Source organism: Theropithecus gelada, chromosome 5 (assembly GCF_003255815.1).
Source record: "Theropithecus gelada isolate Dixy chromosome 5, Tgel_1.0, whole genome shotgun sequence".
In the NCBI taxonomy this organism is placed as follows: Eukaryota; Metazoa; Chordata; class Mammalia; order Primates; family Cercopithecidae; genus Theropithecus; species Theropithecus gelada.
The window spans coordinates 60,751,629-61,039,986 of record NC_037672.1 but is presented as its reverse complement, the minus strand read 5'-3'; the positions used below and the strand labels follow the sequence as shown (position 1 = coordinate 61,039,986).

Here is a 288,358-nt window from a genome sequence, read left to right as displayed (position 1 = left end):
ATGGACAAAAAGAGAGGAACAATAGATACTGAGGCCTACCTGATGGTGGAGGGTGGAAAGAGGGAGAGGATCAGAAAAAATAACTATTGGGTGCTGGGCTTAGTACATGCCTGACTAAATCATTTGTACAACAAACACTCATAACACGAGTTTGCCTACATAACAAATCTGCACATGTGCTCCTGTACCTAAAATAAAAATTAAAACAATAAAAATAAAAAATAAAACATAAGATGAAAAAAATAAAACTTGTTATATGACCTAAGATACCATCTATTCTGGAGAATGTTCTATGTGTCCTTGAGATGAATGTATATTCTGCTGCTGTTGGATGAAATGTTCTACATCTATAATGTCCTATATCTGTTATTTCCCTTTGTTCTTCAAATCCTCTGTTTTTTATTGATTTTCTGTCTGGGTGATCTATCCAATGCTATAAGTGGGGGTAGATGTTTTCTACTGTTATTGTATTGCTGTTGGTTTCTTCCTTCAGTTCTATTAATATTTGCTTTATACATTTAGGTGCTCCAGCATTGAGTGATACATCTCTATTAATTCATCTTGATGAATTAATCTCGTTGTCATTATACAATAACTTCCTATTTCATTTGACAGTTTTTTTAAGTCTATTTTGTCTAAGAATAACTATTTTTTCTTTTTCAGTTATCATTGCATAGAATATCTCTTTTTTTTTTCTTTTCTTTCTTTCTTTCTTTCCTTTTTTTTTTTTTTTTTTTGACAGAGTCTTACTCTGTTGCCCAAGCTGGAGTGCAGTTGTGTGATCACAGCTCACTGTAGCATTAATATCCCAGGCTCAATTGATCCTCCCACCTTAACCTCCTGAGTTGCTGGGGATACAGTTGTGCACCGCCATGCCTGGCTAATGTTCTTGCATTTTTTGTAGAGACATGGTTTCACCATGTTGCCCAGGGTGGTCTCTCAAATACCTGGGCTCAAGTGACCTGCCCACCTTGGCCTCAGGAATATTTTCTATTCCTTAATTTTGTCTTATATGTGTCTTCAAAAGTGAATGTCTTGCAGGTGGCATATAGTTGGATCTTTTTTAGAAAAAAATTGATTTAGTCACTCTCTATTTTGACTGGAAAATTTAATTCATCTAAATTTGCAGTATGTATTGATAGGTGAGGACTTTTATTGCCATTTCATTGTTTTCAAAATGTTTTGTAGTTCTTGTTCTCCTTTTTATCTTTTGCTATTTTCCTTTGAGATTTGTTAATTTTTTGCAGTATTATATTTTGATAGTGCATTTTTTAATATTTGTTTATCTGCTACTGGTGTTTTGTTTTTTGTATGACTACAATGAAGCTTACATAAAACATCTTATAGTTATGACAGGCTATTTTGAACTTATAAAACTTAACTTTGATCACAAACAAAAATTCTACACTTTTACTTCTCCCTCCATTTTATGTCATTGATATCATGTCCCTATTTACACCTGTTTATAATGTATGTTCATTAACAAGTTATTCTATAGTTATTTTTAATACTTTTTTATGTAGATTACATTAGCATTAAAAATTATCCTTACATAATCATTATAGTATTAGAGGATTCTGTGTTGGAAACAGGCCCCCCAAAATCTGGCCATAAACTGGCCCCAAAACTGACCATAAACAAAATCTCTGCAGCACTGTGACATGTTCATGATGGCCATGACCCCCAAGCTGGAAGGTTGTGGTTTTACCGGAATGAGGGCAAAGAACATCTGAGCTACCCAGGGTGGAAAACCGCTTAAAGGTGTTCTTAAACCACAAACAATAGCATGAGTGATCTGTGCCTTGATGACATTCTCCTGCTGCAGATAACTAGCCAGACCCATCCCTTTATTTCAGCCCATCCCTTTGTTTCCCATAAGGAATACTTTTAGTTAATCTGTAATCTGTAGAAACAATGCTTATCACTGACTTGCTGTCAATAAATATGTTGGTGAATCTTTGTTGGAGGCTCTCAGCTCTGGAGGCTGTGAGACCCCTGATTTCCCACTCCACACCTCTATATTTCTGTGTGTGTGTCTTTAATTCCTCTAGTGCCACTAGGTTAGGGTTTCCCCGACTGAGCTGGTCTCGGCAATTCTGAATTCGAGTATGTACTTGTCTTTACCACTAAGTTTTATACTTCTATGTTTTCATGTTTTTACTGAGTGTCCTTTTGTTTTATCTTGAAGAACATCCTGTAGCATTTCTTGTAAGGCAGGTATAGTGGTAATAAACTTATTTGATTTTTGTTCATCAGAGAAAGTCTTTATCTCCTACATTTTTTATGGATAGCTTTGCCAAGTAAATTATTCTTTGTTGTCAGGTTTTTGTTGTTGTTGTTGTTTCTTTCAGCACTTTAAATACATTGTTTTACTCTCTCTTGACCTATAAAAATTCTACTCAGATTTCTGCTAATGGTTTTATTATTTGGGGAGAGGGGAATGTTCCCTTTGTAGATGATGAGTCATTTCTCTTGCTGCTTACAAAATTCCCTCTGTCTTTGACTTTTGACAATTTGATTAGAATGTGTCTCAGTGAAGATCAATTGATGTTTAGCCTATTTGGGAATCTTTGTGCATCATGGATTTGGATGTTCAATTTTTCCCAAGATTTACAAAGTTTTATCTCATTATTTCTTTAAGTAAACTTTATTTTCCTTTCTTTTTCTCTCTTCCTTCTGGAACTCTCATATTACACATACCGTCTCATTTGATGGCATCCTATAAGTAATGCAGGCTTTCCTCACTCTTTTTCATTCTTTGTCTTTTTAGTCCTCTGACTGGATAATTTCAAATGATCTGCCTTTGAGTTTGCTGATTCTTCTGTTTGACCAAATGAGCTGTTGTAGCTCTCTGTTGATTTTTTTTTCAATCATTATAGTCTTCAGCTTTATGATTTCCATTTCTTTGTTGAATTTCTCACTTTGTTTATGTACTGCTTTTCTGATTTAATTTAGTTGTAAATCTGTGTTCTTTTATAGCTCATTGAGCTCATATAAGATGACTATTTTAAATAATTTGTCACACAACTTGTAAATCTTCAATTCTTTTAGGTCAGCCACATTAACTTTATTTTGTTCCTTTGGTCGTCTCATGTTTCCTTGATTCTTCATCTTTTTAAAGTTTTGTGTTGAAAGAAGCAGTCACATTTTCAAGTTGTTACTATCTGTCTGCAAAGAAGACCTTCACAAGTCAGCTTAACTAGAGATTTTGAGGGTCTCTCAGGCCTTTTTTATGGGTATGCCCACCCCACTGCTCCTTTTTCCTCCTATGAGGAAGTCCTGGGATTGTATGTCTTCTCTTGATCCTGTTAAGTCAGGCCAGGTGTTGAGAGCCTCCTCTTTATCTTTCACATGGCAATGCCCTGAAGTATTTAATCTTGTGTACCTTTTCCCAGTCCTGCAGAGTTGAACTGGCTGCTGATATACACGCACTCTCTGTGAGTATTTGCTTGCACCATCTCAGCAGTGCACATAGAATGAAGAGGGTGCAAATTAGCCTGTAGGGGACAGTGCAGATGAGGTTTTCCATAGAGCTCACAGGTGGGCCTCTTGGTGGAGTCCATAAGCCACTTAGTAGGATATATGGCCATATTTTGAGATCTTCACAGTGGTTGTTTCGAAGCCTCATCCCTTCTTACCTGCTCCTAGTTCCCCTCAAGACTATTTAGTCATGCCAGTCACCTCAGTAATCTGGGAGTGGGAAGACCAATGTAAGCCTCTTGGGTACCATTCCATAAGACTGGGGAAGCTAGACCCTCACTCAGCTCTCACTTCTCCCTGTGGGAGAAATCATGGGTCTGTGAGAGCTCCCTCGGCCCTAGGCTATGCTGCCTTAGAAGAGAGTGATGTGGGTAAAGTGTAACTGTTGCTACCCACCTCAATGTGTTTATCTTCAAACTTTTTTTCCATGAACAGGGTTCTAGAATCTCTCCACTAGACTTCCGGTTTCCCACAGATGCATACAATTCCTAGATCATTGTTAAAATTGCTGTTGCTGTGGGGGTGTGAGGGCTGGAGTCTCTTATTCCATTATCTTGCTGATGTCCCTCTGGCCTTTTTACTTTTCAATAAAATATTTTCATGTCACAAAAAGTTACCTTTGTGAGTGTTTTATTTTTGTTTGTACAAATTCCCTTAAGTACTAATGTTTCTCTGTCCTAAAAAATTATACCTTGTAAATATATATACAAATTACTCAGCTTCATACTACTGTGCCATAATCCATTGAAGGCCTAATTCAATTATTTTAATTTGGCATGAAGACAATGGTAAATATAAGCACACAGATAGGTACTGAGATGATATAGTTCTGTAATGAGTAATAAAATGATAATCAAAATAATTCAGAATATACAGTTTTCCCTTTGTATCTGTGGGGAATTGGCTCCAGGGCCTCCCATAGGTAGCAAAATCCATGAATACCCAAGTCCCTGATATGAAATTGTGTAATATTTACATATAATCTATGAACATCCTCCTCTATGCTTTTAGTCATCTCTGGATCACTTATAATACCTAATACAATGTAAATGTTGTATAAATAGTTGTTACACTGTATTGTTTAGGTAATAATGACAAAAAAACCTGTACATGTTCAGTAAAGACACATTTTTTCCCAAATATTTTTAATCTAAGGTTTTTATTCCATAGCTGTGGAATACAAAGGGCTGACTATATTTATATTTTACATATATTAAACTGCTCAGAGAGAATTCACACTGCCAGAAATTTGCCATGGATCTCAGTTTAAGAAACATTGTGCTAGACCACTGTTTCCCAGGAACATGTTTTATTTCGTAGAAACCATAATTACAGGACCTAACGGGAATATACTTGGTACTAGTTAAGTGCTTGTTTAATTGAAATTTTCATGGATTTAAAGCAACCTAGATGTCATAGGAAATCATTAAATAGAGATTTTTCTCAACTAGCTCAACTCTTTTGTCCTTACGTTTCTCCAAAGTCCAAATACCTTTCACATACAGCTGTATTCGTCTGTTCTCGCACTGCTATAAAGAAACATCTGAGACTGGGTCGTTTATCAAAAAAAAAAAAAAAGGTTTAATTGGCTCATGGTTCTGCAAGCTGTACAGGAAGCATGGCAGCACATGCTTTTGGGGAGGTCTCAGGGAGCTTTCAATCATAGCGGAAGGCAAAGTGGGAACAGGCACTCTACATGGCTGGAGCAGGAAGAAGAAAGAGACGAGGGAGGTGTACACACTTTTAAACAACCAGATCTCACAAGAACTCACTCACTATCTTAAGGACAGTACCAAGACGGAAATGTGCCTCCATGATCTAATCACCTCCTGCCAGGCCCCACCTCCGACACTGGGGATTACAATTCAACATGAGATTTGGGGAGGGACAGAGATCCAAACCATGTTGATGGCTTTCAAATTTATCATCTTCATTTCAGCTAGCTGGATGGGAAAAAGAACATGGAAGGTTTTGATGGGCCCAGGCTAGTAGTGGCAAATAGCACTTTTGCCCTTTTTTCCATTGACTAAATTTCTATTACATGGCTACACTGCAAGAGAGACTATAGTTGTAGTCTGGAGGTCTACCAAGAAAAATTTGAAAATTTGTATTTTGATCAGCAGTCATATATGCTACAGAGCTTTAGGTAGTGTAGTCACAACCAGTAGTGTGTGGGACAAAGAGTACATGTATTAGTCAGTGCAGGCTCTGCAATCAGTCGTTAATATTGGAATCCAAGTGATGTCATTTTCCTGTCAGTTCTATGTGAATAAAATGGATATTTTATACCTACTCCATGGATTTGGTGAAAAGATTAAATGGGATAATAGATTCATTAGACTTATAATAGTACCTAGCACATGACCATTATTAGGTAATTATTAATTTTTCTTAAATACTAATAATTATCAGCTACTATAATTGGCATGTGAAATAAAGCCTGGTTTCTATCTCTGCTTAGGAGAACAAAAGTATTAATGAAACAACCAAAATATCTTCATCAAAAGAACCATGTGCTATACAAATTTACTTTTGTTGTGTAAAAAACATTTATATAAAATCTTCCTGGACTTCAATAAGACTTTTAGTTTGGGGTCTGAGCAACAAGATAGGAATGTGTGATATAAACCATGCCACTCTAAGCACATCTCTGACTCAAGTATTTTGGTAGAATTATCTATATCTATATATCTCATAAATAATTATTGAGGTAGAAATATATGTAAAGTTAAAAATCACACCCATGTCCCCCACTCCAATTTGGCAATATCCTAACTGAATAGTCAGTAGGATGGATATAAAATTATCTTTTTCATTATGAATTAAACTGAATTGGAAAATCCAGCTTGGGTGCATAGTCAAATTGGCTCCTGATGCTACAGACTCATCCACTGAATTGACTGCCAATGCTACAGACTCATCCCCTGCCATCACTCCACTGGGGGCTGAGCCTGCCATCTTAAACTTCGCTTGTGAAGGCTTATTAAGTTGAGGGCCTAAAAGGCCATGAATGGACACTTCTTCTCAATTCACTAATCTCAATTCACTAATCTCAATTCACTAATCACATAGTCATTCCTGTTTTCTTAGGGAGAATTGACTAAACAGACAAAGATGTTTGGAAAATTACTTTTTCTTACTCTGTGCCTCAGTAGGGCAGACATTCAATGTCCTGGCCATAGAAAAGGTAGTAGGGGAAGAAAATTGTTCTCACTGATATGCCCCCCTCCCAGTGATATAAATATATGATCTATATAATCAATTTTTTCTAAGTATTGAAAATTTTGAGGGTAAACATTGCACTTTTAGGTAATGATATGAAAGTGGTAATAATGGTGCCTCAGAAAACAATATAATTCAGTGAGGTTAAATAATGAAATTTACTCTTTTCAAAAAAGAAAGGGAGTAATAGAGGGCAAAACAACCTAGAAACAGGATCAGAAGAATATCATTAAAAATAAACATTATGAACATTTGAGAGGCACCCTGGTTTATGTTATTTCTGTGACCATCATTTTAAAAGCAAATATATATTAGAAATGTGTTAGTAGGAATAAGGTAAATAAAAATAAGTAGATTTTTATTTTATATTTTACAAGATATGTAAGAAAGTATAAATATATTGAGGATTCTTTCAACTCATATGACAGTGTTACATTCAATTCTGACAAGTAAGTACAAAACAGAATGTAGAACAAATAGGAAGTTTCCATACAAAATATAAAAATGAAATGAGCAGGGCATGGTGGCTCACACTTGTAATCCCAACACTTTGGGAGGTCGAGGTGGGCAGATCATGAGGTCAAGAGATCAAGACCATCCTGACCAACATGGTGAAACCCATCTCTACTAAAAATGCAAAAATTAGCTGAGTGTGGTGGCACACACCTGTAGTCCCAGCTACTCAGGAGGCTGAGGCAGGAGAATTGCATGAACCCAGGAGGTGGAGGTTGCAGTGAGCCAAGATCACGCCACTGCACTCCAGCCTGGATACAGAGCAAGACTCCATCTCAATAAATAAATAAATATCAAATGTTTGAAGGCAATATTGAAAAATAGAAAGTGCATATGTGTGCTTTGAAACAGACAAATTTGGGTTGAAATATTAGCCCTGTGGCATATTAGTTTCAAGACTTTAATGATGCTATCTGACCTCCCCTAGTCTTTTTGCTTTGTCCATAAAATGAGAGCAACTTCATATGGGGGTTGTGATAGCACAGATTACCTCATGTGTGGCCCACGGTAACCACTCAAATATAAATAGTTTCCTCACTCCGTGAGAAACATATTATTGAGGAAAAAAATGGAGCCTGAAAGAAATGAATTTATTTGGAATTGTTTTGAATGAAAGAGGTGATTTAGTGTGCCCTCCCTTCCAGTAAACAGTCTCTTAATACCCCGAAGAACCTGCACTAGAACAAATAGCCTTAAATTGCATCAATTTTCATCTTGACTTCCTGGGAATGTAATAGTACTGTAATAGGCCCTAGGTCTTCTGTGTCCAGAAAATCATGCAAAACCATCATATATGTGTGTCTAACTGATTTGAGAATAACCCAATGTAATCTCTTGTGCAAGAATTTTCATCTCAAATGTGTTTTACATGGTTGTATGGCAGGTTTGTTCCCCACTTATCTTATGACTGAACTTCCCCAAATAGTTCTTAAACTATATTTATCAATTTCATGCATTATACATCTTAATTCCTAATACATGTTTATTTTTATAGCTTTTACAACTGGGACGCTGATATTGCTGTTTGTAATTCAAGTCCCAACTATCAAGTGATTGCCGATAATCCAGAAGGCTTACTTTTCAGATACAAAAGAGACAGAAAAATTCTCAATGTGGACCCAAAGGTAATTCTTCTTTTACACTTATGTATCTCTTCACCTGTTAATGTATTTCTGCCACTATTCAAAAAATCTGTTAAGTATCTGACACTCTTAAGTTGTTAAATTTAGAAAGGAAATAGCACTTTGAAACTTAGAGCATGTACTACCTTTTAAAAGCCACTCCATAGCTTCATAAATTATTAGAAATTAATAAGAAAGAGTTTAGGGGGAATTTAAATAGAACTCACAAGTGGAAACACTTCTCCATGCCTAGCATAGAGTTGCACCAGGGAGCCAGTAGGCCGCGCAGGTGCTTCCCCTGATCCTGGAGATGTCCAGCCACTTGTTACTGTTAGTGGGGAGGAGGGTCATTTAGAGAAGGGAGATTCTCACCTTACATTTGTACTCAGAATTCTAATAGTGTATAATGGTATACACTAATACCATTTAGTGTATGTGACCAACACTAAAAATGGTTTGGTTCTTAATGTACTTCTAAGTGTTAATTTGGAAAACACTTTTATTTAAATATTTTAAAGACACGTCTCATGATATTTTGAATTTGTTCAAAGACAAATACTTACATCTTGCATATTTTCAAAGACTGCATTTGAATCATGACTTTTTATTATGATTTGTCATATGTCTAGGGATGGAAGTTGCAACTTTGCTTGAAGTCATTATGTGTTTGACTTGTATCAGTGGGTTTCATTTTGTTGTTGTTTTTAAATTTTGAAAACTATGATTCACATGAAAGCATCAGTATAAACTCCAAAAGCAAGAAAGATTCTTTCATAGTAAAATAAATAAAAATTTTGTGATACACATGGAATATGGACAAGGATGGGCCAAAGGAAAGGGGAGTCAGGTTATAAAAACTTTTCCAAAAATTTTTAGAAAACCAAAGTCAAAAATCTAATCTGTATTTCATATCCACTTAGTACTGTTCCTTGTACATAAAAAATGCTAAATAGGCCAGGCACAGTGGCTCACGCCTGTAATGCCAACACTTTGGGAGGCTGAGGCAGGCAGAGCACCTGAGGTTGGGAGTTCGAGACCAGCCTGGCAAACATGGAGAAACCCCATCTCTACCAAAAATACAAAATTATCCAGGCGTGCTGGTGCATGCCTGTAATCCCAGGTATTCAGGAGGCTGAGGCAGGAGAATGGCTTGAACCTTGAACCTGGGAGGTGGAACTCTGTCTCGAAAAAAAAAAAAAAAGCTAAATAACTATGTGTTTACAGAATTCATGACCAAAATTCTGTAGCAAGAAATAGATGATTACCTGAAATGAGATTCAGCTACAAATATCAGAAATGTCTAGGTAGTAATTTAAACAGCATAGAAGCTGCTTTCTCTTCCACATGTAAGTGTAGATAGTGACAGTCCAAGGTTTAAGTGACAGCTCCACAGTCATCTGGGCCAGAGTAATCCTCATGTTCTTGGGCCAAAATAGGTCTCCAGCCAAAACAACCACATTCAAAACATAATGCATGGATGGGGTTGAGAGGGTACAAAGAACATTCCCCTGATGCTTTTAAAGGGAATTTCCAAAAAGCTACCGCACAAACGTTCACTTATGTTCCATTGTAAGAAGTTAGTCTTACGGAGATGATTAGCTACATGCAAAGCTGGGAAATACAATCTTAATTCAAATGACCATGCACCCAGCTAAAAACAGGTATTCTGAGAAAGGGAGAAGAGAGGTTTAAGTAGACAACTAGCAGGTTCTAACACAATGCTATCTCCTTCAAAATAACAATACTCTTATTTGGTCTCAGATTTCTCATTAGTGAAATGAAGTACTGGATCAGAGAGTTTTTAGGGCTGTATTTATTATGAATCTATACCAGAGTAGTTTATCAACATACCTTCTCTCTAGTGGTTCTTCTTTACTTATGGGTGTCAAAATGAGATCAGTTGGGACAAAGTACAGAAAACTTAATAAATAGCATTTCCAGAGTCATTTCCTTAGAAGTCTAAACTATATAAATAAAAAAAGATTTTAAATTATGAACACTCTTGTTAAGATATGCGAAACAAATATTTGAATCAATTTTGAATGACATCATATTTAAACTATTTTAGGGCTGTATTTTAACTAATGGCATATTTCAAGAATGCATGTCATGATTTGTAGTTTTTACAGTCTTTGGGGAATCATTATTGAATGCGAACTGTTGCTTAAACATGGTTGAAATAATTTTAACTAAAACTCAAACTTCCAAAGTAGTCAACCATGAGATTTCAACATGACATATAACATTTGTCTCTTTTTTTCTGAAAGATTTTGATTAGATTTTATGATACATTTGAAGAAATTTTTTTCCACCTCTTGAATAAAGAGCAAGCATTTGGTTAATGAGTGGTAAGAGTAAGAATTATTAGGCAAGACATACAACAACATTTGGATACGTATATTTCTTTAAATTTTAATTTTATCTTATGGAAAGTAAAAATTAATAGTAGACTTATGAAAAGAAATGTTGGTCTCAGCATTAGTAAACAGAGTCCTAGGCTTTACTATTAATTGGCTGCATGACCTTGATAAATTCAGTTAACTTCCCTGGGTTTTAGTGGTCACAACTAGAAGATAGAGGGTTTTTGTAGTAGTCGCTGTTGTTTGTTTTGTTTCTTTCTGATCTCTAGAGTTCCTTTAAAGTACCAGGCCCAATTTGTAGAGATTCTGCCTCAACTGGGACCAGAAGTACATATTTTAATAAGCAGCCAGTGTGATTCTGCTACAGGTTGTTCATGAACTGCAATTTGAGGGAAATCTCCATAAAAAGTCAATAGTCTAAAAACATCTGGCATTCTATTTCTCAAAAAAAAGTAGAAAAACACTTATATATTTTAATTATTGTGGACAAGATGTATTGTACATGGCTACAAAATTTCTTAACTTATTCTCTCTTCAAAGATCCAAGATCTTTTGTGTTTCATGCATCCAACATAAAATTTCTTATAGACCTGAGGAAGAACCAAGAAATAACCAAAATAAGTATCTCTAGTTACTTTAATAACTACTAATACATATTGATAGACATTACATTTTTATACTCAATATTTTTCTTAGCAATTTTTATTGAAATCCTTCCTAAGGTGAACATCTCATAAATCCAGTAATTAAAGAGCTGTAAAATACTGTAAAAGCAACTCAGCTCTCCTTTTCTTCTCCTTCATGTACCCTCTTTGACATACTTTACACTTAAAATTAAAGAGGTCAAGATCAATTAAAGGTGGAAACAGTGATAAACAGGATGTGTTTACTTTGTCCAACACAGATGTGGACTCGTTAATTCTGAAGTATGTTTCCCACGAAAAGCGGTTGTTTGGGAATGGTAACAGTGGAAAAAGAAACTTGTACAGGTCTTACAACAAGTAATATGAGTTCATTGGTTAAGAAATTCCAAATGCAATAAGAGTTTGGTTGCATTGAAAACAGGACCACTGGCTTTAACTTCCCTGCAGCTGTATAACATCTGGAACAAATAAGCCAAGTTTCTATTTTTGAGTGAAGAATGCTTGTTTGAGTGATTCACACCCACCAAAATGTTTCCAGTGTATTATCTTTAGAAGAATTAAATGGAAGCACTTTGCACTCTGTCCAATATATTATCTGGACAAATTTTTTAAATAGGCTTTTTTTTTTTTTTTTTGGCTTTTAAAAAACACCAACCATGGGATAGTTTGCTTCGACTCTTACCGTAGCATAAGTGGTCTAAAACTGGCATGAACCACTAATAAGGCAAGAAAGAGAAAGAGAGCGATTGTATATAATAGTTACAACAAAAAGTATATATATTTCTTGGTTACACCAGCTTTTCTCATTTCCCATTTCTGAGAGGCCATCACCTGGAAAAATGCCTTGCTAATGAATATTTGATAAATGTTCATTAAATTGATGATTGAATAGATCCTTCCCTCCAAAAGCAATAATAACAACCATAATAATAGTAATAGTGCTACACTAATTAAAAGTTAATGAGTAAATTATGTTAGTTATTTGATACAGCAGTGATAGCAGATATGGGTACAGTCATTTCCCTCTATACTAACACAAATAAGTCACAAAAATGCAAGAATTTATTGCTGAAATCAGATTTTGTAGCAACTATGCAGAAATATCTATTTTGGTCTATGCTTTTATACCTTCTTGTGCAGTCCCAGGAGTATGTAATTTAAACTATCTCAAATTAAGACTATTGAATTAGAACATGATTTTGATTTATGAACAGACTTCAACAGATTAAATGACTCACTCACGGTCAACAGTTAATTATTAGTAGAAACCATCAATGAAGCTTAAAATTATGAAACACATGGGGAGGTGAAGATAAACAAAACTTCAGTATTTGCCCTTTAAGTGCTCTTAGTGTTTTCAGGAAAATAAGTCAAAACATCACTGCAGTATAAGGCAAAAAGTGGTACATTGCACAGGAGAGAAATACTTTTGGAATTCAGTGGAAGAAGAGATGATTTTTGATCTGGTGACAGGAGCTAGTGGAAAGGAATGGTGAAGGGAGAGCATTGGAGATAATGTTAAGTGATAATAGAGGAAGTAAACTTTTAGTGGGGACTTAAAGAATGATTAGAAATTGAACTAGACAGGGGAGAATTGAACACATAAGGAGGGAAAGGCAGTCAATATCAGGAATTAAACCTATTACCCAAGATAAGATTCACAAGTGTAAAACAGACAAGGGAAAACCCAAATAGTTCAGTCTGGCTTCTGCATTGGCTTGAAGGAGTGAAGTGGGAATTAAGCCTGGAGAAGTCATCAGAAACTGACTGCAGGACTGAGGCAGATCTTGGACTGGACTTAATAGGAAATGGGGAAATATGCCAAACATCTTGTGCAGATAAATAACAGGATGAAAGTTAGGCTTTAATGTTAGAAGGTGTACAGTAGTACCGATGAGGGAGGAAAAACTGGAGAAGACAAGCAGAGTAACAGTAATCCAGGTGAAAAGTAAAAAGGACTGGAAGTAGAGGTTCTGCTGTAGTTGGCAAATTTCGAGTTAATGCTTTCAATATTGCAACTACCAGATCATTCAGGTACAGATAGAACTTAGATTATGTATATCTATCTAGAAAACTTTTTGAGAGACCTCACTCTCCCCCAGTACTCAGAAAAGAGAGGGAGAGAGAACGTGTGTGTGAGACAGAGAGAGACAGTATTGCTGGATGGGTATAGAGCACACAGGTGAGCTGGATGGATGTCTGCCACCTCTGTGTTCTTCCCTTCACCCCCCTCTTCCTCATTTGATGTTTCCTTGACAACTGTTGAGAACTATGAAGTATAAAGGTGAATCTGAAAGGTAGATTTCTTTTCCTAAAAAGCTTACAGGTTAACTGGTGAGTGGGTGGGAAAATATGCACATAGAAATGGCAAGCTAGAAAGCAACCTGAGAGGATAGAAAAAGTTCTGTAAGAATTCAGGGAAGGCAGAATGTACTTTGGACCATGGATGTTCAAAACCAAGTTAATGAAAGAGATAGCATCTGAACTGGGTCTGGAAGGGTGGGTATGGTGAGGACGTGAGGACTGGAGAGGAAAGGTGTTCTGATAGGAAGGAAAATCATGCACAAAGGCATGGGAGCACAAAACATGAGCCTGTGAGGGCAGGCAGAGGACCTCCTTGTGGCTACAGACAGGCTGTCAGCACAAATCACATATCAGAATCACCCAGGAAGCTTTAGAATATATGATGCCTGGCCTCATCCCAAGAAGGCTGGATAACTGATCTGGGTGGAAGGCTTAGGCACTGGTACTTTTCAAAAATACCCTGGGTGATTCTAGTGGTTCACAAGGGTTGAGACAAAGGTGTAGGAAGGAGAGTCATGTCAGAAAAGTCTTGAGAGAATAACTAAACTACACAAGTGGAGCAAAATCTAATTAGTTTTTGCCATTCTATAGACCTCAAGGAGATTCACTACTACTTGTGTCACAATGACTTAGAATCAAAATTTCTAAGTATGAAAATGCATAATCCATTTTGAAAGGATGTGATGTGACTGTTCTGTTGGATAAACTTCATCGGCATGCTTTTAGAATTCAAAAGAAAATCAATTATATTAAAAATATGAAAATTTATAGGGCAAGATCTCTTTTTGTTATCTTATTTACTGTCCAGTAGAGTACATCTTGAATATAGTTGCTTGGTAAATCACTGATAACTAAACTAGCAAACTAAAAGACATATGAAAAGATCTCAGAGAGGCATAGTTTCTATTGAATATAGGACATCAGTGAAACAAAAAACAATGTTATAGAATAAAACTTTCTGGATCCATGCTGAGTGTCACAAAGTTTGGAAGGCATGTGCAATGTGGACTGTGCATGGACTTAGCAGGATTTATTTCTTTGTTCTTTTTGTATCAATACTCCTGACTATTAAGCCCAGACTCCTCTATGTGAAAATTGTTCACAATTGTTCAAACATAATAACGAGCTACTTTGGCATGTAGTCTATTATCACAAGAACTCTTTATTAGTACCCAGCTTGCCCTGGCTTGACTAGGAGCAATTCCTATTAATTCAGAAAAGCATTTCCTCTTCCTCTCTCTTTCTCAAATTCACTGATCAGAGAACTCCAGGCTCTTCCCTTAGGTATCAAACTGAATCCATCTACGGTGAGGGCCAGCAAATTCTATTTTTAAAAGCCTCTTCAGGTAGCCCTAAAGATTAGCTAGATTTTATATCCACTGCTTTACACAGTACTATTGTCTTAGCTGTTGCTTCACCTTAATGTATGTGCATAAAGCAATCACTTCATTCATTTAAAATATGTTGTAATGCAATAGTGTTAACTTTAAGTCATTGAAATTATACATTCCCAGGACTGCACACAGACTAGAAAGCACAGACCATATACCAAAGAGTGCTGTGTAATGAGATACAATGCTTCTGCTAATAAATGCTTCTGCTAATAAATCACCATCAGTGCTATTTTTGCTTCTTATTTGGATCATTATGAGGACCAGAGAGTGGGCAAGGGGTTGGGGGCTTTTATGCATTCTTGCTATTACTGCCTCATGGAACTTCATTTTGTGAAGTGAGTTTGCCTAGAGGCTCAAATGAAACAATATACATGACAGAAACTTGTAAAGCATAAACTGTCAAATGTAGGGCAGGAACCCTTTCTGGACATTTTGCCATTGTATCACCAGGGCTAGCACCATGCCCGCACATGGTAGGTGTTCAGTAAACATCTGTGGGATGAATAAATTGAAATATTAAATATTTGCTAAAGAAAATGAATGGTAGGGCCAAAAATAATTCTTAAAAAAAAAGTGAGGTTGCCGGGCGCGGTGGCTCACGCCTGTAATCCCAGCACTTTGGGAGGCCGAGGCGGGCGGATCACAAGGTCAGGAGTTCGAGACCACGGTGAAACCCCGTCTCTACTAAAAATACAAAAAAATTAGCCGGGCGCAGTGGCGGGTGCCTGTAGTCCCAGCTACTTGGGAGGCTGAGGCAGGAGAATGGCAGGAACCCGGGAGGCGGAGCTTGCAGTGAGCCGAGATCGCGCCACTGCACTCCAGCCATGGAAACAGAGTGAGACTCCGTCTCAAAAAAAAAAAAAAAAGTGAGGTTAACTTAAAATATTTTAGGGTCTTAGGCACTGAAAACATATGTAGAGCTAAACCTATTTTTAGCTAAAAACTACCAGAGTAATTGACTGTGGTACTTTTCTGCCTAGGTAGGTGGATAAATGAATTATCACTCAGGGTTCTTTGAGGAACTTTCGAGGGTAAATGGTGATTTGTACAGGGTAATGGCAATGTGCTAGGTGCATGGGTAAATGAGAGTAGCAATTACTTTATTATTTTTTTAAAAAAATGTGTAGTCACTGTTATCTATTATTGTGCAGATGCTAAAAACAAATATGTCAAATTCTTTCTTTTTCTCTGAGCAAAAGGCTAGACACATAAAGTTTAAAATTAAAAATAAATTCAACTAATAAAATCACCCATTTTTGTTTCTGCATTTTTTTTTAATTTAGAGGAAGATTCTAGCAACAGCTTCTCAGAGCTCCTCTCTCCTCTGTTCTGCCCTCTCAGGCAACCCCCACCCAATCACTTGCTACTATTAGTAGGAAAGGTGTTCATTACCTGCTTAATGCTACCTCTGCTTCCGAGGTTGTTGACTGCTCTTGGTTTCCCTTGCCTCCCAGATTCTAAAATCCTAACCTGTCACAGCCTTGAAATTGATCTTCTCAAAATGGAGGCCCATAACATTTCTACATCCTATCTGCAGATGGTTCCAATTTAATCTCTTGGAACCTCGCCCTTCGGTGAAGGTCCTCAGTTTTAAAATCTACCTTTTAACAGGAGGAGCTACATATAATCCCTTTTGAAAAACAAACAAACAAAAAGCTGAATAGAATAAGTTTTAAAAAAGGTTATGGCTTCTTCAATGTCTCAAATGTTTCTGCAAACTGTACTACAAAACTAAATTAATATTGGGCCAGTGGGGCAGGGGATATCTACTGAATCACCAACACCACTTTTTTGGCCCCTGGATTTTCCTTGGGGGCCTCCTATAAATGCTGCTTTTTAACTGTGGCACAGTCACAGTTATTAAGTAAAGCTGAGGCCTTGCCAACTTTCTGGTTTTGCTACCCAAATTTCTGAATGTTTGGTTGATTATAGCCCTAAAACACCCACATACTAAGTAGCTTTTAAACATTTTCTCCTCTGGGTAATCACCTGGTATATCTGAACTGAAAGCCCACCACATATAAATTAAGTATTTACTCAACTAACTACTGCTAAAATCAATGGCCTTGAGGAATACATTAAAATTATATAACAGAGCTTGGCTTTTATGAATTAAAACTCCTAAAACTTAAATGTCATGTCCTCCACTTGACCTGAAAAACTGACTTTAATTTTATATGCAGTATTTAAGGAACAACCCCCAGAGATAAGTACATTGTTCATAAGTGTCCAGTGCATGAACTCATATATGAACTGTAACACAAGAAACGTAAACTATGCGAAAGAAAAAAAATACATATATATATTTTTAATTTTGAATTTTATACATATACATAAATAGAAACATGTCAATATTTAGTAATAAGAGAGTATAAATGATAAGCCTCCATCATCTGAGCTGAATATATGCAATGAAAAGAAAGGTACATATCCCAATAAAGCATACATGACAAAGAAAAAATATTGTTTTAAACTTTTAATTCCAAGAGCAGCCTAATCAAACATGATGCCAAAAGTAAAAGGGACCCATATGGCCTAGGAATACAAGGATGGAGAGATTTGAGGAAGAGATCTTTATACACAGTTCATGCTCACTTTCTCACAAGATGTATTACCGCAAATCAAGAAGTACGGAAGAGAATAGAAGTTAATTTCCTGGCAAGATGAAATGATTGAATAAGAACAAAATAATTGTTTCCTCTATGATCTTAAAATCCTGATAACTAATAACACAGAAGCAGGCATCAGAAAACACATGAGTCAGGCATGGTGTCATTGCAGGTGCAAGACCACAGTTGAGGGATTATTTCTAGTTCAAAGAAAAAGCATGTTTTTTTTTTCTTGGGCCTCAACAGTTGAACAAGTAGTTAACTCCCATGACTCTTTCTCAGCCATTCACCACTCCCAGCAAATACTCATAATTTCTCAAAAATTGAAATCCCAAAGCAGAGTGAGAGTTGAAGTTTATTAGAATATGGAATACAATAGCAGGAATAGTGACCAAGACCATTAGTAAGAAAGAAAAATCTCATGTTGATAACTTTTAAGTGGTTATTGCTGGCTGGGATATCTTTGGCATGTACATTAGTGGCCCTGAGTGAAAAAGAAAAACACAGTTAAATGAACAAAAATGTCAGCCCCAACTTGGTAGGTCAGAAAACTACCTCGTAAGTATATGAGGTTGCTCCAGGGGAATAGGTTCTTAATTTGCGGAGAAAAACAACTTATTTTAAAAATCTGTTAAGTTTCAGCCGGGCACGGTGGCTCACATCTGTAATCCCAGCACTTCGGGAGGCAGAGGCGGGCGGATCACGAGGTCAGGAGATCGAGACCATCCTGGCTAACACGGTGAAACCCCATCTCTACTAAAAAATACAAAAAATTAGCTAGGTGTGGTGGCGGGCGCCTGTAGTCCCAGCGAGTCGGGAGACTGAGGCAGGAGAATGGCGTGAACCCGGGAGGCGGAGGTTGCAGTGAGCCGAGATAGCGCCACTGCACTCCAGCCTGGGCGACAGAGCAAGACTCCATCTCAAAAAAAAAAACAAAAAAACAAAAAACACACACACAAACACACACACACACACACACACGGCCATATACAGAGTAATATAATTGTATTCGTATTTTAGGTTATTCAAAGACCTGTCTGAGTACCTTAATAAATCCCACTTGACAATTCTTCAAGACCTGAGGATTCTCTAAAATACTTTGGAGCAGTTGAAAGCAGAAACAAGCAGAACAAGTTGGAAGGGACTGAGAAATGGCCATCAGGGCTCAGGCAGGGCAAAGCTCTTAAGAGGAGCAATACTTAGAATGAGTCGAAGGTACAGAGATCTTATCAGCTTTGTGATTAGGGAAAATTAATTCACCCCTTTGAGCACTTCACCTCTGTCTTCTCATCTGTAAAACTTTAAAATTTTACAGTCATTTACAAACAGTTGTGAAGATTAAATGAGAGAATGTGTTTAAAATGCCTGCCAAGGAGTAGGTGCACAATGACTGAAAATTGCTTCCTAGTAGTGTATTACCTTAGATACCATGAAAACTCTAAAAGAATAATCATTTTGCTTTGCAAGAGTTAAAAATTGGAAATAATCTGCATGTTCATGATCAGGCAATGGTTAAATAAATTATGATACATGCGTACAAAGAAAGAGTATGTAGCAGTTTAAAAAGTTAAAGCCATTTTTAGTGATGTTGATGGATTCGTGTAGATGTTCAAGATACACTATTAACTGAAAAAAGCAAATTGAAAATAATGTAGATTGGCCAGGTGCGGTGGCTCACACTTGTAATCTCAGCACTTTGGGAGGCTGAGGCAGAGTTAGATGTCAAGAGTTAGAGACCAGCCTGGCCAACATGATGAAACCCCATCTCTACTAAAAAAAATACAAAAATTATCTGGGCATGGTGGTGTGCACCTGTAATCCCAGCCACTTGGGAGGCTGAGGCAGAAGAATCACTTGAACCTGGGAGGCAGAGATTGCAGTGAGCTGAGATAGATCATGGCACTACACTCCAGCCTGGGTGAAAGAATGAGACTTTATCTCAAAAAAAAAAAAAAAAAAAGTAGATAATATTCTATCCTTTGAATTTTTCACAATTGATAAGAATTTCCCACTTGTGGAAATTTAGTTTGGTTTCTGCTTTCCCTCCAGTTTAATTAACAACTCTCTACAACTAAGTTTCTGATTTTACCCCTGCTTAGGACAGATTTCTAAAATGGAAATTGCTTAATCAAAATATACGTATTTTGTAAAGCTTTAGATACATATTGTCAAATTGCTTTGCAGTTAGACCATGTCAATTTACAGTTATATCTGAGCTGTTTAAGTGTCCCATTTTCCATGCCCTATTTATTTTGCATACTTTTTTAACTTTGTTAATTTCACAGTCCAGATTTGTTTGGAGTCATTTAGATTTGCATTTTTACTACTATTGGAAATGAACATTTCTTTTACATGCATGCTAGTATATAATATTTCTTATTTACATATTTATTTTAGAGACAGCATCTTGCTCTGTCACAGGTTGCAGTCCAGTGGCACAATCATAACTCACTGTAGCTTAGAACTCCTGGGCTCAAATGATCCCGCTTCCACCAGGCACATCCCCCCTCCCTAGGCTCTGGCATAGCTGGGACCACAAGCACTAATCATCATGCCTAAGTTGTTTTTTGTTGTTTGTTGTTGTTGTTGTTGTTTGTAGAGACAGTATGTTGCCCGGGCTGGTCTCTAACTCCTGACCTCAAGTGATCCTCCTGCCTTGGCCACCAAAATTAATGGGATTATGGGCTTGAACCACCATGCCCAGTCTCCTTTTTTTCTACAATTGTTATTGCCGTCTACCTACTTTCCTGTAGGGTTTTAGTGGGAATTTTAAAATAAAATTTTAAAGTATTCTATACATAGAGGGTAGAAAACTTTTGGCTCTCATATTTTTAGTGACATGCCACAGCTTATATATCTTTTAAAGTTCACAATTGTTTTGGCATGCAAAATTTTTAAATTTTTCTATGGTCCTAACTACTGATTTCTCCTTCTGATTGCTTTCATTGCTTCTATATTTAAAAAGATTTCCTATACTACAATCAGGAAAATAGTTACATATATTTTCTTCTAAATTTGTTTATGGTTCTTTTGATACATTTAAATCTGTAATTCTTCTGGGATTTGGGTAGAATAAGGTTAGAATCTTCTTCTTTTGTTCCATCAATTATTATTTTTTAGTAACTTTTTACTGTTGCTCTAATTCCAATGTCTTGTTTTACCCATATTTTATTCTTGGCTTGGAGTCCCATCTCTCCTGGGACCCACTAATGGTTTCAGACAGTAATCTTTTCACAGCTCCTTACAGTGCCATGAATTTGAAGGAAGAGCTTTCTAAGTGCTGAATTTTCTCAGCCAGTTACATCGTTTGCTGTTGCTGTTGTGTATGTGTGACTGTTTTTAGCACTCTTTTTATACATTATTAAGAAACAATTTTTAAAAGAAGATAGAATCATCATTCTCATACAGCTATACAGTGAGCATGTGGCAAATATTTTTAACTCATTAATTAATGAGGGACCAGTAAGGTATTACAACTGATTCCAGAGAATTCAAAGAGCAGAGACATAAAAAGGGAATAAACAGATTTTTAAATAAATTTCAAATAAATAAAAAAGGGTCAATGCAAAAATCCATTGTATTCCACTGAGCACAACTACTTTGCATTACTACAGACAATAATTATTTGAATTATTATCGAATTTCTAAAATTTGCAGAATTGTAATAAAGATCATAAATGAGAAAACCTAAATGAGTGAGTAGTCAAGATACCCATTGTTTGACTTTTTGCCCATTTCAAAGTTTCTCACAAGTTTCCCTGGCAGTCTGTCTCCTTCCTTCTTGTTATCATAATAATTTTGGAAGGATTATTCTTGATCATAAAATGCAGCTAGTCTTATTAGGTTTGCCTTACCGTTTATATAGGTGTCGCAAAAGTGTTATTTTACCATATAGATCACCTTAAGTTTGTGTTGTAAATTCTAAGGCTATACAATTTTGAACAAATACTAAATTAAATTCTGTCTGGAAGTATTCGTAAGGAATCTCAAATTGGACTTTTAAGTCCCTCTATTATTTGTCATCCTGCTGCTAGAAAACTAAATCCAAGAAACTCTGTCCACAGTATTTCACCTATAAAACCTGTAACTTTGGGTAAGTTATTCTCTTCTAAAAGTCCCAAAATATCTCAAGATAACTTATACATAGTATACAATATTCTTGACCATTAAAGCCAATAAATAGACCAGTTTGTCTGGAAGATCTTTGTAAATACTACCTCCATAAGTCAAGTCGAGCTTAATTCCTTAAAAGTAGCTGTTTCTATGTGATTCAATGAACATTGTTTTCAAACATGACATTACAGGGAAGGCTTTGGTTTTATAATTTGTACAATTACATCCTGGTAAAAAGGATGACAACTTCTTACTGAACTGATGTGGATTACTAAATGGCCATGGAAAGTAAAAAGACTCAATAAGAATTTCTGAGTCCTAGAGGAATAAATGAAAATTACATGTCATTTTCAAATGTTTCATTTCATTTTATAAAGTAGATTCTACTAAATTTCTATGGGTTACAGATTTCTTAAGAAGAAGAAGAAAGGGTGTTCTTATATATCTGAAAAATGAAACATTAAGAGAACATCAACAATATCCCAAATGAATAACCATAAGAAAATTCTCTCATTACTGCATTTAGTCTTATTACAATTTTAATTCCTAGTCCGCTGAATCTTGTGCATCATATGCAGCCCTCTGCTTTGGCCTAAAATGGGTCCTGGAAATCCTGACTCAGTCCACTTGTGGTGCAATCTGAAAGTTGTCTAACCAATGTCAGCTCAGCTTTGAAGTGTCAATAATTAAAGTACCTGCTAGTTATCTTCCATGAGGTTCCAAGACAGTTCTTTGTTAAAGACGTAAATTCTGGACTATAACCTGGAAGAGAAACTTCAAGGAAGCAGCAGAGTAAAACAGTACTATCAATAAACTGTAGGGACCTAAAATGACTGTTGTGGACTTATTACTAATAATTTTCAAATGTGAGCAGTCTGATGAGAGCTTATAGTAAGAATAATGCAACAGACAAGGAAATTTAGTTCTTTTTGTAATATGCAAAACAATGATAATAAAGCCACTGCAAAAGACAATTAGACAAATATCTCTAAGGATGGTGATTAAATCTATTTTCAAAGAAGTCTGTGAAAGATATATCAGATTCAAAAAATGAATGAAAATAATTTTACAGAGGAAGAAGTCTTGAGATAGAGATAAGACATAGATAATACTAAAACATAATTGTTAATACAAGAAACCAAGTAAAGAAATTTAGGTAAGTGTACGTAACGCCTAAACATTTGTATTTTTTAAACAGTAACTGAAATGATGACTGATAACATTATACTAGTGTTGTCTAATGTCATTAGGCAAAACACTGCTATAACTCTGATAAATATAGAAAAACCTGATGGAAATATTTCCAACAGTTATCATCATTATTTTCCCGTAGGTTAAAAACAAGTAAAGTGGAAAGGGCAATGAAAAAAAAATTCAGGAACTTCGCATAAAGCATATAAAATTTCTGAAATATTGTTAATAATATTATGCCTATTCAACTTACATAAGTAAGGCTGAGCAGTCTTCTGATTTGAAAATTCTTCCCAAGGAATTCCACAAACAAAACTAATTATTTTTAGCACCTCTTTGCAAAGATGAAGGAATAACTCTTTGTGATATTTTTGAAGGGCCATCTGGGAAATCTCAGAGATAGTTTTAAGTGCAAAAGATATCCTGACTGTTTTATTAATTTTTTCTATACTTAAGATCCGATTATGAATGGCAAAAATCAGAAAAAATGATAGAGGACATTTGGACATTTGATTAAAATAAGATCAGGGTACCAGAGAAGTAACAATGAGTTAACAGTTTAAGTACATACTTAAAACAATAAAATATTTAAAAATAAACATATACATTAACATGGTTGTAAAGAACCTTAGCTCTTTATATGTGAGGAAACTGTACTTTGCATTCTTTTCCTTAAATAATCAGGTATGTAACAAATTCAAAATAAAGCACAGAAAATTATTTTTATTAGACATAATTTTTGCTATCTATCTAGGCAGATTACATAGGAAGCTAAAAAAAAAAAAATCTTTCACGTAGTAGGCAAATAGTAAGCTAAGAAAGCAAGCCCATCAAGATTGGGCAAATTTTACGAAAATTGTAGCACATCTTAAAGCTTCTTTTCACACTCAGGTATTATGAATTAAGGCAAGTAAAATATATTTCCAAAATTTGCTCTTCATTTTGCTTTTTCATATAACTGCAGTTTTCAGGGGATCCATTTTTATATTAATCCTCAAATGTTATTTCTGTTAAAACTTCAATATGTTTGTCATTACTATGATCAAATGAACCAGTAACTATTTTTAAAGTTCTCAATTTCAACTTTTAATAAGGAAAATATTAACAGTTATCAACTACATAAATGAAAGATTTTAGGGTCCTTAGTAAGTCCCAAGATTGTACAGAGGTTCTGAGATGGGGAAAATCATGGGAGGGAAGCCTGAAAACCACTACTCTATATATTCCCACTATTATATACTACTACAAAACAACTACAATAGGACAAAACTATTTTCTCTTTGAAACACAAAAGGACATAGACAGTGGTGTCAGTCTGTCCCTATTCTCACAGTGTAGTCTTAACTATTCATATTAAAAGGACTTTTACCAAAGTAACTTCTATTTCAAGAAGAAAACTAGAGGCTGATAATTAAGAATTGTCTGTCTTCCACAAGCATTTTAAAAGATGAGCAAAATTTATATGGCAACTTTCAATAGCCACACACATACCTTTTTACAGAGACAAAATGAATCGTTCATTAACAGGACCCAAAGGCAAACACATTCTATAGGATATAAGCAAAAGTATATAAACTTAAAATTATGCTTAATAATTAGGCATCAAATTTGCGGTTTCCTATCTTAGTTAGAAGTCAACTACATATCAAGTGAGTATTCATTGTATAATTCAACTTAATATCAGTCTAAGGTTATGTGTCTTAGACCGATATCTACGTCTGAGGGTCTTGGGACCTATATTTAAGCTGATTTGTTAAAAGAACAACAACAACTACAAAAAAAAACCATAATTACTGTTGAAATAAAGTTGTCTGAATAATGATTCAATGTAGTTGAATATAAATTTATACTTTTCATTATCTAAAATATTGTGTAGGCATATTGTTAGTTAGTAGACCTAAGTAAGTTTAAGACAAACAAACCCAAGTAGAACAAAATGTTGTTTATATTAAACCCAACACTGATAAATCAGAGAACATAGCTGCTTATTTTGAACCAAAATTATTACACTAGTCTTGTTTTCCAAAGATTTACTGTGATTATGTGAACTTAAATTTTAAAAACATTTCTGAGTTTCTGTAAAAATAAGTTATTAAGTATAGTGCAATTTAAAATACTATAACTTTTAATTTCCTAATTTTTGGAATTTTATGAATATTTGATTTATATAAGAATGTATTTGTATAAGAACTCTATAGGCCAATCAGAACAGAGATTCTTTAATTTAGAAGACATTTTAACCTAATTCATTACCCTCCAGAGACAGGAAAATATTATGCACTCATCCAAAAAGAGATAAAGGTCTTTCTAAATTATAAGCATCTAGACACACAGACACAAGACTGCTTATAACTTCAGATCTAAGTATTAGCCACATATCAAAAGTAAACACAGAAAAATCACCAGTTCATATATCAAAGCATTGTAGTCTTTCGTGATGGGTGCAAGAGTCTTAATTTGAGTTCAAAATAGACAAATAACAACCAATAAAAATAAAATACTTTAAAAAAGGTTATTGTCTGTCACACAAGGAGAATAAATCTCTCTAATCCATTAATCCATTTACAGAAATCACAACGGCTAGCCCACAATGTTCTGAATCACTGCTGTCACCAGCAGGAAATAATATATCAATTGTAAAAGCTGCAAAGACAAAAACAAAACACAAAAATAGCCAAAAAGGAAAATATAGAAAGAAACAGAAGATCCACAAAGTTAAATTTCTCACTGGGGATTTGCCTTTGGGAGTCTGGGTTTAAGCCCCCAGGGGTACAACCTCCTCCAGCATATAGGTTATTCATGTATCAGAGGAATCCACTGACTATTGGCAGAAGAACCTCCAAAATATTTACAAGACAATTTTTAAAGGGGTATAAATAACTATCATGCAGCTATAGCATAAATGTTCAAAAGATTTCATTTAATTCATTAATTATAGAAGGAACCAGTAAGATATTATAACCAATTCAAAGGAGAACATATCTGTATAGGGAATAAGGAAAATTGAAATAAAATAGCTGCAAAATAGGTCTCTATACAGGGCAATGGTTAATTGAATTCCACTGGGCAGAATTATTTTGCATCTTTGTGGGCAAGATATTTTCTATTATTATCAGTTTTATACAACTTAAAGAGTTATAAAATAGCACAAAAACAATAAAAAGCAAAACTAACGTAGATGGGGGCACAGTCAGGACACCCACTTTTTTGTTGAACACAAGAAATTAAGTACCATATGGAAAAGGCAATACCAAAGCTTCTCTTTATCTTCAATTCTAAATTTCTAATTATTTATTCATAGAAGAAAGAGAAATAATATAATTCTTTCCTACATCAAATATGCGAAAGGTCTAGTAACTAAAATTTTCTAATTGTACATATTGTGCAACTCTTTTAGAATCATTTTTTCTCCTCTGAGTATCAGCTTTACCCAAACTTCTTTCTTCTCCCTTATCAATACCACATTAGCAAATACTTATTTCCATAGAGGCTTTCTAGAAGCCTATCAGTATGATAAGCTATCCAATATTTTTTTTAAAAGGATGAAGTCCTTTTAAAAGGTTATAATTTGAAGGAAGAAAAAAAAGCAGCTCAAATAGTTTTTAAAGTGATAAGAAAGATGCTTTATGTAAAACCCACCACGGACAGGCACTTCCACTGGTCTAAACCAATCCCAAACTTGAGACGTTTTATTTGACAAACTTGAAATCAAGATAGGATTCTTTTTGAATTATTACCCTGAAGTCACACATGTTTGTAAAGACCTTCGCTAGGAATTCTGAAGTTAGTGACTCATGCGGTTCAGTAGAGTCTAGACAAGCATGAGCCTGTGACACTGCTTTGATCCTGGGCATTTTCAATATCACAACCCAGGGCCTCAAAGCTCCTAATTGGAATTATCATCACTCCTGAGAAAAAGACTAGGGGGGAAACATGTATATATCTCCATGGAAACAAACTTGTTAGTTTTGTTTTCTACAATATAAAGCAAAAAAATAAAAATAATAAAAATAAGGCCAAGTATTTCCATAGACTTGACTAACAATGTAATTTATGTATTTTAGGCACAGCCAGGTGACAACTCTACTAGAATCCCAATCCCGACAGAACTCTACATACAAGCTGTCATTTTTGACCACATTTCCAGAAGGAAGACTTAAGTACCAACATGTTAATTTCCTAATAATTTGCTAAATTTAAATAAATTCCATAGACAGAGCAAATTAGAATAATAAATGAGCCCTGTAGCTGGAAGGCAAATTAGAACAATAAAGTTAATAAAGAAATTAGAAAGAAAACTGTAATATTGACTGTCTTTTTATTATACTGATAGGCTCTAAGCTGATTGCAACATTTCATGGAAGAGAATTTTGGTGCTACTTCAAAGATACGGAAATTGGTGACATATTATGTAGCTCAGAATTTAAAAAAAAAAAAAAAAAAAAAATTCACCTGTTGCTAAATCGAATGGACCAAGCTTTTGCCATATGGCAGTGCTAGCTGCTAAAATCATTGAATATTGACCATTAAGGGATCTCAAATTGGCATACAAGGTTTTAAACAGTACTAAACAAGTAAGTAAAATCTGTGATATCCCATGAAATGATGTATAAAATGAATGAAAGTGTTTAATATGCATATATGCTTGGATAACATGAATCCTAAAACAGCGAAGCTGAGGAAATGAAATCTAAAGGACTAGAAGATTTTAGAAAACTCAAGACTCGATGATAGAAAAAAACACTTTTTCCTAATGTGCCCTGCAAGTGGCTTTTGTGTAGAAAAGATATTAATATTTGAAGGCCACTTTCTATTAAAAATTAATATTTGGTTCCTCTTCTTTATTTCCCATTCAATTTAATTCCCTTTTTTAGTGTTTCAAAATACCTTTTTATTTTTTATTTTATATTTTAATTATTTTTAATGTATTTTCTTTTTTAAATTATTATACTTTAAGTTCTAGGGTACATGTGCAAAACGTACAGTTTTGTTTCATAGGTATAGGTGCCGTGGTGGTTTGCTGCACCCAACAACCCATCATCTACATTAGGTATTTCTCCTAATGCTATTCCTCCCCTAGACCCCCACCTCCCAACAGGCCCCGGTGTGTGATGCTCCCCTCCCTGTGTCGATGTGTTCTCATTGTTCAACTCCCACTTATGAGTGGGAACATGAGGTATAGTTTGAATTCAGGTATCGTGATGCCTCTAGCTTTGTTCTTTTTGCTTAGGATTGTCTTGGCTATGCAGGCCTTTTTTTGGTTCCATATGAAATTTAAAGTAGTTTTTTCCAATTCTGTGAAGAAAGTCAATAGGAGCTTGATGGGGATAGCATTGACTCTATAAATTACTTTGGGCAGTATGGCCATTTTCACAATATTGATTCTTCCTATCCATGAACATGGAATGTTCTTTCATTTATTTGTGTCCTCTCTTATTTCCTTGAGCAGTGATTTGTTGTTGCCTTTGAAGAGGTCCTTCACATCCCTTGTAAGTTGTATTCCTAGGTATTTTATTCTCTTTGTAGCAATTGTGAATGGGAGTTCACTCATGATTTGGCTGTCTGTTTGTCTGTTATTGGTGTATAGCAATGCTTGTGATTTTTTCACATTGATTTTGTATCCTGAGACTTTGCTGAAGTTGCTTATCAGCTTAAGAGATTTGAGGCTGAGACAATGGGATTTTCTAAATATACAATCATGTCATCTGCAAACAGAGACAATTTCCTCTCTTTCTGTTTGAATACCCTTTATTTCTTTCTCTTGCCTGATTGCCCTGGCCAGAACTTCCAATACTTTGTTGAATGGGAGTGGTGAGAGAGGGCATCCTTGTCTTGTGCCTGTTTTCAAAAGGAATGCTTCCAGCTTTTGCCCATTCAGTATGATATTGGTGGTGGATTTGTCTTAAGTAGCTGTTATTATTTTGAGATACGTTTAAACAACCTTGAACTGAGGCAATTAGGTGGGGACAAGTGGTGGAAATCTGCTCAGGTGTGGGGTTAGTAGAGCCCAAGGCAGGAAGTCACAGTTCAAATGCAAGGGTGTACTCATGGGGAAGGCAATGGCCTGGCGCGGTATGTCAGATGCCGAGCAGGGTGAGTGGAGTGGTGTTACATTGGAATTGGGTATATCAGGGTGATCTCATAATTTTCAGTATATACAATATATAGAACAGATATGGAATATATATATGTGCATGTATAGTCTCACGCTGTTAACTGAAAGAGCCCAGGAGCAGCCACCCACCAATATCAGTGAGCATACCTAGTGCCAGGACCTTAGATTCCTAACACCATTTTCCACCAAAACAAGCAGGAATGGGGATCTTTGGGAAAACAACTAATCTGGGGGCTGAAGCAGGGAACATACAAGAGTCTGGAATACCTTTTAGTGCCAGAAGTAAAAAAGTTCTCCAAAAACAAATGGGATTTATCAAAAGGATCACAGAACTCAATGTGAAGGGTACCCACTGGCCAAATATAGGACCACTGGGGCATCAAAATGATGATAATTAAGAGATAAAGTAGGAAACAGTGAGTCCATACTGATCTACAGACATGAATAAATTGAAAGTTAAATAAGAAAAAGGGTATTTACATAGTATCCATAAAATATTTATTAATTATAGAGAAAACAATGGAGAAAGGTGGAAGACACCAGTTTCAGCAAATGATCAAAGAGAATATCATCAGTAATGAAGTAAAATGAATTCGTGCCCTAGCAAATAAGATTCATGTCTGAATCAATTTGTCAAATATGACATTTTAAATTGGAAGAGCAAGACTTATCTGATGCAACAGGTGACCATAGCATCCCCTTTGTAATAGTACTTCCAAAGTTGCATAACCTGAATCTAATCAAAAGAAAACTCAGGCAACCCCAAATCCAGGGATGTTATTCAAAATAACTGGCCTGTAATCTTTAAAAGTGTCAAGATCATGATAGTGAAGGTTAAAAGGAGGAACTGTCCCAGACTGAAGAAGGATAGAAAGACATGATAACCAAATACAACACATGATTCTGAAGTAGATCCTTATTCTATAAAGGGAATTTGGGGGCAACTGGTGAAAATTTAATTTTTCCAAATGGTGAAAATTTAAAGTTCTGAAGATTAAATGATAATAATATAAGAATATTTATTTTCCAATTTTGATGATTGTATTGAGGTTAGATTTATTTCCTGATTTTGATTATTATATTGTGGTTATGTAGCAGAATGTTCTTAAATGTAGGAAATTACACTGAAGGATTTGAGAATCCAAAGGGGATCATGTCAGTAGATTATTTGTAAATAATTCATGGGAAAAGGTCTTGGTGGTATACTTACAACTTTTCTGTTAGTCCAAGATGTTTGGTGATAAAATATATGTTTGACTTATTAAATTTATAAATAAAAAACCCTAGTTTCATATACTTTATAATGTATAAATTTTATTATTCTATCTATAGGTTTGACCAAATTTTAACAATCACTTCTACGGGTCCTTCTATGGTTCAACTAAATTCCTTTGAACATTTTATTTATTTTTTATTTATTTTTTTATTTTTTTTTGATTTACAATCTTTTTTTTTTTTTAATTTATTTATTATTATTATACTTTAAGTTGTAGGGTACATGTGCATAACGTGCAGGTTTGTTACATATGTATACTTGTGCCATGTTGGTCTGCTGCACCCATCAACTCGTCATTTACATCAGGTATAACTCCCAATGCAATCCCTCCCCCCTCCCCCCTCCCCATGATAGGCCCCAGTGTGTGATGTTCCCCTTCCTGAGTCCAAGTGATCTCATTGTTCAGTTCCCACCTATGAGTGAGAACATGCGGTGTTTGGTTTTCTGTTCTTGTGATAGTTTGCTAAGAATGATGGTTTCCAGCTGCATCCATGTCCCTACAAAGGACACAAACTCATCCTTTTTTATGGCTGCATAGTATTCCATGGTGTATATGTGCCACATTTTCTTAATCCAGTCTGTCACTGATGGACATTTGGGTTGATTCCAAGTCTTTGCTATTGTGAATAGTGCTGCAATAAACATACGTGTGCATGTGTCTTTATAGCAGCATAATTTATAATCCTTTGGGTATATCCCCAGTAATGGGATGGCTGGGTCATATGGTACATCTAGTTCTAGATCCTTGAGGAATCGCCATACTGTTTTCCATAATGGTTGAACTAGTTTACAATCCCACCAACAGTGTAAAAGTGTTCCTATTTCTCCACATCCTCTCCAGCACCTGTTGTTTCCTGACTTTTTAATGATCGCCATTCTAACTGGTGTGAGATGGTATCTCATTGTGGTTTTGATTTGCATTTCTCTGATGGCCAGTGATGATGAGCATTTTTTCATATGTCTGTTGGCTGTATGAATGTCTTCTTTTGAGAAATGTCTGTTCATATCCTTTGCCCACTTTTTGATGGGGTTGTTTGTTTTTTTCTTGTAAATTTGTTTGAGTTCTTTGTAGTTTCTGGATATTAGCCCTTTGTCAGATGAGTAGATTGCAAAAATTTTCTCCCATTCTGTAGGTTGCCTGTTCACTCTGATGGTAGTTTCTTTTGCTGTGCAGAAGCTCTTTAGTTTAATTAGATCCCATTGGTCAATTTTAGCTTTTGCTGCTGTTGCTTTTGGTGTTTTAGACATGAAGTCTTTGCCCATGCCTATGTCCTGAATGGTACTACCTAGGTTTTCCTCTAGGATTTTTATGGTATTAGGTCTAACATTTAAGTCTCTAATCCATCTTGAATTAATTTTCGTATAAGGAGTAAGGAAAGGATCCAGTTTCAGCTTTCTACTTATGGCTAGCCAATTTTCCCAGCAACATTTATTAAATAGGGAATCCTTTCCCCATTTCTTGTTTTTCTCAGGTTTGTCAAAGATCAGATGGCTGTAGATGTGTGGTATTATTTCTGAGGACTCTGTTCTGTTCCATTGGTCTATATCTCTGTTTTGGTACCAGTACCATGCTGTTTTGGTTACTGTAGCCTTGTAGTATAGTTTGAAGTCAGGTAGCGTGATGCCTCCAGCTTTGTTCTTTTGACTTAGGATTGTCTTGGAGATGCGGGCTCTTTTTTGGTTCCATATGAACTTTAAAGCAGTTTTTTCCAATTCTGTGAAGAAACTCATTGGTAGCTTGATGGGGATGGCATTGAATCTATAAATTACCTTGGGCAGTATGGCCATTTTCACGATATTGATTCTTCCTATCCATGAGCATGGTATGTTCTTCCATTTGTTTGTGTCCTCTTTTATTTCACTGAGCAGTGGTTTGTAGTTCTCCTTGAAGAGGTCCTTTACATCCCTTGTAAGTTGGATTCCTAGGTATTTTATTCTCTTTGAAGCAATTGTGAATGGAAGTTCATTCATGATTTGGCTCTGTGTTTGTCTGTTATTGGTGTATAAGAATGCTTGTGATTTTTGCACATTAATTTTGTATCCTGAGACTTTGCTGAAGTTGCTTATCAGCTTAAGGAGATTTTGGGCTGAGACAATGGGGTTTTCTAAATATACAATCATGTCATCTGCAAAGAGGGACAATTTGACTTCTTCTTTTCCTAACTGAATACCCCTGATTTCTTTCTCTTGCCTAATTGCCCTAGCCAGAACTTCCAACACTATGTTGAATAGGAGTGGTGAGAGAGGGCATCCCTGTCTTGTGCCAGTTTTCAAAGGGAATTTTTCCAGTTTTTGCCCATTCAGTATGATATTGGCTGTGGGTTTGTCATAAATAGCTCTTATTATTTTGAGGTACGTTCCATCAATACCGAATTTATTGAGCGTTTTTAGCATGAAGGGCTGTTGAATTTTGTCAAAAGCCTTTTCTGCATCTATTGAAATAATCATGTGGTTCTTGTCTTTGGTTCTGTTTATATGCTGGATTATGTTTATTGATTTGCGAATGTTGAACCAGCCTTGCATCCCAGGGATGAAGCCCACTTGATCATGGTGGATAAGCTTTTTGATGTGTTGTTGAATCCGGTTTGCCAGTATTTTATTGAGGATTTTTGCATCGATGTTCATCAGGGATATTGGTCTAAAATTCTCTTTTTTGGTTGTGTCTCTGCCAGGCTTTGGTATCAGGATGATGTTGGCCTCATAAAATGAGTTAGGGAGGATTCCCTCTTTTTCTATTGATTGGAATAGTTTCAGAAGGAATGGTACCAACTCCTCCTTATACCTCTGGTAGAATTCAGCTGTGAATCCATCTGGTCCTGGACTTTTTTTGGTTGGTAGGCTATTAATTATTGCCTCAATTTCAGAGCCTACTATTGGTCTATTCAGGGATTCAACTTCTTCCTGGTTTAGTCTTGGAAGAGTGTAAGTGTCCAGGAAATTATCCATTTCTTCTAGGTTTTCCAGTTTATTTGCGTAGAGGTGTTTATAGTATTCTCTGATGGTAGTTTGTATTTCTGTGGGGTCGGTGGTGACATCCCCTTTATCATTTTTAATTGCGTCGATTTGATTCTTCTCTCTTTTCTTCTTTATTAGTCTTGCTAGTGGTCTGTCAATTTTGTTGATCTTTTCAAAAAACCAACTCCTGGATTCATTGATTTTTTGGAGGGTTTTTTGTGTCTCTATCTCCTTCAGTTCTGCTCTGATCTTAGTTATTTCTTGCCTTCTGCTAGCTTTGGAATGTGTTTGCTCTTGCTTCTCTAGTTCTTTTAATTGCGATGTTAGAGTGTCAATTTTTGATCTTTCCTGCTTTCTCTTGTGGGCATTTAGTGCTATAAATTTCCCTCTACACACTGCTTTAAATGTGTCCCAGAGATTCTGGTATGTTGTATCTTTGTTCTCATTGGTTTCAAAGAACATCTTTATTTCTGCCTTCATTTCGTTATGTACCCAGTAGTCATTCAGGAGCAGGTTGTTCAGTTTCCATGTAGTGGAGCGGTTTTGATTGAGTTTCTTAGTCCTGAGTTCTAGTTTGATTGCACTGTGGTCTGAGAGACAGTTTGTTATAATTTCTGTTCTTGTACATTTGCTGAGGAGTGCTTTACTTCCAATTATATGGTCAATTTTGGAGTAAGTACGATGTGGTGCTGAGAAGAATGTATATTCTGTTGATTTGGGGTGGAGAGTTCTATAGATGTCTATTAGGTCTGCTTGCTGCAGAGATGAGTTCAATTCCTGGATATCCTTGTTAACTTTCTGTCTTGTTGATCTGTCTAATGTTGACAGTGGAGTGTTGAAGTCTCCCATTATTATTGTATGGGAGTCTAAGTCTCTTTGTAAGTCTCTAAGGACTTGCTTTATGAATCTGGGTGCTCCTGTATTGGGTGCATATATATTTAGGATAGTTAGCTCTTCCTGTTGAATTGATCCCTTTACCATTATGTAATGGCCTTCTTTGTCTCTTTTGATCTTTGATGGTTTAAAGTCTGTTTTATCAGAGACTAGTATTGCAACCCCTGCTTTTTTTTGTTCTCCATTTGCTTGGTAAATCTTCCTCCATCCCTTTATTTTGAGCCTATGTATGTCTCTGCGTGTGAGATGGGTCTCCTGAATACAGCAGACTGATGGGTCTTGACTCTTTATCCAGTTTGCCAGTCTGTGTCTTTTCATTGGAGCATTTAGTCCATTTACATTTAAGGTTAAGATTGTTATGTGTGAACTTGATCCTGCCATTATGATATTAACTGGTTATTTTGCTCGTTAGTTGATGCAGTTTCTTCCTAGCCTCGATGGTCTTTACATTTTGGCATGTTTTTGCAATGGCTGGTACCGGTTGTTCCTTTCCATGTTGAGTGCTTCCTTCAGGGTCTCTTGTAAGGCAGGCCTAGTGGTGACAAAATCTCTAAGCATTTGCTTATCTGTAAAGGATTTTATTTCTCCTTCACTTATGAAACTTAGTTTGGCTGGATATGAAATTCTGGGTTTAAAATTCTTTTCTTTAAGAATGTTGAATATTGGCCCCCACTCTCTTCTGGCTTGTAGAGTTTCTGCCGAGAGATCTGCTGTGAGTCTGATGGGCTTCCCTTTGTGGGTAACCCGACCTTTCTCTCTGGCTGCCCTTAAGATTTTTTCCTTCATTTCAACTTTGGTGAATCTGGCAATTATGTGTCTTGGAGTTGCTCTTCTCGAGGAGTATCTTTGTGGCGTTCTCTGTATTTCCTGGATTTGAATGTTGGCCTGCCCTACTAGGTTGGGGAAGTTCTCCTGGATGATATCCTGAAGAGTGTTTTCCAACTTGATTCCATTTTCCCCCTCACTTTCAGGCACCCCAATCAGACGGAGATTTGGTCTTTTTATATAATCCCATACTTCTTGCAGGCTTTGTTCATTTCTTTTTCTTCTTTTTTCTTTTGGTTTCTCTTCTCGCTTCATTTCATTCATTTGATCCTCAATCGCTGATACTCTTTCTTCCAGTTGATCGAGTCGGTTACTGAAGCTTGTGCATTTGTCACATATTTCTCGTGTCATGGTTTTCATCTCTTTCATTTCGTTTATGACCTTCTCTGCATTAATTACTCTAGCCGTCAATTCTTCCACTTTTTTTTCAAGATTTTTAGTTTCTTTGCGCTGGGTACGTAATTCCTCCTTTAGCTCTGAGAAATTTGATGGACTGAAGCCTTCTTCTCTCATCTCGTCAAAGTCATTCTCCGTCCAGCTTTGATCCGTTGCTGGCGATGAGCTGCGCTCCTTTGCCGGGGGAGATGTGCTCTTATTTTTTGAATTTCCAGCTTTTCTGCCCTGCTTTTTCCCCATCTTTGTGGTTTTATCTGCCTCTGGTCTTTGATGATGGTGATGTACTGATGGGGTTTTGGTGTAGGTGTCCTTCCTGTTTGATAGTTTTCCTTCTAACAGTCAGGACCCTCAGCTGTAGGTCTGTTGGAGATTGCTTGAGGTCCACTCCAGATCCTGTTTGCCTGGGTATCAGCAGCAGAGGCTGCAGAAGATAGAATATTTCTGAACAGCGAGTGTACCTGTCTGATTCTTGCTTTGGAAGCTTCCTCTCAGGGGTGTACTCCACCCTGTGAGGTGTGGGGTGTCAGACTGCCCCTAGTGGGGGATGTCTCCCAGTTAGGCTACTCAGGGGTCAGGGACCCACTTGAGCAGGCAGTCTGTCCCTTCTCAGATCTCAACCTCCGTGTTGGGAGATCCACTGCTCTCTTCAAAGCTGTCAGACAGAGTCGTTTGCGTCTGCAGAGGCTTCTGCTGCTTTTTTGTTGTTGTTGTTGTTGTTGTGTAGCTGTGCCCTGTCCCCAGAGGTGGAGTCTACAGAGACAGGCAGGTTTCCTTGAGCTGCTGTGAGCTCCACGCAGTTCGAGCTTCCCAGCAGCTTTGTTTACCTACTTAAGCCTCAGCAATGGTGGGCGCCCCTCCCCCAGCCTGGCTGCTGCCTTGCTGGTAGATCACAGACTGCTGTGCTAGCAATGAGGGAGGCTCCGTGGGCGTGGGACCCTCCCGGCCAGGTGTGGGATATGATCTCCTGGTGTGCCTGTTTGCTTAAAGTGCAATATTGGGGTGGGAGTTACCCGATTTTCCAGGTGTTGTGTGTCTCAGTTCCCCTGGCTAGGAAAAGGGATTCCCTTCCCCCTTGCGCTTCCCAGGTGAGGTGATGCCTCGCCCTGCTTCAGCTCTCGCTGGTCGGGCTGCAGCAGCTGACCAGTACCGATCGTCCGGCACTCCCCAGTGAGATGAACCCAGTATCTCAGTTGAAAATGCAGAAATCACCGGTCTTCTGTGTCGCTGGCTCTGGGAGTTGGAGACTGGAGCTGTTCCTATTCGGCCATCTTGCTCTGAACATTTTAAATTTGAATTATAAACTTTATTATATTTAATTTTCTAAGAATTTTAAATTTTTACCTAAAAATAAGCCTTCCCATCATTTAAATGACTATTTTAAATCTAATAAAATAAATATAATGACTCTTATGTTTCCCTAATGTATTCCTTAATTAAATTAAAGTATGGCTTATAAATACATAAAATGTAAACTTAAAATCATGTCTTAATCAATTATTCAATTATAACACTTTAAATGGGAATAGCAAGGCTTATCTGTTAGATATTCTATATTCTAATATGCCAGCTCTAAATTTTAACTACTTATTTTTAAATGAAGGCATTTAAAATTTTTCAAATATCAAACATATTTACAATTTATTCCTATATTTAAAGCTAAGTTTTAACGCACTAAAAAGTCAATTATATTATCACAAGTAATTTTTATGTTAGCCTCTGAATTGAATTTACTGATAGTAAATACTAATTGGAGATTTAAGTTGGATTATGAAATGTATTAGTTTGCAAGGTCTGCTCTAACAAACTTCCACAGACTGGGTGGCTTAAACACAGAAATGTCTTTTCTCACAGTTCTGGAGTTTGGGGGTCTAAAATCAAGTGTCAGTAGGTCTGGTTTCTTCTAAGGCCTGTCTTCTTCGCTCACTGATGGCAGCCTTCTCTGGCTGATGCAACAGGGGAATGTAGCATCCAGATGTCCTCACATGCTCTTTTCTCTCTGAGCACATCCCCATTATCTTTCTGTGTACCCAAATTTGCTCTTCTTTTAAGGACACCAGCCAGGTTGGATTAAGGTCCACCGTTATAACTTCATTTTAACTTAATTACCTTTTTAGAAGCCGTATCTCTAACAGATGAATATATAGTTTTCAACATATGAACTTTGGACAGACAATTCAGACCTTAGCATGACAGGTGGACTACAAACATCCAGGACACTTCCCCCGGATTAGACTCTCATGGCCAATGCTAAGCCAAGTCTAAACCTCTGAGGATTCCAACATCATGCTTTTCAAATTAAGGCTGTCTTGTTGTCTAAGTGCCCTGGATTCAAATTTCTTATTATCTAATACTCTTGTCTGATTTGAGTTTTTATCACCCACTGAGGTTGACTGATAGTCAATGAGTCTATGCATGATGTCATTCTATTTCTAAATTGTTTTCATATTCTCTCTATTGGCCACGCCAACACTCCTATAAAAGACTGCAATGACACCTGATTGTACAGAGCATATCTTTCAAGTCTTACCTTGTCCTGTTCTTACACTTCTAACATCACACTAATGCAACTATTGGTACTTAGAAAGTCCTTTTGTGGAAACGTATTGAGGAGATTTCCACCCAGTAAAGAAGGGAGAGCAATTAGGCAACCATTATGAATGAGTTCAGGTACACTAAGAAAGTAATGTTAACCTGAAGCTAATGGTTGAATGCTGAACCAAGGAAAGGGGATATGTGAAATGTACGTGATAATCTGCAAAAAGAACAGTGGGCCAAAGAGACAGGAACTAAGAATCAGCTAACCAACTGAAGGGAAATGAAACAAGAATAGAACAATGCAATAAAGAATAAAGCACATTAAGAACCAGACTATTTGTTAAGCTGAGTTGGAAATTGACCACAATACCTTGTCTCTCCATACTTTGGCTCCTAAAGGTCCCTTCATATTCAAAACATCTACGATTCCTCCTTGCTGTTTCTTTAATGTATCTATAGACTCCCCCAGCTGAAGAGACTAGCCTAGTAAGTTAGGTGTGAAAGGGCTATGTTTGTATTTCAGGAATAATCACAATCAAAGACTTGAACACTCAGAACTCCATATCTATCTCAGCACTGAGTTCTTTTCTATGCATAATTTCCTCTTTCTGGAAAACAGCCTCTGTGTTTCTCTAGACATTCTGTTGTCATAGAAAATATTTTCTGAACAATTCTAGAGTCTCATACTCTTTCCCTCTCCCTCTCCCTCTGCCTATTTCCCTGCCACTGTCCCTCCCTCTTCTCTCCTTCCCCCAACCCCAACCACTTTTTCCAAAGTCCAGAATCCCAGAGAAGGGACATTTGACTCAGCTTTGCATTATTTGAGATTTTGTTTGTTTGCTTGCAAGCCACAAAAATAAAAACAAATCTCCACACATTGAAACAGAGATAAGGTACAGGAATCCAGAATTAAAAACCAAGACTTGGCTGGGCGCGGTGGCTCAAGCCTGTAATCCCAGCACTTTGGGAGGCCGAGATGGGCGGATCACAAGGTCAGGAGATCGAGACCATCCTGTCTAACCTGGTGAAACCCCGTCTCTACTAAAAAAAAAATACAAAAAACTAGCCAGGCGAGGTGGCGGGCGCCTGTAGTCCCAGCTACTCGGGAGGCTGAGGCAGGAGAATGGCGTGAACCTGGGAGGCGGAGCTTGCAGTGAGCTGAGATCCGGCCACTGCACTCCAGCCTGGGCGACAGAGCGAGACTCCGTCTCAAAAAACAAACAAACAAACAAACAAACAAACAAACAAAAAAAAACCAAGACTTGAGAAAGAAAGAATACAGAGGAATTGAGTGAGGAAGCCTCTCTGTCAAGCACTGCCAGTAATAAAGCTGAGCTCCAACTACTCCCCAGTCCCTGTATGTAAATCCCACATTTCAAATTTCCAAGAGAGGAAACCTGATTGGCCACACTAGTGTCAGGTTTTCCTTCTTGGATAAATCAGCAATGGTCAGGGTCAGATGATTAGACATGATACCTAGACGTTCATCCCTGTGTGTCAAGGGCTGTTTCCAGAGAGGGAAATTTTCATGAGTTGAAAAGACATAGCAAGAAATATCTACTATGAAATCGCTTGAAACTTGTACTTTGAAACAAACTTTGCTAAAATTTAGTAAGTGTAATGTTGACTCAATTTAATGTTAAAATTTTTACTGGGAAGGATACTTCTTTCCTAAGTTGTTTTGGATTATTTTAGATATTTCACCAGGAATGAGTGTCAATGTTTTCTTTCAAATGTAATTTTGTTAATCAGTTAAAACTATTTTTTATAAATAAAATTAAGTTATATGATATGCTTCATATATAAATTTTAAGATGTATTTCAGTTAAAGTGCATCTTGAATGATGTATTCAATAAATTTCTCAAATTGTTATGCTTGTATATTATTTGGAAGTTTTGCAACTCTACTTATGGGAACACTTTCTACATGTATAGTTTTTTTCTTTCCCTCCTGGCCAGTAACACTTGATTTATGGACACTGAATACTGAATTTCATGTAATTTAAAAAATTTACAGACTTTTTTTTTTATCAGTTTTAGGTTTCCAAATTAATTGAGCACAAAGTACAGATAGTTTCCATATGCCTTTTCTCCATTACATATTCACACAAATTCCCCTAATGTTAGCAACTTGCATGAGTGTGGTATACTTGTTACAACTGTTGAACCAGTATTGAAAAATGTTAACTAAAGTCTATAGTTTACATTAGGGATCACTCTTTGGGTTGTTCAGTTCTATAGGTTTTATCATTTTATTCTTTTGTATCTTTTTTTTCAGAGACAGGGTTTACTCTGTTGCCCAGGTTGGAGTCCAGTGGCACAATCAGAGCTCACTGTAACCTTGAACTCCTGGGCTCAAGCAATCCTCCTGCCTCATTCTCCCAAGTAGCTACTACTACAGACATGTGCCAGCACACCTGGCCCAGTTCTGTCGATTTTAACAAATACACGCTGTTTTGTATCCACTATTACAGTATCGTATAAAACAGTTTCACTGCCCTAAAAATCACTTTTGCTCCACCTACTCATTCTTCCCTCCTTACCCTCTTAAACCTCTAGGAACCTCTAATGTTTTTACTGCCTTTATAGTTTTTCCTTTTCTAGAGTGTCGTACAGATGGAATCATATATGGCATCTTTCACTTAGCAATATGCATTTAAGTTTCCTCTGTAATTTTTCATGGCTTGATAGCTCATTTCTTTTTTTAATCACTGAATCATAGTCCCATGTATGGATGTATGACAGTCTGTTTATTCATTCACCAGTGGAAGGAAATCTTGGTTGTTTCCAGGTTTTGACAATTATCAATAAAATTGCTATAAACATTTGTGTCCAGAGTTTTTATGGACATAAATTTTCAATTCATTTGGGTAAATATCTAGGAGCATAATTGCTGGATCATATGGGTTAGCTTTGTAAGAAACTGACAAATTGTCTCACAAAGTAACTATACTATTTTTCACTCCCACCATTAATGAATGAGAGTTCCTGTTGCCCCACATTCTAATCAGCACTTAGTATTGTCAATGTTTTTCAATTTTAGCCATTCTTATAGTTGTGTAGTCGTATCTTATTGTTGTTTTAATTTGCAATTTCCTGAAAACATATGGGTTGAGCATGTTTTCGTATACTTATTTGCCATCTCTATGTCTCCCTTGGTGAGGTATCTGTTCATGTCTTTTCCCACTTTTTAATTGGGTTGTTTGTTATTGTTAAGTTTTAAGAGTCTGTGCATACTTTGGATATGAGTCCTTCATCAAATGTGTTTTACAAATGTTTTTTCCCAGTCTGTAGCTTGTCACTTCATATATAGTTTTTTAATGCTATAGTTAACAGATTTATTTAAAGATCAATATTAAATTGGCTTTTTCCATGTTATAGAAAAGTATTTATGCAGAATTTGCATTATCTGTTTTTTTAAATTTGACATAACCTTCAAACATAAAGCCATATGGATTCAAAACTTTTCAGAAAAAAAATATTTTTATTGGTAGAAATTTATATTTTCTATTTCTTGAGCCAATTTTGAATATTAATTTTTCTCAAAAATAACCTACTTATTTGAAATTTTCTAATATAATTTTATGGAATTGTAAAAAATATATTTTATAATATATTCCCTCTGTACTTTTTGTGATATCAAATTTCTAATCCCTGTTTTGAAAATATGTATTTTATAAAAAAGGATGAGTTTGTGTCCTTTGTAGGGACATGGATGCAGCTGGAATCCATCATTCTTAGCAAACTATCACAAGAACAGAAAACCAAACACCGCATGTTCTCACTCATAGGTGGGAACTGAACAATGAGATCACTTGGACTCGGGAAGGGGAACATCACACACCGGGGCCTATCATGGGGAGGGGGGCGGGGGGAGGGATTGCATTGGGAGTTATACCTGATGTAAATGACGAGTTGATGGGTGCAGCACACCAACAAGGCACAAGTATACATATGTAACAAACCTGCACGTTATGCACATGTACCCTACAACTTACAGTATAATAATAATAAATAAATTTAAAAGAAAAAAAAAAAAAAAAAGAAAATATGTATTTTATCTCTAAGAAATACCATTCTGGATATAGGCCTTGGGAAAGATTTCATGATGAAGGTGCCAAAAGCAATTGCAATAAAAACAAAAATTGCAAATAAGATTATCAACAGAGAAAAACAGATAACCTACAGAATGGAAGAAAATATTTGCAACCTGTGCATCCAACAAAGGTCTAATATCCACACTCTATAAGGAATTTAAATTAATAAGAAAAAAAAACATTAAAAAGTAGGCAAAGAACACGAACAGAAACTTTTAAAAAGAAAACATACATGTAGCCAACAATCATATGGAAAAAAAAAATGCTCAGCATCCCTAGCCATTAGAGAAATGCAAATCAAACTATAATGAGATACCATCCCACACCAGTCAGAGTGGCTATCATTACAAAGTCAAAAAATAACAGATGCTGGTGAGGTTGCAGAGAAAAGAGGACATTTATACACGGCTGGTGGGAATGTAAATTAGTTCAGCCATTGTCGAAATCAGTGTAGTAATTTCTCAAAGAACTTAAAACAGAAGTACCATTCAACCAAGCAATCTCATTATTGGGTATGAATACAAATCTTTCAACTTTAAAGACACATGCATGTGTATGTTTATTTCAGCACTATTCACAATAGCAGACATAGAATCAACCTTAATTCCCCCTCAACCACAGATAAGATAAAGAAAATGTGGTACATATACACCATGGAATGCTATGCAGCCATAAAAAAAAAAATGAGATCATGTCCCTTGCAGGAACATGGATGGAATTGCAGGCCATTACTCTAAGCAAATAAATGCAGGAACAGAAAACCAAATACTTTATGTTCTCACTTATAAGTAGGAACTAAACAATGAGTACACATGAACACATGGGTACTTGAGGATGGAAGGTAGAAAGAGGGAGAGAATAAAAAAACTACTTATTGGGTACTATGCTTATAACCTAAGCGGCGAAATAATCTGTACACAAAACCCCTATGACACACAATTTACCTATATAAAAAACCTGCACATGTACCCCAAACCTAAAACAAAATCTTAATAAGTAAATAAAATAAAATTTATATTGTATCCTTTGTTATAATTTGTTTATGTAAGATTTGATTTTAAAGAACTTGATAAGTTTAAATCAATTTAAACTTTATTTTAATTGATTCTGATTCTCTTTTTTATTCTTTTCATTACTTCCTTTATATTTTTCTTAGGTATATTTTTATTGTTTTTCCCAACTTCTTAAATTATTATTAGCGATTTATTTTTATCTCTCTTTTGAAAAATAATAAGACCATTTAACACAAAATATTTCTTTTTGAGTAAAGCTTTGGCCAAAATCCACAAATTTTGATAATTAATGTTCTCATTTTTCTCATTTTATAAATACTCCATACCTGTAGATTTGTATCTCAGATTTTTGTTGGATTTTTTTTTAATTTCAAAGTAATTCCCAATACTTTTATCTAAGCTTGTGAACATGATTTCTAGTTTTATTGTATGTGTGGTAAAAGAATCTAGCCTTTACATTTTGTACTTTTAAGATTTTATTGATATTTACTTTGTACCTTAATTTTAGTTTTGGTTTTGAAATTAATCTTCCAGAGATGGTTGAAAAATGTGCATATTTTCTGTTTTAATATGTACCTAAACTTCATTAACATATCATCTCAATAACTAGATCTCTTATGTATATATGTGTATATATGTGCATACGTACGTATGTATTTACTTTGGCTCATCAAAATTTATTAGAGACATGGCCAAGTTTTCTATCAAAAAAAAGTATTTATTACTCTTTTCAAATCCAACAATCTTTGCTTGATTTTGAGGCCCTTTCTTTTTCTAATCTTCATGGGCATTGTCAGCATGAGTTGTAACATTACTTTAAAAAAAAAAAAAAAACCTTAAATTTTCCATTTGTCACTTCAATCCTGTTTTTTTCTGAACCTTTAAATACCACAACTGCCTTATCTCTGTGTTTATTCATCTGATAAATGAGGCCTGTCTTATTCATATAATTTGGAGGGGTTGTTTTTATTTTTACTACATCTCTTCTTTCAATAATATTTATTGAATTTAAAATCAGTTTTGTAGTGATATTTACAGTAGTTTTGCTTGATTCCCTGTTCTTAAATTCTAATTTTATCAAGTGATTTCTTCTCTTCTTAATTCCAAAATAACATTTACATTTTCATGGCAAATGATTCAAATAGAATTGCAGAATATAAAAATGAAAGTAAAGTCTTCTCCCTCACAGTCCAGGAGTAGAGTGAAACACATGAGGTGCTTAGGGCACAAAATTTAAAGAGACAATCTCAGAGCGCTTCCTCAAATTTGTACCTTGGTGCCCTGCTCACCTCATCCTAGGTCTGCCCCTGATTCCTCATGCACGTTCCACTCCAGGTAAGACACCACTCCTAACAGTTTCTTGTCTCTCTTTCCAAAAAACTGTAAATGCATGTGTATGTGTGTGAGTAGTTATTTTATGTTCTTGTTTTAAATACCTGAGATCATTGCTAACTGCTGTTTCTCATTGCTGCACACTCAGAATGAGGATTATGCACTCACCTTAGCAAATATTTATTTAGTCTTGACTCAGTGAACATGGACATATTTCACTCTTCCTGAGAACTGCATGCCATTTCAATGTATGAAACTACCATCACGTTTTAAAGCAGTCAGGTATTGATGATGTTTAAGCATTTGTGTCACAAGCTATACTTTTGTTAACATTCTTTTCTCAAGTAGTTTTCCACAATGAACTAAGTATATGTGTGAGAGAAATTAGTAAAGAGGAAACTACTGGGTCAAAAGGCAAGTGTATTTAAATGTTGACAAATATCAAACTGCTGTCCCAAAAGTTTCATCAATTCATAATTCTACAGTGTATATATATATTTTTTCGGCTCACTGCAACCTCCGCCTCCTGGGTTCAAGTAATTCTTCTGCCTCAGCCTCCCTAGTAGCTGGAATTACAGGAACCTGCCACCATGCCTGGCTAATTTTTGTATTTTATAGAGACAGTACATTTAGGTCTACCTTTCCCCTCACTGATAATGGGTCCCCGTGATCTTTTCATTGTTTGCTTCTCTAGTAGATAAGTATTTGTATTCCATTGTAGTTTTCGGTTGTATTTCTTTAATTATAAGTGAGTTTGAGCATATTTTCACGTTTATTGATCATCTTTATACTTTTTTGCATTTTATCTTTGTCTTATTTTGTGTTCTTCATTTTTTAATTCATCTGGAAAAGTTTGAGATATATGAAAATGTTTTTTTCTGAAACATAAAATCCAAACATTTTTCTTGGTTGATTTATTGGTTTCTAATATTCTATGGTAACTTCTATTGTGCAAAATAATTTATTTGTAAGTAGTTAAGTTCAATTATAGTTTTATTTATAGCTTTTGTATTTCATGGCAGAAAGACTTCCCCACTCAAAAATGATAACTTCTAAAGTTTTTTCTAATAATTTTGTTGTCATATTTAGATGTATATTTTTGTTCACCTGTGATTTACTTTTGATGAAAGATGTGGAAATTTAATATTTTTTCTCAAATAACTATTAATTCATTCCAACATTATTTTCCAAAAGAATCCATTTTTACTCCATTATTCGAAATCCCATATTTGTCTTAGTAAATCCTCTCCCTCTTTTTTTCAGTTTATTTCTAATGTCCCTAGATTGTGTCTTGCTGGGTCATCACCAAATGTTTTAATTTCTTTTTTCTTTCAATAGATTTTAATATCTTTTAGAGCAAGTTCATGTCTATTAATTTTTTCATAGTTCACAAAATAATTTTTTTGTATTATCTTTAACATCATTTTTAAATTCCAAAAGAGTATATAAGGATAACATAGACAACCAAGGTAAGCATTTAGAATAATACCTTCTACACAGTAAATATTCAATAAATTTTAGCTTCTGAAATAAAGCAGTTTTCAAATGAAGTAAAATGTATCTAGACATCATGTATTGCACCTGCTACCAGAGAAGATGGTGAAATTTCTATTGTCCCAACTCATCTGCTCCCAGATGTTGCTTAAATTCTCTACTCATATCTATTTCACAACTACAGAAAAATGCATGCAACTGTCCTTAGAAATCATTTATATAGTGTAGCTCTCTTGGGCTGAGGTAGGAACTCTCTTCTATGCTCATCATACCAAATACCAATGGATATAATGAAAAGTTTTATTTCTACCATGCACTTTTGTCAAGATCTCTCTGACCAAGGGTTTAGTACCTCCCAGCACATGCATAGCACTTCAAGGACCCCTTCCTCTTCCTGTCTAGTTAATTTAAGAGGAATGGTAGAATAATGGTACCCATGTTAGAGAGCAGTACATTTTAAATTGTATTCTTCAGAGCTCCAAGGTCATGTTTAAGAGCCTCAAGGGACTCCTCAAAGGGTGATGGGATGCAGAGCTTTGAACTTCAAAAATCCTGAGCGATTTCAGCCAGAACAGCTCTCCTTTATGTTTCAAGAAATGCTTCATTTGGACAAATAATAACATTATTCTAAAAATAAAAGTGAGGGGAAGAGAGGACAAGGAAGTAGAGAAATTCCTGTCCAGCTCTCTTGTTAGTATAAATCAGGGTTTCCCAAATGAGCACTATTGACATTTGGGGCTGGTAATTCTTTGTTGTAAGCTCGGGCAGGGAGGACGTCTTGTATATTGCAGGATGCTCAGCAACATCCCTGGCCTCTAGCTAGTAGCAACCACATCACAACTGTGACAGTGTGACAGCCAAAAATGTCTGCAAACTATTTTGGGGTATCCACTGTTATACTCACTGCCAAAAAGGTATATTAGTGGATGTATGAAGCACCTCATTTCTTTCTTCAGTTCGGCAAGTTTGCTCTTGATAACAAAACAAATCACAATTCTCAATCCACTTAATTAGTCCTTTATTAGTAGAGGTTTCCTCCCCAGTCTGACCTAGTTCTTTAGTGTTTGTAGGGTTAAGAAAAGCTGTATCAAGGCACCCTATTGTGATAGCATTTATTAACAGCCTCCTTAAAGATTTTAAGTCATAAGTTATATAAATAGTAATAAGGAATTTAGTTATTAATTAATGATAACCAGCAAATGAACATAAAATTATTGAGCAATTTCTCATTGGTGGATTTCAGCCTCCAGCAGCCTATCAAAACTTGCATAAATGGACACCTGGTAACTGATGTTAGTCTTGAATTAGCCTTTGCTTTACTTTCACTTATTCCTACATGGTCAAATTTCTGTTCACTGACAATATGATCTTCGACTTACAAAACTCGCAAGATTCCTGCAAAAACCTCTTAGATTTGATTGTGAAGTTTCAGAGTACAAAATCAACATACAAAAATCAGTAGCATTTCTATACACCAATAGCGATCAAGTGGGGAAGCAAATCAAGAAGGCAATCACAATCCCATTTGCAATAGCTGCCAGAGAAAAATACCTAGGAATATATTTAGCTGAGGAGGTGATTTCTCTAGCATTTCATTTGCTCTATTCATTCTTCTTTTTTTTTTTTTTCTTTTTTTTTTTTTGAGATGGAGTCTCACTCTGTCACCCAGGCTGGAGTACAGTGGCACAATCTCGACTCACTGCAACCTCCGCCTCTCCGGTTTAAGCGATTCTTCTGCCTCAGCCTCCCAAGTAGCTGGGACTACTGGCATGCACCAGCACACCCAGCTAATTTCTGTATTTTCGGTGGAAACAGGGTTCCACCATATTGGTCTCGAACTCCTGACCTCATGATCCATCCACCTCAGCCTCCCAAAGTGCTGGGATTACAGGTGTGAGCCACTGCCCCCTGCTTGCTCTATTCTTACACTTTGGAAAATAGATCAAGGCATACTACCAGCTTTTACATTTTTCTTTGGCTCTTCCAGTTTTTATCACTGTTGATTCTTATTTTAATAGTGTTTGTTTTTAAGGAACACAAGAGTCCATTTTTGAGGAAGAAAATTTTGTTTAATTTAAAATGGCTCATAACCAAAAAGAGATCAATATAAGGAATACAGGCAAGCTCTCAACTCCGGCAAGGAAAAGACAAGAAAACAGATTTTCTTCTACAGCCTGCAGAAAGGAATACAGTCCTGCTGACACCTTGATTTTAGTCAAGTGAGACCTGCATCAGACTTCTGACCTACTGACCTATAAGCTAATTAACTTGTGTTATTTTAAGTTTGTGGTAATTTGTTACAGTAGCAATAGAAAATTAAGACTCATGTGCTGCTAGGTCAATCAATTTAAGAACATATCTGATCAACCCTACTCCAACTCAAAATTCTTCACAGCAATGCTTTGCCTACCAAATATAGTTCAAATGACTCAAGTTTACATACAAAGGATTTTACAATTTTATTGCAGACATCTTCCACTATTTTCCTTCACTACTACACACCTAAGAAATGTCTTTAAGTCATTCCCCAAATTGCTCCTTAACATTTTTGCCACTGTGTGTTTTCATGCCTTTTGTCTGAAATGTGCTTCTCTTCATCTTCATTTGCTGAAATTCTAGTTGTCCTTCAAGTTCAAAATTCATTATCACCTCCTCCACGTGGTCCTCTCTAATTTCTCTAGTTGGTTATCAGTCACTTTTCTCTTACGTGCTTTCTTGGCCATTGTTTATATCTCTTAATTTGGTTTTATCTCATTCTACCTTCTTTGCAGAAATATTGCTTTGTCCTTATTAAATAAATAAGTTTTACAAGAACAAGAATCTTGACTTTCATCTTTGAATTCCTAAAGCACCAACTTCAGGTCGTGGCACTGAGTAAATACTCAAGAAAATTCTAAATTTTATTTATGATATTTCCTGTTGACCAGTTTAAAGAAGACCTGGTATTTCTGATCTGCTTTAAATAAAACACTTTTGATTTTTAGTTATTAGTTTTATTGAATTACCTTAATGGTACTGAATATTATATTATGGTCCTAGAAGGTTGTCATAATAAACTCATCTGATACAACAATACCATCTGGGTCACTCTGTAGCATACAATGCAATAAACACTATAGGTAGTCAATTAGACCATGAATATTCTTGTAGTCTGAACATTTCCCTAAGTTGATATGGCGGTTTAATGGTATGCCAGTGTTTCTTTCTTTATCCTCTGACTTAGTTATTTTTTCATATTTTGAAAATAACAATTCTGTTTTCTCTCAACAATGTCATCTCAGAGCTCTAGGCAGAGGACAGAGTGAAACAAATGTGCCAAACATATGGATGACAAGAGAATGATTTTTCCAGAAATGATAACCACATGAAAGTTCTCAGAATGTCCTCTTGGGTTTGGGACATTTTAGGCAAATAAAATGTGAACTAAATGAGCTAAAGTGGGGGTTATTTACAAAGAAAAGAGATAAGGAAACTGGCTGAATAGTTTTAGAAAAGACAATCTCCTTCATGACTTGCAAAATACCTTCATTATTACAACAGAATACTGACACCACTTCTAAAATGGCACTGTTGAAAAATAGCACTTTTTTGAAAAAGAAAATCACTGGTGCTGGGACTAACAAAATCTGGGGACATAAAAGGAGCAATAATTAAGTTTTATTTAGGAGATCATTTATTGAATGTCTAGTTGGTTGGGCACTAGACTAAAAATTGGGGATGTCAAAATAAAATAAGAAACTTAAGCACTAAGACAATTCATAGTTGGTTAATTCACAAAGGGTTTACATGGATTTCAATGATTCCTTTTCAGTTATTTAACTTTTGGTAAATTCACCTGTCCCTGGGAGCATCTAAGAATTTCTGAGAAGTGAGAATACGGTGGCAGGAATAGATAATTGTTATTTTAATTAAGTAGGGAAAATAATAAGGCAGAATTTTCACAAGATTATTTGAGAACCTAAAGAAGCAGCATTCAGAAAAATTTTTGGATGTGGTATTCCCTGAGGTGGGTCCTGAAGAAGGAGAATGAAATAGCTACGCAAAGATGGGACAGGTATAATAAAAGAAGAATCATGGAGAGAACAGGACATGGCTAAGGAACTCTAAGTAGATTAGACCTGCTGGAGCAAGATGTCTTTGGTAGGATGTGAATGGTGAGACATCAAGAAGGAGAGGGGCACAAAGACTAGATCATTAAAGGCCTTGTGCACCCTCCCCATGCATTTGTATTTTGTTTTGACAAACCTAGAAAAACAAAAATTGTTGAAGTATCAATAGGATTTAGATCAGACAAAATGGAAGAAAGAGCATTTTTGTTTTAGATTAGATTAAATGAGGGCATAGAGAACAAGAGAGGCTTGGTGAGTTTTTGAGCAGTTCAGTGATATGATTAGATTGCTCAGTGTAATGAATAAATTGGACTGAAGAGATGAGAGACTGGGAGGGTCACTTAGGAGGCAATGCAATAATTCATGCAAAAAATTGCAAGGCAGTGAGAGAGGTCTAAGAAAAGGGAAACAAATGTGAGGAATATTTTGGAAGTACAATTAATGTGATTTAGAGACCTATTCGTTATGCGGAAAGAAGAAATAGAAAATGACATGGTGATCTTTAGCCTGGGAAACTAGGGAAGTGATGATGGCATTAAACAATATTGAACCTATTGACAGTGGAGCAACAGTTAATTGTGGAGGAAGCAGGGGGAAAGCGTGGTTTTTATTATGTTGACTTGTACCTATTAGCCCAGCATCTAGCAGCTTCATGAAATCCATTGAATTTATTCAAGAGCTAAACACTTATAACTTAGTATGATTTTGCACTAGAAATGTTTTCTCCGTTTGTCCAAACATGCAATTAACACATAACAAGGTTCATGAAAGCAGTTTTTGTATCCCCTTTGAGAGTAGCTTCTATATATTTTTAGTGAACAAAAGGAAAAGACAGTAATATTTGCTAAATACCTACTATATTCAGTTATTCTTTTGAGTATGTTTGCATACTCCATCCTCTAATACTCATAAAATTAGAAAAAAAAAATGATGCCCGGGAAAGTTCAGGTAACTTAGAGGCTGAGTCAATTCTGACTGCATCCATAACCTAAATCTTAATTTTGTAAATTACTGCTTCTGAGTGGTCAAGGCCACAGACTGGCAAATGTTCTTTGTTTTTCAGCACAAAGGTAGACCATATACAGAATAATATTTTGTGTTTTGAGGGCACCCAGTTTTGTACATCTTTGGTAAAGTGGTAATCCATTTGGTCTTTTGGTGTGTGATAGGGGGACCTGAAATACATCATTTGGACACTGGATGGCAATATTCTAAATGGGCTATGGTCTACTTCCCTATGTCAGGGGGAATCTTACATAGGGTTTACAAAACAAAGCTTCATTTCTGAAATTCCATTTGGTAGCTGGCTTTCTAAGCCTTTTTGGTGTTTGTGCCAATAGAAAAGACAATTTGGCTGAACCTGCCAGTCAACCTAGCCTAACACTTGCAACAGGTCAATCATACTATCTTTAATGATAGAGACAATACACATAGTAAATTAACTCCAGAAGATCAAGGGCTAGGTTAAGTTTTCTTATAGTGAGATTGAAAATCTGAACACGTTCAAATAATTTCTGTTCCCTTAGAAAGTGTGAATAGCAATACTTCTGCCACATCTATATCTGATTAACATATTCTGAACTGAATTTGGTCCGGGTGTGAATATGTTTTACTGTCCCCCAAATTGGGAACTTGTGGAATCTTTATAGCAGAGATCTGTTTGGGGTAACCTAACACCAGGTTAAGCATTTGAGAGGAAATAGATGAGCTTAACAGAGTCAGCTGGCTGGAATTTGGTATTAAGACAGAAAGGGAAGATGAAGAAGGGCATTATTATATGATTTATCTCTACATATGAAAAAAATTTGACTTTTTTATCCAAAAGAATGAATATATAGTTGTATTGGGCTGGTTTTTATTTCATTGTTCCTTTATTTTGTTTTTTGATATTCAAGGATGTGACTTGAAGCCAGACTTATACAATTCCAGAAAGCAATATGGCAGGTCCCTCAGAGGTTACATGGGCTAAACTCTAGGAAAAGCTCCCCACTTTCTCAAACTTTTTGGAGATAGATGGCACTTTATAAAACATTGGAAATCAAAGTTACTGAATAAATTACCTCAAGCTAGCCATGTGCCATCAAAGCACAGATCTTGGCCATCTCCCTGGGCAGTGTCTCAGAATGGCAATAAGGAAAAGTAATCTCAAGAACTGCATTCAACAAAAAGAGCCTAGTGAAGTTCAGCTCTTGGGATAGCTGTCAAAGCTGAACTGGCTTCATGTGCAGTTGTGTGCTCAAACCAGAAGGGATTTATGCTCATCTACAACAGCTTGTTCTGCTGCACCATGTAATCATTCTCTTTATATTAGAAGTGATATTTTGAAATGCAAAGGAAAAATTATGCTCCAAAACAAATATAAGGCACTAGCAACAAAAACGTGTTCCCCATGAGAAAAGTATATAATATGTGTACACCATTCAGGTGTTATCTTCTGTTTTACAATGTGATTTCTATGTGAGTTTAACTGAGATTGCTGAAGATTCTGAAATAACTAGATCAAAATAATCTTACATATTAAAAAGAAAATATCAGAAATCAAATATATTTTATTGAATTTCAATTCCTCTAATTTCTAAAATGCAGTGGAATTGAGGACTCATATGTTTTATGAGTAGCTGATTGTCAGTTTCTGGGTATATGTCAGTGTAATAGCATAATGCTAAAAATTGTATATTTGAAAGAAATAAAATATGCACATTATGAGCAGCAAGGGAAATAAATCTTTTCTACAATTGAAAGTATATTCTATTTGCATTTTCTATATTCAGTTTCCAAAAAGCTTATATAGTTTACTATTTCCAAGTTGTTTGTTATATTTGTAGAGAGGCAGTGATGGGAATACTGAGGTAGGTGATTGTGGAAAGATGTTTATATTATCATCTAAGATTTAAGTGTGTCCTAAACTTTTGTTGTAATATTACACATAATTGGGAAATTCATTTAAAACTACACATACTCAACTTCACCTAGCTCTACTGAGAATCTCTAGACAGTGGCACATTCATACATTTCTGTTAGAAATGATGAGATAGCCAACAAAGGACTAATATTCAGAGTCTACAAGAAACTCAAACAAAGCAAGAAAAAAACAAACCAACAATCCCATCAAAAAGTGGGCTTAGGATGTGAATAGACAATTCTCAAGAGAAGATATACAAATGACCAACAAATATGAAAAAAATGCTCATCATCACTAAGATCAGGGAAATCCAAATAAAAACCACAATGCAATACCACCTTACTCCAGCAAGAATGACCATAATCAAAAAATCAAAAAATAATACATGTTAGCATGGTTATAGTGAAAAGGGAACACTTCTACACTGCTGGTGGGAATGTAAACTAGTACAACCACTATGGAAAACAATGTGAAGATCCCTTAAAGAACTAAAAATAGAACTACCATTTGATCCAGCAATCCCACTACTGAGTAGCTATCCAGAGGAAAAGAAGTAATATACGGAAAAGATATATGCACCACCATGTTTATAGCGGCACAATTTGCAATGGCAAAAGTATGGAACCAGCCCGAATGTCCATCAATGAACGAGTGGATAAAGAAACGGTGATATATATATATATCATGGAATACTACACAGTCATAAAAAAGAATGAAATAATGGCAGTCGTAGCAACCTGGATGGAATTGGAGACCATTCTTCCAAGTGAAGTAACTCAGGAATGGAAAACCAAACATTATATGTTCTCACTCATAAGTGGGAATTAAGCTATGAATATGCAAAGGAATAAGAATGATACAGTGCACTCTGGGGCTCAGGAAAGGGTGGGAGTGGGGTGAGGGATAAAAAACCACACATTGGGTGCAGTGTACACTGCTCAAGTGATGGATGTACCAAAATCTCAGAAATCACCATTATAGAACTTATTCATGTAACAAAACAACACCTGTTCTCCAAAAACCTATTGAAATAAAATAAATACAATATCAAACCAGAAAAAAAAAGAAAAGAAATAAGGAGATAGCCCTTTTCATTTGAGGTGTCATGGCCTATCAGGCAGCCCTCTGTGATGGGTTCCCTTCAAGATGTCTCAGGCCAATCCCCTGTTCTAAATACCGTTTACTCTTCAGGAAACGACATATTTTATTTTCCTGCCAATGAAGGGAAGGACACTTTACCCAACTGCAACCTTCTTTCTTAAATCTGCTAACTTCCCTCTTGCAGAATTCTCCAGGTGGGAAGAAATCACTGATTTTCAGGACCGTATTTCCATTACCGCTTGGTTGACCATGTTTGGTCGCCATGTAGAATGAGGAGATTAGAATACACGAGTATTTATCTCTTATTGTTTTTAACTTTCAGCTTTCACCAACATTTAGGAAAAATCCCTTTTAACATCACGTTCCGTAAATATCTGAACTCAGTGAGCTGAGTGCGATAATACAAATACATAATTCTTTCTCACCACTCACTGCTAAATTGATTCAGTGGGCCTGTTCTCTCCCCAGCACCAACTCCTACCTAAGAATTCAGGAGGAGAAAATCATCCCATAGCTTTTCTGTTCTTTGCTTAGTCAAAAACAAACTCAATTAGCTTATACCATCTCAGTCAAATTTTAAACTTGTTTACTATTCAGGGATTCTTCAAGGTAGTTGTTAAAACTTTGGTAGCTTGATATGGACTATGGTGGGAGTATTTACACCACGAAAATTGGCAAACACTAAATACCTAAGTTTGGAGGGAAAAATTCAGTTTATCAATACTAGTCAAGGGTAATAATAAAAAAATTTAATTTAAAACTACCCATCCCTAATATTTGTGCACCATACTATGACTATTACATAAATAAGATGTTGGTGAAAAATTTTTAATAACTACCACTTCCCCTAACCCCAAGACCATGGCTAGTTTCAAGCTTGGAAGCCTAGAATAAGGAAGAATATAGTTTCTTGTATATTCTTTCTTGCTCTTATAGTACTCCTCTCCTGCTTGATAGTTTCTGTTTCTTATCTTTCTAGGGTTTAGCTGCAAGGAGAGGAGATTAGGGAGAAAGGACATAACCTCAGGTGACTGATGAAGTTGTAACCTAGCGTCGGTTTCCCAACTGTGATGAATGCACACTCACTGTGTTCTTTCTCCTACTCCTCTGGCTGACTGCTTAGGTAATTCCTCCAGTCATGGGACTCAGAGGGTGCAAGCTTCAGTTGGGGTTATATGTGCCTCCTGACTGTCCTGTTAGGTGAGATTCCTTTTAACATGATCCCCTACAGCCTGCCTCCTCTCTCACCTGCATTTACCCTCTCCTGCAGTCTTTGTTCTCAGAAAATAGGCACTTGCAACCCTCTATGTACTCTGTCCCTCAAGACTCTCTTGCCCTTGATTTTGCAGACAGGAGTCAGCTACTGATCCTTGTGTCCTCCAAACTCCAGACAACATAATTGTAATTCTGTTGAAAAGCAGTTCTCTTGAAGCATCTTTTCTCACTTGGGCTAATACGAAGAAGAACAATCCCCCAAGTTTCCCTCAATGGGGAAAGAAATCCATAAAGCAGAAAAATATCTCTCCAAAAATGTTATTCTCCCTAAATTTCTTTTTTGTAGCCCATGATGGGTAAAGGGCCGATGGAGCCAAAAAGCTTTATGGCTTTTGTACACACTGCATAGAAAATCAAATACCTTGCTTTATGATGTGGGGCATAGTTTGCACCTATTGTATTGTTCTAGGCTTTTGGCACCTTGGCAGAAATTCTGAGCTAACAAGAAAAAATCATATTTTTTATATATATGTGTGTGTGTGTGTGTGTGTGTATACACAAACACAAACATACATTTGAATTTATTTATAAAATATCTTGAGCAATACATATTCATACAACCTCAGGAGAAAAGCATTTGGGCGATATATGTTCTTTTTACTTCACAATTTTCCATAGTATGTAGTTTATAATTGTAGTGTGACTGTATGATCATATATATACTTTTTAAGTGATGGCGCTGGTGCTGATTCAGATTTGGGAGCTACTGACCTCTCAGAATCCATTATTCTGTTCAAGGAAGTTATTGCAATTTATAATAATTTCATTATTTGTCTCATTATCTGTCTCACACTGTAATGCCCAAGATCTGTTTGTATCTGTAATCAGTGTAGCCCTGCCATTAAGATGTTAGTAGATGTTTTTTGCTGGAACAAGAAACCAAGAAAACAGGAGCCAATAGAAGTGGCTACCTATAGCATGTGAGTATGATATAGATGGAAGTTAGAACAACGCTTTTGAGTGTGCATTTGTTTATATTATTTAGGTTTTTGAACAATGTAAATGTATTTTTTCAAAAACAAGAGTTTTTGGAAAAAGAAGGCTGAAACAAATATAGGGGGAAAATTAACATTTTTTTTTTTTTACTTTGTAGTAGCATGTGTATATAAAAATATATAATTTTCTGAATTTTGTGTATATTTAAATATTTCATAAATTGGAAATTTTAAGGAAAAGATAAAAAGAAAAACATGGCTGGGCGCGGTGGCTCAAGCCTGTAATCCCAGCACTTTGGGAGGCCGAGGCGTGTGGATCACAAAGTCAGGAGATCGAGACCATCCTGGCTAACACCGTGAAACCCCGTCTCTACTAAAAAAATACAAAAAACTAGCCGGGCGTGGTGGCGGGCGCCTGTAGTCCCAGCTATTTGGGAGGCTGAGGCAGGAAAATGGCGTGAACCCGGGGGGCGGAGCTTGCAGTGAGCCGAGATTGCGCCACTGCACTCCAGCCTGGGGCACAGAGCAAGACTCCGTCTCAAAAAAAAAAAAAGAAAGAAAGAAAAACATGACATGATACAATAGTTTAAAGAACATTTTCTGTGATGTGAGAACAAAACAACAACAAACTTCTTCTACCTCTATTACCCAGGTTGTTACCAGGACAAAAGATGTCTTCATTTGTAAAATTCTGATAGTAATCATGTAATCCATACAAAATTATGTGATAAAGGGCCTTGTAAATTATAACATAATGCAAATATTCATATTTTTTCTTATTTCAAATTCCTTAAATTTGAGTACCATACTTTGTTCTTCTTTATATATGCTCCAACTGTTAGCTCGGTACCTGGCTATGGGACTACGGTTTCTATTTCCTAAATATAAACTAAAATTTTTCAAGGTTGAAGATACAGAAAGACTCATCCCAGGGAAAGCAGTGACTAGGAATTGTAGCCTTGATTTTTATTCCCCTGAGATTAACCCTTCATACGGGAAAATGGTTGTCAATTATGGCTGCTTGAGTTCAGCAGTCTCAAGGGATACTGCTCTCTCCTTATCCATGTCAACTCAGTGTGCATTCATGACTTCCCTTGGTTGCTCTTAGCCTGGTTGGGAATAAGCCAACTCATTAAACAGACTTGACTAAATACGTGTAGACAGCAGAAAAATTGCAGTATTAAAATACTTTACTAAATACTTGGAGATAGCAAAAAGAAGAAGGAAGGGTGGGAAGTGGAGGAGGAGAAGAGAAAAGAAAAGAAATAACATAAGACCAAATTTGAAACACCATATAAAAGAAAATACACCAAAACAAATCATCTTATTTATAAAATGTTGCTTTCTCTTTAGAAGTCCCAGACTCTATCCCAGACTGGCAATCGCCCTGCCTCCATGTAGAGAGAGCCATGTTAATACACGCAATCAGAAGATGACCATTGAAGAGCATTCTAGTCATTCAAAATGCATTGTCAAAGAATAAGACACATAAACACACATGGACAAATACATCCAGCTTTTATCAATTCAAACTTCATCTAATTTAAAAACTTATTCATTAGCTAGAAACATTTCAGGACTAGTCAGCAGATAAAGTAGAATTAGTGTCTCAGAAACTTAGGAATGTTAAAGATATCCTAAGCTTTAGAAAAACAAAACAGCTACATGTTTGAGTTTGATGTTCAAAACATGATCCATATTATATGTTTAATCAAAAATATTGGCACATAGCATTAGTTGAATAGTTGCATTTTACAATTTTTCTTTGGTCTAAAAACATGCACCTGTTTTACAGCTTAAGTAAGATTTAATTAGTAGGAAGAAGAAGAAGCCCTTAAAGAATTGTTCTAGGGTTCTATAAAGTTCAAGTATTTATTTTTGAAAACCCAATTAAGGAAATTATTTTTCTTCCCAGGGAGATACCTTTTTCCTTGCTTTTTTAATTTAATTACATAATATCTCAATAAATATGGTCCTAAAACTCTGGAAGTGAAAAATTAGAAAATATGCATAAAGGCTCTTGCAGTATCAATGACCTCAGGCACAGATCAAAAACATTAGAGCCATTATTATTATAGGAGAATAATCAGGGACTTCCTAATCGAATTAATAAAGAAGAAATAAGCTTTCCACTGCCAAACAGATTCAGTATTATGAAATAAACTCACTTTCTAATATGCGTACATCATGAGTCATGTTCAATTATGTAATATTAAAACTCTACCATAAAGAAACAGAGTACAATCAGTGAACATTCACAAAATTCCAAAATTCAATAATGAGGAACTTATCCTCTCTGTTCATTAAAGGAGTCTAATGTACACCACATTTTTAATGATGCAATGTCCCAATGGCAACTCTTTAACATTTTAAATTCACTTTCAAGCCATCCTTCCAGCTTCAAGATTTCATTTTTGTTGTGTTGTCCCTATTATTTATTTATTTTTATTTCACTAGCTTTAGCAATACAAGTGGCTTTTGGTTACATAGATGAATTGTATAGTGGTGAAGTCCAAGGTTTTAGTGTACCTGTCACCCATAATAGTGTATATTGTACCTAGTAGATAGTCTTATATTTCATCCACTTCCCCTCTTCCACTCTCTCCTCTCTGAGTCGCCAATGTCTTACCAGTCTGTATGCCCCTGCTTCCTCATAACTTAGCTCCCACTTATAAGTGAGAACATGAAATATTTGGTTTTCCATTCCTGAGTTACTTCAGGAATAATGCCTTCTAGTTACATCCAAGTTGCTGCAAAAGACATTATTTCATTCTTGCTCACGGTCGAGTAGTACTCCATGGTATATTTATACCACGTTTTCTTTATCCATTCATTGATTGACAGGCACTTAGATTGATTCCATGTATATGAAATTGTGAATTGTCCAGCTTCAAGATTTCTTGCCCATAAAATAGGTGTGGGCAAAACTTAGTAATATCTAAGCAGTCTGAGGTATCATACTGTTCCCTATTTATTAATTATTGTGGTCAAGACACATCTAGTGAGCACATATTATATAACAGGCTCAAAGGTATGAAAAGATAACACAACTTCCATGAGGCTTACTAAATAACAGGGAAATGACTAAATAAGTAATTATAACATGATAAGTGCAGTAATTGGAGAGATGCAGTATTCTCTGGAAGCTCAGGGCAGAAACAATAATGTATTATGTGATTAAGGGTGTGAAAGAGGGTGAGGTGGATACCAGGGTAGTGATCTGAAAATTCATATATGGCTCTTTCATCTCCCTATAGCCTTCCATTTTTTCTTCTATTTTCTCTGTTTCATATCTTATTCCAAATATCTATCTTTTTTTTTTTTTTCTTGTCCCAACCTGCGAAGTATCCTGCCAAGTATCTGTTGTTAATTTTTTTGGTTTGTTAGTTTGTTTTGTTTTTTTATTATCTGCATTTAGATTAAGCATAGGACTTGCAACAGTTCTCTTTATAGCTAAAACTCATTTAGTTCATAACCCTATTCAGTTTCCTAGACCCACACAGATGTTGTGGTGTGAGTACTAAACTTGTCGTCAGCAAACTCAGATCAAAATCCTGATATCGCTGAGTAATAATAGCTATGTGGCTGAAGACAAAATGGCCTCTCAGAGCCTCAACATCTTCATCTTCACGACAAATCAACTTTACAAGGATGGTGCATAGAGAATTGTAGATAAGGTGGTATATAAATGCAGTTAGTTAAACAAAGGAAAATATCATCAAAGAAACAAACCAAAATATGTCTACCTGGACTCACTTGAGAGGTATTTTATGAGATTGCTTTGAAATACATGAAAAGTGATACTGCAATGGCACCATCTCCATAATGAATGCAATTGCAGAGTGAAGATATATGGCGCAATGTTGTACAGAATTTTATTTTGTTTTTAATGAATTTTCTTAGTGAAATGTAAGTATTTGAACACAACTGAGTTTGGAAAATGTGTTTTTAAAGAATGTATGTGCAGCATGTGTCCTACTGTTTCCATTTATGTAGCTTTTCTTATGATAGAATGAAAGCCTCTTACCATGTGACTCCTGGAAGCTGGTTGGCTGGCATTTGCATGTGGCCTGGGGAAGCTATCTTAAGCATGGAAAATACTTAGTAGCTCGAAATACTCAGACATGGATTTACTCTACTTCCAATTATCCATAGTTTTATTTTTATTTAACAGCTAAACACTACTGAGCATTCTACGCTTCATTTTTCACAATCTGCAACCACAGTGTTCTGGAAAAAAAAAAAAAAATGTAAGAGCAGATTACCACAGCACCTTGCATTTACAATAGACCTTTGTCAAAGACCTGGAGAGATAACCTACCCTTTTCTAGTAGTATTCCCAGACAGTGAGTTACCTTTTAGCAGAAACTTTTTGGAGAGTGTATTTTAAACTATGAATATTTTTGTATTTTATAAAAGGATCTTGTATACTTTATTTTCTTGTCAGCACATTTAAAATTTCCCTTTCTTTAGGCAAGGTAATCTTCAATTAAAGGCATTTTAGGGAAGCCTAAATCTGCTTCTATTTTGTTTGTTGACTGATCCAGTCAGTCTTTGAACAAATATTTAACAAATATTTATTGAGGAACTGCTATGAACCTTCAAGGGCTATTTTATTTTACCCTCATGGAAACACGATGAAATGCATATTATTCCCCATTTTTACAGTAAAAATACTTGGAGAGAAGACAAGCTAAGTAAAATTATAAGTAAAGCACGTATAGGTCTGTCATTTATGTCTTCATGGAATTAGTTTGTTCATCTAAGCACACTAGGCAATATATGTCAAACCTGATTAGAACAGTGTTTCAATGGCACCCCCTTCACTGTGGATAGGTACTTTGAGTAACTGTGTCATGGCTGAGGATGCTCAATCACATTTCCACATTGTAGGACCGCCAATGCTGTTAGAATCAGGAAGAAAGAACAGTAATCAGCTTTTTTACATCCAGACAGTTTGCCACCTAGTGGTCAGGTTTAGCAAAAATTTCTGGAGTCTATTGTTTGTTAAGATAACTTAACTCTCCTTAGATTGTATTTTTCTTAGCTCTAAATAGGGGACCCAGCTTTGCTCAGCTACTTCCAATGATTAGGGCAGGGCGGATTTTCATGATAAGTTACTAGACAGAGTTTCTAGGGATGGCAAGTAACGTCTTTGGCTTTCTCTTGAGGAAAGGACAAAAGTGCATGCCTCAATCAAATGTTGCTGCCTTTGGGGCAAGGCATAATGCTCTGTATGCAACAAAACCATGCAGGTACAAACTACAGAGAGACAATATAAATAGAAGTAGACAGAATTAGAATTTGAAAGCTTGTGGAGCCATGAATTATCTCCCTTATGTTTCTCTGTCTTTTAAAAGGGATATTGGATAATATTTTACTTCTTGGCACCCTATTTTTTCAAGTTTTAAAAATGCAAATTTCAGCATTTCTCACCAAGTGACAAATGGAAAGCGTTTTAGAATTTTCAGAGAAATATTGTTTTCCTAGACACTGAGTGCAGTTTATCAAAAATTCTGAAATTGAAATCTGAAGAAGTAGGAGACTTCAATTAAATGACGAAGCAAGAAGGATACCATTTCTAAGTCTTGTGTAGGTACATGATGTTTTCATTTTCTGCTACAACCAGATTCCGCCACTGAAATATTTATAATATTAAAATTTTGGACCCGGGTGAGATTTTGTCTTAGAGTAGGAATGAACTGAGCCACTCATTCTCAGACAAAATGCATGCAGTCAAGAACTCCATGACTATCTGTGAGACAGATGGGAACTCCTGATGCATACCAGGCGACTGTTCTTCAGCAAAGAAAACAAAAACCCAGGTGCAGAATGTATTGCAACAGTGCAGATGGGTCTTCAAGGGTGTTCACTGTTTACAAGAAAAAGGAACAGAGCTCTCATCATCATCGAGTGACCACTCTTCCTGGGGATCCATTTCCCCCAGCTGGCCTCAAGCAGAATATTCCCCCAAAGGCCCAAGCACCAGCTGTCAATGACCTCTGCCCCTTCAAAGAGAAAGACTGGGTGGCCGCTTTCACCCTGTCAAGATGTGCTAATTACTGGAATGCTGAGAATCAGAGCCTACATCCTACAATGGTATTTCTATAGCTTGTCCACCTCCTACACATCTTTCTCCTCTTGTTCTTAAATCTTTTAAATATACAACAGCTTACATCAATTTCTGTATAGATTGTTGGCATTTTTTCTATGCAGTTATATGTTCTCAGCTCCCATATTTTGTATTTTATAAAAGGATCTTGTATACTTTATTTTTTGTCAAATCATTTAAAATTTCCCTTTCTTTAGGCAAGGCAATCTTCAATGAAAAATCCCTTCATATAAAAGCAATTTGGAAAGAGAGAAAAGCCCTCTTGATATCTACTCTATGCCAGAGGCATGTCCATCTGTAGACATGGTTTCATCTAATTATCATCATAAACCTAGAAGAGAACATTATTATTCACACTTGCCAATCATGGAAACTGAGGCTAAGGGAGGCTGATCCTCTTCATATATGCCTCTCCAATCCTTCCTCTCCCAATTCTTAGTTTACACTGCCTAATTATTCTTCCTAAAATGTACCTCTGATTATTTCATACTCTAGCATTCTTTTCTTGTCTGGTAAAGGAAGTACCAACTCCTCTGTTGGCCTTTCAAGGTGTAGTCTTAGTCTGATCTTCCAACTGTGCCTCAAACTTCTCACTGACACAAAGCTCTTCAGCTGTATCCCAGGTTTCTGCCCTTTCTCTAGCAATTCGGTTCTCTCTGACCCATCTGTCTTACCTGTTATTCTTTCCCTTCTCACAGGGATATCTTAGCATATTCCACAGATCAGTGCATAGATCATCTTCCTCACGAAGCCTTTCTTCCACCTTTAATATGTATGAAAGCCATTATAATTCTTACATTAAACTTTTAACTCAACACTGTTCATTAAAGATAATATCGAACAATCTAGGCTCACACTGAAAATCATCATCAAAATGCAATATAATAATTATTTCCATGGGACACTATACTAGACATCATGTAAGAAAAATTCAAGAAAAGTGACAGAACTTCTGATTTCTTCAGAGTAGTGTCAAAAGATAGAGAGTAAAAAAGAGAACTGAGCCAGATAAAATATCATAAAGTACAGAGATTGTAATATGAAATTGAGTTTCTAAGTACAATTTTGTTGTCATTTGTTTTATTATTTAAAAACATAAAAATCAAAGATTTTCAGAAGCAGATATTCTATAGGAATGGCTGAAGTAAGGAAAATATATATTGCACTCCTACAATTGACAAAATCCTATTTATTATCTCATTTCATACGTAAGCAAAGAGGTAATAATAAATGTTTAATAACAATCTCTGAAAAGAAAAAAACTCTGATTTAAAGTATTTGCCAATTTCTGTAGTGTAAATATTTTCACTACTAATATTTCTATTTAAAGCTACGAATGTGGCATCTCTGATCATGGAGTTCGAGGACATGTTCACACCCGCCTCTCACACTCTGGTACAATGTCCCTCAAGCACATTTCTATAAAAACCAATTATTTTCCCTATTAAGCAGCTGAAGAAAGTGAGAATCAGAGACGTTTTATGACTTGCACAAAATCACACAGTCAATATACAGAAAAGAGGTTGTTTTAGGCTGCTGTGTAAGATTACAAATTCCACTCTTTGGCTAGAGCACACACCTGACCTCTATCAGCAAGTTACTGAATTAAGCAAATTGAACATAGACATACCTCAATACCATCTTGTTTCTACCAGGAGTAGAAAAACAGAACAACAAGGAAAAATCACATAGTGGACAGGGCCTCAATAAAAGACTTCAATAGGGAAGAAATCTCTAGTAGCATAGAGTGATGATTCTCAAGAACATAAAACGAAACATGACCATAAATTGAGCTTTTGCCTTTTCTCATGAGCTTCCTCTATTTACCTAAACCTCTTACTTTCATAGAAACCCACTACTTTCTGTTGGCTCTTAGCCACAGAATGAATTTCCCCTTATAGTCAGTATTTTTCCTCCCTCTCTCCCTATTTCCTTTCCTTCCTTTTTTCTACATTCGTTTTTTCATTCTTCCCTTTCCTTTTTTCTTGTTTCTTTCTGCTGATACCATTTTATTGTTGTTCTTTAATTATCAAGGGTCAGAAATACATATACTATTTCCCAATGTTACACACCCAACATAACTCATCCAGAATTGTCAGGAAGGTAGTTAGCTGAAATAGAATATTAAAAAGTGGTCACAGGTCAGGCATGGTGGCTCATGCCTGTAATCCCAGTGCTTTAGGAGCCCAACACAGGAAGACTGCTTGAGACCAAGAGTTTGAGACCAGCCTGGGCAACATAACAAGACACTATCTTGACAAAAAAAAAAAAGTGATCACAGAGTCAGGGTCTATTAATTAAGTACATAGATATGTATTGTGCAGGTCAAATAGATTTACCCAGAGGAATATGAAACACTCCATTACCTTCTGGGATAAAAAGCTGAATGTTGGTTTTCTCAGTGTGTACAAACCAAGGTTAAAGTGTAAAGGTTTCTGCACATAACTCAGATTCCAATATCATATAGAGGAAGAAGAATAAGTATTATAAAGAGTGGGCAAAGTACACTTCCTCTTATTCCCATAATAAGCTTGCTCAATACATTGTTAAAAATGAAATTAATTTCTAACTTAGCCTTTATAATAAGAAGGACCAAGACCAATTCTATAGTAGTTGACATTGCATATTAAGTAAAACATAAAACAACTCGTGATGAAAAGAGCCCTTCCAGTTAAAATAAATGAGGGTTTTAAAAAGTCACATACTCCTTTTTTATGGCTGCATATGGATGCAGCTGGAAACCATCATTCCTAGCAAACTATCACAAGAACAGAAAACCAAACACCGCATGTTCTCACTCATAGGTGGAAACTGAACAATGAGATCACTTGGACTCTGGAAGGGGAACATCACACACTGGGGCCTATCATGGGGAGGGGGGAGGGGGGAGGGATGGCATTGGGAGTTATACCTGATGTAAATGACGAGTTGATGGGTGCTGATGAGTTGATGGGTGCAGCACAGCAACATGGCACAAGTATATATATGTAACAAACCTGCACATTATGCACATGTACCCTAGAACTTAAAGTATAATAATAATAATAAAAAAAGAAAAAGAAAAAAAAAAGTCACATACTCAAGAGTCACTTTGTAGCCCTTAGCTTTTTTGTCTAAAGTAGTCCCAAGAGCAGGTCTGCCCTTCTCCCACCCACCAGCACCCTCTCTCATCCTCCATTTTTCAAATCATTTGCCAGCACACAGCGGTATCCAAGGTGCCTGGACTCTGTCAGGTTTTCATCTGGAAAGCAAAGCAAAGCTATCTGAAGCCACTCACACATTGATCTCCTAGCAATGAACAGAATCCAACTTACATGAAACCTGCCACTCCTGAACCATGCTTACAATAGAGCACTCTGAGCAGCTGTGACCCCTCTATCTAGAGCACCATGTCAAAAATGCGTAAAAGGAGTAACAGAAGAGACAAGAAACAGAAATGGAGACCAGTCCATGAGCACCTCCAGGACTCAGTTTCCTCATCTTTTCATTAGACAAGATCTGGGTCAGATGATTTTTAGGATCATTTTCAGCTCAAAATCTCTGTAACATAAATAAGCATCACAAGGCTGTGGTTTTCATTTTTAAAAACTGCGTAAGATTCAGGGATTCGATAAGGAAATGTATTTTAACTTTTCAGTCATTTGCCCCAGCCAGAAAAGAAATGTGATGTACTAGTGTGTGCTTTGGAACTTTGCTTGGGCACCTTAGAAATTTTCTGAAACAAATAATACATGAAAAAGATCTCAAAAAGAAATGCTACCAGTTTATGCGGCAGAAAAGGGACTTGCTATCTATTTAGCACCCACTGTGGGTTACAGGCTTTGAAGAAATTCCCAGAAAAGCTTCTGAAGCCTGCAGTCTCTTGGTGGAGTCGTTTCTTCTATGGTCCAGTCCTGAGTATTCATAGTTGTGAGCATTTTAATAAGTGTTTCATTTCTCTTTTAAATGAATAGGCTCAGAGAGCCTACCACACCTTGATTAAATAATAACAATAACTGTCACACAAAAACTGTGTTCGGCACTTTCCTTACAATATGTCTTTCGATACTCACCACAGCATCATATTCCCAAGGTGAGAAAAGTAAAGTTCAGAAACATTGAGTAATTCACCCAAAATCATCCAGACTTTAGAAAGAGGCAGAGTTTGGTTTCAAAGGTAACTGATAATAATCCCAAAAGATACAATCCCAAATGCTATAAACCTGAATGCTGAAATCCCGAATATGAAAATTTTGGTCTAAAGTCTAAAATCCCTAAAATATAATTCTAGAAAAAATAATTTAAAAATTATTTTAAAGACATTCATTTACATTTTTAATGAGGATATATTTGAGAAACGTATAAAAACACAACAGGGCATTTCATAGTCCAATTTACACAATAAAATATGCAATACATATTTTGCAAACATAAACACTCATGTACACTAATGACACTCACACAAGCAGAACAGTTATGAGCAGATGAGCCATACTCATAATGAAATAATTAGTCAAAAAGCTAACTATATAAACACATACCACTATGGTTGATAATTGTGACCCCAGCTTCATAACTGCAGTCACCTGAAATACCTCCATGGACAACTTGTCTTTCGGCATGATTGGTCAAAAACTACAATGGATCACCACTGCATATGCAGTTCCCCAAAGAGCTGAGAGTTCAATAAATTTTATCTTTCATAAATGCATATGTACAAAAAGAAGATTTCTTTATTTATTGAGAAAGTTGCAACATTTTAATTCTGAGAACCAGAGAAACTGATGGTTTAGCTCTTAGTCCAAAGCTGAAAGTCCAAGGACTGCCCCCAGGGTCAGGTGGTCAGAAGTCCAAAGGCCAGTGAGCCTGGGGTTCTGGTGTTCAAGACAGCAGAAGAAAATATGGTCCAGCTCTCAGAGAAAGATGAATTTGCCTTCTTTATTCCTTCTCTCTGGGACCCTGGCTGATTGGATGGTGCCAGTATTGAGGGCAGATCTTTCCCACCTAGTCCACTCAGACTTATGTACTAACCTCCTCTGGACACATTGATATAATCTGGCTCTGTGTCCCTACCCAAATCTCATCTTGAATTTTAATCCCCATAATCTCCACATGTCTAGGGAGAGAAATGGTTGGAGATGATTGAATCATGGGGGCAGTTTCCCCCATGCTGTTCTCGTGATAGTGAGTGAGTTCTCCTGAGATCCAATGATTTTATAAGGGGCTCTTCGCCCTTTGCTCCTCACACTCTCTCTCCTGCCACCATGTGAAAGGGTCCAAGTTTGCTTCCCCTTCACCTTCTGCCGTGAATGTAAGTTTCCTGAGGCCTCCCCAGCCATGCAAAACTGTGAGTCAATTAAACCTCTTTTTTTTAAAATAAATTACCCAGTCCTCAGTACGTCTTTATTAGCAGCGTGAGAACAGACTAATACACATACCCTCACAGACACATCTAAAATAATGCTTTATTGGGCCTCTAGTTAATCCTTTATCCAGTCAAGTTGACAGCTACAATTAAGTTCACAGTCCACCCTTTTTAAGTTTGCACCCATGTGTATCTCCTTAAACCATACTTAATTTCCAGATGAAGACAATAAGGAAGTAACATGATGTAACTATCCTGTGATTGTGATGTTCAGGATTTTAGATGTTAGAGATTTTATATTTTAGAGACTTAGACCTTTAGGAATTTTGATATTTTGGGATTTCAACATTTGGGGTTATGGTGCCCAGGATCGTCTACCGAGATTATGATCCAAACCTGTTGCAAATCCTGTTCTCTCTAATTATAAAGCTAATTGTCCTCAATATCTCAGTGCAAAGTGTGATCTGAACACCACCTACATCAGACTCACTTAAGGTACCTGTGGATAATGTTGACTTCTGGACCCTAGGTCAGACCTAAATCAGCACCTTTGTGTGCATGTGTGGTAGGGAGAACTGGGAGTAGGAATTTAGATTAAAAAAAAAATTCTGCTGGGCACGGTGGCTCACGCCTGTAATCCCAGCACTTTGGGAGACTGAGGCAGGTGGATCACGAGCTCAGGAGTTCAAGACCAGCCTGGCCAATATGGTGAAACCCCATCTCTGCTAAAAATACAAAACTTAGCTGGACGTGGTGATACACACCTGTAGTCCCAGCTACTCGGGAGGCTGAGGCAGAAGAATTGCTTGAACCTGGGAGGCTGAGGTTGCAGTGAGCCGAGATCATGCCACTGCACTCCAGCCTGGGTGACAGAGTGAGACTCCGACTCAAAAAAAAAAAAAATTCTCACGTGATTGTTTTACGCATTCAAATTTGAGAACTTCTGCACAATACATTATATTGCCTTTCTAAATAAAACTTTTAAGAACCTGATATAAACCCAAAATGCAGATAGAAAGAATTACAACAAGAAATATAGAAACTAAGGACATTGTAATACTCAGGTTGGATGGCCAGTCTATTCTCTCCCTAGCACATGAGAAACTAAACTGGGCCTGGAGAACAAGTGTGGAGGAGGTGCAAAAAAGGTTTGGACTAGTTCAAGAGTCATATCATCCTGTTTGTCTCCACTCCACAATGGGCTTGAATCTGACAAGGGAACCAGTTTGCCCAGCACCCTCAATGTAGGCCACCTCTAAGTCGGCCCTGATAAAGTCTCACTCTTTGTCTCCCCTGGCCTACCTCAGTCTCCCATTGACACATTTTTTTTTTTCATGAATCAACTTAGAGATGTTTTAATTCGTACTGAGTTTCTCCATTGACACATTTTTAATCAGTCAGGGTCCAATAACATCAAGTAGATTATGGTTCTTTTTTCAGTTTCTGAAGAAACAGCTTAGATACCTCAATTAGAGTGGGACCCTTTCCGGATTGCCTCCATTCATTGCATACCTGCAAACTATTTGCTCAACAGGGAACAGTTTTGTAGAAAATATAAATTGCTGGCACTTACATATACCATGTTCTAGATAGTGTTCTAAGAACTTGATTTGTGTTATCTTAATTAACCTTCGCCACAGACCTATGAAGAAAATACTGTACATTGTCTTCATTTTACAAACAGAAACTGAGGCACAAAATGGTTAAGTAAGTTTCTGAGGTCCAAACAGATATAAGCAGCAGAGCCTGAATCTGAACACATGCAACGGAACCCCAGTCTATGCTCTTATCTCCCCAGCTACTTTGCTTCTCAGAATATCTTATATGCTTATTTTTGCTAGTTTTATTCTTTGATGGTGATAAACTTATCTCCACATTCAGGTGGCATTTAAAAGAAAGACTGTAAATCTAACAATTAAATATACAACTGACTCAACATTACATTTGTCACACACATAGGAGAGTGATCTGAAAAAAGAAAATTATCTTTACAATGCCAGCTTGTTGTGTATCCATAATCCTAGTACTCACCTTCATTCAGAACTTATTTTAAAATTACATAATACAAATTCTAAACATAAATGTCACTTGGAATATTGAATAAACTGGGTAAAACAGTGGGATATACATATATCACTCCTCTCCTCTGGGTTACCTCACCCATCCTAATGTTTATATGGATATTTTTACTCATAAATTATTTGAGACTTCCTATTTTATAATACTACTCTTACTGTATTCCTGCTGTTGCTGAAGATGACTTCTCAGTAAGTTAAACTATGTGATACATTTTTTATTGTTTCACTGTCTTTATTCATTTTGAAATTGACAAATAAAAACTTTATGTATTTATGGTGTACAACATGATGCTAAGCTAATTTATACTTTATAATTTGTTTTTAAAATACTCCCTTAAGATTCATGACATCAGGAGGTGAGAGTCCACAGGAATAACAGGCCAGACACAAGTTTTGTTTCTACTGTCTTTCTCCTCTTCTGTGTGAAGCCCTGACTTCTACAAAAGCCTAAAATTTCCACACTGCAAACTCACCAATGTTGATGCTGGGCCTCTCTCAAATAGAGACAAGACTATTTTAATTTTCCAAAGAAGTGATTTAGGAAGATGTAACTTCTGTGGGAGTTTGGAACTGGACAATGTTTCTTCTTGAAATGTTTGGCTTATTTTTATAAACAAATTAAAAGTGAAAGAATTTCTCTACCCCCAACCTTCCCATTGCTTTGATTATGTGTTTGGTTGCTAAATAGCAACCCCAGTCTACAGTATTTCACTTAAAGAAAAACTTCAGCGACTTATCCCAGCTGAACAATCAAAATATACCACACTGTTCCATCAAGCCTAGATTAAAGATAATTATGAATAATACAAAGACTATTTTACACTTCCTCCTCTACCACAAAGTTAAGCATTCAATCAGTTCATAAATTACCAGATCAAATATTACAACCAAGTCAAAGAAAGATTAAATCATTAAGTTGTAGATGAATGACTAGCTAAATGCCAATACCCTTTGAAAAAGAATTTTAAAACGTCTTTCATTCTAGAGGAGCGTCTTAGTTTGTTCAGGTCTCTATAGCAAAATATTTTATATTGGGTAATTTATAAATAATAGAAATTTAGTTCTTATGGTTCCGGAGGCTGGGAAGTCCAAGATCAATGCACCAGTAGATTTTGCATCTGGTAAAGACTCTCTCTCTGCTCCACAGATCATGCCCTATTACCATGTCCTTACATGGCAGAAGAGGCCAAGGATCTCCCTTTAACTTCTTTCCCAGCAATACTAATCCCATTTATGAGGGTGGAGGTCGTATGACTTAGTCCCTTCCCCAAAAGCCTCACCTCTTAATACTATCACCTTGAGGATTAAGTTTCAATAAATGAATTTTGGAGGGCCACAAATATTCAGGCCATAGCAAGGAGGATTATCAAATATGCATCTTATGCATAAGTTCTATGGTTAACACCTTGAAGGACATGTATACAATACCTTTCAAGATTTGCCAGGAAAACTCTGATTTCAAACATCCTTCCCTGATGCCAGTGAAATTACTGAGTGGCTGCTATATGTTCTACAGAGCACGTTGCTGTTGGTCAAACTATGTGTCCTAAGTTTTCCTTTGAAAAATATGGTCAGAATAGACTTTTAATTCTTCCACCACCAATGAACTTTCTGAGAATGGCCTTTCAAAATGTATCTGATAGAACATGGGCTTGAAGGAGTTAATTTCAAGAGTTCATGTTTCTGAAACCAGGTTGTTTCAATTTTATTAGCTGTGTGATCTAGGAAACATTATTTAACCCCACTGAGTCTTAGTTTCCCCATCTGCAAAATGAATAATAATAGTGCCTACTACACTGGGTTGTAAAGATAAATTAATATGATAATAAATCTAAAGTTCTTGGAATAGTCCTTAACACATACTAACTTTTCAATAAAAGTTAACTCATTATTTTATCTAAACTATTAATCAATTTAACCAATGACTAGATGAGGCCTATACAGAAATATTGCCACATTACCACAAAAAAAATGGCTCTGTAAAATAAAAAGAATATTGACTTTTTATGAAAATTATGGATTTGTTGATATAATGTAACCCATTCCTGGGAAACTGTTTTCCTTTTTACCTTGTTTTTAATTTATGATGTAACTATTGTTTTGTATAATAAGTACCTTTACAATGTGAGAAAATATTTTTGTCTGTGTCTTAGTTAGCCAATATTGTATTGCCTTAATAATTCACTTGAGAAAAACCTTGAGGATGGCAACATCACATCTCCCTTGTTATCTGTCTCATACATATTCAAATGAGTGGAACTGCCTATTACACCAGGACCAAATTATTTCAAATATCATATCAAAGACATATTTGTTGTTATGCTCTTTTCTGATTTGTCTATTGTGAAAAATTGATATATTATATCAAAAATAAGATATATTATTGTTGATATCTAATAAAAGTTGAAGAATGAATATTTATGTGGCTTTTCTCAAATTGAGATGGAAAATACTTACATATGACTTCTTTTTTCATCATTGTACAACCTAAATAGAAAAAATAATATGAAAAAGCATATAAGCAGGAAAATATGAGACCAATAAATAAGAATTCATTAATTTTTGAAAAAGTAAATGTGACTATAAGTAGTTATGAAGGCCCTGGCTGATTCTTGCAGAAAATCTGTTCTCATCGGTCCACTATAGGAAGGATAGATGAGATCACATGTGAGAATCAGCTGTGTAGTGTTAAAGTAGAGTTAATGCATTAAGGGGTTTGGGAAAAGAAAGGTTAATTAAGACATCTGTAGAACAACTTTAAACCACACCTCTAACATAAGCACAACCCAGACATGCAGTTAACACTAAGCCTCACTCATGGTAGGAGTTCAAGAAATATTAGAGGATGAATGAATAAATGAATGAGCTTAATCCTAGACTACAAGAAGATAGAAAATACGAAATAATTTATGATGTGTGTAGTGTGTGTTTTTCAGTTCATTGGTGGAAAAACAATCAGTTAACCTCCTTGAACCCTAATTTCTTCCTTCAGTTCATTGGTTGAGAAACAATCAGTTAACCTCCTTGAACCTTGATTTCTTCCTTCGGAAACTGGATTTAATAACATTATAATATAACAGTCCTTTCTACTTCCAAAGTATTATTGTGGCTTGCAAATTGGAACGCTCTGAAATTTACAAATGATATACAAAATTAAATTGTTTTTATTTTACTTCCTTAAAAAAAAAGTGAAAAGTCTTTGGTATGTCTTCACTGATTTTCTTACTCTCAATCTACTTGTACAAACCTAGAGGTGTGGGGATGAGGTTGAGGATAGAGTGCAAAAGAGAAACATGAGCATTTGGTATACAAATTACAGTCTTCATCTTTTTCTGTGACAGTTCAGAGGGATTGCCTGGAGGTGTGAAGTGAGAGAAAGGAGTCATCATTATTTCTTTCTGTAAGTCAAGTAGTGGATAGTTTATATGAAACAAGGTGTGGTGAGTCCCTGAGGAAAAAGGTGAGAGATAGCAGCCACAATCATAAGTTGAACAACAGTCATCACAGGTTCAAAGTGTGAAAAGCACAAGCAGTCCGGCCTGGCTATTTTAAGCTTCACTTGCACTCACAGCTGGCAATGTGTGAGAAATGCAGCCCCCTTCTGAAAGCAGTGGGTGATGGAGGAGGGAGGGAGGAGAGAGAACAGAAAGGGGAACCAGAATTTCCTATGTTAAATATTAATTATATGTGGGTGGTATTTTTTAAAACATACCCAGGAGTTGCTATTGAAATGCAAATGTGTGTTTATTGCCATGAGGGAGATGTTGTAAAAGAGAAAAAAATAAAATAGACAATACCCAGAGCTGGAAATTGCCCCCTGGGCCAAGGGCAGATGTTGGGTAAGAACACAAACATGCAGGGAGGACAGGAAGAAGGGAGGACAGGAAGAACACAAACATGCAGGGAGGACAGGAACAAGGGGGAAAAAAAGGACCAGGAAGAAGTAGAAAAGACCACCATGGACATCCCAGGAGAACTGATTAAAAAGTCACAGCTGAGCCAAGCCTTTGTTACAAACCAAGAAAGAATTCTCAGGATTTAATGGGTAGAGTGGTCAACTAGTGAGAATTGAAAGACTTCTCAACTGAAGTAAAAATGGCAAAAATTGATCTATGCCTCCTTAACAATTGGCAGCGTAATGGTAAATGGTAGCAAATGGTAATAATCAATCTATGTTTCCTTAAGTCTTCTCAAGAAAAGTAAAAATAGTAAAAATTGGTGTATGCTGCTTTAGCAATATAACATAACACTGCACCTGGTGAGATAAGAACCAGATATTCCCAGATATTCCCTCTCCTTGTAGTGAAAAGTTGGATTAGAAATAAAGCAGGCTTAGAAAACTCAAGTATAGAGCAGAAAAGTGGTATCACTGGAAATGCAATAGAAAAGAGAAATCGCTGAATTGAGGTAATATTTACTGAAGAGATTTCCCATTAACCTTTCCTGCTCACTGAATAATGGCAGAGAAGAAAACTGAAGATGTGCTAGCAATGGGTCTGGAGGAAATGGGGAAAGCCAAATAATCACATGTGCCATTGTTTCATCACTTCCCCACTTTAAGATATCCTGAAATATGAATAAAAACAACATCTAGATATGCTTATAGACTAAGACAAAATCAATCATCAACAAACCATTGCTATTTCTGGGCAGCTTAACATATAAAGGCAAAGTGCTAAGGAAACTTAAATATGTATAGATTGGATGGAAAGCAGAGCTAGAACTAAATTCATAACTTCGTGTCTCCTACAGACACATAGTGCCTTTGTATGTGACTCCATGTATGTTTGTATGAGGTATTGTCGAACTATGTATTTCATTTAGAGATAAAATCCAAGTCAAAGGGAATTTAAAATCAGTTTTCTTAATTGATGTGTTCAACCAAAACTTACGTGTAAGTGCTTACTAATGTGCCACATGCAATTTTGGGTCCTGAAGATAAAGCAGTGAGCAAAGATGGACATAGAGCATGAACTTTTTGGCCAGATCACAGAAATGCAAGAGTATTTGGGAATCTCCCTGGAAGATCACTCCCTGAGTTGCCCAGGCCTTTTATTCTTAATGAGATGGACAATAAGGAATCATTAAGCATGTTTTTCTCAGAGGAAAGGCAGAAGCAATTTATACTGCACACAGACAAATGCATTAGCTATGTGCAAAATAGATGGGAGGAAGAATCGAGAATTTGAAATATTGGAAACCTATTTCTTGAGGTTGATGCATTAACATAGTTATGAGGACAAAGAAAAATTAATTACAGTGGTGTCAATGAGAGTATAAAACAAGCGATCAGATCTTTGTCAGAACTGGCAAAAGTTGGGAACAATTGCAGATGATAAGAGAGGAAGAAGGGAGCACAAAAAATTAAAAGTGTTTAATTAAGAAAGACCACATGATAGAGGTCAATTTACTAATAAAAGTGACCTAAATTATTCTAAGAATCACATAACACCAAGAAATCAGTAAGTTCATTAAGTTTTCCTTAAATTGGTGGTAACTGATAAGACATGTCAGAATGCTGACAGCTCTCCAGGCACTGGGGTCAAGAATGGGGCTTAGACTTCAATGTTACTTATCTTAAATTCATCAGTAAAATCCATAATGTTAACACACACTGCATTAGAGCTAACAGTTTGTTTTACAATTGGTTGAGATGCCCTTCATCACTCCTAAAAAAAAGATAAGTGTTGGAGGAAAAATACACATTTGAGAATGAGCTCTTTTTAAATCAATAAGGACATGAACTCACCTCCTTTCACAGAAGAGAAAATCTTCATTTTTTATCCTCTAATGCTGACATGCCACATACTAGTTATGTGGCTTGGATAAGAAAGGCAACATGCAATGGTTAAACACACACTAAAACTGAAAACTCAGGTAACATTCATTCATTCATTCAACAAGACTTCCTTGAACATCCTCTTCATACTAGGAACCATTCATGAACCCGTAGAGAGGACAGAGAAAATAACATCAGGTGATAATAGTGAAACATAAGACAACACAGTATATTAAGAATAGTGAAACATAAGATAACACAGTATATTAAGAATGCTACTGGGGAACACAGGAAAGCTACTCTTGGCTGTGGAAATTTCATGAAGGGAGTAAAATCTGAACCTCTTCTCAAGGGCTGAGCAGGAGTTCGCCATATGTATCCACCAAGGATGACGTTCCCAGTAGAAAAAACTGAGCCGTCATCAGTTCACTAAATCCCATTGGGTTGTCATTTAAATGTTGTCTTTTGAAACCAATCTTGTAAATCTTAAATGCAAAAGTATTTCTTTCCAAAGAATAAAATACATCATTTTGAGAAGAGATTAAGAGAGTTGAGAATGGTAGAAATTACTGTCTTCGGGATAAATTAATAAGAAATTTTATGAAAGCATAAAAGAGTTGAGCAAGAATCACATTTTCCACACTGATATCTGAGTAATGTGGACAGATAAAGTATGTGTTTAGATAGTAGCCTATAAATTCAATATTTTTACAATGTACATGAGTCTTTACAGGTTTCTTCAATGTTTAATTCTTGTTTATTTTACTGAAAAGCCCTTAATAGTCTTAATTTTTTAAGTGCACAATTGAAGAATTCTGTTCAACTGTATTGTCATTTAGAAACTTACTGATCTATCAATGTGTCAATCAATTATTAGAAGTGGAGCAGTAAGAGTTTGTCTTTTGAAATGGTAATTACTTGACCCTATACCATAATTCACAGTAAATGTAATAAGAAATAGTTTTTATTACATGTCCTTCAACAATAAAATTCTTAAAATACTATAATTTCTTTGAGATAGAGGTTATACCATGTATTTTAAGGATACCTTCTAGAAATGATGTATTGAAACAACATGGTTAGATTTGCACTAACTAATCTCTAAATTAGAATGATACAGCAGTCTTGAAAGAGAAAAAACAATCAAACTGCAATTTTCTGATCTTCTTTAATCCATTTAATACTCTTATAAAATAGAGGCAATTCTTATTATTCAAAATAGTTACATTCTATAAAGTCACCATGAACACTGAATTAGCAAATACTAAATCATTGCTCCTGAGGGAGATATAGAAATAGGTTCCTGGAAGCCTCTGGACACAATAATTTTATCGACCAATCAATGTAAAACCTTGCTTTATGTGTGTTTTTTTTAAAGACACCTTACCTAATCTATATTGTTGATTCATTTACACTGAACTAATGGCCACCATTACTGTAATGGCTGAATGAAGTTTATATGACATACTTACTTTCTCCATATGGCACATCACATCTTTCTTGTGCTTAAGAACACTAGACAGTACTTCAGCATCACGCTTGGGGACCATTGTAAACAGTGAAATTACCAACAAAAGTACACAAAATGTGAAAAACATGTCACTCAGTAGACTGGGAAAAGGACAGGTCTTTATAGTATGACAGCTGAAATAAGAAGGCAGTGTTGCCTTGTTTATCCTCAGCTGGGAATGTGCAGAGTAGGTGACTCACATTTTTTCACTCCATGCATGTTCAAGAATAACTGCAACGTGCCCCAGTATTGATTTGGAGGACACAAATAAATTTTAGCAAGTAGGTGAATCTGCAAACATGGAGTCTTCAAAGAATGGAAATTTTGACGACAGTTATTATTAATAATATTTAGTAAGGAAACAGAGACTCAGAAAGCATACATAATTCACACAAAGATATCCAGCTAGGAAATAACTACTTGAATAATTATTCAAACCTAGCCTCACGTAAGGACACTAGCTTTAACTCGTTTTTCCAAATAGTGTGATAGAAGGATTAGGAACACAGGTTCTGGAACCTGAGTGTCTGGGTTCCAGTGTTAATGGTACCATTTATTAGCTGTTTGACCTTGAAATATAAGATAACTCTTCTGATATGATTTGGCTGTGTACCCACCCAAATTTCATCTTGAATTGTAGTTCCCATAATCCCCACACATCATGGGATGGACCAGATGGAGATAATTGAATCATAGAGGTGGTTTCCCTCATCCTGTTCTCCTGATAGAAGAACATACCTGGGCACCCATTTCTCTCTCCTGCTGCCGTGTGAAGAAGGACATGTTTGCTTCCCTTTCTGCCATGATTGTAAGTTTCCTGAGGCCTCCCCAGCCATGTGGAACTGTGAGTCAATTAAACTTCTTTTCTTTATAAATTATCCAGTCTCAGGCAGTTCTTTATAGTAGAGCGAGACCAGACTAATAAAGTAAATTTGTACCAGGTATTCGGGCACTGCTGTAAAGACACACGAAAATGTGGACGTGACTTTGGAACTGGGTAACAGGAAGAGATTGGAATAGGTTGGAGGGCTCAGAAGAAGACAGGAAAATTTGAAATTTCCTAGACTTGGAGGGCTCAGAAGACAGGAAGATATGGGAAAGTTTGGAACTTCCTAGAAACCTGTTGAAAGACTTTGACCAAAATGCTGATACTGATATGAACAATAAAGTGTGGGTTGAGGTGATTTCAGATGGAGATGAGAAACTTATTGGGAACTGGAGTAAAGGTCATTCTTGCTATGCAAAGAGACTGGTGGCATTTTGTCCCTGTCTTAGAGATCTATGGAACTTTGAACTTGAGAGAGACAATTTAGAGTATCTGGTGGAAGAAATGTCTAAGCAGCAAAGCGTTCAAGAAGAAGCAGAGCAAAAATGTTTGGAAAATTTGCAGCTTGGTGATGTGATAGAAAAGAAAAACCATTTTTCTGGGGAGAAATTCAACCCCCTGCAGAAATTTGCATAAGTAACAAGGACAAGACAATGGGAAAATGTCTCCAGGGCATGTCAGAGACCTTGATGGCAGCCCCTCTCATCACAGGCCCAGAGGCCTAAGAGAGAAAAAAAATGGTATCCTGGGCCAGGGCCATCCTCCCCCCCCTGCCCCCGCCGCCATGTGGACCTTGGGGACTTAGTACCCTGCATCCCAGTTGCCCCATCCATGGCTAAAAGTGGCCAAGGTACAGCTCAGGTCATTGTTTCAGAGAGTGCAAGCCACAAGCCTTGGCAGCTTCCACATGCTATTGGATCAGCAGGTGTGCAGAAGGCAAGAATTGAGGTTTGGGAATTTCTGCTTAGGTTTCAGAGGATGTATGGAAATGCCTGGATGTCCAGGCAGAATTCTGCTGCAGGGGCAGAGTCCTCAAGGAGAACCTTTACTAGGGCGGTGCAGAAGGTAATATGGGGAGGGAGCCCCCACACAGAGTTCCCACTGGGGCACTGCCTAGTGTAACTGTGAGATCAGGACCACCATCCTCCAGACCCCAGAATGGTAGATCCACCTACAATTTGCACTGTGTGTGTATCTGGAAAAACCACAGACACTCAATGCCAGCCATGAAAGCAGCCAGGAGTGGGGCTGTACCCTGCAAAGCTACAGGGTGGAACTGCCCAAGGTCATGGAATCCCACCTCTTGTATCAGTGTGACCTGGATGTGAGACATGGAGTCAAAAGAGATAATTTGGGAACTTTAACAGTTAATGACTGTGCTTTTGGATTTCAGCCTTGTATGGGGCCTGTAGCCCCTTTGTTTTGGCCAATTTCTCTCATTTGGAATGGGTATATGTACCTAATACCTGTACCCCCATTGTATCTAGGAAGTAACTAGCTTGCTTTTGATTTTACAGGCTAATAGGCAGATGAACTTGCCTTGTCTCACATGAGACTTTGGACTTGGACTTTTGGGTTAATGCTAGAATGAGTTAAGACTTTGGGGAACTGTTGGAAGGGCATAATTGTGTTTTGAATTCTGAGGACATGAGATTTAGAGAGGGGTCGGGGCAGAATGATATGATTTGACTGTTTCCCCACCTAAATCTCATCCTAAATTGTAATTCCCATAATCCCCATGTGTTAGGGGAGGGACTAAATGAAGACAACGCAATCATGAAGCAATTTCCCTTGTCCTGTTCTCATGATAGTGAGTTAGTTCTCACGAGATCTGATGGTTTTATAAGGGGTTTCCTCTTCGCTGGGCACTCATTTCTCTCTTCTGCTGCCATGTGAAAAAGAACATGTTTGCTTCCTTTTCTGCCATGATTGTAAGTTTCCTAAGGCTTCCCTGATTCCGCCTCTTCTCTATAAAATGTTTTTACCCTTGTGAAACTGTGGAACTGTGAGTCCTGTGGATCTGTGAGTCAATTAAACCTATTTCCTTTATAAATTACCCAGTCTTGGGAAGTTCTTTTTAGCAGTGTGAGAATGAACTAATATACCCTAAAAGACTAATTATGTACACAGGTTAAATGGAGACAAGAACAATCACTACATAATTGGAAGATTATGAGGATTAAATAAATAATGCCTGTAAAGTGACTAGCACAGTGCTTAGCACACAAAAGTGCCCAGTGAATGTTAACTACCTAAACTGTCTATTATTCTGTCTGTAGCCACTATATGTTGAATACCAACTGAATCAAACACTGAACCAGGAAAGTGATATTTTACATACTCTTTCTCAACAATCTATGAAAAGGGTAAAAACATTTTATAGATAAGAGGGGGAATCAGGGAGTTGTTAATCAAAGATTACATAGTTTCACGTATGCAAGATGAATAAATCCAAGCAATCTACTGTATAGCACAGTGCATACAATTAACAATATGGTATTGTTTACTTAAATATTGTTAAGAAGGCTTTAGGACATTCGTCTAAGCAAAGATTTTATGTCTAAGACTTCAAAACTGCAGGCAACCAAAACAAAAATAGACAAATTGAACTATACTAAACTTACAAGCATCTGCACAGCAAAGGAAACAATCGACAGAGTGAAGAGACAATCTGTAAAATGGGAGAAAATATTTACAAACTATTCATCCAACCAGGGATTAATGTCCAAAATAAACAAAGAACTTAACAGCAAAAAAAAAAAAAAAAAAAAAACAGAAACAAAAACAAATAGTCAGATTACAAAGTGGGCCAAGACTCTGAATAGACGTTTATCTAAAGAAGACATATAAATGGCTAAGAAGTATATGAAAAAAAGCCCGACATTGCTAATCATCAGGGTAATACAAATCAAAACCACAACAAGAGATAACCTCATTCCAGTTAGAATGGCTGTGATATGGTTTGGCTATGTGTCCCCACCCAAATCTCATCTTGAATTGTACTCCCATAATTCCCACATGTTGTGAGAGGGAGCTGGTGGGAGATAATTCAATGCTGGGGGTGGTTTCCCCAATGTTGTTCTTATGATAGTGAGTAAGTCTCATGAGATGTGATAGTTCTATCATGGGTTTCTGCTTTTGCATCTTCCTCATTCTCTCCTTGCCTGATGCCATCCGTGTAAGACATGATTTGCTCCTCCTTGCCTTCCACCATGATTGTGAGGGCTCCCCAGCCATGTGGAACTGTAAGTCTAATGAAGCTCTTTCTTGTATAAATTGCCCAGTCTTGGGTATGTCTTTATCAGCAGCATGGAAACAGAATAGTAAATTGGTACCAGCAGAGTGGAGCATTGCTGAAAAGACACCCAAAAATGTGGAAGCCACTTTGGAACTCTGTAACAGGCAGAGGTTAAAACAGTTTGGAAGACTCAGTAGAAGACAGGAAAATATGGGAAAGTTTGGAACTTCCTAGTGACTTGTTGAATGGCTTTGCCCAACGTATTGATAGCGATATGAGCTAGTAAGGCCCAGGTGGAGGTGTTCTCAGATGGACATGAGGAACTTGCTAGGACCTGGAACAAAGATGACTCTTACTATGTTTTAGCAAAGAGACTGGCAGCATTTTGCCTTACCCTAGAGATTTGCGGAACTTTGAACTTGAGAGAGATATTTAGGGTATCTGGTGGAAGAAATTTCTAAGCAGCAAAGCATTCAAAAGGTGACTTGGGGACTGTTAAAAGCATTCAGTTTTATAAGGGAAACTAAGCATAAAAGCTTGAAAAACTTGCAGCCTGATGATGTGATATAAAATAAAATCCCATTTTCTAAGGAGAAATTCCAGCTGGCTGCAGAAATTTGCTTAAGTAACAAGGAGCCAAATGTCAATCCCTAAGACAATGGGGACAATGTCTCCAGTGGATGTCAGAGGTCTTCATGGCAGCCCCTCCTATCACAGACCTGGAGACCAAGGAGGAAAAAGTGGTTTTGTGAATCGGGCCCAGGGACCCAAACTATGTGCAGCCTAGGGACTTGGTGCCCTGTGTCCTAGCTGCTCCAACTGTGGCTGAAAGAGGCCAACATAGAGGTCAGGCCATGGCTTCAGAGGGTACAAGCCCCATGCCTTGGCAGCTTCCATGTGGTGTTGAGCCTATGGGGACACAAAAGTCAAGAATTGAGGTTTGGGACCCTCTGCCTAGATTTCAGAAGATGAATGAAAATGCCTGGATGTCCAGGCAGAAGTTTGCTGCAGGGCCAGGGCTTTCATGGAGAACCTCTGCTAGGGCATTGCAGAAGAGAAATGTGGGGTCAGAGGCCCCACACAAAGTCTCTACTGGATACTGCCTAGTGGAACTGTGAGAAGAGGGCCACCATCTTCTAGACCCCAGAATGGTAGATCCATAGTTTGCTCCATGCACCTGGAACAGCCACAGACACTCAATGTCAGACTGTGAAAGCAGCCAGGAGGGAGGCTGTACCCTGCAAAGCCACAGAGGCAGAGCTGCCCAAGATCATGGGAACATACCTCCTGCATCAGCATGAACTGGATGTGAGACATGGAATAAAAGGAGATAATTTTGGAGCTTTAAGATTTGACTGCTCCACTGGATTTTGAACTTGAATGGGGCCTGTAGCCCCTTTGTTTTGGCCAATTTCTCGCATTTGAAATGGCTGTATTTACCCAATGCCTGTACCCCATTGTATCTAGGACTAGCTTCTTCTGATTTTACAGGCTCATAAGCAGAAGTGACTTGCCTTGTCTCAGATGAGACTTTGGACTGTGGACTTTTGAGTTAATGCTGAAATGAGCTAAGACTTTAGGTGACTGTTGGGAAGGCATGGTTAGTTTTTGAAATGTGAGGACATGAGATTTGGCAGGGGCCGGGGCTGAATCATATGGTTTGGCAATGTGACCCCACCCAAATCATATCTTGAATTATACTCTCATAATTACCAAGTGTTGTGAGAGGGACCTGGTGGGAGATAATTGAATCTTGGGGGTGGTTCCCCCAAACTGTGTTTGAGGTAGTAAATAAGTCTCATGATATCTGATGATTTTATCAGGGTTTCTGCTTTGCGTCTTCCTCATTCTTTCTTTGCCTGCTGCCATCCATGTAAAATGAGACTTGCTCCTCCTTGCCTTCTGCCATGATTGTGGGGCTTCCTTTGCCATATGGAACTCTAAGTCCAATTAAACCTCTTTCTTTCGTAAATCGCCCAATCTTGAGTATCCCTTTATCAGCAGCATGAAAATTAACTAATACAGGCTGCTGTCAGAAAGACAAAAAATAAATTCAAGCGAGGACACAGAGAAAAGAGAACTTTTATACACTGTTGGTGAGAATTTAAATTAATTAGTATAAACATGGAAAAGTGTGGAGGTTTCTCAAAAATCTAAAAAGTGGAACTACCATGAAATCCAGCAATCCTACTCCTGGATGCTTATCCAAAGGGAAAAAAAAAAAAAAAAGCCAGTATATTGAAGAGACACATATACTCCCACATTTATAGCAGCACTATTCATACACAACAGCTAAAATATGGAATCTACCTAAATGTTCACCAATGAACTAATGGATAAAGAAAATGCAGTGTATATACACAACAAAATTCTACTCTACCAGGAATCCTCTATAATGTGAATAGACATTGTCTAATCAGCTAAAGGTCTTAAAAACAAAGACTGAGGCCTCCTGAGGAAGAAGAAATTCTGTCTGAAGACTGCAACATACAAATGTTTACTGTTTCCATCCTGCAAACCTGCCCTACGGATCCCAGATGTGCCTGTTCCCATAGCCGCATGATCCACGTTATTAAAATAAATCTCTTTAGATAGGTAGGTAGATTAGATAGATAGATGACAGACAGATGATAGATAGATGATAGAAGATAGATAGATAGATAGATAGATAGATAGATAGATAGATAGATAGATAGATAGATGAAATAGATATCTGTGTGTTTGTGTATGTGGCCTATTGGTTCTGTTTCTCTGGAAAATCTTGACAAATACAGTGACCAACCATCCTGGTTTGCCCATGAAAGAGGGGCTATGTGGGACAGGAACATTTCAGTGATAAGACCAGGATAGTCATGAACAAACCAAGACAAGTTGCTCACACTAAAGTGGTTCTTTTCTGCAGCAAATTGCCTGGTGTAAAGGAACATTATGCACATAGGTTTTCAGGATTATTTCAATTATTTCTGGAACAAGTGATCCAACCAATCACAAGTCAAATGATAGTAACTTAGCGCTACACTAGGTTGTGTGTGTGTGTGTGTGTGTGTGTGTGTGTGTGTGTGTGTACCAATGATGTGAAAACAAGGTAGTTCCAGAAGCTTCACAACACCGCAAATGGAAAAACTGTCCCCATTAAACAATTACTCTCTCCAACCCCAGGATTTGCCTCTTCTGAATATTTTATGTAAGTTAAATTTTTAAATATATGGCCTTTGTGATCAAGGAAAAACTGACACAGATGTTCATAGCAGCTCTATTTGTAATAGCCAAAACAAGGAAACATGCCAAATGTCCATCAATGTTTGAGTATTGATGAAGAGATAAACAAAATGTGGTATATCCATACAAGGAATCATATTTGACAATGAAAGGAATAAGTGCTGATACATGCTACAGCATGCATGAACCTTGAAAACATCATAGTAAACATACAAGGTTTTACAAAGGAGTACACAGACATTTTTTTAAAAAAAAAAAACTTAAAAAAAATGTTCATTCTGGACCACATGGTAAATTTTGCCAGAGTTCTTTCCTAACTATGTAGTTTCCCTATATTAGCAGTACTCTCCATGTACTAGTCTTTTCAGAAACCACTTAAGAACCCTAATCCACTTCCAAAGGAAGCTTAGAAATTTAGGAGAATGGCTTTATTAATCTTCTCTTCCAAATATCCAAATAATATTATATACAAATATGCAAACTTGTGGAGTCTTAATTAGGACAAAGAAGTCAGGTTGGCGGGACCAAGGTAAAGCAAAAGAGAAAGCAGATAAGCTACAATTCTACCTTCCTTTCTGGTTCAGGACACATAGCCCTGCTGTGCAAATAACTCACAATCTTCCTGCACCCAAAGATCAACAGACCCCAGGCTGACAGAAAAATGCAAGTTAACTCACTGCACCCTTGGCATTATCAGTGCTTCACAAAGCCCTCTTCAGCACACAGCACAAGCACCATTCTATAAAATCCCCAGAAAGACTTTGTTTCCTGGCAGTTAGCCCCTTTCTTGCTGATGTGCCCATTGCACTCTTGCAACGTATTTTCACACTTTCTCTAATAAATCTGCCTGTCTCTACCTACAGCTGAGACTTGGCAATTTACAAAAGGAAGAGAGGTTTAATGGACACAGTTCCATGTGGCTGCTGAGGCCTCACAATTAAGGTGGAAGGCAAGGAGTAGTAAGTCACATCTTACATGGATGGAAGCAGGCAAAGGGAGAGCTTGTGCAGGGAAACTCCCTCTTATAAAATCATCAGATCTTGTGAGACTTATTCACTATCATGAGAACAGCAGGGGAAAGACCTGCCCCCATGATTCAATTAACTCCCACCAGGTCCATCCCACAACACATGGGAATTCAAGATGAGTTTTGGGTGGGGACATAGCCAAACTATATCATTCAACCTCTGCCCCCCCCCAAGTCTCATGTACTCACATTTCAAACCCAATCATGCCTTCCCAACAGTCCCCCAAAGTCTCACCTTATTTCAGCACTAACTCAAAAGTCCAAGTCCAAAGTCTCATCTCAGACAAGGGGTCTTTTTTGCCTATAAGCCTGTAAAATCAAAAGTTAGTTACTTCCTAGATACAACGGCAGTACAGACACTGGGTAAATATACCTATTCCAAATGGGAGAAATTGGCCAAAATAAAGGGGCTACAGGCCCCATTCTAGTTCAAAATCCAGTGGAGCAGTCAAATCTTAAAGCTCCAAAATTATCTCCTTTTATTCCATGTCTCACATCCAGTTCATGCTGATGCAAGAGGTATGTTCCCATGATCTTGGGCAGCTCTGCCTCTGTGGCCTTTGTAGGGTACAGCCTCCTTCCTGGCTGCTTTCACAGTCTGACATTGAGTGTCTGTGGCTGTTCCAGGTGCATGGAGCAAGTTATGGATCTCTTCTCACAGTTCCACTAGGCGGTGTCCAGTATGGACTTTGTGTGGGGCCTCTGACCCCACATTTCTCTTCTGCAATGCCCTAGCAGAGGTTCTCCATGAAAGCCCTGGCCCTGCAGCAAACTTCTGCCTGGACATCCAGGCATTTCCATACATCTTCTGAAATCTAGGCAGAGGGTCCCAAACCTCAATTCTTGACTTCTGTGCCCCCACAGGCTCAACACCACATGAAAGCTGCCAAGGCATGGGGCTTGTACCCTCTGAAGCCACAGCCTGAGGTGTACCTTGGCCCATTGTAGTCACAATCAGAGTGGCTGAGACACAGACCACCAAGTCCTTAGACTGCACTCATCATGGGGACCCTAGGTCCGGCCCACAAAACCACTTTTCCTTCTTGACCTCTCAGCCTGTAATGGGAGGAACTGCCATAAAGACCTACGACATGTCCTGGAGACATTTTCCCCATTGTTTTGGAGATTAACTTTCAGCTCCTTATTACTTATGCAAATTTCTGCAGCCACTTGAATTTCTCCTTAGAAAATGGGATTTTCTTTTCTATCCCATTGTCAGGCTGCAAATTTTTCAAACTTTTATGCTCTGCTTCCCTTATAAAACTGAATGCCTTTAATAGCCCCCAAGTCACCTCTTGAATGTTTTGCTGTTTAGAATTTTTCCACCAGATACCCTAAATCATCTCTCTCAAGTTCGAAGTTTCACAAATCTCTAGGGCAGGGGCAAAATGCCACCACTCTCTTTGCTAAAATATAACAGGAGTCACCTCTACTCCACTTCCCAACAAGTTCCTCATCTCCATCTGAGACCACCTCAGCCTGGACTTTGTTGTCCATATCACTTTCAGTATTTTGGTCAAAGCCATTCTCAAGTCTCTAGGAAGTTCCAAACTTTCCCACAGTTTTCTGTATTCTTCTGAGCCCTCCAAACTGTTTCAACCTCTTCCTGTTACCCAGTTCCAAAGTTGCTTCCACATTTTTGGGTATATTTTCAGCAGCACCCCACTCTATTGGTTACCAATTTACTGTATTAGGCTGTTTCCATGCTGCTAATAAAGACACACCTGAGACTGGGAAGAAAAAGATGTTTATGGACTTATAGTACCACATGGCTAGGGAGGCCTCACAGTCATGGCAGAAGGCAAACAGGAGAAAGTCATGTCTTACATGGATGATGGCAGGCAAAGAGAGAGTTTTTGCAGGGGAACTCTTCTTTTTCAGATCATCATATCTCATGAGACTTCTTCACTATTGTGAAAACAGCACGTGAAAGACCCGCCCCCACGATTCAAATACCCCTCACTGGGTCCCTCCCACAACATGTAGGAACTGTGGGAGTTACAATTCTTGATGAGATTTGGGTGGGGGCACAGTAAAACCACATTACCACCCATGCCAGTGGCCCATATAGTCTCTGATCACCTACGACACTTATGCGTGGGTGGCTGTGTGTGTGTGTGTGTGAGAGAGAGAGAGAGAGAGAGGGAGAGAGAAAGTGAGACGGAGGGAGAGAGAGACAGATACATAGAGAAACTAAGCCTTAGGGAAAATCAGTAAATTACCCAAGATCATAATTTAGATACAGGCAAAGCCAGGGCTCTGCTCTGATATCTAAGCCCATTCTGTTATGTGTATGACATGTACAAAACCATTAACACTCATTTTATTACGCAGCAGATCAGCGGAGTGAAATTCAAATTTAAGTATGAAGTCTAATAGAAGGATGAGTACAATCAAGTGGGCTCAATCAAGGAGATCATAATGTCATGTTAAGCATGTACTGTATTTCCAGTGATGTGGCACATTGAATTAAAAGCTTGCCTGAAGGAATTGAGTTTTGGGCAAAACTTTATAGAACCAAGGAACACATTAGGAGAGAGAATGAGGGAAAGGGTTTCAGGGTTTAAATCATTTATTCATGCATTCAACAACTATTTATTGAACAGTTACCATGTACCAGATGCTTTTCATAGTATTGAGGCAAAAACTGTCCTCAGAGTCATGGAGTTTGCAGTACAGAGTAGGTAGGTTACTAGCAGCAAATAAAATAGATGTATTAAATTTCTGGAAAAAAATGATAATGGAAATAAATTTGATGGAGGGGATTCACGGAAACCCTTGAATTCTGGACTGGGAAGTTTAAATGTTAAATGCATTAGGCCCTGGAGAGTCAACATAGATTTCTGAACAAGTATGAAGTGAAAGGTCATCCTTGGCTCTTCCAGTCCTGTCTCTATTTGGAAAGAGACAAGGGATACAAACAAATACCATCCCGAAACCAGCATGAATATGAGTACGTCCTGCCAGTGAAGAGCAGGGTAACAGTGGTATCTATGGAAGTGTAAAAGAAAGGCTTCCCACCTTTTCACAAGATTTTTTAAAAATCCCTACCCAGACTGACTTTAAGCCAGCCTTAGCTATAGCATTCGGATATTACTCTCAGATAAAACACCTGTGTTAGGTAATAAACGTCAACAACATTTCCTTTGTATCAAGAATTAATCTATATTTATCAATATTTTGTAGGACTTCCATCATGGCTGGGTAAATAGATGCAGATAGGTCCACCTCTCTGCACACAACTGGAGATAACTACTTCCACAAAATAACTCCAGTATGATGCTACTTAGATTCCATTTACAACCCTGCAATAAAACCAATAATAACACTTTGTACTTATGAACTGCCTCACACTGAAAATATCAGATGTTTTATAGACCATAAATTCTCCCAACACCCTTCACGAGAAAAAGAATTACTCTCTCCAATTAACAGGTAAACTAGAAACTAGCATAGCACAAGAACTCGCCCAAGGCCACTGAGGTAAGAGAGAGAGTCCACTTGTTCTGGAAGCTCAAGCAGGGCTGCTCCTCAGCAAAGTGGTGTGGTAGGCAATACTTTATATTGCACGCTATTTCTGCTTCCCTTTTTCTGCTTTCCCTTTTTTGTTCTCTACCAACTTTTGGCAATTGTCCTAAGTTCCTCTTAAGGTGTTAACTGATACCAGTTGATAATGCTCAAGGTGTTAGCCTTCCCAGGGATATCTACATTTTATTAGGGGACTCTTGAAGTCTGGCTGAATGTCAAGAACTAAAGAAAGGACCTGTTGAATCACTGATGGAAAGACTGTTCCCGTCTCATAACTCACAAAGTGTCCTGCCCCAGGGGACATTAACTCCTGTACCCTGCCACCATAGAGACCATCCCCAGAAAGAAACCTCCTCTCCTCCTACATCAGTCAGTACCCTGAGGTTTTGCTTTGTTTCAAGGGCTAAAGTGGAAACAAAAGGAATTTCCTCTATGCCCAGAACTACCTGACATTAAGATAGGTCTGGTTCTGTCTGAACCATCTCTGTATTAGGAAGAGGCAGGATCCATGAAAACATTTTGTAGCTCCATTCTTTGTGCCTAAATGTTGTTAGTGAGTGAATTGTTTCCTGGCATTTCCTGGGACTACAAACACTGGCACCAGGTGGGATTTCTTTCACCTAACAGGAGAGACATTTACCATGGCATTTCCAAGGAGATCAACGTTTGAAATCTCTTCCTACCTGAGGGCTGGAGGGAAATGGAACAATCTGAAACCACCAGGAAAGGCTTGGTTGCCCCACTGCTTTTTGTTGGGACTTGTATCTGATTTCCTGAATTAATTTAAATAGCTAGTCTACTACTTATGATTCAAGAGAAAAGTGGGAACTAGGAACTCAGGAACGGAGGTTTGCTGTAGGATTACCTGCATGTCTATTATGGCATCCATCATTTAAACGATTTGGAGAAAGTGGTCACACATTATGAGCAAGTGCTGAATGTAGAGAGAAAAAAATTATAGATGTTGCTCTTTTTTCTTTTTTAACCAATCATCACTGAAAGAAAAATGTGCTGCCTTTCTTCTAAGAAGAAAGCAAATTTCTGCTATCAACATGTAGTTCCTCTGTATAGCTCCTGTTGAGGCTATTGAGGTCTAGAGTAAGGCCAACTTAAAATTTTTTTTTAAAATGAAGCCTCTTCTTTTCATTTCTCTGCCATCTTAGATGACAGAATGAGGATATCACGAATTGTTCTTCAATATTCTTCTTTCAACTGCTTTCCTAAAGGGTATTTACTGAATACCTAGTGTAGGCAAAAAGCTCTCCACGTGCTATGCATGATTCTTGTCCTTAGAAAGCTGCATTCTAGCTGGATATGGTGGTGTACACTGATAGTCTCAGCTACTTGGGAGGCTGAAATGGAAGGAACCCCAGGAGTCAGAGGCTGCAGAAAGCTATGATGGAGCCACTGCACTTCAGCCTGAGTGACAGACAGCCTATCTCTAAAAATAAAAGTTTTAAAAAGCTTCAATCTAAATAGAGATACAAACATACTCAAACGCCCATTTAATATTGTTATTTAACTTCTCATATGTTTATGTATCAAATCATAATAAGGAATGAAATCTGAAAGTCACTGATCTGGAGTGGATTAACATTTTGGTTTTGGTTGTGTGTCACACTACCAGGAAATTTGCTCTAGAATGTTTTAAAGCAAGAACAACTGTCACAAGACAGCAAAAGATTCCTTGGGGGTATTCCTTGTCAGTGCCTGGGAATCCAAAAATGCATCATGAACTAGCTACAAAGATAATCACGAATCTCTATTTGATTATTTGCATTTCCTTGAAAACATGTAATTCAATAAAATGTATTGCATACTTAGTATCGATGTGGGATTACAAAAATAGAAAAGCAGCAGCCCTTGCTCTTGCTTAGGATCTGTCAGCTCCCATTCTATTTTCATTCCTGTCCAGTCAAATCCTTCTCGGTTCACCCAGCACTACCCAGACACTCCTGCTCTGTTTACAGCTCAGCAATAGTTACCAGGATTGACAACATAGATACTTGAAATATTTATATAGCATTTATGCAATCACTTTTCATTGCCCAGTAAAAGAACTGGTTTGCAGAACTTGGCTCATAGCCAGAGTCATCTTGATCTTAATTTTATAAGGCAAGAATTTACTCCAGAGTTCAAAAATTGAAACACAGGGTGGAGGAGTTGTTGGTAGGTGATCATTTGTGGTCAAAGAAAGCTGTTTGCTTTTTCGTGGGCAGATATCCAGGGGCAGTTTTAAACTACTTCCTTCAAGGAAGAAACGCCAGAAAAACACCTGGAAACCCCGAAGCACATGTAAAGAGTAAAATTAGTCTCCAGTGGTGATATTTATCATTTCTACACCCCCATCTGTCCACATTTTTAAAGCATTCATCACCATACCTAAGCAACTTTAATTGATCCTGTTAAGGTTTTACATGGGTCATCTGAGCAGCTACACCTGGAAATTTTCAGGGTGAAAAGGCAGATGCCAGCAACCATGCTAATGAATGAATCTCTGAGTTGCTCAGGTGACAAATGAGATCACCTCCTTTAAGCGCCTTTCAGCTCCAGATACTGGAGGGTCAGTAACCTCTTCAACCCACAATCCCATTGCCAAGATCTCCTGGACTGCATTTAAGGGTAGGATTGGTGGGAAAGAAGAGGGACGAGAGGAGGAAGAATTAAGAAAGTGGAAGACAGTAAAGAGAGGATAGTGAACCCAAGAGCCAGACAGGGGAGAAGGAAAGAGGTTGCTGCACATATTTCAGCATTGGCAGCTAATCCTTACCTATGGGGGCTTGGAGACATGACCACCTGGGAGAAAATGACTATAGAAAAATGAATGGAAATATTCAATGCATTGTGTAGGACACAAATGCCAGGGCAAGCAATAAATTTGTTATATTCTTAGAAACTCAATTCACAAAACAATCACAAAAGGAATTAAGTGATAAAAGAGAGATAAGTTTTAAGAAGAAAACCATTTTTAAAGTAACAACTTCTCCCAAAAGACAAAAATCAGACTGGTAAACCGCTATATACAGAGATGGCTGATAAGACCAAGAGAGAGAAAACTGCTGGTATAAATAAGACCTTTCTGAAGCCATAAGAATTTAAACACAAATTACAGAGGAAGGATGCCAGCTGAACTGCCTGCAGAAAGAAACAGATTAGGACAGTGGGTCGCGTTCCACAGAGCAGAGCCTGTAGGCTGCACGTGGGAAACAGTACGAAGGGCACCTGAGCAGACTCTCCAAATATCAGATCACAAGGACTAAATCAACAGCCTGTGCAAGGAAAACCTTTAAGGTGGGCTCGCAAAATTTGTCATGCTGTGACTCAAAATAGTCTACCTCTGTGTTTTTTTTGTTTTTGTTTTTTGTTTTTTGGTGTGGAGAGGCATAGTGATAAATTCTCATAGCATCATTATCAGCAGAAATTTTGAGTAAAAGTGGAATTGAATAATACAAAGGAAAATATGACTATGTTAATTACTTATAAAACCTTAGTGTGGGCCAGGCATGGTGACTCATGCCTGTAATCCCAGCACTTTGGGAGGCTGAGACGGGTGGATCACATGAGGTCAGGAGTTCGAGACCAGCCTGACCAATGTGGTGAAACACTGTCTCTACTAAAAATACAAAAAAAAATTAGCTGGGTGTGGTGATGAGTGCCTTTAATTTCAACTACTCGGGAGGCTGAGGCAGGAGAATTGCTTGAACCCAGGAGGCAGATTGCAGTGAGCTGAGATCACGCCATTGCACTCTTGCCTGGGTAACAAGAGCAAAACTCTATCTCAAAAAAACAAACAAACAAACAAAAACCTTAGTGTGCCTGTTGTTCTGATATGTTAATATGAACGAGGATGTAAGGCAGGCAGCATAAAAAGGGATTCCTGCTCTCATAATACAATTTCTTTATTTTTAATTAAATAGAAAAAATCAAAATGCTTTATATGATTATACAGATATAATCACACAGAAATATTCTATGCTCTTGGCATAGAAAACAGGACACTGGGAAGATATATCTCAAAATGTTAATTTTGGCTTTGTTTGGGTTCTGTAACTATGAGTGATGCAAAAATACATAAAACACAGTTTCTGCCCTTAAGAAGCTGACTAGTTCTTATTCTTTATTATATTTGTTTAGTCATCTTCACTTTTCATATCATTACAATTTTATGGAATGTCTTAGTTTAGGGCAGTTGAAATGAAGTTCAAAAAGGAGGAAATAAGTAAAGGCTAAAATCAAATTATTTTGGGCTTTAGGAATATGATTATATATTTTTTATTCTGTATATTATATAAGAAAACAAATGTGTTTGGCAGGAGATATTTGATATGACACCCCTTTAGCTTGTCACTATTCAATTTGATTCAGTTCAGCAAATATCTATTAAGCAGGTAATGGTATATAAGGAAATCAGGCGAAAGCTAGAGGAGTAAAAGTTGAATAACAATTCTGCCTTCGAGGTTCCTGCATCTAAAAAGAAGTAAATTCATGTAATTCTTCTTCCACTTCCTCCCAACCCCAATTGTATCCCTTGGATTCTTGTCTGATGTCCCTATTTAGGACAGAGGACAAGACCAAACCTTTGGGTAAAGTCCCCTGAATGACTGATTATTCTCAGTGTAAATCATTAAGAAAATGGGAGATCGTTAGTCACTGAACAGTCCCCCGCAGGCAACCCTCCTTTCCAAGTGCTTTTCCTGTTGTCTGTGACATGTTTCCTCCAGACTTTATTATGGTTGTCTTTCAAATCATATAGGTCTCAGTTCAAATGCCGTGTCCTCAGAGAGTCCCTTCCTGACCACCTCACCACCCTAGAATACCACCACTCCGCCCATTCTCAGCCAGAGAATCAGCCCACTTACCACACCCACATACACACCATTCTTGATTTACTACTTTGTTTTACTGTTTTCATGGTACTTCTAGAAAAATCTTTTTTTTTTTTTTTGGTTTGAGTTTATGTCTATTTTTTTTTTAATATAAACCCCATGAGGGTAGGGATTTCACAAGTCTTTTGTATGGCTATATCCTCAGCTTCCAGAATAGTGTGTGATTCATAATGTACATTTGATGAATGTGTATGAACAAATGAGAGAGGGAACATCTGTTTCTGCCTCACTTGATCTTATTGTCTTGACCCTAGACAAGTTTGTCTCTTTAAAAAAAGAGACAAACTTTCACTTCGTTCCCAATTGCATCTCCAGCACCTAGAAGAATGTCTGGTTCATAGTGGATATTCAGTAAAATATTGTTAGCAAAAGTGATAGTAGGACAGGAGCCAGGAAGAAAAAGATCCAAATAGCAGAAAATCAAGAGCAAAAATTTTTTGCAAGACATATTAGTTTGGTGCAAAAGTACTTGCGGTTTTTGGCATCAAAAGCAATGGCAAAAATTGGAATTATTTTTGCACCAACCTAACACGTTGGTGTGCATTGATCTCTGTGTTTATTCCCATGAGCCTGTAGTCAATTACTGTCAGCAAGTTCCAGGCTTGTCTCAAATCTGAGACAAAAATTAAGGATGATCTGTGTATTCAAGCTTAGGGCAGAATAAGTGAGAAAAGAGTAGCAGAATCCCTCAGTGCAGTGCAGTAGAAATAGGAATCAGTCAGAGAAGGATCGGTAGATGGAAAATTTCTGGAGAAGAAGTCAGACAAGAGCTCCAGCCACTCCCTCTCCAGGTGGATGTTCTCCCAGTACTGCCAAGTCTGGAGGAGCTGGGTTTTCTTTTATTAGAGAAACAGTCATTTCTTTATAAAAGTAAACAAAGGAAGCATATAACAGAATCTCTTAATGCTATAAGTACTAAATGCCATGAAAAGATAAAGGATTAAGAGCTCACAACACATCAGACTAATTAGGAATCACATCATGAGAAAGGTAGCATTTTCAGATGCATCTTAAGGAGGACAAATCAGGCAAAGGAATATGCCAAGTGAAGGAAAGTGGAGAAGAAGCACATAGCATGGTTGGTGCATAGGAGATAACGTGAGAAAGGAGAGAGATACAGAAAACTAGGTTGAGGACAAATTGGGCAAGGCTATGAGTACCAAACTGAGGTGTCTGGTGTTTTTTGTTTTTTGTTTTTTGTTTTTAATTTAGTTGGCAATGAGCAGGTACTTATTGTTTTCTGAGAAAGTTTATAACATTCGTGAACTAAGTTTTAGGAACATAAATCTAGTGGCAGTATTTACATGGTTACTATGGTAGGCAGGATTCTAAAATGACTCCCAGTGACCCATGATCTTGTATGATCCTCTCCATTTTGAATGTAGAAGGAAACTATGAATATGATGGTATATTACATGGTTCACTTGTGTTCAATGGCAAAGTCAACTTTAAGAATGGGATGTTATGCTTGGCAGGCCTCACTTCAGGCATGCTCTTTACAAAGATGGGGTTTCTTTCTGGAGAAAGAAATTAGAAGTACTGTATTCAACATGTAAAAAATTATTTATTATTGGTTTTAATATGGAGGGGGAACACACAGTAAAAATGGCAAGTGGCTTCTAGTAGCTGATAACAAGTCCTGGCTAAAAGTCGATAAGAATATGGAACCATGGTCCTACAATTACATATAAGGAATTGGATTCTGCAAAAATCTGAATGAGCTTGGAGGAGGATTTATACCCACAGCCTTCAGATAAGAATACCACCTGGCCAACACATTGAATGTGAGACCCTAAGCAGAGAACCTGGCTGAGCCCCACTGAACTTCTAACTTACAGAATGATGAGATAATAAATGGGTGTTGTTTTAAGCCTCTAAGTTTGTAGTAATTTGTTATGCAGCAATAGAAATCAGATTTATCTGGAGTGGGGAAGAATCGGAAGCTATTTAAGAGACTAAAAACGTAGCCTAGATTAAAATAAATTAATAACTAAATGAAAGGGGTTGCAATAGAAATAAGGAGAATAAATGAAAGAAATAGCAGAGATAGCCTCTATGTGACTTAGTAATTAATTTATGATGCTCAGAGAGAGGGAGAAGGCGAATAGAAGTCTATGACTTGGAACCTGGATGGCTAAAATGGTAAGAGTGCCAACAGAAAGGTTCGGAAACCAAGAAATTAAGATGGATGACCAATTTCATTTTAGATGCACTGAATTTATGATACCAATAGGATAAACATAGTTTATAAAAACTGGGTGGGGGAGCTGAAATACTGTAGAGACTTAAGGTTGGAAATACTTGTGGAGTTATTGGTAACCAAATACAAGCATATAACTCAAGTGAGTTAACTGGAGAAATAATGGAGAGAAACATTGGTATGAAGTTGGAAGAAGACCCCAGAAGAAAGACTTCGCCCACCTAAGTGAAGATGATATTCTTCCTCTGTCTGAAATAACCCATCTAAAATGCCCCTGGAAAATCACCTACTTTGCTTTTAAATCTCAGTTCAACTACTGTCTCTTCCATATAGCACTCTCTGCCTTACTCAGCCAGAAAAAAAAAAAACAAAAAAACACACCTTAAGATTTTTCAAGTGGTTATTCCTATCTCTCAAGTAGACTAAGTTTTCAGAGGACAGGAACCATTTCATTTTACCTTTGTATTTTCAACCCTAAATTTTCAAGAACACAATAGGTACTAAACATGTATTGAGCGAATGAATCAAAGATGGTAGTAATAAAAACAGGAAGGAACCAAAACTTCACAACTGCTAATATAGTCTTACATAAGTATTCAATAATAACGGTTGATGGGAAGTTTTTAGAAAATAATTTTATATTACTCAAGAATATCGATAAAGACAAGCATAATACACATGTATTCATACATATACACATGGGGTTTTTATAGTCAAAAGTAGAGTTTAATGCAACAGAATCCGCTAATTCACTAATTTGCTGTTGTTTTCTATTTTAGAAATGCCTTCCTTTAACTCTCCTTGTGTTTAGGAAAAAAGACTGATAAGAATCCTCTGATTCATTAGTTGGCTACAACAGTCACAACCTCTAACACAAAATAGGAAAGACCTATTATTTATAAATGAAAACAACTCTTAATTAATGCAACACAACAGAGAAATCAAATACAAGGCACATGTGCTACCAATACATTTAATTCAGTTCCTCCTGAAAAGCTGCAAAGCCTCATACATCAAGGAAATCAGATGCTAAGCCAGAAATATGAATCCTATGATTTCAACCATTTGAGCAGAGGCATCTCAAGATACCAGCATTCTGAAACAATTTAATCCATCCAAGGCTGGGATTCTGTAGCCTTTGATAAAAGAAACACTGTGCTACTGTCTTGAATATCACAAGGTGGCATCTCCAGGTGTGCTGATGAGGGAATTGTTTCTTTCCTATTTAATTTGCTTTCAATTCAATTTCCCAAGAAGTCATTCCAAGAGTCTGGCAGGGGTGCCATTTATTTGTCATTGCTGGATATGCTGCTGCTGGCTTCATCCATTTCATCCATTGCTCCCTCTTCTTGGGTGTATGTTAGTTGCAAATGAGTTACTATAAGTCCAAAATTTGGTTGCTGCTAGTATTCTCTGGTTTGCTGGCTCCCATATCCAGATTCTATTCTAGTCTGGAATTACAGCTGGAAATCTCTGTTAGGGATTATTCTACTTGCTCATCACCCCCTGTTACTTTGATTATTCTGAATGTAATGGCTGGTCACTAAAATATAAAGATGGGTATGCCTTGATCTGTGCCTTAGACAAAAACAGACAAGCGATTCTCTTAGGTCTCAGTCGACTCTTTTTAAGCATTTGCTATGTGCCAGGCACTATGCTAATCTCTTGACATGGACTATCCAATTATTCTTTACAACAACCCTGTGAGATGGCACTATTATTTTACGGTTATGGCTTAAATAACCAATTGGAGGCATAGCAAAGGGAAGGCAGCCATTGCAGACGTGCTGTCAGTCTTCAGTATCTATGAATGAAGAATCATGTGGAGTACAGAGTGGCAAATGTTGTGACAGAAATATGCACTGTAGCTAAAGGGAGGGAAGTCACAAAGATGGTTTCAAAGGGGAAGAGGATGAACTTTTAGCAATGAGGTCTGGAGCTTGGGGGGACCCAGAGCTATATATTTAAAGGCCAGAGGTGACCACCAAGGCAGAATAACTGAAAAAGAATTTTCTTCTGGATTTGGCATTCTCCCAGGGCAGAGTAAAGATGTCAGGAACGTTTGAGGCAGGCCTAGAAAGAGGAGGCAGATCACGGAACTGAGAGAGAGCAGAAAGGAATGGAAAAACCACCAATAGTTCACAGGGAAAAAATCAAAGACAGAGAGTTTCCAGGGCCTATTGAATTTTGCAATTAGATCTTCATTATTAATCACAAAAGCTATTATGTTCTTTATGCCAAGCAAAGATCAAACACATGATCTCATTTAATCCTCACAGCTACTCTTGAAGTGCATGTTATCATCTGCAGAACAGTTCCCGGGGTGGCTAAGGGCAAAATCCAAACCGCAGTGGGTTAAGAAGTGACTGAGTCGGGGAGAATGTAGTCTGGATTTGGGATAAATTGAGGATAGAAAGGGATTGAGCCCCTACTAAAGGCTAGTGAGTGCGCCAGTCACTTTAGCACTGCTTTCTAATGTCATCCAAACAAAACTCTAAATGGAATGTGTTGTTATTCACCATCAAAGAAGAAACTCAGATTTGGAGACATGGTGTGACTCCAGGAGTCTATCTTCGTTTCAATCAACTCCATTGCCCCACAGAGGGAAAGAGGGATAAATGCAATAGACATTGACTGAGGATTTTACTGCATCTGGCCAAGAACTGCACTAAGAACATTTACATGGATTGCACACTGAAACTTCAGTTTAAATGCTAATTTCATTATTAATAGTGTGGTGATCTGGCCTGAGGCCAGAAATCAGACTCCCTGAGTTTGGATCTCAGTTCATTCACTTACTGTGTATCCTTTTGCCTCAGTTTCCTCATCTGTAAAATGGGTTTTGTTGTGAAAATTGTTTGGTAATATACGTGAAATATAAATAACAAGGTATGTTTAGAATATAAGTGTGGAGAAAAATGTTAGCTCGTAGTTGTTTTCTTGTTTGTTTGCTTTTTGTTTTGAGACGGAGTTTGCTGTGTCACCCCGTCTGGAGTGCAGTGGCACACTCTTGGCTCACTGCAACCTCCATCTCCTGGATTCAAGCCATTCTCCTGCCACAGCCTCCCCAGTAGCTGGGATTACATGTGCGCACCACAACGCCCAGTTAATTTTTGTGTTTTTAGTAGAGATGAGGTTTCACCATGTTGCCCAGGCTGGTCTCGAACTCCTGACCTCGTGATCCACCCGCCTCAGCCTTCCAAAATGCTGGGATTACAGGCCTGAGCCACAGCGCCAGGCTGCTCCTGGTTTAATCTCCATTGTACAGTCATGACAAGAAAGGATTAGGAAGACAAAGCTAGCAACTCTCATATTCTGTTCCGGACTCAGGGATCTTCTAGACACCCTTGTTTTTAACCACCACTGCACCATCCTGCTGGGAAACCTTTTGGGGACCTGTAGGAAGGAAACCTTTGGGGAAAGCTGTAGGTGAGGTTCTGGTGTGTTTGCTTGTTTTCTTATTTGTTTTTAATATGATGCTGACTCGCACATATTTCTCACCTCGAGAGAAGATGATGCGGGAGAGAGGGGCGTTATGATGGGTATGCGCTCAGAAAGACAGGAAGCTACGATGACGGGGTACAGGTGCAGGGGCCCGCAGTGTCCGTCAGAAGAGGCTCAGGAAAGTAAGCGAGAACGGTGTTCACGTTGTGACTTTGTTTGGAATCAGAAGAGCGAAAACCCAGAAAGAAGTTCTGTTTTCCTCTGCCCTCCTGCTAGCCATCATACAGCCACTGTTCTTGGAGAATTACCAAAAAAAAAAAAAGAAAGAAAGAAAGCCGTCCCTCCGACCATTTCTTTAGTCCTAAGTCTCCCTTTCCCTTCCTCTCCCCAGCCATTCCCACCCCTACTTCCTCTTCTCTCCCTCCCGCTGCCAGTTCTCTGGTTACTCCCCGCCTTGCTTCTATCCCAGCCTGGTGCAAGCTAAGAGGGCGAGGACGAGGGAGTGGGAGAGATTGGCTGAGGACTCTACAGATCAGCTAGAGAGCGAAAGAACTAAGTTTCTCTCTCTCTCTCTCTCTCTCTCTCTCTCTCTCTCACACACACACACACACACACACACACACACACACACACACACGCGTACACTAAAAAACTCGGACCAGCGGCGCCGCAGCTGCTCCAATCCCTGGAAAAGGCAATCGAGCGCCCTCCCGACCGCTGCGCACAGCCCCGGCTCCGACCTGGCGCCCAAAGCAGAGCTGGTCCTAGTCCCTAGCGCGGCCAGTTTGGCCGGGTGTTCTCAAAAATAAAGCGAGGAGGGAAGGTACAGACAGATCTTGAAAACACCCGGGCCACACACGCCGCGACCTACAGCTCTTTCTCAGCGTTGGAGTGGAGACGGCGCCCGCAGCGCCCTGCGCCGGTGAGGTCCGCGCGGCTGCTGGGGAAGAGCCCACCTGTCAGGCTGCGCTGGGTCCGCGCAGCAAGTGGGACTGGCCGCTGTCTCGCTGCACCCGGCCGTGTCCCGGGCTCCGTGCGCCCTCGCCCTAGCTGGTTTGGAGTTCAACCCTCGGCTCCGCCGCCGGCTCCTTGCGCCTTCGGAGTGTCCCGCAGCGACGCCGGGAGCCGACGCGCCGCGCGGGTATCTCGCCATGGCCATGGCTGGGGCGAGCAGGCTGCTCTTTCTGTGGCTGGGCTGCTTCTGCGTGAGCCTAGCGCAGGGAGAGAGACCGAAGCTACCTTTGCCGGAGCTCCGCAAAGCTGTGCCAGGTGACCGCACGGCAGGTGGTGGCCCGGACGCCGAGCTGCAGCCGCAAGACAAGGTCTCTGAACACATGCTGCGGCTCTATGACAGGTACAGCACGGTCCAGGCGGCGCGGACACCTGGCTCCCTGGAGGGAGGCTCGAAGCCCTGGCGCCCTCAGTCCCTGCGTGAAGGCAACACGGTTCGCAGCTTTCGGGCGGCGGCAGCAGGTGAGTGCGCGAGGTGAGACCCCTTCCCGCGGTCCCGCCCCAGCTTTCTCCCAGGACCCCCCACAGCTTCCTTGTCTGCCTCTTGCTTGGTGGCGCTGCCCAGGGACCTTTCTCCACCCTCCGCAGCTGCCCTCTGGATTCCTCCCTCCAGTCACACCCCGCGTGTCACCAGCTACATCTCCTGTAAGCCCAGTTTTCAAATCCAAAGTGAGAGGGGGAAATACAGAGAATGAAGGGCGCGGAGCAGTGGAGGGGGTAGGCTGGAGGAACTTCGTGGAAAAAGGGAAGGGGTGACACCCCATGCCTGTGAGGCCTCCTGCCCTGAGTAACTGGAGCACCTCTAGGGTAACTTATTCTGTTGATTCCTAAATCGGCCAGCGGAAATTCCTTTGGACTGGGCTTTAGCCATGTTTACTAAGAGGCAGATGCCATTTTATGCCAATGCCAGGGCCCAAGAGAGAAATTACACTTGAATAAGACGCCTTCCCCTCTCCTTTTAAATAGTCCCTTCTCCAGATCTTGCACCCGCTGTAAATTCGCGCCCTTTGTGTTACTGTACTATATTTGACACTGTACTTGATAGTTCCTTAGTGGCAAAGAAAGAAAGGAAAGAAAGAAAAGAAAGAAGGGAAAGAAAGAAAGAGAGGAAGGAAGGAAGGAAGGAGGGGGGGAAGGAAGGAAGGAGGGGGGGAGGGAAGGAAGGAAAGAAGGAAGGAAGGAAGGAAGGAAGGAAGGAAGGAAGGAAGGAAGGAAGGAAGGAAGGAAGGAAGGAAACAGGTGCTTGGGTGTTTCGATTATTTAAAACGCATCTGGGTAAATAGGGATTGTACCATCCATCCTGGGAGGAGCTGGGAGACAAGGGGAGGGAGCAACCCTGGATGTAAACACCTCTTGGAATCTGCCCAAGAAAATCTGCTCATCCCATTTTTCAGCACAGATCACTTTGGACTGAAATTCATGGTTTAACAAGGTTTCTCCTAGCCCCTGTGGTGAAGGGAATAACTTATGCTAACAGCTTCCCTCCCTTGTGCTAACAGCTTGAGGGAAAGCTTCCTGGACACTAACTCTGTTTTTATGCTTTGAGGATTCACCAGGCTTTTTTGTTCACTACATTCATGATAAGGGGAAATGTAACTGCAAAGCCTATTTTCAGTGAACTGTTGAACAATAGCCAAGAATCTTCAAGAAAATGAGGCCATGCCTCAATCAATACTGTCAGAATCACTAGAAAGAAATCTCCCAAAAGTCTGATATGTAGGACTCCTGGAAAAAGGGAAAACTTAAGCATTCATCAAGGAAAGCTCTGCATTGTCTGTGTAAATATATTCTAGAGCTTATAGGCATGATGACATTTACAATAGATGTGAAGTATGCTTCCTAATGCAGAAGTATTTAGCTAGAGACTGAACTGAACCAGATTTTACTTTCTTAAAATCATGAGCATGATCTGTGAGGAGATGGCCACCAGTAAGGAAAAAGAAACTTGCTCTGTGTTATCTACAGTATCCCAGCCATTGGAGGAGGCTGTCCTGACAGCTGACTACACCAGTGAACACTCTGTTTACTTTAGTGCAACTCTAGGGGCATAACTCAGTGAAGAACTCATGTGAGAGTTGCAAAGATTGAAAGGAAGTTGGGTGAGCTAGGCAGGTGGCAAAAATGAAGGTACTCAAATCACTCTCATCTTGATATTTGTTTTCTTGGTTATATTGCTAGGGAATAACTGAGGCCACTAAGATAAAAAAACAACTTTTTTTTTGTATTAACAAGTTTCATTTATAGTATGAACTACATGGTTTGGAGGTAGAATTCAAGTTTGTTTCATTCACATATTGTACAGCTTTTATTTGTTTTAGGCTAAGTTAACCATGGATAAAGATTTTAATAACTCAGGCACCATATTCTTTTTGGCTCCAACTCATTCCTTGCAATATAATTCCAGAGTGTCCCTTATCAGCCTCACTGTAGTCTCATAGCATCAAATAATAAACTCTGATATGGAGGCCAGACATTCCCTTGAAATGATGAGTTGCAACTTGATGCATATATACAAGACTGTGTGCCATGATAAGAAAAGTAATCCCTTTAGCATCCTAGAGACTGTCTTAATGACATATTCATCAAATGTAGACACTGGTTTTTGTGGAAGCTTAAGTGTCATGTTACCTCATTGAGACTCCTGGAGAGGTGGTTCGTGTTGGACCCCTTCCAAGAGTGTTTAGTTACTAACACACTAAAAAGACTATTATAAGGCAGTTCTGGCTCTAATAAGGCAGGACTGCAGGAAGGTGCTAAGGTTTTCATGTGTGTCCCTCTCTCTTCATCCATATCAGCATTTCCATAACACCCTTTCACCTCGTGACATATGTTCCCTTGTAGGTGAAAGACGCTGTCTAAATTAATATAGTAGATATGTTTTCCAGTCCAGAGAGTTTAAGTTTTATAACATATGGGTTTCTCTGTACTGAAGAAGTTAGAAATTTTAATGGAAGATCAGGTGGTGTGTTGTGTATGGGGTAGCTGCTGATCCGGCAGCCTCTGAGTGCTTATTCAGGCTGAGTTACAGCTTTAGAGTCCTATTTGTTCCTTGGAACATACCTGATTAAAATTGTTTATTGTTCTAAACCTAGAATATCTTTGGTTGAAATTTAGCTGCTGTGGTCTCCCTCTGATTACTTTCTACTTAAACCATTACTTGATGGTGGGTGGCATCCATCCTAAATACACTTTCTGCTAACCCCTTTTCTCCTTCATGAATGCTATGTAGTTGGTGTGCCAAAACCGTAAGTTTGGAGTGCTTGTAAGTTTTTTTGTGATGTGGAAGGGTTTACATAAAGACAGGTTTTATCTTTCCCTTTGCAAAAGGTAATTTACAAAACGTATTAATGACGGAGAAGTTCAGCTTCATAAAAACACGCCATGTGAAGGAAGACAGAAGGATATGAAATTAGCATTTATTTTGATTTTGGTTTAAGTTGTCTATGGCTGCTATATGATAAAGAAGAGTATTTTACATGAAGTTTTCTTCTGTCTTGAACTTTTAAGATACTTTAGGATCATCACTTTCTCGTGATTCCCATAGTCACTTAATCTTACTTTTCTTAATGGCAAATGTAATCTCTTTAGGAAAAACAATTAAGGCACACGTGTTATTTGGAAACTATCACTATTTATGACATGCATGTACAAAAATAGCACATTTTAGTGAGTATTTGTCACCTTTAAAAAAATCTCACATACTTCATAGATTTAAAAAAACAACTGAGGCAATCCAGCCCCACAAGTGAATATTTTCCTGCAATGAGGAAGAGGAGATTCTGTCCTCCTATGACCAAAGTACTTTTAACATAAGTAATTATAATATTGAAATGTTTCTGAAGTATAAGGTTAAAATATAAGGCTTTGGCAAATATAGTATATAATTAAGTGTTGAACGATTATTCCAATGGGAGCCATTCCTTCAAAATATATGGAACCAGCGGGAAAACATCATTTGTGATGGGTTTGATGCTAAGGGACTATAAAACTATTAAAACATAATTACCTTGAAGTGCCTGGCACCTAGAAACTAGACTTGAAATTTAAAAGTACTTAGATAATCTGATGTTTTCATTTAAAGGACAATAGTACATCTAGGGAAGAGGAGCTGGGTGTGCAGCTGCTTTGAATTATACACTACTCTGAATACATGATAGCCTTTAATGAAGTTTTTGCTGTAACAAACAAGACAGCTTTATAATCTCTGACATTTAAAAAAATCATAATGCCATGAATTCTTGATTATTCATGCTAGTGGAAAGGAGAAAGGGAATGAATTACATTAAAAAATTTAAATTTAACTTTGTTGTTTAGCTAGAAACACTTGAAGAGACCAAGAGACCATGAGGGTCAATGAAGAAAACATCTCCTAAGCAAATAATTCACTCAAGGAATATTTGCACACTAGAAATATATACATAATTCAGAACGAATTAGAAGGGGTACGTACATTTTACCTAAGTAGTGGAAGTTCGTAAGCACATGATTGAATGAGTTCGGATTTTTCTAAAAATTTAATAGGGATATGAATATCAAATCTTCTTTTAAGCATTTTTGTATCATATACTTTTATATTTGGAAGAAACATTCGAGATAACAATTCCTTCCTTTAATGGAAGCAGAAACAAGTACCATGATGTATTTGCCAGACAATTTTTCAAACATACTGAGCTCATCTCAAAACCTATTATTTTTAATGGTCAAATCTAATTTTCTAGGAGAAAATTTCACAAAAACAGGTCTTTGCAAGATGTTAAGAGGTATTATATAAAATTGGGCTCCATAGTCAAACTTGGAAAATGTGATCAATTTTCTTTGCTGTGGGGCCTTTCAAGGCCTTTAAATGCTAATGAGTCCCCATAAAAGGGGAATACTTTCTCCTGGAGAAAGCATTTTACAGAAATGTCTTTCTAAGATGTCTAGTTGGGAAAACAGTGGTTCAACTGAACACTGTCTCATTTCTCATTTCCCATGCAGTACCTATCGCAGTATGTTTACTTATATTATTGCTTTTTGGACTTGGGTTCAATTGGCATTGTACCATCTTCCTGCTTTTATGTTATAAACGCCTCTGAATGTAATTTTAGAATTCTTCTCTCATTAAATTTTATTTTTTCCTGTATCTTTGTGAATTTTCCTTCATTGTTCTCATCTATAAGAGTAATATTCATTGTTTCACACAGGTATTATGCTTTAAAAAGAAACGCTAGCTTATTTGTGGGAAAATTCACTAACGATCATATGTATCACTTTATTAATGTTTTATCACCACTACTACCTTGATGAAAGACACGTTTACTCAAGATGTCAATCAAATTCCTTATATTATAAATCCCCAGTGTTTGTTTAATAGGCATAATAAAAGAAATCACACCTATCAAAAAATCTTATAAAAATGCTTGAGCAACTTGTTATATATTTTCTATTGGCTAGTCAGGACTTTTGTGCTTCAATAACAGAACATGTCTCCCCAGATTTTCATGATTCTCCCTTATGCTAAATTTGTTTATACTAATAATCAGTTAGTGTCTTAATGCCTTTATTTTGGGGGTAGTAGTGGAAAAACATTTGGTATCACAAATAATCTTAACTCAAACTTCTCTATGGCATGATTCAGTTGAGTAAATTTTTATGATTATGTTATGAATCCATGAAAATAGAATTTCTAATAGAAATATTGACTTTATATTAATCAAGTAACACAGGTATACCAGGATCATATCTACTTTTGGCAGTAGTAAAAGATGAAATGTAACCAAAAAGCATTCATATATGGAATATATGTAACAGTCAATAAAATTACTAGTCTATCTACATGTTAGCAGTGGTTGTGTCTTAGCATAATGGCATATACAGTAGTACTCCTGGATAACACATATTTTAAGGGATAATACATATTTTAAGGGATAATACTTTAAAGGCATGAATTTCTCTTTGTTCATCTAAAACATCAGCATGTAGATCATAGAATCAAATGACCACAGTGGTTTTATTGACTCTTTCAATGATCTGTATTTATTTAAAAGCCATCTTTTCATGGCGGTAGAACCATGGTAAATGCAGTACCTTGATTGTATTTGGGAATACCATGAATGTAAGTGTGTGTGCAAAATAATCTCACTTTATTACTGGCTTCAGATAGTTTTACTTTACTAAGGTACTGTTAAATATCTCTTTTATAAAATAATTACATTCAATAAATTTAGAAGTTTAAGGTTCTTTGTTTAGCCCCCTCATTTTACAGTTAAAGCAACTGTCCAACATACTTTTATTTTCTTTTCCTTTAAAAACTTTTTTCTTTAATTGCATGAAATTAATCTAAAGACTGAATTAAGGGTAACTGCTGTACTTGGTGTTAAGTGAAATGGTTTTCAAGTAAAGAAAAGATTATTAGTGTTTTGTTTTTTCTATTACCTAAAGCTAAGAGTTAGGAGATCCAATTTCCATTGTTGGCTAAACTGATAATAAGTAAAGTCACCTAATATTGTTATTCTCGGTTTCTTCATCTATCAAATGGGTTAAATTATACCTCCTGCGCCTGTCTCACAGAAAGATGGTGAAACTCAATTGACAAAGTGAATGTAAAGATGCTTTAAAAGTTTAGAAGTTCTATATAAATTAGGTATTCTAATATTCTTAATATTTTGAGATTGTTTCCCTCTGGCTTTCCACAAAGGGTTAAACATATCTCAAATGTTGATAATATGCACTTGTCTGTAGCACAGAAAACACTTGGGTGATGATGTAAAAATGGTTGGTAATCATCTGTGCAATCTATGATATCCCAAACCTATATTCAACAAATGTACTTTTTTCTGTCCTGACCGTGGTGGCTGAGGGGTGTAGGGTTATGCTTTTTTAGAGAGATTTCTTGAAGTTAGTTGTTCTCAAAGTATAGTTCATGGACTAGCCGCATCAGTATTACTTAGAATCTTGATAGAAAGTTCTCCAGCCCGTACTAGACCCACTGAATCAAACTCTGGTGGGGGAGCTCAGAAATATGTGTTTTAAAAAGCCATCCACAAGATTCTGATCCATACTTGAGAAACACTGCTCTAAGCTTCTGTCCCTAGAGTCTTGAGTATTTTATATCAAAACCAGCCTTTTGAAATCTAGAATTGATTATCATGTTATTCCTGATCTCATCTGGCCCTTTTAGTGGGCCTATCCATAGACAAATGATTTATTGACTTATATAATGGTAAACTTTTTAAAATATATACCTTAGAAATATATACCTTAGAAGGTATATATTTAAAAATAAATATAAACATTTAAAAACATATTACAATGGTTTTGCCATAAAGAAGTCTTCGAAATAAGTTAATCAAGACTGCTTACCCTTCACTCATGACTGCAGAGAGTTTATGATCTAATAAATTTGCTAGAAGAAAAATATGGTATGAGCAGGGGCCTACAAAGCAAGTCCCTGGAGGACATAGAGTCTCTCATTTCATCTGTGTGTTCTGAGGACCTAGCACAGTTTGCCATGTAGTTGACACTCACTAAATACTTCAGTTGAGTTGAATTAGATATTCAGGAGAAAAGATGAGACAGTTCAAAAGCTATCAGCTAGGCAAATATCCTTTAAAAATAAACTTACCTTGAAGGAATTTCTTATGGGGCATTTTATCATTTATATATTAAATGGCAATACTATTCTACTTCATATACAATGATTATAATAATTCTTATTTTCTAATGAACTGAAAGGAAATATCATATGGTATTTATACCCAAGAAGGGCTCTTGCTGACTTTGGGAACTTGAAATTACTTGAAAGTTTTTACTCTTTGGTGTTAAGTAGGAAACACTTTTAAATCTGTTAAGTTTACAGAGTTGTTCATTTAACACACTGAACAAATACCTTTTGGGATTTAAGCGCTCTAGGCTGTGTGAAATACTAGGAATTCAAATATCTGTAGAACATAGGTCTGCCCTCTGAGGGATCACAGTCTAGCAATGCCTTTGGGCATAGGCTAGGAGTAGATAAACTGATTAGTGAACATTTTACTATTCTAGAAAAACATACATCATATCATCTTTAATGCTTTTACTTTGGACATAGAGAATGGTTGTTTTGAGATCCCATAAAGCACAGTCGTTTGACTGAGACTGTGCAGAAGAAACACAATTCTGTGACTTTGTGTTCTCTGTAAAAATTCTTCCTTTCACCCGTGCCTGAAAGTTAAAGGCAGCACAGGGACGCTTCAATCTTGACTAAGTAATCCGCAGCAAATATTCAGCCAGCGACTGAGGGTGGATGTGTCCCTGTCCTAGGCACCCCTGGCATTTCTAGCAGCTGTACTTTGTTTGAAGAAAGAAGTTGGGGCAGGGGGAGGTTGGGGAGGTGGTTGTTCTTAGTTACATATTTTCTGTATGACTAAAATGTTTTCCCTGCTTCCTGGGGATTTAGCTAATCATCAAGATTTCATTTAGTCTATTTGTTTTAAAATCAGACTTTACATAGAAAGCTTTCCATTGTGTGTTCTAATTCCCTTTGAAAACGTTCTGTGTGGGCCAGCACAAAGGTGAACTTCCCCTTACCACTCCCTGGACACAGGCTCAGCTACTCCTGGAGAGGCACTGAATTGTTGCAATAGCATGGCTGGCCTTAAGTCCCAAAGTCAGAACCCAACTTCCCAAAATGAGTCCTTGGTTTCCTCAGGTGCAAGTGCTTTGTTTTTAGATAAAAACAGAAATAAATCTTCTACCTTTATTTAATAATCAAACTCCTTTTAAAAAGCCTATCTGGCTTCCTCTCCAAAGTCAATTGCTAGCTAGCTGGCTAACTCCTAGGGTCTTTCATGTTTGCATTTCTCTAATGAGTAGGTTGAACTAAATTTGCTCATTCATATAAAAAAAGCTTTAGAGTTAAGCCCTGTGTTGGAGGCTGAAGAGTCTGATGTAATTTAGAGCCTTGTCTTTAAGAAACTTATGGCCTTAAGAAGGAGCAAAGGTGTAATGAAAATGGTAATAGAGGCAGGGTCCTAGCCAAGGAAATGGGTTGTCGTGACAAGTTTGCATCCAGGAATAGTATCTCTGCCTTGCCTTAAAAAACAAATCTGGATTATCAAGGAGAAAAACGGTGGGTAGAGACATTGCAGAGAGAAGGAGCAACAGCTGAAAAGTCCCAACAAGTGTGTAAAAGAGAATATGGCTTGTTCAGAAACTCGTCTGACTTCCAACCTCCTTTTCAATACTTAGGTATTAAAACTCTAGAAAATCCAAAATATAAGATTATAATGCTAATGGTAAACCCTAACTAGACTGCAGTAAGTATATTCCCATGTGCCAGTGCCAGCAAACAGTAAGAAAATAGCACCACCTATTGGTAGTCACATTTTGGCATCAAAATATTTATTTGGGGAAAGTAGAAAACAAAGCCAGTTATAGTTACTTGCAAAGGATGAGAGGTTCTCTCGTTCACCTTTCACACTCTACCCTACCATAAAAACATCCTCCTGTAATAGTCTTGACTTATCTCCAGTTGTCCCAGTCCCACAGATGAGTCTCACTAAGTAAAACAGTTTGAAAGTCATAACTTACATTGGCTTGGATTTGGCCTCCATTTGACTATCACTGTTAGACTTCATTCTCATCTTTGACACTGGAAAGAAAAACCCTGATCTCTCCACACTCCCTCAAATATTGGAAAATAATTCTCATGTCATTGCTAAACATTTTGTTCTCCCTCCAGGTCATGGTTTCTTATTGATTCAACTAAAATTTATGAGATAGTTTCCAGACCCCTCATCATCTGGGTTTCTTTCCAAGTTGTTTTCTCCTGAATTAATAAACTGGTTAGAATGAGAGCACCCAAAATTAGGCATGCAATTCCAGATACATTTAGATGATCAGTGTAGCATACAATTAATATTTTCTAGTACCGAATACTATTCACAGCCTAAAAACGCGTAAGTATTTTTTGTAGCCTGAAAAAAATCCACCCTTATTTTTGTATCCTTATTATATCAGTTTGCTCTTATTAATCAGGAAGAACACTTCAGGTTTTTGATTCAATCATTCCCAATAGATAAGTATCTGAATACTTCAGAAGAATAGAAAAGGTGAATATTAAGATATTTTTATTTACTGATATTCAAACATAGATATATGTGTGCATAGATAAAGCTGTGCTACAACTCATGAGGAAGAGAGAGAAAATGCAAATCTTCTGTTCATAAGTATGGAAAGTTACTCACCTTAAAATGTAATATAAAATCTAAAAAGTAAAAGAGCATGAAAGTAATTGAGTAGATATTATCATGCACTGCTATTTGCAGGAAGGCATTTACCTCATTCTTATTTACTTCTCTATATTCATTCACTTGACCCCATGCTGCTCACTTATTACTATTTTTTTTTTGTCCATTGTAAATGTTCAGTAACTATTTGTTGAGTTGGTTTGGAGAGAAGATCATTAACTTACACAAAAATAAAATGTTTTAGAATCAGAGAAGGCAAAAATAAAGTATGTGTTAGAAAAGTCAAAGTCTTTTCTATGAATGCTTTGTGAAATGGCTGACAATTCTAGCTTATTGTTTTGCTTCTTGGTTTTCTTTTTTAGCCCAGAAGGGAAAGAATCTAGAACAGGCAGAGATTCCCTAGCCTAGGTGGAAATGACAAGAGCAAACACATCAGGTGTTGGGCATAACATAACACCTTTGGTTAGGCCTCAAATTGGCCATTCCTTGCTCAACTTGGATGGCTTAGACATTTGCTAGAACTTCAGTTCTATAGAACTACTAGAACTTCAATAACTAGGTTAGTTGTAAGTATTTCTATATTTTCTACTTAAAACATTGGCAACATTTCTTTTGCAAAAACTTCCAGATATACAGCATTGTATACTGCTAGAATGTGTTCCTTCCATCCCCTCGCCAAAATTTCCTTCTTCCTTCATGTTTAAAAGTCTGATCCAAAGCTTACTTCTTACCTGTGTGTTTCTTTGCCTCTACCTGGGTAAAGTTAATGGCTCCCAATTCTGCTCCAAGCATAGTTAACACCTTCAGCAGCTTGTATTATCATTATGGCATAGCTACTTATATTATCATCATGGCACAGTCTTTTTTTTTTTTCCTTTTCATTTTGACTACAAAACTAGTGATTATCCTAGACCACGACCATCCAATAGAGATTTAATGGGAGCCACAAATGTTAGTCACATATATAATTTAAAAATTTTAGTAGCCACAATTCAAAGTGTGAAAAGCAACAGGTGAGATTAATTTTAGTAATATATTTAATGCAATATGGTTAAATAAAGTCACTTTAACACAGGCTGACTTAATATAAAATGTATTGCTATGATATCTTATGTTCATTTTCTTACTAAGTCTTCAAAATTCAGTGTGTATTTTACACTTACAGCACATCTCAATTTGAATGTAAGTGGCTACATACTGTCATACTGGACACCACAGTTCTAGTTAGCTAATATTTTTTGAATATTTTCTATGTGTTTTATGTGCCTTCTCTCAATTAATCCTCACAACAACTCTATAGTTGTTACTACTAGACCCACTTTATAGATAGCACACCAAAACTTAAAGAGCTTAGGTTATTTGCCTGAGGGCCGCTATTGGGTGTAGTGAAATTGCAACTGGGCCAATGGGCTTTGATTTCATAATAAAGCACTGGTTTAAAATGAGAGCCATTGGAAGAGGCAGTATGACAGATTCTGAGACTTTTACAAGATGATGTTGTACATTAGACACAGAGGTAGAAGCTGATTAACAGCAGGTCACAAGGCGACTAGAAGGAAACACGTTTGAAAGAAGAAAATATTTTTAAGCAAAATGTGGGACAAGGGGCAGGATTGGTTTACCCATTAAGGTACTGCCGCCCATATGCCTTGGAGATCATTTATTCCCTGGCAGCATGTTTGTTTGGCAACCATTGGATTGCCACATACCTGGAACAGAGTGGCTTCTCTTCCTTCCACTTTAAACTTCTATCTGCTACACGAAATGGTAAAAGTATATGCTCCGGTGACTGGTATGAATTAACGCTCAAGTCTCTGAAAAGTCGTGATGCCATGGCTTTTTTATAAAGGTCTGTAAAATATTATCCTGGTGTCATGGATTATACAAATGTGCACCAATGGCAGTTCCCTCCTTTTCCTTCACACAATGTTAAAAATGAATAAAATATGTTTCCCATTGCACCTCCCTTGTGCTTGGGGACTCAATGAACTCATTTTAAGTTTCCACATCTTTATAAAAACGTTTTGTTTTTACTGAAACATGTTTTTGATCAAGAACATAATTTCACGATTGCGTGTGTGTTTCTGAAACAAATATGTATATGGAACAAGTGCATGGAGAAGGGCTTAGGCTCTGGTGACTGATCCCAGGATGGGAGATTCCTGAGTTCTAACCTCAGTCTTGTGGATCTAGTTTTATGAGCTAAAGGGAAGGAATCAAATTATGCCCTTATTAATAAAGCTCTCATTCTCTTCTTCTCTCTCATTTCTGGATTTGAAGATTGGAAGTATGGGTGAACAATTTTAATCATTTTTGTTGCACTATATAGAAAATTAACTCTGAAATTTATGGAATGTCATAAACTTCAAACAAGCTCCACAACAGCATTCTTTTTTTTTTTCTTTTTAGACATTTTTGCAGTATCCCTTTTTTTCTGAGACAGCATCTCACTCTGTTGCCTAGGCTGGTGTGCAGTGGCATGATCTCAGCTCACCGCCACCTCCACCTCCCAGACTCAAGCAATTCTCCTGCTTCAGCCTCAGAGTAGCTGGGGTTACAGGTGTGTGCCACTACCACCCTGCTAATTTTTGTATTTCTAGTAGAGACAGGGTTTTACCATGTTGACCAGGCTGGTCTCGAACTCCTGACCTCAAATGATCCACCTGAATCAGCCTCCGAAAGTGCTGGCATAACAGGTGTGAGCCACCGCACCTGACCTCATCCTACATTTTTTGAAGTAGGTAGAAGATTTAATCCCTGTAAGACTGTTAATACCAGAACTAATAACAATAATAATTGATATTTAGGAAACACTTCCACAGACACTTTATGGACTGCTTTATACATGTCTCATTTAATTCTCATGACATAGGAGGTAGATATTGTCTCATTTTGCGAATGAGAACATTAACTTGTGTAATGTTGTGAAGTTAATAAGTGGCTGAGTGAGTACTCGAATCAAGGTGAGTGTAATTCCAAACCCTGTGTTTGTAGCCCGTAGGCTATACATGCCTCAGATAAAAAGCTATTACAATACTTTGCCAAATTTGTAGGAATAAGTCTTGGTAGTCTTCCATACCTCTGAGCTTTCACCCCTTTAAGTTTACTTCTGTGTTAAAATTTTCACACATTTATGGTGCTTCAGTAAAGGAAAGAGCAAATTAATTAAAATGGCAGATTCTTGCTAATGTTTTTCTGTCTTTTAAAATTATTCCTGTTTATTACTCTCTTTTTATTCCACTTCCAGGAACTCTCAAAAACAAGAGACTACATAATTGTTTTGTTTTGTTTTAATTGAGGTGAAATTCACATAGTATAAATTTAACTAATTTTAAGTAAACAATATAATGAGAGTTAATACCCTCATGTTGTGCTATCACCAAGTCTATATAATTCCAAAATATTTCCACAATTTTAAAGTAAAACCCTGTAACCATTAAGGAGTTTCTTCTCATTAGCCCCTCCCTTTAGCTTCTGGCAAACACCAATCTGATTCTGTCTCTATGGATTTTACTATTCTGGATATTCCATATAAATAGAATCAAACAATATGTGATCTTCCATATCTTGCTTCCATTTAGCATAATTTTTTCAAGGTTCATCCACATTGTAGCATGTGTCAGTACTTCATTCTTTTTCATGGCAGAATAATATTTGATTGTATGGATATACCACAATTTCTTTATCCATTCATCCATTGGTAGTCATTTGAGTCGTTCTAACTTTTGGCTATTGTGACTAGTGCTGCTATAACCGTGTAGCTATTTGAGTGCTTGTTTCAATTCTTTGGGGTGTATACATAGGACAGCAATTGTGCAATCATAATAATTCTGTGTTTAACTTTTTGAGGAACTGCCAAAGAATATTCCACAGCCAGTGAACCGTTTTGCATTCCCACCAGCAATTTGAGAGTGTTCCAATTTCTCCACCTTTTCGGTAACCTTTTGGGGTTTTTTGTTTATTTGTTATAGTCATCCTAGTGTGTGTCAAGTAGTACTTCACTGTGATTTTGATTGTGTTTCCCTGATGACTAATGCTGTTGAGTATCTTTTCTTGTGATTCTTGGCCATTTATATATCTTCTTTGAAGAAATGTCTATTCAAGACATTTTCCCATTTTTATTTGGTTTCTAGGTCTGTTTGTCGTTGAGTTGTAACTGTTATTTATATGTTCTGGATACCAGATTTATCAAATGTGTGATTTGCAATTATTTTCTCTTATTATAGAGGTTGTCTTTTCACTTTCCTGATAATGTCTTTTGATACACAAAAGTTTTTAATTTTAGTGAAGTCCAGTTTATTTTATAAATGTACCTATTTTATTGATGTATCTACTTTTTCTTTTATTGCTTACACTTTTGATGTCATATCTAAGAAACCATTGCCAAATTCAGAGTCATGAAGATTTACCCCTAGGTTTCTTTCCAACAATTTCATGGGTTTAGTTCTTATATTTAGGTTTCTGATTCATTTTGAGTTAATTGTCATATAGTAAAGTAATGGTCTTGTTTACTGTCCTGTTTACTCTCTTTCTTTTTCCTTCCTAGAAACTCTTGAAAGAAAAGGACTGTATATCTTCAATCTGACATCGCTAACCAAGTCTGAAAACATTTTGTCTGCCACACTCTATTTCTATATTGGAGAGCTAGGAAACAGCAGCCTGAGTTGTCCAGTGTCTGGAGGATGCTCCCATCATGCTCCGAGGAAACACATTCAGATCGATCTTTCTGCATGGATCCTCAAATTCAACAGAAACCAAAGTCAACTCCTTGGCCATCTGTCAGTGGATATGGCCAAATCTCATCGAGATATCATGTCCTGGCTGTCTAAAGATATCACTCAATTCTTGAGGAAGGCCAAAGAAAATGAAGAGTTCCTCATAGGATTTAACATTACCTCCAAGGGACACCAGCTGCCAAAGAGGATGTTACCTTTTCCGGAGCCTTATATCTTGATATATGCCAATGATGCTGCCATTTCTGAGCCAGAAAGTGTGGTATCAAGCTTACAGGGACACCAGAATTTTCCCACTGGAACTGTTCCCAAATGGGATAGCCACATCAGAGCTGCCCTTTCCATTGAACGGAGGAAGAAGCGCTCTACTGGGGTCTTGCTGCCTCTGCAGAACAACGAGCTTCCTGGGGCAGAATACCAGTATAAAAAGGATGAGGTGTGGGAAGAGAGAAAGCCTTACAAGACCCTTCAGACTCAGCCCCCTGAAAAGAGTAAGAATAAAAAGAAACAGAGAAAGGGACCTCTCCAGAAGAGCCAGACACTCCAGTTTGATGAGCAGACCCTGAAAAAGGCAAGGAGAAAGCAATGGATTGAACCTCGGAATTGCGCCAGGAGATACCTTAAAGTAGACTTTGCAGATATTGGCTGGAGTGAATGGATTATCTCCCCCAAGTCCTTCGATGCCTATTATTGCTCTGGAGCATGCCAGTTCCCCATGCCAAAGGTAGCCATTGTTCTCTGTCCTGTACTTACTTCCTATTTCCATTGGTAGAAAGGCACATTGACTAAGTTGAGTGTGCATATAGGGGGCTTGTGTAAGTGTTTGTGTTTCCATTTGCAAAATCCATTGGGACCCTTATTTACTACATTCTAAAGTATAATAGGTAATATGGTTATTCTTGGTTTTTCTTTAATAGTTGTTAAAGTAATATGAAGTCAATATTGGTATAAAGAAGGATATAAGAAAAAAACGTATGTGTAAAACATACTTTCTGTGTTGCTTTTCAACACGGTGCATATTCAGCCACATGGTTACATGTGAACCTGCACCTGTTCATGTAAGCAAGCCCCAAATCGTAGAAGGCTGATCTTGGAAGAATATTCAAGGAATAAGTGAATATCATGGGAGCACAGAGAAGAGCTGATGGAATTGATGCACTAAGGCAGAACATGTTTTAATAAACACCTTCTTGTGAGCTAAGTTGTCCCCACAGAGGTCAGGATCAGGACTGACTCAGGTAAACTGGCCTCATGAAATCCACCACATGCTTATTTCATTTGCTTTACTGCTAAATATCAGAAAAGGAAAGCAAAATAGGATATGATGACTCTGTAAACTTTTGCCAAGACTAATTTCAACCTGTCAGAGCTTACCTGTGTCTCTTCGAAAATCCATAAGGTCTGTACTTTATCATATCAGTTCTCAGTCTCCTGACAAATATATTTGCAGAACTCTCTCCAACCCCCACCTCCAACTTGCACAGCAAGTTCAAGCGACTGTTCTCTTTGAATTTAAAGTTTAAGTAGTACCCTCTATAGTAAAATATAGTGGCACTCTTTAGCCTTCAGTTAAGCTTATTGGTGCACTTCCATTCTCAGCATGTAGCAGTTTATATTCTGTTATACTAAAAAAAAGGTAGCTGAAGGAACAGAATTTAGAGGAAGAATACAGTTTTTTTTTTCAAAATTTGAAATGAGTCAATTTTTACTATTGTATGATAATGAAGAAAAAAATCCTTTGTCTCAACAAATGACCAACTTCTGCTTATGCATCTCTAAAATAGCATTTTCATGTTCTATTGGGATCCCATGTTCATCACTGGGATGCCAAGCATAACAAACACATAAATCCAAAGGGCTTTAGTCCAGCACAGGGGCATGCCCCTGTAGTTCCAGATACTCTGGAGGCTGAGGCAGGAGGATCACTTGAGTCTAAGAGTTGGAGTAAGCTCTGATTGCACTACTGCACTCCAGCCTGGGTGACAGAGTGAGACGAGACCCTGACTCTGAAGAGGGAAAAAAAAAAAAAAAAAAAAGCAAAGAGCTGACAGCACACGGCTGGGTTAGCCTTTTCAGGGCCATAAACTTGATTGAAATTTTGTTTTCTTGTTATAATACTTCTCTAAGACCCTTTCTTTCCCAAGGATTTTTTATCACTTTATGTCTCATAAACCCAAACACAAAGTATGAATTCTATATACTTGCAATTATATGAAGAGCCTTATCTTGTCTAAATATTCATAGAGGATATTTTGCTGATCAAACAAAACTTGTTCAACTGAGATAACATTTAAAAACACACACACAACAAAGATGACAAATGTAACAGGCAGTGATGAGCCTTTATGTTACAGTGTGGCTTGCCTTGTGGCATTGAGAGGCAAGAATGGTTTTAAAATCTGTCTTTAAACGCAGGATGACTGACTTTAGTTGGGTATTGAAGTTTTCCAAATAATCCCTCTCACTTATAAAGAGTAGTATCTTCTGGGTAGCCTGGGGAAGGAGTTTTTCCCTTTTCTCCTGACTACAATCTTCAGGACTCAGGAAGCCATGATAATGCAGAGATACTCTGTTGGTTTGCTTTTGAACCCCTAGCTCTGGAGAATTGATTTGATATCCACCCCATCACAATTACCTCCAATTTGTCCCTCTCATCTGTTGGTTCTACCTGCTTTTACTGTTCAGAAACCTGCTGTTACTTCAGAAGTGCTCCATCGTGGTTCTCAGTGATCTAAAGAATAATAATTTAAGAACTGATGAGGAATAAGACAAAAATAGCAGAAATAAATTTAAGGAGAGAAGTATGTTAGTGCAGGAGAATAATTAAATGTACATGCTTGGTCATAGCAGGGCGTCTTAAAGCTTAATGTCCTGGCAAATTGCCCTGGATTTAGTTAATACGTAGGTTCTGCTCTAGTGGGTATGGGAGTAGAGCCTAAGATTCTGCATATCTAACAAGTTCCTAGGTGATGCAGATGCTGCTGATCCACAAATTACACTTTGAGTAGCAAAAATGAGAGTCAAATCCTTTTAGCTTGAATCTTGATTCTACCACGTACCTGCTATAACTCTTTGGAGAAGTTACTCAGACTCTCTACAAGTTATTTTTACAGTCTGAAATGGGTCAAATAGTAAATAATAAAAATAATAGTTTCTATATAGCAAAAACAGTGGAAAAATGAGACAGTGGAGCACCTTGCACATAGTAGGTTCTCAATAAATACCTGTTATTGACATTATTGTTCACGGCCATTTCTGAGACTGAGGAGAAAGAAAGGCAAATGTAGGACTCTAAAGAAAGACTACATAGGAAACGAGATCAAGAGAATAAAAGTTGTAAGGCAGGAAAATGTTTTCTAAATGTTTCTAGTCCCGTTTCAAACATCACAAAGCTGAAAATAGTTTCTCCCTGTGGGTTCAACCGCCCGTGAGCTCTTCCAGGGAGGTTTCTTTGGAGAGTAAGAGAATCAGGAGAGCATCAGTCGCAGCAACTGAACTCATCATAATATTTGTCAAAACTTGGAATGGCATCAGAACTCCAGGGAGACATAACAGGGATAAGTGTGGAGCTTTCTCTCTGAGCTTCAGATTTCCTTTTGCCAAGTTGAGAGTGGAAGTTTGGCTGTTACATAGAGTTCTCAATCTCTCATCACCTTGTGTGGATCTGTTTAACTTTTAAAGCTTTCTAGTGGTTCCCTTTAAGCCTTCCATATTTGTGTCTTTCAAGTGGTACAGTGACCAAAAAGATGGGAAACATGAAGCCAAATGAAGCTGCTGCATTAGGGGTAATTAATAAGCACCTCATGTTATCAGCACAGTGTCCAATACTGCAACCAGAGTGAACTTTGTAAATAAAAATATAGTCTAAGGAACAGAGGAGGATCAAGGCCACTGGTCAGATCAGTACAAAATATGTAGAATAACTGAGGTGCCAAAGACATTTCAGACTTTAGATATAGTTTTTGCCCCAGAGAAAGTTCCCCCAGGCTAGACTGTTTTGTTGGCCCTCCTTTCTTTTAGCCTCCTGAGCCAAAGACTGTTCTATATGGTGGGGCTTTTTGTCTGCAAAAATTGACAACCTGTTCTCTAATTCAGAACAGCTGTGTTCTTTCTGCCTTTCCCAAATTCCAGGCTTTGCCCTTTCACTGATTCCAATTAGATAGTTTCTGGGCTATCACACCCATGTGGGCTGGACTGGAAGAATTGTGGAGTAAAACTCCATGGCCCAGGTCAGGAATGAAGGCTCTTAGCTGATGACATGCTCTCCCCTGCTAATGCATTTGTAATCAAATTCAACTCGAGGACATCATACACAGCTTGGCAGGTGCAGGCCTGACCATTGTAGATTTCATTCACAGACACGGCAGTTTGGATTTTTCTGATTTCTAGCCCTTACAGCCAATCTGTTCCCCCAGAGAGAGATTCTTGGAATTCTGCCAAGAGATGAAAAATACCCATACAGTCAGCGCCAAGTTCTGTACCCTTGCCTCTCCTCATCGCCTTACAAGAGATGGAAAACAGAAATTTCAGATGAAAGTGATTGAGCTGTTGTCAATGACAAAGATCCAAGAGAAATTGGTTTTGCTTTTTTTGTTTTCAAGGAATTGTGCAAAAGCTAGAAATAGCAAACACATAGAATTAGGCAGCAAAGAATCTAAACACTTTGAACCAAGTATTCCATACAAAGAAGAAATTCACATTTAATGAGTTCAAAATGATACAACCTCAATTAATTTCCTGAATCTTCCAATTATAATCTCTGGTCATAAAAATGAACTCCAAAAACATTAAATCTTGATGTGCTGAGTTACTTAAGCAAAAAATTACCTAACTGCTGTTGAAGTCATGCTTCACCCTCATTAGAAAGAGATGGTAAGGGAAATAGCACAGATATGCATTAGTAATTGATATATTTCTTAATTTTTAAACTTGTTTAGTAAAGAGTCATGAGAAACATGACCTGAACTCAGAAACAAACAGAAATTCCAGACTGGCAATATGCTTTACACCAGCAAATTACCACATGGATCTTTTGTGCACGACATAATTATTTCTGGTAATGGCAGGTTGATCAGAGGGTTTCATAGTGAGAAAAAAAAGCAGGGGAAACTCCCTAGTAATCTGAGAAGTTCCTGATAAGATACACCAATGCAGAATCAGGGGCGTCTGTCCAAATTCCAGTGAGCCCACTAGAGACTACTCATATACTCATAGTTTCTGAATCTATCGTTTGTTAGTTGAAGCTTTAAAAAAAAAAAAGACAGGAATTTTCCTAGGAAACACCCATGAATATTTTCCATATCTACAGCAGGTCATTTGCACAGAAACTTGTATTTTTGTTGATAGGAATTATTTCCACAGAAATGGATAAAATGGAGGGTATGCTGTTTCTTTTAAGTATTTCATCCATTTAGTAAGCATTTATTCCATACCTAGATTATACTAGGCTCTCAGGAACAGCAATGCACAGCAGAATTTAGCACCCAAGGTCTCATCTAATTAAGTTGATCCACTTTGTATAAAATTCAAATATTATATGAGTCATTAAACATTAAAATAGCAGAATAATTTTGGAAAATCTGGTTTAAAAATTATTTTTGCTTTATGACAAGCTGTTTAGATGATTGAGTCATAAAAATAACTTTAAATCAGTAGAGAAAAGTGAATGACTACAAAAGCTTTCTTTAGAAATTACCCATAGCAATAACAAGCAATGGCTACTGACATTTGTTGTACAATATTGATTGCAGTTTATGTAAGTTACACAGATATTATTGGTGATGCAGGGCATACAATGTGCAAAATAAAACAGCGTGGACTTCCTCTCCTTAAGGGAGGAATAACTTCCTTTGCAATGAATTAAAGCTAATTAATTCAAAGTTAACCAGTCTTTTTAACATATACTGAAAATCTCTAGTTAAAAAAAAGTAAGAACGGTTGCCCATCATTAAGTCTAATTATTTAGTTACTTATGCCTAATCACAATAAAGTTGAAGTCTGATGTATGGATTTTATTTCATTGATATTAAAAGATCGGATGAGATTTAACCTTTCTCTGCCAAAAAGAATCCTTTTTTTCTTTTCTTTCTTTTTTTTTTTTTTTTTTAAGAGTATGCCTGCTTTCTATATTATTTGCTTCTCCCTTGGTTTGTATATACCCTTGAAGTTTTAACTTGTTCCAGTTTCCCATGCTGGGAGTTTTAGGAGTTTGAAATTAAAATACCAATTCACTGGGGCAGGGGTTCCTCTGAGCCATGAGAAACATGGCTCAAAGTCCTGAAATTAAAAAGCGAAAGTTTTGGTCGAAATCCTACTCCTGAATTAGTCTCTGGCAAGTTACCAAATTTCTTTTTCTCAATGTGTTTAAAACAAAACTACTTTCACCTGCCTAAAAGAGGCATCGCGAAAAACAGGTGTCGCACAGTGGGGCATCTCTTAGGAAGTTCTTCTTACCACTCCGGCAATACCTAACATTCTGGACTTGCAAAAATGACTGTTCTTTAGTACTTTTAGCTAGAGCAGAGCTGTATGGGGTTCTCTAAATGAAACCACATGCTTCACATGGATTTAGTGGTACCATTTGACATTTTCTCAAGGAAAAGATTCTTACTCAGGCTTCTTTGGTGAAAATTCTGGTATCCATGGGATAACTGTAGGCCCTGATAATTACAAGAGGGAATTCCCAGAGGACGTGGCCCACTCCTGGAACACAACTCCACCATGCTTAATTCTAAACCAGTGGAGCAACAGTGACCCCCAGTGGCCAATGGTGTGGTCTTCTTACCCCCAGTTTGTGCTTCTAAGGAGAGCTGAATAATTACATAGTGGAATAGTCACCATCCAATCCATCTTGGCAACTCTTAAATAAAGTAGATAAATCAATACACCTCTCACTTGCTTGGTTTTATTTTAACAACAGTGCCTAAATATCACTATAGCAGTGGCAATAATGTATCTCTGTTAAATAGAGTGCTTGTTAGGATTTTAATTAATATAAGGTCAATAACAAATCATTTTTGTTGCAATCTTGTTATTGAAAACATCGTAGAATGTATTAATTCCCTGTTTGGCGATTAAGTTGTTTGTAATTAAATGATTCTTGCTGAGATAACTGGGTTTAAATCCTCTACCATTTACAAGTTATTTGACCTTAGATAAGTCGTTTAAGCTTTTTGAGCCTTTGTAAGATGTAAGAAATGTTAGCTTTGTTGTAAGAATTAGAGATACTACATATAACATGCCTGGAATGCAGCAGGCACTTAATAAATAATAACCATTTTGGTAGTGGTGGGATAAGAGATTGGGCTTAATGTGTAATTATGCCAGAGGTTTTATTAAATTGTTGAAACAAATTCTTTAGATATGCATTTTGTGTAATGAGGACTGAGGAGTGGAAAGGCAGTTCCACCTAACACATGTGTTATTCTTTCATTTCTTTTTCTAGTCTTTGAAGCCATCAAATCATGCTACCATCCAGAGTATAGTGAGAGCTGTGGGGGTCGTTCCTGGGATTCCTGAGCCTTGCTGTGTACCAGAAAAGATGTCCTCGCTCAGTATTTTATTCTTTGATGAAAATAAGAATGTAGTGCTTAAAGTATATCCTAACATGACAGTAGAGTCTTGCGCTTGCAGATAACCTGGCAAAGAACTCATTTGAATGCTTAATTCAATCATTAGTTTATTTTTATGGACTTCTTTTTTTTTTTTTTTTTTTTGCACTGCCAATGCATTTTGTTTCAAAAGATTATTTCTATAGTCAGAAGAGAATGAGCAAATAGATTGAAGATTTCCACCAAGGAAAAGGACTGTATTTGTTTCTGAATGTAACTTAAAGTGAGATTTTAGTAAATATGGACATCTATTTCTCTTTTTGTAATCAAACGCAACAACTTATCCAACTGTTTTTAGAACTGTTAGAGAACACACTGGTTTATTTTTGTAATGTTCTTTGAAAACAGAATGGAGAAGCAGCAATAGCTTGTCATTTATCTCATTTAATGACTAATGGGAAATAGAGAACAATTTCATGTTTCGAATTAGGCTTATTGCCTTAGATTCCTGAGAAAGTGCTGAATAATTAACTCTGATGTTTTTCTTACGTTGTTGAGACTCTTGTTTACCCTTGTTTTTCCTCCACAAGTCATTGTGGAAGTGTAATGGAAAGTTGTGCTGAGCGTTAGTATCTATGTATGTGTGTACATGTACCAGGTGCCTGTGCCCTCTGTAGGATGGTTTGCTTAATATGGTTTTACAATTTAGTTTACACAGGATTCTTTATTTTTTTAATTTTATATTTTGGCAAACACCATTCAGTTATGAGAACTTTGCCAAATATGATAGAATAATTCCAGAGCATATACAGAGAGTTACCACTTGACCCAGCTATTTAATTGCAAATACAGTTGTTTTCATTTCATTTCCTACCAGAAAAGGGTATCAGCAACCCAGTTTTTGAAAACACAAGTATAATTCCTCTATTGTACTTCTTTTTCACAAATGCTTTTATTTATTCTAAATTGAATTTAAAAATCCTTCCTAAAGCCATTAACTTTTTAATTCTCCTGATATGCCTTTACTTACTATGAAGTTATTGATAGATGTTGAGGCCCAAAAACTGATGGAATATTGAAGATTTTCTTAAATGATCAATTTAACCATAACCAAATATTGAATATCATCCTTCAGTCACTTCTAAGTCAGGCACTTTTTCACATAGATCAGGGCATTTGGCTCAGTCATGAAATCTACAATTTAGCAAAGCTTACTAAACATTATTCACCAGGTATGGGAATCAAATATAGAAACTTGTTTGACTTTGTTTTCCATTTCTATGTGTCACATACATATATGTGTCCTCTTATACCTTTACTCTTGAAAATTATTTCAAAATCCTTCTTCTCACTGTATTTATTTGTGTGATGGAAATATATTCAGGCCATAGATCATTGTTGGTGTTAATCTGTGGTTAATCCCCATTTTAGTTCAGTCTTCCCTGATAGAAATATCTCAGCCATTTTGGAGGCTGTGCAGTATATCAGAAGACATGGAGTTTGTTTTGTCTCTGCCTGTAGCTAATTATGATGGTTCAGTCATTTAATAAATAATGTTTTGAGCATCTATTTTGTGAAAGGCACTGTGTTACCTGTGTGTCTTTAGTGTCCTCACTGGTAAAATGAAGAGGCTGGTCATGAGTTGGAAGGGTTAAGTTTATAATTCCAGCTATTTCATACCCATCTTCCTTGAAGGAAATGATAGTGATAGATATAAAAACACTGTAAGTCCCTCTTTTAATAAACTAAATGCAAGAACATCCTATACTTCGCTGTTAGTAAATTACTACAGCATTTGCTTTGGTTTAAGTGGTATTTTGTTGAAAACCCATTAAAAGAAGAACCCATGAAAAGAAGCTCTTTGACACCTTGGGGTACACAAATGTTGGTGTGGGTGTGTGTTAATTCTGTGAGTGAGACACACCAGTTCTAAAAAAAAAAAAAAATGAGTGAAGTTTTGGTGCCTAAGTTACCATGCTTGCTTCTAGTTCATTTTTTTTCTTACAATAGCATAACATTGAAGACTCAAAGTGAGATGGAGGATAAAATTACTTTTTAATACATGTTCTCAAACATTTGAAAATAAAAGTATATGATAGAAGTGGGCCAGAGTGTGGCCACCATCCTGATCACACTGTTTTTCAATAAAGAAAACGTTTTCATTGGTAGATTTGGTGAAATTCTAAATTTAGTTTTTTTCCTACAGATGTAACAACCAAAACTCCTGGCAATTCCCAGTATCACTTCTTAGCCTTTTTATAACCAGATGCCTGTTTGTTACCTTTCTTAATTTGAATCAATGCCTACTTATTACACATCGCACCCCACAATGGCCAAAAACCCACTACATAATAAAATTTACAGGTACCAACTAGTTAAGATTATATTTTAAGTAGCAATTGATATAAAATTACAACACAATGAAAGAACTTGGGTAATCTCTTAGCAATGAAAATAGGTTTTAACCAGTAGTTTTTCTGGGTGCTTTATAACTATCATTTTATCACTGAATTGAGGATGTATTATGGCATAAATTGGAATAGTTTTATTCCCAAAGAATAAAGCAAGATTATCTTTCAGTAGTAGAGATTGAAGTAAATGTATTACTATTTTAATTAATACAGATTTACTAATAATAGTTAGAAAATTGAATGCGTGCCTGTTTTACAATGTGTTAGGTACTAGTTTCTGTATAATTCCTACATAGAAGTTTAGAAATCTCCTGATATTAAATTATTAAACTGGCACTCATGAGAAGAGAAGCTACAATTATAAACGCCATTTGCTAAATCATGCATAATACTCTCTCTCTCTTCTCCCACAAGTAATCTCTCTACCCCTATTTCCAGATGCAGCATGCACACACACACACACACACAGAGTCAGTTACTGAAAAAAAGAATTCTTTTTTTTGTTTTAATGGAGTTTCGCTCTTGTCACCCAGGCTGGAGCGCAGTGGCACGATCTCAGCCCATTGCAACCTCCGCCTCCCAGGTTCAAGCGGTTCTCCTGCCTCAGCCTCCTGAGTAGCTGGGATTACAGGTGCCTGCCACCATGCCCGGCTATTTTTTTTATTTGATAAAAAGAATTCTTTTTTTCAATAACTGTTCTCTTGAATTCAAATTAAGGGACTGCCAATGTCAATAGAATATTTTTTAAATACTTTGTTGTAACCTGTGTAAATAATACACAATTTACAGGATTTGGGGTTGTAGAACTTAAACTGGAAGATTGGATTCCTCAGATCTCAGGACTACAATATTCCAGATAAATTTTTACATTCCCTTTGCTATATACTAACTGATGAACATTTATATGTTAAGATTTTTTACCTTAATATTTCTGAATAAAATACTTGTTGCCCATTTAATATATTCATAGGCAATCAAATGTGAGTAATACTGCTAAGAGTCTGATTTATTAAAAATGTTTGTATAATTCATTCAGTTTAGTCTTTCAGTTTAGCCTTTCTGCTTTCATTTTTCTCTATGCTAACAAGTAACTAATGTCTGGGCATTGACTTCTTATTGAATCAAAGTTGGGTTAGGAAATAGCTATGCACACCTGGTATGTAAGACTAAAGAACAGATTAAATAAGAAATCTTGGGTAAGCTGGACTTTTCTGTATAGCTCTTTTTCCCCTGAGTTGTATTTAAATGTAGTTTATAAGTGATAAAATGATCCTTGCTTTCTAAAAACCAGTCCTTCCCTTCAGCTTTCCACAGTTGCTGTAAATGTTTAATACTTGTACAGTCAATGGCAATTTTAAATATATATTATATATGTATATGGAAAAAGTTCAAATATGATTTTAATTTATTTAATGACTATTGCCTTCCTATAATGATAATAATTTTCATCCTTAATTATGGTAATAATTTTAGCAAGAAAAATTCCTTTTGACTACAGTTTTTAGATGAAAAATGCAGTTTGACTCTTTAGTCAAATCCACTTAGAGGGTATATTGCAGTGAAACTGTGAAGGATACTTCACTACCAATGTATAAGCTTTGTTGAATTTGTATCATTTTCTTTCAGTAATGAAAGCTATTCATTATACAGTATGGAAATAAAAATTGCTTCATTGACCATTCATTTTTACTTACTGGGAAAGACTATATTTCCAGACATTTTCAAGTGTGCTGCATTTGAAAAGAGGTAATAAAGCTTAATTTAAGCATAGAGTTGAATATTTTCAAATGGTATTCTAAATGGAGCATTGTAACTTCCTCTTAACAGAACATGATTAACATTGTAAAACAATATTGAAAAATACCCATCAGGAAAAATATATCTTTCAAGCTTGAGAAACTCAACTTAAATTGTTTCATATTCTCTTTTCCTTTTTAACCAAAAACTCCACATTTAATAGTTGGAGATTTTTTTTTCTTTCTGGATATCTGACTCACAATTTGACAATAACTTTATTTCATCTATCATTCTTATCATGTCCTATTCTTTTAGAATGATAACTATCTAAATTTAATTAATCTTATCATTGAGATATATTCTAGCCATTTTTGTTTAGACCATAGTTTTTTCTTTAAGGAAAAAAAAAAGACCTGAAATTAAGAAATAAAACATGCTTTTATATTATTTTTATTATTTTTATCCATCTTTGTAACCCTGTGTGTGATGTTTGCATTTTGGAACTACAAGGAAATTTTAAAGATCATCTTGAGCAAGTTCCTTAACTTCTCAGTGCTTCATTTATCTCACTTATAAAATGGGACAATAAACTTTCTGCTTCATAGGGTTGTTACAAGGTTTAATGAGATAATACATAATAATGACTTAGCCAAGTGTCTAACGGAATAAAGATTTAGTAAATATCAATTGTTATTATTTTTACTATTATCTAATCTAGTCTTCCCATTTTCCAGTGAGGAATTGTAGACATGCTATACTGTAAGTTTGGATGTCTACCCATCATGCCTCCCTTTGGAACTGGCTCCCACCAACAAGAATGGGTTCCTTGACATGTGACAAAAGTGGACATCAGTCAGAAATTGGACCAATGCTGGTAAAGCTGAGAGGTTAGTTAGCAGCATGACTGGCAACGGAGGCTGCCACTGGTTTTTAGCAGGCATGTGGAAAAGTTGTAAAAACTAGTCGTGGAGAGAGAAGAATAAATTGACCATGGATAGAGAGAGCATTGGGCCTTGCAGAGTAAAAAGAGTGGCTGCTCTGTTTCCTGATGATATTTTAGTTCCTGTACCTTTTTCTCATAAATTGAACTTTCTGTCCTTGGATTACATAGGCCCTCCCTGAAAACTCAACAAATTACCCACTTGTACTTATGCTGGTTTAAGCCAATATCTGTAACTTACAACCAAAACAGTATTGACTATGATATACTGGACTAAGTATCCCAGTTCCATAAGACTAGCTACTGGAAAAACTGGTATTAGAATCCTTTGTAACATTATGGAGACAGCATCTTCCTTGAGATTATACCATCTTGAGTTTGAATTCTGGTCCTATCAGTTACTAGCAGAGTGATATATGCCTCTGAGGAATATTGATGGAATCATCATACTTTCAGGGTAGCCAGTTTTGTGACTAATGAATACTTACAAAAGAGTTGCCCCAGTTCTCATGCCAGAGGACTGTCTTGAAAAACCACTTAGAATTGGTCTTTGTAGCTATTAGAAGATATGGTGGGCATTAAGGTTGAGAATAAGAACTTCGAGCACACATCCACTTAGTATTACCAAGGATTATTCACATTGTACAAAACTCTATTTTAATGGGTAGAGATGTGCTTGATGATATAAAGCATTAATGCCTACATTGTCTGCAGTCTCAGAACTGGAAGTTAGCTATATGTAACTATTAACAAGTGAATATCAACCAGTAAAATGAAAATATATTCACATAGGAAAAGCACAATGTTACAGAGTTATATATTTACACCCACAACACACAAAACGTAAGAACTCTTGAGCCTCCCCTTCATACTCTTTTGTTCACAAAAAGTGGATGTTCTCATAATATGATATTTAAATTTTAATTTGGGTAATATTTGTTTTTCAATTGCATTTGAAGCAACATCAGAATCCATGGCAATGCTGAGCTCTGGGCTTGAGCACTTTCCTAAGTTCCTTCACTTCCTGGACATCCTAATTTTCTCCAGGTGGTCCTTAAAATTCCTTTTTGCTCTAGAATACCAGAATCCATGAGTCAAACATCCATATTAAATCACAACTTATCAACATTTTTCTCCTGATCACGTCTTGGAAAAAAACAACAACAAAAGTCATGATGGAAGGGAAAGAAAAGAATGCAAGAAAGGACCAGGGGAATAGATCATCCGTCCCTCAACTTAGGAGATTGCTGATTCTGTCTTACCTCTATCATATGATGGGGTTTGTGAGACTCTTCTACTTTTCACACCTACAGTTTACTTAGAGTATTCTTCCTCTCACTTTAATAGTAAAAAGTAGATGTTATTATTGTCTTACTATATTTTAACAAATAATTAAGGCATCTAATACCTTAACAAAAAACAAAGCTGAAGGAATTGTAAAATATGGACTAAAATATATGTGTTTTTCTGGTATATGAAAGTTCGTTTTTAAGCATATTGTGTTTTATAGATATAGGCTTAGAGTCAGACAATTTACATTAGAATCTCAACTCTGTCACTTACTGTGGGACCTTAGACAAGTTATTAAGCCTTTCTGTTTCCATGTCCTCATATGTAAAATAAGAACAAAACACAGAGCCTACCTTACAGTGCTGTGAAAATTACTTGAGCCATTATACATGAAACACTTATAAATGTTCATAGCACAAAGTTAATATTCTTCAAAATTAGCTTTTTGATTTTTCAAAATGCAGTTTATACACTTCCATGATTGAGTCCTCATTTGACCCTGAGAAGTAGTGGTGAGTATTATCCTCATTTTACTGACCCAGGAGAATAACTGACAAACCTTAGGTCAGAACCATGCTACTAGTGTCAGGGCTGGGGTTCCAGCAATGATAATCTCACCCCAATTGTCCTATTCTTTTGCACTTCACCTCAGATGCCTCTATTTAAAGAAAGCTGCCAGAGTAATTTTACCCATATTTCCTTGGAGTTCTGAGAAATTTGAGGAAAATAGACTATGGCATCATAAAGAAAGCAAAAAAAAAAAAAGTTTTAATAATGGTAATATTTGATTAGTGTTTGGATCTGAGAACTTTCCTCTGAGTTGAACTTCCCTGCCCAATTTCAGGTCAACCTGGGTGGTACAGACATGGTCTCAGTGAGCTAAATTCTTGGAAGATGGAAAATGTGTGTTTTGAGTAAAAAAATTCTGAAAAAGGGAAAGTCAAAGTGGGGCTGAACTGTGTGCTCTCAGTTCCCATTTCTTATCATCATCAATCAGATATGTTTCTCCCCTTAAAGAGAAAGGATGGGGACAAGAGCAGAAAATATTACTTCCACACTGTTTCCACCCAGAGAGTACAAAGGAATTCCTGTTCCTGTCTAAGGAGAATAGAGGTAGTATATTAGTAAGAGCCTCCCCCTCATCTCCACAATGCCACTAAATAGGAAATTCTGGCCTTCCCTACATCCCACTAAGTTTGAAAAGCCCAAAAGAACAACAGCACAGGTGACTGAAACTTTTCATCTTAACATGGCCCCACTAAAACTATGAACCAATGGTCAAATTGCCAGCTTTTACCCTGTTATCTGTAGGATCATTGCTCCTCCTCCCATGGGGAAAAGCCATGAGAAGAGGAAGAAAAAAATGAGAAGTGTCTCCCAGCACTGTTTTCTCTTAGCCATTGGGGTGGAAGTTGAGCTCCCTTTAGAGAAAAATGAGAAATGGGGTAAAAGTGACTTTCCTAACGTATCTTATATGAACTGTCTCTTATCTCTTTTTAAATTAAAATAAATATAAATTATGAAATTTAAGCAAACATTATATACAGTAATCATTTTATGTAGTTGGGATTTATTTTATTTTCATTTTTTTGGTATGAATTTCCCTGCCTTGTGTACTATGCCTATTTTCTCTAGGTCCATCAGAGGATGTGGAAAGAAAATCCATCTTTGGTTTGCTTCAAGTCCAAGGCCATAGTTGTCTGAGTATTTGAGATACCTCCTATAGAGAAAGAGAACTCTGATTTGCAAGACAATTGGAGGCTACTCTGTTGATAATTAACCAGGTCAGAATACCCGAGAAGCATTATTTTTACCCTACCAGCTCAATGTTGTCATTTTAGTTGGTGGCAACTTGGTTTCAGTTTGTTCCTCATTTCTTTTTGGTTCATCAAAACACTGCCTTAAGGGCAGTAAAAAATCCAGTCCCAGAAAAAGTTAAATCAGAGAGTAGCAGGTGTTTTCTTCCCCTTATTCCCTTGATCCCAGCCCCATACTCAGACACATACACCACACACGCGCACACACACACACAGACATACACACACACATACACACACACGTCCTAGAAAAAGTTAAATCAGCAGGTAGCAGGTGTTTCTTCATCATATTCCCTTCATTCCAACCTACTCACAACTGGGAACTGGGGATGGGGGAAGGAGGAAGGGAGAGAGGGAAAGAAGCAGAGAGAGATGCATAGCTCTACCAGAACATCACAGAAGCAGAGAGAGAGACATGGTCATGATCCAACCCTTTGTTCAAAATATTAGCCAACTACATTTTCAGATTCACCACATAGGCAAACTGCCATCAAGCTGCAATGAAAACCAACCCCCACTTCATGGGGGCTCAGACCAGATGTGAATGCAGCAGTCCAGAGGTGAGGCAATTATGTGCAAGAATCATGTGAAAGAGCATTCACCAAAATGAACTCACTTAAGGAGAACATTTGGTGTTTATGGGACTTCAGCCCTGTTTTCTGGAGATTTTCCATCACTATAAACACTGACATATACACACATGAACATGCATGGATTTTTAAAAATGGGCCCAGCATATGTGATTTCACTAAATTATCTCATTTATTAGAAATGAAAAAAAATTAATGGTACAATATCAAAAATTTGGCAGGTGAAACAGTCACATAGACAAATGTTGAATGGAAGCCAGTGCCCATAGGCTGGTGATAATACATGGAAGCTTGGAACTGTTAGCAATCTTCAGATGATTTTGTAATGCAGAGGTAGATGACCTGCCTAGCTAGGGAGTATGTGTCAAAACCGGCCCCTTGGAGCTCTGCTTTCTACTTCATTTGATTTGAAAGCCACCTTCTAACACATCCAAGGGATAGCAACATATGATAAAGAGATGCTTCAGGTGTGATAGGATAGGCTGAGAGCATTTCAAAGTTCATTTGCTTCTATTGCCATCAGCAGTCCCATTTCTTCTTTCACAGTGTAATGGGGTTGACTTTAAATTCTATCTCACTCTAACTAGTTACAGAACTGAGATCTGTAATTTATCATTATGTGAATGGGATCTCTGTCTTGTAGCAGGCAAATTCCTCTACAACATTTTTTTTAACTGCCTGTGAGAAAATAACCTCAAGCTTTGAGAACAAGGGAGAAATCGTCTAAACATGAGTATATTGATTTAGATTAAAATGTCATATTTTACTTACATAAGAATCTTAAAGAATCTTGGACTTTGTTAGTATTATTTATTTTGCAGCTTTCTGGAATAAAATTTGAATTTGAGAGAAGGCTCAGTAGCCTCTAGAATGGCTGTCAGGCACATATAGATGCTGGCCTACAAATCTGAATTAGTATAAAAAGTAAAACTAAAGTAAGTTTTAAAAATGGAATGATCAAAGCTACCTATCGATCAAGTATTTTTTGAATTTTTTTGTTTACTGAATTTATGGAAAAATGACAAAGCCAAATCCTAGACTTTCGTAATTGATGAAAAGTAATTATTTGGACTGTAAAACCTTTTACTCAAAAAACAGTATTTGTTTTGAACCACTGGGAATTTGAAGAGTATTACCATGACCATCCTCAGAGACAAGAGGTCCTGAATAGTAATTTACCTATTAATTGACATAAATAGCAGTGGCTGACAGTGGAAAGACTCTAAATAAAAGTAATTGTTCAGTAGTTTGAATGACAGGCAGACTGGAATTTCATTTTGGCCTAAGTGTTTAAAGGTCTAGCAAAAATAATGTTAAACCACTCAGAAAAATTCCCTTAGTAGACAAAAGAGTTGGGAGAGCGTGAATCCAAGGCTGTACTAAACCACAGCCACTAGCCATATGTGGCTATTTAACTTTAAATTAATTAAAATTGAATAAAATTTTAAAATTCGGTTTCTCAGTCCAACTAACCACATTTTAAGTGCTCAATAGCTGTGTGCGACTAATGGTTACCTTTATTGGATCAGCTAGATATCAAACATTTGCATTACCACAGACAGTTCTCTTGGATGGCATGAATCTAAGGGATAAAGAGGAAACAGATAGATTTTGACCCTTCAGAAAAAAATGTTGCCTGTTGTGTGTTCCTTAACTGAATAAGAGACACTGTCAAATAGGGAGATACTTGGCCAGAAAAGCAGTAAAGGACTCAGTGTCCTCATGGATGACTAAAAATTAAAAAATAATTACAAATTTATAACCCATATTTCTTTGAGACTATATACTAATCACTCCCTGACATATAAGTTCCCTCAGGTAATTTATTCTGGTATTAGGTCCAGTATTTACTCAACTAAGATTTACATTATAGATGTTAATTACCATTCGAACACAGCTGTGCTACTTATGCCAGCATTACACTATGAAGAAAGCTTTCTTAACACACCTTTCCTTTCATTCTAAACAACTTATTTTGATGGCATTAAATCTGCCCACAGTTATTTCTAATTCAGTCATTCACGTCCACTTTTGCAAGAAACTGATCTTTTGCTCTTTCTGAACATTTAGAATCTAGATAGATAGGTAGGTAGATAGATAGACAGATAGATACACAGATGATAGATAGATAGATAGATAGATAGATAGATAGATAGATAGACAGACGAGGTCAAACAATGTTAAACTATTTTAACCTTTCTATTCAATTGAACCAACTATTCAATTGAAATAGTTGATGAAACAATTGAAATATTTCAATTGATTGACAATAATTCAGTTTAGTAATTCTTCTATACAGGCAAATCACTTCACAAATCAAAATCATTTACAACCATGTACAATGTTGGAGAAGAACATCACAATTACTTTATAGAGATTTGATTTAAATTGCATCATGTATTTATGTATTCTAAAATATAAAATTTTCCCCCAAATTTCTTATCAGTCTACCTTCCTTTGAGATAAGTAGATTGTTATTAAAATAAATAATAAACATTTAAAAATGATTAAGTCAGAAAGGTCACCATTTTCAAGGCTAACATAGGAAGTTGTGGGTATAAACGGAACAAAAGCTGTCAGTTTTAGCCTCTCCAGCTACTTCTCTGTTTGATGAATGTTTGTCTGGAAAAGCTTCAGTTTTAGAGGGGAAATATTTAGTCTCTATAGCTCACAGAATATACTTGCTTTCTGTATTCTGAAGAACTTGTGTTCCTCTAAAAACATTAAAAACAAATTTTTTTTTAGCTTTTCAAGGTACAAAAGTTTCTGCCAACTGACCAGAAGTGTTAATGTATCTGGCACTTAGAATGGAACTCACAGATCATGTGCATGAAATATATCTTAGTTATGTTTTTCAAAATGTGTAGGATGCTTTAGAATTTTCTTCTCAATATCTTATCTACAAAAAGAAATGGATAAAGAAAATGAGTACTGAATTATTCATTCTTGCTTCCAACCTAGTTTTAAGTAGAAACTTAATAACTGAAATAAGATGTTTGAAATGGAAACTGTGAGCAATAAGTAATCAAGAAGATGATACACAAAGTGTTAGAGTTGACAAGTGTTCAGAAATTCTGTTTGAGAAACCAGTAAATAAATAAATGAGAGACTTCTAAAGATGGGAGAGTAAAGAGTTCTAGCACTTGCTTTGAAATTCTTCCATGGCTCAGACTGAGTCATTATAATTTTTTTTCTCCACTGTCTCTCTCATTGAATGCAGAAAGAGCATTTGTCATTGAATGCAGAAAGAGCATTTGTCATTGAATGCAGAAAGAGCATGCGCGCGCGCACACACACACACACACACACACACACACAGTTACAGAAATTTTCTCTCCAAATATTCCCCCCCCCTACACCTGACAAATCTACATTAAACTTTCTTCAGTCTCTCTGATGCACCTGCATTCTGATTTCCTGGCTAGGGAGGAGAGTGGAAACCTTTGGAAGCTATCAAATTCCTCTTAAGTCAGCCAAGTAAATGAGTTACACATGGCTTCTAGTGTTCATGGGAGCTCCCTAATAATGCGATGAGGAACAAATGCAATCCATGGTCATGCACACAAACATACTAACACAAGATAGTTTATTCCTGTGTTGTGAACCTTGTGGTTGTGAAACTATTTTGTGCACCATAAAATACAATACAACTTTCAGTTACTGTTCGTTTCTATGCATCATATCTATCAATTCACTCTCAATTCTCAATAATCCAAACTTAATAAATCTTCCCGGCTTTCTCATTGTGAATAAGAATGTTAATGGTACTCTTTTATTTTACAGATGTTATCTAAATAATAGAAACAAAAATATGAAATTCTAAGACCTTAAAACAAATTTAGACATGAATAACAATATTGATGTCTTCCACTTATTGAGCAATAGATAATACTAATTTTTTCACGACATCTAGTTTAATCTTTACAGCAGCAGAAACTGAGACTTAGAAAAGCTAAGTAACTTTCAAGATCTAACAGTTAATAAAAGTTATAGTCAAACTCCAGTCTTCTGAATCCAAAACTAATAGCATAGCCACTATTAATAGTGCTAACGACTCATGGTGATGAGCATGCATTATGTTTTTCTGTGAGCTTATTTTTCCCATTTTATAGATAAGAAAATGAGGCCTAAAGATAAGTGAATTTATAGGAAAAATTACAATACTCTGCCCATTTTTTGATTTTTTATTTCATAATTATTTCATGATTACCATTTTTATTTATTTTTTTCCACAAATATTTATTAAGTTCTGTGTTCAGTATGCTATCTGGGCCGGGAACACAAGCATAAACAAAACAATTTTGGTGCTTGCTCTCAAAGAATTCACAGCCCAGTACCCACAACGTGATTCAACAAGCAGAGCAGAGTGACACCACAGGATGTCAAGGAAGCCAGGTGATGTTCCAGTCCCTTCGGAAATCCCCAGAACATCTTATGAAAAGCAGCAATCAGCAACCTCTATTCTCCACGCAAGAGACAGCCATGATGATTGTTGCTGCCTTAGGCTGATCATAAGAGTACAATTATCCAGCCACCAGAAAGCTGGGCTCACTGCTACGAACCACCCAGAAAGTGCTGGGGCCATTTCCTGGCATCTGAGCCTAATATTTCCAGGGCATCTGGTCATGAACTCACTAAACATTTATTTAGCATGTACAGTATGCTAGGCACTAGAGACACAAAGTCAAATAACATACCATGAAAACACTGCTGTGTTTGCAAATAATAGTAAAGCAATAAAGTGCACTGTGGATATGTACTCAGGGAATTCTCACGTTCTCACAACCTCTGTCCTCTAGAGAAGTCACGTAGATTCAGTGCTGATAATAAAGCTCCGACTGCTGTAAACATTGTACAATTTCAGAAAATCAAATGAAGAACCTTATAACTAGAATGACCATCCATCTCAATTTGCCCACGCCAGCTTCAGATTACACTTTGCCTTAGCATAACCAAAGCACACCTTTTCACTGTCCCAGGTGATCTCATTTGTTTAATAAATTATTTGGTCACTCAACTTATGACTAATGGAAGTTAATAACAACTTTGCTTTAATATACAGGAAATGGTTTAATTTTCATTTCTGGAACACTGTGTGCTAGGCATTATACTTTGTGTCCCCTCATCTTCACAAGAAGTAAATGCAATGGGATTATCTCTGCTCTATAGGTGAGGAAACTGAGGTTTTAGAGAGTTCAGTTTCTTGCCCAAGGATCACATAATGGTAATGCTAGGATTTAAGCACAAGGCTGTCTGGCTCCTCCACTGTGGCAGCAGATAGAGTAAGTTTGACAACAACATTCAAGAGTAGAGAAGGGCATCCTTAAAGGGGCTGTGGATAATGTGCTACCTGCCTAGTGGGGAGACATCAGGATGTGAGCTCTAAGATAAGCGGTCATGACCGTCATTGAGCCCATGAAACGCCTGCCATTTCTTTAGCTCTCACACCTTGATGCTGACGACAGCACACACACTAGGCTCATAGGGGGCTGACTATTGGCAGAGGGCGATGTGTCCTGACCAGGTAAGCGCTCTGTCATTATACTTCCTTCAGGGAGGGTCTTTGTGTGTTTGCAAGTGTCCTTTTTACCTTCATCCATATGGAGGCTTAATATAGTGCCTAAGGGATGTGAAAAGAGAATTTTTCTCCAATGAAATGGAACTTTTATGGTCTGTGAAAAGATGCATCTCTTTTGTTAGTCCCTTTATTTACCTCTGCAGTGCTATAAACTGAAGCAGGAAATTGTACTTTCAGATTAGGAAACGCTGCACTGTGGAAGATGTAGTTAGGGATTTTCATGGGAATTTGCCCCAGTTGCTCAGGCTTTCTCATCCTCAATAAAACTTGCTTAATTGGTTTGCCTAGTAATAAAAGTAATTTTTCATAACTGTAGATAATACAGACAAGAGAGAAAGGTGTAAAAAGAAAGTAAAAATTGCCCCCGTAATCTCAGCACTGAGTGAGCACCGTAATAATGTTTTTTAAAGTGTATTTTTCTGGATGTTTTTCCATGCTAATTCACATGCACACACAGTTTACTATGTTAATAAAATAGTGGCATATTATACATACCTTTTATAAGCTATTTTCTCCATAACATATTATAAGTATTTTTATGTTATAAATGTAGATCTACAGAAATTTTCTTTATAGTGAAATGCTCTATCATGTGGCTCTTCCCCAATTACTTAACCACTCCCAAAGAGCAAGTTATTTAGGGTTGGTTGGTTGTTTTCTTTTTCTGTTGCTGTTACACAAACTGCTAAAATGAAGATGATTACACAGAAAGTTCTGTGTAGTTGTTCATTCAGGTTTGTTTGTTTGGTTTTTTTTAGATATACCCCTAAAAATCAAATCTTTTACATTTTGACCCATCACCAGCCTTTTCTCCAGATGGAGTACCAATATATACTCCCTTCATCAGTGTCTAAAACCCTGTTTACTCCATGGCCTTGCCAATACTAGTGATCATCAAACTTTTCAAATATTACTGCTTTAATCAGAATTTTTAATTTTATTGTTAGTTACAATTAAATCTATTCACTTGAATAATAAATAATATTTTAAAATAATTTAACTAAAATTTAATTTAAATCATCTATTTCCTAGTATGCTTAGATGTATTTGCTACATATTTTGGGGAATCTGTAGTTCTTTTTTTGAGAAGGGCATGTTTATATCCGTTTCCCATTTTGTCACCAAAACATTTAACTTTTTTATTCATTTGTAAGAGTTCCTTATAGATTAACAATATAGAAGTTTTATCTGCTGTTCATGTTGCTAAACCTCTTCCCCCAACTGGTCATCTATCTTTTTATCAATTATGAGTTTCATTTTATTGACTATACATGCATATATTATATATGCATACATTAATATAATTATATATTGTGTTTAAACGTGTACACACAAACAGAGAATAGACAGACAATATTCACATAGATACAGATCAATATTCATGACACCTCCTCAGGCCTACCACCTTCAGGTACTTATCATATCCTGAGTATTCTCTTGTGGCCTTCTGGTATGAAGTTTTGTACTTCCTATGATGTATTTCAGATATTTACATTAAAATTTTATCTTTTCCCTTGAGCTTGAAACCCTTTGAGCCCCACAAAGCGCTCAGCCTAGCGCCTGGTTAGTATGAAATAAACGAATGAAGAAAACCTTTGCATTTCACCCTGGGGTCTGAGACATGAAAAAAACTGTCACACAGAGGTTGAGTCTCATGGACCTGCCCGAAGTCACAAAGCAGAGGCAATATTCCTGACACGCCATTCAGTACACTTTCCACTATCTTCTCTTGTTTTAAATAATATTAATAACAAAATGCACCATATGGCAGACGTCAGTGTGAGACTGGCTTCAACTGAGCAAAAGCACTCCTGGCCTACAAAGACCTCAGCCACAACAGACTCCTGCTTGACAAAACGGGAGGTATCAAAGTATCTGATATAGACAGGCCCAGAGGCTCTGTGTTTAGTCACTCTCAGATGCTCTGCCAGAAGCAGCAGCCACATCTAGAGAACAGTGCCAGTCTATCTACCTTGGTTTAAAGTCTTCAAGCCTCTAGAGCTCAGTTCATTATTGTGACCACTAGAGGGAGTGCAGCTATTAGCCTGAAGAGACAAGACTCCTTGCTTATTGCATCCTAGCTTCTGCGTGGAGCCAGTGACCCCTCCCAGGTTAACCAGAATGTGACCTTGCCACTGTGCAGAAATAGTTTTTAGGCAGCCCTCTCTCCCAATAATTCCAGACAAGGTTGAAGATCATAGAGTTTTGTCTTTCTCTTTACTGTGAACTATCCATTAGTGAGGCTCTTCAGTGGAAATTTGAAGTTACATTTAGATGTTCATATAATCTCTCTCTCTCTCCCTCCCTCCCTCCCTCCCTCCCTCCTTCCTTCTTTTTTATTGTTTTCTGAGAGAAAATAATCTGCACATCCCTGTTCTCAGCGTCATTTATTTCTTCCCAAAAAGAATTCTGAAAGATTGCATTTGTCTGGTGACGGCTGTTGCTACACTGAAATAGGAAACATCAAGAAATAGCTTTACTCTTTAATCTAATCTAAAGTATTAAATGCCAAGTGGATCTAGAATGGAGTTCCTTTTGATCTTATGTTCGATTAAAACTTTTTCAGGAAATAGATTCAGGGGTCCCTTTTGTCACATTATTTGTTGTTCAGTCACAGAGGACATAGGAAATTTAGCATTTGTCATCTTTTTCTATGCTTTGAATACTTCTTGAATTTACACAGCTTGTAACAGACGCATCAAACTCATCAAACCCAGAAATATTTGACTGAGGACAGGAATGTTTAGAACACTCTTTCTCTTTAAAAGCAATAAAGATAAAGGAGAAAGAGACAGAGAGAGAGAGTCTATCATTATCTAAGTGCAGCTTCAAAATTCCACTGAAGAGCCTCACAAACAGATAATTCAGTCACAGCAAAGAGAAAGACAGGCCGGGCGCGGTGGCTCAAGCCTGTAATCCCAGCACTTTGGGAGGCCGAGACGGGCGGATCACGAGGTCAGGAGATCGAGACCATGCTGGCTAACACGGTGAAACCCCCGTCTCTACTAAAACATACAAAAAATTAGCCGGGCGAGGTGGTGGGCGCCTGTAGTCCCAGCTACTTGGGGGGCTGAGGCAGGAGAATGGCGTGAACCCAGGAGGCGGAGCTTGCAGTGAGCTGAGATCCGGCCACTGCACTCCAGTCTGGGCGACAGAGCGAGACTCTGTCTCAAAAAAAAAAAAAAAAAAGAGAGAAAGACAAACCCATGCAAATCCATCAAATATAAACGTGAGTGAGACATGGTTGAAAGTAAGAGAGAACAAGGAACAGCATTTTATAATTTAAAAATTGCTGAGCACTCACTTTTTAAAATTAAATTCATTCCTTACCACTTGCACAAAAAATGAATTGCCAAGCTTCACCAGGATGCTCGCCGTCAATCAAGTAAACCTAATTCTCATTTCGACACAGAGAAAATACCTTATAGATATATACTAATATGTCTAAATATTGTCTCCTTTAAACAGCTCAAGTTTGTAACAAATGTTACAGGGCTCCCCTGAATCAATATTCACATTGGTTCATCAGTTCACTTGAGAATGACTGAGATATTTGAAACACAGATTTGGGGAAATAGCCCATCATTTAACCAATTAGTCATAGGGTCCCATAAATTTGACCTGCAAAACAGTAAGCTCTCAGGTTAAGTCACCTTGTATATTTTTGATACTTGTAAAATTATATAATGTTGCCTACCCCTATAGGTTTCACCTTGACATACACAGTTCAGGTAGGAAAATAGTCTAACACTTTATTTTCTCTCTCCCTAGTACCTTGATAAACACTAAAATTCTCAGGCAAAATTGTATGGGGACAGGTTGGACCTTGCAGCTTGAAGTGAAAGTCAGAATGTTAGATAATGTTAATGGTCTCATTGAAAATTTTTATCAAACATTCCCTAAATTTGCTGTAAATTGGACATTTACATTAAATACATGAAAGTGAAGTTCTGTATATCTGTGCACAATTTGGTCTGATGTGCTCTTCTGCTTAACATGCTAATTTGAAATTTTTAGGGCCTATGTTAGGTTCTAGCATTGATTTATTTAAAAAACGAAAACAGCCCGGTGCAGTGGCTTACGCCTGTAATCCCAGCACTTTGGGAGGCTGAGGTGGGTGGATCATTTGAGGTCAGGAGTTCAAGACCAGCCTGGCCAACATGGTGAAACCCTGTCTCTATTAAAAATACAAAAATTACCCGGGTGTGGTGGCGTACACCTGTAGTCCCAGCTACTCAGGAGGCCGAGGCAGGAGAATTGCTTGAACCCGGGAGGTGGAGGTTGCAGTGAACTGAAATCGTGCCATTGCATTCCATTCCAGCCTGGGCGACAGAGTGAGATTCCATCTCAAAAACAAACAAACAAACAAACAAACAGAAAAAAAGAAAACAGTCAAATCCTACAAAGGGATTATTTGAGAAATCAACAAGTCAAAGCCATACTCTAAATTCTGTGGTCTTTGTATAAGAAAACAAATCTATTCATTTGCAAGCATTTATAAGTAGCAGACAACCACAAAAAATTCATATTTAATTTAGTATGTAGATATTGTAAGAGTAAAACCGTATGCTGAAAGATATATTGGACAATAGAATCAGAAGATGGAGGCTGTAATGAAGTTTGCCAACACTGGGTGAAGTTGTTTAACTCTTCTAGGTTCAGTTACCTCACCTAAAATTCATTCATTCATCCAAGAACGTTTGCTAATTGCCCATAATATGTGAAGCATTTTTCTACACACCAGGGATACAGCACCCTGTCCTTATCAAAGTTACACTCTACTGGAGGGAGACAGAAAATAAGAAAAATATGTAGATAAATATATAAAATGTATATTATGTTACATTAGAGAGTCATACATGCTATGGAAAAAGTAACAAGGAGAAGAAGGATAAAGAGTACTAGAGGGGTTGCAATTTTAAATAGGTCATCAAGAAAAAACACACTAAGACAGTTAGATTTGAGTCAAAACTTAAAGAGAGGTAAATACCTGGAGGTAAATACTTAAATTCCTGGAAGAGAAAGAAGGGCATGCAAAATGAGAGTATACCTGCCATGTTTGAGGAAGAGCAAGGGGACCAATGTGATTGGAATGGAGTGAGTGAGAGAGAAAAGTAGGACATCAAGTCAGACAGGTAACAGAGATGGAAGTGGAATGGGCTAGGCTATTGGATACGAATTATTTTGGCTTTTCCTCTTGAGTGAGAAGGGAAGTCATCACAGGATTTTGTAGAGAGAAGTGATATGATTGTCTGGCTTATATTTAACAGGACTTTCCTGGTAGTCTGATTTCTCAGAATGGCTTATATGGATTTCTAATTTGTTTCCATATATCCAGTTTTATTATTTTCAATGTGGATATCTAGTTTTCTCAACATCATTTGTTGAAGAGACTATTCTTCCCCATTGTTCATGCTTGGTACCCTTGTCAAGCATGTCAGAAATCAATTAATCTTTTAAGTATGGTTTTATTTCTGGGCTCTTTGTTCTGTTCCATTGGTCAATATGTCTGTTTTATGTTACTATTGTACTGTTTTAATCATTGTAGCATTGTAATAGATCTTGAAATCAGAAAATGTGATGCCTCTGGGTTTGCTTTTTCTTAAGATTACTTTGGCTATTCAAGATCTTTTGTACTTCCATATACATTTTATAAGAGTTTTTTTCTATTTCTGCAAATAATGCCATTGGATTTTGATAGGCACTGCATTGAATCTGTAGATTGTTTTGGCTAGTATGGGCATTTTAAATCTTTTAACCCATTTATGTGGAATTTCTTTCTATTTATTTATGTCTTCTTCCATTTCTTTCATCAATGTTTTATATTTTTTTCAGTGTACAAATCTTTCATCTCCTTGGTGAAATGTATTCCTATTTTTGTCTTTTTTATGCTTTTATAAATAAGATTGTTTTCTTAATTGCCTTTTCAGAGAGTTTGTTATTAGTGTATAAACACACAACTGATTTTTATATCTTGATTTTGTATATTACAACTATACTTACTTTTTAAATTACTTCTAACAGGTTTTTTGTTTTTCTGTTTTGTTTTGTTTGTTTTGTAGAGTCTTTAAGCTTTTCTATATGAGATCAAGTAATGTACAGAGACAATTTTACTTCTTCCATTTCAATTTAGGTGCCTTTCATTTATTTTTCTTGCCTAAATGATCTGGCTAGTACTATATGGAATAGAAGAATACTGTATGGAATAGAAGTGGTGAGAGTGAGAATCTTCATCTTTTTCCTAATCTTAGAGGAAAACTTTCAGTTTTTTGTCATCTACTATAATGTGAGCTGTGAGTTTGTTATATGTGACCTTTATTATGTAGAGGTAAATTCCTTCTACATCTAGTTTTTTCAGTTTTTATAGTGAAAGACTATTAAGTTTTGTCAAACCCTTTTTCTGCATCATGAAAATGATCATGTGATTTTTATTCTTCATTATGTTAATGTAGGGTTTCACATTAATTGATTTGCATATCATACCATCCTTCACCCCAAAGATGAACCCCATGATGTGTGGTACATGATGTATGGTCCTAGTCATGGTGTACCGTCCTTTTAAAGTACTGTCAAATTTGATTTGCCAGTAGTCTGTTGAGGATTTTTGTTAATCAAGGACATTTGGGCCTGTGATGATCTTTTCTTGTGAGGTTTTTGTCTGGATTTGGTATCAGAGTAATGACGGACTCAAAATACGTTTGTAAATGTTCCCTTTTCTTCAATTATTTTGGAGTCGTTGGAAAAGATTGGTGTTTGCTCTTCTTTAAATGTTTGGTAGAATCACCAGTGAAGACATGTGGTTCTGTGGTTTTCTTTGCTTGGAAGTTTTGATTGCTGATTCAGTCTCCTTGCTTATTAGTCTGTTCATATTTTCTGTTTCTTCATGGTTCAGTTCCAGTAAGCTGTATGAGTCTAGGAATTTATCTGTTTCTTCTAGATTACCAGTTTGTTGGTGCATAATTGTTTATAGTAGTTTTTGTGGTCCTTTTTATTTCTGTGTCATGAATCGTAATGTCCACTTTTTTATTTCCGATTTTATTTATTTGAGTCCTACAACTCAATAAGGAAAAAACAAATAACCCAATGAAAAGTGGGCAAGACTGGAATCGATATTTCTCTAAGGAAGACATTCAAATGGCTAACAGGTATATGAAAAGATACTCAACATCACTAATCATCAGATAAATGCAAGTCAAATCTACAGTGAGAAATCACCTTTTAGGATGGCTATTATCAAAAAATAATAATAACCATTGTTGGTGAGGATATGGAGAAATGTGAACCTTTGTATACCATTGTTGGGAATGTAAAATGGTGCCATTGCTATGAAAAACAACATAGAGATTTCTCAAAAAAAAAAAAAAAATAGAATTACTACATGATCCAGCAATCCCCTTCCAGATATGCATCCAAAAGAATTAAAATCAGGATCTGAAAGAGATATCTTCATTTCCATGCTCCTTTCAGCATTATTCACAATAGCCCGGATAGGGAAACAACCTAAATGTCCATTGAGGAATGGATGGATAAAGAAAATGTGGTATGTATATATAATGGAAAATCATTCAGCCTTATGAAAGAAGAAAAGTTTGCTACACGTGACAACACTGATGAATCTGGAAGACACTATGGTAAGTTAAATAAGACAGTCACAGATGGACAAAAACTGCATGGTTCCACTCATAGGAAGTATCTAAAATAGTTGAACTCAAAGAAACAGTAGAATGGTGGTTACGTGGGCTGGGGCAAGGATGAAATGAGTAGTTGCTATTCAACAAATGTAAAGTCTCAGTTTTGCAAGATGAATACCTTCTAGAGATCTGCTGTACAACAAGGTGCCTATAGTTAATATTGCTGTATTATGCACTTAACAACTTGAGAGGGTAGATCTCAGGTTAAGTGTTCTTACCACACAAAAAAAGAAATCTTTTTCATGACCAAAATTTTTTTGTTTTTTTTTTGTTTTGTTTTGTTTTTTTTTGAGACGGAGTCTCGCTCTGTCGCCCAGGCTGGAGTGCAGTGGCTAGATCTCAGCTCACTGCAAGCTCCGCCTCCCGGGTTCACGCCATTCTCCTGCCTCAGCCTCCCAAGTAGCTGGGACTACAGGCGCCCGCCACCTCGCCCGGCTAGTTTTTTGTACTTTTTAGTAGAGACGGGGTTTCACCGTATTAACCAGGATGGTCTCGATCTCCTGACCTCGTGATCCGCCCGTCTCGGCCTCCCAAAGTGCTGGGATTACAGGCTTGAGCCACCGCGCCCGGCCCAAAATTTTTATTGCATATGTTTTCAATAATTTAGAGAAATATTGAGAAGGTAGGAAGCATGGAAAATAATCTATTTTTCTGCAACTCAGAGGTCAACTTTTTTTCTGTTATTTTTTTTTGGTCTTTTCTCTCTTTTTGTATGCAAATATATTTAACATTTGTAGGAACCATAAAGTTTAAATTTTATTCTATTCCCCTTAATATTAAACAATGATTCTTTTTATATGATATCCAATATCCCCCTGTAATATAAAAAGTGTACTGAATCAAGGCCAAGTCATTAATATGTAATATGAAATCACAACCATAACCAAGAAATTCTTTGTGGTATTTGATTTCAGTTGCTCTATGGATTATTGTACGTACGATAGGTGCTCAAACATGTTTATTGAGTGAATGTTGAATTTCAATGTAAGAAAAAATTAAAAATAGGCTAAAGGATAAAAAGAAAGAGCTAGTATTCCCAACTCTGTTAAACTTGAAACGTAGCAGAAGTTGAACTTTGAATGAAGAGAGATAAAAAGCTAAGTTCAAAACTCTCCCACTCTGATCACATTCCATCATCTAAAACCTTAACAGCACTGCTTGTACATAATATAGATATTTTGACTGACACCCCAGTATGATGCATACTTGAGACTATTTTTGACCATAGCTATTACATATTATAGTTAGTGCATGAAATGCAAAGTCTTTTGTTTTAAGCAGTTTTGACTCCAAAAATATACCACACAACAATGAGAATTTAAAACTCTTTTATTCCCCATAAATGGTCATAGTGATAGAAATGATGTTACCCATTCTGAGTAACAACAATAAATATCATGCACACAGTAGGTCCTTTAAAAATGTTAGTTGAATAAGTCCTTGAAGTGTGCTATTTTTTTTCCAACTTGGGTCAAGTTTCCACATCTATTATTAAGTTGGTGCAAAAGTAACTGCAGATTTTGCCATTGAAATTAATGACAAAAACCGCAATTAGTTTTGCACCAACTTAACATATGGTAATAATAACAACTACATAAAATGGAGGCAAAAATGTCAAGTGAGATAACGTATATAAAGTACTCAGTGCACTGCTGTCACAGAAGTACTTAAAATGTGATTCTTCTTTTGGTTTTACCTCATAAAATTGTAATCACCGATATCTGCAACTCTACTTGAAAAATAACTGAGACCACAGTCCGCAAACGTTACTAGAAGAAAGGATATTTTACACACACATACACAGACACACACACACATACCTATGTACATACATACATACATATTTGTGTACATTCGAATACCAACTTAAGACCTTGAAAACCCCAAGGATCGTCCTTGCTTATTTCCTCTCTCTCCATCACTCTCACATCCAATCTCGTCACCTCTCTCTCCAAACACAGTTCCAGTCTACCCAGTATTCTTTGTCCATGACCCACCTGACACTCTAGTCTGAGCCAGCCCTCATCAGTTTTCCCCTGAATTAAGTAATTCAACTGCCTGCTTCCTTCATTCTTCAATCTATGTTTCATCCTAGCATGGCTACCAGAGTGATCATTCCAAACCATAAATCAGATCCCTCCTCTGCTCCAAAAGAAAAAAAAAAAAGATCAAATGGCTTCATATCTCATTTGGGATAAAACGAAACTCTTTACTGTGGCCTATGAGACTCACAATCTGGGCCTGTCGACTTCTCTGAGCTCTCACAATTCTGGAAACTTACAGGACTGCTTTCTGTTTCTGAAACATGCCAAATTCATTAATACCCCACAGCTTTTGCATTTGATTTCTCTGCCTGAAACACTTTATCCTAGACTGTCTCAAGCCTGTTTCTTTTTCATCATTCAGGTTTCGGCTCAAATGTCACTGACTCAGGAAGGCATTTCTTTTCTTTACTACTTATTCAAAGCCGTTCTCACCTCTTCTCAGCAGCATTCTATCCCACGATCCTGTTTAATTGTATTAATAGCATTTATCACAGTGATGAAAGTTTCTGCTTTATTTATTTTTGCAAAGGGGAAATAATTCTCGTTTCAAATTATTAATGTGATCTTGCCTTTGCTTACCAAGAATAAATCTTGGCTCTTTTCTGGAATCATCCACCTGCCGACAGGATTAGTTCCAGTAGGATTGCTCTGAGAAAGTCCTAGGAAACATTTAGCTTTTAAAATTCAAAGGACAAGCTTTGGTCCTCAGAAAGGGTTATCTAAATTCCTGTATCTCCTCCTTCAGCTTATAAAGGATCAGGCTTTGTGGAAGAGACAAGAGAGTTTTATGTATGTAAGGGAAGTCCAGACATAGCAGAAAGAGGAGAACACCTGCACTTTTCTACCCTCGGGAAACTATGGAAAGGGAAAGGAAAAAAAAATATCCCCACTTTCCTGTGTTTGTGGCTCCTCACAGGCTTCCCTGGGGCGACTGTAGCACAGTAATATTGAGGGTGCAGCATAGGTGAGCAGCAGGAGGCCCCAAGCTATAATTATCATGAATCCTTTTGGCTTTCACATTGTGAAAACAGAATCTGTAACTCTGAATGTCCAGCTAGGGAGCTGATCAGAGGGGATTCCCTTAGTAGTGAGGAGGTAGGTTTGTAGTGAATTATCCAGAGCAAATCTTGGCTAGAATTGCAAGACACCATAGTCAAACCCTGAAGGTCTCTAGTGCTAGCATAACCAATCAGAATCTGAGTCAATGAAGGAAGGAGGCTTTGGGCCCTGTCCCAGCCCAGAGAGACAAATGATGAGCTTCCCTAGCCATAGACTTTGACCATGAGTATCAGCCAAACAGCAACCAAGTAGATATCCTGCCTTAGAGCACTGACATTGGCTTCATCTTGGTAAGGAACATATTTAGAAGAGATGCTAAATGATAATCTGAGCATTTTTGTTTAAGAGGGACTCAAATTTTCATAAAGCAAAGATTCTCATACTTTGCTGCTTGTCAGATCCACCTGGGTTGTTAAGAAAGCTCAGAGAGACCCAGGCTCCTTAAAGGGTGTGGCCTGAGTCTTAATGCATGTATCAAGTTCCACATCAAAATCTGAAAACCACTGCCCTAGAGGGACTGCTTAAAGTATTCGATTAGATCAACTTGCAACTGAATGAGACTTTTCATTTCCCCTCCCTACCGGCTAACTAGTAGGTGAAAGCTCAAAAGAGATGAGATAAGCTACAGACACTACTTTTAAAGTTTTTATGCACAAGTTGTACGTTAAGATAAATTTTGTAATACCTTCTGTTTTTCATTATTTACTATCATTGTCATGCAATTAGATTATGTGTTTTATGATAAACATATATATTGTTTATTGCTGAACACCAGTGCTGGAATTGTGCCTGGCACACAGTAGTCGCAAAAATGTTAGTTGAGGGACTCTATCAGTCAAGTAATTAATTAATTAATGTGTATCCATTTGGCACAGAGAATTTATTGTCAGGAGATACTCTGCCTGGTGGCGAGGGAAAAGGTGAGGGAACAAGGCATACGAAGTCTGGTAGAAGTAGGACTAAACATTTTTTTGAAACAGTCAAAAATTTAACTAAAGAGCTTCTGCACAGCAAAATAGCAAAAAAGTAAACAGCCTACACAATAGGAGAAGATATCTGTAAACTATGCAACCGACAAAAGTCTAATATCCAGAATCTATAAGAAACTTAAACAAATTAACAAGTGAAAAACAAACAACCCCATTAAAAAATGGGCAGGCTGGGCACAGTGGTTCACACCTGTAATCCCAACACTTTGGGAGGCCAAGGAGGGTGGATCACTTGAGGTTAGGAGTTTGAGACCAGCCTGGCCAACATAGTGAAACCCCTTCTCTACTAAAAATACAAAAATTAGCCAGGTGTGGTGGCATATGCCTGTAGTCTCAGCTATTCAGGAGGCTAAGGTGGGAGAATCATTTGATCCCAGCAGGCCAAGTTTGCAATGAGTTGAGATTGCATCATTGCCCTCCAGCCTGGGTGACAGAGTGAGACCCCATGTCCAGAAGAAAAAAGATTTTTTTTTTAAATGGGCAAAGACCATAAACACACACTTCTCAAAAGAAGACATACAAACAGCCAAAAAGCATATGAAAAAATGCTCAACATCACTAATCACTAGACAAACACAAATCAAAACCACAGTGAGATACCATCTCACACCAGCCAGAATAGCTATTATTAAAAAGGCAAAAAATAACAGATACTGGTGAGGTTGAGGAGAAACGGGAACACTCATACACTGTTGGTGGGAACATAAATTAGTTCAGCCACTATGGAAAGCAATTTAGAGATTTCTCAAAAAACTTAAAACAGAGTTACTATTTGATCCAGCAATCTCATTATATGGTATATACCCAAAGGAATACAAATCATTCTACCATAAAGATACATGCAGGCATACATTCATCACTGCATTATTTACAACAGCAAAGACATGGAATCACCCTAAATTCCCAGCAATGGTGGACTAGATAAAGGAAATGTGATACCTATATGTAATGGAATACTATGCAGCCATAAGAAAGAGCAGGATCATGTCCATTCGTGTTTGCAGTAACATGGATGGAAACGGAGGCCATTATCCTAAGTAAATTAAAGTGGGAACAGAAAAACAAATACTGGAGAATTCTCACCTGTTGTCAGAGGGACTCGGTGGGAGGCAATTGAATCATGGGGGCAGGTCTTTCTTATGCTGTTCTCATGATAGTGAATAAGGCTCAGCAGATCTGATGTCTTTATAAGGCAGAGTTTCCCTGCACAAGCTTTCTCTTTCCTTGCTGCCATCCATATAAGATGTGACTTGCTCCTCCTTGTCTTCTGCCATGATTGTGAGACCTCCCCAGCCACATGGAACTGTAAGTCCATTAAATGCTTTTTCCTGTATCCATTACCCAGTCTTGGCTATGTCTTTATCAGCAGCATGAAAACAGACTAAATACACTAAATTGGTAATAGTAGAGTGTGGCACTGCTGAAAAGATACCCAAAAAGTGACTTTGGAATTGTTGAATGGCTTTGCCCAAAATGCTAACAGCAATATGGACAATAAAGTCCTGGCTGAGGTGGTTTCAGATGGAAATGAGGAACTTGCTGGGAACTGGAGCAAAGGTGACTCTTGGTATGTTTTAGCAGAGACTGGCAGCATTTTGACCCTGCTCTAGAGATTTGTGGAAGTTTGAACTCGAGAGAGATAATTTAGAGTATCTTGTGAAAAAAATTTCAAAGCAGCAAACCATTCAAGAGGATACTTGGGTGCTGTTAAAGGCATTCAGTTTTAAAAGGGAAACTGAGCACAAAAGTTTGGAAAATTTGCAGCCTGACAAAGTGATAGAAAAGAAAATTATATTTTCTGAGAAAAAATTCAAGTGGCTGTAGAAATTTACATAAGTAATGAGGAACTGAACGTTAATCCCCAAGACAATGGGGAAAATGTCTCCAGGGCACATCAGAGGTCTTCACAGCAGGCCCTCCCATCACAGGCTAGAGACCTAGGAATAAAAGATGGTTTCATGGGCTTGGTGCAGGCTTCCCATGCTGTGTGCAGTCTAGGAACTTGGCACCTTGCATCCCAGCCACTCCAGCAGTGACTAATAGAGGCCAAGGTACAGCTCAGGCCGTGGCTTAAGAGAGTGCAAGACAGCTTCCACATGGTGTTGAGCCTTGGCAGCTTCCACATGGTGTTGAGCCTGCAAGTGCACAGAAGTCAAGGATTGAGGTTTGGGAACCTCCACATAGATTTCCGAGGATATATAGGAACGCCTGGATGTCCAGGCAGAAGTTTGCTGCAGGGGCGGGGCTCTCATGGAGAACCTCTGCTAGGGCAGTCCAGAAGAAAATGTGGGGTCGGAGCCCCCACACAGAGTCCCTACTGGGGCACCACCTAGTGCAGCTATGAGAAGAGGGCCACCATCCTCCAGATCTCAGAATGGTAGATCCACTGACAGCTTGCACCATGTGCCTGGAAAAGCTGCAGACACTCAACACCAGTCCATGAAGACAGCTGGGAGGGTTGCTGTACCTTGCAAAGTCACAGGGGTAGAGCTACTGAAGACCATGGGAACCCACCTCTTGCATTGGCATGACTTGGATGTGAGACATGGAATCAAAGGAGATCATTTTGGAGCTTTAAGATTTGACTGCCCTGCTGGATTTCAGACTTGCATGGGGCCTATAGCCCCTTCATTTTGGTTAATTTCTCCCATTTGAAATGGCTGTATTTACCCAATGCTTGTACCCACATTGTATCTGGGAAGTAACTAATTTGCTTTTGATTTTACAAGCTCACAGGCAGAAGGGACTTGCCTTGTCTCAGATGAGACATTGGACTGTGGATTATTGAGTTAATGCTGAAATGAGTTCAGACTTTGGGAGACTGTTGGGAAGGCATTATTGGTTTTGAAATATGAGGACATGAGACTTTGGAGGGGCCAGGGGTGGAATCATATGGTTTGGCTCTGTCCCCACCCAAATCTCATCTTACATGTGGGAGGGACCTGGTGGGAGGCAGTTGAATTAAGGGGGCAGGTCTTTTCCATGATGATCTCATGATAGTGAGTAAGTCTCATGAGATCTGATGGCTTTAAAAGGTGGAGTTTCCCTGCACAAGCTCTCTCTTTGCCTGCTGCCATCCATGTAAGAGATGACTTGCTCCTCCTTGCCTTCTGCCATGATTGTGAGGCCTCCTCAGCCACGTGGAACTATAGGTTCATTAAATGCTTTTCCTGTATAAATTACCCAGTCTTGTGTATGTCGTTGTCAGCAGCATGAAAACGGACTAATACAGAGCATAACCAGGAAGTCTGTAAAAGTTTAACTCAAAGATTCAAGTGAATAAAGGTGCTGAATGCTCTTGAGGCCTGAGAAAGACTATGCCAGTCTGCTGCCAATAAACTGATGTGATGTAGTAAAATTTATAGATGTTCAACAGTCCCCCCTTTTTAAAAATAATATATTTGATATCTAGCCTACATTTCTGATTCAAATTTCTTTTTTTAATGAAGTTTTTATGTATTATAAAATTTCAATGTATGGAACAAAGAAAATATAGATAATAGAAAAAGTATGCATGATTATACCACCTGGAGATCTTACTGTTAACATAGTTATATAATAAATATAAACATTTACTAGAACTACAATTTTATCCTGCTGTGTTCTCAATACCTAGAACAATGCCTGGAACATAAGTGCTCAAATTCATAATTGTTGAGTGAATCAGTTAAGACATGTATGTAATAATTTTCTTTGCATTCAGCACTCATTTGAATAAGAGGTCTCCCTTACTCTCAATCCTTATGAGCCCTCAAAGAGAAAAGGCACACTTTAATATTTTGACTATCATTCCCAAAAGCAAAACTGAGCACAAGACCTTCCGAGAGCCTAAGGCCAGGTGCAGTGGCTCATGCCTGTAGTCCCAACACTTTGGGAGGCTGAGGTGGGTGCATTGCTTGAGTCTAGGATTTCAAGACCAGCCTGAACAATGTGGTGAAACTCAATCTCTACAAAAAGTACAAAATAAAGTTGTGTTTTGGGGGTTTTGTTTTGTTGTTGTTGTTTTGGTTTGGTGTTTTTTTTTTTGGGGGGGGGGGGGTCCTGGTGCACACACTTGTAGTCCCAGCTACAAGTAGGGAGACTGAGGTGGGAGGATTGCTGGAACCAGGAAGGTCAAGGCTGCAGTGAGCTGTGATTGTGCCACTGCACCCCAGCCTGGAACACAGAGCAAGGCCCTGTATCAAAGGAAAAGAGGCTGAACAGGCAGAATTCAGAAGAGTGCAATGTTAGAGCTTTTGCATGTTATGATCCACTTAGCAATCTGAGGATCCTCCTGAATTTTAAGCAGCAGAATTGGATGGTTGGCTCATATCAGCTTGTGTTCCTGTGTGACTCCTAGCTTGCTTTCATCTGCCTGAAGAGTAAGTCCCATTTGTTCTATTATCACATCATCTTCTGCTTCTTCCCCCAAAATGCATGTCTATTTGTGTTTCCCTTACTGAGGAAGTTTATACTTATCAAAACAAATTTCATGTTACTTTTCATTGTACCACTTTTAATTTAGCAACCAACAATTAAATAAACAAAAATATCTTGGTTTTATGTCTTTCAGAATTGAAAATGCTCCAGCTCTAATTCAGTTTATAGCTTGCTTGTAAATCACTTGAGACAAATTGTTATCACTGATTTTGATTGAGTCATGTGTCCCATGCCCTAAATATATTTCAAAGATTATTGGGTAGAAAGAGGGAGAGCAAATCTCATTACCAAATCAAACTGAATAAATTACATAATAATAATAATATATAATATGTTTTACTAGTTTTAAAACTGAGTGACTTTGTACTATGTCAATTTAGCTAAGCCAGAAATATATTTCCCAGAATTCCCTTCTCAGTATGATTCTGAGTTAGGCCTTTTCACAAGAGAAATTTACATAAGATCTGAAAGGCAGACATGAGAAGCAGCTATATTTTCACTCCAGGGGACAATATAAGACCAAGTACTGCTGCAGCTCATACACATTGTCTCATCTGTTGACTCACCTTGTTGATATAGAGCACTGCCAGCTCCAGCTAGATTGTTCCTTCAGCATCTTCAAATCCTAAAGCAGGAATATTTTACAGGTGCCAGCTTATCCTGTAGGTCACCTATATGACCAAGGCTGGCAACCAGGAAAAACAGATGCAGGTTCAGTTGTGTCCTCATGTGTTCCAGTTTGTCACTACAAATTTGTTTTTCCCTCAAGGATTCAACTTTTTTCTCTTCTGTCCATTTTATCCTTCTTCCTCCATTTTATGTCAATCTTCCCTTCCCAAATTAGTAGTTTAAAACAATGAACAATTATTATTTCACACATTCCATGGACCAGGAACTCCAGGATCATTTGTCTGAGTCCTCTGGTACATGGGCTCTCACTAGGCTGCAATCGAAGTATTGGCTGGGGCAGCAGTTGCATCTAAAGGCTTAACTCAGTGGAGGATCTGCTCTAAATTCAGGCATGTGATTGTTGACAGGAGTTGGCTCACCACAGGTTGCTTGACTGAGGGCCTCGTTTTCTGGCTCTTAGCCAGAGGCTCCCTCAGTTATTTGCCACATTTACTCAAATTGCAGCAGCTGGCTTCCATCGGAGCAAGCAAATGAGAGGGAGAGAGGTTCAGGCGAATATACGCACGGAGTCACCTTGTAATCCGATCTCAGAAGTGACATCCCTTCACTTTGTTTATATTCTGTTTGCTAGAAGGAAGTCACTAGTTTCAGCCAATACTCCAGAGGAGGGGATTATAAAAGGCCGTGACTACCATAAGCAGGGATTGCTGGAAGCTATCTTTGAAGGTGCCCACCCCACCCCGTCAAACAATCTTTTGAGGCATCTTGCATGTGCTGTACAGAACTTCTCTCATAAAAAGTAAAACTTCTAAGAATCTTAAGTGCATTTTATCAGAGCATCTTTAGAGAAAAGATTTGTGACTGGCTATTGTCTAGTGGACTGGATTATGAATTTGTATATGAAAAACTCATGAAGTTTTTAAAAGAAATGTATCAGTTGAAATAAAGAGGAAGAAACAAGCTGAAAAGAGGCATGTCTACCATCAAATTTTCACATGCATCAAAGTGGCTGTCTACTCCGTTGAAAAATCAGCTATATCTTATGGAAGAGGAAGGATGGCTCAGAAGACAGAACCAAGATTCTAAATGGTGGCACCATGAGCTATAAACAATGACTCACAGGGAGTAGGAGTGAGTCCTTAGCCGAGAAATGCTCACATGTGTCTGGCCAAATTTCAGGATTACCATAAGCTAGTTATTGCTTTGGGCCTTCCATTCTCTCCTCCTAATCCAAGTATCTGGTGTGGTCATTCTTTGCTTTTTACTGCTAGATGTGTGAGTGTCCAGGCAGATTACTTATTTACTTATTTCACAGGATTTTACACCTAAAATAATGTATGGAAGGAATTACACCTGAAGAGTGTCATCGCCACTTGTATTGGATTTAGATGACATGACCCAGGGCCATGAGCCAGAGCCTGATGACATTTTTAGGGAGGCTCTTGGGAGGGAATAAATTTGTTTTTCATATGGGAGTAATATAAGTACTGTGTGGCCAGAAAGTGAATTGTGGCAGTTTTAAAACTTGTTCACAAATTATTTAAAATTCTCTTCATTAGGAAGTTAAGTCTACGTTCTCTCCCCTCAAATCTGGGTGGGTTTTTGTTTCTACCAGCAGAGTGTGGGAGAAGTGATGTCATTTGACTTCCAAAGCTAATTCATAAAGGATAGTATAGTTTCTGCTTTGTTAGCTAGAATACTCACTCTAGGAGCCCTGTGCTGCCACAGAAGAAATCTGACTAGTTTAAGGATGCCATTATGTGAGGAATCCAAGCTATGGAAAAGGGAAGTGTAGGCAACCTGGTCCTAAGTCCTGTCTTTAAAAAGTCCCAGCCAGGTAGCAGATATGTGAGTGAACAAGGCTTCAGGTAATTCTAGCTCCTAGCCACTGAGTCACCTTTAGTCTTTGAGTCTTTCCACCTGGTTCCCCAGATACTGTGGTGCAGAGACAAGCCATCCTTGTCATGTGTTGTCTGAATTCCTGGCCCATGAAATCTAGGAGAGTAACAAAATGGTTGTTCTAAGCAACTAAGTTTTGGGGTAATTTGTTACACAGTTATAACAACTGGGACTAAGCCATGCAAAACCATCAGAGCTAAATCATGAATAAAATATATATTTAAATTTGGGTGATGGGTACATCGAAAGCCAAATCACCACCATTATGCAATATACCCAAGTAACAAACATGCATGTGCACCCTGAATGTAGAATTTTTTAAATGAGAGAAAGATATAAATAACAATAATCATCATCATCATCATACCGGAGCCCTCAGGTAATTTAAAAATAAAATAAAATGAGCATCTGGTTTTTTTTTAAATAAAATGAATGTTTAAGGCCAATAAATAAAAAATTTTGAATAAAGTCAACTATCTGTGTATTTATAATTATTTTAGAATCTTGTGTGAACGATTATTTATATCTATTAAGATATAAATACTCCTAGTACAATGTTTAGCAATAAAGAACAAGGATTTGTTATTGTGCCCCCAAAAAATACATATATATTTATTTTCAAATGTTTATTATGAATGACCTACTAGTAACAATATTCTGGCGCAAGGTTTCAAAGCTTTAAATGTATATCTCCAAGTTCCAGAAGAATAAAGCTGTGGTTTAATGTTCAAGGTTACATAAATCTGGGCAGAGCTGGAATTCAAGCCCAAGTCTTTTTTTCTTCTCTAAATCTCTTACTTTTCACTACTACACTCTCTTTTCTTCAGATGTGTTTATATTTTAAGAAAACATTAAGAACCTATAATTATGAAAAGTTGGTCCCACTTGGAAGAAGCTTAAGGATGAAAAATTAAGTTTATATCCTAACAAGAGAGATTGGGAATGATTTAATGATTAGGAAAATGATGGGTTTGCATATATGAGGGTAATTTTCTGTATTTCCTTATATGTGTGTATCTTTAATTCATAAAAAATAAAATTTAGGTTAACTTAATGAAGCACTTCATTTTAGTGAGGGTTAACCCTTCATCTCATACACCGAAGTTTTTCATCAATCATTTTTACTTCATGATTTAAAAGAAAAAAAAAAGACAGACACTGGATTTGATCAGTACAATTCTGCATACAGATACCAATGATACATAAGATTCAGGACTAAATTGTTATTAAGGCCCCTTTAATTTTAATAGAGACAGTAACAGTAGCTCCCGTCTATGCAGCAATGGTTATTTCACAGATACCGGGCAAAAGACTCTCTACATAACTTAATCCCTGAAACAAGCCTCTAAAGTAAATATTACTTTATTCTGCCTTTTTCTATGAATGAGAAAGCTAGTACTCAAAAAAGCTAAATCACTTTCCCAAAGTCACTCAGTTAGTAAATAGTGGAGTTGGGATTATTTAATGGTTCAATCTCTCATTTCTTCATCTTTTAAGTACTCTAAGGAAACAATAAAAATCACATGGGAGGATAACACATTGGCATGGTCAATCACAGGAAAAATAAACCTGTAGTACTCTAACTTGGTTTTTATTTCTATATAAAACCCTACATGGGTTTTAAAAATTACAACTATTGATCTGCTTTGAGAATATCATTCCTATTATAACTGTACAGTCCTAATATCCACCCAATACGTAAATTTTCTATCTTTATATGTTGGTAATTTTAAAATATATACATGGAAAAACATACAGTACAAACAAACCAAATTCAAATAAAAATCTTTAAAAACTCTTAGAAATTCTTTAAGCAGGTTATGTCAATCCTCTTAAAAATGATTATTCTATGTACAATACATAATCTTTAAAAATACAGCTCCAGGAACAAAAACTCTTTGGTTCAGCAAAAGGATTATAAATGTGGAAATCTAATTTGTTAAGGATGCACCTCTCTGGATTGGGCTTCACTTATCTAGCTTAACTCATTAAGGAAGCATATAGCTGGCTTTTTTCTGAATGATGAAATTATGAGTGGGGACTGAGTAGAGGTTGCTTTTGACATAGAACATTATCATGTGAAAATATAACCAGAAGCAGGAATAATCCCGGAACTTATACAGCATTTTTACTCTGCTAGATTTAAAAACTACAGAAAAGTCTCTGCTTCTCATTCATTTTGGAAGAAGGGTAAGGGAATGATCATGGTCAATACATACAACCATTCATCAGTAAAGTTCTTAGGTACTAGGATCCCATGCTATTGAAACTATCCTATTTATTATTTGGATGATTGCAAGGAAGGGATAGGAGGAATGCTGTTGTCCCTTTTACTTCTGAAATCCCATCACTTTTCCGGTGGCTTGCCTGTCTTAACAATCTAAATTTATAAACCCATCCATGACTCAGATGTCTTTAAAAAGAACTATTAACTCAGCAGTGATTACAGTGCATCAACATTTGTCAATGGGATTTAGATTAAAAATTAACGATGATTCTATACAATTTTGGTTTATTAATAACAACAATCACAGAATTTTTCAAAATACCTCAGATTTTCAGAGTTAGCAGTCTTACCTATTAGAATATATTCTCCTTTCTATCTACTGGAAGGCAAAAGCCTTCACAATTTTGTTCCAGCATATTTTCTACTTTGGTGGTGAAAATATTTTAGCATCATTTAACCACACATTTGTAACTATCTTGAACAAGGGCTTTTGAAAAGTCTCTAAGGTATCACAGCTGATCGTAAAGGAAAGAAAATAGTCCTTGCTTTACTTTTTTTTCTATTGCCCAATAGAAAATAATTATCTGACTGGATTGATTGATTCAATTACTTTGGGGAAAGGTACCACTGACTATTGCTCAATCTTGCCTCTCCCTGGACTCATGTCAGAGGCATATTAATATATTCTCAGGTTAAAAGCAGGTGAAAGTCAGGAGGTTCTGTTGGCTACCATGCTTTCTGCAAACCACCATTTTAAGATGCCATCATGCTTATATGAAGTTGCTGAGAGCTAGGGAGCTCTCCAAAATTCACCATTGTTTTTCCTTCTATTTGTATGACTTAGTTATTCAAGGACAAGACCCTTTTTAAACGTTAGTAGTACTCAAACTAGAAGGATATGATTAGAATGGAACAATACATCGCAGAAAAACCTGCCACTTAAACAAAAATGGCTCTGATTGTGGAAAGGAAAATGGGGTAGCCTCTAGCAGTTGAGAAAAGCAAAGAATGTAATACATCAACAATTCACAGCATCTAAATGAGACATTATAACTCAGAATCACATCCATACCATTCTCCTCTTCCCCTTGTGCAGGGATTTCTTTTCCCTAATGGTCTTCCAAAGATATTATAATACTCTGAAAAGAAAATAATGTGTTGGATTATTGATCGTTGAGGTCCTCTTCTGTAGTGTACAGGCAGTAACCAACTTTTCTTCTGTCAGAAGTCTTTATCCCAGCCTGATAGCTCATCTGGAGGCATTCCCTTTTCAGGAGGGTATTTGTCAAAGTAGCTGTGATCTATGGGTCCATTGAGCTAATACAGAGATAATTAAAACAAAAGGAAGAATAATGTTGACCAAGCATGCTATCACATATGGGTAATGCTTTTTATATCAGAACACTGATTTCATACTGCAACCACTTGGAAGTTGCATACTAGAAAAAAATGACCAATTATCATTCTTGAGTCCTAGTCTCAGCCTCATGAGATCTTCTCTTTACAACCAAATACATTTGGTCACCAGATAACATTCAATAGTAACTACATGGCATGAGGAGTTTTCCTAAAGAAAACATTCAGAAATAGGCCAGGCGCTGTGGCTCATGCCTGTAATCCCAGCACTTTGGGAGGCTGAGACAGGTGGATCACCTGAAGTCAGGAGTTCGAGACCAACCTGGCCAATGTGGTGAAACTCCGTCTCTACTAAAAATACAAAAATTAGTTAGGCATGGTGGTACACACCTGTGATCCCAGCTACTTTGGAGGCTGAGGCAGGGGAATCACTTGAACCTGAGAGTTCGTGAAGGCTGCAGTGAGCTGAGATCACACCACTGCACTCCAGCCTGGGTAATAGAATAAGACTTCGTCTCAAAAAACAAAAAAAAAGTGACAGAAATTATGTCTATTTATTTTTTTAATTGAAAACTCTTTTAAAATCAAAATCTGCCAGCATTCTTCTTCCATTGTATAAGTTTTTCACCAGTCCTGAAATTTTTTACAGTTAATTGATCCATATAAAGTATTCTGAATGCCAAAAAAGGAACAATTCAAAATATTAGTGACCCTGTTGAAAGACTAAAATTATGCTGGTATTAAATTATTTCACAAATAAAATGATTTCTAACTCTGCTTTCAAACAAATGTAAGTAGAGCCTGATTGAATGATCAGCTGAAAAATAATTAAAAATATTATTTATGATAGATGATAATGTGGTGGAGGAACAGAGCTAGAGATCATTCAGGAGCTCAAAGTGACATCGCTGTAATAAAACCCTCCATTCCCACTTATATATGTGAGAACACAACTCTTAGAACTTGTATCTATATAACAATAATTTTAAAAAGGAATAGAATTGATACTGAATCTGATCCCATTCTTTTAATAAACAATATCTATCCATAGGTACTATGAAATAATTTCTTCTCAAAAAATGTTTATTTAAGAATGACCTTTAGAAATTCATAATATATTTATGCCATTTGACACTGCATGCCATAAAAATGTAATTATAACAGAATTGAGAAGAAATATTGATGTTATTACAAATTTTAAATCTAAAATTTAAAGGCATTTAAAGAATGATCATGAAAGACTGTCAAGCATAGAAACATTTTACATTAGGATGAAATCTTATAGGGAACATAGAATGAAAATATGACGATATGATGAAAAGGAGTGATACAATATTTCTGCCCACACTTTATAAGTGGCTGATATGTATTAAATCTCAATGGTATTTAGATTATAGTAGACACATTTAAAGGAATGAAGTAACAGTAGTGTTTTATTTTAAAATGTCAATATTTATAACATACTAGAAATCATATTCTCCATAACTACACTTCGAGGAAAAAAATTCAGATATCAATCTACAAATGTATAAGAGGAAACACAGATCTTTGCATTCTTTTGGAAAAAACACTAACATAAACTTAGTAGTATGTTGACCTAGATCATTCCTGAGATATTCTTACTCCCATGTTAGCTGAAGTTCTGCTTCCTCTAGAGCTGCACTATCCAATAATATAACCATCAGCAACACAAAGTGACTGAGCACTTGAAATGTCCCTCATCTGAACTGAGATGTGCTGTAACAGTAAAATTCACTTGGGATTTAGAAAATTCAGTGTGAAAAATAAACATAACCTATCTTACTATTATTTTGTATTAATTACATGTTGAAATAATATTTTGGAGGTATTACGATAAAAAATTAAAATTATTTTCACCTGGTTTTTTTTTTCACCTTTTTAACATGACTGTTAGAAAATTTTAAGTTACATACATTGTTCACATCAAATTTCTACAGTCATTTGTCAGCCTGAACAACACTGACTACTTTGGGACTTAAGTGGCACTGACATGTATTAGGTTCCTGATAGGTAAGTTAATGTCCATCAACTAGGCAGTACTATTTAGTCCCTATAATCACAATTACTAAGATAAATTCACCGTATAATCACAATTACTAAGATAAATTCACTTAATTTTTAAAAAACCTGTTTTTCAAAAAAAAACCACCTAAAATCTGTTATGGGCATATACATTCACATACATCTAAAATCTGTGTACAAAAACAAGTCCCTGGGAAAAAAAGTAATATAATAAATACAATACCTCTCTTTGTAAAGGCGATGGAAGGCTCCGTGCTTTCAGTCCCTCCCAATTAAAACCATTTAACCACCTGAAAAATGAGAAAGAAAGACAGAAAGAAGGAAGGAGGGAAGGAAGGAAGGAAGGAAGGAAGGAAGGAAGGAAGGAAGGAAGGAGAGAAAGAAAGAGAAACAGAGGACAAAAAGGAATATTACTTGGATGATAAAGTATTCGCATGTCAAGTTATCTGCTACAGCTTTAAATAGCACTTACATACTAATTATTCCCAGATTTCTATTTCCAACCAAGACCCCTCCATCAGCTTACAGGCTAAGGTCTACAATTGTTATTCATCTTCTCACAATTAGATGTCTAATAGGCATCTGGCATGTATCAGTTCCGAACAGAAGCTTAAAATTTTCTCCACCAACCTTATCTTAATTCTTCCAGTTGCTCAAACCAAAACTCTTGTAGTTGTTCTTTGTCTTATATCCTACCTGAGTCTATGAGCAAATCTTGTCAGTGCTAGATTCTAATTCTATCTATATTCAGTATCTGGCCAGTCTTCAACACCTTTACTCTACTAGCAAGGAACCAGCCCTACTTTTGTGCTGGAGATAACTCAGCAGCAAGATTGGTCATTTATAGCAAAGTCAGGTCACAACATGCTTTGGTTCAATATTCCCCCACCTTTTCCATCTTACTCAGTGTAAAAGGCAAAGTCTATTCCATATATTTGCTGTAACCTACAAGGCCTAAAATCATTGTTTCTACCACCATCCTTCCATTACCTTACCACTGTTTTACTTTTCTCTTTCTTTCTCTCTTAACTCATTTGTCTTCTCACTATTCTCCTAACCAGCCAGGGATGTTCCATTTTAAGGCCTTTGTACTCAAGGCTGGATTGTTCTTTCTCTAGATTTCCATGTCTTATTCTCTCACCACCTTCATGTCTTTTCTCAAAGGTCATCTTCTCAGTGAGATCTTCTTTGGTCATCCAATCTAAAATTGCAACTCTCCCCCACAAATACACACACACACACACACACACACACACACACACACACACACACGCTTCTTATCCTCCTTCCCTACTTTATTTTACCCCCTTAGCATCTATAGCTATCTAATATACTACTTGGCTTAGTTATCGTGTTTACTTTCTATCTTCCCAATAGAAAGCAAGCTCCATGAGGGCAGGGATTTTTATCTAGTTCCTTTTCTCTGTGCCCCAACACTTGGAGTAGTGCTTGATATGGGACAGGGGCTCAATAAATTTTTGTTGAGTGACTGAATGACTCTGCAAAGGAACACACTTACACAGAAAAAAGTATTTTACAGTAATCTGTGAAAATATGGGATTAAGCGGAAGTTCTTTCATCATTGCTTACACATCATTAATCTAAAAGGGCTGATCTGATTGATCTTCATGTATTTCAAGCATATATTTCCAGCTTGATGGTCTAGAAATATCTAACACCAGGAGTCAGGAGGCCTCATTCCTCTTGAATAGAAACAATCTACTCTGTCTCTCAGGATTTTATATCACGAACATGAAATCATGCTGTTCTATAGCCACTGATCTTTTCTACTGGCACACTGAGGTCAGCTCAGCCAGCCAACCAATATTTATGGAAAGTCGACTTGGTCTCAGGCATCAAAAAATGGCCGTGATAGACTTGCAGAGGATAAAGTGGTAGATGATATCGGGAATAGAAACAGGTTGGGAGGGGCTGCTAATAGCTAGGGTGGTATTCAAAAAAGTGATATTTGAAAGAGCCTGAATGAAGAGAAGGCGGAACCATGGGAAGATCTGTGGCAAAGCCCTTCCAGATGGAAGGAATGAGCTGAAGTGTAGTGAATGCAGAGGAAACTAGAAAAAAAAAAATGAGTCTGAGAAAGACCCAGAGGCTAGATTATGTAGAGCTTTGCAGGAACAGTAAGGAATCAAGATTTCTACATGTAGTGAAAGAATCAGAAAGCTCTAAGTCAATGACACAAGCTAGTTTTCAAAAGCTACTTCTGGCTGCTTTAGAAATAATGACCACAGGGGCCAGAATGGGATGGTGATGTGTCCCTGTGATTAAAGGCAGGGAGACTTTCAGGAGGCTGTCACACTACTCTGTCTGTTGGCCATACCAGAAGTTAGGCTCTTCCACCTTTCTCAAACTCTTCTCATCCCCAGACTTGGGTTTGGTTCAGTGCTTGACTGGATTTCCCATGACAAGTCTAAGCTTAGCAATAGAAAAGGAATGAAAAACAGAGAGAGCAGACTCTAGTGCATTCCATTTCAGATGCTATTCTAAACCAAAATATCATTTTGCCATAAGCTGCTGAAACTCCAGTCAAAGAGTGAGAGTCAGACAGCAACCCAGCTGTTTTATATCTCTCCTCTGCCCTTGCTGTAAAACCACAGAAGCCCTCTCTTTGTTCTACCCATTGCTTTTTTGCAGAGACTGAACCTCCACTTTTAGGGATTTCTAGGTACACAGTTCTACGGATTCTTTTCTTTCGTCACCAAATATGGCAACAATTTCTTTTAACATATTTTACAATGCTCTACTCAGAGGTGCTTCACAAATATTAATAAAAATCATTACCATCAATCTACTGAATCAAACAGCCCATGTGTTGCTTACAGAGTACTTGTTACAATCTGATTTATCACAATATTTACTTAACATGCGTGGCTATTCACTTAGCACATGGCCTTTTGACATTAACCACATTTTAAGTAATGCAAATGCCAGCATGCACTGGTGTATAAAAAATATTCACCAGAGAAATATTATCAGCAACAGCACATAAACTCCTTCTTCATTTCAGAAGACTCATAGAGCCTATTCTTGAAAGTAATTTCAAAGACTAGAAATAATCAAAAACAATGTTAAAATACAGGCATACCTTGGAGATATTGAAGGCTCAGATCCAAACCACTGTAATAAGGCAAGTCACACAAATTTTGGAGTTCCCAGTGCATATAAAAGTTATGTTTAAACTAAACTGCAACATATTAAGTGTACAACAGCATTATGTCTAAAAATGTACATAATTTAAAAATACTTTATTGCTAAAAATGCTAACAATCATCCGAGCCTTCAATGAGTCATAATCCTTTTGCTGGTGAAAGGTCATGCCTTGGTGTTGATGGCTGCTGACTGACAAGGGTAGGGGTTGGTGAAGGTTGGAGTGGCTGTGGTATCTTCTTAAAATAAGACAATGATAAAGTTTGCTGCATTGATTAACTTTTCATTTCATAAAAGTTCTCTACAGCAAGTGATACTGTTTGACAGCATTTTATGCAGAGTAGAACTTCTTTTAAAACTGAGGTCAGGCTAGGCATAGTGGCTCATGCCTATAATCTTAGCACTTTGGGAGGCTAATGTGGGAGGGTCTCTTGAGGTCAGGAGTTTGGGTAGCACGGCAAGACACTCATCTCTACAAAAAAAAATTGTTAAAAAATTATCCAGTCATGGTGGCATTCACCCATAGTCCCAGCTACTCAGGAGGCTAAGGCAGGAAGATCACTCGAGCCCAGGAATTCAAGGCTGCAGTGAGCCCTGCTCACACCACTGCACTCCAGCCTGGGTGACAGGGAGACTCTGTCTAAAATAAATAAATAAACAAATAAATAAATTGAGGTCAATTCTTTCAAACTCTGCTACTACATTATCAACTAAGTTTATGTAACATTTAAATCCTTTGTTGTCATTTCAACATGTTCACAGCATTTTTGTAAGACGCAGATTGTATTTCAAGAAACCACTTTCTTTGCTCATCAATAAGCAACTCCTCATCTGTTCAAGTCTCATCATTAGATTGCAACATTCAGTCGTATGTTCAGGCTTCACTTCAAATTCTAGTTTTATTGCTATTCCTAGAACATCTGCATTTGCTTTCTCCAATTAAGTCTTCAGCTTCTCAAAGCCATTTATGAGGGTTAGGATCAACTTTTTCCAGACTCCTATTGATGTTGCTATTTTAGTCTCCTCTGAGAAATCACAAATGCTTTTAATGACATTTAGAATGGTGAATCCTTTCCAGAAGGTTTTCAGTTCACTTTGCCCAGAGCCATCAAAGGAATCACTATGGAAGCTATAGCCTTACAAAATGTATTTCTTAAAAACAAGACTTTAAATTCATCAAAATTATTCCTTGAGGTTTAGGCTGCAGTGAGCCATGATTGTGCCACTGTGTTCCAGCCTGGATAACAGAATGAGACCCTCAAAACATTAAAATTAAAAAATAAATACTCTTTGGTTCATGGGCTGCAGAATGGATGTTAACAGCCATGAAAATATATTAATCTCCTTGTACATTTCCATCAGAGCTCTTTGGTGACCAGGTGCATTGTCAATGAACAGTAATATTTGAACAAAATAATTTATTCTGAGCAGTAGGTCTCAAGAGTAGACTTAAAACATTTAGTAAACCATCCTGTAAACAGACACGGTGTCATACAGGCTTTGTTCAATTTATAAAGTACAGGCAGAGTAGATTAAGCATCATTCTTAAGGGCCTTAGGATTTTTAGAATGGCAAATGAGCATTGACATCAAGTCACCAGTTGCATTCCTAATAAGAGAGTTAATCTGTTCTTTGAAGCTTTGAAGCTAGATATTAGCTTCTCCTCTCTAGCTAGGCAAATCCTACACAGCATCTTCTTTCAATGTAAGCAATTTATTCTTCATTAAAAATCTGTTGTTTATGTAGACACTTTCATCAATGATCTCAGCTGTATCTTCCGGATAACTTGCTGCGGCTTCTAAATCAGCACTTGCTGTTTCACCTTGTCCTTTTAAAGTTATGGAGACGGCTTTCTTTCTTAAACTTCATGAACCAATTTCTGACAGCTTCTGACTTTTCTTCTTCAGCTACCTCACCTCTGTCAGCCTTCATAGAATTGACAAGAGTTAGAATTTTGCTCTGGATTAGACTTTGGGTTAAGGAAATGTTGTGTCTGGTCTGTCCTCTACACAGACTACTAAAATTTGTTCCATATCAGCAATAAGGCAGTTTTGCTTTCTTACAATGTGTGTTGTGATGGTTAATAATGAGTGTCAAGTTGATTGGATTGGAGGATACAAAGTATTGATTCTGGGTGTGTCTTTGAGGGTGTTGCCAAAAGAGATTAACATTTGAGTCAGTGGGTTGGGAAAGGCAGACCCGCCCTTAATCTTGGTGAGCACCATCTAATTAGCTGCCAGTGTAGCTAGAATATAAGTAGGCAGAAAAATGTGAAAAGAGAGACTGGCCTAGCCTCCCAGTCTACATCTTTCTCCCATACTGGATGCTTCTTGCCCTCAAATATGGGACTCCAAGTTCTTCAGTTTTTGAACTCGGATTGCTCTCCTTGTTCCTCAGCCTGCAGACAGCCTATTGTGGGACCTTGTGATCGCGTGAGTTAATACTTAATAAACTCCCCTTTATATATCTATTCCATTAGTTCTATACCTCTAGAGAACTCTGACTAATACATGTGTGTTCACTGGAGTAACACCTTTAATTTCCTTCAAGAAATTTTCCTTTGGATTCGAACCTTGTCTAATTGGCACAGGAGGCCTAGCTTTCAGTCTGTCTCAGCTTTTGATATGCCTTCTTCACTAAGCTTAATAATTTCTAGCTTTTTATTTAAAGTGAGAGACATGAGACTGTTTCTTTTGCTCGAATACTTAGAGGCCACTGTAGGGTTATTAACTGGCCTGATTTCAATTCTGTTGTGTCTCAGGAAATAGGGAGGTCTGGGTAGAGAGAGAGATGGGAAAATGGGCCATTGGTAAACTCATCAGAACACACAACATCTATCGATGAAGTCTGGCATCTTATATGGCTGCGGTTTGTGGTACCCTCAAAATTACAATACTAACATCAAAGAACACTGATCACAGATCACTATAATAGATATAAAAATAATGAAAAGTGTAAAATATTGTCAGAATTACCAAAATGTATCACAGACACAGAAAGTGAGCAAACGCTGTTGGAAAAAATGGCCCTGATAGACTTGCTTGATGCAGGGTTATCACAAACCTTCAATTTGTAAAAAATAAAATATCTGCAAGGTATAGTAAGTAAAGCAAAGTGTGATAAAACAAGGTATGCCTGTACCTGAAACAAATGTTTCCTCTTCCTGTCAGGAAAGATTTAGTTGTACCCCATAAGTACATCAGCCTTCTTTTAAGATAGGTGTTGGGAGACATGACTGGTGCCTAGTTTTAAATTAGCTCTTAGATACAAGACAGTAGAGCTCTGTAACTATTTTTGGGGAAGATTATTTAATATAGAATGGACAGATACATACAACTGTATTGTTTTAAAATACAAAATTAAAGTGACTGGTTCTCTAAGAAAAATAGTTTCACTTTAGAAGAGACTGAGAAAATCTGATGCCAAACTTTAGAAAGAAGTTTTTTTGTTTGTTTGCCTGTTGTTTGTTTTTAATTCTAAGAATATACTGAGTAGAGAAGCCACACAGCTTAAAGACTTGTGGAAGGTTTTTAAACACTCCCATTTGGAGAGAGAGATCAAGTGTTCTGATGTTCCCCACCTTCAGCTTTATAGCTTAAAAAGCACTATGAAAATAGAATGAAAAATGCTTCTGAGCATTTACACAACCAAAGACACTGTGTAAATTTGGTATATATCTTATTAATCACCTCTATACTCTGCACTCAGACTCTATATTACATATAGCAAAGACAATGTTGCCTATTAAGAAGGAACAGACAAATTAATCCCTACAGGGAAGGAAATTCACAATTCTTTATTACTATGCCGAGGTGAGAAAATCTTTAGCATCAATTTGCACATGCATCTAATGACAATTTGACAGCTCCATTTAAATGAGCCTCAGGTAAAGAAGAAGTAAAAGCTAAAGCTGGAGCCTGTTGACAAATATATCGCTTCTATCTCCCAGCTATACCAGAGCAAAACATGAAGACCCTTCTGTAATGAGAGAAAGGAAGAATGTATATTGGCAGAAAGGCTTTAATTGACAGAGCACTTGTTTCCTCAATATGAATAGTGTGTTTCTGTGTCATTTTACGATGAGAAAAGAAATTGTGATAACAGCATGGAGTGCTGGAAGAAAATAAATTAGAATCTAAGACAAATAATGAGTTTTACAGCTGAAGGCAATCCAAAAGATAGTAAAGAACATTAGAATACTACAAGCATTTTGATTCTATAAAATCTACACGTGTCTTTATCTTTCTTTCCTTCCTATGTTTCCTCCCTCCCTTTCTTCCTAAAAACACCCTTAAGGCAGACCTCAATATGAATTTATAATATTGAATACATGGCTTTATTTCAAGTAAGTTCATTAACACATACAGTAGAGTTGGCAGGTTGATTTTTTGTTTTTGTTTTGAAGCTGTACTGCTACTGTTAAGAAACATGAATAGCATTTCTATTTAGCAACAGCCCTTCTCCCTTTATTTTCATACCATGTTGATGTGCCCCTAATTCCTCAGTGAAAAGATCCATAAAGGAATGAGGTGTTTTCATTTCTAAAAGTGAACATCAGTGTAGTCAAAGGATTTCAATTAACAAAATTCTCAAATGTATTTTGCACTATCTACATATTCTCAGAATTTTTTATATCTGTGAATCATGAACAAAATGAAAATATCTTAAAGATGGCAGCAGTTATCCAAGCACTGATTTAACAAGCCAAAACTTGAAGGTTTGAACTGTCACATTTGAATATTTAATAAATCAGAGAGGATGTCTTATGAAGGTTATCAATGGTTCTGAAGGCCAGCTTTAAAAATTCACAGAACTGAAAATGTACATGTCAGATTACTGCACAAGAATAAAGCATGGTTTGAGGTTCTGTGGAAATCAGTGAAATCAGTGTCCATTACGCAAAAAGTAAAATATACCACGAGGGTTCAGAATTTGAGGATATTCAAAGAAAAATTATATTTAAAATAAATATATATTATTAATTAAACCTGAAATATAATACTTTTTCACAGTTTATTTAGGTGACCCATCCTCTTGAATACTGACAACAACAATGGTATCCTCCTTTACTTACAAATTAAATGCCCAGATTAGAATGTAATTCCTTCACAGATTCCAAGTTGATATTTCAAAGTATAATAAATATGTACAACTAGCATAGATCAATAAAAATACATACTAGGATCAGGCGTGGTGACTCACGCCTGTAATCCCAGCACTTTGGGAGGCCAAAGCAGGTGGATCACGAGGTCGGGAGTTTGAGACTAGCCTGGCCAACATGGTGAAACCCTGCCTCTCCTAAAATACAAAAACAGCTGAGTGTGGTGGTGGCTGCCTGTAATCACAGCTCCTTGGGAGGCTGAGGCAGGAGGGTCATTTGAACTCAAGAGGTGGAGGTTGCAGTGAGCCAAGATCGTGGCATTGCACTCCAGCCTGGGCAAGAGGGCGAGACTCTGTCAACACACACACACACACACACACACACACACACACACACACACGAATAATAAAGACAGAAGCGGATAAAAAGTTAATTTGCTATGACTTGAAGACATGATTTTGTAACTTCTTTTGTAACTTCAGTCATTCTTGATATGAATTTCCAACATGAGACAAATCACTTTGAGTTTGATTATTAGAACTACATCTACTAAAACACAGACAAAAAGCAAAGCACCATAAAGAAAAAATCGAAACTCTGGAAAGGGACCCCTGTGCCCCCTGAGAGAAGTTTTTGCAAGTACCACATTGTTCTCTAAATTTCTGTATTTTTCTGGGCAAAGAAATAATTACATACCTGTGTTTCTTAATGTCATTTATTCCATTCTTCAGATTTCCCAGCCTTTCTGTTGGATTTTGCCTAAAATAATAATTTGTGAAAGGCAATTTATAATAATTACAACTGAGAAAATTTTAAATTAAAACTTAACATCTATTTGTTCATTCATTCATTCATTCATTAAAAAACATGCATGAAGTTGCTACCGTAGACCAGACATCTGAGTTTAGTGAGGTGAAAAGACACGACTTCCTCCCTGGAGGAGCCACAGTTAAATTAGACTTTGGAGCGTATATATACATGTGTATAAAGTACGAATACATAAGGAACAAGCAGGCACTATCTTGCCAACTCTGCTGAGAAAACCAGGGCAAGCTTTAGAGAATCATTTACATCTAAGGTGAAATCTTAGAAGCATGCAGGAATTCATACTGGCAACCCATAGCTAGGTTTTTAGTTCTAAATTTACTAAATTTTAATGCTTTTTTAAAAGTTCAAATAGGAAAAAATCAGCAAAATGAATTTTAAACAAAAAAATCCAGAAGTCTCCTATTCTCTGACAAATTATTTTTAATGGCATGTAGAAATTGGGGTAATTTAAAATAAGAACAGAGGAACACTTTTTACAAAATGAAGCTGGAAAGAGGTCGTATAATAACACTTCATTATCACGACTACTTTTCTTTCAAAATAACAAGATTATAAATAAATTAATCCTTTTTTATATTGTGAAAATGTATGTGGCACATGAAAAACTTCGTAATGTGTATATAATGCCTAGTGATCAACTCAGGGTATTAAGGATGTCCATTGCCTGAGTACAATACATTTTTGTTAAGTATTCAATTGTTCTCTTCGAACTTTGATTTTATTCCTTTTATCTTACTTTTAAATTACATATTTAACCCACTTCCCTTCAGCCTCCCCCCTCCCTTCCGAGTCCCTGATATCTACATTTCCATTCTCTATCTCCATGTGTTCAAATTTTTTAGCTCTTACATGGAAACAAGAACATTGAATATTTGTCTTTTTGTGTCTGGCTTATTTCACTTAAGATAATGACCTTCAGTTCCTTCCATGTTGCTGAAAATGACATGACTTCATTCTTTTTTATTGCTGAAATAGTAAATTGCTCCTTTTTTTGCCTAAGGTTTGTGGTTTATTTTGCTCTATTACAGATAAAGATGATACCTAAAGGTTGTCTGAAAAATTTAGATCTCTTTTTAAACTACTTTATAAGTAGGTACTGTGATTCTGTAACGTGAGGTCAACTAAAACTCCCTACACTGCAAAACAGAGATGACTTTGTTTAAATATAATTGGCCTATATAAAAAAAGCACAAAAAGTAAATATGCGCCTAATTTTAAAATGTGTAGAAACAGAAACTTTCTTCAAGACAAGGGTTTACCAACTGTCATTCTCACCTGCAAAGCCTTCGAATCAAATCCTCAGGTCGTCGTGTTATCTTCCTGGGAAAATCCATTTTTTCAATTCCTTTGAGAATCAAATTGTAGGTCATCATTTGGTCAATCCCAGAAAAGGGTGGGCTAGAGAAAATCCAAAACAGGACACATTAATAACAGGGTCTGAGATCACATTTGGAATGAATTTTCTTTCTTCCTTCTTTCCTTCCCTCCCTTCTTTCATTTCTTCCTCTCTCTCTCTCTCTCAGTTGTTTTACAACAAATTTGGATATATCCTAGAAAACCATCTCACTCATTTAATATCACTTACCACATGAGACACACACACACACACGCACGCACACTCACACATATGTAATTGGTCATGTGTGGATGATCACTAAAAAGAAAATGAAGAAAGGAACAGAGAAGGTGTGATTTTTTGAGATAGAGTAAATAAGAAAAGCCTCTCATAAGCTGACAATTGAGCCGACATATGAATAAAGAGAGAGAAGGAAGTGAATGTGCCACACCACTACCTGTGGCAGACAGTTCTAAGACAGGAAGCACAAAGGCAATTGAGTCAGGAGTGGGCCTGGGTGGTCCTGCATAGTGAAGTGGGTAGTGGGGCTGGTGGAGTGAGGAAGCAAGAGGGGAGCACACAGATGAGGACAATATCACATAGATGAAGTGGGCTATCGGAAGGACGTGGGGATACATTCTGAGCGGGATGATCTAAATTACAGCAGCCAGAATAAGGTTTTCCTAATGTGTGGAGGATAAACTATGATGGTGATAGTAGTGAGAAAGTCAGGGGGAAGGAGCCCCAGTAACCTTGCCTAGGATAGTAATGTTGAAAGCAGTGAGATATGGCTGGATTCTAGATCTGCTTAGACTGTGCAACAGGCTGAATGTCTGTGTTCTTCCAAATTCATTTGTTGAAACCTTAATCCCAATGTGATGGTATTTGGAGGTGAGGACTGTGGGAGGTAATTAAATCAGAAGGGTGAAGCCCTCATGAATGGGACTGGTGCCATTCTAAGGAAAGGCTAGGGAGCTAGCTGCCTGGCTTTTGGCCATGTGAGGATACAAGGAGAAGTCAGCAGTAACTTAGATTACAATGCTCACCATAACCTGACTATCCTGGTAACCTGATCTGGGACTTCCAACCTCCAGAACTGTGAAAAATAAATGTTTGCTGCTTAAGTCACTCAGTTTATAGTGTTTTGCTATAGCAGCCCAAGCTGACTAAGACACATAGTAAAGCCATCAGGATTTGCCAATGGGGTGAATATGGCATGTGGGAGAAACAAAGAATTCAAGGATGATGCTAAAGTGTTTTGGCCTTGTTGGAGTTATTTCCTAAGAGAAGAAAGATGGAGTTGGGGTGGTGTGTAGAGCAGGTTATGGGGAAGGGAATCAAGAGTTATGTTTTAAACATCCAAACAGAAATTCTAAGCACGAAGGTAGATTTATGACATATGCATTTAAGAAAGGGGTTAAGGCTGAAAGTGTGACTTGGGGAGTCATCAGACAGTATTTATGGCCATGAGAACTGATAGTATCATCAAGAGAGTGAGTGGGTAGAAAAGAGAGAATAGAGGTCAAGAACTGAATTGGTCCAATGTTGAGAGGTAGGAAGATGAGAAGAATCTAGCGATGGAGACTAAGAAGAAGTCACCAATGTGGGAAAAGGATAGAGAAGAAAATTCTAGGAGCCAAGCGAAGAGAGTAATTTACTATTATTTATTTATTTATTTATTTATTTATTTATTTATTTATTCATTTTAGAGGAAGCCTCACTCTGTCGTCAGGCTGGAGTGCAGTGACGCGATCTCAGCTCACTGCAACCTCTGCCTCCTGGGTTCAAGCGATTCTCCTGCCTCAGTCTCCCAAGTAGCTGGGACTACAGGTGTATGCCACCATGTCCAGCTAATTTTTGTATTTTTAGTAGAGATGGAATTTCACTATGTTGGCCAGGATGGTCTCGATTTCTTGACCTTGTGATCCACCCACCTCAGCCTCCCAAAGTGCTGGGATTACAGGCATGTGTCACTACACCTGCCCAAGAGTATTTTTTTAAAATACTGGATATATCCTAGAAAATCATCTCACTAGTTTAATATTGCTAATACTGCTAAGAGTGGTAAACAAAGACTGAGAATTGGCCACTGAATTTGGATAACATTTTAACTCATACACTTTGCTTTTAAAAACACTTTCAAGGCTGGGCACGGTGGCTCACGCCTGTAATCCTAGCACTTTGGGAGGATGAGGCAGGAGGATCACCTGAGGTTAGAAGTTCGAGACCAGCCTGGCCAACATGACAAAACCCTGTCTCTACCAAAAATACAAAAATTAGCCAGGCATGGTGGTGGGCACCTATAATCCCAGCTACTCAGGAGGCTGAGGCAGGAGAATCACTTGAACTCAGGAGGCAGAGGCTGCAGTGAGCTGAGATTGCCTCACTGCACTCCAGCCTGGGCAACAAAGAGAGACTCCATTTCAAAAATAAATAAATAATAAAAACACTTTCATATTTATTCTATTATGCCATTTAATTTTTGAAAATTAAAGATGCCTTTCATGAACTACTTTGCTATATATTAGTCATGCTGGAGACCTTGTGTTGCTGAGCTTTCCCACTCTAGGTAATAAACGAGAGTCAGTGTACCAACTTTTACTAAACTATATTTCGCTTGTAAAGAGAATGAGGCAGGAAACCAAAAACATTGTATGATCTATTCAACTTATTTACATATTTACACTATTGGTTTTGTTTTTTTGTTTTGTTTTTTATTTTCATTTCCCTCCTACGCTCTGGAGTTCAGGGCATTTAAAGTTAACCGTTCTCATGCCCTACCCAGAAAATCATTTACAGGTCAAACAAAACAATCGTTACAAAAACAATTTCTTGGCCTAGTGTGATGGCTTACACTTGTAATCTCAGTACTTTTGAAAGTTGAGGTGAGTGGACTGCTTGAGCCCAGGAGCTTGAGACCAGCCTGGGTAACATAGTAAGATCCCATTTCTGCAAAAAAATTTAAAAATGATCTGGGCATGGTGGCATGTGCCTGTAGTGCCATCTACTCTGGAGGCTGAAGCAGGAGGATTGCTTGAGCCCAGAAGGTGGAGGCTGCAGTGACCAGTGATCACACCACTGCATTGCAGCCTGGGTGATAAAGTGACACTGTGTCTCAACAGATGAAACAAAACAATTTCTCAACTTCTTTATGACTTCTAACATGTTATTCCAGATGGTGAAAACCGAGATATATATCTGATTACCTACAGAAGCCATCATGTATCTCTTACAAATGCAGCTGACAAATTTTCCAGAGAAACAAATTTTTGAAATAGAATTCATTGTGCCCAAGCCCTTAAACAACTTTTCTCTGAATGACTGAATATTTTATCTTCCTTCCTTCAGAATCGTAAGTGATAAATATTTGAAAATGATTACAGACAACGTAAAATGATCTTTCATATTTGTTTGCTCAATGCATGTGGACAAAGGTGTAAAATGTAGCCACAGAGAGTCTAACACTGAAATTTTAGTGTAAACAGTTTAAGAAGGTTCTATGAAACTCTTTTCGTAAGTTATGTGTTAAGACTTGTATCTTCACCAATAGACTCATTCTAGTATTTCTTAAACCATCCCAGATGCAAATCCTCTCTGAAATTAAGACTGAGAATATTTTGTTATAAAGGGTTATAAGGATGATCAAATCAGTTAACCAGAAATGGAGCTACAAAATCAGAAAGAAAATTGATTTGAATTATGTGTGTATGCATGCCCATGCATTATATAATAAACACATACAGAAGGAAAGTGTGTCATGTTTAGTCAGAAGATCTAGTATTATGTCACTGATCTTGGACAGGTAGCTCTCTCACCTGGTTTTCTAATCTATAAACTGTAAATTATAAAATAATCATAATAAAAATGTAAATCATAAAATAATCATAATAAAAATTCCTGACTTATCTTCCACACAAGTTTGTGAAAACTAAACTATATAATACACATGTAAGTGCTTTGTAAAATGTAAAGTACTTTACAAATGTGAGGTAATATCACATATAGCCTGTGTATGTGTGTTTGCATAGGTGCATAATGTGTGTATGTGCATTAAATATTTGAGATCCTGGATTCATTAATACAGTTCTTTAATCTCTTTGGGAATGACAATCCAATTTTCACTCCTAAAACCCCTGCAGTGTCCTGTCTCTGTTCATTAGCACCTCTAGAAACAGCTGACAAGAGGATTAAAATTTAAATCCAGAAATGGGGCTTTGTTCTAGCATTTCTGGTTAATGATATGTTGGGAAGATGGATAAATTTAGTTTAATTGATCAATGGATTTAACTGAACTAAAATTGCTATTTTCTCCATTACACAAAAAAGACGAAATAATAATACAGCCACAACTTCTCATTCCTTCTCTTATTCTTATGCTGAATTATTAAAACCTTCATACTTAACTTGTTATCTACAGTAATAGGTCTTGCCATGTTAGGTAGACCACAGCAATTCTATATTCCTTTCCTTTGCCTTTCTGAATATTTTCTTTATGTTATAAACCAGCAAGTTCACTGTATGTGAAAAAATGTCATAAGAAAAAGGTATCATACTTAATCAAAAACATTTTCAAAATGTTATACTCTTAAAGTATATACACTTTATCACTAGTTATGTTATTTTTGCATTTCTCTGAAGAGGTGGCTGCATAAAACTTGAAGGTACATACTTGCCCGTTAGAAGCTCATACACTAGAATTCCCAGTGACCAGAAATCCACACTGAAGTCATGTCCTTTGTTGAGAATGACTTCAGGAGCTACATATTCTGGAGTCCCACAGAATGTCCATGTTTTCTGTCCAGACCCTATTTTCTTCGCAAATCCAAAGTCAACCTGGTAAAGAACAGCAAAGAAATTGTGTAGAAACCACAAAACTCATGCTCCTCTTTAAGTCTCCCTCTTACCTCTGAAATCTGCTTTCTACACCCCACCCTTCCTTTTATACCATACACGCACATATAAACACATACACACACACATATACACACACACACACAGAGAGAGAGAGAGAGAGAGAGAGAGAGAGAGAGAGAGCGCGACCACCTCGTGTATTCCTTTGCAGAGTCAGATGTGTATCTAGTTGAACTGGGGAAAGTTCTATGCACATACCTCTCTGCCCATGACCCCTAGAGGATAAGACGAATGGACAAAGGGGAGCCATAACAACAACTCTGAAGCTCAGAGTAAGCAGGTCTAAACACATGTTTAATCGAAAGATGGTATTCTTTGGGAAGAAGAGACAAGAAGAAGTGATGAACACCTGTGCAAGTAAAGCTCCATCATGAATGTAAAAATAATAACAAAATTGAGAGTTTGGGAAATGGACTACTGCTGAGAAGGGGGGCTTAAAAGTCTGGACAGTCTTTAAAAATCATTATACACAATGTCTGCACCCTACACATTTTGGCAGTCCAAAGCAAAGTCAAGGTAATCTCATGCCAACTTTGTCTGGGTTCTATACACTTTTTGTCTCTCTCAGGAAGGCGAGTGGTGGGTAGCATCTACATTAACTTATTTATTCTGAAAACATACATTCAGCACTCAGTCAAGGTCAGGCTTTGTGCTAGGCCTACAGATTCACAGTTAACTTTGAGACGTTCAGTGCATTAGCAAAATGTACACATACATGATTAATATTATATCATGTTATACATGATATAATTGAACAAAGTATAAACTCAGAGGGCAAAAAGCATATATATCGAGAACATTAGGGAGATGATGGTTGGGGAAGATGTTACTAGGAGGTGACATCTGAGCTTGGCCCTGACTGAGGATTAGGAACTCTCCCAGGGTAATGAATCAGTGCTATCATCCTCTGTTTTCGCAAAACAGACCTTTCCTCTTCTCTGAGGCCCTATTCAAAGAACTCCGTGCACAGAATAGACAGAAAAAAAGCTGGAGCTACAGAAGGGCCCCTCATTGAATCGAGGCAGTGTACATGATGAAATCCTTCCCTTCAAAACACAGTTGGTTTTCTTTCCCAGGCATATTTAGCAAATACTTTTCATCTCCAATATATACAGATATTCTTCTAATAAAACTATCCTCCACCTTCCTCAAATAAACAGTCACACAAATTGTTCCTGGGCTTCAACATGCACATTTCACATAGCCTCTCTCAATAATACAGCAACAATCTTGGCTAAAAAATAAACAAGGTTCACATATCAAAATAAGCCCTCATCTAAAAAAGTATGAGTCATTGAACTATAAAATCCAGCCCCTATTTATTTATTCAAATATTGGTATTTAAAATCTTAATTTACCTTAAATAAAGCCCTTAGAAATTTACCATTTTAATGATTCCTTTTAGTGTTTATCACACAACAGCAAGGATTTTCCTATTGGAAAAAAGGAATTTAAACAATCTAATTTGAAGTGGGCTTGTGCTGATTTTTTCATCCACACAGAATGACTCACAGTGATTATATCTACTGTGTGGTTGGGGATATCACAAAATTAAAATTTGTAACCAGCTGAGACTAGCACTTCAATGTATTCCTCAGAGAAAGAACCAATATGAAAATCCTAGCTAATTTTACAAAGAACGAAATTTAAAAGTCAAGAAAGTAATGTTTGTAACGGCATTTGTATGCACACATATATGAAAATATTCTAATCTGTTGCTTTATAACAGCCTTTCAACTCATTTCTTTTTAAATTGCATTTAAGTTTTCCTTGTAAGGATCACTGGAAACTCACTAGCTATTCAGGAGAATTTCTCTAGCTCTGAAAGTGGTATATTTCCATTTGAATTTCTGGTTTAGTTTTTGTAATATTTTCATATTGGCCTAAAGAGATGGCAACACTTACATTAAAATTTTAAGACTGATGTAAACGTATCACTTTCTTTATCTCCTTTGATCATATCAACTTTGGTCTAATCTGTTTTGTCAGTGGGAACTGGACACTAAGACCTATCTAAAACATGTGCCTAATATAGAAGGCCCCAAATCTTCTACATCAAGTGTTGTGTATTTTCTATAATAATCACGCTATGTCTGTCTTGTACCACCATGGATACCACCAGAAAGCCTGTCTTTTTTTCATCCCAGCTCTTCTAGACAAGAAAGGTTAATAAATAACTCAATAAATATTTATTGAGTACCACTATATACCAAAAAGACTCACTGGGGAGGTAGCATTTGAGCAGATTTGAGTAGAAATCTCCATGAGATAAGAAAGAAAGCACTGTATAAGTATCTGAGCAGCAGTCATGCTGCCGAAAGGAAGAGCCAGTGAAAAGGCCTGAGATGGAATTACGAATGGTAGGATCAAGGACTGCCAAGAAGGCCAGCATGGCTGGGCAAAAATGGATAAGGGGAAGAGAGGCAAGAAGTGAGGGCACTGTGGGTTTGCAAAACACAGAAACAACTTCAGAGTTTTTTCTTTTCTAGGAAATCACAGTAAGATTAACAGAAGGGGTATGGCATGGCCTGACATGTTTTAAAAGGATCCATCTAGGAGACAAGAGAATAGACAACACTCCCCCTTGTTTTTTTCAAATTCTACTAACAAAACTGAGGTTTCAAGAAGAGCACCCCATTTTTTTCAAATTCTACTAGCAAAACTGAGGTTTCAAGAAGAGAACCTGAGGAAGTTGTACACAGGTTTGCCCTTGTCTCTATTAAATTCTCATTACTAACGATGGCTTACATCATGCTGAAAACATCATCTCCGAAGATTTTAATAAACTAGAAGGTTTTAAAATGATTCTAAATCTGCACTGATGATTGCATCATTCAGAAATAGAAAAATTTGCATTGTGGCTTGCTGGAGCTGGTATCCAGTAAGTATGAACTCTTTCCCAGAAGTTTCTCTCTGGGTCAGTAAATTTGTCAGATATTGGTTCTCTTGGTCACATAAAAATGGACACAAAATGACTAGTCTAATTAAACCAGATGATTCATGGTGACATGCCATTCCAAAAAAATATTTATGTGGCATTTTTAGTGTACTTCCTTTACCCAAGTCTAGACAAGGTTAAAATGGAATCTGTTTATTCTGTCTACCAACAACCAAAGTTGATTTAATGTCTTTCTGCTACTGACGTCCATCCACTAAAAGAGGCAACAATGGATGGGTTCGACTAAGAGGAAGTGAAAATGAAAGAGGCTAAGATCTGGGATGAATGAGTCTTTCCAAGTAATGACCCACTCTTCATGTTTGGTGTACAGATTCAGCTGAAATATCTAAGAGTATTTAGTAGAAGGTGGGTGAGATGAAGGGAAGACTTGCACACCCCAGGACAAACTGGAAATATTTTTTGAGGCTCATCTCATATGCCACCACTTCTTTGAAGTCTCACTTGAATTTACAGAACCAATTCCTTTCTCCTGTGAGGTTCTGTAACACTTTTTATATTCCAGAATTACATCCCTGATGCCAGTGGTGTCTAGTTGTGAATAAATCTAGCTCCTTCGAAAAGGCAATTTATCCTATACATTTTGTACCCCTACAGCCTTTGCAACACAAATGTTCAACCTGTGTTTGGTGAAAAAAACATTGAATGAAGAAATAATCATTAACGTCAGTTTTATTAAGACATAATGAGGTTTAGGAAGATCATGGAGACTTGTCTGTAGTAAAATTTGAACCAGGTTCAAAGGGAACCTTCTTACTATACAAATTGATGAGGAAGTAGAAGACGTTTAAGTGAGAAGCAACAGTATGTGTTTAGCACATTGGTGAGAAAAACTTAACTGTCAAGTACAGCTAATAATGGTCTGGCTAATAATGATCTGGCAATAAAAATATGGTTCCAGTTGGTGATTATTTTTAATTTTCAATTTAAAAAATAATCGATACATATAAAATAATGTGACATATAAAGGGTTATAAAGCATGAGAATAAAACACCCCTGCGTCTACCAACAGTTTAATAACTAAACAGAAGCAACACCGAAGCCTTCTGTCTTCCTCCCACAGTGTCCTCTTGCTCATTGCCCAAAGGTCCCATTACCCTGACTTTTGTGTTCATCATTTGCTTGCATTGATTTCTAATTTAACCACAAATCTAATATCCTTAAATACTTTACAGTTTTTTAAAATTTTAGATAAATCTTAACGTATTTGATCTCGGGCAAATGGTCTTTTTTACTGAAAATTTATATTTGTCAATTTAATCTATACCCTATATAGTCCACTTATTTTCACTGCTGCATTATAACACTATTGGATTAACATAGCATGATTTTTGTCCATTTTGCTGTTGGTGGACATGTGTGTTATTTCCAATCGTGTATTATTGCAAAAATGCTTCTATTAACATGATTTTCTAGGTTACGTAGTAGAAATGTATACAAGAGTAAAAATGCTGGGTCAAAGACATGGTTTCTTCAGCTTTACTAGATATTGCCAAATTATTTTCCAAAGGGATTGTGTGATATTGCCACCCCTTCGTATAAGAGTTCTGACTGCTCTACGTCGTCACCATCATTTAGTAATATAAACTTTTTATTTTTTGCCACCTGTGATTATAAAATTACTGTGGTCTTAACTTGCCTCTCCTCCACTAATAGTTTGAGCTATAGCATTATAATTAGTTCTCATATCTGAGGGAGCAATTTATTTCCACACTGTTCTCCTTGTTTATCTTCAGAAATGTCTTGGCTATTTTTGGCCCTTGGTTACTCTACATAAGTTTTAGAATCAGTTTGCCAAGCTTCACAAAAAGTTCTGCTGGAATTTCCATTGGAAGTGTATTTAATCTGTAGCTGAGGAGTGATTCAGAAATGCAGGGTTCTTCCATCTTAGGACTCTGTCAACTTCCAACTGGCTATGTTCATTAACAAGCCAGAAAGAGTGCATAAAGATCAGCTGCAAACAATTTTTACACTTTAGGTCTGATAGTGGTAAACATCACTTTTGCTCACATTTCACTATTTAGAACTATGCCACAAGGTCACAACTAACCAGAAAAAGTCTGAGATATGCTATCTAGCTCTGTACCCAGAAGAGAGAAAAATCCATATTATCTATCAATTTAGGTCTTTTAAACATCTTTCCATAAATTTTTATGTTTCTCAATAAAGCTCTTACACACTTTTGTTAGAGTTAGCTCTAGATACATATTTCCATGCTTTTTGTAAATGGCATGTTTATGCCTATGTATCAACTATGTTTCTGGCATTTAAAAATACACTAAGTTGTTGCATTATTAATCTTACACCCACAACTATACTAAACTCTCTACCTGATTCTTTTTTTTAACTTTTATTTTAGGTCCATGGGTACATGTGCAGGTTTGTTATATAAGTAAATTGTATGTCACAGGGTTTGGTGTACAGATTATCTCATCATCCAGGTAATAAGCATAGTCCTGATAGGTAGTTTTTTAATCCTCTCCCTCCTGTTATCCTCCACCCTCAAGTAGGTCCTGGTGTCTATTATTCCCTTCTTTGTGTCCATATGTACTCAATGTTTAGCTCCTACTTCTAAGAGAGAACATGCAGTATTTGGTTTTCTGTTCCTGTGTTAGTTCTCTTAGAATAATGGCCTCCAGTTCCAACCATGTTGCTGCAAAGTACATGATTTCATTATTTTCTATGGTTGTGTAGTATTCCATGTTATATATGTACAACATTTTCTTTACTGTTGATGTGGATTTAGGTTGATTCCATGTTTTTACTACTGTGAATAGTGCCGTAATGAACATATGTGTGCATGGGTCTTTACGGTAGAATGATTTATATGCCTTTTGGTATATATCCAATAATGAGACTGTTGGGTTGCATGATGATTTTAAGCTCTTTGAGAAATCGCCACACGGCCTTCCACAATAGCTGAACTAATTTACAATCCCCTCAGCAGCGTAAGTGTTCCCTTTTCTCTGAAACCTTGCCAGTATCTGCTATTTTTTGATTTTGTAATGTTAGCCATTACGACTGGTTTGAGATAGTATCCCACTGTGGTTTTTATTTGCACTTCTCCCATGATTAGTGATGTTGAGCATTTTTTCATATGCTTGTTTGCCACAGGTATGTCTTCTTTTGAGAAGCATCTGTTCATGTCCCTTGCCAACTTTTAAATGGGATGTTTTTTTCTTGTCAATTTGTTTAAGTTTCTTATAGATTCTGGATGTTAGACTTTTGTCAGATGCCTAGTTTGCAAAAATTTTCTCCCATCCTGTAGGCTATCTATTTACCATGTTATTATTTATTTATTTATTTATTTATTTATTTATTTTGAGACAGGGTCTCACTCAGTCACCCAGGCTGGAGTGCAGTGGCATGATCGTGGCTCACTGCAGCCTCAACCTCCTGGGCTCAAGCAATCCTCCCACCTCAGCCTCCCGAGTAAGCGAAGCTACGGGAGTGCACAACCACACCCAGCTGATTTTTATATTTTTTGTAGAGATGGGGTTTCACCATGTTGCCCAGGCTGGTCTTGAACTCCTGAGGTGTCAACTCCCTCCTGAGGTGTCCCAAAGTGCTGGGATTACAGGCACTGTGCCTGGCCTCTTGTTACATTTTGGATTTCCATAGATTTAATTGTATCACCTGGAAGGTTTTATTGTTCACTTTTCAATCCATCTTTTAATTTTATTCATAGTTTGCTGCATTGGGACCTCCTGTAAAATACCAAATAGAAGTGCTTATACCACCGACTCTCAAAAGTCAGTGGTATACTTCTAATGTTTCATAATTATGTACAATGTTTGCCCTAAATTTTGTAAGGTTTCATTAGGTTAATAAAATTATTTTTCTTCACAGTTTGCTAAGATATTTTATCATAACTGAATGTAGAAATATGTTAAAATTTTCTCAGCATCTATTAAGGTAGTTATATAATGTTTTTCTCATTTAATCTGGTAAAGTGGTGATTTAGTAAAATTTTTAAGACTTCACTTTTTTAGAGCAATCAGTGAAATGGAAAGGAATGACACAGATTTCCTGTATAATTCCTGCTCCAATATATTATAGCTTTCCCCATTATCAACATCCCTCACCAGAGTGAAACACTTGATACAACTGATGGATTTATATTGATACATCATGAACACCCAAAGTCTACCTGTCACATAAAGATTCACTCTTGGTGTTGCATATTTTATGGATTTGGACAAATGTACAATGGCAAGTATCCACTGTTACTGTACCATGCAGAGTATTTTCACTCTCCTAAAAATCCTGTGTCCTGCCTATTCATTTATTCTCCCCTGCCCCAAACCCCACCAACCACGAATCTTTTTGCTGTCTCCAATATTTTTGCCTTTTACAAAATGTCATTTAGTTGGAATAATGAAGTATGTAACCTTTTTAGATTGGCTTCTTCCACTTAATAATATGTATTTTGTTTTTCCATGTCTTTTCATGGCTTGATAAGTCATTTCCTTTTAGCACTGAAAAATGCTCCATTGTCTGGATTTAGCACTGTTTACCCATTCACCTTCTGAAGGATACTGTGGCTGCTTCCAAGTTTTGGCAGTTATGATTAAAGCTGCTATATAAACTTCTGTGTATAGTTTTTTGTGTAAACAGAAGTTTTCAACTACTTTCCATGAATATCAAAAAACATGATTGTTGGATCATATGGTAAAGGTATGAGTAGTTACGCAAGAAACCTCCAAACTGCCTGTTAAAGTGGCTGTACCATTTGCATTCCTATCAGTGTTTGGTGTTGCCAGTGTTCTAGAATTTAACCACTCTAATAGGTGTGTAGTGGTATCTCATTGCTTTGATTTGCAATCCCCTAAAGACTTATGATTTTGAACACCTTTCATATGCTTATTTGAGATGTGTATATCTTCTGTGGTGAGGTGTCTCTTCAGGTCTTTTGCTGAGTATTTAATCGAGTTGTTTGTTTTCTTATGGTTTATATATTTTTATAACAATCCTTTATCAAGTATATTTTTTGCAAATATTTTCTCCCAGTCAGTAGCTTGTCTTCTAATTCTCTTAACAGTCTTTCACAGAGCAGAAGTTTTTGTTCAGTTTGTTTGTTTCTTTGTTTTGAGACAGGGTCTCACTCTTTCACCCAGGCTGGAGTGCAGTGGCATGATCTCTGCTCAATGCAGCCACAACCTCCTGGTCTCAGGCAATCCTCCTACCTTTGCCTCCCAAGTAGCTGGGACTACAGGTGTGAGCTACCACGCCCAGCTAATTGTTTGTGGTTTTTGTAGAGATGGGGTTTCACCATGTTGCTCAGGCTGCTCTCAAACTCCGGAGCTCAAGTGATCCGTCCACCTTGGCTTCTCAAAGTGCTAGGATTACAGGTATGTGCCACTGGGCGCAGCCAAGAAGCTTTTAATTTTAATGAAGTCCAGTTTGTCAATTATTTCTCTCATGGATCATGCCTTTGGTGTTGTATCTAAAAAGCCATTGCCATATTCAAAGTCTTCCTCCTATGTTATCTTCTAGGAGTTTTTTGTTTTGCATTATATATTTAGGTCTTTGATCCATTTTGAGTTAATTTTCATGAAGGGTACATGGTCTGTATCTAGATTTACTTTTTAGCATCTGGATGTCTCATTGTTCCAACAGTATTTGCTGAAAAGACTATCTTTGCTCTATGTATTGCTTTGCTTATTTGTCAAACATCAATTGACTATGTTTACATGGATCTACTTTTGGGTTCTATATTTTGCTCCATGGATCTATTTGTCTTTCCTTTTGTCAATTCCACACTGTCTTCAGTATGGTAGCTTTATAGTATGTCTTGACATTGGGAAGTGTCAGTCCTCCAACTCTGTTTTCCTTCAATGTTACATTGGCTATTCTGGGTCTCTTGCCTCCACCTATAAACTTTAGAATGAGTTTCTTACTGTACACAAAATAACCTGATGAGATTTTGATTGAAATTGAATTGAATTTATAGATCAAATTGGGAAGAACTGACATCTTAAGGATATTGTCAAAGGGAACTAAATGTGGCCTGAGAAGGACTCCATATTTCTATATTTGAGTCCTTGTGGACAAACTGCAACCTAACCTAGTAGGTAGACAAGATTGAAAACCTAACTTAGGAGCATGCCCCTGTAACCATAGCTGAGTCTTAGCCAATCCCAGAAGCCATACTTCAACTACTCATACACTGCTGAATGTTCAAACTGTGTTCAAATAAGGAAAATACCAACCTGTAACCAATCCAGCTGTTTCTGTACCTTCCAATTTCTGTATGTCACTTCCCTTTTTTGTCTGTACATTTGTTCTGACCATGAGGCACCCCTGGGAGTCTCCCTGAATCTGCTGTGATTCTGGGGCCGCCCAATTCATGAATCACCCATTGATCAATTAAATTCCTTTACATTTAATTTGGCTGAAGATTTTATTTTAGCAATACTGAGTCTTTCAATTCATGAACATGGAATACTCTCCATTTATTTTAGGTTTTTTTCATATCTTTCATCAAAATTTTGTAGTTTTCCTCATAGATCGTACATATATTTTGTTATATTTAAACCTATTTCATTTTGTGTGTACTAATGTAAATGGTCTAGTGTTTTTAACTGCAAATTCTACTTGTTCATTGCTAGTATATAGGAAAGTGATTGATTTTTGCATGTTAGCCTTGTATCCTGCAACCTTGCTGTAAGTGCTTTTTAGTTCCATGAGATTTGTTGTTGTTGTTGCTGTTGATTCTTTAAGATTTTCTACATAGATAATCATATCATCTGTGAGCAAAGACTTTTATTTCTTTCTTCCAAATCCATATACCCTGTATTTCCTTGTCTTGCTGCATTAACTAGGACTTCCAGTGTGATGCTGAAAAAGAGTGGTAAGAGAAGACATCCTTGCCTTGTTCCTGATCTTAGTGGAAAAGTTTCTGGTTTCTCACCATTAGGTATGATGTGAGCTGTAGGCTTTTTGTAGGTATTCTTTATCATGTTGAGAAAGTTCTCCTCTGTTCCTAGTTTACTAGAGTTTTTATCATGGATGAGTATTCGACTTTGTCAAATGGCTTTTCTGCATTTATTGATATGATAATATAATGCTTTTCTTTTCAGTCTGCTGGTGTAATGGATTACATTCATTGACTTTCAAATATTGAACCAGTCTTGAATACCTGGAATAAATTTTACTTGGTTGTGGTATATAATCCTTTGTATACATTGTTGGATTCTATTTGTCAATATTTTGCTGGGAGCTTCTGCATCTATGTTCATGGGAGATATTGGTGCGTAGTTTTGTTGTTGTTGTTTTTTCCTGGAATGTCTATGTCTGCTTCTGGTATTAGGGTAATAATGGCCTCATAAAATCAGTTATGGAGTATTCCCTCTGCTTTATCTTCTGAAAGACATGGTAGAGAATCAGTATAATTTCTTAGATGAATGTTTGCTGGAATTCACCAGTAAACCCATCTAAGCCTGGTTCTTTTTGTTCTAGAAGGTTATTAATTATTGATTCAACTTCTTTAATAGATAAAGGCCTATTCAGATTGCCTGTTCCTCTTGTGTGACTTTTGACAGATTGTGTCTTTCAAGGAATTAGTCCATTTCATCTAGGTCATCAAATTTGTAGACAGAGTTGTTCATAGCATCCTTTTATTATCATTTTAATTTCCATGGAATATGTAGAATCCATATCCATGAAATCTGTGGAATCCATGTGCCCTCTTTCATTTCTGATATTAGTAATTTATATCTTTACTCTTTCATGCTTTTTTTCTTAATCTGGATAGAGACTTACTGATTTTATTGATCTTTTCAAATAACTTTTGGTTTCATTCATTCTTATGTGCTAAGTAACATGCTAAGTTCAGCAGTAAACACCCTAGCATAGTTTGCCATTATAGGGCTATCAGTATAAAGAGGCAGATAGATGATAGGCAATAATATCAACATTTAATATGTCTTGTCTTGTATTTTCTTATACTCAATATAAGTAAGATTAAGTTGCTCTGTTAACACATCCTGTGCAAAATCATGTGGGTAGGCTCTGAATTTTAGCTGAGATGCATTACTCACATGAGTTAACAATACATTCATCTAGGACATTTATTGATGAGCAGCAGCTGAGATTTATTGGATTATTACTTGTTAGAGTAAAACCAAGTTTTCTCCTGAAGAATCGCAAAAAAAGGCTAGCTACTATATAAATGCTGCATAGGTTGAGAATAAAGTGGGCTTTCTTTTAAATCCTTTAAGTATTGTCCTAATCTTAACATTGTTGTGGATTCATTCACTACAACCAGAAGAAAGGTTCTTAACCTTCATCAGCTCTTCTTGGCCTGAAAAGTGGAGTAAGATATAAGAAATTCTCTGACGGGCTGGTAAGATATAATGATGGTCCTTCAGTTATTTAATCTCCACTCAGTGTGATTTCTGATTAAAAACAGCTTGAACCCAGGTGAGATTCATTTTGGAAAAAATCAGGCTGACAATCTCAATCATGACTAAGGAATAAGAGTAGAATGAGGTCTTAACCCCTCACCACAAACTCATCATCTATAATTATTAAGAAAGGACACACCGCTACAGACTCCAAAGACACACTTTCCGAACCCAGACTTTTCTCCTCTTATTTAGGCCTTTTTCTCTGGGCTTTCCCTGATTTTCCTCTGCTGAAAAAACACACAGACAAGCAAACTTTCCCTTACTTGCCTCCCTTAGGTATCTGACCCCTCATAGATATTGCCAAGAATTGATGAAGGAGGATGAAAATGCCACTTGTCAGAATTTGTAGAATGAGACCAAAGTCATTCTTATAAGACACTGTATTTAAAACTGGACTGCCCACAGTGTCCATCACCCAGATGGAAGTCCTGTTGTACTGCCACAGGGCACACCCCACCGTAGGCCACCCTTTCCAGACTCCATCCCACTGCAGTCTGCTCAGGAGCCTCAGCAAAAACAGCTCTGGCTAGGCTGCCAGCCCAATCAATTCCCATTTTTGCTACTTCATGAAACTTGCTTAATGTCCCAGTATATGATCAAATTTTGTTAATGTGTATTCTCCACCTATTGGGAACAATATTCTACAAGCCCATTAGATGAAGTGTATTATTTGTGTTTTATACATCTTTAAAGCTTTAGTGATTTTGGATCTAAATGTTCTACCAATTTCTGAGGAATATATATTAAAATTTCTGCAATTGCTCATGTGTCCTTATCTGCCAAATTCCTTTTATTTTTATTTTTGAAGCATTTTATTAAGTAAATAGAATACTAGGATTTTTATATCACTTTGGTGAAATCGGCCTTTCATGATCATGTGGTAACCCCATTTATCTTTAGGAATTCCACCCTTTTAATTCCAACCTTTGTGCATCCTCATATTTTAAGCATATCTCTTGTAAACATCACATAGGTGATTTTTTTTATTTAATTTTTTTAATTTTTTTTTTTAGACAGAGTCTTGCTCTGTCTCCCAGGCTGGAGTGCAGTGGGGAGATCTTGGCCCACTGCAAGCTCCGCCTCCCGGGTTCAAGTCATTCTCCTGCCTCAGCCTCCCGAGGAGCTGGGACTACAGGCGCCCGCCGCCACACCTGGCTATTTTTTTGTATTTCTAGTAGAGATGGGGTTTCACTGTGTTAGCCAGGATGGTCTCGATCTCCTGACCTCGTGATCCGCCCGCCTCGACCTCCCAAATTGCTGGGATTACAGGCGTGAGCCATCGTGCCTGGCCAATTTTTAGTTTTTAAATGTATTTGACAATAGTTTTTTACCTGAAGAGTTAAGTCCATTTACATATACTGGATTTCTTTTCTATTTCCTTAATTTATGCTTTCTCTTTGATTATTTTTGGATTTTCTGTTTCTCTTTTGCAGCCCACTTTTAAAGTAACATTTTCTCAAAAAAAGAATTTTATCCTTCTATTTTAATTCCAATTATACCCACTCTCAGTTTGCATGCTACTGTTGTTCAGTTATTTCACATTTTTAAAATTTTAATACTATCTATTGGAATAATTATTACTTTATGCCATAACTTTTTAACAAGGTAACATGTTTACCATTTCTTTATGGTCACCACTCCTTGTAGCATATCAGATCCTTCATCAGGGATCATTTTTCTTCTCTCTTAAGCATATCCTTTGTATGTAGAAATAAACACCCTTTATCTTTGTCTGAAAATGTCCTTATTTCATCCTTTCTGAAAGACAGTTTCCCTGGACATGTAACTCAAGTCTTTCATTTACTTTTTTTCAGAACTTTAAATTCTGCATTCTAGCTTCTATTGTTGCTGTTGAGATGCCAACGGAAAGCTTAATTTTTATTCCTTTACATATAAACTATCTTTTCTCCTTGGGATAGCTCTTAAGACTTTATGTTTGTTTTTATTTTGTACTTTCACTACTACAATGGCAAACATCTGTGATATCCTTTTGCTATTCTGAAGCGTCTCATCCCACAGTGAATAAGAGCAGACCCTGTTTAGCCAACAGAACACACTGGAAGTGCTAGTGTGTGACTTCCAAGAGCAGGTCTTCCAAAAGCTTTGTAGCTTTTTCATTGTCTCTTGGATGACCCACCCTGAGGGAAGCCAGCTGCCATGAGTTATTCAATTGGTCCCAGGAAGAGGCCCACCTGGAGAAGAATTAAGGCACCCAACTAACAGCCAGCATCAGCTTGCAGCACAGGAGGGAGTCACCTTGCATTCGGTTCCTCTAATCTAATGGGTCTCTGAGCCTCCAGGTGACTGCAGCCCCCGACACCATCTGACTGTAACTTCCTGAGAGACCTCAAGCAAAATCACTTCCAAATTCCTGACCCACAGAAACCTGAGATCATAAATGATTATTGTTGTTTTAAGCTATTATATTTTGGAGTGGTTTGTTAGGTAAAATAGGAACTTGTTTATCCCAGTTTAGAATTGTTGGGGTCCCTTTACTTGATGAACGGTGTCATTTTTAATTTCTGGAAATTTTTTAGTTACTATTTCTTAAATACTGCTTTTCCCTCATTCTCTACATGATTTTTGTCTAGGACTCCACTCTATTCTCCAACTCTTTTCATTTCTCCCACTCTTTATGATAGTTTTTAAAATTGATTTATAAGCAATAAAATCTATAGATTTTTAGTGTACAGTTCATTGAATTTTAATGCATATTATACTGATGTAGCTGCAACCACTGTACTGTCAAGATATAGGCATTTCCATTATTTCAAAAAAATCCCTCAAGCTCCTTTCCAGTCAAATGTTTTTCCCAGAGATAACCATTGTATTTTTGTCTGCCACCTGTTCTAGAACTTTGATGCATGGAATCATGCAGAAGGTACTCTTCTGTGTGTGGCTTCCTTTGATTGTCAGTTTAAAAACTGCATTCATGTTCCTTTTTATTGGTGAGCACCATTCTATTGCTGAGTACACTACTACATGTTTATACATTCAGTTGATGATGGATATTTTGGCTTTTTCCAATTTGGGGGCTATTAGGAATAAAGTTGTTATAAAGTTTGTGGCCAAGATATTTGAAGACATTTCAATTTACCTAGATAAATACCAAAAAAGTGGAATTTCATGTCACAGAATAGGTATACGTTTGACTCTATGAAAAACTGCCTAGCTACTCTTTGAAATGGTTTACAATTTTCTTTTCCTAATAGAAATGTAGGGGAACAGCCTCACCAACACTTGGTATTATAAATCTTTTTAAGTAGGTATGAAATGGCAACTCTATGGTTTTAATTTGCATTTCCTTGATGACTACTGACATGACTTACTGACCATTTCTATATTTTCTTTTGTGAACTGTTTTTTTAAATATATATACTTTAAGTTCTGGGATACATGTGCAGAACATGCAGGTTTGTTACATACGTATACACATGCCATGGTGGTTTGCTGCACCCATCAACCCATCATCTACATGAGGTATTTCTCCTAATGCTATTCTGTCCCTAGACCCCCCAACCCCCAACAGGCCCTGGTGTGTGATGTTCCCCTCCCTGTGTCCATGTGTTCTCCATCATTCAACTTGCACTTATGAGGGAGAACATGCAGTGTCTGGTTTTTTATTCCTGTGTTAATTTTCTGAGAATGGTTTCCAGTTCATCCATGTCCCTGCAAAATACATGAACTCATCCATTTTTATGCATAGTATTCCATGGTGTATATGTGTCACATTTCCTTTATCTAGTCTATCATTGATGGGCATTCGAGTTGGTTCCAAGTCTTGCTATTGTGAATAGTGCTGAAATAAACATACATGTGAATGTATCTTTATAGTAGAACGATTTATAAACATTTGGGTATATACCGAGTAATGGAATTGCTGGGTCAAATGGTATTTCTGGTTCTAGATCCTTGAGGAATCAGCATACTGTCTTCCACAATGGTTGAACTAATTTACACTCCCATCAACAGTGTAAAAGCATTTCTATTTCTCCACATCTTCTCCAACATCTGTTGTTTCCAGACTTCTTAATGATTGCCCTTCTAACTGGCGTGAGACGATATCTCATTGTGGTTTTGATTTGCATTTCTCTAATGACCAGTGATGATGAGCATTTTTTCATGTCTGTTGGCTGCATAAATGTCTTCTTTTGAGAAGTGTCTGTTCATATTCTTTGCCCACTTTTTGATGGGGTTGTTTTTTTTCTTGTAAATTTGTTTAAGTACTTTGTAGATTCTGGATATTAGTCCTTTGTCAGATGGATAGATTGCAAAAATTTTCTCCCATTCTGTACGTTGCCTGTTCACTCTGATGATAGTTTCTTTTGTTGTGCAGAAGCTCTTTAGTTTAATTAGATCCTATTTGTCAATTTTGGCTTTTGTTGCCATTGCTTTTGGTGTTTTAGACATGAAGTCTTTGTCCATGCCTATGTCCCGAATGGTATTGCCCCAGTTTTCTTCCAGGATTTTTATGGTCCTAGGTCTTATGTTTAAGTCTTTGATCCATCTTGAGTTGATTTTTGTATAAGGTGTAAGGAAGGGGTCCAGTTTCAGTTTTCTGCATATGACTAGGCAGTTTTCCCAACACCACTTATTAAATAGGAAATCTTTTCCCCATTGCTTGTTTGTGTCACATTTGTCAAAGATCAGATGGTGGTATAGGGTTATTTCTGAGGCCTCTGTTCTGTTCCATTGGTCTACATATCTGTTTTGGGACCAGTACCATGCTGTTTTGGTTACTGTAGTCTCGTAGTATAGTTTGAAGTCAGGTATTATGATACCTCCAGCTTTGTTCTTTTTGCTTAGAATTGTCTTGGCTATACAGGCTCTTTTTTGGTTCCATATGAAATTTAAAGTAGTTTTTTTTTTCTAATTCTGTGAAGAAAGTCAGTGGTAGCTTGATGGGGATAGCATTGAATCTATAAATGATTCTTCTTATCCATGAGCATGGAATATTTTTCTATTTGTGTTCTCTCTTATTTCCTTGAGCAGCGGTTCGTAGTTCTCCCTGAAAAGGTCCTTCACATCCTTTGTAAGTTGTATTCCTAGGTATTTTATTCTCTTTGCAGCAGTTGTGAAAAGGAGTTCACTCATGATTCGGCTCTCTGTGTGTTACTGGTGTATAAGAATGCTTGTAATTTTGACACATAGATTTTGTATCCTGAGACTTTGCTGAAGTTGCTTATCAGCTTTAGGAGATTTAGGGCTGAGATGATGGGGTTTTCTAAATATACAATCATGTCATCTGCAAACAAAGACAATTTGACTTCCTCTCTTCCTATTTGAATACGCTTTATTTCTTTTTCTTCCCTGATTGCCCTGGCCAGAATTTCCAATACTATGTTGAATAGGAGGAGTGAGTGAGGGCATCCTTGTCTTCTGCCGGTTTTCAAAGGGAATGCTTCCTGGTTTTGTCCATTCAGTAGGATATAGGCTGTGGGTCAGTTATAAATAGCTGTTATTATTTTGAGATATGTTCCATCAATGCCTAGTTTACTGAGAGTTTTAGCATACAGGGGTGTTGAATTTTATCGAAGGCCTTTTCTGCATCTATTGAGATAATCATGTGGTTTTTGTCATTGGTTCTCTTTATCTAATGAATTACATTTTTTGTTTTGCATATGTTGAACCAGCCTTGCATCCCAGTGATGAAGCTGACTTGATCATGGTGGATAAGGTTTTTTATGTGCTGCTGGATTTGGTTTGCCAGCACCTTATTGAAGATTTTCACAACGATGTTCACCAGGGATATTAGCCTGAAATTTTCCTTTTTTGTTGTGTCTCTGCCAGATTTTGGTATCAGGATGATGCTGGCCTCATAAAATGAATTAGGGAGGAGTTCCTCTTTTTCTATTGTTTGGAATAGTTTCAGAAGGAGTGGTACCAGCTCGTATTTGTACCTCTGTTATAATTCGGCTGTGAATCCATCTGGTCTTGGGCTTTTTTTGGTTGGTAGGCTATTAATTACTGCCTCAATTTCTGAACTTGTTATTCATCTATTCAGGGATTCGACCTCTTCCTGGTTTAGTCTTGGGAGGGTGTATGTGTTCAAGAATTTATCCACTGCTAGATTTTCTAGTTTATTTGCATAGAGGTGTTTATAGTATTCTCTGATGGTAGTTTGTATTTCTGTGGGATCAGTGGTGATATCCCCTTTATCATTTATTATTGTGTCTATTGGATTCTTCTCTCTTTTCTTCTTTATTAGTCTGGCTAGTGGTCTATCTTGTAAATCATTTCAAGAAACCAGCTCCTAGATTCATTGATTTTTTGAAGGGTTTTTCATGCCTCTACCTTCTTCAGTTCTGCTCTAATCTTAATTATTTCTTGTTTTCTGTTAGCTTTTGAATTTGTTTGCTCTTGCTTCTCTAGTTCTTTTAATTGTGATGTTAGGGTGTCGATTTTAGATCTTTTCCACTTTCTCCTGTGGGCATTTAGTGCTATAAATTCCCCTCTAAACACTGCTATAGCTGAGTCCCAGCAATTCTGGTATGTTGTGTCTTTGTTCTCATTGGTTTCAAATACCTTATTTATTGCTGCCTTAATTTTGTTATTTACCTGGTAGTCATTCAGGAGCAGGTTGTTCAGTTTCCATGTAGTTGTGCAGTTTTGAGTGAGTTTCTTAATCCTGAGTTCTAATTTGATTGCACTGTGCTCTGAGAGACTGTGAGGATTTCCCTTCTTTTGCATTTACTGAGGAGTGTTTTATTTCCAATTATGTGGTCAATTTTGGAATAAGTGTGATGTGGTGCCGAGAAGAATGTATATTCTGTTGATTTGCAGTGGAGAGTTCTGTAGATATCTATTAGGTCCGCTTGGTCCAGAGCTGACATCAATTCCTGAATATCCTTGTTAATTTTCTGTCTTGTTGATCTGTCTAATGTTGACAGAGGAGTGTTAACGTCTCCCATTATTATTGTGTAGGAGTCTATGTCTCTTTGTAGGTCTCTAAGAACTTGCTTTATGAATCTGGGCTCTCTTGTACTGGGTGCATATATATTTAGGATAGTTAGCTCTTCTGGTTGCATTGATACCTTTACCATTATGTAATAGCCTTCTTTGTCTTTTTTGACTTTTGTTGGTTTAAAGTCTGTTTTATCAGAGACTAAGATTGCAACCTCTGCATTCTTTTGCTTTCCATTTGCTTGGTAAATATTCCTCCACCCCTATATTTTGAGCCTACGTGTGTCTCTGCATGTGAGATGGGTCTCCTGAAAACAGCACACCAATGCATCTTGACTCTCTCCTAATTGCCAGTCTGTGTCTTTTAACTGGTCATTTAGCATGTTTACATTTAAGGTTAAATGTAATGTGTGAATTTGATCCTGTCATTATGATGATAGCTGCTTATTTTGCTCAATAGTTGATGTGGTTTCTTCATAGTGTTGATGTTCTCTACAATTTGGAATGCTTTTGCAGTGGCATTTTTATTTTAATGCTTTTCCATTAAATATGGAAAGTTTTTCCTTTCCATATTTAATGCTTCCTTCAGGAGCTCTTGTAAGGCAGGCCTGGTAGTGACAAAATCTTTCAGCATTTGCTTCTCTGTAAAGGATTTTATTTCTCCTTAGCTTCTGAAGCTTAATTTGGCTGGATATGAAATTCTGGGTTGAAAATTCTTTTCGTTAAGAATGATGAATTTTGGCCCCCACTCTCTTCTGACTTGTAGGGTTTCTGTAGAGAGATACACTGTTAGTCTGATGGGCTTCCCTTTGTTGGTAACCTGACCTTTCTCTCTGGCTGCCCTTAACATTTTTTCCTTCATTTCAACCTTGGTGAATCTGCTGATTATGTGTCTTGCGGTTGCTCTCCTCAAGGAGTATCTTTGTGGTGTTCTGTGTTTTTCTTGAATTTGGTTGTTGTAGGTTGGAGAAGTTCTCCTAGATAATACCCTGAAGAGTTTTTTCCAACTTGGTTCCATTCTCTCCACCACTTTCAGGTATAGTGACACTTTCGGCTATACACTTTCAGGTACAGACACTTTCAGGTTTGGTCTTTTCACATAGTCCCATATTTTTTGGAGTCTTTGTTCATTCTTTTTTCTTTAATCTTGCCTTCATGCTTTATTTCATTAAGTTGATCTTCAATCTGTGATATCCTTTCTTCTGCTTGATCGATTCAGCTATTGATATTTGTGTATGCTTCACAAAGTTCTTGTGCTGTTTTTCAGCTCCATAAGGTCATATATGCTCTTCTCTAAGCTGGTTATTCCAGTTAGAAATTCCTCTAATCTTTTTTCAATGTTCTTATAGTCTTTGCATTGGGTTAAAACATGCTCCTTTAGTTCAGAGGAGTGTGTTATTATCCACCTTCTAAAGCCTACTTCTGTCAATTCGTCAAAATCTTCCCCCACCAATTTGTTCCCTTGGTGGTGAGGAGTTGTGATCTTTTGGAGGAGTAGAGGCATTCTGGTTTTTGGAATTTTCAGCCTTTTTGTGCTGTTTTTTCCTCATCTTCATGGATGTATCTACCTTTGGTATTAGATGTTTGTGACCTTTGGATGGGGTTTTTGTGTGGAAGTCCTTTTTGTTGATGTTGATGCTATTCCTTTCTGTTTGTTTTGTTAGTTTTCCTTCTAACAGGCCCCTCTATTTCAGGTCTGCCAGAATTTGCTGGAGGTTCACTCCAGACCCTGTTTGCCTTTGTATCACCAGGTGAGGCTACAGAACAGCAAAGATTGCTGCCTGTTCTTTCCTCTGGAAGCTTCATCCCATAGGAGCACCTGCCAGATGCCAGCTGGAGCTCTCCTGTATGAGGTATCTGCTGGGAGGTGTCTCTCAGTCAGGAGGAGAAAGGGTCAGGGACCCACTTGAGGAGGCAGTCTGTCCCTTAACAGAGCTCGAGCTCTGTGCTGGGAGATCCACTCCTCTCTTCAGAGCCGGCAGGCAGGAATGTTTAAGTCCGCTGAAGCTGCACCCGCAGCTACCCCTTACCCCAGGTGCTCTGTTCCAGGGAGACGGGAGTTTTATCTATGAACCCCTCACTGGGACTGCTGCCTTTCTTTCACAGATGCCCTGCCCAGAAAGGGGAAATCTAGAGAGGCAGTCTGGTTATAGTGGTTTTGCTGAGCTGCAGCAGGCTCCACCAAGTTTGAACTTCCCAGAGGCTTTGTTTACACTGTGAGGGTAAAACTGCCTACTCAAGCCTCAGTAATGGTGGATGTCCCTTCCCTCACCAAGCTCGAGCATCCCAGGTTGACTTCAGACTGCTGTGCTGGCAGGGAGAATTTCAAACCAGTGAATCTTAGGTTGCTTGTCTCTGTGGGGGTGGGATCCACTGAGCTAGACCACTTGGCTCCCTTTCCAGGGGAGTGCATGGTTCTGTCTCACTTGCATTCCAAATGCCACTGGTGTATGAGAAAAAAAACTCCCGCAGCTAGCTCAGTGTCTGCCCAAATGGCCACCCAGTTTTGTGCTTGAAACTCAGGGCCCTGATGATGTGGGGACCCAAGGGAATCTCCTGGTCTGTGGATTGCGAAGGCCATGGGAAAAGCTTAGTATCTGAGGCCGCAATTCACCATTCCTCACAGCACAGTCCCTCATGGCTTCCCCTGGATAGGGGAGGGACTTCCCCAACCCCTTGCGGTTCCCAGGTGAGGTGACGCTCCACCCTGCTTCAGCTCACCCACTGTCTAACCAGTACCAGTGAGATGAGCTAGGTATCTCAGTTGAAAATGCAGAAATCACCTGCCTTCTGCATTGAGCTGCAGACCACAGCTGTTCCTATTTGGCCACCTTGCCAGCCACTGTGAAGTGGTTAAGATGTTGACCATTTTAAAAAATTGATTTGTCTTTTTATTAGTGATTTGTAGGAGTTCTTTACATATTCTACATACAAGACTTTTGTCATGTAAATATATATTGCAAATATTTGTATTCTAAGAAGTATTAGCCTACTCAAATTGTGAAAATATTACCCTATGTTTATGTCTAAGTGATTTACAGGTCTAAGATTCATCTAGAATTAATTTTTGTATATGGTTTGTGGTGGGATTTAGGTTAATTTTTTTCCACATATGGATATCCAGTTGTTTCAGCAATGCTTTTTGAAACAATTCTTTTGCTGACTGTACATGTTTATTTCTGGACTTTATTCTATTAGATTGAGTTATTTGTCTTTTCCAATACCCATATCATACTGCCTTGATTACTCTAGCTTCATAGTCTTGATATTTATAGTATCCATTCTTTAATTTTGTTCTTTTTCAAAGTTTCTTCTAATCATTTTGCATTTCTATGTAAATTTTAGAATAAATGTCTCCATTTCTTTAAAAATGGCCGCTCAAATTTTTAATGCAGTAATATTGAATCTTAGATCAATTTGAGGAGAATAGCTTATCAAATATTGAATTATCTGATCCATGAACATAGTATATCTTGCCATTTAGTTTTTTTCAGTGATATTTTGTTGGTTTTAATGTAGAGGTCTCATACTTTTTACATATTAAATTTACTCAAAATTATTTTATAATTTTTAGTGTTATGAAGGTTATTTTATTTCACTTATAAATTTTTATTGCTGGTATATAAAAGCGGAATTTATATTTGTATATTACTTTGTACCTATAATCATACTTAACTTACCTCTTGTTTCTAGTACCTCTTGGGTAGAGTCTTCACACTTTTCTAAATAAAAATTCAGATTGAAAATAAAAACAGGTAACTTCTTCCTTTATAATCTTTGGGGGTTTCATTTATCTTTCTTAGTTTACTTAATTTGCTAAGACCTCTATTACAATGTTAAACACAAGTGATACGAGGAGATATTCTTGTCCTGTTCACAACCTGATAAAAAATGCTCACTAATTTACCATGAGGTACAATTTTAACTAAAGGTTTATTCCCCATTCCTTATACACTGAAGAATGTCCTGAAGTGAACAGCTGTATAACAGCTGTTTTAATGTGGATCTCACCCAGCATGGTTTCCTTTTTACAAAGCTTGAATATCTACTCTTTGTTTATTTTCAATGCCTTCAGTTATGATTAATCTTATCAAGAGGGTAGTCCAATGCAAGCTACTCCACCATTAATGAAAGCTTTCATTGCATATATAATTTCAATCATTACACTCTTAATTTCTTGTTAGATGCTTTGTTAGTTTCCTTCCATACCTGTTAGATCTTTTTCAAGTTTCTGATCCTTGCTCATTTTTTATCCCTCTCTTAGTTTTAAAACATATTAGATGTATTTACTGTATAGTCTATATCTGATTACTCCAATAAATGAGGCATTTATGTGTCTGCTTCTGCTCTTTTTGTTTCTGAAAACTAATGCCTATAGTAGCTTTTTTCCTCATACATTTGTTTTTTTTAATGTTGGCTTATGTTCCCTAGAACTTTAGATCCAGTAGTTCTTTGTGTACTGAGTTAAGAGTATATTCTTCCAGAAAGAATATACATTGATTCTTGGGAACTTGGGCATGCCACCAACATAGATCCATTTCATTTAAATTCTTGCTTAGATTTTTCCATCCTTGAAGACTGGGCACCCAACCTCCACTAAGACCAACCTGTGGCCAAGAACTCTTAGGGATAGGTTTCTATTCCTCTACTAAGAGCCAATAATGAGAAAAGCATGTTTCTTTGCATGTAAGCTGTCATGACAAATTTGATATTTATTTCTTGTTTCCTATTTCTCCAAGAGTTTAATCTATGTGATTCCTGGTTTCATGCAATGTTCTCTGATTCACCTACCCACACTACATAGGTCCAAAGCTTGGTCTCCTGTTCCCAGAGGGCACGGCTACTAAAATCAAACCTCTAGACCACCTAGGATTGCTAGGTGCACGTAAGATGGCAGCTTCAATGTGTGATTTCCACCAGATATTGCTGCTCAAGTTTGGTTTCAAACCCCAGAGGAATTCTCACGTTGTCTTATAAACTCAGCCATATATTTAATGCTGCTTTTTATGTTTCATCCAGTAGACATTTTGTAGTGAGAGGATTTCAAGATGTATAGTTTAATGCATAGCTAGAAATTGAAATATTTAATATTCACTTTTTAATCACTAAAGGCTATAGTTCTTACTCTTTGTTTAGCTGATTGGTAAGTGAATTAGCAGAATGCATAACAGCAGTTATTTATTGAGCTCTATGCCTATACATGTGAAATATGTTTTTTAAAAAACAGCTTTTTAAGAAAAATCAGTAATGAGAAAAAAGAGATGGAGCTACTGAATTGTCTGCATTCCTCATGTTAGCTTTACTTTTACAATACTCCAAAGAGTTTCTGTAAAGAGATGTAGGAGGCATAACCAATGAAGGAATTGTGAAGAACAGAAGTGATTGGGGTCTTGTGTTAGTACCTCACCAGTTCTCAAAGCTATCTTTCATGGATAAAATAAAGCTTGAATGATTAAAAGTGTTTCTTGGAAGTTAGCCAGATTTCACATGAAAGGGCTTTTATTTTACTCTTTACCACCGAGAAAAATATCTTAGCATTTACACATAATAAATTTAATTCATAAGGCTGAATTCTACAACTATAACATGTGGGTGATGAAACCTATCTAACCTATCTTATAGATTGTTAAATAGGTTAATTGTAAAATGTTTAGCATAGTAGCTTTAAATATAGTAACTGCCCATTAAATTGTAGCTATCTTTATTTCCTTTTATGAAAGTTCTGAAGTGAGAAACTTTTAATCTTTGTAAATGTTAAGTTCAGAGATGGTCTAACGTCCTTGAAGTAAAAATGGACTCAGGTAAAAGCCTGGGTTCCCCATTCTAATGGGGTTCCTTCCCAAGGTCCAAAGTGCCTTGCTTTCTCCTCAGTTATGACTGTCCAATCTATTACAGTTTCTTACTGAAAGCAGTTTATGTGACTGGTAGTAATTTTTTCTTTAGTGTGACATGCAAACGAGTTCATATTAGGGATCAGAAGATTACAAAGATGGAAAGCCAGGAAAGTCTCTGCCCTCAAGAAGCCTGTACTCCAGGGTTGTGATGTTAAACCCTGGGGCCCCATTATAATCATCTCGAAAGATTTCAAGAAAACTACTAACGTCTCTATGTTTATCTTCTCTTTATATATATACAGTGGATATCTTGGGGTGGAAATCATATTATCTTCTTTTCTTACTCCTTATATCACTCCCTATGTATAGCAAGGATCCATTTTAAAAATAGTTAAAATTATTAAAAATTAACAACAGTGACAAAATCCAATTTTAAAGGCATTCTATTATGTGAACCTTCTGTAGGAGTCGTGAATATGGTTAAACATTAAATCCTTAGGTCAAAAATAATGTACTCATAACACTGCTCCCTGTATTGTCAGGAAATGTCAAAGGCCATACCCCCAAAGAGACAATAACAGCTGCACCAAAATTAAAAAGAAAATTGCAACTATAACACAACTTTTGCCAGGGGAAATATCTCATATGAGACTGTAAGTGAGAAAAGTTGTCTTACCAATTTAAGGTAACCCTCAGCATCTAGAATTAAGTTTTCTGGTTTTAAGTCTCTGTAGATAATACCTAGTCGATGCAGGTAATCAAATGCTTCTGTCACACAAGCAACGCAGAATTTGGAGGTGGGTTCATCAAAGCTGCCTCTGCAACAAAATCATTTTCCCTCTTAATACTCTGGATGCACATCTTTGGTGCTATTCTAGGTGTCAAATCAATTACTGGATTGGCAGGTTTATGCAATATAAATATTTTGCAGGGTATCAACAATAAAATGTATTTTATACTACCCATGAATTAAGCTGTTTGTAGATCATAAGGCAATTCAGGGAGATATGTGATACAAACAAGAACTACTTCACTAAAATTAAAATATCAACAACAACATATATGATTTTTGGTAATCATATATGAACATGTAAAAGAGAAAAATCCAAAAACTAAGACTTTCTTTAAACTCCCAACACGAGCTCTGAAGAAACTGCAACTATAATGGAGAGCTTGAACCAGACTTTTGCAACTTATTGCTTGACTTAAAAATGACTCAAGTGATTATTTTCATTTCCTGTTTGCATAGCACGTCAGAGTAACCCCGGTAGAAATGGGACCATAAGTCTTTTCTGTTTGGGGCCCCTTGATCTTTTATTAGAGTCCCCTCTGTCAGCACTGTGTGTAGTTTTACAGACTGAATTATTTTTAATGCAGTGGTGACTTGCCACATGATCTCACAGAGGAACATGGCTTTGGAGTGACAGAAACTGGGTTTGACTCCTGTTTCTTTCACTCACTATATCCTTGAGAAAATTGTTTAACTGTTCTGAGGCTCAGAATCCTTATCAGTAAAAAAGGTTTGATACTTACTTAAAAGCATTTTCAGGATTAAGCACAGTGCCTAACAGGTAGCAGTAACTCCCTTTCCTAAAATGATTTAGATTTTCTCAACAAATTTGCCTACTGAAGCAAAGATAGAAGAGGCGAATGCATTTGCAGATATCATGAAAGAACCCTTCCAGGTTCTCCCCATTCAAATCTGTCCAAAAAAAGTTCCTGACACAACACGTTCATCTTCTACTCAGATGCTCAATGTTCTTTCCTTGCCTAAGTCAGTGATTCTCAACCATAAATGCACATTAAAATTGTCTGAGAAGCATTTAAAAAATCATTTATTGGACCCCATCCCAGATTAAATGAATCATAACCTCTGGCATTAGGGCACAGCATTTTTACTTTGTAAAAGCTTTCCAGTGAATGCAATGTGTGACCAACTTTGAAAAACACTGGCACAGGTCTGACTGTAAATATGTGACCTTGCATCAGCCTCCACAATCTAATGCCAACCTACGTTCTCATGTCTACTGTTGCCCTTACCTTCTACCCAAATTCTTCTGTTCACCATCTACAAAGAGACACAATACTACCCCAACTTCCCTGCTTTGTCTTAAAGCAGTTTCCCTGCCTCTCTGCCTTTCCAAATTTGGGTCATGTTTAGAGTTTAATTCAAATCCTTCCTCTATCATCACATTCTCTCTCTCTCCCCTCCTCGGAGCTCACCATCTACAACACTATTTGGCATTTAACTACAAATTTCCAACTTCTTTGTCACCACTTAGTTTTCTCACTAAAAAATGAAATGTTTTAGAACTGTATACATATCTCCCAAGGAAACTCTAAACTTGTCGGAGGTAAAGTTTCTACCTTTTACTCTTTTGGTTACAAAAATCCACACTGTCTAGAGCGTCTCCTCCTGACCCCCACCATGCACTATGGAGCCTTTTACATAGGTGGTGCTTAGTAAATATCTGTGACTTTAATTGTGTGAAAATCACCCCTTTGTGTTAAACTGAATTTTTATAGGCATCTTGCTCTGCCCTCAGTGAGGGCTTACCCACTACCCACTCCATACCCCACCTTTTGTTTATCACACTGCTTCTGCTAGGAGATTTGGAATCAGAAACATCTGGGTTTTTACCCTGACTCTGCTTTATACTAGTCATGTAACCTGGGATAGTTCACCTCCTCTCTAGTCTGGGATTCTTTAATTCCTAAAACAGAGATGACAACAACTACCTTCTGTGGTGTTACAGCACTATTGTAGCATTAGCTAAGAAAATATCACTATTACTACTCTATTTTATCAAGAGATATTTTCTTATAATAATTTCCTAATGATTTCCTCTATGCCTTTTTTAATGATTATAAATATAGCATCCCTTAGACCAGATGTGAGTACACAAAGTTTTTCATTACCTGTCCCTTAATATACTCCATAGCTCCCCACCTAAGCAGGCCTCCAGAAGCATGTATACATATTTATTGTCCTTGAAAGTACGATATAATCTGTGAAGACAGATAAAAACATGGTTATTATTAGAAATCTAGTTTAAAAACCTGTTTAAATTGCTTAGAACTCTCATCGTAACATTACGAACAATGATCCTCATCTCCATATAAATACCCCACAACTACACTGGGCTTCTTGCCAAATCCTCTTTGATTTCCCTACTGCCTTGCTTCTGCTCCTGTGGATCTCTTTACTTAGATTGGCCTTTCTCTAACCATAGACTGAACTTCTTAATCTCAGATTCACTGTAAAAATTTTATCCATTCTTCAGGGCCAACCTTCAAGGCCATCTTTTTAACAAAACAGCTCATTATCCCACTTACCAAATATGTCCTCTCCTTTTTCCAAAAACTCAGAGACCCCTGCATATGTCACTTTTAAGATTTGCCCTGCATAGTAGTAATTCATGTCAATGTCTTAACTCCCCTAGTTGGTTAATTGACGTTGGATTCCCCTGGAAATAGACTCTGAGACTGAGATTTGCAAGCAGTCAGATTAGTGGGGAGTGCAACTGGAAACAACACCTGTGGGGGAGGAAGGAAGTAGAATTGGGCTATGTTTTAGTGTCTACAAAAGCCTCAGCTTCAAGGGGCTCTGCAGTTGTTGGATGCATGTCCCCGAAGAGAGAATATGATCTTAGGCAAGGTGGTTCTCTTCACCAAATAAAAACATAAACCAATGCCCAGAGAGGAACTGAGCTAGAGTCCTCAGCTGACAACCACACTCCTAGAAGCTAGGGGAATGGGAGCCTCAGTTCCAAAGCGGAACCTAGGCAGGGCATCATATTTGAACATTGTGTAAAAGCAGTTTTGGGGTCTTAATCATCAAGAGACACCCTTTTCTCCCTAGCACCACACCGAGACCAAAGTAGACAGTACAGCAGCCATATCATATACAGATAGAAGCAGCAGTCAGGTAAAATGGTTCAAAGGGTGGGCTCTGAACCAAAATGCCAAGCCTTAAATCCAGATCAGACATTTATTAGCTATGCAACCTCTGTTTTCTCATTGATTCTCAATGAACATATATATTCATTTTACTCTATATGGATTACATATTATTATGTATATTATTGATACGTATTCATTGAAAAAAATATATATATCCATTTTATTCTAATTGATCAGTGAGATAAATGTGTTGATTATCTATACATAGAGATATAGCTTAGAACAGCACCTGGTATATGTTAATTTCTCAATAAATGTTGTCATTAATATTTATTCTTCATTTTATTGCCTGACTACACGCCAGGCACTTTCAAAAGAGTTGAAAATAAGACAATGAATGCAATCTAATCCATGCCCTGAAGCTGCTCATCAGAGTTTGTTAATAAAATATTAATTTTAAAGGGGCATCCATTCTGGGAACATAATTAATATAAAAGTAATCGAATGACTTTCTATTGGCAGCACCGCCTGGGTTCAAACTTCTTTGTTGATCTTGGGGGAAAAAAATGAGTCTGGAAAGATGGATAGGCAGAAAGAGTCTTTTCAAGCATTTGAACAAAAATCATAAATTTTAGTCATTACAGGGACACTTTACCCAGAAATCACTAAAACTACACTCTGGGGCATTATGACATACATGAAAGCATAAACTGGCTTACACCACTACCCCTGAATTCACAAGGATAGAGAGCTGTGGCCTATAATAATTAACATTTCTTCTGCAAACTCTTGTGACAGCTACAGAAAGAATAACTATTAGGAGATGACTGTTTCGGTACCTAGGTACTACTAGGACCAGGGCACATTCCCCCTTGGCTTCCCACATGTGCCCAAATGCTGCCTCCTGCAGAAATTCAAGATCAGGATGCTATCTGAGGAGTTTCATACATATCCTTGCTTCCCTAGTCCCCAGTTCTGCATTAAGTCTGAATAAAATAACCAGTTCAAACTATTCCTCAATAATTTTATATTCATATATATACATACTCAAACACATGTATATACACACACACTTTCGTGATGTTTACTCAAGAATAAAAACAACTGGAAAACATCTGACCCCAGATTTCAAACTTCTAATATTTTTAGTACTGTTGCTGTGATTTGGATGAAGAATCCAGAGTGGGGCCTCCTCCTCCTCTTCTTTCTGTCCTCTTGCATGGAAAGTTTAAAAGAAGAGCCGAGTACTACTCAACCATACAAAAAAAATGAGATTCTGTCATTTGCAACAACATGGATGGCCCTGGAGGTAGTTATGTTAAGTGAAATAACCCAGACATAAAAAGACAAGCATCACATATTCTCACTTATTTGCGGGATCTAAAAATCAAAGCAATTTAATTCATGGAGATAGAGAATAGAGCGGTGGTTACCAGAGCCTGGAAAATGTAGTGGGGAGACATGCAGGAAGGGGAGATGGTTAATGGGGACAAAATAAAATAGAAAAAAAGAATAAGATCTAGCAACTGATAGCACAACAGGGAGATCACAGTCAATAACAGTTTAATTGGACATTGTAAAATAACTAAAATAGTATAAGCGGATTGTTTGTAACACAAAAGGATAAATGCTCAAGGGGATGGATACCCAATTTTCCATGCTGTAATTACTATGCATTGCATGCCTGTATCAAAACATTTCATGCGTCCCATAAATATATATGCCTATTATGTACCCACAAAAATTAAAAATAAAAATAAAAATAAAAATAATTTCAATAAATAAATAAAGAGCCTGAAAATCCTAAGTCCTTGGAAGCCAAGTGCTCACTTACTTCACAATGAATGGAGAGCACAGCTCCTCTAAGATCCTCTTCTCTGAGTAGACATGCTCCTGCTGCTTGGTGTCAACTATGTGCTTCTTCCTTATACACTTCATAGCAAAAGCGACATTCTCATTTTTTACTTTAACCTATGTAAGAAATGGAAAGATACCTCAAAATTAACTTATATCTATATAAAACATGCTAATTGATGAGAGTTAAAACTGTTTCATGTTTAATTAGTATGGAAGCCGTTAACCACTTATCCCTTTGAGAACTTTCATTCAAGTGTACACACTTCCCTTTCATTATAATTTCTAGAATAGTTCATCTGTCTGGGATGTGGCCCTAAAATTTTTGTATTAAAGCAAAATAAAATTCTGTTAGACTTAATATTTAGATAGCCATTCTATTTTTAATTGCGTGACATAAAAACTTTGACCAGAATTGCCATTTTTTTCTTATTATTCCCTTTGCTTTCAAAGCAAGACATATTATTATTATTATTATTTTTTATTATTATTATTTTAAGACAGGGTCTCACTCTGTTGCCCAGAGTGCAGTGGTGCAATCAGGGCTCATTGCAGCCTTGACCTCCTGAGATCAATCTATCCTCCCATCTCAGCCTCCTGAGTAGCTGGGACTACAAGTGTAAACCACCACACCCAGCTAATTTTTGTATTTTTTATAAAGGTGGGGCCTCACTATGTTGCTCAGGCTAGTCTCAAACTCCTGAGCCCAAGCAATCCTTCCACCTTGGCTTCCCAAAGTGCTGGGATTATAAGCATGAGCCACTGCACCCAGCCTAAAGCAAGATATATGAAATCAAGCTCTATATCTGTACCATCCAATATGATAACTGCAAATCACACGTGGTTATTTAAATTTAAATCAAATAAAATTAAAAATTCAGTTTCTGAGTTATACTAGCCACATCTCAAAAGCTCAACAGTCACATCTAATTAGTGGCTACCCTATTGAATAGCACAGATATAGGACTTCCCTCAGCACAGTTCTATTAAACAGTACTACTCTAGATGCACAAACAAGTATTTCCTTAAAAGGAAATAAACATTTTAAAATAACTTTTTGATAGATTTAAAACTCCATAAGCAGGCTACGCTAGACAAGTAACTAGATTGTGCAGAAATGGCTGCACTCCATATTTTGCTCATGTTTGCCGTTAGTGCTGCCCATGACTTTCAAATCAATGGTGAATTTACTGCTTCAATTATTATTGGAAAACAGATCTCAGCTTTGTTAATGGAATCCTTTTGCCACAAACTTTGATGAAAAATACCACTGCAGACAGGTATTATCTTTGTCTCTCCATAAGGCAAAAGAGACATTACACACATTATGTATCCTAAAGAACTATTTGTCCCCACCCCCATCAGAGATGAAGTAAGCACTGGGTGTGAAGTGTACTGTCCAGACTTTCCTGACAACATTTCAAATCTGCTCATGCCCAAGGCCAGCCAGCAGACCAGCGAGTCAGCAGAGTTCCCAGAAGATAAGTTATGGTGAATCCTTAAAAATCTGATGGGCAAAGAAGGACTTGGTAATTGCCAAGGCCTCAGAGCCATCTGTACCCAGTAAGGCCACAGATCTCTATTCCACAGTTTCCTTAGAAAACTCGTTCTGCCAGTACCACTTTTGCTACTCCTTGGAAGCTGATAGCTCAGGGAGGGGGTGATGTGGAAGGCACAACTGAAATCAGGCTGTAAGTTCCAAGATATCCTGATCAACACTACAGAAGGCTGCTCTTCAAATATTCCCTTGCATTCATCTTCTTGTCTTTTCTCACAATATGAAATTTTGAGCAACCCAAAAATAAGATAATGAAAGTGAAATACAGACATGGTACTGGAGTTGTTTAAAGAATGTAACTACAACATTGAATATTTCATTTCTATGGCATTTTCACTTGACACATTCTTCTTTTTTTTAGTGTATAGAGACTAAAAGTGTCATGAATGTATATAGACACACATTTGCTGTTAGAAAATACATTATTTTATGTTTCCTTTTGGAAGTGCTTACTTGGTACATTGATAATTATTGAGAAGAAAATTCACAAAAGATGTGATGTAAGCTTGAACTAGCAGTTGATTATTACAAGTTACTTACTAGCAGAGACCTGCTACTATACAATTTACAGAGTGAAAAGTTTACTTTCTCAATTTTGGTTCAAAGCAACATTTAAGATAGCAGTAACAATTCATATATTCCTCCAAGATGTGCTGGAATATAAAACAAAAAAAAAGTCAAAAGGCTTCTCTCAGATGCTTGAAACGTAAACCCCTTACAAGCTCAACTCTTCCGAACCCACCAACGCCCAGTGTTGCAATAATCTCAAGGTTCTGGAATGGGGATGATGAGGAAAATCTGGCCACCTTCTCCTTCAGCTGAATCATTTCCAGAGAGAGTGCTTTGGACAGCTTCCAGTTAGACATGGACCGCCTGTACAAGAGAAGTGAAACTTTACACACACACACACCCATAATCAAAAGGTGTCATGCCATACATAAATTTCACTCCTACGACAGTCTGATTTCTGCTGTAACTATGATTTATAGTTGCCACAAAGGCTATCTCAACTTCTATGGATCAGATTCAGTCCCATGCAGGGAGAAAACAATAGAATATATAAACATAAAACTCACACATTACACATACACATACACATACACATACACATACACATACACATACACATACACCAGGGAACAGACAAGTGCCAAATTGAATCAATGAGAGGTAAAATGGGTATAGTTTGTGGTATTTACAAAGGAACCTCTTAAGTTTCTTCTCAGTGTGGAAATTTTTTAAAATTAAAAATATATATACCACAAAAAAGCTGTTAAAAAACCACCATGAAAAGCAGTCAACGAAAGGGAATAAAGCAAGGCGGCCACTTCCTTTGCTGCATGCACAGGAGAATGCCACACTGACAATCTTTCCCACATTTTGCTGGTTTTATCAGATCTTGAAGCTTTGCATGGCTGAACCAAAATAACTGCTTTGTGAAATATGAAAAGTCCATTTCTTACTTTATGTCTAAGTATTGTTGTTTGGAAATACCCATTTTTTTCTCTTTCAATAAGGTTTACTGCTCCGGGTTACATATTCATAAATTATTACCACAAAAGGCCTTCAGCATAAAAATTGCAAAAACATATGTGAAGTACTGATTGAATCTTCTAATTTAATTCAAATTTAAGTTTTCTAAGAATTTTGACTATATGGCTTTGATAGCATTATCTAGTGAACATATGCTTAAGCATTCACTCTAAAAAAATGTTTCAGCAAACAATTTTCAAATAATTTTCATTTAACAAAGTAGAGTTTTCTAGTACATAAAAAAAATGAATCACTATCACTACATTTAGAGACCTACCCAACCCCCTCCTCCACATATCCCTGGGCAATAGTTTCTTTACATTTTGAAAAAATTCTAACTATAACCCTGCTCTTTACCTCTAATCAAATATTAATGTCTTTTTGAGCTAAGTCACCAGGCAACATAAAATATCCCTTTTGTAAGTCCCTGGATTAGAACATTTCTCCCTAACGTTCCTACTCATCACCCAAAATAAAGGAGCAGACTATTTATAATAGACTTAGATAATATCCATTCTAGTGGAAGTGGTGTTGTCTTTGTGGAAGAACAATTAAAAAGAACTCTCCAGAATTTTCTAGTGAAGGCACATTAAAAGTTACTACACAGCAAGTCACACCCTCTGTCCCCTTCTTTATCGGCTGCCAGAAGTCAGTTCCAGCTCAGGAAAACATTCCTCCACTTACTTTGCATGTCTTTTTTCATCATCACGGTTCAGGTTTGCCACATATCCTTCAAGGTATTTTTGCAGCTCTTCAAATGTACCAACAGTTTGGTTGAATGTTCTAAATAGATAGAATAAAATAAAATGCTCCGTGCTGATAGTTACCAAGGCAACTTGACATTCTTCTAAGCTCATAAAACACTAGCTGGTTATTTATGAATTTATAAATCATTTTTAAATAATTTATGAGATATTAAAGTGGATGTAATATGTAGAATGGTTATTAAAAGCCATATAAATTGATCCTTTGAGTTTATAAAAGCAAAGCGGCTATTAATGAGAACAGAAAACATTTTTTATAGTTTTCTGCCTTGTATTTAAGGTTTAACAACAATTTTTTTAAGAAGATAGTGGGAAGGGAACAGCCTTACATGATGTGTTTACCGAATCAACAGGTTACAGGGGTTGCAGATTCTTTTAACTTTGCTTAATTAAGTTAAGCTATATATCTTTTAAATCGAGAATAAAATTTATCTCTTGTCTCAAGATAACTCTCTCCATTTCACATTCCTTCATAATTAAATCTAAATCGTTTTACCTTACTTTAGTAGTTCTCTGAGGATTAGCCAACATCTCATTACCTTTCTCACCCTTCCTGGATCATAGGTTCCTCATGGGCTTGATCTAATCTCTCTGTCTCCAGTCCATGATCATTGGGAATTCTAACACAGTCCTATGCCCTTGAGAAAAAATAATCCCTTTCCCCACCAGGGAAAGGCCAACTTTCTTGATTACTTCCAATGCTTCCCTGCTTCTATCTCCAACAATCTATCTTGACTTGTAATTATTAGGGTGCTTCTTTTCCCTACTACAAAATAGTATCCTTCTTAAAAGTAAAGACCATGCTTTAATCATCTTTGTAACATTTTAAGTACCTGGTACACAGTAGAATGAAAAGAGTGAGTTTACCTCAAAATACCTAAAACTAATAAGCCAGAGCCACCTCAGTATTGTGCTGTCTCAACTTACTGCCTCTACCCATTTACTTGACAACCAATCTATATTTACTTTATTAAGCACATATTACATACTGTGCAGGGTATTTTTCCTTTTCCCCTCCAGATCTATTCTCTACTCTTTTCTAGCCTGTTCTATGGGCTGACCTTTGTCGACTGAAGAGTAGTGAGACATAAAACAGGATGGTTATGAATTTTCTAATTTCCAATAGTTGAAATTTTCTGTTAAAAAGGAAACACTCTTACTTTGTTTTACTTTTATTTATTCTATACTTCAGCATTATTTTGCTGGCTATTAAACTAACTGCAGTATTGCTGTAAACAAATTTTATTTTTTAAATAGAGGTGAGACAGGTGCTATAGGTCTCTAGAAATTCTCCACTAACTAATCCTAAAGTCAAGTTTAAACAGCTACAACATTGTTGCTGTGATATTCAAATAGCTTACATTAATTCAGATGCTATAGTCTGAGCAATAACTAATGAGCTTTTTTTGAAATTTGTACCAATGGTCAATGATAGAGATGTGACAAATAGCATTTCCCATTTGTTTAGAGCTCTTGCCATACAGCAGGGTTATTTCATATTTTATCACTTTTAAAAATAGGAAATATAACTCAAACTTTAACTCTCCTTCTTGCAAGCATTTGTTAAAATCATGAATTAAGAAAGAAGAAATAAAAAGCCATTGGCTTTCAGGCACTATATTTCATTGCAAGGATGGTGCCCTGTATTCAGCCACCATCTGGTGAGCACTTCCCATATGCCAAGGACTATGTCAAAGGCTGGCACTGCAACCGCAGTGAACAAGTAACATGTTTCTGTATTCATGAAGCTTACAGAAGCGTGGGGAGACAGATGTTAAATAAAGCAATCAAAGTGTTATAATATGACAAGCGTATAAAGGCTGCTATGAGCGCATTATCGTGGGATCTTATTCTAGTCTATAAGTCATAGCTAGGATGATCGTATAATTTATCATCCAAGCTGGAATATATTTCAGAGTGACATGATGTGTCAATATTAAATACGCTGGTGTAATCTGAACTGTCTCAGTAAATCCAAGATGTAAGTAAACCTAGTTATAGTTGATAATCAGTTTGTCTCACCCACAGAAAAAATTCACATAATTTTTATGTCTCATTGTGCCTAATGCAATATTTTGTATTTTGCAGACTCTAAATTACACATATGTGAACTAAACATTTTAAAATTATAAACTAGCAAGTAACTTTTAAGCCATGTAAAATTATTATATCCTCTTCATGGATTATGAATACATGAGATATTTTATAAATATGTGGTGTATGTGATTACAATGAAGAAAAAGGAAATGAGTTCCTCCTTTCTATCCTATTTTTAGTCCTAGCATTTTGCATCCATTTATAATATTTTACCACACAGCTAATGCCACTCAGTGCTTGCACATATTTTAAGGAACATGTATACAAGACAATGCATTATTGATACAACACTGTACCAATATATTTTCCATTTGAGAGTTGGCATCCAAAGATTACCTTTATCTGAACACAATTGGCACTTTTCTAGTCCTACGCTTTTGCTTGAGGGTTTTATTTCACCTAGGGGGACCTCGACATTTCCTCTTTGCCTAGAGAAGTCCTATTAATACTTTAAATCCCTTTTCCACACCGAAAAATTAAAATAAAACCTTAACCACTTTACTGCATACCGATTGCTCTTCTTTTTGAACACATGCTTAGGAGCCAACTGGCATGGTGGAAAGCATGGGGAAATGAGTTAGGAAGCCCAGACAGGGACGGCTCCAACACAGGGAGCACTGTTGGGGAAATTATTTAACCTACCTGGGACTCATTTTGTATCTGTAGAGGAGAGAATGAAAACAACTCTAAGTGATATTAAGAATTATTATTAACATTTCAGGCATGTTAGCATTATTGTGGTCATGCATTACATATAATACTTAGCTTTTAGAAATGCAACTAAAATGTATAGATAAAATAATTTTATGTTGGGAATTTGCTTAAAAATAGTGTGGAGATAGCAGAAAGTGGTAAAGGGGTATAGATAAGGCATCAATTGATCATTGTTTAACTTGCATTATGGGTTCATGATACCATTCTGTCTATTTTTTGGTCTGTTTAAATTTCTCCATAATAAAAATATATTTTTAAATGCTCTAAAATTTTTTTCCAGCTCTATATCTCTAGAATCTATGTTCAATGAATGTTGTGTTTATTTAGCAGTCAACTATATACTACCTTGTGATATCTGTTGTCATTTTATAATTTTTGTTAATATTTCCTATGAGTATGCTCTATTTCTTTGACTACACTATGACTTTTCTGACAGTGGCCTGCCTTTGGTATCACTGAATTTCCTTCATTTTGTCAAGTAGATAACCAATAAATATTGAATTGATTAATGAGAAACCCAAGGGGGCAGATTCAAACATGATTTAAAATGAGTGATGGATATAAAATGAGACTTATTTTGAAGAATAACCTAAGACAGTTAGAGATTAATATTGACACACATCACTTATAAATTACCACAAACGTTCAATTAAAGTGACTCTGGAAAAATATGTAGCTAATAAATATTTTATGCTTTGAGAGAGGTTTTGTTCAAAACATTTTTGACTGCTAAAGGCATTTTAGAAATAAATTTTATAATTGTTCACTATATTGTATAGAAGAAATCCATAAGTGAACTAATAAACTTACTTCCCTAGAAGATGCAGAATTTAAATCAGTCTATTGCTGATATTTATGTACAAACTCTGCACACAAAATATTTAGCCTGCCAGCATCTGCCCCTGCCACAGACCAATTCAGATCAGAAGGCCCTGTTCCTTCCCATGAATTTTAATAGAATGTACTTGCAGCTGAGATCGGCCAGTATTTCCAAGTTGTGATGAATGAGAAAACAGATCGGCCTTGGAGTAACAGAAGGCCAAGTCTTCAAAGGTGGCAGTGGCCTGCCTCCTCCAACATCAGTATACTCACTCTCGATCTATAACCAGGCATGCAACATCATTTTCTTCAGCAATAATGTTAGCTGACCTGACATCATCACTGCAAACAAAAATAGGAAATTCAATTTTCACTATAATTAGAAATTAAACATCCACTTTTATTAGGGAATGTACTAACTTTGTATGAAAACACAACCATCACTTAAACCTCCCCAAAACTGCTTTTATACATCATAATTTATATCTCCCAAAAAAGATTTGAAATACGCCCCAACAGAGGTTATGTACATAAGGAATTCAGAGGAGAAGAAGATAATTGCACTGGGAACAGAGAAGAATAAGTGACAACAAATGTTTATGGAATCTCATTCCGAGCTTTGTGAAAGTCCAACTAAAATAGCTCTCCTCTGACCAAAGGAAAAGTATTCATTAACAAAAAGGCAAAACTGAAATTAACTGATCAGAGAAATGTATTGGAAAAACAGTCAAGTAATTAGCATAAGATAAACCAATCGTTAATAAAATAAAAAAGTAATTTCAGTGCCTATCACCCAATTAATTAAATACTAAAATACTTTCATTTCAAAGTGTAAAGTGTATATTTTTCCATTAAAATCTCTGAAATCAGAGCATGTCTTAAAATTGGTAAAATATAATGTAATTAGCAGCATTTTCTTTTTCTTAGGAGTATATAATAGAGCAGTGCATCTTATAACTGATATCTTGCAATTGTATATGATGTAATGGTTGCAAATTTAATTACCTAATGAATGCCAATGGGTATCAGGTAAAGTACTTCTTTAGAGACCTTTACTTATATTAGCTTCCTCCCTCTATTAGTTATAAACTAAAAGACACACACACAAATGGTACATCCACAAGGCACCCCACGCTCTGAGATTCATTTAAGGTGACTTGGGAGTACCAAGCATACCCTGGAGTACACTTTGGGACTCTTCTAGACAACTTCATCAAAAATGTTATCACACAAAGTATATTTCCTTTACCTTCTCTTAGTAATGGGACAGGAAAAACACTGGCAGCCCATCTCTACTATTTCAAAGAAGACCCCTATCTACCTAGCTCACATTCTGAGACTTTCTGACATAACTCGCTGTCCCTCCCAAGTTTACAGGGTCCTTGTTAGAAGATATGAGTGAAAGCACTTCAGTTTCATGGACCTTTGAGACAGGAGCAGGTAGTTTGTGATTGTATATGTAAAGGTAGAGACAGAGATAGAGATGGTGGATGTAGAGCCAGACAGATCTAGAAATAGATATAAACATAGACACAGACACAGACATGATCCTGACTGTGGGCCAACCATTTGATTTGTGAGCTTAGAGAAAGGAAAGGCATATGGTATTCCTTTTGCATGTCAGTATCATGATTCTGACTGAGAATATTCTCTGCAAACATTTTACAAGTATTAGATGTATGTAAATACACTTATATTTCTTTCATAGTAACTGTGTAAGTTCCATAGATTTATTTTCGCACATCAAATTCTGAAAGAACTCCAGGGACTATTTAATGTCAAGTCATGGAAATATACAGAATATAAGGAATACTGAATCATGGTCAGTGGCCCTAAAACGTGATAGCATTAAAAGGCACAAAAATATAAAAATATTTATCTCTAACTTTCCTTCTTGTTGATTTTAGCTTAATGCTTTCAAACACCTTTAGGAACTGAGTGTCTATATTAAACATAAATTCCCCTGCTTTTTTATGGGAAAACACTATAATTGGCTAGCCACAACATATAGCATAAATTACTTCAGGCTCAGCAAAACTGAATAACATCTTTTCTTTCAAGAGCTATTTTGACTCTATACTGCATTTACAAAGTTCTGTGCACTTACAAGCTTCAGCTGTTTTGCTTGAAAGTATGAGAAAACCTTTAAGTGTTAAGAACAAAGACATTGAAGTCCTGGATAATGATATTACGTTATTATACTGCATGAATGTATATTCTGTTACAAAGAAACAAAAAGAAGAATAATTTTCCTAATATTGAAACAAGTTCATTACTAGCTATAAAGTGGTAAAGAAGAATTCAGTTTGTCTTTAAATCCCACTTTTAAATTATTTACATAATAGCTAAAACTTTATTTTTAGTAGTTGGTTTTCTCTAAAAACTAAGAGATTTATGATTTTTAAAGACTCAAATTTGTCTTCAGGTAATATCTGAACACTTTTTCTTTGTTCTGTACTTATGTAAACCTGATCTACAAATCAGCAGAATTGGGGTTTCATGGGCAAAGGTTAAGAAGACAAATGAACAGGAAGACTATTCCTTTTCCAAAATCATACAGTTGAAACAAATTCATTTAGTCATATGCAAATTTTAACTTATTTCTTAAGTAATTCCAAGTATTAATTTGAAAACATAGATAATTCCAATAAAGTGTATTGCTCTAACTTTAACTTAATATTTTATAAAGTTATTTATATTTAGGAAAATGCATTTGATCAGACTTGAGGTTTTTATGCGTTCCAGGAAATGCAAAGTGTGCCTCAAGCCATTTAATTAACTTTTAAAAATATTTCTTCCACAAATTAGATCAACAGTAAATAAACTCATACCTCAAGACTGAAAGTTGTGCTAAAAATTTCAAATGTACTATTTCAAGTTGTTTTTAAAACTTGCAAAATGAGCTGATAAAAATTCTTAAGAAAAGACTACTTTTGACCTGATGATTTAAAAGCACACAAAATATATACAATTATTTCATAATTTTTTAAAAGGTCAAAACTCTGAAGTAGGCAATATTTCAAACTTTGGAAATATAAAAATCTGTTTATAAGGGTAATTTTTCTAGTTTTAATCTTTTCTCACACTTTTTTGAAACTAAAAAGTTTAATAGAACACCAATTTCATTTTCACTAGCAAACTTAAGATTTTCCAATTATTTCCTCTGCAAATTAGTATACTTATTTCCCACATAAAAAGCGTTCTAAGAAATCACTTCAAAATATATAATATTAGGATATTTGTTGCCATTAACTTGGTAGCTCAATTTAACAACTCTAAATGATTTTATATAAAAAATAGTCAAAGCATTTTATCTAAACTATGGCATATAAATTCATGAATTCACCTGATAAGAGCTTTTTCTCCAAAGTATTCTCCTTTCTGCAGTGTTTTTATCAGCTGTGGTTGATCATGGCCTTCTGTACTCTGTGTTACTTTTACCTAAACAATGTTAAACAATACAAAGAAAAAGAGACTGAAGGAAAAGGAGAATCTGAACACACATTCATTCAACCAAACCCTCCAGACCTAGATAAACTTGGACAAGGAAAAAGACAATACTTTGTTTTAATTTTACGGCAGTTAGGACAATTACCTACATTCAACCCATTTTGATAGATGTGGGAAATCTTATGGTCCAATATTATCAAATAACTACCCATTGTAAGAGGAAAATTCACCATCTAAACTCCACCTCCTAAAGTTAAATTTTAAATGTGAATCCAGTGATTCCTTCTGAGAGATCCACAAAGCAAATAATAATGGTCTTGTGGGAACTTTTTCTATTTTAAAAAGCCTAATAGAGTTGACAAATTAATCAAAAATAAGGTTGAGTATCAGTAGTTCTGAGTCTGGTATCAATAGATTGACTGGCTGAATCCTGTGCATCTCCTAAAACTGAAAGCAGAATGTTGATTGAAAAAGGGTCTACAACTTTCACGGGCATCTCAAAGCAATCTGTTTCCCAGAAAGGCTTAAGAACCCCCAACCCAGCAGGGCCAAACAGCAAAAGCCCTGTTTGTGGTTAGAGTTATTCCAATTCAACATGGTAACAAGTGCTGCTTTAGGCTGAATAGAAATTCTGTTTGGCATTTATGTATGTCACAATGAATTAAAATTTTAAAAACAATAAATGCAATTTTTTATTAGCAAGAATTCTTTCAAAATATGGGGTCTAGGTTGGGAAAAAATGACAGGAAGTAGTTCTGAGTGTTGAAGAGTTTCAGAGGTTTGAAACTATTTTGTTCATGTTTTTCCTTCACTTGGGGCCAAATTCAAAGTTCAACCACAATCCAGTTTACAAATGACAGTGCCTGACTCCCTGATGATAAACTCTTCCAGAGAAGAGATAACATACATAAAAATCTGCCAGTTTATACACACAGGTACTCAAGAATTGACCCCTCCCTTCAATATTTCACAGATGTTTTTCATCTCTGAGTAACACTGTTGAGTCAACATTGGAACAACTGGCAACATGTTATCCATTCAATATCTAGGTTAAGAAAAAGACTTATTGTACATGTTAATATAAATTTTGCATCAGCATCTAAGTTCACTTGAGTTGTTTTGTATCAGTTGAAATTCTGAGCCATATTAGTTCTATAAGCTTGATACCTAATTGTTAGAGTCTTCAATTGCTGAATTCATTCTCCACCTGCTACTTGTCATATCTGTTGGATAAGAAAATACTCTAGTACTGATCTTGGAATCTGAGGATGATTGAGAATCACATATTCATAGCCAGAAGGGACCTTATAAATAATCCAGCCATCTCATATACAATTAAGCTAGGTCTACCCCCAAAAAATCAAGTGACCTACATAACATTACTAAGAAGTGATTATTTCTTAGGGGGTCCTGTGGCCTCCGCTCCAAACCCAGTGTTCAAACAGAATTGCATGGGACTCTACCGGTAGAAGCTCCTTTATCTCTCCAAAATGGAGGACCTATGTTACAATGCAAAGCGTAGTTGAGTTTATGGCAAACTGATTTAAAATAATCTTTTTGATTTAGTAAGCTTTAATTAATAGTTACCTTTCCTTTTGCCAAAATGAAAAAGGTACTTCCTTCCTCGCCCTCTCTAATGATGTAATCTCCTTTATCATAGTATTCCTGTTGGGATGAGAGAGAAAGAAAATGTTAGATCAAGTGGAGACATACAACTGAAGACATAAAGGAAGCAGAACTCCTTTTGTCTTTGAAATGAGTATTTCACACCTGTTTGGGGGTTTGTTTGGTTGTTGTTTTTGCCTATTGTAACTGCAAGCTTTTCTTACATTGCAGTCATAAACTGTAGAAAAGTAAGGAGACTTTTGCTTTATTATCTGCACTTACGTTTTCTTCTTTCACAGAGTAAATTCACCTGGAATACTGAATTTCAGGCATGGGGTCCAAAGATATAAAGAGAAATGAGAGCCAGGCAACATCACCAGCTTTCACCTGCATAATCTAAATATAAACTGTTTGGTGATCAGCAACATTCTAAAAATTGAGTCTGGGGTCTAGAAAAAGAACAAGTGATTATATAATATCCCCAACGGATATTAGGAAAATTGCCCTTAATTTCTAAGTTCTTGAAAAGCAACTTCTTGGAAGATTCTACATTCACAGTAGGTAATGCTGTCATAATACTATATCCAAAGATTTCTCATCATAAAACATTGACATTGGAAATTTTTACATGCAAATTCTATAATTTAGATTTATCCTCATGAAATCTCAAATTATTGCATATTTCTTTTCATTTGTTAACATCTGTTTTTCTTGTAAATGTTTATGTGATTAGAAAATTCTTGAGGAGGGAAAAGTAATCTATCCACCTGTCAGACCAAAAGAGCAACTAAAGATCTCAGAAAACAAAGGATAGATTAAACTGTCCACCTCTACTTTGCTTTAATTTGATCTTGTCTTAAAGTCACAGAACTAAGATGGATCTCTTAATTATTTATACAAACAAAAGTGGCTTCTTTAATTTTTAAAAAGGCATAACTAACCACATAATTGCTCTCTCTTGTTTTTCTTTTAGACTTGAAAATAAATTCCAAACTAAACTACTTTTGTGTCTGTTGTTTTTCAGTACTTTCTTGATCATTTATTCTTAAAACCTATTTACATTTCTGGAATAAATATCACTCCTAATAGTAATAAATATGCCTTTTATTTTCATAACACTATGTACATTTTATAAGACATGTCAACATCTCATGGAAGGAAGTATAATATTTTTGGAGTAAAAAGTACTTTGAAGCCAAACACATCTATATTCAAATCCCAGTTTACAATCAATTTTACTTTCCTCAACCGATAAAATTAAAGTAACAACACTTATCTTCAAAGATTTAGGAAAGCGCACGAGTTTTCTATTGCTGCTGTAACAACCACAAACTTGGTGGCTTAGAGTCACACCCTTTTAATATTTATAGTTTCTGTGAGTCAGAAAGTCTAGGCACAATGTTGCTCAATTAGGTTTCTCAGTTAGGGTCTCTCAGGATGGAGCTCAAGGTATCAATAGGGCTTATGTCATTCCGGAAGCTCAGGGGAAAATTCACTTTCAAGGTCATTCAGGTTGCTGGAAGGATTCACCTGCAGGATAAGATCCGTTTCCTTACTGACTGACAGTGGGAACTGCCCATCAGGTCTCTCCCATTCCTGCAGAGAGCCTCTGGATTCTACTTCTGCTGCATCTCTCTGACCCCAACCAGAGATAATTCTATGCTCATGTAACTATACTCAATAGTCATTCACCTAGCCAATTCATGGTAATCTATTTTAAAGTCCCAAACTTTAAGCATACCATTAAAGTCCCTTTTGCCATGTAATATAACATATTCATACATTCCAAGGATTAGAATCTGGATATCTGGAAGGGGAGATGGGGCAGGGAACCATTCTGCCTACCACAATAAGTCAATGAAAGGCAATGTTGTCTGAAATATTAGGAGCATCTGAAATACAGTAAATGCACAATTAATCATTGCCATGCTAAGAAGGAGAATGGTAATGATTTGCTCAGCTGTTTCCTACATCTTCTGGACCTCTATTTCCTTTTCTGTAAAGTTAAGATTGTGTTTACTGCTACACCTAATGTTGTTTGAGGACTAGTTAAGATGGTGTATCTAAAGTACCTGATGGAATGTTTAGTACACACTAGGTACCTGGTGACTGTTCATCTTGTGAAAGAGGCTGTGAGCTGGTCTTGAAAGTCTTTCAGAGGAATATATGACTGTCTAGGTAACTTACACTTGCCAGCCTTCCTGCATTACCTATGGCCATGTGATCAACTTTCATCTAAAAGAATATGAGTGGAAGTGATCTGTGACACTTCCACACCAAGCCCATGCATGCTTCCATGCATGTATCTTTATACTTTTCCCCCAGTTATAATGGCATGGCCCATACAAACCTAGAAAACCACATGTTGAAAATGGTAGAGTAGACATCACCTTGGGTTCCCGAATGACTGTGTGGAGCCAATTGGGACTATCTTCCCTGGACAGTTATGTTAATGAGAGACAAACTTCTGTTTTATTTAAGCAATGATATTTGGCATTTCTTTGCCTCGTAGTTTGTTTACTCAAACCCTTCATCTCTTCCCAATTTTAGCTTTATCACAAACCTTGACTATATGCAGTGTGATTTTGCAGTGGAGATGACTATGACCCTTACAGGATGATCCTCATCCCCCACACAGTCCAGCTGTCTTCACCATGTAGCTAACATTCAATGTTCTTTGCTATAGCTGCTGGGATTGTGTTCCATGTTCCTATTTCAGATAGTCTGCTCTTCAAGCTCCCCTGTTCCCATCACAATTTTAGTCCTCATTACCCACATGGAGCAGAAGAAACATGGAGAATTTCTGAAGTGCTGTTAGGCTGTTCTTCAGTTATTATAAAGCCTTTGATGTGTGCAGAGGTGTGGCTTTAATTCCTGACAACCGAATAACTTCAAAGGGGGGAAAGCTTGAAAGGAGACACTGAGGAAGAACTTTGTTATTTTTTAAGGGACAACCTTACTAGTGGTATTTTTTTCCACGGATGATTCTTTGTCACCCAAAACCATGGGAGGAAGATAAATAATACCTCCCAGTGTGTTGACAGTAACTTCATAGATCAGAAAAGGCTGTGGAAATAGGTCAGACCAAAAATATACAGTGGTAAGTACTGACTGTGATGCTAGACTGCCCAGTGTTTGTCAACTGGGGAGTGCAACCAGTCAAGCCAGGGTGGTCACTGAGACCAAAAAGAGAAATGCAAATAATGTTGTTATTGTCCTTGTGGTTACATTGCAGAGGTGTCCCTTAGAGGACCAAGAAGCCATAGACCCCATCCTGCAGAGCAATGGTTTTCAAGCATTTTTTACCCTCACCAACAGTAAGAAATACATTCTACATATACTCACAATACATACACAAGAGCACGTACACATATTTACACAAAATAGAAACATTTTTCAAAATAATACTTATACTTACTATTCTGATTTTTTAAATGTTCCTTTAAATTGGTTTCATAACCTAGTAATGAGTTTTAACCCATTTTTACCGTAAACAAAATGTTCATTCTGTGACAATCTAGCAAAATGCTAGAGCCTGAGTACCTGTAAATACAATATATAAAACCAGAAGGAAATTCCAAAGTGACGGAGGACAAAGACAAACAAGGAAGGCAACGACTTCCCTAGAGTCTTTAATTTGCAGCTAGAAATCTTCTTTACAGGTATCTTGCAAAAAGCAAATGAAATCTTCATCAAAAAGAAGTATTGGAAGTACTGATGATATACAACCAGATGTGTAGTACACACACACATGCACATACCTCTGTGCATTATGTGACTATGTACTCAAGTGTGTTGGTTAAAAAATTGTTTACAGTTAGTTATCTATGTTGTTACTAGTTAATCTTTGTTTTCCAAGTACAAGAGTTTAGACACCTCAGAAATTTTAAAGCAAGCACACCTGGATCAGGTGGACCCAGTCAGCCATTCGGGCATGTAGCACCTGATTGGTTATTTTCAAAGAACCAGACACTACAAAATGAAAAACAACAGAAGTTATTCCTATTTGGGTGAGCCAATCATATAGAATTCTATGATTTAAATGTTGAAAGAGCTCATAGAGATATGGCCCACCACTCCATTATTTTGTAGATGAGGAGATGATATGCTAAAGTCCACCACAATTCATTGACAGCTGGTAGAGTGACAGAGGCAGAACCACAAGCCCTAATCTCCAGACTTTGGACTAGTGAACTTTCTACAACACCTGGCTGCCCCACCTTTAGCTCAATGGTTCATAAACTGTAGCAAAATTTACAATTATTTCAACTTTCTTATGACTCTGGATTTAACCATTAAGATGACAGAAAAAAAAAAAATCCTGGTTTATGCAAGTGTTGGTAAGGACTACAAGAAAGACTAGACTTTAAAAAAGTGATTCAAATGTAAAATTCCCAAAGAAAGAGGCAGATGGTTGCAAACTCTAAACATTCATAACTAAACCAGTGCCTCTTAGACTTTAATAAGCATAAAAATCTCACCATTAGAGTGTTAGGTGTGGATTTGGGGGCCCCAACTTGAGTTTCTGATTCAGTAAGCATGGGGTGGTGCCTGGGAATATGCCTTCTCATCAGCATCATGGGCAATCTGACTAAGGGCAAGGGTGCTCCACACTACACCCTCATCCCAGCCTCATACACCTCAGCTTTATGAAAGACAGCAGGTTAGAGTCACAGTGCAAAAGGCCAAAGGGTCAAATACCAAAGCACTGTGACTAACAGGTGACTTTATGATGACTCACAATGTTTGTAGTTCAGAAGGATGTCACAGTCAAATCTCATGCTTAGTGGATTCATCACCATATGTGGGAGCAGAAACTACTTCCACTCTTATCTTCCATACTGCACAACTGCCTGGTGCATAAGTCACACTGTTATTTTCATTGTCGTTAATCTTTACACTCCGTGCTGAATCTATATCGTGCTTTTACAGTTCTCATGAGTTAACTCTTAACAAACTAGTCTGTTGGTGTTATTCCCACCCTCGTTTTCTTATCAGAACACAGGAAGAGGCTTAACGGCAATGGCTGCCTCTATAACTAAACGTTCTGAGTGATTTAAGCTAAAGCAAGAAATGCTATTGAAACATTGCACAATCGGGGCCATTTGTTCTAGGAGTTCAACCGTCTAAGTTTCAACAAACACATCAGATCAACTACTTGGTGATGGGAAATTCTGATTCTCCCTTCCCTACGCCCTGCTACACGCAAAACTCCCAAATCAACTCCTAAACTTCATGACAGATTTAGCTTGTGTTTTTCAAAGATTATGGGGACAGTTTATGGGACAGCTGGTCCTAGAACTCTGGACGCTATCAAAACTGATGCAGTAGTGATTGGCTGTTGTCAGGACCAAGTTGATAGGTCATTAGTCCAAGCTACGCTGGTAAATACCAGGCTTTTCTTAGCACTAAATAGATCCCATTACTCCCTTGTTAATCACTTTCACATTTGAGAATTTTCACACATCACAGAGACACATTTGTTTGCCAGGTATGAATAAAGAGCCCTTTATAAACTGTGCTGCTGTCTGCAAATGCTGAGATACAGTGAATCCTTTCCAGGGTGTTTGAAAAGATGAGTTTTTCAAATTTGAATTGTGTGTTAATTATTACTGGATTTGAGCCCCCATCTATATATTCTGTAGCAATTGCCTGTGGCTGCTATAAATATGTCTAATTTACCATTTATTTTTAATGATACTAAATTTTTGTATTTGCTGTCAACATAGAAATCCCCTCTGGTGAATCTACTCTATTAGTATTATATTAAAAACAGATTTCCTTGGTTAACAAAAAAAAAAACCTAGGGCCTCTCCAGCTTTAAATAAAAAAAAAAAAAAAAACACCGTTAGAAATTAGGATGAATTATTAATTTGTAACATCTGTGATTGGGTTATGTTACAATGGGAGACTCTCAAGAGACCCAGGGTAAGCAATCTTCTTGAAAATGACTTCATATCTGAACCCCCTGGGGGCACAAGGCCAGGCACTGTGTCATCATGGTCTGTCCTTGATAAACTGCTGGATGGGTTCCATGAATTGTAAATGGAAACACTGCTGGTGTCACTTACACTTAAGGATAAAATGGTCCCTACTCCCTGCTTGACAGATATTAGTTACATTGTATATTGTGATTGACAGAGGCATGAATCTGTCAACAATCAGCCTTGCAGGGTTTTTTGGGTTTTTTTTTTACCCTCCCACTGAGAACAGCTTTATAAAAGCTTGAATTCTATATGTGACTCCTTTACTATTCCTTACCTCCTTTAAATTCCATAAAAGCCATCTGGGTTTCAATAAAACTGACCCCCCAAAAAGTTAAAGAACGTATTTGCTTTGAATTTTAATCTCTGAAATCTGAAGACGTTTTCACAAAATGCATATCGTTAGAATCCAAGGTACATGTCGTAAAAGCATTATTCATGAAAAGACTTGACTAGTCTTGGACTAGAACCAACCATCTGGGTGATGCCTAAAATGACTTTTTGAACACATTCCAATATGCCGTTTCCCCCTAGATGTTAAAATAGATAAAGTGCTTCTTAAGTAGAGTTTTTAAAATGTGTTTTTGTGGCCTAGAGTGTTCAAGTAGAAAGTGTTTCACAGCCTGACTCAGAGGCTTGCCACCAAAAGGACCAACATACCCTTTCTCTGCTCCAGTTCTTAATTATGCATCAGTGACTCCTCTACACTATGAAAACTCTGTAAGGGATTGTGATGTTAATTGTAGAAAATCAAATGCTTCTTGAGTAAGGCAGGTTTGTTTTATAAGATATACTAAAAAGATTAAAATATGTAAATCAAATTTCACTTTACACATGCAAATCCAATTTCCTTTTATACATCTAAAGAGTTTAAACCTTTCTCCACCCCTTAAGGCAGCATGAGTTAGCTTAAGGTTTTTCATCACAGAAAAAGGCTCTTGGTCTCTGTAGACTGGTGCTCTGACATCTTTTTCTTATTTATTTATGGTGTTAATAATATAACTACATTCTAATATTTTCTACTGAAATTTATTTTTTACTTCAAAATTTCTTACCACTTCCAAGCAGTCAATGATCTTGGTTAATTTATCTTCAGGTAAATTCTTCAGCAAGGATACACTTCAAAATTAAAAAGAAACCTTTAATTACCTTCCTGAATTAAGCTATAAATATACACATATGCAGGTTCTAAAATCTTTACAAACATTTTTAAAAATATAATGCACTTTGATTCTTCCAAAGTAGATGTCCAAATAACTGAAAACACATCAATAACTGAATTTCATATACACTGGAAATTATAGATATATAATCACAGACATGTGCCATAGGCAAATAAATGGAAATAGTAAGATACCAGATGGGGGGAAAAATCACATTTTGTCTATTTGGTAAAAATAAATTTATATTTGTTGTTGGTTTTCAAAATGAATCGCATTTTGCAATTTGTTCCTCTCCACATCTCAGTATCTGTTTTATTAGTTTGTGCGAGGAGCTCTGCTTCCAGTGGAGAATCAGATTTTTGTCTAAATCCTTATAATTAAGTAAGGACTGAATGCGGGGTTGGGAGGGAACATGGCAATTGACTTGAAATGATCTCTGATTATTAGTCATACTGTACTGTCTTTTAAAATTAATGACAGCCAGAGGCACAGATGAACTTCAAAAATAGGCTAAATCAAGCTACAGGCAAAATTATAAACAACACCAAGGGAATGATCGCTAAACTTCAGAATGTAGATACCCTCAAGGAGAGGAGGAGAAAGAAGCTGGAAATAACATGGGGAAGTACATAAGAACTTCAACAACTGCTTTCTCTTCCTTAGGTTGGGCAGTAGCTTCATGGGCGTTCATTTTGTTATGATGTCTTATAACTTACACATGTACTATATATCACATAGAATATCACATACTTCAAATAAAAATGTAAACAGAAAAAAACATACTGTATATTATGAAACAAAGAGGAATGTATTCCCCTAATATATCTCACTATAGATGAAATGGTAAAAGAGTCATCAGAACTTGTTATTAACACAGGCTATCATGAAATTTTACTTCTGGTCCAAACAGGGATCTATAACATTAGTGAAAATTAACTATTATAAAGCTAGCACATTTGGAGGTTGGTGGGAAAAGAGATACAAGAAAAAATATTTTCTCTCTCTCCCCTCTATGAAGGCAAGAATCAGGTTTATCTTGTTCACCACTAAATCTACAATATTTAGTGCCTGCTAATAAGTATTAGTTGAATGAAGGAAATAACAAAAGGAGGGAAGGAAGGAAGGAATATTCACTAGCAGATCATCTGAGCTTTTTCCACTAAGAACATACTAGACTCCAAGGGAATTAACTGCTATGCCTAGTTCACGTTTTATCTGAGACATTCAAACACAACCCAGGCACACTGGTTTTTTTAGGTACCTCTTTTTGGCCCTTGCATAAGTGTGGCTTATCAGCTTTAAATGCTGATCTGTGTTGCTCAGTTGGTGGATTTTGAGATTACCTAGATTCAAGTGGACTCCACAATATGACAGCTAACTCATTGGCTGGCATATAGGTAGAGAACCTGCTTGTCATTATTGCAGCTCTCTGCTAGGAGACATTATTGTCTCTGGGAGGACAAATCAGTAACATTCTATATGAGAAATCTTACTCAGTGTTTATTGAGTCTACACTATAAGCTAAGCACTATATGGCCCTAAAATCATTAGCTTTGAAGGATTCTTATGCTAGAAAAAATCACCATAAGAAGAACTTATAATTTATTTTTAGAAATCATGCGATACATTATTATCATTATTATTATTACATATCATAGATGATATTTCATTATAGAATGTATTGCAGCTTCAGAAACTTGCAAAACTCCCACTAAAGATACAGAAATTGTTTAAATAACTTACACTTCCAAATAAAGTTTTAATGTGGAATAGTTTTTTTCACTTACATAGACTATTTTTTCCTTATAAATTGATTCATCCAAGTTGTTGAGGTACAGAACAGTTCACAAAATGAGTATGTTCCCAGTCATCATGACAAGTATAGCAACATTTTTAGCAAGTCAATTTGCTACGAATAATAGGAATTTGGAAGATGGTGTGACTAGGCAAATACAACGTCTCAGGTAAAACAAATAAGGATAGTAAACTTAATTAATTTTAATACCATTCTAAGCAAAGTACTTTTAGAAAGCTTGTCTTTTGGCTAACCACTTTCAAATTTCAAATGCCTTTCAAAGCCAACAAGCAACCCAAATAATAGTTTAGGTTTTTTGCACATTTTTCTATGCTGTACACTATCACTCCATCAATGCAAGGGCAAAAACTAGCAGGAGAAGTAAATGAGTATACAAGGATAATGGAAATTAAATATGGTTTTTTGGTATGCACTAGCATTTACTGCAAGTAATGTTCCTTTGGTTTAGTCATGCGGAAAATGCTTAAATGGAAGTAGCTATAGTAAAATAATTATTCTGATAAAAACCAATATATTAACAATATGGCAACTCCATTGTCTTCACTGTCTCCCAATGTACTATTCTTACCTTCTGAGGAAGTTTCTGTATTGTTCATCTCTAGCTTGGGCTGTTCTCCTCATTATATTCTGGAATACCTCTCGATCTAGTGCCCATGTTTTAACATTGGTAATAGCTTTAGAAAAATCAAGAAAACAATAAAACAGTTAGTATCACATTGTGAAAATATTCCATAATATAAATCGATGGATTTGTTATATGTTCTTATAAAATGGTATTTCTTGGAAAATGCATTATTTCAACATACAAATGAAGGAGACAGCAAAATAAATAGCAAGCAATTTTATAAATCATTTGGCACTGAAATACACCATTATTTGGAAATGACTAGCAAAAAATTTCCTTTCTAATTATGTTATAGTTAGGATGACTTTCAAATTAGTTTGCAATTCCCAATTATGCACTAGGTCATCAGGATGTGCTCTAGATTCGTGCTGTGATACAAGAGAAAGGCAGTCAATTTGTAGCTAATCTGGAGAGTGAAGTCACAAACAGATAATGGAAAGTTAAAGATATCTGTGTGTATGTGTGTGTTTCTATGTTTCTTCTTACGTTGTTCTGACACTGTTGCTAAAGAAGCTACATATTAAGAATATCTACAGTTACTTTTGTGTAAAATGCCTACAAATTATTTGAAACAGACTATGAAAGAAAGTTTTTGAGACAATATTTTTATGGGAAAGCCTTAAGGGCAAGTATAAAATTTAAAAAGAAAGTGGGGCAGAAGTGGTGGCTCTAAAAAATCTAGATGAAATTATGGTTGTACAATTTTTTAAAAAACAGTAAACAAAGCCTCTAAAATTGATCAAAACCCAAAGCTCTGGATTACCAAACTTTAAATTGGAATCATCTTGATATTCTTGTTAGAAATACAAGCTCCCTGGGCTCCACTGCCAGAGACTCTGATTCAGGTTGGGAGTAGAGACCCAGAACCTGCATTTTTATCAAATACCTCAGCAAGGCTAATGCGTATAACCCAGTCCCAAACACTGAAAAACATCATATCTATGTAATTCAGAAGGAAACCCAAGTTTGCCGTAAAGTCAATAAAACATAAATCTAAAGAAAAGCAAATAAAGTAATCCCAAAAGTCATTCATGAAAACTCTAATTACTCTAATTCATATTCCTTTTGACATAGATACATTTTTGTTGGTTTAATCAATTTCTCTGGCTTATAATATGGTCAGAATGTCGCTGAGACCAGCTAGAAAGCAAACATTCTGGATGAGCCAAAGGCATGTGTCTAGGTAGTAAAATGTAAAGTGGCAATTAAAGCAAATATCGGAATCAGTCACCTTAAAGCCATTGTTTTTGGCAGAACAAACCTTTTTATTTTTATTTTTAATTTAATTTAATTTTAATTTCCAGGATACATGTGCAGGACATGCAGGTTTGTTCCATAGATAAACGTGTACTGTGGTGGTTTGCTGTAACTATCAACCTAACACTTAGGTATTTAGCCCCGCATACATTAGCTGTTTATCCTGATGCTCTCCCTCCCCAACCCCTCCCCGCTGGTCTCCAGTGTGTGTTGTTCCCCTCCCTGTGTCCACGTGTTCTCATTGTTCAACTCCCACTTATAAGTGAGAGCGTTCAGTGTTTGGTTTTCTGTTCCTGTGTTAGTTTGCTGAGGATAATGGCTTCCAGTTCCATCTATGTCTGTGCAAAGGACATAATCTTGTTCCTTTTTATGGCTATGTAGCATTCCATAATGTATACATATCACATTTTCTTTACCCAGTCTATCACTGATGGTCATTTGGCTTGATTCCATGTCTTTACTATTGTGAACAGTTAAAAGCCATTTTACATTTTATACACAGGTATCCAGAAAAGTTCTTTTTAGCTTAAATTATATAGGTAAGTGCTTCAATATGAATCCCTTAATAGGCATAGCATTTCTATTTTAAGAACATGTAGGGTAAAATGGGAAACAAAAAGACTCTGGATCAGGGTGCAAATGTGACTGAACTGGATTATCTTTAACATGCCACAACAATCCAAAAATGGAGCATTTCCTCTTTTATTACCTTTCACAGAGGCAGTCCTTGTACAGTTGTATAAAATGGCAAGCTCCCCAAATGTGGTCCACATAGGGATGGAGGACAGCAATTTCTCCCCTTGAAACACCTCTAGTCGACCCTCTATCAAGTAGAATTTTTAAAAAACACACACAAATAATCAAAATCCATGCAGATACTATAAATTAGAAAAATAAAATAATCATAAAGCACACAAAGTATACAGGTAAGATATTTTATGATTCTCATTATAATATACTGGTTAAAAGTGCAGACCGAAATCACCTCTGCCACTTACTATTAGCTGGGTTGCCTTGAGAAAGTTTATCTGTCTGAAGTTCCTCATTGACAACGAGGATAATAATAATAATTATTATTATTATTATTTTACAGTGGTGAGAATGAAGTAAGTTAATCTAGGTAAAGAGTTTAGAACAATGGCTAGTGCATAGTAAATACTGTGTTAGCTATTATTAATATTATTATTTTTACAATGTTCTGTTCCTGAAGCAGTGGATGGCAAGTGTTTTGTTTAAAATTCATTATAACCTATGAGAAATGTAATACATGAAACTATTTTCATGTATTGTATTGAGGAGCTCAATAATCACTGTATGTCTTAAAAACACAGAGCAGTTGTTCACACTGATGGAATGACAACCCATCATAACCAGTAAGTAGATTGGCCCTGGGATCAGACTGCCTGGTTGTGTCCTGATTCAACTCATTTTTGCCTATGTGACCTTGGGCAAGTTACTTCATGGTGCCTCAGCTGTTATCTAACTTCTCATTTATTTAAATGTAACACATATTAGTTACAAATGAAAATCACTAAGAAGAGTGTTTGGCACTTATCATTACCTAGGCAAAGACTGGAGGAAGGGAGAGGCAGAACTTTGTATCCCCTTCACTTTTTTTTTTTTTTTTTTTCTTGCCTTGGTAGCTTTACTCTTCTTTTGCTTTGAACAAATACAAACAAAACCTTAACCAACTAAAAGCATAAGCAAAAAAGATCTAAGTTCTTAGAGGAAAAACAAAATGGTGGGCCAATGTCTCCTTTCCTTAAAGAATTAGTCTTTCCTTTTCCTAATTCACTGCTAAGGAGCTCTGGATCATCTCTGTCCATCCATCCATTCAGCAAAACTGATCTGAGTACCTATGTTGTGCTGGGAACTGTTCCAAGTGCCAGAGCCATAGAGCGGACAAAAGAGAAAATATACTTAGTCTGATAGAATTGATATTAGCAAGAAAAAAAAACACTCAGTTTTGGCTCCAAATCCTACAGGTTAGACGTGCAATTTAAAATTTCTCATTAGCTATTCTTTCAAAGCCCCTTAGTGGTAGTGTCCAATTGATATCATGAATCTTAATGCATTTCGAGTTTTTATCTTGAAATTGGTTAAGGCTCATGGTACCTAAGCAATGCTGAAGAATTATATGGAATATCAAAAGTTTAAGCTAAATATGCTTTTACTATTTGCTATTCATGCTATGTTTCATAAAGAGAATATTTTTAATTATCAAATTAATTTGCCCAACCAGATAATTAAACCAGGCAATTCAATCCTTGGGTGACACTGTAATTAATTCAAATAAGAAACCATCTAATTTTAATTTCCATGTGTGCCATAACCCTGATCTCAATAGCTGTTTTGATACTGACTGCTGTTCAACCTCTTCTCTCCCTGAGCCTTTCATTAGAACTACTTGGGAAGGAATGAGTTAGACTAACATCAGTTTCTCATCCTCTCCTAGGAGGTTTCATAAATATTTGTTGACTTAACCTATCTTCTCTTGCTGCAATACTCTAGTGTTGCTAAAGCAGAAGTTAAAATGGCTAAGAGAAAAGTTGCAAGACGGAAAAGTTGTCCCTAAAACATTTCAAGGCTAGCTAAATTAAGACTATAGCTCATTAATTAAGTAGAATGATTACTTGGGAATGACTGTATAATTTTAAAGCTGCCTACAAAGATATACATGGAAAATAATAATAAAATTGGCATGTTCAAATAATCAAAGTACATAAAACAATCTTTTATATACCATACATAGAATAATACATGTTTATTAATTTGTTTAGATAGACAACTTCTGCCTCACACTTAAGGCCCCAAAGGAACAAGAATAAGAGCATTAGTTAGATTATCAGGAACTACAATGCTAAATAGAAAACATACCTCCATTCATCATTCCTTCTGGGTAAGCCAGTTTTAACTTTTTTCCCTAAAACTCAGAAAATTGTGCCAGAATGTGACAAAATGTTCTATAACTTTAATCCCTGTTCACACAATTTTTTGCTGCTATATATAAAAGAGAAAAAATTTGAGTAGTCATTATAAGATCTATACATTACAAAAATTTGCCTATCTAACCATTACAATCTTCCTGACATGTAAGCATGTTCAAATTACCACAGACGAAGGAAACCATTTAAATGATTCTAAAAACACCAGTTTTAATTGTAAGATGTGTCATTTGATTTGTGTGTTGGTCAAAGTTACCTAAATTACCTTTTAAAATCATTGGTATAAAACCAAAATTTTTCCAGAGCCACAATAATAATTGTTTTCTTTTTTCCTGGTGCATTATCTTAAAATGTTAACTTCAGCAGCAGTATTTTGAATAAAAACACTTTTGAGTGAGTGGTATTGAGATTAGACGTGCGGATTCTTAAGTCAAATTGCCTAAGTGTGCATTTTACCTCCACTGCTTACGAGCTGTTTGGCGTTACCTTCCCTAAGACACAGTCGACATTAGAAACGTGGAGAAAATAGAACTTGCCTTACAGGGTTGGTAAGAAGATAAAATGAGATCTCTCTATCAACTGCTCAATAGGATGCCTGATATATAGAAATCTTTCAGCACATATTAAGTATTACCATCATTATGATCAGATCAACAATCCTGCTATTTCATGACTTCAGTATGTTATGTTTTCTACAAATACAGCAACTAGTTTTACGTTTTTATAAATGCCTGCAAAAAATCGCAACAGGCAAAATATTTATTATATAATAACCAGAAAAATCTGTGACACCCACCTGCCAGCACAAAGATATGGTTTCCTGGTTCTCCTTGCTTAATAATGTAACTCCCTTGCTGATAGTTTCTCCCATACATGCATTCCACCATGTCTTTGATCTGCTGAGGATCCAGTCTTTTCAGAAACTGATTTTTATTAAGGGCGTCTGTAATGAGCTTCTTCTCACTGTTATAATGGAAAAGAGATGTTAGTTACAATTAATGAAAATCATGTTTTGCTATGTAGATTTACTTTATTCTGTTTCTTGATATTATTATCTACAAACTTACAACTTTCTATCAAGAACAATTTTTTTCTAACACCACCAAACATTTCATAACTACCACAGCTTACATGAAAAACCTATGAAAATATTTTTGAATATTATTCTGATAGTCATTATGGCACCAATATTATTATTGTTCCTAATTGCCATCAACACAAATGTACCATTTCCCAAGATCCATAGATGCATTACTGATGGACACATGATTTTTTAGATGGAAAGCAAATCTCATTGATATAAAGGAGTTACATTTAAGGGAATACAACACAGTCTTCACTCATTGATGTATTCATGTATGCATAGTGCCTATAGTACTAGTTATTTTATATTTTATTTAATCCTCATTACCATATTATGAGATAATTACTATTCCTATTTTAGGAAGAAGTAGACTAATAGGTAAGAAGCAACTAATTCTTCATGGGGTTTAAAACTAAGTAGATGAATCTGAAGTCTGGGCTGCTTCCATTCTACCCCATTGTCTCTTCTGAGGGAGAAAGCTTCTAAGGGAGAAAGCCCTTGGGCCTTGGTAGGGTTGATCAGACATCGGTGGTGACAGTGACAGTCTAGGTTTGACTAGGTTTTACTCTAGATATGTGTGGACTAGACAGAACTGACATTTCCAATCTCACAGTCCATTCATTCCTCAAATCCAAGTTCTACTTGTTGATAATCCTATAACGCTCTGCTTTATTTTGGAAAAGATGTAGCTCAAAATAGTTACCCAATCTTCATTAAGATAAATTTAAAATGTTTTAGTTAAAAATCTTTATATGTATATTTCATAAAATTATTGTGCTGAAAGAAAAGATGCTCTATGGGCTAAGTCAGAATCTATACAATATATTTACTCTTGATCATAAAACTCAGCATGGTATTTTAAATACTTTTCTGTATTTTTCATTCAACCTCTCTTCCAATTACCGTTTGAAAACTGGTGATCTTTTTCTACACAAAAAGTTTTCAAACAAAAGGTAAGACTTCATGAAATTAAATAATTCTTTCATGACCCTTTAGGCTACATGAAGATCTTTAGGCTACATGAAGAAAACAGAACGAAGTCTTGTACAAAGAAATTTCTTCTTCCCTACAGTGACTCAAAGCTATTCAAATTCTTTGAGTGCCTTGAGAAGTTCCATCTAATCTATTACCAAATCTTATCAATTCGTTTTAAAAAATATCACTGTTATCCATTTTATTTCCCATTTTCAAGGATGTCACCACAGTCCAAGAACAAATCTTAGGTCTGGACAACTTTAAAAGTTTATTTTCTTGGACTTAAGCTTCTAGCCTATTTTCCCTAAAATTCATCTGTACTATATCATCAGATTATTCTCACTAAAAAAAAATTTTAAATGAATTTCATGCTTATCCAATTTATTTTCATCCACTAAAGCCAACTCACTTAATATATATTGAGAACATATCTTTGCTAGGTAATCCTCCTAGGACAACTGGTAGAACTGTGAACAGTATCAAGAAGCTCCAGCTTTCACAGACTTTATATGTTGGTATAATATTCTAGTCAGTGTTTCCTCAATGCCCACATATACCAATTTTCCAAAGTATGTTCCAAGAACACTGTTTCTTTATAAGCAAAAGTGTGCTACGTTGAAGCAACTTTGGAAATATACAATGCACACTTTAAAGATTCAAAGAAGTTTTACTGTAAACAAATCTCTTTAAACCAGTATTTCTCAAGCTTCAATGTCCTTTTTATTTATTTCTTTTTTGGTTTAATTTCATTCATTCAACATCCAACATTCCATGGAAGTACTCAAAAAGACTCTTTTGCCCATAGAAAAAGTATCAATATCCTACAACCCAATATTTATCATTTTCTACAACATGGCTCCAATCTATCCATTTAGTACTTACTCCCTAAACAAATTTTTTATTATAGATAAGCTGGTATCCTTATCATCCCCTATATCTTTGAACTTTGCCTTAAGAGATGGAACATGTTTTCTTTTATGACTTAACTTACTTTTTACTCCTCAACCTTTCCAAACCTTATACATCCACCAAGAAATCCTTCATGATTTTAAACTGGATGATTTTAAATGGATGCTGTAGTTTACACAATCCTTTCTTTCTCCTCTGAATTCCTAGAGTACTTATATTCACATCTGTTCTGCTTTTAAAATGACATTAAGCACTTACTTAGGACATAAAAATTAATTAAACATGACCCATGGTCTCAAAAAGTTTCCAGACTTTTATAACTTAGTGTATAAACATACTGTAATAGTCTCTAACTAGTAAAATTATCGCTATGAATTTTTCTCAAAAGTACATTATAAATTTAAAACGACTTATTTTAAAAATCTGATAAGTTTCAGCTAGGCATGGTGGCTCACACCTGTAATCCTAGCACTTTGGGAAGCCGAGGCGGGCGGATCACGAGGTCAGGAGATGGAGACAATCCTGGCTAACATGGTGAAACTTCGTCTCTACTAAAAATACAAAAAATATTAGCCGGGCATGGTGGTGGGCGCCTTGTAGTCCCAGCTACTCGGGAGGCTGAGGCAGGAAAATGGTGTGAACCTAGGAGGTGGAGGTGGCAGTGAGCCGAGATCACGCCACTGCACTCCAGCCTGAGCGATAGAGACTCTGTCTCAAAAAAAAAAAAAAGGTAAACTTTGCAACTCCTTCTACAACTATGATAGACCAGCTATCATCAGCATAACTCTTCCTGCTCCCACAAAACAACTATGAAAGCTGATTAGATAGATAGATAATCTCTTGGAAGCATTAAAGATCTATCAACATAGCAACAACTTAGAGTCATGATCTACAAGAGAACATGAGGCTGACAGTCTCCTCTGCATTTCCTTCAAGGCATTTCCTGCTTTTCAGGCAGCTACTGAACACAGTCTTGGCTATCTCAAAGACAAAAGTTTGTGTTCAAAGCACACCATGAAGTGGAATGATAGGATGCTTCATTCTTACTCCTAGGCTGCAGCCCTTCAGATGTCCCATCTGAAATCCTGGGTGTCTACCTGGGATTCTGGTAAACACCCAGGATTTCAGATGGGACATCTGAAGGGCTGCAGCCTAAGAGTAAGAACTAAGCAAAATAGGCTAGCTCTCAAAAACACTGAAAAGCAGCCACCAAACAAACAAAACGCTATTTTGGTTACAACTATCAGCCACTATATTAACTCCCTGCCAGAAGCAAAAGTAAATATTCTCCATAGAAGTTCACAAAATCTGGACACTCAAATTTTCTCCACAGTTTTTAAAATAGCAAATATTTGTCATGACATCAGAAGTTACCAGGCATACTAAGAGAAAAGGCCAAATGACTGAGGACAGAGAGAAAAAAGACAATAGAAACAGAACCATAGTAAATCAATATATTGCAGCTATCAGGTGCAACTTTAACTATAAGCAATATGCTTTCAGGACAAATGGAGATGTCAGTAGAAAATGTGAATCTTTAAAGAAATCAAATGGAAATTCTAAAACTGAAAAACACAATATCAGAAGCTTGAAACTAAAAAGATCAGCTGGGACCCTGAAGAAAGAGAAATAATTGAGCTGAAACAATATATGAAGGAATCATATTTAAGAGTTAGCTTGAATCAGGCAGGGTGCAGTGTCTCACGCCTGTAATCTCAACACTCTGGGAGGCTGAGGTCGGTAGATTACGAGATCAAGAAATTGAGACCATCCTGGCCAATATGGTGAAACCCCGTCTCTACTAAAAATACAAAAATTAGCTGGGCTTGGTGGTACATGCCTGTAGTCCCAGCTACTCTGGAGGCTGAGGCAGGAGAATCGCTTGAACCCGGGAGGCAGAGGTTGCATTGAGCCAAGATTGCGCCACAGCACTCTAGCCTGGCAACAGAGCAAGACTCTGTCTCAAGAAAAGAAAAGAAAAGAAAAGAAGAGTTGGCAGAGTTAGCTTAAATCAATTATAAGATGTCAAGCACAGACAAGATGCCTTATAAACTCTGCATAAAATAAATACAAAGAAAACCATATCTAGGCCTACCATAGTCAAATTGCTGAAAAACCAAATACAATGAGAAAACTCTAAAAAGCAGCTTTAAAAAAAAGGCATTACTTTCAAATGACTAACTTACTCTTCAACAGAAATAACAGAAACCAGAACACAGTAGCATATCTTCAAAGCGTTTCAAGGAGCCTATTTCAATACCTTTACCCAGTGAAAATCACCTTCAAAAATGAAGGCAAAAGGAAGGTATTTTCAAAATGTTTTTCCGTTGGCAACAGACTTGTAACAGTGAAGAGCTCCAGACAGAAGAAATATGATCTCAGATGGAAACTGGCAGATGTTAGAAGGAAGAAAGAGCAATGCAAAATATAAATCTGTGGGTGATTAAAGAAAGCTTGTGTTTCTCAAAGAGCAATAATAATGCCTTGTGCAGTGTAAAATATATAATAAATAAATGTAGAAAACAGCCAAAACTGCAGGAGAGGGAACAATAAATGGAGTTCACATAATTTAAGGTCCAGCAATTGATAAAAGTACTAATCTATGTTAAAAGTTTAGTAAGTTAAGGATGCATGCCGTAATTTATAGTGAGGCCTACAAGATCAGTCAAAGAATGTTTAACTAGAAAGCTAACAAGGATAGGCCGGGCGTGGTAGCTCATGCTTGTAATCCCAGCACTTTAGGAGGCCGAAGGCAGATGGATCATCTGAGGTCAGGAGTCTGAGACCAGCCTAGCCAACCCCGTCTCTACTAAAAACACAAAAATTAGCCAGGCATGGTAGCGGCCACCTGTAATCCCAGCTACTTGGGAGGCTGAAGCAGGAGAATCACTTGAACCTGGGAGTCAGAGGTTGCAGTGAGCTGAGATCGCACCATTGCACTCCAGCCTGGGCAACAAGAGTGAAACTCCGTCTCAAAAAAATAAAATTTAATTAATTAATTAATTAAAGAAAGCTAACAAAAATAAAATAGAATTAAAATATATACTTAATTAATCCTCAAAACATGGCAAACAGAAAGAGAAATTGAATAATATTAGATATTAGATTTAAACCCACATTTTTTTTTACATTGGAGATAAATATACCAAATACCCCAATTAAAAGACAAGCTTGTCAGACCAATAAAATAAAATTTAAAAGGAAATACCAAATGTATATTGCAAATAAGATACATGCCTTAAAGACAATGTATGGAAAGGCCGAAAATAAAAAAGTAGAAAAAGACATACTATGTAAACATCAATTAAAAATGAATTTTTCGGCCGGGCGCGGTGGCTCAAGCCTGTAATCCCAGCACTTTGGGAGGCCGAGATGGGCGGATCACGAGGTCAGGAGATCGAGACCTTCCTGGCTAACACAGTGAAACCCCGTCTCTACTAAAAATAATACAAAAAACTAGCCGGGCGAGGTGGCGGGCGCCTGTAGTCCCAGCTACTCGGGAGGCTGAGGCAGGAGAATGGCGTGAACCCGGGAGGCGGAGCTTGCAGTGAGCCCAGAACGCGCCACTGCACCCCAGCCTGGGCGACAGAGCGAGATTCCGTCTCAAAAAAAAAAAAAAAAAAACAGAATTTTTCTCTGATATAGGAAAGTAAGCCTTAATAAAAAACATATTTCTAGAAATAGAGAGGAATATTTCATATTTATATCATCAAGAATATCTAAATATTCTAAATATGTATCCACTTAATATGATAGCATCAAAATACATGGAACAAAACAGGCAAAATTAAAAGAAGAAATAGACAAGTGTCCCACATTAATTCTGGGAGATTTTACCACATCTCTCTAATTAATAGAATAAGCCAACAAAAATTAGTAAGTAGATCTGAATATTTGATTATTGAACTTTATTTAATCTCTCGACCTCATTGATATTTTAAATGTCTCTATTCAATAAATTCAGAATACACATTCATTTCCAGTGCACATTAAACCATCATAAAAACTGACCACATGGCAAACCACAAATCATTTCAAGACATTTCATAAGACTGAAGTAATACAGAGTATATTCTTTAAATATAGTATTAATAGAATAAAGCTAGAAATCAATAACAGAAAAATCATAAAATCCTCAAATGTTTGAGAATTGAGCAATACATTTCTAAACAACCCATTGGTCAAAACTTAAGTTATAAGAAAAGCCAAATCATATTTTAAAATTAAATAATAATAAAATATGACATAAAACTTGCAAGATGCAGTAAAAATGATGCATAGAAAATTCATGCTGTGAAATTATATAATAGAATAAATATTATAAATGAGCATCCTAAGCATCCATCTCAAAAGACTAGAAAAAGAAAAGTAAGTTGAACTCAAAAAAGGAAGGAAGAAAATAACACAATGACAGCAGAAAATAATCAAACAGGAAAAAAGAAGTATAGAAGTATAATGAAGAGAATCAACACAGCCCAAAATAATTTCTTTGAAAAGAATAATAAAATGATAATTCACAACAAGACAGGACTTGGGGAGTAAGAGAGGAAGGAGGTATAATTACTATTATTAGAAATAAGAAGGAGACATCACTACGGATATTACAGATATAAAAAGAGAAATGAGCAGTATGAACAACTTTACAGTTAAAAATTAAACTGCATTCTTGCCAAAACAGTTGTTCATACTATATAGTCCAGCATCAAGCAATTAAAAATAAAATTTTTAAAACGACATCATTTAAAATAGTTTCAAAAACATTGAGTATGGAAAACTGTGATGAAATGAAAAAAAATTTCTAGAAAAATAAACCACCAAATCTGAGACAAGAAGAAATAGAAAATCTGATTAGCAATAAAGAAACTAAATCAAATATAAAAACTACCCCATCCAAAAAAGTCTAAACCCAGATGACCTTATTATTAAGCCTTATAGATATTCAAAGAAAAATTAATATTAAATGTATATAATACTTTCCAGAAAACAGGAAAGACGAATTTTTCCCAATTCATGTTATAGTGTCAGAATAGCCTGATAAGGAGTTATACTACAAAAAAGAAAAATGAAATCTAATATCCTTAATGAACAGAGGGACAAAAGTAAAAAACAAAACAAACAAGCAAAGTATAAAAAATAAATATTCTAGATTAGATTGAACGTTAATTAACATAATTATCAACATGAAAAGAATAAAGGAGAAAAATGTAGAAATATAGTAGGATGCAGAAGGAGTATTTGGTAAAATTAAACACCTGTAATACTTTTTGAATTAAGTAATACTTTTGGCAAATTAAATATAGAGGAAAATCTCCTTAATCTGATAAAATACATATATAAAACAAAACAAAAACACATCATATTACATCATGAAACATTGAAAGCTTTCCTACAGACATCAGAAATGGGACACTTCAATCCTGAATCAAAAGTCTGAGCAAATTTAATAAAGAGAGAAAGAAAAGAAACAAAAAGAAGAAAAATAAAATAAGAAAATAAAATATGTAAATGTAGAAAAAGAAAAAATTAAACTGCATTCTTTCCAAAAGATATGATTGCGTATATGAAAAATTCAAAAGAAAATACAGGTAAACCACCAATATCAACAGGCGATTTCAACAATCTCACTTGATACAAAGTCACTATACAAATTTAATTGTATTTCTATATTCTAGTATTAAGCAATTAATAAAAACTTTTAAATAATTTAAAATAGTATCAACTATGAAAGATTATATCTAACAAAGATAAGTAAGATGTCTACACAGAATACAAAATACTATTAAAGGAGTGAGAGAAAACCTACCTAAATGGAAGAATATACCATGGTCATAGATTAGAACACTACATTTTTAATTATGTTAATTACATTCAGGTTGATCAGGTTCAATGAAATCCCAATCAATGCTCTAAATTTAAAAATTTATGAAAATTGAGAAGCTGATACTAAAATTCTTATAGTCATAAAAAGGCCCAAGACTAGCTTCACAACATTGAAGAATAACAAAATTGCAACACTTAAAGTAATGGATATCAAAAATTACTATGAAAGAAAATAATTAAGAGAATATATACTACTGGCACAACAATGGATAAAAAGACTTTTGGGGAGTGACTGGCAAGATGGCCAAATAGGAACAGCTCCAGTCTGCAGCTTCCAGCAAGATCAATGCAGAAGGTGAGTGATTTCTGCATTTCCAACTGAGGTACCCAGCTCATCTCACTGGGACTGGTTAGAGAGTGGGTACAGCCCACGGAGGGCAAGCTGAGCAGGGAAAGGCATTGTCTCACCCAGGAAGGACAAGGGGTCGAGGAACTTCTGCCCCTAGCCAACAGAAGCCATGAGGGACTGCACCATGAGGCCCAGATACTACACTTTTCTCATGGTCTTCTCAACCTGCAGACCAGGAGATTCCCTTGGGTGCATATGCTACCAGGGCCCTTTGTTTCAAGCACAAAACTGGGTGGCCATTTGGACAGACACCGAGCTAGCTGCAGGAGTTTTTTTAATTTTTATTTTCATACCCCCGTGGTGCCTGGAATGCCAGCGAGACAGAATCGTTCACTCCCCTGAAAACGGGGTTGAAGCCAGGGAGCCGAGCGGTCTAGCTCAGTGGATCCCACCCCCATGGAGCTCAGCAAGCTAAGATCCACTGGTTTGAAATTCTCACTACTAGCACAGCAGTATGAAGTCAACCTGGAACACTCGAGCTTAGTGGGGGAAGGGGTGTCCACCATTACTGAGGCTTGAGTAGACGGTTTTCCCCTCATAGTGAAAACAAAGCTGCAGGGAAGTTCAAACTGGGTGGAGCCCACCACAGCTCTGCAAAGATGCTGTGGCCAGACAGCCTCTCTAGATTCCCCTTCTCTGGGCAAGCCATCTCTGAGTGAAAGGCAGCAGCCCCAGGCATGAGTTAATAGATAAAACTCCCATCTCCCTGGAACAGAGCACCTGGGAGAAGGGGCAGCAGTAAGCGCAGCTACAGCAGATTTAAATGATCCTGCCTGCTGGCTCTGAAGACAGCAGCAAATCTCCCAGCTCAGAGCTCGAGCTCTGCTAAGGGACAGACTGCCTCCTCAAGTGGGTCCCTGAACTCCCATGCGTCCTGACTGGGAGACACCTCCCAGCAGGGGTCAACAGACACCTCATACAGGAGAGCTCCAGTTGGCATCTGGCAGGTGCCCCTCTGGGACGAAGTTTCCAGAAGAAAAACAGGCAGCAATCTTTGCTGTTCTGCAGCCTCCACTGGTGATACCCATGCAAACAGGGTCTGGAGTGGACCTCCAGCAAACTCCAGCAGACATGCAGCAGAGGGGCCTATTAGAAGGAAAACTAACAAACGGAAAGGAATAGCATCAACATCAACAAAAAGGATGCCCACACAGAAGCCCCATCTGAAGGTCACCAACATCAAAGACCAAAGTATATAAATGTATGAAGTTGAGAAAAAACAGTACAAAAAGGCTGAAAATTCCAAAAACCAGAATGCCTCTTCTCCTCCAAAGGATCACAACTCCTCGCCAGCAAGGGAAGAAAACTGGACAGAGAATGAGTTTGATGAATTGACAGAAGTAGGTTTAAGAAGGTGGGTAATAACAAACTCCTCTGAGATAAAGGAGCATGTTCTAACCCAATGCAAGGAAACTAAGAATGTTTAAAAAAGGTTAGAGAAATTGCTAACTAGAATAATCAGTTTAGAGAAGAACATAAATGATCTGATGGAGCTTAAAAACACAGCAAGAGAACTTCGAGAAGTATACACAAGTATCAATAGTCGAATCAATCAAGTGGAAGAAAGGATATCAGAGACTGAAGATCAACTTAATGAAATAAAGAGTGAAGACAAGATAAGAGAAAAAAGAATGAAAAGGAACAAACAAAGCCTCCAAGAAATATGGGACCATGTGAAAAGACCAAATCTACGTTTGAGTGGTGTACCTGAAAGTGATGGGGAGAATGGAACCGAGTTGGAAAACACTCTTCAGGATATTATCCAGGAGAACGTCCCCAACCTAGCAAGACAGGGCAACAATCAAATTCAGGAAATACACAGACCACCACAAAGATACTTCTCAAGAAGAGCAACCCCAAGAAACATAATCATCAGATTCACCAAAGTTGAAATGAAGAAAAAATGTTAAGGGCAGGCAAAGAGAAAGGTTGGGTTACCCAAAAAGAGAAGCCCATCAGACTAAGTGGGGCATTTAGCCCATTTACATCTAAGCCAGAAGAGAGTGGGGGCCAATATTCAACATTCTTAAAGAAAAGAATTTTCAACCTAGAATTTCATATCCAGCCAAACTAAGTTTCATAAGCAAAGGAGGAATAAAATCCTTTACAAACAAGCAAATGGTGAGAGATTTTGTCACCACCAGGCCAGCCTTACAAGAGCTCCTGAAAGAAGCACTAAATATGGAAAGGTGAAACCAGTACCAGCCACCGCAAAAACATACCAAATTGTAAAGACCATCAACACTATGAAGAAACCACATCAATTAATGGGCAAAATAACCAGCTAGCATCATAATGACAGGATCAACTTTACACATAATAATATTAACCTTAAATGTAAATGAGCTAAATGCCCCACTTAAAAGACACAGACTGGTGAATTGGATAAAGAGTCAAGACCCACTGGGGTGCCGTGTTCAGGTGACACATCTCACATGCAAACACAAACACAGGCTCAAAAACAGGGATGGTGGAATATTTAACAAGCAAATGGAAAGTGACAAAAAGGAAGAGTTGCAATCCTAGTCTCTGATAAAACAGACTTTAAATCTACGAAGATCAAAAATGACAAAGAAGGGCATTACATAATGGTAAAGGGATCAATGCAACAAAAAGAGCTAATTATCCTCAATATATATGCACCCAATACAGGAGCACCCAGATCCATAAAGCAAGTTATTAGAGACCTACAAAAAGACTTAGCCTCCCACACAATAATAGTGGGAGACTTCAACACCCCACTGTCAATATTAGACAGATCAACAAGACAGAAAAATAACAAGGATATTCAGAACTTGATTCAGCTCTGGACCAAGTAGACCTAAGAGACCTCTAGAGAACTTCACCCCAAAGCAACAGAATATACATTCTTCTCAGCACCATATCACACTTATTCTAAAATAAGTCGACCACATAATTGGAAATAAAACACTCCTCAGCAAATGCAAAAGAAAGGAAATCATAAAAAAATAAAAATAAAAATAAAAAAAATAAAACAGACTCTCAGACCACAGTGCAAACAAATTAGAACTCAGGATTAAGAAACTCACTCAAAACTGCACAACTATATGGAAACTGAACAACCTGCTCCTGAATGACTACTGGGTAAATAACGAAATTAACGCAGAAATAAATATGTTCTTGGAAACCAATGAGAACAAAGACAGAACGTACCAGAATTTCTTGGATACCGTTAAAGCAGTGTTTAGAGGGAAATTTATAGCACTAAATGCCCACGGAGAAAGTGGGAAAGATTTAAAATCGACACCCTAACATCACAATTAAAAGAACTAGAGAAGCAAGAGCAAACAAACTCAAAAGCTAGCAGAACAAAAGAAATTACTGAGATCAGAACAGAACTGAAGGAGACAGAGACATGAAAAACCCTTAAAAAAAAATCAATGAATCCAGAAGCTGGTTTTTTGGAAAGATTAACAAAATAGATAGACCCCTAGCCAGACTAATAAATAAGAAAAGAAAGAAGAATCCAACAGATGAAATTTAAAAATGATAAAGAAGATATCGTCACTGATCCCACATAAATACAAACTACTATCAGAGAATACTGTAAACACCTCTACTCAAATAAACTAGAAAATCTAGAAGAAATGGATAAATTCCTGGACACATAAACTCTCCCAAGATTAGACCAGGAACAATTCAAATGCCTGAATAGACCAACAACAAGTTCAGAAATTGAGGCAGTAATTAATAGCCTACCGACCAAAAAAAGCCCAGAACCAGACAGATTCACAGTCAAATTCCACCAGAGGTACAAAGATGAGTTGATACCATTCCTTCTGAAACTATTCCAAACAATAGAAAAAGAGGGACTCCTCCCTAACTCATTTTATGAGGTCAGCATCATCCTGATACCAAAACCTAGCAGAGACGCAACAAAAAAAGAAAATTTCAGGCCAATATCCCTAATGAACATCGATGCAAAAATCCTCAATAAAATACTGGGAAACCGAATCCAGCAGCACATCCAAAAGCTTATCCACTAGGATCAAGTCAGCTTCATCCCTGGGATGCAAGGCTGGTTCAACATACACAAATAAAAAAACTTAATCCATCACATAAACAGAACCAATGACAAAAACCACACGATTATCTCAATAGATGCAGAAAAGGACTTCAACAAAATTCAACACCCCTACATGCTAAAAACTCTCAATAAACTAGGTGTTGATGGAATGTATCTCAAAATAATAAGGGCTATTTATGACAGATCCACAGCCAATATCATTCTGAATGGGCAAAATCTGGAATCATTCCCTTTAAAATCTGGCGCAAGTCAAGGCTGTGTTTTCTCACCACCCCTATTCAATATAGTATTGGAAGTTGTGGCCAGGGCAATCAGGCAAGAGAAAATAAACAAAGGGTATTCAAATAGGAAAAGAGGACGTCAAATTGTCCCTGTTTGCAGATGACATGATTGTATATTTAGAAAACCCCATCGTCTCAGCCCAAAATTGCCTTAAGCTGATAAGCACCTTCAGCAAATCTCAGGACATAAAATCAACGTGCAAAAATTACAAGCATTCTTATACACCAGTAACAGACAAACAGACAGCCAAATCATGAGTGAACTCCCATTCACAATTGCTACAAAGAGAATAAAATACCAAGGAATACAACTTACAAGGGATGTCAAGGACCTCTTCATGGAGAACTACAAACCACTCTGCAAGGAAATAAGAGAGGACACAAACAAATGGAAAAACATTCCATGCTCATGGATAGGAAGACTCAGTATTGTGAAAATGGCCATACTGCCCGAAGTAATTTATAGATTCAATGCTATCCCCATCAAGCTACCATTGACTTCCATCACAGAATTAGAAAACCCTACTTTAAATTTCATATGGAACCAAAAAAGAGCCAGTATAGCCAAAACAATCCTAAGCAAAAAGAACAAAACTGGAGGCATCATGCTACCTGACTTCAAACTATTCTACATGGCTACATTAACCAAAATAGCATGGTACTGGTACCAAAACAGATATACAGACCAATGAAACAGAACAGAGGCCACAGAAATAACACCACACATCTACAACCATCTGATCTTTGACAAACCTGACACAAACAAGCAATCAAGAAAGGCTTCCCTATTTAATAAATGGTGTTGGGAAAACTGGCTAGTCATATGCTGAAAACTGAAACCGGACCCCTTCCTTACAACTTATACAAAAATTAACTCAAGATGGATTAAAGACCTAAACATAAGACCTAAAACCATAAAAACTCTAGAAGAAAACCTAGGCAATACCCCATTCAGGACACAGGCATGAGCAAAGACTTCATGACTAAAACACCAAAAGCAATGGCAACAAAAGCCAAAATTGACAAATGGGATCTAATTAAACTAAAGAGCTTCGGCACAGCAAAAGTAAATATCATCAGAATGAACAGGCAACCTACAGAATGGGATAAAAATTTTGCAATCTTTCTATTTGACAAAGGGCTAATATCCAGAATCCCCAAAGAACTGAAACAAATTTACAAGAAATAAAAACTCCATCAAAAAGTGTGCAAAGGATATGAATAGACACTTCTGAAAAAAAGACATTTATGCAGCCAACAGACATGAAAAGAAAAGTTTATTATCACTGGTCATTAGAAAAATGCAAATCAAAACCACAATGAGATGCCATCTCATGCCAGTTAGAATGGTAATCATTAAAAAGTCAGGAAACAACAGATGCTGGAGAGGATGTGGAGAAATAGGAACACTTTTACACTGTCGGTGGGAGGGTAAATTAATTCAACTACTGTAGAAGACAGTGTGGCGATTCCTCAAGGATCTAGAACCAGAGATACCATTTGACCCAGCCACCCCATTACTGGGTATATACCCAAAGGATTCTAAATCATTCTACTGTAAAGACACATGCATACCTATGTTTATTGCAGCACTGTTTGCAATAGCAAAGACTTGGAACCAACCCAAATGCCCATCAATGATAAACTGGATAAAGAAAATGTGGCACATATATACCATGGAATACTATGCAGCCATAAAAAAAGATGAGTTCATGTCCCTTGCAGGGACATGGATGAAGCTGAAAACCATTGTTCTCAGCAAACTAACACAGGAACAGAAAAACAAAACACCACATGTTCTCACTCATAAGTGGGAGTTGAACAATGAGAACACATGGACATAGGGAGGGGAACATCACACACTGGGGCCTGTCAGGTGGTCGGGGGCTGGGGAAGGGATAGCAATAGGAGAAATACCTAATGTAGATGACGGGTTGATGGGTGCAGCAAAACCACCATGGCACGTGTATACCTATGTAACAAACCTCCACCTTCTGCACATGTATCCCAGAACTTAAAGTATAATATTAATAATAAAAATTTCAAAAGACTTGTGGGACAGAAAAGAAAATTCAAAAATTGACCTACACACTCATAGATTCCTGATTTATGACCACAGTTGTACTACAGAGCTATGGGAGATAAACAGACCTCAATAGAAAATATATACATCAAAATGTGCTCACCATTGTTATCAAGGAAAAGAAAACTAAAAGGACATTGAGATAACACAAAATATCCCGTAGAATGGCCAAAATGAAAAAGATTGACTGAATGCTGTTGAACATATGAAGTAATTTAATACACATATAGTATTGCTATCCCTTCCCCAGCCCCCGACCACCTGACAGGCCCCAGTGTGTGATGTTCCCCTCCCTATGTCCATGTGTTGGTGGGAGTATATGTTTGTTTAATCACTTTGGAAAATTCTTTGACCATCTATATTAAAATTGGATATAATGTATTACCCAGTAACTTCACTCCTAGGTTTATACCTATCATAATTCATATACATTATAAGACATGTACAGAAATGTTCATGGCAGCATTATTCATAACTGCTAAATACCAGAATTAACCAAATGCCTATAAATCATAGAATGAATAAATTGTATATAGTTATACAATAAATACTATATAGCAATGACAATTAGTGAACCTCTGTTACATACAGTAATATAAATGAATCTCACTATAGGAACAAAAGAAGCCAGAGTCTTTAGAGTACACACTCCATACTTCCATTAAATAAATTTCAACAACAGGTAAAAAGTATTATCTCTGATAAGAGTAGTGCAAATAGTAGCTCTCTTTAAGAAAGATAATGAGTAGAAATTGAAAGAGGGTACGAGGGGCTTCCAAGGTGCTAGTAATGTTCTATTTTCTGATCATTTCGGTGGTCACATGGGTATGTCCACTTTACGTTTTGTGTACTTCAATTAAAAATTCAGTTTAAAAAATGTGTATGACTTTGGAATCAGAAAATCTTAGGTTGAAATACCAGCTCTGGCACTTCCTAGCTTCAATTTTAGCATACGTGCTGCCAGCACCTTCCTTGCTTCATTATCCTGGACAAGTAACTTAGCCTCTCTGAATCTCAGATCTCTCATCTATGAATAGGCTTAGTAATTATGCTTACTTCATAGGACTATCATGCACATTAACTTAAATAACATGCCAGTAACTTAATAAATGGTAGTCATAGTAGATAGAAATGGTAGAAAGTTTTCTGGGGGAAAGAGTAGAATGAGAAAAGTTATGAAAACCATAGAACAACGATGCACTGACAAGACCCTCTACTCAGTTCAAAGTTCCTCCAATGGGACTGGATGTTGAATTTATGCCCATTTGATGTGGCAGCAGTAATCCTTTTGTAATCATTTTATAACCCCAACTTATAGTCAACATTTCTTGAAGCAATACATTTTCATCCTCTAAGTTGCTTCAGAAAGTTTAACTTGGCAAAGTTCACCTACAGTTGTATTAGGCTCTCAATCTTTCTTCTCTGGGCTCATATATTAGAGGCCCATGTTCTCACTGATTTTGTTTTGTTTTGTTTTTCAGGTCAAAGCATGTATCTTGCAACCTCCTTTGAATAAGGCTCAGTGCAAAGCTGGGGTCAGTGGCCTTTACCTTCATTCTTATCTATCAAGGATGTTTTGTGAGCATAAGAGGCAGCAACTTTACTTGTATTTCATTTCATAGCTTAATTATATCTACATACAATTAGAAACATATGGTAAGGCGTATTTGTGAAGGTCACAAAATCTACTAGAGTTAGAATGCCAGGATTTGATTCCAACTTCTGCCACTTACTAACTGCGGAACCTTAGGCAAGTCACTTAACCTCTAAGTTTCCTCAGCTGTAAAACAACAATAAACACAGTCTACAGGTCACAGGATTTCTATGAGAATTAAATTAGTTAACAAAATAAAGCACTAAGAACTGTGCCTGGTACATAAAATATACTGCATGAGGGTTAGCTATCACCATAATAAGTAGGCAAGTTACCAACACCTTAAACGCTGAGTTAGAACAGATCTAAAAACTCTATGCTGGCCTGGCACAGTGGCTCATGCCTGTAATCCCAGAACTTCGGGAGGCCAAGGTGGGCAGATCACCTGAGGTCAGGAGTTCTAGACCAGCCTGGCCAACATGGTGAAACCTTGTCTCTACCAAAAATACAAAAATTAGCAGGGCATGGCAGTGGGCACCTGTAATCCCAGTTACTCAGGAGGCTGAGGCAAGAGAATCGCTTGAGCTCGGGAGGCAGAGGTTGCAGTGAGCTGAGATCATGCTACTGCACTCCACCCCGGGCAACAGAGCAAAACTCCATCTCAAAAATAAATTAACAAACAAACAAACAAAAAGTCTATGTTTAAGACCTAACTTTAATTGAAGAAGGCCACTTCAAAATGGTAATATCCCCTCTGCTTGTCCAAGTTCCCCATATTTAGGGTACCCCAGACCCACCAAACCACACAGTGCCAGACCTCTTTGTCTCATATAATCTATTCCTCCTTAAAAACCCAGCTAGAGATTTTCTCTTCTACCCTACCAAGTAAAGAATGTGCTCACCTTCCTTTGTATGCCTAGCTCTTAGAATATTAATCCCATAAATTATAATTTCCCCAAAGAGACTCTGATCTTTAAGGGTATGACTATGCTTTTCCTATTACTTAACATCTAGAACTGTATTTTGCACCTATTAGAAACTTGACAAAATTAAGAAACCCAAAGGACAAATTCTTTCTCCCAATTTAAAAATTATGGGGACAAGAATGGAGTTGGAAAACGTCAGTCACCCTAATAAACAAGGCACATTTAATAAACAGGATACACATCTCTATTTTCTTCCCCATCCCCAGGTAATTGTTTTTGAGTGATGAACCAAAAAAAACATAATTAATGCACAAGTTTATAATTTAAGAAACTAGCGTGACAAAAATAAGGTCATCCCATGGAAGTCATAAAATAAGCATGACTTTCCTCTCTCAATTATTTTACTTATTGCCCATAAAATTAAATACAGTTGTAATTTAATTCTGTTTGCTGTTATTTCATGCTCACAACAAAACATTTCTCTCTCTCTCTCTCTCTCTCTCTCTCTCCCTTAAGTTTGTGTAGATTATTCTATTCCCATGAGCATCAAAGAACAGGGTTTAACAATGAAATGTTGAAAACAATCAAAACTTACGAAGAAGTTTATCTGACATACTCAATGACAGGCATAATCATCATTGTGTGGCATGGTAATTAGGTATAAAAGACAAACAGTTCCTTTAAGTGTCTGTAATTAGTACTGCTCTTAAATCTTCAAACCACGTATTTGAGGAGTCAGCAGCAGGGAAACCTGCTCCTATAACACAACGCTCCTCAATGGCGGCTTCATATGAGAATCAGCAGGGGAGCTTTTTATATATATGTACACCTATAATCCATAAGCCCAGGGCTTTCGCCTCCAATCAATTTAGTTAGAATACCTGGAGGTCAGACCCAGGCATCAGTACTTCCTATTACAGGTGATTACAATGTGAACTGAAGATTAAGGATGACAGCTGTAAACAAGAAGATGGAAGGGAGTTGAGCTGTCCCTTTCCTCCATATTTCCACAGCACTGGGAACATGCTCTACCGAAGGCTCATCAAGTAATCAGTCAATTAGGTAATTAACAAGTATTGATTAACAATGATCAATTAATGTTTGTCACAAGACTTTGACATAGCTTGTTCTTTTCTGCAATATAATACACAAATGAGAAGATCCCTACTCTCCTCTCCCTCCTCCCAGCATTCTGTCTGGAACCTGAAACGTGGCCTGGCACCTAGAAACATGCTGTCAAGTCAGCCTCAGGGTCTGAACATTTTTTTTAATTGTAGTAAAATATACATAACATAAAATGTATCATTTTAACCATTTAAAAGTGTACAGTTTAGTAACAATAAGTATATTCCCATTGTTTTACAACCATCACCACCATCTATCTCCAGAATCGTCCCAAACTGGAACTCCGTACCTGTTATATATTCCCTGGGTCTCCTCATCCCTCCTGCTCCTCGCAATCTCCATTCTACTTTCTGTCTCGATGAATTTGACTATTCTAGGTACCTCGTATAAATGGAATCCTGCAGCATCTGTCTTTTTAAGTCTGGCTAACATCTGCAAGCATCATTCCTGTTGTAGTATGTGTCAGAGTTCCTTTGTAAGGCTGAATAATATCCCATCGCATGTATATACTACATTCTGTTTCTCCATTCATCTGTTGATGGACATGGGGTTGTTTCTACTTTTTGGCTACTGTGAATAACACTGCTATAAGCATGGATGTACAAGACTTTTTATGCATGGTTTTACCTACCTAGCATAGCCAATATTCCTAAACAGGAATCTCACACCAGAGAAGCAAAAGGGCTTGGTGAGTGAGGAGGGGGGACCTGTGACTTGCTCCTCATCAACAAAATACAGCAATGATGATGGAAGGTCACTCTTGTGTAGGTTATATAAGACTTCATCTTAGTCACTGTAAAGGGCTTATCCAGCTGGATCTGAAGAAGTAAGCTGCCATGCTGTGAGAGGGCCTGAGAGAAGGACGCACGGCAGGAACTCTAGGCAGCCTCTAGGAGCTGAGAGCAGCCCCTGCTGACAGCCAGCAAGAAAATGGGGACCTCAGCCCTACAACCACAAGGAATTAAATTTGGCCAACAATCACGTAAGCCTGGAAGAGGACCTGTTTCTGTAGAAAGCTCTAGAAATGAACACGGCCAGTTAACCCTTTGACTGCAGCCTTGGGGTTGATGTCAGAGAAGATGACTTAAATAAGTCACACCTGGACTCTTGGCCAACTGCAAACTGAGATAACAAATTATGTGTTGTTTAAGCTACTAAGTTTGTGGTAATTTATTACACAGCGATAGAAAACCAATATGCTTGCATTTCCTGAGTTTCTGTTTCCAAGAAATTTCAAGTTGTATCTTGTTCTTCTCACTTATACTTCCTCTTTCCTTATCTCACCTGGAAAGGGAACTGGAAACTCTAGGTCTTTCTTTCTCTCATATTTCCCAGAGCTTAATCTGTAAGCCCCCAAAAGACCATTTAAACACCTGCTTGAAATTTACCAATTAAAATTGATTTGGCATCACAAATAACCCAAGAAGGATTAAACAGATATTGGGGGACCCTGATCACTCACACCTTATTATAAAATATATATAAAATATAAAATATTCTCTGGCCATTCCTGGCTATGGATTTTTTTTAAAAAAAAAAGGAAAAGGAAAAAAAGAAACCTGTCCCACATAACTGCACTGAAAAATCTACAACTAACAAATACCTCTAAGGAGAATCAGCAAAAAGAGAAGACAAATCATTTTAAAGTGAGACTTTAACGAAAAGAAATAGTTTTAGTTAAAGGATAGATATAAGAAATGTATCTTTCACAAAGAAGGGACTTCCAAAGAGTCTGAAAATCGAAACGTTTCATTCTTGTCTTCAGATCTGTTCCCCTTTTTGAGAATTGTATTGCGATTTAAACTCTAGAAAGAGGCGACAGGAGCTGAGCTGCTCAGGCTTACAGAAAGAAAAGGGAGGTTCTGTGGAAACTGAGTGCTGCTTATTAGGAGGCAAAGGCCAGTGGTGATGTTTCTCTCTTATCCAGCAAGCAAGGAAAAGAAAGACCACTGTCTTCTCAATGATGCTATTTCTACTACAGTCCTGCCTGGGTATCTAGCAAGGAATGGGCAGTGTCCAGAATGTTTTTGAGAAAAGAAAAAAAAAAAAAAAAGGGTCAAAAGGAGCCACCCATTTCAGAGGACATTTATAAAATGTAAGGGAGAACAGGTAGAGGTTCCTGCCCAGGCAACCAGGACCCTTGTTAAAAGCCAGCACTGCTCAAACTCACCTGGAATAACCTATTTGGAACCAAGCAGATCCAGAAACTGCTATAAATATCCTACATAAATTAAAACAACAGCAAGTGAAATAAAATGACAACAGATTTCAGAGTTGTTGTGATTAAGAGGCAGATGTTTTAACATCTAGGTGAGTTTATAGAAGCCCTAGCCACTACTAGTGATAACCATGGACTAGTTACTTACCCTTAATAAGCCTCATATAATAATACTTACCTGATAGGTTAACTGTGAAAATAACTGAGATAACTACGGATAGGTCATAGCAGAGTGTACCCAATAATAGATACTCAAAATTAGTAGTGTTGGCCATTGACTAGTCAGAATGAGAGAAGATGAGGAAGAAACCAAATTAAAGAATTAGTGAAAAAAAATGAAGGAGGGAAGACAACAAGAAATAAGGAAAAGGGAAGTAAATGTGGAAGAAAATATTAAAGAATTGGATTCATTGATTCAATATGCAATAAATATTTGTTGCATTGAATGCATTAATCTGAAGGAGTAAAGGGAACCTTGGACATTAAAGCTGCTAAGCCAAGGCTAGGTCCTGGGTCCAAAAGTGCCATGGTTTTTGTGTAGTGTAAAAATAGCATTGTGCATCCCCTTAGGAATGTAGCCCACAAGGCGAGGGTAGGCTCCTCGCAGTCAGCACAGTGCTTTTGACTACTCAAAACAATTAGCCTTCAAACCCTCAGTGTTTTCCAAGGCTTCATTCAATATTTTTCCTAATGCCTAGCAACTAACAGACTAGAAGTTTTAAGGATAAAGTGAGAAGGACTAAAGGGCAGATACCAACTAAGCAGAAGACCATCTGAGAGGCTGAGAGGGCTGAGGTGGGGAAGCAGAGTGAGCAGAGCCCAGAGCTCATTGGCTCCTAGAGAAAGACAGAGGCACAAAGGGAGACTGACTGGGTGCCAGGACTCAGACCTGCTGCCAAAGCTTATTTAACTTCATCTAGATGTCAAGGCAGCTGCCACTTAATCCCAGTCAGGCTCCTAAATTCCTCCATGCTTTTCTTTTTTTTTTTTTTTTTTTTTTTTTGAGACGGAGTCTCACTCTGTTGCCCAGGCTGGAGTGCAGTGGCGCGATCTCGGCTCACTGCAAGCTCCGCCTCCTGGTTCACGCCATTCTCCTGCCTCAGCCTCCCGAGTAGCTGAGACTACAGGCGCCCACCACCTCGCCCGGCTAATTTTTTGTATTTTTAGTAGAGATGGGGTTTCACCGTGTTAGCCAAGATGGTCTCGATCTCCTGACCTCATGGTCCGCCCAACTCTGCCTCCCAAAGTGCTGGGATTGCCGGCGTGAGCCACCGCTCCCAGCCTCCTCCATGCTTTTTACCTCTTCTTTTTTTGGAGCTTAACGGTACCACCCACCCTACCTCACCCCCACAAAGAAAGCCCCCAGCCTGGTTATACAACCCCAAGAGAAGCCACTCACACTGCAAGCTGCACAGGCTATAAATGTTGTGCACATTATGGTAGAGAATACACATTTGACATCAGGCAGACTCAAATTGGAAAACTGTTTCCAAAAATATGTAAACATTACAACCTGGAGCAAATGGAATGACCCCGAGCTTTAATTTCACCTTCAGTAAAACAAAAACCTGATGCCTCATTAGGCAAGTCTAAGGCCTCCATGAGTTAATTATGCAGAATGACAGACATGTAATAGCCAACCAATAACTTAGTTTTTTCATCCCATCGCCGAGTAGCTAGTTTTGATCTGAGTGTCTACATGCACATTATCTATCACTATGAAATATAACCTTTTGTTTTCAAGCATACTGACAACTTTCACCAGATACATCACCCAGCTACCTTCACCCATAGATTCTGGGTATCAGATCACCACACAACTGGATATTTTTCTTCTTCCATGCCTTATCCTATATAGACAGCTTCAATTTTTGCTTTTCTAAAGACCCGGGTTAAGGCAATAGCATTTATGAGAATATAAACTAATTTTTAACTGTCCAACTGCTAAGAGCCTGTATATACACTCTTAAAAATCTTCAATTATCCATGTAAAATCTAGATATAGAGCCTCTCATATGGCAACATGTAAGTCACTATTTCATGGAAGGGAAAAAAGGGGTGTTTCCTTCCCAGCAAAAGTTCCCACTACTGCAAACTGCTAATAGAGCAGCACTTTCTGGAAGAATCGTTTTAAGAGAAAAATAACAATAGCAGGGAGATTTTTCTAATCATTACATTTTAAAAATTTATTTCTGATTATATATTTAATTTTTAAATAAGACTTTCCAATAAAAAGGTCAAGAGTCCACCTCTGATTTTTATCTTGAAAAAATCATCTATAGGAATGATTAGAGCAGACTCTAGATAGTGGGTTTTCTGATTTTGAATTCTGTTTCCTGTATTAAACTCTGCAGAACCTTTGGCAGGTTATATAATTCTATATGCCTCAGTTTTCTCATACACAAAATGGGGGTGACGAATAATATCTATCTCATAGGTTTATTGTGAGGATTAAATGATTCAGTATTTATGAGGCATTCAAAGTGGTGACTGGCACATAATTAGTGGTATATAAATATTATTTTCCATGGAAACATTCCTCTCCAATAAAGAGGAACACAACATGCTCTGTAGTGTACATCCTCACATGCTCAGTACTGCTTTGGAAAGGAAGCAAATAAAAACAAACATATTCTTCCACAGTCCTTCTCCACATCTTATTTAAATGTATGACTCGCTAGCATTTTCTTCTTTTACCTATTCTGCTCCTGTGGTTGGAGTGACAGATAAAACTAACTGTCCTTCCTAAAACTGGAGTTCATATCTGAAGTCAGATGGTAAGTCTTTGTTTTATCTTTCCTTTTCATTAAAGAACAATAGTTTCAAATGATAGTTTAAGCATCCCTAGCAAAATGCAGTCATACCAGCAACTCGCCAGATGTCTCTGATTAATTTGCCTGTGTTCCACCAGACATTCAGCATGAGCTCCTAATTTTGCTCTGATGAAGTTTTCTAAACAATATCTACATAAACAGAAAAGAAAAACTTAATCTCAGTAAAAGGTGTGACATCTGAATGCACGGTTGTCTTGGTGCTCAAGGCAGACCAGATATGGGCAGAAATGCTATGTGAGCTCTTCTCTGCCCTCTCTGCCAGTGATATTCAGTTCTCAGCCTTGAGAAGCACTGTACTTATTCAAGAACCCATATGTGGACCCCCATATATGCCACAGTTGGTGCCATCAGGTGGATCAAACCCATTCTCAATGTCCTTTTCTCACAGACCTCAGCTCTAAGGATCCAGAACTTAGTAGGCATCAATACAATGGACCGCCTCTGCTCAACTCCACATGGTGGGAGATCCAGGAAGCACCACCACTCTTAATATCAATCAATAGGGCATATTACAATAAGACAGACCGGTGCCCAGGCTGGTCTAATCAAGGTCTTTCACATTTGTGCATAGTTCTTGGAACACCAGAGTAGGACTGAAGAGGAAAAGAACTGATCTTGATTTCAAGAGTCTTGGATTCTATCTTAGCGCTGCCACCAACCATGGTATATTCCGTAACTCCCCAGCACCTGTGTCCTTACTTCTCTAGTAAGGGGGGTAGCATCAAACAATCTCTAAGGTTCCTATGGCTCTAAGGTCTTCTGATGTTCAACATATTAAATTTAAATCACAGATCAGAATATTTGACACACGGTAGTACCCTGACTCATCATGACATTTATACTTCAATAAAGCTGAGTGCCTGTTTTATAAACAGGCTACATACCTACTGCATGCTACATGCTTTTGAGGATCTAAAATGGTCAGTAGGCACAAAACCAGGTCCCTACAAAGAGCTATGATATACTTCAGTTTGGGTGCAGCTGACCAGTGATTTCACATTGTGCCCACCTCAATCTGACAGGCATAGACTCATTTTCCGTGGCGTTGTCCTAAAACTGAATGTAGGTCTCACTTTGTCTATAAAGGGTCCCCAAACTAAGTCATAATTCCCATCTTAGGCAATAGCAGTTACAGTCAAAACCACATTATCTAGAACTGCAGTATTCAGTAGAGTAGGCAATAGACATGTGACTATTCAGTTTTTAAATTAATTAAAATTATAAATCCATCAGATTCAATCTTCTCTGTAAGAAAATAAATTAAAAATCCAAAGATATGCAGAAGGGGTGGAGCAAGATGGCCGAATAGGAACAGCTCCCGTCTCCAACTCCCAGCGCCAGCGACACAGAAGACCGGTGATTTCTGCATTTTCAACTGAGGTACTGGGTTCATCTCACTGGGGAGTGCCGGACGATCGGTGCTGGTCAGCTGCTGCAGCCCGACCAGCGAGAGCTGAAGCAGGGCGAGGCATCGCCTCACCTGGGAAGCGCAAGGGGGAAGGGAATCCCTTTTCCTAGCCAGGGGAACTGAGACACACAACACCTGGAAAATCGGGTAACTCCCACCCCAATATTGCGCTTTAAGCAAACAGGCACACCAGGAGATCATATCCCACACCTGGCCCGGAGGGTCCCACGCCCACGGAGCCTCCCTCATTGCTAGCACAGCAGTCTGTGATCTACCGGCAAGGCAGCAGCGAGGCTGGGGGAGGGGCGCCCGCCATTGCTGAGGCTTAAGTAGGTAAACAAAGCTGCTGGGAAGCTCCAACTGGGTGGAGCTCACAGCAGCTCAAGGAAACCTGCCTGTCTCTGTAGACTCCACCTCTGGGGACAGGGCACAGTAAACAACAAAAGCAGCAGAAACCTCTGCAGACGCAAACGACCCTGTCTGACAGCTTTGAAGAGTGCAGTGGATCTCCCAACACGGAGGTTGAGATCTGAGAAGGGACAGACTGCCTGCTCAAGTGGGTCCCTGACCCCTGAGTAGCCTAACTAGGAGACATCCCCCACTAGGGGCAGTCTGACACCCCACACCTCACAGGGTGGAGTACACCCCTGAGAGGAAGCCTCCAAAGCAAGAATCAGACAGGTACACTCGCTGTTCAGCAATATTCTATCTTCTGCAGCCTCTGCTGCTGACACCCAGGCAAACAGGGTCTGGAGTGGACCTCAAGCAATCTCCAACAGACCTACAGCTGAGGGTCCTGACTGTTAGAAGGAAAACTATCAAACAGGAAGGACACCTACACCAAAACCCCATCAGTACGTCACCATCATCATCAAAGACCAGCGGCAGATAAAACCACAAAGATGGGGAAAAAGCAGGGCAGAAAAGCTGGAAATTCAAAAAATAAGAGCGCATCTCCCCCGGCAAAGGAGTGCAGCTCATCGCCAGCAACGGATCAAAGCTTGACAGAGAATGACTTTGACGAGATGAGAGAAGAACGCTTCAGTCCATCAAACTTCTCAGAGCTAAAGGAGGAATTACGTACCCAGCGCAAAGAAACTAAAAATCTTGAAAAAAAAGTGGAAGAATTGATGGCTAGAGTAATTAATGCAGAGAAGGTCATAAACGAAATGAAAGAGATGAAAACCATGACACGAGAAATACGTGACAAATGCACAAGCTTCAGTAACCGACTGGATCAACTGGAAGAAAGAGTATCAGCAATTGAGGATCAAATGAACGAAATGAAGCGAGAAGAGAAACCAAAAGAAAAAAGAAGAAAAAGAAATGAACAAAGCCGGCAAGAAGTATGGGATTATGTAAAAAGATCAAATCTACGTCTGATTGGGGTGCCTGAAAGTGAGGGGGAAAATGGAACCAAGTTGGAAAACACTCTTTAAGATATCATCCAGGAGAACTTCCCCAACCTAGTAGGGCAGGCCAACATTCAAATCCAGGAAATACAGAGAATGCCACAAAGATACTCCTCGAGAAGAGCAACTCCAAGACACGTAATTGCCAGATTCACCAAAGTTGAAATGAAGGAAAAAATCTTAAGGGCAGCCAGAGAGAAAGGTCGGGTTACCCACAAAGGGAAGCCCATCAGACTAACAGCAGATCTCTCAGCAGAAACTCTACAAGCCAGAAGAGAGTGGGGGCCAATATTCAACATTCTTAAAGAAAAGAATTTTCAACCCAGAATTTCATATCCAGCCAAACTAAGTTTCATCAGTGAAGGAGAAATAAAATCCTTTACAGATAAGCAAATGCTTAGAGATTTTCTCACCACTAGGCCTGCCTTACAAGAGACCCTGAAGGAAGCACTAAACATGGAAAGGAACAACCAGTACCAGCCATTGCAAAAACATGCCAAAATGTAAAGACCATTTAGGCTAGGAAGAAACTGCATCAACTAACGAGCAAAATAACCAGTTAATATCATAATGGCAGGATCAAGTTCACACATAACAATATTAACTTTAAATGTAAATGGACTAAATGCTCCAATTAAAAGACACAGACTGGCAAACTGCATAAAGAGTCAAGACCCGTCAGTCTGCTGTATTCAGGAGACCCATCTCACACGCAGAGACATACATAGGCTCAAAATAAAGGGATGGAGGAAGATTTACCAAGCAAATGGAGAACAAAAAAAAGCAGGGGTTGCAATACTAGTCTCTGATAAAACAGACTTTAAACCATCAAAGATCAAAAGAGACAAACAAGGCCATTACATAATGGTAAAAGGATCAATTCAACAGGAAGAGCTAACTATCCTAAATATATATGCACCCAATACAGGAGCACCCAGATTCATAAAGCAAGTCCTTAGAGACTTACAAAGAGACTTAGACTCCCATTATTATTGTATGGGAGACTTCAACACTCCACTGTCAACATTAGACAGATCAACGAGACAGAAAGTTAACAAGGATATCCAGGAATTGAACTCATCTCTGCAGCAAGCAGACCTAATAGACATCTATAGAACTCTCCACCCCAAATCAACAGAACATACAGTCTTCTCAGCACCACATCGTACTTACTCCAAAATTGACCACATAATTGGAAGTAAAGCACTCCTCAGCAAATGTACAAGAACAGAAATTATCACAAACTGTCTCTCAGACCACAGTGCAATCTAACTAGAACTCAGGACTAAGAAACTCAATCAAAACCGCTCAACTACATGGAAACTGAACAATCTGCTCCTGAATGACTACTGGGTACATAACGAAATGAAGGCAGAAATAAAGATGTTCTTTGAAACCAATGAGAACAAAGATACAACATACCAGAATCTCTGGGACACATTTAAAGCAGTGTGCAGAGGGAAATTTATAGCACTAAATGCCCACAAGAGAAAGCAGGAAAGATCTAAAATTGACACTCTAACATCGCAATTAAAAGAACTAGAGAAGCAAGAGCAAACGCATTCAAAAGCTAGCAGAAGGCAAGAAATAACTAAGATCAGAGCAGAACTGAAGGAGATAGAGACACAAAAAACCCTCCAAAAAATCAATGAATCCAGGAGTTGGTTTTTTGAAAAGATCAACAAAATTGACAGACCGCTAGCAAGACTAATAAAGAAGAAAAGAGAGAAGAATCAAATAGACGCAATAAAAAATGATAAAGAGGATATCACCACCGACCCCACAGAAATACAAACTACCATCAGAGAATACGATAAACACCTCTATGCAAATAAACTAGAAAATATAGAAGAAATGGATAATTTCCTGGACACTTACACTCTTCCAAGACTAAACCAGGAAGAAGTTGAATCCCTGAATAGACCAATAGCAGGCTCTGAAATTGAGGCAATAATTAATAGCCTACCAACCAAACAAAGTACAGGACCAGATGGATTCACAGCCGAATTCTACCAGAGGTACAAGGAGGAGCTGGTACCATTCCTTCTGAAACTATTCCAATCAATAGAAAAAGAGGGAATCCTCCCTAACTCATTTGATGAGGCCAACATCATCCTGATACCAAAGCCTGGCAGAGACACAACAAAAAAAGAGAATTTTAGACCAATATCCCTGATGAACATCAATGCAAAAATCCTCAATAAAATACTGGCAAACTGGATTCAGCAGCACATCAAAAAGCTTATCCACCATGATCAAGTGGGCTTCATCCCTGGGATGCAAGGCTGGTTCAACATTCGCAAATCAATAAACATAATCCAGCATATAAACAGAATCAAAGACAAGAACCACATGATTATCTCAATAGATGCAGAAAAGGCTTTTGACAAAATTCAACAGCCCTTCATGCTAAAAACGCTTAATAAATTCGGTATTGATGGAACGTACCTCAAAATAATAAGAGCTATTTATGACAAACCCACAGCCAATATCATACTGAATGGGCAAAAACTGGAAAAATTCCCTTTGAAAACTGGCACAAGACAGGGATGCCCTCTCTCACCACTCCTATTCAACATAGTGTTGGAAGTTCTGGCTAGGGCAATTAGGCAAGAGAAAGAAATCAAGGGTATTCAGTTAGGAAAAGAAGAAGTCAAATTGTCCCTCTTTGCAGATGACATGATTGTATATTTAGAAAATCCCATTGTCTCAGCCCAAAATCTCCTTAAGCTGATAAGCAACTTCAGCAAAGTCTCACGATACAAAATTAATGTGCAAAAATCACAAGCATTCTTATACACCAGTAACAGACAAACAGAGAGCCAAATCATGAATGAACTCCCATTCACAATTGCTTCAAAGAGAATAAAATACCTAGGAATCCAACTTACAAGGGATGTAAAGGACCTCTTCAAGGAGAACTACGAACCACTGCTCAGTGAAATAAAAGAGAACACAAATGGAAGAACATTCCATGCTCATGGATAGGAAGAATCAATATTGTGAAAATGGCCATCCTGCACAAGGTAATTGATAGATTTAATGCCACCCCATCAAGCTACCAACGACTTTCTTCAGAGAATTGGAAAAAACTGCTTTAAAGTTCATATGGAACTAAAAAAGAGCCTGCATCGCCCAGACAATCCTAAGTCAAAAGAACACAGCTGGAGGCATCATGCTACCTGACTCCAAACTCTACTAAAGGCTACAGTAACCAGAACAGCATGGTACTGGTACCAAAACAGAGATATAGACCAATGGAACAGAACAGAGCCCTCAGAAATAATACCACACATCTACAGCCATCTGATCTTTGACAAACCTGAGAAAAACAAGAAATGGGGAAAAGATTCCCTATTTAATAAATGGTGCTGGGAAAATTGATTAGCCATAAGCAGAAAGCTGAAACTGGATCCTTTCCTTACTCCTTATATGAAAATTAATTCAAGATGGATTAGAGACTTAAATGTTAGTTAGACCTAATACCATAAAAACCCTAGAAGAAAACCTAGGTAATACCATTCAGGACATAGGCATGGGCAAGGACTTCATGTCTAAAACACCAAAAGCAATGGCAACAAAAGCCAAAATTGACAAATGGGCTCTAATTAAATTAAAGAGCTTCTGCACAGCAAAAGAAACTACCATCAGAGTGAACCTACAGAATGGGAGAAAATTTTTTGCAATCTAGTCATCTGACAAAGCACTAATATCCAGAACCTACAAAGAACTCAAACAAATTTACAAGAAAAAAACCAACAGCCCCATCAAAAAGTGGGCAAAGGATATGAACAGACATTTCTCGAAAGAAGACATTCATACAGCCAACAGACATACGAAAAAATGCTCATCATCACTGACCATCAGAGAAATGCAAATCAAAACCACAATGAGATACCATCTCACACCAGTTAGAATGGTGATCATTAAAAAGTCAGGAAACAACAGGTGCTGGCGAGGATGTGGAGAAATAGGAACACTTTTACACTGTTGGTGGGATTGTAAACTAGTTCAACCATTATGGAAAACAGTATGGCGATTCCTCAAGGATCTAGAACTAGATGTACCATATGACCCAGCCATCCCATTACTGGGTATATACCCAAAGGATTATAAATCATGCTGCTATAAAGACACATGCACACGTATGTTTATTGCAGCACTATTCACAATAGCAAAGACTTGGAATCAACCCAAATGTCCATCAGTGACAGACTGGATTAAGAAAATGTGGCATATATACACCATGGAATACTATGCAGCCATAAAAAAGGATGAGTTTGTGTCCTTTGTAGGGACATGGATGCAGCTGGAAACCATCATTCTTAGCAAACTATCACAAGAACAGAAAACCAAACACCGCATGTTCTCACTCATAGGTGGGAACTGAACAATGAGATCACTTGGACTCGGGAAGGGGAACATCACACACCGGGGCCTATCATGGGGAGGGGGGAGGGGGGAGGGGGGAGGGATTGCATTGGGAGTTATACCTGATGTAAATGACGAGTTGATGGGTGCTGACGAGTTGATGGGTGCAGCACAGTAACATGGCACAAGTATATATATGTAACAAACCTGCACGTTATGCACATGTACCCTAGAACTTAAAGTATAATAATAAAAATAAAGCACTCAAAAAAAAGAAAAAAAAATCCAGTTTCTTAGTGGCACTAGCTGCATTTCAAGTGCTCAATAGCCATATTTGGCTATTGGCTACCATATTGTAAAGCATGGATTATATAATATTTCCATTGCTGAAGAAAGTTCTACTGGACAGCACTGAATCTAGAACCTGATATTAAAATGCAGATCCTTGAAATGAGAAAGAAACAAATTTCCAGAATTTCCTAATGCCAGTAGAGTGTCATTATTAGTTCCTCCATATAAAGTAGGGAGGTACAATTAGACAATGTAAGTTACACCTTCAGACCATAAAAGTATATTTGATGGGTACAGGACAATAAAGTTGGCATGAGCTGGAGCTGCCCGGCAACTGAAGAGGCTCACTCACCACTTATGAAATATCTGAGCACAGGTACCTTAGCGAAATCATAGAATACTGTGACATGAATTATAGAAACTGATTATTCAAATTCAGAATCTATCATTCCATCAAATTTTATTCTCTGGCTTCTATGGGTGCTTCATATCTCCCTAATATTGTTGACTGAAGGAGAGCTAGCACTCTCCCCTCAGTTTCCTGCTCACTTTGTTCATCAGAGATAGTCCCTTTGACAAAAAGACTGAAAAGCCATTCAATGGTTTTCTGGCCCAGTATGCAAGGGTGAACTTTATCCAAAATGTAGTTGACGTGTATATTAATAGAAACAGATTTAGCCATAAATTCAGCCAGGATACTTTATAAAAGTCCAACAAATAAATTAGGAGAACCAGAAATTAAACAGAGGAGTCATTTTGACTGATGGTCTTAAAATCTCTGATATCTAGCAGGAATTGCTTGGAAAAGTAGACATACTAATGTATACCGTACATCATCCTTTCGTCAGTGAAGGACACGTCTACCCTGTTAATGCTCTAACTTCTGGAAAATTGTTTCTTACAAATTTTTGATATATTTTGTATAATATAAAAGACATATGAAAATATCCAAAGTTTACTTTTGGCTTTTATCCAATACTGAAACGATTTGGAAATGGAAAATGAATTGTAATATTGAACACTTTTGAAAAATTGAACAATTTAAATTTCTGAATTGATAAAGTTAACTATGTGTGTTTAGCTAGCTATTTCAGACTTAAGGAGGTATCTGTACTTTTTGCAAGGGAAACTGAGGTACAAACCAGTCTACTAAAAATGAATGTTTCCATTTTTTATTTAATTATTCAATTTAGAACCACAAGGCTCTGTGAAAGCAGATGAGGATTGTTAGGGCATGGATGATACAGTTTTTGTCTCTTTGGGACTTAATCATTAAGAAATCTATTAGCCCATTTCTTTATCCTAACCACAACACAGACTTGTACCCACTTGGCTTGCCTTTATGGTGAGGAGAATAATCAATAATCCTTATTCAGGAGATACAATATCCTTCCTGCGCCCCATTCACTATAGACAGAAAGAAGTCTGGTTTGGCACAGAAATTGTATATAACTACTGATTTTTTTTGCCTGGTTATAGCAGAGCTAATAATTTATCCTTAAATAAATTCAAGGAAATATGCTTATCTCAGATGTTTCAGCACCAGGAGAATGATGTTTTGCCTCAAGATGAGCATATGTCTTTGAACAAAGTAATTGAACATAATCTTGGTTGAAGAGAATATATCTGGTGTCATATATAGGGAGAAGGTCAAAGAAGATGAATTGCTACTAAATTCTCTTACACGTCATTCTTTATAAAAAAGCACATTGATATTTGTAACATTTTTGTGAGTAAATAATAGATTATACTTATGTGTACATATATAGTAATGCAGTGCACATTCTATAATATTATTATATATGTGTATATGTATACATATACTATGTAGAGTTCATATATCTCTGATATAACAAAACAGAACACTGGATGATGCTCAGTTTCTTTTAAACAAATATAAGTTTGTGCCATCTATAATTTCAGAATTCATACCATTAAAAATAATTATTACTTTTGAAAGGAAATAGATGAGAAATTTTTAGACTAATAAAAATTTTGACTTAATAAAACTCTGCTGAAATCCAATATTAATCAAATTTATTTCAGTCACAGGATATTACAATTAATGATCTGGCATCACTAACTTCCTTCACAAATATTTATTGATCATTCACTATGCTTCAAATACTGTCAACAAATTGATTAATTAAACCTCCCTTTATAATTCTGTGGTTAAAATTAATCATTTGTTTGTCTAGGTCAGATGTTTTATCTTCATTTATACTACTTATGTTAGTGAATAGGTTACAATTTGTTTCAAATTTCATAGATCTTGCATTTTGCAATAGAGATTCAGGCTCGACCAAGGCGTTATTGAAGCAAAAGATTTAATTTCAGTTAATAAATACTCAGTTAAAAATAGTGAAGGAAAGGAACCCTAACTCATGATGTTTCTAATGAGTCTTTCCTGACCCAGAAAATGGAACTTTCACCCATAAAGAAATGTACGTACACACACACACACAACCCTATACATGAATGCAGTGGCAAATATTTATATGTTCTTTTAAAAACTCAAATTTTTAAAAGTAATTCTAGCTTTTAATTGTTCCCTCTGCCTGAAATCCTCTTTCTGCCTGGTTCATACTCCTTGAAGTCTGTTAAAGGTCACTTCCTTGGCCAGGCCTTCATAACAAGCCTGCTTCTGTTGTCTCCCTGACCTCCTTTCCCCTCACTCCAGATACCACCTGCTATAGTACTGGTTTGTATCATATTATTGATTCCAATTAATAATTACACATTGCTGACTTGTTTCTGTGTATTCTGCTTACCGCCCCTGCTAGAAAGGCTCTGTTTCTATTCACTGAGGCATACCTAGAATCTAACACAGTGGCTGGCAGAGAGTAGAGATCAACATAAACTGGAATGAATGAATGAATTCATCTTTCTTTAAGGCTACAGCATGTTCCTTTTTCATGACACTTGAAGAATACTAAAATGTGACTTTTTTTTGCTAACATAGTCACAATTCACTGTGATGTGTGTACATTTTTAAGTTCACTCCTCTAGAAAGAGAAGTGTACACTTTCTAATACTATTTCACACCCCTAGGGTTTTCAAGGTAATAAAAATAACTGTGAGTAAACTGAGCTCCTCACAGAGTGAGATACATAGTGCAATTTCTACTTTAAACTTCTGCCCAATGGGAGATTCTTTTGCAAAACAAAATCATTTAAAAACCCCCTCTACCCCCAAATCTGAAAGGGTTAATATGTTCTTTATCATTAAGGAGGCTTAATAAATATCACTCTCATATTTCACAATATTAAGGCCATCTCAGTTTAAAGGTTGCGGGAACTTCTTACCTGGAGTCTTTTCTGACTCTTGCTTTCTCAAAGGAAAATTCAGGGGGTTTGTTGAGGTCATAGGTCCGGGTTGTTGGCTCAGCAGACACGCCAGCCTTTGCTCCCCTCCTGCTATGGAGAGAGACCAATCCCGAGGTCTTCCGGTGGACCTCAAGAGGCACTTTATCTGGAGAAGCCTGAAGCGGGCTTCCTCCCTGCATATGCACCACATCCTGCAGCTTGTTCAGCTGGATGCACTTGTTCTGGAGCTCTTCTGTGAGTTCAGCAATGGCCACGGTCTGCTTCGACAGCTGCTCCCGCAGCTCCTTCAAATTGTACTCCCGCTCCTGGATCTCAGCATCCTTCCTCCTCAACTCTCTCTCCAGCTCTGTCACCTTGTTCCGCAGAGCGTCAGTGGTGAGGTTCCCAGAGTGTCCATCTGGGTGCTTGGAATGTTTAGGTTTCACTGAACCATTTCCCATTTTGCTCAGGGACCTGAGAGGGCACAGAATTGGGAAGTATCAAGTGGAGTTTCACTTCCCAACAGTCCCCACCATTCCTCTCATTCCTATCTTGTTTCATAAATAGGAACACAGCAATCATCATTGTTTGAAAAGTAATAAATTTCCTATGTTTCCAGGAAAAAAAAAAAAAGCTATCTATTGATTTCTTTTTTCACTCCATGAAGAGGAGTTGGCATTTGGGTTCATTCTTACCTGTCCCTTTGAGAGCACAAGTATCACACCTAAACATTTTGCACAAATGGTCTGAGTTACCTGCTGTTTTCTCTGGACAGTCTCTCTGAACAGCTGTCAAAATCATCACAACAAAACTGTGATTTGGATGTTAACATGGCAAAGATAAAATGCAAATGAGCAGCTACAACAACAGAGGTATGGAAATGTCACAACTTTCTCAGCTCCCCATGTGGCAACAGTAAGAAACCTTCCCCAGATTTAGAAAATTACACATCTGCATTTCTCAGAAGACGGAAGCAGAGTTGGTGATGCTTGATTAGCACTTTCCTCCTGCTGTATGTATCTATTAAGTTTTGCATTTCTGATAACACTCACTGCTAAAACACTTTTGAACTGTGGTCACCAACAGGAAGAAGAGTTTTAAAATTGTTTTACATCCTTTATGTCCAAAGTCGAGGATCTCCAACATGTACGACCCATGCCTGCAAGGCTGTATTCTTTTCCTATTAAGAATGTCCTCCTATATTGGTGTAGTGTGGGAAGTTATGAAAATTTCAAAAATTAAAAAAATGAATATCCTCAGTTCAGGCCCCAAAGTAATCATGAATCTAGTGAGTCTCAGGATGTGGTATGCAGATCAGGGATTATGAGGGATGATTTAGTTTATTCGGAACTTGTTTTAGTCTAATAGTTATGTATTTATTTTAACACGTATTTGAAATATAAATAACTACCACCACAAAGTTGTGATCTCATTTTTATTATTGCTTCAGTGAAGACTAAACTAGATATTTAGGCTTACTGAGTCAATTTGATGAAAATAAAAATAAATCATCTGCAGATAATAAGCACATATGAGCAGAATCATAAAAGTAGAACTTGAATGTGTGGAGGTTGGGAAATACTGCTCTGACTAATTATTATAATGTTTAAAAGCTCTTTAGACTACCTATTAAAACTTCATGCTTTTACACATGCAGTTTTTGACAGCTGATATCATTTGGCTGTCTCCCCACCCAAATCTCATCTTGAATTTTAGCTCCCATAAATCCCCATGTCGTGGGAAGTACCCAATGGGAGGTAATTGAATCATGGGGGCGGGTCTTTCCCATGCTGTCCTCGTGATAGTGAATAGCTCTTATGAGATCTGATGGTTTTATAAAGGGGAGTTTCCCCTGAACATGCTTTCTTGCCTGCCACCATGTAAGACATGCCGTTGCTCTTCCTTCGCCTTCTGCCACGATTATGAGGCCTCCTCAGTCATATGGAACTGTGAGTCCATTAAACCTCTTTCCTTTATAAATTACCCAGTCTCAGGTGTGTCTTTATTATAATAGCAACATGAGAACAGACTAATACAACAGCCATAACCCAAAAAGCATTATAACACTTATAAACTAAGCTTGAATTACTTCTGATTATCTCAAATCAGAAGAAATGAAACTTCGCAGTTTTATAACCCACACATCTGCCCCTCTCTCCCTCCAAACTTCACACTTAAATAGAAGTGAAATACTTAGTTTTTTCACTAGTTCTACTAGAATAATAGTGACCTCTACAACAACAAAGGCACAGATGCAAAGATGTAACACAGCGTCTAGGTTTCAAACAGATGTGACCAAATAGTCAATGCAGATTGCCTACAATGGATGGTATAAACAGAAAATAAATGCATTTATAAAAGCAATCTTGAAACACCTAGATATTTCTCATATAATTCAGGTTCAAAGTGGTCATTAATAAACATTAGCCTTCAGAGAATTGCCTTAATATGTTGCAGAGATGTGGCAGGTTTAACCTTTAAGTTTCTGTTGACTTGGCAGCATTTACTGATCTTTTATATTATGAATACATAAGAAGGATGAAGAGACTAGAATGCAAAGAATTCGCCCTGGACATACTTGTATCCTGAATAAGCAATTCATAATACGTTACTTGGAAATCTGAGAATAAGCTTGAATGAGATTATAAATTGCAAGCATAAGAAAGGTACTCCAAAAATATTGTAAATTAATGTGTACACACATTTTTAACAAGCATCAGTGAGCCATTTTCTAGACAGCCTTCTCAGTTCATGGACAAGTATTCTTAGGTCAATAGAGAAAGAAGGGAGATGTGATGGTAGGAGGAAAAGGATTTGCCTTATAAAGAAAAGAGCACATACAAAATCTTTCAAATTTAATATTAAACTAACAACTAACTCATTTTTGTTCATAAAAAAAATTGTTTACTAAGACCAAAGTATCATATACTGTATCAGGGGCATATCCCATCATGGATTTGCAGTCAAATTTGACACAGAAAACAGTTTTAGCATTACAAATATGAAAAGGCTTAGAATCATTTTTGCTCTATGGATGGTATTCGAAAAATTCTGTGCCAATCCAATAATTTTACGAACTTGAAGCACAGTAGGTAGAGGACGTTAAATTCTCCCAAAACACTAATTATCCTCTGGTTTAGTTGGAAGCTGTGTAAATCTTTCAAGCTATTTAGAATTTCAAAGATGGGAAAATGAGAGTAACTCATCTTTCAAGTCACTAATTTAAGATACATAAGTAAGTTACTAAATGGCTCAATACTAGTCTGATTTCTTACTTAGTTCATCCATTTAAATATTGTTGTCCCTGAAGCCAAGGTTTCAAGACTCTGGCTTCATAAAACCTAATTAGATTCACTCTGTTTCCTGTATCAGTCACTAAGATAAGCTATTCCTCAAATACGTATTGCTAGCCACAAGGAGAAATGAACCATAGAATGTTGCTCCATCAATCTGGCAACTGCAGGTTATTAAAATCATTCTTACAGTCAGAGGGCAGCACATGATGTAATAAGAAATGAGTTTGGAGATAAAGATCAGAATTTAACATGAGCAATAGAGTCAGGCCAATTAGGGTTATAAAATAATCTGCTCTTTGTCAACCTTCTATATATTCCTAAAAATCTTTGAGTCTTACTTTCTTAACTATGAAAGGGAATATATTTATATCCATCTCATAGGGTTTCTATGATTATTATGTTTGTAAAGTATCCCATACAATGCCTGGCAGGTCGCACACATGAAGTAGGTAAGCAGCTCTTATTATAGCATGTAACTAGAAACAGGCAATTAATGTCTTGGTGTGAAGAAAACCCAGAGAGGACCATTTCTGGGTAGGACAGAAGTCTAGTAAACTGAATGTCTTCCAACAAGAGTCTTTTGTGGGTTGTTTGTTTATTTGCTTGTTTGTGGTGACAGGGTCTCCCTCTGAGGCCATGAGATGCAGTGGCCAGTGGTGCCGTCACTGTAACCTGAAACTCCTGGACTCAAGTGACCCTCTTGCCTCAGCCTTCAGAGTAGCTAGGACTACAGAGGCATACCACAATGCTTGACTGATTTTTTTTTTTATTATTTTGTTTTTGAGATGGGGTCTTGCACTATGTTGCTCAAACTGGTCTCAAAATCCTGGGCTCAAGCCATCCTTCTACCTCAGCCTCTCAAGTGACAAAACTCTTTAAAGAAGCACATTATTCCTTTGGGAGGATGTGGCCAGGAGTAAAGGACTCTTACTTTTCCTGGATTCTATCTTCCATTGAGAAAACAAGTCATTTGGAAACAAACAGCCTGCAAAACAAGTTCCCCACCAAAAGATGGAGACAAAAAAAAGATTATGAATGACACGGAGCCAGTTCATGACTACAAGGACTTAACAATTGAAACTCTGTAATTCCCTCATGTAGCCCCTATTTATTTTCGCACATTGCAATGAAATGCTTAAAACACAGAGGTCCACCTAAATATCTTTGAAGGCAACCAAAAACCATAGTTCACTGTGGGGGCAATACTCTTCTGTAGTTAGGTATAGGAGACAGCAATCGAATGAGTAGTGACATTTCGCTAGAAGAGAGAAAAGCTATATAAGACTACAAATTATTATATTAATGTAATCACCATTTAGAAAATGCTGTCCACCAAGAGGTAATTAGAAGAGACAAAAGAAAAGCAAAAGTGACTGTGAAGGCGCCTGCAGGCGGATTAACACCTGGCAGTTAATGTGGGAGGAATTAAGCTTTGTTTTCTGTTTTTCCTCCAGCCCTATAGCAGTTTGAAACCAGAATCTTGGCTCTGGTCTAGATAATATCTATTTCTTTCTCTACCCATCTGGAGTCTGTTATAAATATACACAGACAAACACACACACACATATATAGATGTGTGTGTATAGCTTCGTGTATATCTGTCAATATGGGAGATGGTATGGTGCCGGCTAAGGTTACCGATCCAGAGTCCCAGTCGAAGCACTTTCATTTAGTGGTCTATATGCCCTCAGGCAAGATACTTGAGTGTCAGTAATGGAAGAAAAAGATAGAAACATAAAGAGGTAGACAAAATAATGCTGTCTGTCATTTAGAGTTTTTAGAGGATTAAATGAGATAAATCATGATGAAAATTTAGCACAGGTATTAGCATATAGTATTTGTTTAAGAAATATTAAATGTTACTATTATTATTACAGTTAACATTATTTATCTGACAATTTATCTTAGAAGAAAAACTTATTGATCAGAAAACATGTACTAAACCAACACAATATCGAAGAAGAACTGATACTATCCAACTTTAAGGCTTACTAATAAAGTAATGGTAATCAATATAGTGTTGCATTGGTGAAAAAATAGACAAGTAGATCAATGGAACAGAACAGAGATCCCAGAGGTAGACCTAAACAACACAGTCAACTGATCCAAAGATCAAAGAATACAAAAGAGAGCAAAGACAAATCAATGGAGAAAGGATAGTCTTTTTAACAAATTGTACTGGAACAACTAGGCATTAAGTTTAAAAAAAAAAAAAAAAAAAAAGAATCTAGATACAGACCTTATAGCTTTCACAAAAATTAGCTTAAAATGGATCACAGACCTAGATGTAAGACACAAAATTACAAAAACCCCCAAAGGCAACATAGGAGAAATTCTAGGTGATCTTGGGTTTTGTGATGACTTTTTGGATAAAAGACCAAAAAGCCTGATTGATAGAAAAAAATTGATAAATTTGACTTGATTAAAATTTAAAACTTCTGCTTTGGAAAAAGAGAATGAAAAAACAAGCCATAGACTGAGAGAACGTACTTCTAAAACACATGTCTAATAAAGGAGGAATTCTGAACACTCAATAATAGGAAAACAAACAACCCAACTGAAGAATGGGCAAAAGATCTGAGCAGACACCTCACCAAAGAAGACACACAGTTGGTAAATAAGCATATAAAAAGATACTCAACATCATAGGTTATTAGGGAATCTCAAATTTAAACAATAATGGGATAACACTACACACCTATTAGAATGACTACAATCCAAAACACTGACAACACCAAATGCTGGTGTGAATAGGGAGCAACAGGAATGCTCATTCATTGCTAGTGGAAATACAAAATGATACAGTTACATTAGGGGACAATTTGGCAGCTTCTTACAAAACTAAATCTACTCTCACTCTACAAGCCAGCAATCATGCTTCTTGGTATCTACTCAACTAATACGAGACATATGTTTTCACTAAAACCTGAACATGAATGTTTATGGCAGCTTTGTTTATAATTCCCAAAACCTGGAAGTAACCAAGATATCCTTCAGTAGGTAAATGGATAAACAAACTGTGGCACATCCATATAATAGTATATTATTCAATAATAAAAGCAATATCAGCTAATGAGAAGACATGAAGGAACTTTAAATGCATATTGTTGGGTGAAAGAAGTCAATCTGAAAAACCTATCCATTGTATGATTTCCATTGTATAGCATTCTAGAAAAGACAAAACTTGGAGACCATAAAAAGATCAGTGGTTGCCAGGAGCTCGGGGAAAGACAGAAAGGAATAGGTGGGAAAGAATATTTACAGAGCAGTAAAACTATTAAATATGAGACTGTATTGACATATACATTTCATATATACTTGTCAAAACCCATGGAATATATAAACTGAATGAACCCCAATGCAAACTATGGACTTTAATAATAATGCATCAATATTGGTTCCATCACTTGTAACACATGTACCATACTGCTGAAAGACGTTAAGAGCAGGGGAAAGTGCTGAGAGGTGGGTATATAGGAACTCTGTGCTTTTTACTCTATTTTTCTATAAACCTAAAATTTCTATAAAATAGAAAGTCTATTAGTTTAAGAAAAGAATTATGTATTAAGAAATGAATGCAAGAAAGCTCATAGCACAGTCAAGGGACAGGCTGAAATGTGTGATGGATGAAAGGAGAGTAATGAATAATGAAACTGAAAAAGTAAGATACTGAAACATTTCCTATGCCACATAATGGTATCTGAATCTTAAGATACACTAAGATTTCTAGTTATGTGGTCAGATTTGTCCTTTAGGAAAATAATATTCTCATAAATAAGGAATGGAGTAAAAAGAGCTTAGAGGAAGTAAGACAAGGGAAGATACTATTGCACCAATCCAAATAGGAGGTGATAGTTTCAGGATTAAAGCTCAGAGTCCCAACACTACTTAATGACTTGAACTTCTTGAACTCGAGAAAAAAATTGACCATCTCCATGGTAGCCAGAGAGAAAAACATTGTCATATGAGATTCAATAAAAGTTACAGCTATATGTAACACTGCAATGTCCTTCCTTTCAACACATCATGGAAAGCAGAATTGATTTTTTAATGATAATGGGCAGTTCGGCTGGAAATCAGAGAGGTGAATTATACAGACGTTTACAGATAATATTCTAGGTGGATAGGAAACTGATACATTTGATGTTACCATTAGCTTGTCTCTCTAAAGTTCCTTTAGAAAATAATTGAATATATAAATCCCTGATTCTTCTCCCTGAAGCAAAACCACACAGAGTTGTCCTTGTGAGAAACAGCTCACTTTCACATCAATGCCACAATTAAAAGCATCTGTCCATCTGACCTTGTGACTGTTGACCTGGGGCTCAGTTTGGGATCTACTGCTTGTTTTCTCTGTCCACAGCATCCCAGCTGGAGAAAAACTTTCTCTTGACAGGAAATCATATGACCTTATTGTACCAAAGTTGCAGCTACTCTGGAGGTTATTTCTTTAAAGTGCCTCCCCTCCCCACCCTCTGCCCCAGCAGAATGTTTGTGGCGAATTTTATGAATGTCACATAGCCTATATTTGACTACCAAATTCAGCTATTTGGGGGGCTATATTAACAGATAAACAAGCAAACACACAGAAATGTGGGTCTGTAAGTCCAGGTCAGAAGATTATAGCTAACAGAATTTTTGAGTGGTGGCAAGAAGAAAGAGGATGAGGATTTGAAAGTTTACATCGTGGCGACTGGGTAAAAGGTAATGTCATTGACCAAAATGAGGAGCAGATTTGAGGGATAGGACGGTGAGTTTAATTTTGGATATACTCAGTTTGAAGCGCCAGTAGAAACTTTAAGGTAGAGAAGTTTAGTAAGCAGTAAGAAATGAGGGAAAAGAAAAGCTAAAGAAAGAGGAAAGCTGAAAATATTAAGCAGTTATTGATACATAAATAGAGGCTGAAGTTGATGAATTGGATGCAAATGCCCAGGATATTGGTGATGAGGAGAGGAAGAGTGTCTAGGTCTATATGAGGTTGGAAAGAAAACTGTAAGATATGGTAAGAAGGTACTGCTTTGGTTAAAGTGAGAGAGGATGTGAAGAGATGAATATTAAAAGAAGAGGATGAGTAGGAGGAACACTGCAGGATAGCATCTCTAATGTAGTAATTAAATGGATGTGCACGGGAGGGTAATCAAAATGATTTCAATGTTTTGATCTTAGGAGGCTTGAAGGAAAGTAGTACTATCTACTCTTCATTCATTCAGTCATTCCAAAAGAACACATAGTGTACTGTGTATGGGCTAGGCACTGTGGCACTGACAGAAGTCAGGAGAATGAGGATGCTTTGAAAAGACAGTAATGAGTCTGGATTTATACATACTGATTTTGAGATGCTTTTGGGTCATCATGATGCAAATGTCTAGCAGTTAGAAGCACAAAAGAAAAGTCAAGGGAAGAAATTACTCCACAGAAGAAATGAAGTCCCATTTGTAGATGAGATCACTAAGGGAGATAAGAAAGGAATGTCTCTATTGTTAACTATGAACATATAGGTAATATCTGTGGATATTATTTGTGAGAGAGGAGGAGGAGGAGGAGAAGCAAATAACAAAGAAGGAGAAGGAACATGTGTACCAATAAGAGATTTAGGAGAAGCATCAGAAAGACCATGCAGATAAGATCCTTAAGAGGTGAGCAGGCTGTACTCATCCCACAGGCCTGTCACAGGAAATGAGATCAGAGGGAAAAGTACTGAATCTGATTTGTCAAAGAAGAATGGGGATAGATACCCAACTACAAAGAACCATAGAAAGAGCTGACACTAAGAGTAGAGCCTGCAAGATGGTATCACGGTTCATGTAAGGGATTTTTAAAATAATGAAAACTTGAAAATGTCGCAGCTCCAGGATAATGAAGCACAGGAGATCGGAAAAATGAAAACATGGGAGAAGAAGAGATAATTGATAGGAAAAATAACCTAGAGGAAGAAAGACAATAAGGGATCACAGGACTTGGGCAACAGCCAGGCAACATATACCGTCACTGTGAGGTGAATTCTCATTAGCCTCACTTGTAATGACTTCATAGAACTGGAGTTAAGGATTTCACGTAAAAGAGAAAGATGTCTGGGCATCATCTTTTCAGGTCGTTTATTCTTAGTCACACAGTGTTCCAATGGAGAGGATGCGCTCTAATTCTCCAAAGAGAATTCTCTACCATATTAGCTCATACCCTCCTGTGCAAAACTAAACAGGAGTACTGAAAACAGCTAGTGTATGTTATGTGGGATGATCGCCTTCTTCAAGAGTTAAATAGAAACTTGCAAAGAAAAGAGACAATTTCTAAGAAACTGTAAGTATGAGGGTGTGGTGGGGTGGAGGCAGGTGTATGTTGCTCTGTTCCTTAAAAAAAAAAAAAAAAAAAAAAAAAAATTAAAAGCCCCTGGGAACTTGGGGAACAAGATGAAGATCAGGAAATCAAGGCATTTGTCCCAGCGTCACCCTTTCTACCTAATTCTGCATGCATTGTTTTTATTGTCAGCTCTGGCCTTAGCTACTTTGTACTTGCACCGTAGTTCTTCTCAAAACCGAACCTATTTCTTTTTCTCTCATCCCCAAAGTGGCTGGTTTCTGGGCTTTGTTTGCTCTTGTTTCTTCATCACCAAGAAATACAGAAATATGAAAGCGCCTCACGGTGCCAAGAGTGACAAAAGGACACCCACACAAGTTTACCAGGACTCCTAAAAGTCCTTGCCTGAGGACTGTCCCCTAGTAACTACTCAGAGCTGGACGAAGCAAAGCCGGGAGCGCAAGCCCTGACAGCACCGCCAAGCCCTAGCTCCGAGCAACAGCCTCCACCGCCGCTCCTCCCTAAACCTAGAGAACCCTGAGGACTCCCCACTGGGGCTGAGCCCCTCCCGCCCTCAACTGAGCCTCTAAACACAAGTAGCCTTTCCCTGCCTCCAGGAGCTCAGGAAACGCTGCCACACCTAGAGAATGCAACGCGTGCACACGTCCACACTCGAACAGCACAATCAAGAGACCGGCTGGGTGTGGAATAGAGGCGCACATCGCGCAACGCACGCACAGCATGCACACGCGCGCACCCCGACCCTGTCCCTCCCCGCACGCCCTCACACCCCGGGGCCCAAGCCCCCCAGCCCACGAACCTCACCAGACAGCCGGGTAACTTTCCAGGTGCGCAGTTTGTCACCTCGGCGCGGCTGCCCCTGCGTCTCAGCGTCCTCTCCCACGCCGCCCTCCCCAGCTGCCTGCGGCGCCTGAGCCCAGCTCAGGTCAGCTCAGCCAGCCCCGCCGTGCGCACGGTGCGCAGCGCGGGCCCGGGGTTACTGGCTCAGTCGCTCCGGCTACGTGTGAGCCGGAGGCGCGGGTTAGCGCGATGCGGGCAGAAGCTGCGGCGGCGTCGGTGCTGCCGCCTGGCTCCGCGGCGGGGGCCGGTGCAGAGGAGACACGCAGGGAGGGAGGGAAAAGAGGAGGGAAGGAGGAGGGAGGGGGTCAGCCGGGGCTACTGCCTGGAGAGTAGGGCGCCGGCTTCCCTAAAGGTGGGGTCACCCGCGCGCGCACCCACACCAGCCCGAACCTTTACTCCCGACACAACCGCAGTGTGCACTTTATACCCCATACCCTCCAGAGTGAGGCAACTTAAGTAGGGCGATAACATCGTGGTTGTAAGCATTTTTGTTCATGTTGTTATTTCTATTTCAAGTGTCTGGGACGAAGGGAGAGGAAAGTTCACGGAGGTGTTCATTTTTTCCTTCCCCTCCCTTTCCTCCATCCTTCCAATCTGTTTTCACTGCAGGCTCTCTCCACTTCGCCTTCCCTCCCAGAGCTCAAACAGGCGCACGTACCCTGGACATGCCTTCCTCTGTCACACCAATGCCCTTCTACGAAGACATGTGACCCCGAAGCAGCTCGTCGACGAGCCCCTCCCAGATTCTGGGGCCATAACTTACATCTAGTTTGCCAATTCACGTGACGCTGGGGGCAGGGGTTGAATCGAGTTTCGAGGGACAGAGAGTATACCTTCCGAATCTGCAGGTCTTTGGGCAGGGAGCTTTCTTGATCACCCAAGTAGATAATGCTCTCTCTTCGCCTTTTGAGTACATTTTTTTTTTTTCTTGAAGGGTGCAATATGGTTTTCTAAATATATATGTACACCCCACCGCATTATTTGCTGTGTTCTGGAGTTGTGAGATCTCCATGTGGCTTTTTCCCTTTCCTCCTGCCCCTAGAGGAATTTCACCAGCAAATTCACGGAGGACAAGGGCAGTTTCTGTGTTGAGAGATGGAAAGTACAGTGAGGGTCTATTCCTCACTGTGCATCTAGAGAATGTTACAACCAACTCTTCTGGGTTTTTAAACCACATGGTGGCAGTGGGGCTCATGTAACATTTGTATACACTGTTACATACATAAACTTATATAAAAAATGAGGCCCGTGTAAAATATGTTGAATGAAGCCATTAAGTTTCAGAGGAGGAGGAATATAGTCCTGTTTGTTTTTATACTAACTGCAGGAAAATAGCGAAAGTATACAAAGTACTTTTTCATGAAGTTATCCCAGAATCGGTACATTTTATACAGACCTAAAAAAAAAAAAAAAAAAAAAAAGAGGAGAAAGGAGTGAGGAAGAATTCCACAGGAAAAGAGAAAATAAGTAATTGTATATCGCTGTAATAATGGACTTTTAAGTTGGGCTGAATTTTTATAAGCGATTTAATGACAAAAAGGAGAAAAACAGATTTTCAAAGTTTTTAGTTCAAAAAAAATTTAGATTCAGGGGTGCAAGTGCAGTCGCATTACACGGACATAACACCTAGTGGTGAGGTCTGGGCTTTTAGCGCACCTATCACCCTAATAATGTGCACTGTACCCAATAAGTTATATTTCCTACCTCACCCACCTCCCGCCCTCCCACCTATTGGAGTCCCCAATGTCTGTTATTCCATTCTGGATGTTCATGCCTACCCATTGTTTAGCTCCCAGTTATAAGAGATTATACAGTTTTTGACTTCGTTTCTGAGTCGTTTCACTTAGGATAATGGCCTCTAGTTCCATCCATGTTGTGGCAAAAGATATAATTTCATTGTTTTTGTGGCTGGGTAGTATTCCATTTTGTGTGTGTGTGTGTGTGTGTGTGTGTGTGTGTGTGTGTAATACCCCTGAATCTAAAAAAATTTTTGAATTTTTCAGGTGATAGGTACACAGCGTGTGTGTGTATACCACCATAGTGTGTGTGTATATATTTTATATATGTGTGTATATATAATATAAAACCACATTTATAAATCCAATCACTCCTTAATGGACACGTACGTTGACTTTGCTGTTGTGAATAGTGCTGCAAAGTCCTCACATTTCATTGAGTCCTGGGTTTTTTTAAACAATGGGTTGCTAATTAATGGATTATAAAATTGATGTATTGAGTCAAAGCCAGCATTTTTAAAATGATACCAAATAGAATAAAATATAGCAGAGTATGCACACACACTGGGTCAAGTGGGTCATACGTGCTTTCTTACCGTTCATTGAGGTAAAAGCTTGAAAGCTGTGGATGCAGTGCAGGCTGCTGCCCAGGGTCACCCAGCTAGGAAGAGTTTGAGGGGGAACCTAAGTTCCCTCCCAGCAGTCGTGTGCTCTGTCAACTGTACCATGCTGAACAAGGAAAAGGAGGAAGAGAAGGAAAGTGACCATTTTTTGAGCCTTTTATTCAGTCTTTCAACAAATGTGCTTTCAGCAGCTCCTGCATCTCAGGCCCAGTGCCAAATACTTAGAATTCAATGGTGAACAAAATTAACTTGTGATCTCTGCCAACTTAGAGTGTACAATCCAGTGAGAGAAACAGACATTAAACAAGTAAACACAAAAGTGAGCATATATGGGGGAAATACTGTGAAGGAAAATGAGAGAAAAAAAATATGGGGTTATAATTTAGATGTGGGAGGCTGCAATTAATAATTAACCCAATTTAGAATGTCTTAAATTATAAGAAAACTTACTGTTTCACAAGGGAAGAAGTTCCAAGGTCAGGAGGCTCTAGTTGGTGAATTCAGGAACAGAGTTGTGTCTGGGAAGGCCCTGGCCTGTTCCCGTTATTCCCCCTGCCATCCCCAGTATGGCAGCTTTGTCCCTGGGGCTGCTTCACCCATGGCCCCAGGAAGACTGGAACAACTGCTTTTATTATGGGCAATTCCAACAGTGCCCAAACGTCGCAGAGAGTCTCTTTTCCAGAGTCGGGAAATCGTTCTTGGAAGCTTCCAGGAGACTTCTCACCTGCCATTAATCCAAACTGAGCATGTGCTCACACCTAAATGCTGGAGATGGAGGGGGGAACCACCATTGCCAGGCTCTTAGGCTCTGCAGGACGGGTTCCTAACTCTTTCGGATTGCATTCTTTGAGAAGTGCATACCCGAATAAAAAGAGGATGGGAACAGATGCTGGATAGACAATCTAGAGTCTGCTACAGGGGCTCAGGGATAATGTCTCTCGGAAAAAAAAAAAAAAAAGGACAGCATTTAAACTTAAGGTGGGTAAGAGTGAGACAGGGAGTGAGGAGGAAGCACCTTCAGGCTGAAGAAATCTAGCCTGTGATGTTGGACTCTGTGTCATGAGTTAAAGGCTTCCATGTAATTTCTCATTTACTCCTTTGACGTGAGGAGGTAAGCGCACCTGAGGAAGGAAACTCAGAGAGTTAAGTAACTTTAATCAAATTCACAGAGCTAATAAGTTGCAGAACCAATCTATATAATTCTAGACCCTAAAATCTTGACTTCTTCTACCTCTACAAAGACAACGAGAAATCAAAATCCACTGGCCTTTCTCTGCCATTGACTGAGGAACACAGCCCTCTCAGAGGCCCGTCTGCAATGTTAATCTGAGCACATGGGCAATGTGGGACATGTTCACGACTAATCCTCCTCCCACTGGGTAAGCCTCTGCTCCACCAGGTCTCCTGGTCTCTGCTAAGCACTGTTAGCAGAGCACTAGAATTCTCACGATGTCAAAGTTCAGAGGTAGCCTATGAAGATGGAGATGATAAAAGGCCTGTCTTCCCTTGTTTTATACACAAAGAAGTCCCCAAGCAGCCCAAGTGTTTTACAGAAATCTCCCAGTTTTGCCCACTTTCTGTTTCTTTCAGGGACCTGTATCCAAGAGGCTGAGCTAGGAAGAGATCCAGTAATGTTTCCATACTTAATTCAGACTCCCAAGCCCCTGGATGACTAAATTATGGTTTAGGATCATCCCATGACAATCTTATTTTCTTGGGATAAATTTCTATACAGGAAACTCTGTAGTTACCTTTGCACACAGACTCTGTCAGGGCACCCCCTCAGATCAGCCTTGTGCTCATAACCTTTAAATTCCAGCTTGGTGCCCTCCAAGGCCCAACTGATGTCCCTTCTATGTATCAGCAGAAAAATCTCCTGGGGACATAAGAGGGACAAAACTTCCATGTTGGTGGTTCACACTCCATTTTCTCACCATTTCTTTGGCTTTGTTTCCTTCCCTCTTTTATTCTTTCATTTATCTTCAGGCTTCCTTATCCTACCAGACTAACTCCATGAGCAGCCATTTCAGTTGCTAAGGCTAGAACCTCAGGTCAAAGTGCCCTTCTTTCTGATTGGATTTGCCAAACCCTAACCCAGAGAAAATCCCATTTGCCTTTGATGCTTTTGCTGTCCAGGTTCCAGCATCACTCGATATGGTTATAAAACTAGGCCAATTATAACCCAAATTTTCATGTTATCTAAGCTCCCCTGCAGCCCACAATCCCTTTATTTACCTCAATGCCATTTATCTCTTCCATGAAGTCCTGCTGACCATGCAGGTTAGTGTTTCTCTCCCATGAGCCCACAGCAACATGGTGCTCCAAGTTACAAATCCTTGTTAACTTGCCAATCTCCCTTATTAGACTTCAGAGCCAGGACTTTGTTGTATCAATGCTTATATCTCCAGAACATACCCAGCTCAAGTCTCTTCATTATTTAAAAAATAATTTAAAAATTTCACTCTTTAATCTACTATCTTCTTTTAAAAACAAAAACTGTCTATTAAGATACTAGAGACTTGAAAGTGAACCCCATATGTGATGCCTCTACTTCCTCTGTGGAAGCTCATCAATAATGTCACACAATCTTCCGGGCCTAGCATTGGAAGCATTAGTCTCCTTTCTACTCTGCTTTCCAAAGGGCACAGTAGCCTGTCATTTACCAATGCCTTCCCAGTGATCCTGGATGGGGATGAGAGTGTTATGGGCATTAGCTCCTGATACATCTGGGCTATTTCTAAGCTCCTCCAAGCAGCAGCCGAGCCTTCATGTGATCCCAATCTAGAACAGAATTGAACAGTCTCTTGCCCATGCTCTCTCTGAATGTCCCCGCTCATCTATTCCCACTTCCACCCAGTCCACATTTTCCCAGGATTCTGGCTTTAGCCCTTTCCTCTCTCTCTCTTTCTCTCTCTCTCATCTCATAGCTACACTGATTATTTCTAGGTGTCCACCCCTTTTCCCGAACTTGCCAGCACTGTACTTTGTCTCAACCCTTCTTGTGGTATTTATCACTTTCTACTTTGTATTATTGGTACCTAACTATATTTATCTCTCCTACAGAACTGTAAATACCTGCAGGGCATGGTTCACATTTGATTATCTTTGCTGTATATATCCCAGTACCACACACAGCAGGTCCAATCCTACAGTTGATAGAAAGTCATGATTTGTTATCCAGAAGAATTTTGCTTATGTTTCTGAAGTTCTAGAGAAAGATTTTGGAACATGTTCTTGATTTTCCTTCTGGAATAGACAATTGTTTAGAATAATGGTATAAATTAGAAATTAATAGTCTGTCCAATTGGCAATCAGGTAATAGTAAATTTTACTTTAAAAGTACAAAATATAAATAAATTTGGTTTTCTGGTTTTATCTATACATAATCAGTTTCAGCCCAGGGTGCATTAACTTTCCTAAATAGTGATTTTTTTCTAGGTATAGGTAGTCATCAAATAATATAGCCAGTGTACACTAACCATGCACTAGGTTCACAGTATTTGGCATCCCACCACCCTGTGCTATTTCAGAGTCAACCTGGACTACCCATCCAACACTTTCACCTCTCAACTCCTTAGTCTTCCCATATCTAATAGCTCTGTCTCAGCTTCAACCATCACTCCCATAGTCACACCTGGAAATCCCTCTAAAATCATCAATTCTGCTAGTGCATATGCACCCCAGATCTGCACAGCCCTGCCTGCCTCCAGGGCTTCAGCCATTTGCCTTGCTTCTCAGTCAGAATGGCCCAAGCAATGGCTGGTGTTGTCCCCATGGTTGTAAAGCCCAGGCTAATGCTGTCACTGACCTCCGCCTCCCTTGGATCCAGGGCCAGACCAGCATGACCTTCATAATACCCACTGTAGAGGGAACATCAGCAGCTCCAGGCCCCTGGGCTGACCTGACTGAACCCACAGAAGCTCTGGATTTCTGGATTCCCTCACTGCTGCCTGGAGGGGCCCAAAACACAACCCAGAAATAAGTGGAATTAAAGCCCTGTGGAGCCGACTTTGACCACTGAGAGACAGGAGCCAGGAAGAAGACAACAAATAAATTGTTCACCCTTTCTGCCCACCCAGGAGCTGTTCAAAGATGCAATGGTTCTGTATTTCTGGCTACTCTGGCATGCTCAGCAACCAGCTTTGTTTTCTAGAGAAGCTGTAGACAAATCAGTAATGCACAACTTCAAATCTGCTTTTTCTCCTTCTCTCTTTTATTTCTGTTTTTCTGCTCATTCTTGCTTCCCTAGGATAATATTCTAAATAGAATATCACATTTGAGCTTTACCTTAGGTTCTATTTTCTAGAGAAACCAAACTAAAATAAGACATTATACTCTATGACAACAACTTTCCATCCTTCAAGCTTAATTGCTCTATTACGTTCTCTTCATGTGTTTCTGGCCCTATAGTGACTTCTAGTTCCTTCTAGTTCCTTGATCCTCCATTTAGTTCCTCACTGTCTTTACTATACTCCTTACACAGTTTGGTATGGAATGCATTATCTCATACTACTGGTACCTTGCCCCAGCCTTATGTCTTACAATAGCCAGGAGAAGCCCCCATTAGGAAGGAATTCCACTTCTTCTTCTTGTACTTAAACAATAAGAACTAGTGAAACAAGGTAGAGATAGGTTCTGTTCTCATAAACTTAAATTCTGGGTCACCAGTAGGAGACTGGTGGGAAAGCCATTCTAAAGAACCATCTGGCAGGATTTACTCAAATTAAGAATATGTACAGCCCATTGGCGATTCCACTTCTGAGTATACCATATATCTTAGAGAATTCCCATATGAGTCCATAAGGGAACATGTACTAGGATGTTTATTGCAACTTCTTTTTTATTGTTATGATTAGAGGCTAGAGGGCACCTGGGTATGCATCCCTTGGAGGGTAAGTATGTAAGTTCCTAAGGCTATATGCCATAGAATATTAAACAATACTTAGAAACAAGTTAGATGTTCACAAACAAAATTATATACCTTAAAAATAACAGTATCTTGTAGAAAGCAGAAGTACAATGAGATATGTGTGTGTATATATATATATATATATAAAACACAATATTCTTTGCATAAGTTAAAGATAATATACACAAAATACATTATTCATTTTGCATAAACACATTAAAAAGATACAAAAAACACAGTAGAATGTTAGGGAGTACAGTATTTTAATAAAAGAAATAACAGGAGAGAAAAGGAAAAACAAAAAAAGAAAATGGAGAGCTACTTCTGAGAAGTGGTATTCAGAAGACCTCTTTTAAGGGGGAGCATTTGCGTGAAGCCCAAATGATGAAACAAAGCCTACCACAAGACGATCTAGGAAGGAATATGCCAGGCAGAGGGAAAAGCAAGTGCAATGGCCAACAGGCCTGTATTAGTCAGTTCTCACACTGCTATAGAGAACTCCCTTGAGACTGGGTAATTTATAAATAAGAGTTTTAGTTGACTCACAGTTCCATATGGCTAGGGAGGCCTCAGGAAACTTATAATCATGTCAGAAGGTGAAGGGGAAGCAAACTTGGACCTTTTCACACGGCAGCAGGAAGAGATTGGGAGGAGCAAAGTGGGAAGAGCCCCTTATAAAATCATCAGATCTCTTGAAAACTCACTCACTGTCATGACAACAGCATGGAGGAAACCGCCCTCATGATCCTATCACCTCCAACCAAGTCTCTCCCTAGACATGTAGGGATTACCGGGATTATAATTCAAGATGAGATTTGCATGGGGACACAGCCAAACTATATCAAGGCCAAAAGAACTTGGTAAGTTTCAGGGGTAGAAAGAAAGCTATTGTGGCTGGAACCTAAGAACATGGAGGAGCATGATCAGGGTAGTTCAGAGAGGGTACAGCGAGGCCCAATTACATAGGGCCCTGTAGGCAATGGTAAGGATTTTGGGTTTTACACCACTCTGAATTCTTGATATCAACCTCCTCTGGGCACTGAATACTCCCTGGTAATCTTCCTGAATTTACCTGGTCGCCTGTATTTCTCTCTACTACAATGAATGTGGTAAATCTTTTCCTCTTTCTTCAAACCTTCATCTAACCATTCTTACTCACGGTCGTTGGCCTCACTGACTCTTCAAAGCAAATAATTGTTATGGATTGAATTGTGTCCCTCCTAAAATTCATATGTCAAAATCACAACTCCCTGTACCTCAGAATGTGACCTTATTTGGATATAGGATTATTACAAATTTAATTAATTAAGATGAGGACATTAGAGCGGCATTAATCTGATATGATTGGTGCCTTTATTAAAAAGGAGAAATTTGGACACAGAGACAGTCATATGGGAAGGATAACATGAAGACAACCATCTACAAGTGGAGAAAGGTTTGGAACAAATTCTTTCCTCACAGCCCTTGGAAGGAACCAATGCTGTCAACACTTTGATTGTGGACATCTAGCCTCTAGAACTGTGAGACAATAAATTTGTCATTAAAACACTTGGTCTATGAAACTTTGTTACAGCAGCCCTAGCCAACTCATACAATAACAATAATATGTGTTGAGCCCTTACAATGCATGTGAGCACTGCACTTGAAATGCATTAATGCAGTTAATCCTCAGGAAGACCCTATGAGATACTATTATTTTAGCCATTTATTAAATAAGGAAACTGAGGCACAAAGAGATTAAGTACAACTCATCAATAAGAACTACCTCAGTGTCCCTACATAAAATCTAGAAGCCTGTCTGCACCAAGATACACCCTTTTCTCCCTCATTTTCCCTTAGGATGATGCGTCCATTACTCTGTCTAAATTCAGTGCTTCTACCTGTGCTCTTGATCACCTGTCTGTTCTTAAAGAACTTTGGTTTCTTAATTTTCTCCCACATTAACCAAGAGCTTCTTCATTATATCTTGTAATATACCGATCCTTCACAGATTTCCCAACATCCACACTCACTGTCTTCATTTCCTCTGTCATTCCATTCCAAACGGAAATGGTATATCTGTTTCCTAATGCTGCTATAACAAATTATCACAAATTTGGTGTCTCAAAGCAACACAAATTTATGTTCTTACAGTTCATAAAGTCAGAACTCTGAAATGGGTCTCACTGAGCTAAAATCAACATGGTATCAGAGGCCGGGAGTGGCGGCTAACACCTGTAATCCCAGCATTTTAGGTGGCCAAGGCGGGTAGATCACTTGAGGTCAGAAGTTTGAGACCAGCCTGTTCAACATGTTGAAACCCCGTCTCTACTAAAAATACAAAAATGAGCCAGGCATGGTGGTACGCACCTGCAATCTCAGCTATTCAGAGGCTGAGATGAGAGAATTGCTTGA

The 288,358-nt window shown here is 37.2% G+C and overlaps 3 protein-coding genes across 6 annotated transcripts in view; 2 read left to right on the top strand and 1 right to left on the bottom strand.

Annotated features, from left to right (window-relative positions):
* CFAP299 (cilia and flagella associated protein 299) overlaps window positions 1–27,249 on the top strand; it is a 637,558-nt gene extending 610,309 nt beyond the window's left edge. Inside the window, exons 5-6 of the mRNA XM_025385785.1 lie at window positions 8,210–8,339; window positions 27,016–27,249. Of these exons, the coding sequence (XP_025241570.1) occupies window positions 8,210–8,339; window positions 27,016–27,111 (226 nt within the window). The 3' untranslated portion in view covers window positions 27,112–27,249. The remainder of the gene's footprint in view (window positions 1–8,209; window positions 8,340–27,015) is intronic.
* Window positions 27,250–100,227: 72,978 nt separating this feature from the next.
* BMP3 (bone morphogenetic protein 3) lies at window positions 100,228–126,985 on the top strand. Its single transcript, XM_025386193.1, has 3 exons — window positions 100,228–100,869; window positions 115,162–116,072; window positions 122,793–126,985. Exons 1-3 carry the CDS (start codon window positions 100,548–100,550, stop codon window positions 122,982–122,984), a joined length of 1,425 nt encoding a protein of 474 aa, XP_025241978.1. The 5' UTR covers window positions 100,228–100,547; the 3' UTR covers window positions 122,985–126,985.
* Window positions 126,986–157,215: 30,230 nt separating this feature from the next.
* On the bottom strand, window positions 157,216–278,842 carry PRKG2 (protein kinase cGMP-dependent 2). 4 transcript variants are annotated; one of them, XM_025385849.1, is made up of 19 exons: window positions 278,656–278,842; window positions 268,246–268,719; window positions 233,949–234,115; window positions 230,917–231,030; window positions 228,894–228,999; window positions 226,402–226,465; window positions 219,345–219,422; window positions 217,654–217,748; window positions 214,581–214,649; window positions 210,598–210,696; window positions 209,100–209,253; window positions 206,803–206,939; window positions 203,985–204,074; window positions 201,742–201,883; window positions 176,719–176,882; window positions 171,989–172,111; window positions 170,582–170,644; window positions 161,843–161,909; window positions 157,216–159,537 (listed from the first exon to the last, which is right to left on the bottom strand). In XM_025385849.1, the coding sequence occupies exons 2-19, from the start codon at window positions 268,704–268,706 to the stop codon at window positions 159,442–159,444; spliced, it is 2,289 nt and encodes a 762-aa protein (XP_025241634.1). In that variant the 5' UTR covers window positions 268,707–268,719; window positions 278,656–278,842; the 3' UTR covers window positions 157,216–159,441. The 4 variants fall into 4 exon arrangements, with proteins under 4 accessions (XP_025241634.1, XP_025241633.1, XP_025241635.1 ...); XM_025385848.1 differs by having other exon boundaries at window positions 278,661–278,842; XM_025385850.1 differs by having other exon boundaries at window positions 209,187–209,253; window positions 278,661–278,842.
* Window positions 278,843–288,358: the final 9,516 nt, after the last annotated feature.

Bases quoted from the DNA above. Each gene is read 5' to 3' on its own strand.
- BMP3 (XM_025386193.1), top strand. From the start codon at position 100,548: ATGGCCATGGCTGGGGCGAGCAGGCTGCTCTTTCTGTGGCTGGGCTGC. The intron at 100,870-115,161 runs GTGAGTGCGCGA...TTTCCTTCCTAG, and splicing joins CTTTCGGGCGGCGGCAGCAG to AAACTCTTGAAAGAAAAGGA. The intron at 116,073-122,792 runs GTAGCCATTGTT...TTCTTTTTCTAG, and splicing joins GCCAGTTCCCCATGCCAAAG to TCTTTGAAGCCATCAAATCA.
- PRKG2 (XM_025385849.1), bottom strand. From the start codon at position 268,706: ATGGGAAATGGTTCAGTGAAACCTAAACATTCCAAGCACCCAGATGGA. The intron at 231,031-233,948 runs GTGGGTGTCACA...TCTACTTGATAG, and splicing joins CCATATCTTTGTGCTGGCAG to AGGGTCGACTAGAGGTGTTT. The intron at 204,075-206,802 runs GTAAGTGAGCAC...CTGTCTTCACAG, and splicing joins TGCTCTCCATTCATTGTGAA to ATTATATCGTACTTTCAAGG.